This window comes from Ursus americanus, chromosome 15 (genome assembly GCF_024610735.1).
Source record: "Ursus americanus isolate L20-20 chromosome 15, mUrsAme1.1.p, whole genome shotgun sequence".
Lineage (NCBI taxonomy): Eukaryota > Metazoa > Chordata > Mammalia > Carnivora > Ursidae > Ursus > Ursus americanus.
Genome location: NC_142141.1, coordinates 40,899,191 through 41,186,786, shown reverse-complemented (window position 1 = coordinate 41,186,786; position 287,596 = coordinate 40,899,191). Strand labels below are relative to the sequence as shown.

Here is a 287,596-nt window from a genome sequence, read left to right as displayed (position 1 = left end):
CCTTTAGTCTTCGGCTAAGATCTTTGCCTATCTCACCCTATCTTGGACACAAGGTGTACAGAGCTGGTGTGGGGGACTTTGAAATGAAAACCATGCAGTTTGTCATGCAAATTGAATCTCTTCAACAAAATTCGATTTACTAGATGTCTTGGCGGTTCATTCCTGGCTGTGCTTTGACGAAGCCCTTAGTCAATGGCAACAATTCAGTTTGTCCCCAGCCACTCCTCACTCACTAGTCAGGCACTCCAGCTCACTGCCAGAACCCTTTAGAAAGTAAACACTTCCAATTGGATGGGTTGAATCAATAGTTCTCTTCCTTACATAACAATAGTGTTGATTGTGGAAGCCAAAGTCAGAAACCTATTGGTCTTGCACTCAGCTCACTTACATTTCAGATTGTCTGAAGTCAACATCAATTCTAGTCAGAAAGAATTAATGTATCATATCTCGAAGTCATAGAATTCAGTGAGAACAGTCTTCCAGATTTTTTAGAAAATTCATTTCACTGATGAATACTTTACCTTTTTGAATATGTTTTTATTGACCTTTATTGAACATTTTATTAAACACACTTGAGAGACGGCTACCATCAAAGACTGATGACTCATGGAAGGAACTGGAAGAAATCAGAAGACCCAATCTAGTGTAGTAACAGAACTTAATGACCGTGTGCCATCTTGCGCTCAATTTCTTTTACTCCAGGGGCGCCTGGGTGGCACAGCGGTTAAGCGTCTGCCTTCGGCTCAGGGCGTGATCCCGGCATTATGGGATCGAGCCCCGCATCAGGCTCCTCTGCTATGAGCCTGCTTCTTCCTCTCCCACTCCCCTTGCTTGTGTTCCCTCTCTCGCTGGCTGTCTCTATCTCTGTCAAATAAATAAATAAAATCTTTAAAAAAAAAAAAATTTCTTTTATTCCTCATTTGTTCATCTGTAAAATAGAATAAGTGCCTATCTCTTATGAAAAGTATGAGTTAACAGACTCAGGCTTGTTAATCAACATGAATGTTGTTTGAGGTGTTTGGGCAGAGGGTTGTTAAGGAAAGGCAGAATGAGGTAGTAGGAAAAGCTTGGGTTGTAGAGGATTATACAACAAACAGTTAAACCTCCAACTTGGCCATTACTCATTTGAGTCTTTGAGACAAATAGCTCAAGTTCTTTAACTTCATTTTTTTTCCATGCATAAAAATAGGGACCAAAACTGCTTTATTTGTTGTAGGATTCCATGAGAAACCATATGCAAGCCCATCAGGGATGCTTGCTCTCAACAAGTAAGCTCTCTGTGTATGTTACTTGGCCTTTCTTTTACCTATTAACGTTTTCAGTTAAACTATGAAATACTTTTTTCATTGTATTTTTAGGAATAGAGAAAACTTCCCAAACCCAATTTTCTATAACACTCCTTATAAGAGAAATAAATCTTAAAATGACCCATATAACTTTTTTTTGGATAGAAATATCCACTGCTGGGGCGCCTGGGTAGCGCAGTCGTTAAGCGTCTGCCTTCGCCTCAGGGCGTGATCCTGGCGTTCCGGATCAAGTCCCACATCGGGCTCCTCCGCTGTGAGCCTGCTTCTTCCTCTCCCACTCCCCTGCTGTGTTCCCTCTCTCGCTGGCTGTCTCTCTGTCACATAAATAAATAAAAATCTTAAAAAAAAGAAATATCCACTGCTTTCAGGGTTGTTTCAATATTTGAAATATATAGCTTCTGATATATGAAATACAATGACCAAACTCTGATACCACGTGAACATTCTTTAAAACCAATTTTCCGGGGGCGCCTGGGTGGCACAGCGGTTGGGCGTCTGCCTTCGGCTCGGGGCATGATCCTGGCATTGTGGGATCGAGCCCCACATCAGGCTCCTCCGCTATGAGCCTGCTTCTTCCTCTCCCAGTCCCCCTGCTTGTGTTCCCTCTCTCGCTGGCTGTCTCCATCTCTGTCGAATAAATAAATAAAATCTTTAAAAAAAATAAAAATAAAAATAAATAAAACCAATTTTCCGTACTCTGAGAATGTAATCCCGCCATCTTGTAAAAGTGATTGATACAGATATAAAAGTTAGCCCCGCACATAAATCAGACAGACCAAATTAGATGTAAGTATGTTAAGTCCCTTATTTTTCTATTTGTCATACATATAAAACTATGCATTTTTATTTTGCCTAGGATAATACTACAGAAATTCTTTTAATTAAAAAAATTTCCAAAAGAGTGCATTAGGTTGAGCTTAACACAGAGGTGTTTTCTTCTGATGACTCAGACATCAGTACAATAAGAATCACCTCTTGGATGCCAAGTTCGACTAAGACTTTAGTACACTTTATCCTCTTTAGTATCATTAGATACTAGATTAGTATCACTTAATCCTCTCAATATTTATAAGGTATAAATATATAAATATTTAGATTCATTGTACAGATGAGAAAATCGAGATGCAAAGAAGTTAAGAAACTTACTTAAGGTAGAACAATTAGTTAATGACAGTGTTAAAGTCTACTTAATTCCACATAACCTCTAAACATTAATTGCACAAGGCAAAAATAAAATTAAGCCAATCTAATATAAAATGCATCATCTTCTGTTTTTAGTATTTTCTGCATTATCCTGATTAATGCCATGATCATTACGTACTTGAGAGACTATACTGTCTTGCAAAGTCCTTTTTTTTTTTTTTTGAGAGAGAGAGAGTGGGGGGCGGGGGGCAGAGAGAATCCCAGGCAGACTCCATGCCCAGCACAGAGCCTGATGTGGGGCTCGATCCCACAACCCTGAGATTGTGACCTGAGCCAAAATCAAGAGTTGGACACTTAACTGACTAAGACACCCAGGCACCCTCATTTTTTGAGATGAAATCCTTTGTCCTGCAACACCTCCAACTCTCTCTTTCTCTCCCTCTCTCTCTCTCTCACACACACACACCCCTTTCTTTTTACCAATCTCTTCACTCCTTCACTCTATAGTGTCTTTCAGTACCTGAGAAAAAATATCCCCCATTTTCTTTCCCAGTTGATTTTTCTGCAAGCTCATTGATACCACCTTTATCTTTTGAGTAGTGGAGATTTGTTTAGAAGCCCTTTGAAAATGAACCAGATTTTAAGGACATAGTTTCATGGTAGGGGATAAAAGTTGCTCTTCAGGCTTCCTTGATGTGTTTTCATCTCCCTTTCTTTAACTGCTTTGCTCGCATTGCTCTAACTTAGTATTTATTTCTCCTTGAAGAATTTGTTGTCACAGAAATTAATTACTTTGCTGCTAATAAAATTAGGATTTCAGAAAAACGGAAGCTTTGTAACATTATCCCTCCTTCTGGGAAACATACTTGTGCTCTCTAATGTGGAACTTAGGAGTTTTATAAATCCAGTACTTTGTTTAAATAGTTTAATGAGATTCTTATTTTATTCTTTTTTGTAATTATTTGTAGAATGTACAGCTCTCAGTGATTTAATTCCTAAAAAACTAATTAGTGTGCTATGGAATGATTTGTCTTTTGTTAATTTCCATTAACATTACATTTTGGTTTTGGTGGTGTATGTTGCATTGGGTTCCCTGTGGGTATCACTGGATGAAATGCATATTTAACTGTGTCCAATATAATGATACTAATGAATGAATGAGTCAAAAGGAAAAAGGGTAGATATTTTGATGAGCCTTTCATTTACAAGGCTGACATTTGAGACCCTATAAAGGAGTTAAATTTTATTTTCTAAAATAATTATTTTTTAAAGCTGTATATAGTCTGTTGTTGAGAAATACTTCAGGGCAGGGTGGAGAGGGATCTACCCATAATGTAATGGTGGTGACGGCAGTGGTGATGAATACTAATGAAAGAACACATGCCAACATTTACTAATTGCTTCTGTGGGCCGGACATCACCCCATTATCTCATTTAATCCTCACAGTGACCTGTCAGACATGTCGGATCATTGTCTCCATTTCACAAATGAGAGAACTTAAACTTTGAGAGGCTCAGTAAATTCTCGGAAGTCACAGAGATAGCTAGAGGCAGAGTGAAAGTTTCCAGAGGCGAACTTTTAACCAATTTCACTAGTATTTTCAGTCTCTATGAATATAAAAAATAATCTCATGATATTTATATTTCGGTGTAGTTCTCTGCATTGTTTAGCTCTTAATTTTAGGCAGTGGTTCCCAAGGGGGGCGGAGGCGGTGGGTTTTGCCCTCCAGAGAACATTTGGCAGTATCTGGCGGCATTTGGGCTGTAATATCTGGGAGGTACTGCTGGCACCTCGTGAGAAGCCAGGGATGCTGTTAAACATCCTGCCTTTCACAGGGCAGCCCCCACAGCAAAGAACGGTCTGCCCCAGAAGTCAGTAGTGCTGAGGTTGTGAAACCCTGTTTCAAGGAGCTGCCCAGCGAAGGGTTTTCTGGTAATCATGTCTTTATATGGCTTGATTTCTGTTCTAACTGCTCTGTCTTAATGCGTCAATGACTCTGGATCTTGTAGTTATAGGAGAGACTGATAACACAAATGTAGAAGGCTTACATCATCCTTTAGAGTCATGGAGAGTAGAAGTAATGGATCCTTTGGGCTTGATACTGTTACTGCTATAGACACACATGAGAGACCATTCCAGACATATACTGTCCCAACAATGTTATGTATTCAGATGCTCATGACTATATTGCATGGTAGGTATGATTTTCTCAATATTGTGCATAAGGAACCTGAACAGAGATTAAATAAGTTTCCTACATTTGTATAGCTCATAAGTAGATGGACCATGATTCACATCTCAGACTAACTCCGTTCACCATACCCCAGATATATTAGCAAGAAAAATGCCAAGCTCCAAGTTCTGCCCTAATGCTTTACTGTACTAAGGTGGGGTTTTTCCTCAAATAAAGTCTAACACTTTTCAGCTTAGAGATTTTTGAGTAGCTCACTGGATACGAGACTTTGAGAAGAAATATTCTCATTTCACAAAAAAAATACACTCTGCTATCTCAAAAGCAGTATCTAAAAATAGACTATTTATTTAGAATGGAGTATGAGTGATCATGTCTTCTAATCAGATGCTTCCCTCCCTGGAAAAAGAAACCAAGGCAACAGAGAGTTTGCACAATTTGATTGTGTTCATACAGCAAGTTAGGGGAAGTCTGTGACCAGGGCCCAGTTCACCTACTTCTAGTCCCTTTTTCCTTTTTCCTGCAGTATGCCCACCTCCTTGACCTGCTTCCCCCTGCAGCGGGGCTGATGGTAGGAAAGCTGTCAGTTAGTCCTCCTCTTGAACTGGTGAAATGCTTTTACAAACTAAGGACACAAACTCATTGTCTTCATTATTTTCATAAGTTGTTTAGGACCACAAATATGTTGTGGGTAATTAGTCCTTTGAAGAAGAAAGACGAGAACGGTAAAATCCCACAATCCTCATTATTATGCAGTCAAATCACTCCGTAAAACTAATTAAGGATTTTGCAGTACTTTATGCTCCTTGGAATCAAATGTGAAGAAATATGATCTCATGACTTTCATAAGAAAATGGTGAGTCTGTTCAAACTACATAATCTCAAAGCCTAAAAAGTCCTCCTCCCTGGAAACTGCGCCCTTTCTCCCAGCAGAGCATGTTACCTGCAGAATAATTTCCCCTAAAGCAGGGCTCCCCAGACCTCAAAGTTCACAATCTTTCTATGTAGGTGGTGTGCTAACTCAGAGAAGAGTGGAGGTTTCTTCCAGCCCTTTCCATCCTCGGCCCCTTTCTTAAACTAAATTGAACAAGACACAAGGAAAGAGAAATATGAAGGGGGACACCCACCACCCATCAAATCACGTTTCCCAAACCTCCCTCATGCTCTGCGTCATTCCATGGTGACTGTAGAAGATGATCTACTGGGGTTTGGGAAGAAGATATCTGAACTTCTGTATAGTTTTTGTCACATGTATAGTTTCAATTTACATCTTTCGTTTGCTCAATACCAGGTACTGCATGTTCGTACAGAAGTACATAGATTGTGTGTGTGTGTGTGTGTGTGTGTGTGTGTGTGTGTGTGTGTGTGTGTGTTTGGGGGTTATATGCTTTACAATTTTTGGAAGTCACTGTTCTATATGTTGTGGAACAGGAGCATTTTCTGACTCTTCCCCAAGGTTCTAGAATGTATACCTCCTCTCCGCCCTGACAAAACATCAGAGTTCTTTCACCTCCTGCTAGACCTCATCTCAAAGGTCAAGGCTTCCTCTAGAATTTATATCTCTGTGGCCTCCAACCCCAACTTTATTTTTCTAAAAAAGCAAGTATAGATTCCATCCCAGCCACAAGATGTGATTGTACTTCTCAGACACTCCCTCCTATCAAGTGCACTGCCTCCATGATCAACCCACCGCCTGAGTTAAGGGACTCGAGCTGAGCCACCCTCCATCTGGATAAGGAAAGATTGAGAGCCCCAGAAAAGATAAGAAGCCTGTATTAGTTGCCTATTGCTGCTAATTATTATCACAACTCAGTGGCTTAAAACAGCACAAGTTTATTATATTACAGTTTCATAGGTCAGAAGTTTCACTGAACTGAAATCATGTGAGACTGGGTTTCTTTTGGAGACTCTAGGGGAAGATTTGTTTCCTCACTTCTTCCCAACTTCTAGAGGTCACCTGCAATCCTTGGCTCATAGCCCCTTCCTCCAGCTTGAAAGCCTTCAGTGTGGCACCTTCAAAACTCTCTTTCTGACTTTTGTCTCCCTGTAATATCTCCCCTGCCCTCCTGCCTCCCTCTTATAAGGATCCTTGTGATTATATCGGACCCACCCAGATAATCTCCCTGTCTCAGGATCCTTAACTTAATCACATCTGCAAAGTCTCTTTACCATGTAAGTAACATATTCACAGGTGCTTAGGATTGGAAAGTGAAATCTTTTGGGGCCATTATTCTGCCAACACACATACTCTCTCTGCCAGGACTCATGAGTTAAATCAGCTGAAGAAGGAAGCTGCATTCAGCCTGATTCCAAACTGGGAGGAATGGAAAAAAAAGTATAATCCCAGAGTCAGAGAAAACTAGATTCTCATCCCAGTTTTGCCAATAACAAAGCCGTATGACCTTAGGCATGTTATTTAATCTCCTCATAATTGTTTCTTTGCTTGTGTCATGGAGAAAATCATACCTCAAATAGGGCATAAAAATGCAAAAGTACCTAATGATAGACCTTTAATAGGTGTTCAGTTAAGGTTAGTTTACCCATTCTGGTGCTACAGCTCCAATCTCATGTCATACTAACTAGCAATTGTATGGAATTTCCAAATCATCTTCCTTAACCTACACAACACCCCATGACCTCCACCTCTTCTTCAAAACTGGAATCTAAGGAAGGTTCAGGGACTTACTTAGTGAAAAAGGAAGAAGTGGCAAAGCAGGGACTGCAAACCAACCATTTGACTCCAAGTCCTGTGTTTTTCTCTTCTATATAGCATTTGTCTTGTTCTCTACTTCTGGTCACCATACTGGTTAGAAATTAGATATTTGGCCAAAATAGATTGGTGTACGGGAAGCGAGGCATATTGCCCACTCTCTTTGTGAAGTTTGTAGAAAAGCAAAACAGACGAGAAACTGTAGGCTCAGGAAAATATTTTCTCTCTGGAGCTGTTAGGCATTTGTAACAAGTTGTTAAGGCAGCTTGGCTCTTATGAGGTTATGGCTGGTGCCAGTTTGGAAGATTTTATAGGTCTCTAGTTCCCCTGATATTATTGGCTAAACCAATAAGTGTGGTTAATTTTTGATGTAAAAAGAAATCATAACTCTGAAAATACTTGTGAGAATTAAAGAAACTCCAGAGTTTCACCTAAGGATTTCTTAGTGAAAGAATTAACTATGAGGAAGAAACTTAATCGCCTACCATCTTAGTAACTGAATAATTATTTCCCAGGACTTAATGTTACAGAAAATAAAGAGAAGTTTTTTTTATTTGCTTTTGTTGTTTTTGTTCCTACTTGGAATTATTAAGGTGCAATGTAGCTATGGCCTGATGCTTTTCACCCTTGGTGATGTAAGATGCTTTGCTATCCATTCTCCTGACTGGTGATTAACAGGCCCTTGACTTGGATCCTGGTATGACAATTAGGATTGACTGGTGTCATCTGTTTCATAATTAAATTCTATCTTCCATATCCTTTGAACACTGTATTGGAGTTTAACTGACTGATGCTATCTCTGCTGCCACCGTGGCTTGTCTCCACAACAAAGTCAAGATAACAATGATCCTACTCATCACAGAGTACCCCAGTTGAAAAGAATTTGCTTTTTCTTTCACACAGAAAGCAGAAGTCCCAATTTAGAAGCAGTAGTTAAGAAGCCTAGGGCCTCTGTATTCCTCCCAGTCCTCATTCAGGGTAACATTCAGAGTCTACATTGCAAATTAAAAGATCAACTCAACATACAGAGGGAGAAAGTCCTGTCTGACCATTTGATAACTTCTCCAAGAAGACTTAGAGAATGGGCTAAGGGATGGCGGATATTGTCTAAACAGATTGTTCACAGGCTTGTCTGTGTAGCCATCACAGACAGAGAGAAGCTCCAAAAAGCCTGGCTCATTTCCATGCACTTGCCAGAGAAACATTCTCTGTGAGTATGTATTAAACTCTTTACGTTAAACACCGTTACAATACACTTCCAATTTATTTTTTAAGAAAGGCTACAGAAGCATTAGGCTTCCTTGACAGGCATGTTTTCTCGTTTCAAGTAGGCAACACAGGGTGGTTAAGACCGTGAGGTAGTATACTTATGGAAACAAGAGGAGAAACTTAGAGGCAAAGCAAAAAGAAACAAATGCTCCATGAGAAATGGAAATTATTTTAAAAAAAAATTTAAAAAACCATCTGCAAGATAGTCCTGATTCTGTTCCCAAGCAGCACAACAAATCCATTCAGTTTAGTCAAAATCAAGGATATTTGAAATGCATACAGAAGTAGCTTAACAATATAGTTAGCATACCATTCAGGTAAAAATGTTACATGTTAATTAATAAAGAAACAACCGTAGGAGATTCCAGGAATTGTGAATGAAAAGATTGATGTGACTCTTTATACAAAATGCTTAAAGCCACCTAAGACAAACAAACTTCAAAATTTAACATCTAAGCATATAGAGAATATGCTGGAAGCATGATATGCTCTTTGTAATTTACTTCTAATCACATGATTATACTTTAATTACAGTTTTCATTTGTTGAAAGTATATTCTAATGAATATTTTCCTTTTCTTCTGGGTAATAGTCTCTATTGTCTTATTTCCATCTTTAGATGACTCAGCCTATAGTAATATAAGGGCCAAATGTTCAAAAATTTTTAATAGTTTACTCATGATGCAATTAAAATTAAAATGCATGCATAAAATTGATATTTTAAGCAAATCATTGTATATCTATGTGGTTTAGAAATAAAGAAAAAGAGAGTGGCCTGGAGCCTGCCAGACTGAGTCTTCACTGGGTTTGGGGAATTTTTTTCCTTTTCAATATCCTTAGCAGTTGGCTGTTCCTTTGGGCCAGAATTCCCATGAATCATATTTAAAGCAATCCCCAGTTCATTTTGAATATTGCATGTGTGCTTCCTTTGTAGCCGAACTACTAGGACAGAGAGACAAAGGGGCATTATCGTGTCCAGTTTTAGAACTCTGCCCTAAAAGGAAAGATATTCATGCAGGAAGGAGTTGTAGGAAGTCTGCCATAATTATATATTTTTTTAAATCGCTCTGATTTGTTTCTCTTGTTCCGCAGGAATTCCTTTGTATCCTCCCATTCTTGACCTCTATGTCAAATGACTTTTTCACACTTCACAACTTAGACATTACCATTTAGCTTCTACTTCTGGTCTCCCACTACTTTGTTTCCAACTCTTTAATTAGAAATGGTTAATTTGACTTCGTGTCTTAAGGCAAGGAGAAAATTAGTCTTAAACAGTATTAAGCTCCCATAAATATTTCACTTTATGCTAATTCCTGTGCTTCCAGCTGAGCTGTTTGAAGTTCTCAAAAAAGTGTTTCTGTTCCCCTCAATTAAATACATAACTGGAAAACAGTAAAATAATTATCAGTTTTATTACCTGGCACTTCCCCCCCACACACACACATTTTAACTCTGGATGTATACATTTTTCCTTCCACTATGAATATAACCCAAGCCCAGTGTCATGGGCACCAGGTCCCAGGGCTGAAGAAACTAAAACTAGGGCTTTGGAGAAATCTCGGAGCTCCCTCAAGTGGACACATGTTTAACGCACCCTTATCCTCTAGAAAACATTTTTGGCTGCACCTTCAATTCCAAGACAGAAACTTCTGACCGCCCCAATTTAGAAGCAGAAGAGGTTTCCTCTTTAAGCTTGAAATATTCCAAAAATAAACGAAACTTTGAACTCGTTTGGCAACTATATGGACATGGGAGGCCGATGAAGAAATGTCAAGTAAAGCTCTTTGACTGTTGATTTTGCCTGTGGGAGTGTAAGTTGGAATTAATAATTACAATATATTCTACTCACTGGGATAAAATGTCAGCTGTCGAGGAAATTATCAAAGTGACACTTATATAGCACTCACGCCACATGCACTCTGTGCCAGGCACTGTTCTAAGAGCTTTACATGTATTTGTTCATTTCATTCTCACAGCATCCCTCTGAAGTAGGTACTTTAATCATCTCCATGGTACAGATGTGGAAACAGAGGCACAAAGAGGCTAAATAACCTTTCAAAGTTCACAGAGCTAGAACACAGAAGAGACAAGTTGTAAACCCAGGCAATCTAAAATCCACTATGCCATACTCTTAACATGAAATAAACAGAAAAATATACACATACATATACATGCATATGTAGATATGTTATATACATACACATGCACACACATATAGACAAATACATATACACAAACATACAGAGAGACTGTATATTTTTTTTAAGATTTTTTTTATTTATTCATTTGAGAGAAAGGGAGAGGGCAAGTAAGACATGAGCAGGGGGGACGGCCAGAGGGAGAGGGAGAAGCAGACTCCCCGCTGAGCAAGGGGCCCAACATGGGGCTCCATCTTAGAACCCTGGGATCATGACCTGAGCCACTCAGGTGCCCCGAGAGACTGTATATTTTAAGGAGTATAGTTAAATCAAAAAGTAATCTTTTAAAGTATAAAAGCTAAGAGAGGAGAAACGTGTTGTAAAATTATCAAACTTCACTTATCTTATTTCCTTATTACTTATTGTTACTCATTACAGTTTCTGGTCATCTCACCATCTAGTGGCCTTGCTTTATTAAGATGTTGGAAGTTTGCTTCTGGCCATGGTACTTGCTGTTTCTTCTACAAGAAACTTCCACCAGTTTTTCCCATGAGTGGCTCACCATGATTCCAGTTTCTTCACAAAGAGGCCCTCCTTGACCTTATATGAAGGAGCCACCCCTCACTGTCTGTAACTCAGTATCCCTTTGCCCAGTCCATTTGGTCTCTATGGGTCTTATCCATGATCCAAAATGTATTACTTACCTGGGGCGCCTGGGGTGCTCAGTCATTAAGCGTCTGCCTTCAACTCAGGTCATGATCCCAGGGTCCTGGGATCAAGCCCCAAGTTGGGCTCCCTGCTCAGCAGGGAGCCTGCTGCTCCCTCCCCCGCTTCCCCTGCTTGTGTTCTCTCTCGCGCTGTCTCTCTCTGTCAAATAAATAAATAAAATCTTTAAAAAAATAATGCATTACTTACCTATCCATCCATTTGTTCATAGTCCGTCTCCTCCACCAGAATGTAAACCCCACAAGGCAGGACTCTGTGTCTGGGGCATAATAGAAATTCAAAAATAATTCTCAGCAAATGATTGGATTACTAAATTTTCAATTCTGATGACTTTTAAGTAAATGGAAAATTATGGTGATAGTCAATATTTCAAAATCTCTTTTTCGTAATGCTATTCTTTTTAGTGTGTTCTTAATAAATATTTTGACAGAATACTATATTTTAAAGTCTAGAAATGTATAAACCTCCAACCTAATAATAATTGTATTTAAGAGTATATTTTTGTTCTTTGTTAATATGTTACCTTGTCTGATGTTGTAACAAAAACTTATGACACATTAAGTTCCTAAATACACACAAAGATTATACTAAAATAATACCAGAAAGGGAAATACGTGAATTTGTATGTTTCTATACACTGGGATAAAATTCAAGGGCTATTTCTATATTTTTAATGGATTGTGTAATGACTTCAGAGTCTTATCACATATATTGAATGTATATGTGTCTGCTAATTAAGTCATATCTTTAAACTTAGCAAACTATTACAGGTTGAGAATGGGAAAGTATCGACAGAGTAATGACACCAAATAATAGGAACTAAGATGCTATTCTCCTAATGTTTCCCATTCGGAATCTTATCTGGAAGGAAAGGGAAAGTGGATGGGGAATCACATTCCAATCCCGCACTGTGTTCCCTGTCTGCTTGGGGATCTCACTGTAAATCACTGAACGTTGGCATTCCTTTATTTCTACTTTTTTGCTTCACTTCCTCTGTGACAACCCTCCCCCCAACACCACCCATGTATTTAGTCAGAGTTTGTAGATATAAACATATCTTCTTTTCTAGGCTCCAGGACTTCTGTCTTAGGCCTCCATTATTAGAATGATGATTAACTCATATTTCATACACACACACACACAATCTGTAATACATACATACAGACACACACATAATGCATACACACACACACATATATATAGACCTGCATACACACATACATTCTCTTTATGTATAACTACATATATACTGACAGTTATATATACTCTTTATAGTTTTGAAGTTACATGACAATCATATTCTGGTTCTATTGGAAAGTTAGAAAAATTCCACTTTTTCAGCCAATATATTATATCAGAGACAACAACAACAAAAGAATAATTTTGTGATTTGAGTGGCTTCTCTGTGCCCATATATTTATAAGGAAATATTGTCCTGTGGTTTCATTTCAAAGTCAACAGTTTTATTGCTATCTGCCATCACGGTACATTTAGAGTTTTCCTGTATTTGATTTCTACTATTCTCCCTTCTTCTTCTGTCTCTGGTTTGCTGTAATGACAGTAAGAACTAACTACTCATACAATTTCTCTGCAAGCAGCTACTAGACCGAATGGGGGAAAATAACACATTTTATGCATGACTGATTGCATAAACCCTTCATTTTAGAGAAACAAGCCTCAAATGAGTAATTTATTTATAGAAATGAAAACCAAATAAATAATTTCTTGTTTTCAAGGAACAAATGAAAGACAATCTCATATCCAAACATATTTTTCTTTTTTAAAATCCAAAAAGATACTGTAACATATGTAAGAAGTTATACTTTAGTGACATTCTAAAAAATTAAGAAAATTACATGTTAAATTTATTATAAAACCTGTTTTACAGTTTTGTACTCCTTTGATCAGAATAAGGGGTCTGTGGACATTTTGGGACACTAGTCCACCTTATTTGTATTAATTTATGCCTGTTGTTTGTACTAACAGGATTGATATTTGCAGTTTTATTTGCTTCTAATTGCTAAGAATTTTTTTTTTTTTGCCATTTGTGTTTTGAACAATAGAAAACATTTGCCAGGTTTTATGCATAAGAAGCACATGTCTAAAAATATGTAACAATTTATTATGAAGTATAAATTTTATTAATGGCTTAAGTATAAATAGCAAGTTTATATTTTGGCAAATGATTTTTCTTTTCCCTATTCAATTGGCTAAATGTAAGTAATTTCTTTAATCACGGGAAAATTAATGGGAAAATTTGAGACACCGCTAAATAATGATCGTGCTCACACCAATTATCCTCACTGTACTTTATAGTTTACTAATAACCACCTCAATCAAGGTGTCTTTCACTGAAACAAATCACTCATCTTTATTTCGGTTATAGTTTGTAATGACCCATTGAAGGATAATATACTCCCCTAATTAAGAAGTGATATGAACACAGTGTGAATGAGGCTGATGTGAAGCCGGGGGGGAAAGAGGAATTTCTATCTGATCTATTTAGTATTCAGGGGCACGCAACCCTTCCCGGGCTCAGCCATGTGGTGAACTCATTGCCACATGTTCTATCCAACCGCAAACCCCATTAGATCCCCTCCCAACTTCTCTGGCCAGCCTTGTTGCTTTTAATCTACAGGGACACCTTGCGGATAAAGAGGAAGGCTCTGCTTGGAAAGAATCCCCTCCCCTCTCTCCTGTCTCCTAGTGTCATTTTGTCCTCTATCTACACTTGAGTGTGCCAGCAATAAACCTGTTTTGATAAGCAGAATTTGCAAATCTGGCCTCTTGGGCTGAGATTTCACATCAGTATTTGTGCCCAACATCTGAATGGAGAAGAGGGTCCCAGTGCACTGTTCTCTCCCCTAACTGTCTTTCATCATAGTTAGTACCTTATTCAATGTGATTTCAGATGCATGGGGAGTACTGTGGAATCATGCTGATAAGATGATAAAGAGCAAAATTTATCTCATCTTTCGATGGAAATCCACTTAGATTTGTAAGTTTAAGAATACATTGCCATTTAGCCATCTAATATTCTTAAACACGCAGAAAAATAGCTGTTTGGCAAGGTAGCATGTTGAAGAATAAATGAACCCAGTTTGTTTATTTAAATCTTGTCTTGTTCCAGAGAGGATTTAAGGCAGCTGAACAAGGTAGGTAAGCATATCGAATAACGTTTAATAAATGGTTAGCAATCAGAAACATATTGGAAAGGAATGAATCAGGCACAGGGTTTTGGGTCTATGTTACCACAAGGCAAAAAGGACCCCTCCATAGTCTCCCAAGGATGTTATATGACCTAAGCAAATCTATGTCCCCAAAAAGGATGATGTCAGCAGATGGTGATAGCCCCATGATTTCCCACACTCAATCATCACCTCAAAATATATGGCATAAACCCTGGATCATGCTCTTCGCTCGCCATTCATTTATTGTCCCAAGAGATCATATGCCACACTGTTCCCGTCAGGGTCAAGGGCAGGCTGGAGGCAGACAGATTCCAGTCTCTTTCTTACATACGGATGTTTATTTCTGCCAGATAGTAATACGTTGAACCTCTTTTTATATTTAATCTCCAACCCTGAACTCAGCATTTTTGGTAAGTTGGCCCCTGGTCAACCTTACCCATATAATTAAAAATTGACTTTTCATTCTTGAGACAGAGGTACAAGAATGGATTCGACCTTTTTTTCCCAATATTTCTTTGGATGTGAAATAGGTTCCACACCTGCAATTCTTCTCCTCCATACAACGTTCTTCCTCTCATATTTTCTCTTCTGCAGAAGCAGCAACAAAGTTAAATGGGCTCTTAAGTCACAAGACCAAAAACCATTTCTGACCCTCAGATTGCTCACTGTGCAAACACAAGCAGCTTATGCAACTTCCGGGAAACCCCCGACTCTTCGTTTCCTCAGCAGCGAGAACGTCTGCCCTGTAGGATTGCTGCAGTAGTTAAAACTTCGGAAGATTTTCAATCTCCTTTCACAATGCCTGGTATGGAGAAGATGCTCACCATAGGTGCTACTTCTTCCTTTTCTCGAGGCTCTTCCCCTCCCTGAAAACTTGAAGGGGGAGAGAAGGATACACTCTGAACGTAGGGCCACCTAAATCTTTATTCAAATATTCCTCTGTTTGATTTTTTAAATAAGTAACACATTTTTTTTAATAGACACTTCATTAACATAGGCATAATTGATTAAGTCACTGGCCATTGGAGATTTTTTAAATTCTCTTAAACTTTAATTTTGGAGATGTTTCGGTCTGGGATATAACTGCCAGGTAGCGGTAGCCGGCTTTAAGGTAGTCAAGTTCCGTTGTGCACTTTAAGAATTAAAACAAAAAAACAAAACATGAAAAGGGAAGATTTTCGGGGCACCAGGTGGCTCAGTTGGTTGTGTCTGACTCTTGGTTTCGGCTCAGGTCATGATCTCAGGGTCCTGGGATGGAGCCCCGTGTCATGTTGGGCTGGGTGCTCAGCAGGGCGTCTGCTTGTGGATTCATTCTCTCCTGCCTCTGCCCCTCCCTCCGCAGGTGCGCACTCTCTCTCTCTCTCAAATAAATAAATAAATAAATCTTTTTTAAAAAGGGGAAATTATCTTGCTATCATAGAACACTGTGCTTTCAGGCTGAGAATTGAAATGAACTCATTGCGAAGTACCATTTTAGAAAAGGCCATACACGCTTGTGATGAGCACTGGGTCTTGTACGTAAGTGATGAATCCACTAAATTCTACTCCTGAAACCAATATTATACTGTGTGTTAACTAACTGGACTTTAATAAAAACTTGAAAAAGGAAATAAAAATAAGGAAAGAAAGAAAGGCCATAGAGAGAGTGGCCTTCGATCCCTGTCTGTCCCCACACCCTCCCACTCCAAAGCTGTTCTACTTACATCCAACCTCAGAGCAAACTTCGTGGCTCAGTCGTCCTTTCAAAAGTGGAAAGACGTCCTTCTAAATTCTGCCTCTATTCCTCTTTTGTTTTTACTCCTGCATATCAGAACAATTGCTGTAATTGTTTATTGGAAAGAAGAAAGAAGGAAGTGAAAGAATTACATAGGTCTTAAAGAGAATGAGAACAGTGACTTTTGAAGTAAAGAGAGACACAAAAGATTTAAATCTTTGAAAATGCCCCACAATCCTCTGAAGGTCCACGATGACATTTTCCATCTCCTTGTATTTCTCTCTCAGCTGAACAGAATTGACTCCAGCATTAATAGTCAAACCAAACAAACAAAAAGATTTCTTGTTTTATTCATTTATTTAATTACTATCCTAATACTTTCATCAATTATCTGTAATATTTTAGTTGCATTGAAGGTAAAATAAGCTATAGAACTGAGTTGGGAAACTAACCAGTCTTTCATAATACTGTTTCAATGTAAAAAAAAAAATCCTCTAATTGAGAGAAAAGTGACAAAAATTTGAAACAGAGCCTACTTAAAAGTTTGGAGCTACTTATATTGAGTCATGTTTCTATGGGGATAAATTAGAAATCACTGTTGGTATCTAAAGCATCTTTCCCTTCATTAGCACGACAGAATCCCTTAGAACACTGCTGTCCACTAGAAATATAGTAAGAGACACATGTGTAATTTTACATTTTCCAATAGCCATATTTTAAAAAGTAAAAGGAAACCAATAAGATTAATTTTAATAATATATTTTATTTAGTTGGATTACTTATTTAATCCAAAGTATTATCATTTAACATGAAATCAATATTTTTTTTAAGATTTTATTTATTTGACAGAGAGAGAGACAGCCAGCGAGAGAGGGAACACAAGCAGGGGGAGTGGGAGAGGAAGAAGCAGGCTCACAGCGGAGGAGCCTGATGTGGAGCTCGATCCCAGAATGCCGGGATCACGCCCTGAGCCGAAGGCAGACGCTTAATGACTGAGCCATCCAGGTGCCCCATGAAATCAATATTTTTAAAGTTACTTGTGATGTCTTTAACTCTTTTTTTCTACTAAGTGTTCAAAATCTGGTATGTATTTTATCCACATCTCAGTTCAGACTAGCGACATCTCAAGTGCTCAGTGGACACATGTAACTGTGACTCTTGTATTGGATAGCACAGCTCCAGAAATGTTTGCCTCTTCTCTGTGCTATGAATATATCAGTTTTTCCCTAATTTTGGTCTTAATTGCACTGCAGCATATTCAAAAGTTGTTGGTCTGAATTTTGAGTCATCAATTTATTTCTCTGTCTATACACTTAGGGAAAAAATTGGCACACTTCAACAGCCAAACACACAAACGCACTTTTGAACGACGGTTAGAAGAACCATGCTGGTTCCATCCTTTATAAAATAATGGGGTATGATATTTCTAGTTAGGTCATCTATTTCAACATACCATGGATGTGTGGTTCTAGAAATCGTAATCATTCCTCTGCAGGGCATCACAATGACAGATACATATTGAAATCTGCTAAATGTGAAAATTTGGGGGAAAAAGTAGTATCAGAATCATAGAATTTTGTAGCTTGAAAGATCCCTAAAGGATATCATCTCCAGCCCTCATATTTTACGGTTGAAGAAACTGAGGCCTAGAAAAGGAAAGAAACATGCCAACGGCCACAGAACTTAATAGAAACACAGAAGAAATAGACACTAGATTTCCTGACTCCAAGTTTTGAGTTATTTTATTTTTCGAATGCGAATTGATTTAGTTACTGCTCCCATACTTTAGGTGATTACCAAATCCATATTTCTAATCCCCCTACTATTTTGGAAGAGGATTATTTCTCCAATTATATTCAGAATTTTTAAATAAAATTTAGCTCATCCGAAATCATTGATATAAAGACGTGAAATGGTATAGAGGAGTATCCCCTGAAGTATATGGAAACAAATATTTATAAATGAATGGTTAATAAACTCACCTTTAAAAGCAAGGTGAGGGGCATGTGGGTGACACAGTCAGTTAAGCATCCAACTCCTGGTTTCTGCTGAGGTTGTGATCTCAGAGTCTGGAGATCGAGCCCCATGTTGGACTGACCTATGCTCAGTGCAGAGTCTGCTGGAGACTCTCTCTCCCCCTCCCTCTGCCCCTCCCCTCCTCTCTCTCTCTCAAATAAATAAATAAATCTTTAAAAAACTAAAAACTAAAAATAATAAAATAAAAGTAAGGTGAATTTAGGGTCTGCTCTGATTATAACAGAATGTGTGACTTGCAGATGCTGCTTCTCTTATCCACATGGACAGTTTAAAGGTGGTGCATGTGATGAAAAGTGAAAAATCTGACAAGGCAAATGCACAGTATTCATTTTAAAACTCACTTGCACAAAAGATATATATTAGAAGAGTCACAGAGGAATCCATAGCTCTTTGGCGTTGGGATGAAACATGCATTCCTGTTTCACTGGAAATCACTTTATCAAGGGTTGGTCTGCCCTCTCTCTCTAGTCCGGGGAAAAAAAGTACATGGTTTTAACACAGATAATTCTTCAAATGGTCTTTTAGATAAATGAATAGAATTTCACTGTCTTTCTCTTTTTATTCACATCAATTCGTTACTTGTGAATTTTCCTGCAAAAGGGGAAATGAATTGGAGCAGCGGGTCTCAAAGTACGGGCTGATGAACACCGGTCCACTGGGGTAAAAAAAAGGTCCGCGAGTGTAGCAGTCTGTGAAATGGTGCTTTTGGGATCTCTGTCCGAGGCTCCACCACACACTTTAGCATCATAAAGGCTAAGAGAAGCTCTGTGGTTAAAAAGAAAGAAAAAAACCTCTTCCCCTTTGTTTAATCTGGATTTACCCAAGTGATTTGATCAGAAATTTCTTCCTCTGCAGCATCTATAAAGATCCCATGGAACTAGATTCCTGTGGAACACACTTTTAGGAAATGCCAGCTTTGTGTATTCTTTCTTCAATATGGGGAAAAGGGGAAAAGCAAACACAGCATGCCAGACCAGAAACATTGATTCTTGGAGGGCAGGGAGGGAATATTTTCACCAACATCGCGCCTGAGGCATCTTGACCTTCACTTAGAGACAAAGTGTGGTAAGACACAGCCAGATCATTTAGGTCATTCCGAGAGCACAAAATACGATGCTGAGTGAATGACACCTTCACCTTACATCGCATGAAGTTCCAGCAAGAACTCCTCCCTCCCTCTTTCCCTTAAGAAAACCTCAATCTTCTCAGCCCAACTGCCAAGAAAAAAACACAGCAGTTTTTGTTTACTAATATGAGCTAGTTTCTTCCACAATTAGAAAGCATAATGCAACTGGGTGTTACACGCAACTAATGAATCATTGAACACTACATCAAAAACTAATGATGTACTAGATGTTCGCTAACTGAACATAATAAAATAAAATAAAATAAAATAAAATAAAATAAAATAATAAATTTAAATTTTTTTTTAAAGAAAGCATAATGCTAGGATTCATTCTGATTAGTCTCCATGCTCATCTGGCAACACACAGTGAAAAGTAGAGAGTGTGTGACTATAGTGTCACTCTAACTTGTGTTTAATAGAGTCAAACAGTATGAAATGGTTTTCTTTTTCTTCAATTGCTACATTCTTTCATGCTCTCTTGAGTCTTTCTTCCCCACACTATTTATCTTGGGCAACTTCTGTAACTTTCTGGTCACTTTGCTATTTTATAGCCCAGGCTAGTCAAGTGGGAGTGTTTCAGGCATCCAACAAGGGTCCTCCAGTTGCAGCTTCCTGGGGTGAGAGATCCACTCTGGCTCAACCTCTTCCAACCTTTGTGTTTAGATCTCCTTGTGGTCTCTTGCTATTTGGATCCCCTCATCCAGAAAGCATTCCTCTTGAATAGAATACAGGCAGAAAGGCCTATGGTCAGGCTTTCTTCTGAAGTGTGCCATTAACTCATGGAACAATCATGCTTTTAAGGGGTTTGTAATTAGTTGGGGGTAATGCCAGCTGCTCTAAGAGAAAAATTTGAAATTTTCAGTGGTTTAACCCAGAAGACATTTATTCCTTTTTAAAATAAAGCCCAAAGAGAATGTCCTTGGATTGATGATGATGTCTTCTGATACCCTGGCTCCTTCTGTCTTACAGCTCTGCCCTCCTCTAAAGCCCTGGAATTCTCAGCATTCAGCTTTGGAGGAAAGAGGGCACAGGATGTTTATACTGGCTAGGCCTGCAAGCAGTGTATTAACGCTTTCTTCACAATCCACTAAAAGATCACAGTCACATGCTCACGTCTAGCTGTAAGAAAGGCTGGACACTATAATCTAGCCATGTGCCTAGGACGAAAAAGGAAATGCTTTGGTGATATCACAGTCTCTGCTATAGGGTTGTTCTCCTCTTCTTTTACCACCTTCCATGGCAGGACGGGTGTCATTTAAGAGAATCCCTGGGATCCTCTTAGCCCCTATCATAGAGCACCAACCTATTTCCCCCTGGAGAATCAGACAGAATCCCCACCACACAGAGACACCTTTTTCCCCGGGTGGCCCAGTGGCATGTGGAGCCCAGAAAACAGGTGGCAGTCTCAACATTCAATTAAATGGACCTATTGTTATGTTCCTGAGTGGAGGCAATTTTTTTTCATCCTGAGATCTTTGAACAAGCAAAGCTCAAGTCTGTGAGACTGGGAAATAAAATGTTTGTAAGTGAGATTTAGACATAATAATGAGAGCTGCCATTCTACTCCAGGAATTCTCTTTATGGAGAAACCACCACATGTTATTCACTAGATCAGAGCACCCTGTAGGACATTAACCCAATCTCACAATGATGTCTCCCAATTGCATTTGTAACTGAGTTTTCAAATGGCCGATCCACCCTTCTAGAAGGCCAGTTGCTTCAGGATAATGAGGTATATGGTAACATCAGAGAATCCCGTGGGTATTCACCCACTGGTTGGCCTTTTTTTTTTTCCCTATAAAAGAAGTTTCTTATTCAGAGCAATATTGGGTGGCTTACTACGATGGCAGCAAATATGGCAAAGTAAGTCCATGGATGGTAGTCATGGCAGGATCATGGTGTGCAGGGAAAGCAAATCTATACCCAGGATAAATGTCTATTCCAGGAGGAAAGAGATCTAATAGAATTGAACTGCAACCAAGTTGCTTCCTGGTCCTCCTTACAGAATGGGAAGAATTTTTTTTGGATTTTGTTGACAATATATAACATATTTCAACATCATGCTCCATTTCATTCACTGCTGAAGCTATAAAGCTTTGAAGAAGTCCCAGGCAAGCAAAATCTCTCTACTCCTATCAGTTTTCAGGATGATTCAATTTTACCACCCCCACTGAGAAAATAACCACAGTGTGTGTTACCAGACCTATGGACTCATTGGGCCCACTGAAAGTGGGCTCAACCCCAAATTCCATTTTCCCATTGACTTCCATTAAACCCCCCTTGTGACCAGTGTACCACAGTGGTGTCTGAGCCCAGGGTTAACTTCAGCTCAGAGCCAGTGACCACATGCCCATCACAACTCAGTTACTGAGTATATGGTGGGAAGAGATAAACCCAAGAACTGAATCTCTACTTAGCTCCCTGATTCCTAGAATGGGAGCATTGTAATAGAAGGAGTCAAGTGGAAGTTAATGGATCCCCTCTCTCTAACAAAATAAACCAAAGGTAATACCATACCAGTGAAGTTTCAGAGAGAGGCCACCATCAAGTGTGGAGATTTTGGAATCTCTCTCTTTGTACGAAGTAACTCTAGTAAATGGCTACAAGACCCTTGCAGAATGGCTGGGGTCAATAGAAGGTCTAATCTCAAAGATTTCAAACCTCTTCCTCTTTCACAGTTACTAGGCGTAGGAATTGCCTCAAGTCTTAGAATTTGTTAGTGGCTTGATCTCTATATGTGGTAAGTCTATTGCCAAATCTGTTGAGTTTTTCAGCTCCACAGATCACGGAAAAATTAGTAAACTATCTATTTCAGTCCTAAGAGCTCCGTGATCCATTAGCTACCACCAAAGCTTTCTGCAGGTCACCCCTCTTTGATCACCACTCTGGCCAAGGTGTCTGTTATGATGCCATGCCCACCTTGTCTCTTGAAGTCATATATTGCACATTACCTCTGCCATCCTGGCAGCATATAACCACTGTGACAATTAAGAAGTCCATTTCAAGAGTAGCATCACCATATTCATCACCAGCCTACAGAGAACAACTCCTTGGCACTTAGCAAGAATGCTGGTATATTTCTCAATATGCTAAGGAAAGAAATATTCTCTGGGACACCTAGGGGTGGCTGGGAAGCTGTCTAGTTAAGGTGGATGAACAGTAACAAAATATGAATCCACTTCGACTTCCTACTCCCTAAATTTTTGGGTTCCTTCTACTGTGACTCTCTGGTCTCTCAACTTCTTTCAACACTGGCGACTCTGAAGCCAGTTTTGAGTCAACTGACCAAGCAAACAGAACCAAGAATATCCGGTAAATGCACACAGGCCCAGGCTACACTTGTGTTCCTCCTTACCTGCTATAATCCCCTTAGGATCCATTCAAGCTCATATTCCTCAAAATCGTGCACTTCTTTTCTGTGAGAGACTTCTTATGTTGGATCTGATTTTGTAATTGGCCCCACAGAGGCCACTGAGGTTCAGCACTGGATACAGGTCTAGAGGCAATGATGCTTGGTAAGGTGAGGACATGAAGAGAATTGTCATCCCCTTGCAGGGTAACTCTCCCAATTTGGGGTTGCTAGGGTGTCTTCAAGCAAGATTGTTTCAGTCTCAACTGACAGAGGAGGTGCTGCTTTTTTCCAGCCAGGGAGACACAGAGAGCAATTGAGGTTTGGGGATATTCAGGTCATCTGAATCTTCAGTGTCTCAGAAGATTTTCTTGAAAATAGCTCTTTCAGTTTCTTTGCAGCCCCCTCCTCCCGAGGATTCAGACCTGAGTCCCTAATGGGACAAATCCAAATGGCAGCATCATGCTGTGCTCAGAATCGTCCTTTTCATATGATGGCTGAGGCTTCATTACAGGTTCAAGCTTGTCTGCTTGACACTTCCTTCCCTGAAGACAATTTCTCTCCTGGGAGGCATCACGGTGTCTCATGCCCACAGACTCTGGGCAGGCTGACCCCAAGAATCTGCCAGGCACATCTAGACCAGTTAGAATCCCAGAGGTAACCACAGCTCATGCTCAAACCTGGACCTCTGCTACAAAACTTTAAAACAAACCAGTATCTTATCCACTCTCTGGTCAACATAATCAAAGGCATCTCGTGAAAATGTGCAAAGGAAATGTTTGTTTCAGACTGCACTTACAGGGTTGGCACCAAGCCTATAAATACCACTTTTTAAAGGAAAAGTTCACTATGTGAATTTGATACAGTTTTAAAGTTCATTTATTTTTATGACAGTTTCAGACTGATCTTGTGCAGACTTGTTTTTATGGTCAAATCAAACTCTAAGTGCTGGATTACCTGCCAGAGAAGATAAACGTGTTGTGGTGACTTAATTTTGATGACATATTTATATATTTTTAAATTTTAGTTATCATGGAGAGTTTGCTTATTTTTCCTAACTGAACTAAGCCAGATTTGTGTCTAATAAGGAAGAAGACTCTTCCTAACCCAGTTCAAACTCAGTTACCAAGATTACATGGGCAACAAGGATGTGGGTTCAACTCCCATCAGGTGCTGAACTCATAAATGGCTTGAAGGCCCACTTCACCAGGTGGAGAAGATACAAGGGGATCAGAGTGAGGATTTGGAGAGGAGATGACTGGCAGGCTGTTATTGCCGAGTCCCCACCCTCCTTTGTAAGAGAGGCTGCCACCTTCCAGTCCTAAACCTAATCAAGAGAGACTTGAGTATTAAAAGAGACATCCATGGGACCACCCAGATTGTTGTGAGAGGTGCCCCTGCAGCTGGGAGACACAAGGGGGGCTAGTACCTGACTCATGCTAGAGGAAGGGAAAGCAGGCCATCAGCTGAGGTCTGAGACAGGGGCTGCCTCACTATTTAGGTGACAGAGCTGGGGCATTCCAAGGAGTTTGTCAGGATATGGATGTGAGGGCTTCCTGGGGATACATGTGGGCCAAAGGGAAAAGAACTGGTAGGGGGGTTGTCATTGGGCTTCATACAACAGAGCTGCCTGGAGGAGCAAGGTGACCTCAGCAGGAAGAGTGTAAAAGTGTTCAGAGGCTGTGAATGGTCCTCTTAGGCCATCCTGAATAGACCATATATGCCTGGAGCAAGGGATCCATAGAAGAGGGGCCAGAAGTAAGGGACCTCTGGGGAGCCCATCAAAGTCCCCCAGGAAAGGAAAGTCCATTTTAATCATATACCTGAGCTACTCAGAAACATCAGCTTGAACAATTTGACAGGCCCAGAAAGCATAAAGTACTGCCCCATTCATTACCTTACACTTCCTCCCTACTAACAACTTCGACATTGACAGGAGGCAGACACTGAAGCTAATGAATTGGGGGCTCAGGGCTGGGAGACTGGGAGCAGAAGAGCCATGTCCCTTCCTCCACCACATACTATTTCCGGCAGGAAGCAAGCCCGAGCTGAGAAGGGAAGATTTACACTGAGTTTGGTTTGATCATCACATGTGTATGGCAGTCTCATCACTGAATTGAGACAATATCCCATCTATGAAGTAAGAAAGGCCAAATATGTCATGGGCCCCCAAGAATAAGTCAATATTACTTTCACTGCATAAAATGTAAACAAACAGCAGGCGGTAAGTTTAGCCATCACAGAGGTTGCCCTTATTCTTCCTCTCTTTCCCTCTCTCTCTCCCTCTTCTTCCCTCTAACTACCTTATGGGCGTTTATCCAGGATGAAATGTTAACAAGTACCATTATTATCTCTGTAATTCTTCAACCTGTGTGGTCCAGCGCACAAGGTTAAAAAGGATGATGGTGAACAGAGGACACTATGGGGTTTTATTTTTAAGTTGGATAGTTGTTTAAAACATCAGGGTACATGTACCCCTTCAAATGTACAGTCTTGTATGTTTTGCGTAAATACCTAGTAGTACAATTGCTGAATAATAGGGAAGTTCTATTTTAACTTTTTGAGGAACTTCCATACTATCTTCCCCAGTGGCTACACCAGTTGGCATTCCCACCATCCGCGCAAGAGGTTCCCCTTTCTCTGCATCCTTGCCAACACCTGTTGTTTGCTCTGCTGTTAATATTAGCCATTCTGACGGATGTGAGTTGATATGTAGTATTATAGTTTGATTTGTATTTCCCTGATGATGAGTGATGTTGAGCACCTTTTGATGTGTCTGTTGACCATCTGTATATCTTTTTTGGAGAAATATCCGCTCATGTCTTCTGCCCATTTTTTAACTGGATTATTTGTTTTTTGGGTATTCAGTTTTATAAGTTCTTTATATATTTTGGATACTAACCCTTTGTCAGATATGTCATTTGCAAATATCTTCTCCCATTCCATAGGTTACTTTTTAGTTTTGTTGACAATAGCCAATTTATGGAAAGAGCCCAAATGTCCATCAGTTGATGAATGGATAAAGAAAATGTGGCGTGTGTGTGTGTGTGTGTGTGTGTGTGTGTGTGTGTGTGTGTGATGGAATATTACTCAGCCATAAAAAAGAATGAAATCTTGCCATTTGCAATGACATGGATGGAGTGAGAGAGTCTTATGCCAAGCGAAATCACCCAGTCAGAGAAAGACAAACCACATGATTTCACTCATATGTGGAATTTAGGAAACAAAACGGGGTAAAAACAGAGAGGCAAACTAGGAAACTGACTCTTAAAGAGAACAAACTGAGCATTACTGGAGGGGAGGTTGGTGGGGTGATGGGTTAAATGGGTGATGAATATTAAGGAGGGCACTTGTGATGAGCACTGTGTGTTACATGTAAGAGATGAATCACTAAATTCTACACCTGAACTAATTTTACACTATATGTTAACTAACTGGAATTTAAATAAAAACTTGAGAAAGAAAAAGAATTTGGATAGCTGTTTAACCTGTCAGAATGACAGAAGGTTGAGAACTACTATAAACAATGATTTTATTATTAATAAATGGAATTATTTATTTATTTATAAAACAATGATTTATTATCATCTTGGATTTTTATTTATAAGAAATGTCATTTAGCCTCAGCAAAGATCTGGCTGTCTACATACCCAGCCACTCAAAGCATGTTTTCATCTTCCTTCCCATTTAATCTGCAAAATTACCCACAAGTTTTTCCGAGACTCAGAAGATGAGATTCAGCATATGCCATAATTTCTAGAGCAACCCTCTTGACTCTAAGACTATCTTAATATTTTCTTAAAGGACACCAAAATAGTGATGGGTAGGGGCCAAAGTAGAATGGCATATGTTTTGCCACTTAATATCTTTGACTTAATTTTTCTCACAAAGGAATGAAAAGTTGTTCTCTCCATCCCCTTCCCCCACCCCATTGCACCCTATTTCTCAGCCAAATCAGCCAAAATTTTAAATTAAAATGGTAAGGAGATACCGTAAGTGAGAAGCTACCCTGCCTATGTTTCACTTTAGAATAAGATGGTGTGGCCAGAAAGAGGGAGCTCTGCCTACCATCGGTACCAGGGCACTAGAAAGCAGAGTTTATAGACGTCCAAGTTGTCTGGTGTTGGTCCTGTGTGCCCCAGGCCGGCCATTCTCATGCCCTCCCAGGTCCCATATCAAGCAAAGCCACCATGTGAAGATAACACCTGAGTGTCAGGTTTACCAGATCAAAAATGATTTTGGTAATAAAACAATGTAGGTCTATTATTGAGTAGAATGCAAAATATGCTTAATGTTTAAAATAAAACTGAAGACTTGAAGAAATTTCACACATTGGGTCCTGCCTGCATAACTCCAAGGGATCTTTATTCAGTACATTTCTGCAGAAAAGTTTGAGGGGCAAGTTGCTACCATATGTGAAAGTTTATGATGGAAAAGAAAAGCATCTCAAAAGCTATCAGTCCCTCAGACCTTCACCAAAATGTAACCTCATAATAACTACCATGTATCTACTCCCTCTGTATACCCTGTCATTCCACCTCCACATTAATACCCTAGGACCTGAACGCAATCATCCTCAGTTTAAAAGTGAAAAGGCTAAAACTTTAAAAGGTTATCTAACAGGTCCAAAGCCATATGAGTAAGTAAAAATTTCAAACTACACCTGGCTGATTGCAAAGCCCATTCTCTTAGCTAGAACGCTCTGGCTACTTCTATCTGGTGGCATATTGGTTTGCTATTCCCACACCAACTGGAGAGGACTGCCTCAGACAGCCAGGGATGCGGTGGCAGGTGGCTTGGTGTCTCGCAGGGCAATTGCAATAACAGTCTTTCATCAAACAGATAAAGTGCCAAAGTCATTTCTCTTTAGTTATAAGCAGTGGGAAATGTCGTGCGTGCAGACAGCAATCTGTTGAGCTATGAAAAGTGGCGGTTCATTCTATTTTTTAGAAAGTTTCCACAAAAACAAATATTCCTCAGTTGGTGGGAGCATTTCAAGACATGGAAAATTTCAAAGCACTTACTTATAGAATTTATGACCTAAGTTTCGTGATGCCTCCTATCTTGTTCTTAGGAGTTTTTCAAATTTGTAGAGTGTGGCTTACTCTAACTGTATTAGAAGAATCGAAGATCCTATAAAACTGACCTGCAGCCTAAACAGATAAAACCAGGGACGACAGATACAACCAGAGAAAGAGTCGTGAAAGATTATTTATTTTGCTAAAATCTTTTTTTTTTTTAAAGATTTTATTTATTTATTTGACAGAGAGAGAGACAGCCAGCGAGAGAGGGAACACAAGCAGGGGGAGTGGGAGAGGAAGAAGCAGGCTCATAGCAGAAGAGCCTGATGTGGGGCTCGATCCCAGATCACCGGGATCACGCCCTGAGCCAAAGGCAGACGCTTAACCGCTGTGCCACCCAGGCGCCCCTATTTTGCTAAAATCTTATTTTAGAGATTTTTTCCATATGATTAGATGCAGTTTAGTTTTTTAAAAACTAAAAAGCTGTCTTACATAAACAAAGGTGCCTAGCCAACACAAGGAAATTGTTTTAAAGGTTTGAATTAAATATGCATGCTATATATTTCTTCTTTTAAGCCATTACACTATTCACTCTGGCCTGGGAGGCTTTCTTCCTAATGATATTAAAACGAGGAAAAAGATTCATTGGCATGAATATGATATTTAACTGTTCAAATTAAAAGCAGACCTCAAAGCAGTCTTTCAAAGAAAGTATTTGAAATAACTTTTCTATGAACTAAGCTGGTAATGACTTGGGGGAGAAAAACCACCTCTCTGTCCTTTTTCCACTCCTATCCAACTACTCTGGGCCAAGGTATTCCCTGCTAATCATACATATTTTATTTTCATCCAACTTACCAGGCACCTTAATTTAAAAAAGAATCCTATAGTAAAGTACTTACTCAACACGATGAAAGTTCCCTTGCTTGTGCAATTTCTATTTCATGACAGCCTTCACTTTATACAGTTCTTTTCATCTCCTTACTTTAAGGGTTTTCTTTAGACTATAATTATTCTTGAGACTCCGGGTTAACACAACCATTAAATCTTGGATAGGTGGATGATAAATTGGAGGCTAACAAGTTGTACTGATCTTATTCCGAGAATTCATCTTGTTTGAACTCAATCACCATAAAGCAACATGAAGAAATCTCTACATTCTGGAAAGTAACACACACACACACACACACACACACACACACACGTGCATACACATACACATAATTATACTGCCCCCCCAAATCTAAATATTATAAAACATTGTGGATTGTCTCTTGAAAATAATTAATTTCTATTGGCTCTTGACAGGTGATTTTGGGAAAAATTTCTAAATAAGACATGTCATAGTTTACAAATTGCACATTTGGTGGCTTTAATCATTTCAAAAAGATCTTCATCTTCCCCTCCATCTCTCCAATGGGAAATCATTGATTGGTGTTCCTTTAAAGTAAAGATAACACGGAATGCAAAGGGCTTTTCTTTTCTATAAATACAAATCCTTAAGTAAGATTATTTTCATCTTCATTTTCAAAAATGACACTTCAGAACTTTATCAAAAATTCCAGAGCAAGCAACATAGAGATTATACCCAATTCCCTCTTTTCCCATATAGCTGAAACTGCATTTTATAGATATTTCAGTCCATATCCATCAAAAATTCTGGGACAAAATCCCTGTATTGGGGACCTTTAATGCTGATCCTTTGCATCTTAATTAATGGTTGCCCATGACCTGATGCACCAAATATTGCACATCTGGCATTATTTGTAGTTGGCTGAGATTCAATTAATTGAAATTTTTTGCTGTTGCTAAAGAAAACGTGAAACAGTATTTATAACCCTGGATACCTGATGTTTATTTACAGTCATCTGAAATAAATTACAGATCCGTGACAGAGTTGCAACATCTTCTAAGGTCGGGATGTCAGAAGCACTTGACTCTCAAAGATTCCTTTAAAGTGTTTAAATATATATCTATACATATATATGATGTACCTTTATTTTTTCTTCCTAAGAAAAAAAAATGCTCATTTTACAAAAAAAATTCTACTGTGTTTTGGAAAAAAATAATCAGTCACATTAAAGCCCATTAATCAGTTGCTAATCAAATAATTCCAAATCCTTCAAATGGAACTATAGCTGAGTGTGACAGTACCTTATAGGACTAAATTATATTTTGGCTTAGTTTTAATATACAGGGAAACTCATTTCATAATTGGTAGGTGTGCAAACATGCTGGCACTTCAGGTTCTTATTTTATTAGGAAAAATTCATTAGAAAATTCTCTTTCCCCCGCCAGCTGAAATTGCAGAGCAAGTCAGTGGCATGCTTAAGTATCAAACACACCTTTTTCTAGATATAAGGTTTTCTTCTTTAAAAGAAAAATAATATATATAAGAAAAAGTTTTTGGTTTTGCTTTTTATGTGGGCTGCCTTTTACCATATTTTGACTTCATGCTTTTTACTGATATTAATTGTCCAAAGACTGTGGATTAGAATACGTGCTCTTCTGGGGTGCCTGGGTGGCACAGCGGTTAAGTGTCTGCCTTCGGCTCAGGGCGTGATCCCGGTGTTACGGGATCGAGCCCCACATCAGGCTCCTCCGCTATGAGCCTGCTTCTTCCTCTCCCACTCCCCCTGCTTGTGTTCCCTCTCTTGCTGGCTGTCTCTATCTCTGTTGAATAAATAAATAAAATCTTAAAAAAAAAAAAAAAGAATACATGCTCTTCTCGCACTGCCTAAGATCAGCTCTCTGTAAGCTATGAATGAACTTAGCAAAAGGGATACTAGCTCATAGTCAATGCCTGTTAACATAGCAACATGGTGAGTGTTTGAGATACTGTATCATATTTAATTTTTATAACAAACTGTCTCTGCGGGCCTGGAACTTCAAGTGAGAGACCCAAGGGAGACCTGATCCTCAGTCACTGTCGTTTTCCCACACCAGCACAGGTTGTGGCTTCTTACAGGACTGGAGAAATTTGGTGATCAGTTTCAGTAATATGCGAGTAAAGGATAAGAGTGTGGGTTATGCTATTTAAGAGAAAAATTTTCTTAATTATGGTAGTGATCGTTAATGGGATATGTGCTTTTTCTTTCTCCAAAAGATTTCAAAATTCTTTCGGGTACTGCTCCTTCTGATTTTTCATAAAGCTCCTGCGATAGGGCATATCCCAGAAAGACTGATTTCATCTTGTTTTTCTAGTAAATTATCAAATGCCTTCCAATATCAATCTTTACTAACACAAGCAGTCATGGTTTATATTAGTAGACAGGAAAAATTGGGATTCTAAAAAAATAAAGTCCAAAAGTTGATGGTATATTAAAATTGGAACCAAGAACTCAATATCATGAAATTTTTTCTTTGTCTACACTTTACACTTTTTCTATTAAAAAGTATTTTTCTGTAGCTTGAAATATTAAAAGGCCATATTAGTACCATCTGAACATTTTGATCATCTACCATGGAATAAACAAATAGATGCACCAAATTGAAAAGTGCTTGATTTGATGACTGTAGAACATCAGGCAACAATGCACAATTATTTTGAACAACAACTTCCAGTGGGAATTAGCTTTCCACTGGCCTTCATTGTGTTCCGGTGCCCCGTTGTTTATAATTACACATGCACACTGTAACAGCACAGTCGTTAAATTAGAAATTGAACTTCTTTGACAACTGCAGTAAAACTTGACAAAAGATGAATGTGATTTTTTTTTTTGTTTCCCTTCTTCTTTCACTTATTTAACCATGTATTAATTAACTTGTTCTGGCAAGTGTTTAGTAAACATTGAACAAGGGCATTTCTTTAGTGGTATAATTAAAATTCCCTTTTAAAATGTTTTGCATGATATTTTATGTGCAATTTGACTCAAGTAAACAGAGGTTCTAATTAAAGTTTTTAAATGAAGGCAATCAAAATTGATAAAACATCCAGCAACCCATTCAAGCACATTGTCTTCCTGTCTGTGCAAGTTTAATTTGATGGTCAGTTAACATTAGCCCGGATTAGTTAAGATGCCACTACCGGCACAGACCTCCTTCGACTTCAGTCAGTCTCAGGGAATAAATCTTTAAACGTTGCAGTGCCCCTTTAAGTTGTTATACAGTATTTATTCAATTAAATGTCTTCTAAGTTATTACACCAGGATATTATGAGAAGCATCTAATTTAGGTTATGAATCCTCTGCAAATAAAGTGTTACACGAAACACGCTGAATGAATGAAGCTATCCAAACATCAAGTCCAGGTTCGATTACTTTTTCCCATTATCACTTGATATAAAGGGTTACACCTCTGTAAACAATGCTACCCTTTTGGTGAGAATAGCATGTAGTTTTCAGCGCTAACAGGCCAATGTCCAAAGCACATAAAAACATCTAGATCATTATCCCTTTTTGCTTGCTCCCGCTCTCTTTCTTTCTCTCTCTCCCTTCCCCACCGTGTGTATGTGTGTGTGTGTGTGTGTGTGTGTGTGTGTGTGTGTGTGTGTAGTGGGAAAGGTGAAGAGAGATGGAAAAAGAATTCATTTTGCCTGGAATGCATTGATTGACCTGAAGTGAAAGATATTTTAAGGAAAGCTTCAAACTCCCCATCTGTAAATTATTCATACATTTTCCTTTCAGTGATGCTGTAAACAACTCCAAAAAGCAAAGCTATAAATACAAGAATTGTTGGTAATTAATAAGTGACTTACAGGCTCCCAAGATCACCGATGTCTCTAATGATCTTTTTTAATTAGCAAGGATTAAAACAGATTCCTCGGGGTCATTTCTTCAGACCCCTGGGTTCTGTACCTTAGCTGTCCGGAGCTGGGAGCAGATAATCCCCTCTGACTCTGCACCTTAGAACCGAGCCACTCTGCAGCTTCTGGAAAAGTAAAAGCGAAATGAAATGTAACCCTGACTCCGGGGGCGGCTGACTAATGCGGGCGGCGGGGGGGGGGGGGGGGGGGGGGGGGCGCGTTACTTAGCCAGTCGGCTGGACTCTCGCACTAAGCTACCTTTACAATCTGCCTTTTATTATTTTAGTCGTAAATGTGATAGTTGAGTCTCCATCTAACACTGCTTTGTTTTATTTCTGAATTTCTTTGGAACTTGAAAGAGAAACGGGGTGCTATTTATCAATTGCCTCCACTGAGACCCCCAAATTTACTCTTCCCAATTTGAAGATGAGAAAATTGAAGCACATCCTGTCAAGTCACTTGACTAACGAGTATTGACGCAGGGATCCAAACGGGTGCACGGGCTCGAGGGTGCTTCCGACCACAATGCCGTTCCATCCCCGGTATTAGCACACCCGTCCTAATTTCATACAGAAGCTCAGAGAGACGGAGAAGCTTGACTGAAATAAAATGGGAAGAGAAAGAAACACAACGGGACCCCAAACCCAGCCCTTCTAAAGACAACCAGAGCAACTTTTCACAGTCACGGTGCTCAGATTTATCCTACAGATCCATGCCTTCTCAAACATTCAGAACTTTCTTAAACATTCCGGGTCACCATCGTAAATACTCGTTGCCGGATTTGCAACACAGTAATACCCACAAGTGCTGCACAGAATTCCTATGCTCATCCTGACATTCAGGAGTCCTACTGTCATTAATTCAGGCACTTAGTCATTCTCACACTCAGGCGCCTGTGCACCCATCCATACGTGCACTTCTGTTACAAATGCTTATCTACCGTCATTATGCCCAGGCAGCGCTCTCGGCGGAAGAACACAGAGCATCTCTACTCCCCCAGGCCAGCCCCTGACTCCATCCTTTCTGTCTTTAGTTCTTCTGCTGGCTGTTTGTAGCCGCTCTCTCTGCCCCTTTCCGCCACCCCCTCCTACTAATATGGGTACTCCAGCCTCCAGCTCTCCTTACACCATCCTTTAATTTGCTGAGGATTTAGAAACCTGGTGATAAATTTGTTCAAATTTTGTCTGAAATGAGAGTAAATAAAACCTAGATGCTGTTTCCATGAGCAAAATACAAATGAGATAGTGAACGTTATAGTTAAGAAGGAGCCTCTAGATTAGCGGGGCTTTATCCAGCTTCCGCCAACCACTAGCTGTGCACCCTTGGGCAAAGGATCCAGTCCCTCAAAACCTGTGTTTCTCATCTCTAAAGCAGAGGATAAGGATGACAGTCTCCATCTCAGAGGACTGTCGTTTAAGACTTACAAGTTGATAAAGCATTTATCCCATTACCTGGCACAGAGCAAACCTCTGCTTGCTGTTCTTATTTAGCTTACACACTCTGTCACAACTATTTTTACCTCCAGAAACCTGTATTGCTGTGACAATATTAGTGAAGTCACAAAGACTCCATTCTAAGGTCACAGCTGTACTGAGCACTGATCATGGGCTGTGATTCCTCAGGGTATGGTCAGAGCAAAGACTGCAGAACGTGTGCTGAGGCTCCGATCTGGCTTTATTACACAGTCGTGGTGTGACCTTGAATGAGTTACTCCACCTCTCCAAGCTTTAGGTTCTCATCTGCAGAAATTATGAGAAGATTCTGCACCTCACAAGATGGGCATGAGAATTAGATTATGACATGTTTGTGGTGTACTTAGCACAGGGCTAGCACATAGCAAGGTCAGGGATGGAACACGGCAAATTCACTCGTGTTATTATTTATGAGTGAGACTTCATGTCATCGATAAAAGGCTTAGACATTGTATCAGGAAAAATAAATACAACATCTCCACTCGTCATTAACACTTTGCACCAGTAGGAGTCTTTAAAAATCATCTGCAATACTCCAAGTTTCACAGTGATATATTGATAAACCCAACCACATGACTCCTTTTACAATTTAACAAAGTTAAATCTGTTTTGAACTCCTCACACCCACTAAGGAACCCTTGCCTCCTGCCGGCCCGTAGCTCCCAGCCAATACACTCAGGCTGCCCTTTCATTGAGCTATTGAAAGAAGAACAAACTCACTGAAAATCCTCACACTAATGGGCAAGTAGGTTTTGACATCTTGCAGTCTTCTTGAAGCTTCATTGTCTTAAATGGCTCTGCACCCAAAAGAATTAATGGAGCTGCCAAAGAGCCTAACTTACAAGCAGGGTGTAATATGAAACCAAGTCTTTCATACATTTCTGCAACCTAGACATATAGTTTGCTACAGAAATTGTTTACAATTCTTGCTATGAATATCTAATTAAAGGTGTAAAGTGCATTCTCTTCTCCTTTGTTTCCCTGCGTAAATCTTTTGGGAAAACACAGCCTCCACAAGCCCAGACACCCTCAGGAGCCAGGCAATACGCATAAAGGAATGAAGCAAGCACTTGAATGGCATCATTAAGGATTGGCGGGGATGTACCCCCAGAGCTTTGGGAGGGAGCTCCCTCCACTCCAGAAATTTTTAAAAAGTCGGCAGAACTTCTGCTGTTTCAAGTTAATGCAGAAATGAGCAAGCCCAGGGGTGCCTGGGTGGCACAGCGGTTAAGCTTCTGCCTTCGGCTCAGGGCGTGATCCCGGCATTATGGAATCGAGCCCCACATCAGGCTCCTCCGCTATGAGCCTGCTTCTTCCTCTCCCACTCCCCCTGCTTGTGTTCCCTCTCTCGCTGGCTGTCTCTATCTCTGTCGAATAAATAAATAAAATCTTTAAAAAAAAAAAAAAAAAAAGAAATGAGCAAGCCCAGATCTTGAAAGATGGGTGGCTGATTTCAGTTTAATGGTAAAAGGCAAAACAAGAAATGCTAAGATGCAAACTCTGCCCCTAGGATGGCCAGGGTGTGTCCTCTGCTAAGACATTTTTTTTTTTTTTTTTTTACAGTTGAGGTCATTGTGGCCATCTTAATGTTAAGACCTCAGATGAATTCATTCATTTTATCCTCACGGCCATCCTATGGAGTAGATGCTATTAATATCATTCCATTTTATAGACAAACAAACTGAGACCCGCCTTGATCCCCAGCCAGTGCTGAGTAGGGTTGAGCTTCTAATCCAGACACGTGGTGTCCAGAGTCTGTTCTTGACCATACTCTGATACTTCCTCGCAGAATGAAACAGGTTGGAACTTTTTCCCCATGTGAAAAAAGACCTTTTTCCTCTGATTCAAGATTTGGGTTTTTGCTTTTTTTAGGTTTTTTGTTTTGTTTTGTTTTTTGTGGGGTTTTTTTTGTCTTTTTGTCCCAAAGGGGTATTTCAAATTAACAACTATTCCTTGAGCCTCAACTACACATAAAACACCATTTTATGTGCTGTAACACATTTGATTTTATCTTCATTAATGCAATGTGTGGAATATGATTTTAGAATGAGGGTAATACTGTTAAAATAGCTTCATCTGGAAATACATCAGTTTGCAAACAGATTGGCATATTATCCACAAATATAAACATTTACAAAAAAAAAAATCAGGCATCATTTGATGACTGTTGCCGTAATGATTCATTGGCACAAGAGAAATGCTACGTGATGAGAGATGCCAAAGCTGTTTGACACATTTCAATGGAGTTCATTACACACATGAAACAGAACCAATTTTACTCAACAGTGACTTTGACATTTACAGAAAAATGAAATGGAGGTTTAGAAATGAAGACTTCATGTGAAATCTCTACCAAAAATTTTAAATTGGTTCTGTCCTTATGCCACCACTTCTAGAAGATCAGCCATGTTCTATAGACTTTATTCACAGCAGGTGTCAGTTTATTCATAACAAAGTTTCTTGGGAGATCGGATAATTGATCTCGAATAAACTTAATTGGTTGTAAAACTCTTCTCTCAAAATAAAGAACATCTGTATTTTTAAATATTTACTTGTAAAAAGGCATGTATACCTTTGGCTTCGCTCTGTTTAGTTCATTCTGATTTCACAGTTCTGCTTCTTGAATTTGCTAGGTTTTAATGGAGTAAATACCATCTTCATTCCCATGGCACCCAAAAACTGTGGGACTAGAGCAATTTCAGGCTTAGAGTTGGAATACAATAGAGTCAAGAGAAATGTTCAATAGTTGTAAATAACCAGTTGTTTTCTACTTCATTAATGATATAATGTGAGAAAATGTCCCAAAACTTTATAAGGGATTTATAGTACATATTCTAAAGCATCGTTAATGGGGTATGCCAAAGGGTTAGGATGGCTTCTGTGTAGATGATATTTTCAGAAATGTTTTTTGTGAGCAGCATGACGCAAAATACCATGTTACAACGTTTATATGCAACACCATTTATTTGAAGAAACAATTTCCTACCACATTTTAAAACATTCTCTTACTATGATAAATGGTTAAACTATATTAATAATGTTGCCTTATTGAATGCTTACTGTGCTTTCAATGCCCAAGTTAAGGCTCTGCATATCAAAAAATGAATGCACTTGGTTTAATTTGTAAGCCTAGATAGCATTATACTATCATTGCACTGATTAGAATTAATCAAGAATACCAGAACAAATGTGTGCTGAGTCTGAATTCTAAAACTTTAAAGTAATTATATTGCTTTTAAATCTGCCTAATATTTACTTGTTTGTCTGTAAATAGTATAATAAAATCAGTATCTCAAAACCAGATAACACAGTTGAGTCATTCAGACTGTTATCAAACATAAGTCACTAGAGAAGCAATTCAATCAATAGAGAAGTTTCCTAATTAGCATATTAATTATTTGCAAATAAAAGGTGATTCCAAAGTACTCTAGGGAACTTGAAGACATTGTAGTTTGTCTTATCATTCTATATATCCCTATGAAATATTTTTACACTGTTAATTTTCAATAATCTAAGGGAAAAGGTTTTGCTAATCAAAGGAAAACTTTAGCCCAGCTTCTGCATTAATTATCACATATTCTAAACTGGTAGATCATGAATTAATGAGGCCTAGGCTCCTCCTGAATGGCATGCATTACATAAGAGCTGGACTTGACTATGTGTTCTTGTGAAGTTGGAAGTATATATGCATATTGGCTGCCAGGGAAATAAAGTTACAAAGTATGCAATTATCAATGCGATGTGGGCTTGCTCCACTATCCATAAACATCTTAATTACCTTCTACACATCACTACAAAGGGGCTTCTGTAAAGATTCAAACTATTTTTCTGGATCAACCACTTTTGCATAGCAAATTTCAGAGCATACAAATGATTGCCTATAAGAAACAGAAATTCCCTCCAAAAAGCCAGATGCCAGCAAAAAAAGAAAATAAAAAGTAGAGACGTGGTCTATTAAGTAATCTTTTAAATCCGTTGCTAAGCTGTCATTAGGCTGCAATTAGGCAGCTCAAGTTTTATTTTTATAGTTTTTGATATTTCTAACTGATTTGCTCTTAGTGCCATGAGGGGATGGGGGCAGAAGGTGCAATATCTACTTTGTTTAGCATTCTTTCCCCTCCCACTCTCTAATCTTCTGGTTCTTTCCTGATTGAATACCATGCCTGCTATTTTAAAATTCAGTGTCTATGCATGCCATATTTCTTTGTCCTTTTGGTTTACTTCTTGACATCCACAAAATGAGCCAGCATAACTGATTACTACTTGCCATGTGGTTCCCCTGTATTTTGACTGCTCAGAAGTCAGCAGCTTTCCCATATTTGTCAAAGTGGTGCTAGAATGGGCTCTTTCCCTCCTTGACCGGTGGCCATTGAGCATCCTAAGAATCCTATTTTTTGCACCTAAGGTTATGTACAGAATATTTTTTTTCATTTCATATTTTTTAGATTAAGTAAAATCTAAAATATATATACATCACTCATTTAAACTTCATCAAATTCTTATCCCATATAACAGTAGTATAATAACAGTATGTTAATTACAAGAAGACATGTTTGTCCAGTACCATTTTTACAAGGTCAAAATTACTATGTTGAAGCTAGTTCTGTTTTTTTTTTCATGTGAATAAAGTAAAGATGATTTTTAAAACCTTAACATAACAAAAGGGAAAGAGGAAAAAAAACACAGATTTTATGAATGAGTCCATCCTCCAGTGAACTTTCCTTTTTGCCCACATTCTTCATGCAGTCAGTGGGCATAAAGCTTCTGCCTCTTCTGTTTTTACACTGTTACTGTGAAATCCTGAATTGTAGTCTACACAGAGGAAAACGATTAGCAAATGACATAATTCTGATTTTTAAAGTGCTTCTAGTTTTTAATTTTAAAAGAATCTGACTCGCTCAAAAATGCTTCTAGAAAAATTAAAAAGTATTCAAGCATAAGAGGGAAAACTACACTATCTTTTGCAGACTTTTGTAGTGTGCTATAGATGGATTCTGCACATGCAATACATCACAGTAACAATAACAGTAGTAATAACTGCTGATTATAATAATAATAATAGCAGCTGATACTTATTAATACCTTACTAAGGTGCCAGGAGCTGTTATAAGTGCTTTGCATGTAATGGCTTAATCCTTATAACACCCTATGAGGTAGTTATTATCATTATCCCCATTTACAGAGGAAGAAACTAAGGCACAGTGAGATTAAGCATTTTCCCAAATTCACAGCAACTAACAGACAGAGCCTGGATTTAAATGCAGGCAGTCTGTCTCCAGCACTGATAATCTTCACCACTATGCAATCCTCCCTATTATGAAGTATTAAATGAGAATTGCTAAGTTATATACTCAACAGTTCAGAGTTCATTTGGAGTTTTTAAACTATGAATTTCACACCGAAGTCTATCCCTCTAAAAAGCTAACACTAAATGTGAATGGATCATAGTAATTTTAGTAATTTTGCATATTGAGTTTTTAACAAGGACACACCCTGCCAAGCTGATACAAATGAGCTGGGTTATAGCAAATCTAGATGTTCTAGCATACTTGGAAACGATGCTTAAATTTGCATCACTTTAAAAGCTCATTACCAACTAAGCAAAAAAAAAAAAGAAAGAAAAGAAATACTTGACATTTTGGTATCTGTGATATTAAAAAGAACTAATATTTAATATTCAAGTGGCAACAGCTTGTAGAGTTTCCACACAACGCCCACAGGGATCGATTTTTCTTTAAAATGGCCTTTAGGAGTCTGCCTTTTAAACAGCTGACACCTCCATTCTCTGAATCCCTCTTTCCTGCCAGCACCATGGGGCACACACTGAGTGCAGCAGCAGACGTGTAATTCTTCACTGCAGGATTTGTCTATGCAAATAATGGAGAATATGAGAAATTAAGAAAAATGTAATTTCCAATGAATCAACCTCAGTGTAATCTCTACTACTAAAAATGAATAGATGTCTTTAGAGGGCTTTTCTCCATATGCTCCCTCAATCCCCTTTATATACTATTCACAAGAAGAGAAGACTCGTCGTGGCCTAATTGATCATCAGTTATTCCAGACCTGTACCAAGGCCACCTAATGACAAGTTACAGTTGCCTGGCGTTTTTCCAGCATGACTAATTGTCACAGTACTAATTTACTCACCTGTGGAATTTTCAACTTCCCCAGCCTGCTGTCAGGGAGATGCATAGTAATGGAATAAAGGTTTAAAAATGCTGAACACTATAAAATATTTCACTGATATTGCAGTAGAAAGCTTTCACTAACCCATGTGTTCGGTGGCTATGATTACTCATTGCTGGGGTAAGAAAAAAAAATCAAAACACTGGTCATATGTACATTTACCTGGTAGAATAATAGGAGACAAGTGAACAAATTTTTCTGACATAGAGGAAAAAATAATTCTGATCAGATTACCTAAAACATGTTTCTTTTGTCTGCATTTATTTAATGCACATATCAAAGTTAATTACTAGTGTGTTCTATATCACAAAGCACTTCATTTTTGTGTTAGTATTATTTAAGAAAATATTTTTCCCATATTGAATGGTACGCCGAAAGAGTAATTTGTTGGATTTTTTTTTCAAGAAATGTGGAAAAGTTTAGGACGGAGATATAGGTATGTATGACTCTAATTACGTGAAATAGTAAGCCACATTGTAACATCTTTGCTAGACAATCTGGCCCAAGGATTTTTTTAATGCGAGGTTCTGTTCTTGAAAATTAGTATTTGTCCTGGAAAATTATTACACATAAGTATAAGAGCTGACTTTTCTGGAGATCCTGTCATCGACTGCGCTTACTGTGATACTGAGATATATTTGATGCACCTGTGAAAATTACATAGAAATCGTTTGACCAATTTTTATACATATGCTTGCTTACGATACAACTAAAATTTAGAGATGAAAGCCCAGGATTTCCTAAAGAAATTTAAATAAAATTGCTCATTTAACTCTTATATTCTGTTATATATAAATTCTGTAGGTTGCTCATTCACCATAGTGTTATTAGCTCGTATGAGGGGAAAAACCTTCCCGGCCAAGTTTGAGAAACCCTTTATTAAATGTAGGCTGGCATCACTGTTACAAAATTTCACTTCAGAAAAATCAGTACGCAAGCATGCATTCGGAAGAGAAGGAGACGTGTGGTCTTTTCCAGGTACTTGACCCAGACCCGTCTGTCCCAACACATCTCTCAAGCCAAGAGTCTGCAGAACAGGCTCTGCGTTGGCTTACGCTGACACATCACAGGTACTCAGTACATTCTAGTGAAACGTCAACATTATCCACTTTCAATCGAACTGAAATTGTGTGTGATATTCTTTGCCTCAGACTTGTTCATGAGGATAAATATGCAAATGAAATCCAAAACACAGACTCGTTCCTTCCAACCAGATCTCAGCCCACATACTCGAGAGGAAAAAAGAGTAGTGAAATAATCCACTCTGGCATGTTGACCTACAGCAACGCAATGACTTAAAATAGGACTTTTAAGTGATAGAAAAGGAGAAGGGAAAACAGCAGCTTCCGATTCGGCACATGCCTTCCATTTAGCATATCTGAAAGAACGCTTTCCTCATTTCAAAATTGATAGCCAACTTATTTTTGTTGTTCTGCTATTCAAATTTCTGTCCTCTTTTTCCAGAGCTTATTTGCACTAACACTGAATTTTAAGCATCTCTAAAAATGTTTGATATGTTATTATTCTTTCCAGATACCCTCTGAGAGCCAAGCAAAGAACACTAAGGAAGAGAGGAGGAACGATGCTGGAAACCGTGCAGTGAAAAAAGACATTTCAAGGAGCAGGGTACCCACTATCCAGAGACTGGACTGTGGCATCAGAATGAGAACTTACCGGTACTTCTTGCTACTCTTTTGGGTTGGTCAGCCCTACCCAACTTTCTCAACCCCGTTATCTAAGAGGACTAGTGGTTTCCCGGCAAAGAAAAGGGCCCTGGAACTCTCTGGAAACAGCAAAAATGAGCTGAACCGTTCAAAAAGGAGCTGGATGTGGAATCAGTTCTTTCTCCTGGAGGAATATACGGGATCTGATTATCAGTATGTGGGCAAGGTAGGATTCCATTGGGTGCTTTGACATTCTGGTTTTAAAGCCTGAAGAAATTACTTCTAATAAATAGACGGGGTGGATGTGAACTATTCCCCCAATACAGTAAGAATTGTTGCTTATCTGGTAAGACTTTTTTTTTTTCTTCACTTGAGTAGTTTCGGGAAGAAGACTGTAGCAAGAAGCTGAGAAATGTTAGCAATGCAAAAAGAAAGAAATGCTTCCGTTGAAAAAGAAACGCCTACAACCATCCACATAGGATTATCATAAATCCTTTAATTTTTACTTTAGCTTGAAAAATGTGGTCTGGCTATTCTATAAAGCAGGATGTATTAAAAATAGGAATAGAGCGATTAAGCTGTAAGGGAAGGAAGGTTCCTTTCTCTCATTCTGAAAGCAAACATTCTGAGCGTCAGTTCCCTGGCCAGGTTCAAATTAAATACTTCTGAACACGGCTCCCCTCCCGTGCCATCCGTTCTGTTACCAAATGGAGCCCTTTGTCCTCAAAACCCACCACTGCCTCAGATTTGGTTGCTGTTACTGTGCTGCTGCTATTGGGTTTGTCTTATCCCAAATAATTGGTAAGAGCCAGGCATTTCCAAAGCTTGTGATTTAATTGTGGCAAGGTTCACAAGAGAGAAAAATGGTTATGTAGAGGTGCTATTTCCAAATATCATCTGACCATTTTATTGACTCTAGAAAGTTGAATGAGGAGACATCACTTATTATAGCCCTTAGAGATTACTGGAGCTGAGTCAGGGAAACAGCTCAGTTATACTGTCATCGTGCGTTTCACTGAAATTTTATCATCAGCTACATTCTTGTTGCAGAATATCTGCATACTGCAACAAGGGGGAAAAAATTGAGACACAGATTTGTACTTTGTAGGTTCTGTGTTTCATAATATGATATTGATAAGAATAGTAATTGTCACATACCCTTTACTACGTAGAGAATGAACATAATAGAAATGATAAAATGTCTTTGTTTATGATTTTGAAACGACTGTATCAGGATATCACGCAAATAGCATAAATTTTGCAGATGCCAAGGGCTGTATGTTCACATTTCAATCTGTTATCAAATATCCCTAAATAAGAAGGTGCGGAATAGTCTCTTCAAGTATTTACTACTATAAAAGAAGGAAAGCCATCCATGGCTTGGGCTGAGGTAACCAGGCATTGTTCCAATGAATGAATTATTAATGTGGAATAAAGTAGGAGAGGAAGTATTCAGTGAAGGGGTGAACATCAACACAGATCCCCAAGGGTTTAGCCTTGTATTTGATGTGAAATTCACACGCTGTGTGACTGGTGAAGAAAGACAGTCCACTTACTTGTACTTCACTGCATTTCCTTGTGAAATGTGACTGGCAAGCTCTACATTAATAGAATAATGGTTGTAAATAATAATAATCATCTTACACTCTTTAAAGCACTTTCTATAATACAAATAACACCACTGTCATAGAAGATTAAATTGTTTTAAATGCTTTGTCTAAATAATTGATTCCCTTTTTTTTTTCCTTTCTGCTTTTTCTTCTAAAATTCTGATGCCATTTTATATCAAAACTACCACGTGTCCTTAAAGAAAGGCTAGGATATTTCAGGATGCTAGAAGCAGGAATGGATAAGACCGCATAGGAATCAGTTTTACCGTGATAATTGTGAAAGGTAATATTGCCATAGGGAAAAGTTTCGGGCTGCGGACTCAAGCAGATCTGAGGCCGCATCGCTGCCCTGCCATTGGTGTGGCCCAAGGCAGGTTGCTAACCTTCCCAGGCTTTCGTTTCTTCATCTAGAAAATGCAGGCAGCAATGCCTACCTCATAGAGTGGCAGCGTAGTTAAAGTGAGACAAGAACAGGAGCTGGCACATAGTAGGTGCATAAAGATGTTCTTATTATTGGTGAGAAAATCCACTGTACACACTCTATTAAAAATAATCTGTCTGTAATGCACTGAAGCAGTGTATTGATTTTTGTATCATTGCAGAAGTAAAATGAGGTAATTACGGGATCTCTCAGTGGGTAGAAAATGTAGAGGATGGTGGCAAAATCCCTTCCCAATCACAGCTTCAATTTAACCAGTTGGAGGTGAATATTTTATTGGCAGCTACACATATTTCCCTACCTCACCCCCACCTCCTTGAAGTTGTGACACATAAGAGATTATCTGTTAGGAGAAAAAAAAAAGGCAAGGGCAATCTTTGAAGTTGTCGTGGTCCCTGCATTGCTCTGACAGATGTGTTTAAGAGGTGTTCTTGCTCTCTTAATAGGGCATTTCCCCGAATCTATCTTTAGGGTTATGTTTTACCAACATGCAAAAGGACTTGAGTATAATGTGTTTTTACCACAATTAAAAATAGACCCAAAAAATGTTTAAGGAAAAAAAAAGTTTGTTCCTCATGTGGCAACAAGTTGGTCCACTTTTAGGTAGATCTGGAACAAAATATACACCTGATATGGTGATGTGGACCCACGAAGTTAAGAAACTTTTGGAAAAGAACGAGAAAAAACAAGATTAGACTATAGCAGAGGTTCCAAAACATTCTTGGTACACAGTGCCCTTATTATCTCAAGAATTGTTTTCATGGTGCTCTTAGGACACAAGAAACAGATCCAAACACCTTAATAGCCATTTATGTTCTAACAAATAAGTAGCTCTTTGAAAAAAATACACAGCAATTAACAGAAAAAATAATATTTTAATTTTATTCTTAAATAACCACAGTTTCTTACTTACAGAATGTGGGCATCTACGGGCACTGCACAACTTCTAAGAGTAGACGCTGCCCCTCATTCCCTTTCCACATCGATTTTGCACTGTACTCACTTAGTCACAAGTACTATGGGGAATCCAGCTTTACTGACATGTGACATCGTCAAAAGGAGTGTAGCACCACCTACTGTTGAAACTGTGAACTACACTGAACTAGTAATTCACAAGGAGTCTGACAGAGCCCAAGTGTTGTGTATTTCCCTCAAAATTTAAAAATACTTCCTGGCACCAGGGTGGGTTCCCCAGGATGCCTCACTATGCACTCTGGAAAGCACTGGACTGTAGCTAGGTCGGCACTTACAGGTGTACAAAGGCCAACAGAACCTTAAATCGTGCTATTAGCCTAATTAAATAACAATTACTTAGAGTCTGTCCTTGGGGCCTGAAAAGAAAAAGATTGATCTGTACTTGTAAGGGACAGAAGATTAGCGAGGAAAAAAGTCCTGCGTCTGAGCAGGTAGCACTTAAAGTGGAAGAAAAAGGTTTTCACATTATAAGCATCTGTTTGTATTTGTGTTCATTGGTTTCCATTATTTGTGTAAGTCTCTAGGGATGACAGTGATGACGGTGGAGTGAGAAAAATGCGAGAACGGGTGGGAGCAAAGGGCTGTCGGGTGTGGAAGGAGAAAAGAGGGAGGATCACATGAGCACTGAGAAGTAGCTCCTGAGGCTGGGCTCACAATGAAGTGAAAAGACAAGATCACCCTTAAAACTTGGAACACAAGCCAGGGCGACGAGACCTGTCTCCTCCAGCCTTCTGAATGCTCCCCAGCATTTCACTGTGTCCTGTGGCAGTAACATGAACACAGAAACGTGGACACCCCAGGGCGAGGGAGGGATGGAGGGATACACTTACTGTGAATAAGAGTGGGGAAGGACAATTCTATTGAAATATTGACAATCCAGATTCTGATTTATGAGCAAAGTCTCAACACCTCTACTCACCTAAAAATGACAGTGGTGACAGGTACAGGTAACAGGGAAGGAAGGAGTTGTCTTGTATTGGGTAAGAGTTTGTGGGCTTAAGACAGATATATATACAGATACAGATAAGGAATATGATTTTTCTCTAGAATACCTGACCTTCCGGGGCAACTTTTAGCTGATTTAGCATAAACGGCATCTGTGTCACCTGGGAACTTGTTAGCAATGCAGAATCTTGGGCCCCACCTGAGATCTACCGACTCACACTCTGCATTTCAACAAGATACCCCAGTGAATTGTATGCATATTAACACCTGAAGAACGTGGCTTTCAAAAATGCCTTGGCCCTGACCTCGCCTCCCCAGAGATTCTGACTTAGTTGGTTTTTAATTGTTTATGATTCTAATATGTGACGGAATTTGAGAACCACAGCCCTGGCAGCATATGACCGGTAGTGATTAGAACAAAACATGGCAAGTTCAGTGATAAAATGGGCGTCCAGGAAGTACTGTTGGAAACAGGAAGGAGAGGGGCCAGCAGGGCTTGGGGCTCAGCGGAGCTTCCTAGGGGAGGTGATAATGTTGGAGGCACTCTTAAAGGAGCAGCAGGTGTGAGCTCACACTGCAGAGGGAGAATTAGCAGGACTTCCCAATTAATTAGATGTAGAAGCCGAAGGAGGAAGGCAGAAGTTCAAAGAGTCAAGAGATTTCAAGATCGGACAGTCAGCAAGAGTGAAGACGTCACTAATGTTGGCACAGAAAACGGAAAGATACATGTTTGCTTGTCAAGAGGGGACAGGAAGAGTATTTGATTTTATTTGAAATCCACTTAGGTTATTTTGGCTTATGTAAACTTAATAGAAAAGTAAGGGGGAAGCATCATCATCTCACATTTGCAGAGAACCCCTGCCAGCTTTACATAACGTAGCAATTCCTTGATGATGATTCATATATAGTCTAAGATTAAGTTCAAGAGGAAGAAAAGAGGTAGATGTAGATTAGATTTTGAAGATGTGGGCACTCATTAATACAAAGATGAATATATTTAAAACCTCAGACCTTTTGCACAGTTTCAGGCAAAAGATTTGCACATGATCATTAAACAGCCCATAACAATGTTGAAATCCCTTGTCTCCTGCATTTTGTCCTTTACAATGTTCTCTGTGCTCTCCTTCCACACAATGTATACATAAGATGAGTCTCCGTTAGAAGGCTTTGAGATACTTCTATTTTTAGTAACATACCAAGAGATCGTTTTTATGAAATTTGACAAACTGTATTTTCATAGATATTTTCTGGAAGTTACCTTTTTGGAAGTTGATGATGGTTTTCTCTTGTGTTTTCCAAAAAAAAACAGATAATGCTGTGCTTTTTTAAACATCACGAAAGTCTGGATTCTATTTGAGGCTCTAACGTACAGGTCTTCCTAACATGCCTTTCTCTTGAGTCTTTAAAATTAACCCAATTCAGCAAAGCCACTCGTCTCAGTATAATTAGCCAGTAATGTTTTAACGGCCCATAAAAATGAAAGTTGTCAGCCACACACACCTTTAAAATTAGGAATGAACAATTATTTTTTCCTATAATCACATGATCTGAGTTCAGTACACATGAAACAATATTATATTCATCTTGAAAGACCATTTAAAAGATGCCATCATTAAATATTGCTTTCTTGCATTCCAATTTTTTTTTCTGAAAAGAGGACAAGTTTAAGAGTAGAAACCTCCTGGTGCTAATTTGAAGGATGATTCAGAGATTCATTTTGCCACTGTCACTTCAAACTGCAGCAACAGATTAAAACATCATCACAGCTAGCATGTCCTGAGCCCTACTCCGTTCCAGACACTCTGCTCAGTGCTTCAGGCGCCTTATCTCATTGGATCCTCACAGCAATACTAATGCTGAAATATGATTTATAGCCCCGTTTTACAGAGGAGTAAACCAAGGCTCAGAGCACTCAAGTATTTCAGCCCAAGTGCCCAGCCTGCTAAACTTGGCAGTCAGCTTCTGTCTGATCTCATAACTGCTCTGTTGTGTTCCTTCCCCGGCATGTCCACTACTTCACAGAGCCATTGCAAGGCACAAATGAAAAAACTTCCCAGAACATGCTTTGGCATTCAGAGATTGCATGTGTCTCGATGCCACAAGTATCAGCTGGGAATCTGCTGTGTGAAACCCAAGGGTAGATAGGGAAAAAAAAAAAAAGTAAGACTGGTGTTAAAGAGCTACACAAATATGTTTGCATTATTATTATGCACATTCCTTTTACTTTTTCTGGAATACATCAGTGATATTCAAAATAGTTACATATGCGCATTTTAAAATTAGATATGCAATTAGCAGTCTTTTTGGTCATTGTGATGAAAATGTGTCTTTTCCTCTTATTTCCCTTGATAACCTCTAAACTTCTATTCTGGTTCAATGACCTGCAATAATCTTTTCTCCCTGAGTCAGGACAAGTGCCTTGGGCACATCTTTCTTCTTCATCATTTAAATGTAATGCTCAGCCATTTAACATTTTTATATTTCAATTGGTTAGTGTATTTAAGAGACCGTGCATGGCTGGTTGAATGTACTTTTTAAAAATGTTTCAAAAAGTAACTTCCCAACTGCCAATATTGGCAGTAATCCTCATTGTGTTTCCACTGTCGCCAACTGATTTCCCTTTCTTAATGACAAAGGCTTCAATTTGCTATTTGATGCTAAGAAGATGTCCTGTGTGACAGCAGTTCCCTGAGTCTTAAACGTTCCCTCTCTGCACAGTTGCTCATGTGGAGAGCAGAAAGAACCGTTAGAATGTCTGACCTTGGTCATAAACCCAAAGGCAACTGTTCGATTGCCTGGTCACACAAGCAGAGTAAAATATAGAGAGGCAAAGAAGGACCCAATCCCAAATCCTCCAACTTCCAAGTCATTATGTCTGTGGGATTCTATATCCTCCTGCTTGTAATTCAATTTGTTGAACAAAATGGAGGGATCAAGGTGAATAAAAGAGAGTTAAGGATTCAGATCCTTTTTGTTCCCACTGAGCTATATTACCTCCATACTTCACAAACTGAACAGTTCTAGAGGTTGCTGGAAAGTTATACACACTCTATGTGCTCATTATAACAAATCCCCTCCAATCTATACTATAGACATTGCCAAGTATTTATTTACTGTTTACCTTAACTTGTTTGTACTATTATCAAACAATACAAATACTTGGTTTGCACCAGAATTTTTTGGTTTTTGTCGTATTGTGGGTCCACCATAGGAGATGGCAGTATAAATATGCAAAATGCCAACATCTCAGTTGACGTTTCTTTTCAAATCAAAATCCTTAATTATCGTTTTGACTAAACTTTATTCTAAAAATCAGATAAATAGCCCTGACTTATTGGTAATCAACGGTCAAAAGATACTTAAACCACTGATTTTTTTCCAACTCCACCGATTTGAATGACCTTAATTTAAATATGAGAAGCCAAGAATATATTGTGACCAGAATTATAAGTTTAACTTTTCGAAGGCCTTATCTCTCCCATCAAAATGAAAAGATGTCTTCCTTATGCTCTACCCTCTTTTATCAAAAATAAACAACAAGTTTTTTTGGTAGGGAATCTGCCTTTGATAGCCTTCATCAAATTTAGACATTATGTCTAGATGTTAATGTGTCATTGGAATCTAAAGAAAGCATCTTTTGTTGTGTAGATGTAGACTGCTAGTAGCAAATTCCACCTTCCTATAAGCTTTTATGTTGTCAATTATTAAAATGATCATGTAATATAATCCTCATGAGCATGCTAAATATATCAATATTCTTTGCAAACCTATCTTTCCATCTGGAATTAAAGAAGAGGTTGAAAGAAAGTACAGAACTCCCCTAAAGACAAAAAGATTTTTTTCTTATTCCTATTTTTTTTTTTTTTTAGTTTTTATTTATTTATTTGACAGAGATAGAGACAGCCAGCGAGAGAGGGAACACAAGCAGGGGGAGTGGGAGAGGAAGAAGCAGGCTCATAGCAGAGGAGCCTGATGTGGGGCTTGATCCCATAACGCCCGGATCACACCCTGAGCCGAAGGCAGACGCTTAACCGCTGTGCCACCCAGGCGCCCCTTTTATTCCTATTTTGATAAATAAGTAGAAGGAATAGATATTCTCAAAGGTCAATGTGAGGAATCAAATTTGAAATTACGTGATCTGGAATAAAAAAGAAAAGCAGCAAGCATGCCAAAATATTTCACCAGGAAAAGAGTTACAGTTTCTTCCAGTTTTCCATTCACAGAGAACACGTACACACAAGAAAAAAGGGACATCTTAAAAGATTAAAATGTATAGATGTGTGAAATATATGAATAAATATTTGAGGTGAATTGGTATGTTTCAGAAGACCCGAGGGCAGTAATAGGGACACAACAAAAAAGCCTGAAATATCACTCTGGATGTGGGATTTAATGGTGACTAGAGGACACTGAGATTGAAGTTAAGAAGGCAATTGAAGAAGTTATCTCAGCTCGGACGTTTTCGAATAGGTTTGGAGAGAAAATGCTTTACATTCATTCGACAATTATGCACTAGAGAGTGCTAAGTTAATAGCCAAGGAGGCTGCCTGTGTCTGCGCCCCAACTACACTGTGACCACCCGGGTAATATTGGGCAAGTTATTTAACCTCCCTGCCCCCCATTTCTTCAACTATTACCTGAGGGAGTAAGAAAGTTATTGAGGTGAGGATTTAATAAGTTAATACACAGAAAGGGCTTAGAACGGGGTCTGGCATATCATACTCACAAAGGGAAGACCACCTAAGCAGGGGAGGCTCCCTGCAATGAGGTGTGCCCTCAAAGAACGTGAACAGTGAAGAGAAGGAGGAGCCAAAGGTGCCCAGGGGATTATTCCCCTAATGTTCAGTCTCCTTCCATGAAGTCAAGTGTGAGGGACCAGAAGGCGGTGCCAAGTAGCTAAGGCAGCTGCAGATGTGACTCATAACGGCAATTCAGAGAACGACGCGTATATAAAAATACGAAGTCTTCCTTATTATCCCAACCAAACTAAAAATAAAATGTGCACTACACTTCACGTTGTTGGATGGTCCTGGTAACTTTTGTAGATCCTCCTATTAAGGCAATTTATTATCTCATTTTAAAACATCATCACATTACACCACAGTTTGGAGTTAGTATTATTTAAATGGCTGTGAAATGCTAAGAGTCTAATTAGGTCTCATTATTTTTTTACTTCAATACAAACTTGAATGCATCCAACAATGCAAAAAATGACTATTGCACTTAGGGTATGCTCATGTTTTAAGTTGGAATAATCACAATTAAGCTGTTAGGTTGGAATTAATATCATAATCTCCTTATATTATTGAACCAAAGTTTTACTGAGGGAAAAATCATTCTTGACTTAATTTCTTACCCTGAATGCTTCACCTTTTTAAGAGTGAAATAATTAATTCTTTGTTTAAAGTTCAACTTTGACCTTCCATATATCGAGTAGTGTTTTATATTGGGTCCCAGGGCTCCTTTTTCAATTAGTACTTTAGATACCGAATTTGAATCTTCACATACTTATATCTATGTAAACTCTGCAGGACTCTAGACGACATGTTTGATCCATCTTCGTCTCCTTAAAAGTACTTGGCACAGATCTGCACCTTGGAAACAGCCAAATATTACTTGAATTAAGCTCCAATGACTAAAGAGATAAAAACCTGCCCTGTCATCTAGAAGTGTTCCCCAGTTTATTGTTGTGCATAGTTTGATATGGATATCACTGCTAGTGTTTAGTGTCATTAGGTTGACAAGTGAAAATCTGAAGTCTTTAAAGTTCAAGGATATATTAGGTAGTAAACATATAAACCAAATTTATTATGTCTTTCCATAGAAGCTACCTCTGGAAATTTTACATCAAAATGACACAAATATTTTATGATACAATAGGAAAAAGCTCAAGCTACCTTAGTGCAAACCAGAGAAACTGAAGATAACACAGTTGTATGTGCATAAACAAGAAAGATAAAAAGAGAATATACAGCAAATAATGTCATATCATAAAGGTTCATCCTTTAAGACTTTTACAAATGAAAACCATACAACATTTAGGGTCTCAGTTTAAGGAAGTTTGAAGCAAAATGGGAAAAAGTGAGAGTTGGCCAATAGAAAGCACATTTTTCTTAAAATTCCTAGGAAGCTACGTTGTATAGACGATTCAAGTGTGTGGTAAAAAAGAAGTCATTTAAGACCTGAAAATGTTGATTGCAATGATTCACACACAAAAAATCAACTATGGAGAAAAATGTGATAATACAGGGAGAGAAAAATTCTATATAATGACTAATTCTTTCCTTTACCAACTATATATTCTCCCAATCAACATATTTTGAGTTCTCAGAGGGAAAATAATCATTTCTGGAAAATAATCTCATCTTAACTCTTTCTACCATTTATTTATATACAAGTACAATTCAGAAGAGAAACAGGAAAGAGAAGATGCCAAAAAATTCTGCTTTAACATACAGTTATGCAAAATTTTACATGCTTTATTGTTTTCTTTCCACAAATTCTAAAGCATAAGATTCTGGCTCATTTCCTTACTTAATCTGTAGCTAGAGCTACTTCCCCCAACCCCCACCCCCACCCCCACCCCCAATGAGGGCAAATACCACTTGGAAAGCAAACTTCCCCTTCAAAAATCAAGCAAAGCAGAATGGACTATAAAAATTACCTTCTTATTCTATTGTATCTTTTTTTCTCCACTTTTATTGAGAAATAATTGACATACATCACTATGTAAGTTTAAGATGTAAGGTGTGATGGCTTGATTTACATATATTGTGAAATGATTATTGCGACATTATGTTCGGCTAGCATCCATCTTCTCATATAGATACAATAAAAAGGAAAAAATTCTCTTTGTAATGAGACGATTTATATCTTGAGTGTTCTATCCATCTTCCCAACTATGGGTATTATGTAAAAATAATAAAAAGGGAGGGGGCTCTTTACCTTGTGCAAAAGCTCTGATCTTGGTGATCACCCATTCACCTGCCTCTTAAAGGAAAATGCTTTTTTTTTTTTTAAGATTTTATTTATTTATTTGACAGAGAGTGAGACAGCCAGCAAGAGAGGGAACACAAGCAGGGGGAATGGGAAAGGAAGAAGCAGGCTCCCAGCAGAGCAGGGAGCCTGACGAGGGGCTGGATTCCAGGACCCTGGGATCATGCCCTGAGCCGAAGGCAGAGGCTTAAGGACTGAACCACCCAGTCACCCCAAGGAAAATGCTTTTAAAAACAAATCAAGAAAATTAAGTGACTTGGTCAAACTTGAATGGCAGTATTTTATTCCATTTTATCTCCCTTTCAACAGTCCAGACATCACTTACTAGAGTTTTAAAATGATAATGCTTGGCTCAGAACTTTACTATAATGGCAAACCATCAGGTAATTTCTAAGGAAAGGGGGAGTGCAGGATGGGGAGAGACAGAATAGAAAATACAACACAAAAGAAATCACTCCCTGGTTGGCAAAGGGTATTCAGAAAATTTGTAATGAGATAAAGAGCAACGATAATGTTTTCTTACACTTCTATCAAGTGCTACGATTTATGAAGCGCACTTGCTTACAAATGACCGCACAAGCACACTTCCAGTTGAGCAGGACTAAATCCTTTTGGGTGTGGGAAAACAGTCCCAGAGGGGTTAAGAGACCAGTGTCACTACCACCAGAGTGGCAAAGCTGGGGCTGGAGTCTAGCTTTTTTGATGTGCTTGAGTCTAATATTCTTGCCTTACACCACATTATTAAGATATTAGAGTAGCAGAAGGTATTTTAGACATGGTGGGCAAGTGAAATAATAGCATAAATGCTTAGGAGTTGGAGCTCTATGAGAAGAGTCCTCAAATTCATGGCACTAACTCACTATGAGAATACTTTTCCCAGCCTAGCCATCCAGATCGTACACATTTCTCTTCACCGAAATTGTTTCATAGGTCCCTTGCAGGCAGGCAGGCAGGCAGGCAGGAAGGAAGGAAGGAAGGAAGGAAGGAAGGAAGGAAGGAAGGAAAGAGGGAAGGGAGGGAGGAAGAAAGGAAGGGAAGAAGAAAAGAAAAAGAAAAACTGTTCAAATCATAAATTTATAAACTCATCCCAAGCAAAAAAAACTAATAAATGAATGAGCTCATAATTTTCCCTCCTAGGATCACTCATCAGAACTTCATGAGTAGGTTACAGAATTCCCCATAGTCATCATTTATTGAGTACATACAGGATGATTGAGATTTAAGAATTTGAACAAGAAATAGTCCCTCTCTCAAGCTAACTATTTGTTTTATAAAGATATAACTTTAACTTTTTAGATCCTAAGAGTCAATATAAGAATATTTTATCCAATATATTTTTTACTTCTGAAGAAAAACACATTTTGGGAAAAGTCCATTTTAGCTAGTGAAACACTTTTTTAAAAATTTCTGCCATTTGAGTCATCATGTCTCAAATGTCTACATTTATCTGTTAATATTTTCTTCCAAAGAGTGTGTGTTAGAGTGAAAGTCGAAATAAGGGGAGGGGTACAGGGAGCATATGTGTAGGTATGTGTGGGCATGTGTCCTTAGATATGGCAATTACTAAAGAGATGACACCATAAGGCAAAAAGGTAGGATTGTTACCGGTGAGTTATAGTGCCTTACTAAATCAACTTTTGACTGGGTATCTGGCTCTCAGCTTGATTTACCACTGGCTTTTTGAAAATGAAAATGTTAGACTAAGCAGGAGCTGAGACTAATGTCGTAGTCTGCCAAAGACCTTGGACTTCCAGAGTCAAGCTAAAGGCAGTAAACAATGCCTTTTTGGGGAAATAACTTCATGCAGTGAATAAACCAAAAGGCAGTTGTTTAATTGATAAATCCCAAATGAACAATAACATCTATTACAGTTTGTATCATTTGTGCCAATAGAATTTACAAATAACTTAGCCTGGGTCTAATATAATAAATACAATGGATCCAGAAACGTTTCTAATCATCGTGGGGAGTCCTGTTTGGCACTATGCTCTGGTGTGAATTAGCATAGACATTGGGGTCAGGCAGATCTTAGTATCCTTCCTGGCCATGCCCGGAAATTTAGATAAGTTACCTAACCTCCCAGACCTCAGTTTCTCAGGGAAAAAAAAAATGGAGGAAATAAAGGTTAGCTCTTAGAGTCATGAGGATTAACTGACCTAACACACAGCACTTTCTTGCAGTACATGACACATAGTAAGTGCTCACCAAAGGTGAGTGTTCTCCACTGTTCCCTGGGATTCTTGAAGGACCACGTTCAGTTTCAGTCCACCTTGAATTCCAAAGATAAGGAACTACTGCCTTAGTTTCCCATGGCTGCTGAATTTGCTGAAACAAATTACCATGCACTTAGTGGCTTAAAACAGTACAAACTTATTATCTTACCATTCTGAAGGTCAGAAGTCTGAAATGGATTTCACTGGGCTAAAATCAAAGTGTCTGCAAGATGTCCTTCTGGGGGCTCTAGGAAAGGATCCGTTTCCTTGACTTTCTTGGCTTCTAGAGTCTGCCTGTGTTCCTTGGTTCACAGCCTACCATTTTCAAATCTCTGTCTCTGTCTCTGTCTCTCTCTGTCTCTCACTCATACACAAACACACACACACACACACACACACATACTCTGACCTCTGCTCCATCATCACATTTCCATCTGACTCCAACTTTCCCCTACCACTTTCCCTTATAAGGACCCTGGTGATTACATTAGGCTCGCCTGGTGAATCTAGGGTCATCTTTCTGTCTAAAAACCTTTATCTTCATCACATCCGTAAAGTCCTTTTTGCCAGGTAAGGTAACTTACTCGCTAGTTCCAGAAATTAGGACATAGACATCTTTGGGAGAGCTATTATTCTGCCTACCACAACTATTATAGCACTGAAATTTTGTTCATTTTATAGTTACTCTGGTACTTTTGACATTAAATTCAAGGCATTGAGTGTAAAAGATAAATGTCAAGGGAATTAATAAATTTCTCCTGAGTTTAGATTTAAAATTCTTTTGCTTTTATCACTTTGTCAGAAATTCTCCTCCACATAACACAAGGTCTGTTTTAATGGTTATTAAGTCTAACAAAAGATAAAAGATTGAATTGAGTGGGGTCATGTGGAATCTCTGCAAATGCAGAATCTGTATGGTATTATTTGAATGTATTTTAAAAGTTACAAGGTACGCAAATGAGAAAAAAGAATGGAAGGAGAGAAAGATGATAGACTACAGATAGATAGACAGACACATAGATAGACAGAATTCAATCAGTGGTTCTCAGTGGAGGCAATTTGTCCCCCAGTGGACATTTGACAACATCTGGAGACATTTTTGGTTGTCACAACTTGAAAAATCCTGTAGGTATTTAGTGGGGAGGGGCCAGGAATGCTGCTAAACATCCTATAATGCATAGGATAAGTCCCACTACAAAGAGTTACTCAGCCCAAAATGTCAATAGTGCCGAGGTTGAAAATCCTGAATTAGATAGATCTTTGTAATTCAGCACTTAAAATATTGTTTGGGGGGCGCCTGGGTGGCTCAGTCAGTTAAGCATCCGACTGTTGGTTTTGGCTCAGGTCATGATCTCAGGGTCATGAGATCGAGCCCTGAGTCAGGCTCCGCACTCAGTGAGGAGTCTGCGTCTCTCGCACTCTCCCTCTCTCTCTCTCTGCCCCTCCCCCCTAGAAAATAAATAATTGAATTAATTGAAATATTGTTTGGTACAGAGTAATCCTTAAGTGAATGTTCATAGACCCGAAGGGAATATTCAGAGATAATATGTGTGTTGTGGTTAACAGAATACACTGTGGAGCAGATCATCTGGATTCAAATGCTACTTCTGTTGGTTGAATCATGCTAAGAAATTACTTAACTCTTACCTTGACTCAGTTTCCTCATCAGTTAAGAGGAAATATGAAGAGTGTCATGATGAGTAACAATTTATATAATCTATGTAATGAGTTTAGCACATTTCCTGGCCCATAGAATAGGCTTAATAGATGTCTGCTATTATTTTTTCCCCAAATCCCAGCCAGACTGGTTGCCAAGTTGATGAATCATATAAGAGAATGCTTTAAAGATAAAGTGTTTCCACTGTTATAAAAATCAAATTATTTATATTGTATAGAAGAATATAATTTTTCAGGTCATTACAGAGGGCAACATAGTATACTTGAAAAAGAACATGGGATATGGAGTCAGTTTGATCCTAAGTTTTGTTAAAGAGAAAGAGATTTTCTAGGTTCTTTTCGAGGCCATTTAATGTACTAAGAGAAGGGCCTAACCAACTAGAACAAAATTCACGAATTCCATTTATAAATACAGTCACCAAAAATTATTGGTGCCAGACTCTGGGCTGCAGGTCATGCTCCCACTCCCATTGTCTTCTTGATTTTACAGTAGAAATTGGCTCTTCCTCCCACCGAAACCTACTTGGTGGGGTATTCCTAAAACCAAGGGAGAGATTTCACAGTCCTGGCTATTAAACACAGAAACAGAGTCCTGTGTGTATCTGAAGTCCTTTCTACAGCCTTGAGATTACACATCTGAAATCCTGGGGGAACAGTGGCAAGTTTGTGGGTTAAAGGTAAAAGCAGACTGGTTTTTGTCCATTTCCTTTTGAGGCAATAGTGTGATGAAGGGGAAGCCCCTTTTAGTTCCCAGGAGACTTCCCAGGCTTTGCCAGGGCAAGAAAGGGGTGGATGATCCCATAGATGGTACCTGTCAAAGACAAAGCAACCCTGTAGCCAGGACCACAGGAGCCAAGGGCAATGGAAGAGTCATAGTCAGACATCAGGGGGGGCGGTTTCTGATGACAATGAGGCAGGCAGGATGGAGCTACCCAGCTTTGACCTTGGAGAACGGAGATCATGTTTCCACCTGCCAAAAAGCACAGATGCCACTGAGGAAAGTAAAGGAGAGAGATGTTGTCTAGAAACCAGTGGGCCAGAGGGCAATATAAGGACTACTCTTGGCTCCAAAAGCCCCCAAATTTCCTTCTGACACAGGCAATGTGAATCTCTTTTCTTTATATACCCAAATGGGTACCTTGGACCGGATCAGGGACAAAGGGAGAAAGCAAAAGCCAGAAAGACTGAGATTTATCTAAAAGAGTTATCTAAAAGGACTCTATTATTGAATCAGGTAGACGTTATTGGATTGCACTAAATTATTGACTCGATGTGCAACCTAATATTGAGTTCCTAATACTCAATGGGATTAGAGCTTAAGGGATAAACTATAAAAAAAAAAAAAAGGAAGCTGCATCTTCCCTTGCACATCTGAGAGCAGTGTGCACAAATATGTGGCCGGCAACTCAAGGGGAGATGTGTTTCTATTTTAGCTGACTTTATTGCTTTTATTACCCCAGGCACATTCTCAAAGCCTCCTCTGATTTTCTCCCACACTGAGCCTGGAAACCATGCCATGTGCTCATGCTGGATGCTCAGTCACTTTGCTCCCATCAGTAATGTTACCTTCTCCAAGAAGTCTTCAGAAACTCTCAAAGGGCTGCGTGTTCCCTGATTTCCCCTTGTCCAATTTACAAGTGGCTTCTATGCCATTCTCCAGCTTTTTACTTACCTTATTATTCCTAATACTTAATAAGAGTACTCAAGTTTCTAATTTCTGCTTTTATTCTGAGTCAGTACTTCCAGCCTAAAATGCAAGTTTGCAGAAGGCAAGTGTGATTTTTTTTTATTCACCATCTCATGCAGCTCTGCAGGCCCATACATGTTTTTAAATGGTCTTGGTTCGTAAAGTTAAATTAGTTTTATTATGGAGCAATGTTTCTGTGAAATGGAGCATTTTCCATTCATTATCTCTTGGTTTCTGCAACAGAAGGGTTGCAGAAATATAGCACAATAACTCTTGAAGCTTCTTCACCCTTGACAGGTGACTCCTGTTCCAAGACTCAGTGGACTTATAATGGTTAGTGTATTTGCTGTGTTTATAACTTGTCTACTCTCTTCAACAAACCCAGTACAAGTTGCCTTTATTATTGTATTAAGACTTCATTGGTTTTTAAAGAAGCATTTTTAGATCTGAGGCAATAACTTGGATTCCTCCCTCAGATTGCTTAGATTAGATCATGTGCCTAGTGTTTGGTAGTGATTGTTAAATGATCTGGCAACTTCAGGAATGTAGAATCTTGGTACATAGAGTTATACTAAAATCAAACAAGACAGGAGATGGAGAACACTAAGATGTATTGACTGCTTTCTATGTGTCAGAAACCTTCACTGATTATTGATATTTTGTCCAATTTTATCTTTACAACATTCATTCATTCATTCTTTAAAATCATTCATTATTGAGGACCTATAATGGGCCAGTATGTCGGGTGCTGAGAATATAGAAATGAACCAGACATTTTGGGTGCCTTTCATCATGAAACTTCCAATGTAGCTATTTGCTGATTGAAACATGAAAACAAGTCATCAAAAAGATAGAATCCGTTGATGGCTAAGTTGGGAATAAATTGAGAATGTCTAGCAGAGGAATCTAACTTAGACTAGTAGCTTAGGGAAGACTTTCCTAAGGAGATAGAGATTACGCAGACCTGATATATGAGTGGGATCACCCGGGTGATCCAAGGGTGACTTTATGCCAAGGGTACCATATGCAGGGAGACCTAGATATGAAAGAGACTAACACATCCTTTAGAAACTACAATAAGCAGAGTATGCTGAAATGAGGAGTGTCAGGGAGAGAGCGGTGGCTGAGGAGGCTAGCAAAGGGGCAGAGACTATGGTGGACTTTGGAGGCTGTGTTAAGGAGTGAAGATGGGCACTTTTATCCTAAGAGTAAAGAGAAAACCCTGGAGGATTTAATTAGAAGAGAATGGCATCCTCAGGGTTAGTGTTGTTACTGTTTAAGTTAAAATAGACTGAGAGGAAGCAAGACAGACTGTGTGTTAGGAGGGCCTCATTGCAACAGATCAGGGAGAAATGGTGGTGACTTGGACCAGGGCGGTGGAAATGAAGATAAGTAGGTGAGTCGAGATAGATGTAAGAGGTAGAATTGACAGGAGTTTGGTGGCTTAATGAAGTGGATGATGGAGGCAGATGGGAGGGTCTATGATGATTCTGGTGGCCTTCACAGAGATGGGACATACAGAGGAGGAGCAGGTTTGAAGAGAAGGTGATGAAGTCAGTTGAGAAGTCCTGAGTGTAAGCTGTCCAAGAGACTCACCTGGAAATCAAATGCATCTTTGACTCTGGATCTCGAGAAAATGGTCTGCCCTGGGGTCATCTATAGATTTGGGCATCAAAGCAACACAGATAATATTTGAATACAGGAAAATAGAGAGATGAATTCATCGGAGGAGAACATGTGAAATGAGGAAAGACAAGGACCTAAGACATCGGCATAAGGGTGACCAACTTCTAAGGGACAAGTAGAGGATGAATAGCTGGCAAAGTTCATTATTCTGAGTTCTATCTTAGACATGACAGAATGAAACTAAGCTAATCTAATTAATTTAGCTAATTAGCAGGAAAGTCAGAATTCAGACCCAAATCTTTCCACTTTCTGAATACTCCAAGTTTATGATGCAAGAATGATTTATTGAAGCCTTTCTCTGAGTTAGGCCTCCTGTGAGGCATTTTATATATGTTATTTTATTAATTTTCAGAGCAACGTCCTCAAAAACTCAGTAATGTTATTATTTCTATCATAGAGATCAGAAAACTGAGACTTGGAGAGATTAACTAAGTTCCCTAAAGTTACACAGCTAGTACCTAGCATGCATTTCTACCCATCTCTCTCTTTTTTTTTAAGATCTTATGTTTTTTAAGTGATCTCTACACCCAATATGGGGCTCAAACTTACAACTCCGAGATCAAGAGTCGCATGCTCCACCAACTGAGCCAGCCAGGCACCCCTATGCCCATTTCTTTCCCTTACCCAAGTCTATGCTTTAACTATTGTGATTGTACTAATTAAGGCAGTGGTTCCCAAACTTCAAAACTCATCAGAATTACCTGGAGGGCTTCTTAAAACACAGATTGCTGGGGGCGCCTGGGTGGCTCGGTCTGTTAAGTGTCTGCCTTCAGCTCAGGTCATGATCCCAGCGCCCTGGGACTGAGCCTGCATTGGGCTCCCTGCTCAGCGGGGAGTCTGCTTCTCCATCTCCCTGTGCCCCTCCCCCTGCTCATTCTCTCTCTCTCTCTCTCTCAGGTAAATAAATAAAATCTTTAAAACACACATACAGATTGCTGGACAACACCCCTTGAGGTTTTGATTTTGGAGGTGGGTGGGGCCTGAGAATTTGCCCCATTTCTAACTAGTTCAACACACTGTCGCAATAACATGCTGCCATCAGCGTTTTCATTTGTAAAGCAATGATCGGATATAAATTAGTTAACTTATACTAAATCATTAGCATTAAAATACAGCATATTAAAACATGTAACATAAAATTTTATTGAAAGATATTTTTATTTACCTAGACCTATAATCTCTAAAACAGAATCTACTTCTAATTTCTGCCACGTACTTCAAGCAAGGTTGAATATCTTCCTGGTATAAACTCTACCCAACAAACTCTTAACAGCCTTCACAATACTAAGAATATTCACTAGCACTATGTACCATGCATTGTGTAGAGAGATGTATGTATATATACAGATATACTTATGTATATACTGAATTCAGTGAAGCCTCAGTTTGTCCTAACTTGATTGTAGACTTTTCTTAAATTAACAGTCAATCTCATTAGCAAAAAAGGTGTTGTCTCTTTCTCTCTGCTATCACTAATGTTTCTCCACCTCAGTCCCATTCAGACACCTTTTCACAACTGTTCTCTGACTGCCCTATGACATATCTGCTTGTCAACCTTTACTTTTTGCAAATGGCCACATACCATTTGCACTACATTCTATAAGCATACTCGCCATAATCTATTTTTTTTACCTCAGCAAAAAATCCCATAACCCCTTTCAGGCTGTTATGGGTCGTTCCCCAGGTGTGTCATGAAGGTAAGCTTTGGTTTAGACTCTCTTTTCTGTCTCAGGGATGCATATGCTTAGAAGACTCAGTTTGATTACTGACTCAGATAGTGACTCAGTGACACACAGGTAATGGGAGGCGTAGGGCAGCATTAGCTCGTTTCATAAACCACTAAAAATCGGCACAATTAGTGTTATACCTTTGAACTGGAGTCAAAACCCAGTTGAGAGCTGGGACATAGAGCCGGTAAAAACAGCCTGGCACTGTTCTGGTGTGACCCTCCGCGGGGCCGTGTCTACAACCCCGAATCCCCGTCTTTATTTGTCAACGTGCTGCACTTGAAAATAGCAATAAATCAACAGAAAACAAAGACCACAAGCTCCTTCTGGAACAAAATGCTACAGGTACAGTAGTAAAAAGTCCTGCCAGCCCCAGATGAGATGTGACTTTCTGAGGAAAGTGGATAATTTTTACTTGATGTTGAATCGTTAAAAGTGAGCCAGATGATTAAACTTAATGGAACAGCCACATTAAACTGAAATTAGTAAAAACATGCCTCGGGCAGCCTACAACCTTTTATTTGTTGTTGTTTAACTTCTGCCTTTTACAGTGGCCATGATGAATGACATCACAAAAGAAAAAATCCAATTAAAATCTAAGTGCTCAATAAACCCCTAATGTCTGGCTGCCACCGCCACTTTCTCTAGCGCTGATGTCTTCTGTTTCCTCTTTTCCCCAAGAAGAGAGAAAAGAACTGGCCCCAGGGGTGTTCAGCGGAAGGAGAAAGAAAACACAAAGGCTCCTGGAGGTTTCTACTCTCTGCACTCAGACACAGGCACTGCACTGCAAGGGGGATGAGGTTAAATTGTTTTATTATCAGACAGCGCCTGGGTAAAGAGATGCATTTTCCCACCAGTTTTCAAATATTGATAAATCAGAATTGGGATCTGGAGAGCAATTCTGTTCATACTCTTAGTTGGTGTCTCCACTGCCCTTTCATACCGTCTCGGGTGTTTGTTCTATAAGTCATCCAAATGGTCTCTCCTGACAGCGAAAAATAAGTTTCTGATTACTCTCACTTGAATAAATCTTGTGACCAGATGTGGTATTCACCTACGAAGTGTGCAACAATTACACATTGAGAGTGATGAGAGAACCAGCCAAGGGAAGTCTACAATCTAGTAGAAGGCAGAATATCATACATCACATGGCAAGACAGCAATTGCCACCCAGTACAAGAATACTAGCTTTTGATGACAGATTTTGCCTTAGAGATGCCATGTGTTCGTAAAATTGGGTTTTCAAAGTCCTTACCACAAAGTTCTCAAAGTCAAAATAAGAGCCAAAACATGCTTATTATGAATGAGGAGCTAACAGGAATGATATTCTTAAAATGTGCTTTTACTGCATGTTTACACAGGAGTTAATATAGTATTTGTACATAGTCTCTAATTAAATCTTCCTGAGCGCCTTGTCCCGTGGTTCTATTATCCTCATTTTATCGATAAGGATCTTGGCTCAGGGAGGTTAATTGACTCTGCTATGATCTTACACAGGGTGAGTGAGAGAGAATGAACACAGCTCCTATTTGGGACTCTGGTGCGGTGCCCCCCACACTCTGCCAGGTTTGCTAACCATGGCTGCCCGGAAGCCGGATCCAATGGGCAGTGATGTTGATTTCATTACTCATGAGTTAATGAAATAGCTTTTTAAGAGCTCTCTTCAGTCATTAGAATTTGACGATGGAGAGTTAAACTTTCCCCAGTGGCTCTTTCCATGTAATCACGGTTTCAACATTTCCTTAGCATATCACATTACACAAATCATGGAGTCCTCTTTTGTTTTACATTTCTTATTGCGTTTGTCTCACTTCTAAGCAATTCCCTCCCTGTTCCCATTTATCTTCCATTATTTCTGCCAAATTGCTTTCAAGGCTACTAATTGTATGAATAATATTCTCTTCCTCAAACTCTGCTATTAACTAGCATTAGCTCTGTGGTGTTGGACACAGTTTCCCGATCTCTAAAAACAGGGAGGTTGCACCAAGAATCTATAGGGCCTCTTCTTGTGCTCAAGTTCTCATCTTCTGACTTTCACAAAAGATGTATGATTTCGAAAATACCACATAAACCGGAGCCTTGGTTTTCTTGACTCTGTGATGATGGATTCAGTTAGCTCATGGTCCCTAAAGTGTGTTTCTTGGAAAACTGTCCTGGGGAATGCCAACATCCAAAAAGGATTCTTCACACAAGAATGCTCAGAAAAGCTAGATTAAATAAAATCAAGAACAGTTTTGAACTGTAGGCATTCACTGCCTTTAATATGTTAATGTACACTGGCTGATGCCCAAGAAAAAGACAGAAGGTGAAGTATTTACCAAACTTATGGGAGCAGACAACCCCTTTCCTCAGCATTTTGTATAAATGATGGTCCATGAGATACACTTTCAGAAAGGCTGGATTCGCTTATTTTAAAAGTCCCTTTTTGGCTTGAGAGTCTGTTTTCAGATGTGCTTGAAGGCTACTTCAAGCATTTCATGTAGTATTAATCAACAGGACACGGAGCTGGCTTACCCGTTGCTATTGTTGCCATTCTTGTTGTAACGTGGCCCATACTCTGTTTAGACAGAGCTGAAATAAGGTTTAAGGACTAGCTACCTTCCCAATAAACTATCTCCTCTGTATGTAGCTGATACTTATAACTAGGATTTTAAAATAGTTCTCCTCAATTTTCATTTCTGCAAATTTGTGAGTAGGATTAGCTTATCTGAAGACCTAGAAAAAATACTTTCTAAACTTTTTCTGAGGTGGGAAAAAGGGAACCAAGGACACAACAGGAACTCAATGCTCTAGAAATCATCTCTGAGATAGGCAACGTGGGCAAGTCATCAAAGTTAGAATCATTATCTTCCACCTCAATGGTATATTAGTGTTCTCTTAATTCAACCTTTAACCCAGACACATTTCACTGACAATCTTATCAGAGTCTCTGCTTGATTACCTTCAGGAGCAGGGAACCCACTACTTCATAATGCAGACTATTCCATTTTAGTCTGGCTCCACTTTTTAGAAGACCCTCACCTATATTAAATGAAATTCTGAGTAGTAAATATTCTTGTTCTAAATGACCTTGTAAATTGCCTAGTCAAGGGATTTTCAAGGCACTGTTCATGACAACACTTATGAGTTTCTCAAATGCTTTGAGTTGAATTTCATAAGTAATTAAATAAATATCACATCTTTCCAGTAAAGTGATTATAAACTCCATCATATAAGATTCAGGGAAACTGGGTGGTTCCCTAAATTCACCAAAGATAGGAACATATAGAGGTAGAATATACTCAGGTCTCTGTTTCAAAACCCAAACTCCTTTTCTCAATAGCATATTGCTTCTCTTTTATGTCCAGATACATAAAATTGAGGAGGAGAGTGTATTTGTAAAATCTGAATGCTGTCATGAAAACAGGAAAATAGTGAAAATAGTTTCATTCCAACAAGGCTAAAATGTCCTTGGGCATCTTGCTATTACTCTGGCCTTTAGAATTCCCTTCTCCAAAACAACGATTACTGCATTTTCTATAAGCTCTGTTCATTTTGGAAATTTCTGTGATTGTAAGGAAACATACTCATTAATGAATGGCATTACTATTGAGGATTTAAGTAAACAGTGAGAAAAAAACAAAAAAACAAAAATAAAAACCCTAAACCTGCATCCCTCAGAAAGGATTGAATGAAAGTTGACATAGCAAGCATCATAAAGACAAACAGTTTAGAATCACATGCTTGACTTTTACTTTCTTTAATTTTTTTTTTCTACACTAGTTACATTCAGACCAGGATAGAGGAGATGGATCACTTAAATATATCCTTTCAGGAGATGGAGCAGGAGATCTCTTCATTATCAATGAAAACACAGGGGATATACAAGCCACCAAGAGGCTGGACAGGGAAGAAAAACCTGTTTACATCCTTCGAGCTCAAGCTATAAATAGAAGGACAGGGAGGCCCGTGGAGCCCGAATCCGAATTCATCATCAAGATCCATGACATCAATGACAATGAACCAATATTTACCAAGGATGTTTACACAGCCACTGTTCCCGAAATGTCTGATGTTGGTGAGTGAGATGTGATTTCAACCACACAATGTTTCTCCTCTAATACATCAACTGAATAAAGGATCCTATGAGTGAAATTTACTGAGTTGAGTGAATTTAGATGCTAACTTCTAAAACTATCCTATTTCAAATACTCCCTTTATGACCTTTTTGTAAGTGAACCTGCGTTTCCTAATATTACTCTAGTCTCATTTTATCACTATCTTTAAGAAAACAGCAATTCCTCTAATGATGAAGGGATGGAAAATGGCAGACAAGAACAGGAAGAAGAAAGAGACATAACTTCATCTACTTCCTCCCCACCCCACCCCCCCAGGTGCTCACTCTGGTCCTCTGGCTGAGAGACAGCAGCCCTCTCCTCCTCTTTTAGCATATATTGGTACTGGGCCTGAGGTGAGGATCTCCCCAGTGTAAAACAAAAGCCTGAATCTACAATCCGGACTGAAGAGTAATGGCATTTGCTTTAATTAACTATGTATTTGGGAAAGAGACCCAAAGAAAACTTAAAAAAAAAAATCCATAAACAATGTGCAGATGATGATGTCTGGGGGATATATCCTTTCCTAAGTGATGGAAATTAAACAATTTTCATGACATTAATGTGGTGAATTAAGGTTTTGTGCATAATTCTACTACCGATTTTAAAGTTAATAACTATGGCTTTAATTTGCTTAAATTGGAAGAAGGTTAACAGAATTTAAATTTTAAAAAATCCTACTGACATCTCTTTCAGCCACATTAAAGTTACTTCATGGGAGACAGTGACAAATTTTAAGCTACTTGTATAAAGGGTTATTTTTATTTTCATTCAGTGTCAACTTCAGAAGGGCTAAATTACATCATAATAACTTTTCTATAATCCTGTGAGTCAGATATCAGAGGCATTTTAGGTCACAGTTCCAACACTTGGAAAAACCTAATCCATTGTAAACCCTCTAAATCTTTCCATCAAGAAGTTGCTCATCTCATTACTTAAAGCCACTCTGTTTTGTAGAAAAAACACAAACCATCAGCAAAGCAAAAGAGAGGGATTAGAATTCTTTTAAAAGGAAGATTTGTTAGGAAAAAAGTATTTTTCCTCTATGTGGTAAAAGGCAGGAAGAATTAATGAAGCACCTCTCATCGTCAGCACCACCCAGTAAAACAGTTTCCAGAAAACAAAACTTGATGTGCAAGGTGTCACTGCACAACTATAGGGGGTGCCATTCACTTTCGAAGCCATTATAGAATTAATATGTATTACAAATATTTGGCGGTACCTAGAAGTAACATGTCTTGAGGAAGGGATGGCTTTCCCATTTGCACACAGGCACAATTATGTTCATATTAACCATTATCATAAATTAACATGTCATTATGATGACACAAATAGGCATCTGAAAGAAATTACATCATGATTGTGAGACAGCAGCAGGGTGGTATAAAAGGGCTTTGGTATCAAACAGACCTGAGTTTGAAACTCTACTAATAAGCAGCAACTTGATGTCTCTGATCTTTCAGTTCCATACAAAAATAATAAAGGTCAACACCTAAGGATTATCATGAGGATGAAATGAGAAAACAAGTGTAGAGCCCCCAGTATAATATCTGGCAACTAACAGGTGCGCAAAACATCCAGATACTCACATTCTAAACGCATTCGAATTGTGTATTGGTGTCAAATAAGAATGTGGGTGTTTGTTGACTTCTGCTATTAGCTCTTGCTCTAAAATCATATAATGCTCTCATTCTCCCCACCTTCCTTCCCATAGTACAAGGATGGGCGCTCTATCTCATGCATCAACATGCTACATCCAGAGCATCTAACCCTAACACAGTACAATGTATTTGTTCAACAAACAAGATCGTTAGTTATTACAAAAGCAATGTAAAACTTCTAATATTCCCTGAATGTAACTTCCCTGTCCTTTCTATGGACCAGAGACCTCTAACAATTATGCTTACTGTTTATCTGATATGAATATCAAAAGTCAGCCATGAGATAATCTTCATCAGAGGGTCTTACACTTTTCGGAAGTCACAGATCCCTTTGAGAATCAGATAAAAATCTATGGATCTTCTCTTCAATGAAATAGACATGTAAGCATATACATTAAAATTTGTGTGGAATTCCATGGGGGTTAGGAATACTTTGACGGTTATTAGGTGATTGTGGTCCTTAAAACAAGAATGCTGATCTAAAATATCATAGCTTTCTTTGTGCATTTAATTATTATTTTTTTTAATTACAGGTTCCAGATGTGAATGCTTTGGTGTTTTAATTAATTCTTTAATCCAACACTACCTCTTTTAATGTTCAAGGTCTTTCAACCTCTTAGAATTATCAGGTAGATTTATTATTTAGGGTGCTTTAATTGCAAGTAACACAAAACCCAATTCAAACTAGTTTAAACAGATAAAAGTATGTATTGACTTAAGTCATACTTAAGTCAAAAGTAAAGTGGGCTTTAGACATGGTTTGATTTGGGTTCAATTATTTCTCTGAAATTTTCTGTCCTATTCAGCTTTGTCCTCAGGCTGGCATCTCTGAGGTCATAAAACAGCTGCTGCTATTGACAGGCCCTAGATCAGCACATTACAATCCAGGAGAAAGAGCACCTATGACACAGAATTCCCAACAAAATCACAAGTAGCTTCCTGATTGGAGAACCCCAAAACTAATCCCTATAGACAAAGTAATGCAAGATGCTGACTGAGTTAGGTCCAGATAACTTCCAAGGATGACCCTACCAAAAATCCAATCAAATCTCATCCTTTGGAGAGTGACTGGAATTGGCTCCACCCAAGGTCATGACCATCCCCATGCTTCTCTTTAACCTAACCCTTACAACATTTTAAAATGTTGATCACACTCCTTCAGAGTGAGAAATCCAAGGCTATTTAACCTACTACTGTCCTGAAGTTCTCCACTCCCTTGCCATGATAGTTCTGTACAAAAGTAAGATCATGCTTTCTCTTTCTGTGTGTGGGTCAAGGATCCATACGGATCTTCAATTTATTTTCAATTCATGTTTCTGTCATTACAGGCACATTTGTTGTCCAAGTCACTGCAACTGATGCTGATGATCCAACTTATGGGAACAGTGCTAAAGTTGTGTATAGTATCCTACAGGGGCAGCCCTATTTTTCAGTTGAATCAGAAACAGGTTAGAATTCCTTTTTGATCTTCTTTTTACAATCTGTAATTTTAATTGACATGTTCAGCTGAGCTGGCATATTTTTTAATAAAAACAATCAGTGTAATTGAATTTTCTTAGATTCACCTGCCAAATACCAGCAATATACTTGTAAACACGAGATCCATATCATTTCAATCAAGAAGTCTGACAACGGATGTTTTGTCCATTATGTTTATATAGGGTAGATTCAGAAAAACTTCTACAATGTTATTTTTTCTTCCAGTTTGGGGTGAAGTTAAAGACCAATACCTCCTGATAGCCATTAGGGCTATTTACAAATATGCCAATTCTTCTTTTTCTAGTTATTTGGTATCTCTTTCCCCTGCTCTGAAGCTAGATATAGCCAGGAGATTTGTTTGGGCCAGTAAATGTGGCAGTGATTCAAGTCACCTCCAAGCAGAACTTTTAGACCTGGTGCACGATCCACATTCCTCTCCTTCTGCCACAGAGATCACGGATGGAAACCACTGTTGACACTGGTCTCCAGCCTGGATGTCTGTGTCTGTTATCCTCAGCAGAGCTCCTTGCTGGCCTACTCAGAGCATGAACAAAACACTGACGTTAGCTGTGTTAAGCCAGTACGATTTTGCATTGTTTGTTATGACATCATCTAGCCCATCCTAACTGATACCATCCTAATAAAACAAGTGGATTCCTTAATGGAATCCTTTTTTTATCATCTCGTTTTTCTGCATTTTCTCCACAGAGTAGCATATTATCTTAGGCTGAATTGTTTCTTAGGAATTTTTGCCTGTGCTGTACAGTAAACTCTACCCATATTTTTGTTAACGTCATAGGAGTCGAGTTTCTTTTGTATATTTTTCAAGCATCCATTATTGTTAGTAGAAATCAAAACCTTTCGAGATTACTACATCCAGTTGGAAATCGATGTGTTAGGAGGTGCAATGAACTTGGACAGAATCCCAAGGAGAAAGAAAATGTTGAGTTGAAAAACAGTAAGGATGAAAAATTAGAAATATCCAACGTAAAGGACAAAAGGCTAAGGGGATGTCCTGTATTTAAATGGAGAAGTACTGTGATTGGCGAACAGGATGCAACTGCACTTTCACTGAAGTCAGGACTAGAGGAATAAAATTGACCTGTTGCCTGAGGTATTCATGTTAAAAATGAAAAAAAAAAAAGATATTTTCAGCTTCATTAGCTGTTAAGCACTGGAATGTGCTACCAGAGAAGGTTATAAAGACTTTAAAGCCTTCAAAGCCTTTAAAGCCTATAAAGATTTTTGAAAGAATGTTGTTAATTTAAGCATAAAGCCTACATAGAGATTAGGCAAACTTTTAGTTCTTTCAACTACTTATTTTATAACTACCTGACAAAAGAGATCAATTTAACCTAACATAAGAATGCTGGTCACTGCTGGGACCAGTTGCTCTCATGCTCACATCAGCTTTAGGAAAACTTCAGTTCTCTAGGATCCTACAGCATGCTAATTATGGGAGAACTGATGTTGTGTTTTCTTAAGACCATAGTTTTGTGGTTTAGAAAATCCTCCGGACGTTCATTATGGTAGGTATATTGGATGAGCAATTAGCTGATTCAGTAAAGTGAAACTCAAGAGTCAGTTCAAGGAAATGGTTTAACAATTTCCTCATAGTACACTTAAATGTCTTTTACCAAGCAGCTATAGTAGGATAACACTGTACCACATGCCAAGTTATATTTTGCTGTGTTATCTCATAACACATGATATTTATACTTCCTACAATCCATACTATTGCAGAATTGACTTGTACTTGACTCTCCTTGTATGATAGGTGTTTGTTTGTTTTTTAATGGCTCTATCTCCCCTACGTGGTTATAATTTCCTTCAGCATAAGGGCTGTCTACCATCATCTTTATGTCACCCATGACATCTGTATAGTATTTTGCATATTGTGGATAAGAATCCATGTTTGTAAAAATAAATGATTTGATGAAGTATTTTTAATACATTCCTTTCCACTTCTGAATTTCACATCCATAGGTATCATCAAGACAGCTTTGCTCAACATGGATCGAGAAAACAGGGAGCAGTACCAAGTGGTGATTCAAGCCAAGGATATGGGTGGCCAGATGGGGGGATTATCTGGGACCACCACAGTGAACATCACGCTGACTGATGTCAACGACAACCCTCCCCGGTTTCCCCAGAGTAGGAACATTTGATTGAATGAATTTCTTCAGTGCGCTTTTGTAAAACTCTAAGAATGATGTTTATTTTCCTTTGTTATTAATTAGCAATATTAGTGACCTCAGTAAGAACCATACTTTTATTAGCTGAGCAATTTCTGATATGGTTATTGTTATAAAGCTAACACCATTGTTTTATTTTTCCTTATTAAAAAGACTACCGCAGACATAAATTTGCTTGTGCAGAACATATATACACAAGCATGCTGCTATTTGTTAAAAAAAATTGACTTTATGTTTTGTGAATTCAATCAGTCATGTAATCTCTTTTAAATCCTCACAAAGCTTTATAAGGGGAGGATTTATCATTTTACTGTTTCTAAAAATACAACTGGGGAAATAACCATGTACTTAATCCATTTGTAATCATAGTTTTCTATATTATGGTTAATTGAGATACGAAAAGTCATCTCTAAAATCATTAACTCTCATGACTAGATAGGAAAAAAAGAAGGAAAAACAACATTCTTAAATGCCCACTTTGTATCAAGCAGTACACTAGAGCCCTGCATATAGAGCACCTCAAGTGGGTACTGGTTTTAGTGTAATATTTCTTCCGGGAACAAAATTCACTTCTGACCATGCTAAGTAAACTACCTGAATCCTGTCTTCCAAGAGAAGATAGCTACCCACCATTAAAAGGAAAGCCCACTTACCCAATCATGGCATTTCATTAAAGTTGGTCAGTTAATAGGGTCAGCTAATTGGGCCTTCTTTTATAATGGAGATACACATGGATCAACAGGAAATCATTAAATTTTCTTTAGTTTTTTTCAAGTATTTAATCACAGCTAAATGCAAAAAACAGAGTATCAAACTAATTTCTGATTTAATGGGTAGAAGAAAAGTTTTAAGGGCCCTAAATTCTCCCCCCCCCCCCCAGAGGCCTGAAATGACAATATCAGAATCATCAGTACGTTGCCCAAAAACCTCCTTTTCAATAGGGGAATGCCCCAGGGAAGGATAACAAAAGAATTCCCAGTACCTGGAATACCACAGAGACCTTACTTTGCTTTGCTCTCTCCTTGGATAGCCTGTGATCATTACTGAATAATGTATCAAAGCACAGGAGGGGAGAATAACTCCAGAGGAAAACCTTGGCTTGTGTTATCATTTTGCCAAGGATGAGCCCAACACTTACTGAATGGATGAATATTATTGCATGACTATATTCTAGTGGTGTTATAGTCTATGTATTTTCCAAAGTAATTTGCATGGATGGTTGGCAAAATGCAATGGGTGAGAGTAAAATAAGTTTTGTTCTTATTCCTTTTTTTTTTTTTTTTGTCCTAAGTACATGCTGGTTTGGTGGATCTAAATTGAAACTCACATGCAGTCTCCTTAAACTAATTTTGCAACATGAGGACATAAGAAAAGTGTACATCTATGAAATACAGGTTTTAAATCAGCAATACAAATACATGAATGGGAGAAACCTATGCACAGAAAAAATACTATCATGAAATTTAAAAGGAGTAGTCAAAGACACAGTTAGGAGCTTTCTCTCTCCACGTGTCTAGCTGTATCCCAGACCAGCTCCCTGTGCGAGTGAGAGAGTGTCTACTTGGATACATCCTCCAGATCGCTGTCATTTATTTTCACCTCCAGTTGTTATTAGCGATGACACAGAGAACCCTTTTAAGAACTACCTCACAATTGGCTTAAAGTCACAGGTCAGGTTAAATTCTTTCCCATTCCTTCTGCTAAGATTAATTAACAGGGGCTTCGAAACCTTGTGCACCTCCCCCCAGCAGTTTAGTCTTTCTTGCCATCATACTCGTGAACCCCGAGGCCTATTTACAGGACAAGAAAAGTGTTCTCCATTTGCAAAGAGACAGGTCATGACAGAAGAAATATTCTTAACGATCATGAAAGTAAGGATGTAAGGAGTATAGAACACCATTAATTATCCTGAGGAAAGTACAAATCTGCCTGCATCCGTAGTAATGTCTGAAAGAACTGTTAGAAAATAGGTTTTGTCTTTATTATGATAGAGTATCCTTCATCTGTGCTTGACTTATATCTGTCTGGTGATTAATAGGTACATACCAGTTTAAAACCCCTGAATCTTCACCACCGGGTACACCAATTGGCAGGATCAAAGCCAGCGATGCTGACATGGGAGAAAATGCTGAAATTGAGTACAGCATTACAGAGGGAGAGGGGCTGGACATGTTTGATGTCGTCACCGACCAGGAAACCCAGGAAGGGGTTATTACTGTCAAAAAGGTAATGCCGTTTGTTAACTACTATGCAAATGAGACATTCACTTTTCTCCAGTCCCTGAGTAACCTGGGTAATTACGGCTCACATGAACGTTGCTCTAGATTCTTATTTTACTAATTATTTTTTTAAAACACCACGTCTAATGGTTGGCTTTTTAGAGGTCCTCAATAATCTGATGCATTCATTAATTTCATACTTGTAATAAATTCTTATTAAGAACCTCCTGATGTAAATAAATGACACAAATAAATAATATACATTAAAACACACAAAATAAATATCGTCAATGAATAATAAACAAACAGTGCCAGACACTGTTCTAGATTCTGGAGGTGCAATTCAACAGAATGGTCTCTGCTTCTACAGAACTGCCAATCTAAGGCAGAAAAGAGACAAGAAAGCAAATAAGCAAACAAACAAGTGTATAGTTCTAAATTCTGATACATGCTTTGAAGGAAGAGAGTAATAAGCAGTGATAAAGATGGCCTGAATTAGAGAGAGAGAGGATATAAAAAGACCACAGAAATAAATTAACACAAATTTCCTATGAGCTCTTTAGCTACTCTTTGGAACACGATAATAAATTTTTTATATTTCTGAATTCCAATTTCTGCCCTATGTATTCACTGTTTACCCCCCAAAATTGTCTAGCACCACAGAGCCACACACAGAAGTGTGGGAAAATTTAAAACCAATAAACCGTGTGCTTCAAAGCTAAAAATACATTAATTTTGGTTACTTTTTTAATGATTGCACTTCCCTTCATGTATGGTATAATATTTTCTCTCTCCTTTAGCACACTGTTGTATCTGCTGGTAAATATAAGCATCGGTGGATGTAAATAACAAGAAAATTCTTTCCTCTAAAGCTTTGGATTACATGTCTTAATACCTGGAAACACAATAAAACATGTTTAAGCGACACTCAGACCAATGTTCTATACTATAATATAATTAGGAAGCCCATTACTGTGAATTAACCTTTTTAATTTTCTTAGTGCCTTATCAGATTCAAACTGAAATTTTGCCTAGCCGACTAAATCACATTCACTAATGTCTTGATTAATTGTGTTTCTAGTGAGCCTTGTCATATCATCATATAAAACTAAAAGTCAGCAATAAGCATTTGGGTTCACTGTGTCTCCAGAAGTAGAGATACTTTTCCTGAAGACCTCTGACAGCAATGATCATTACTTTCGTTGGCAAGTAATTAGCCCAATGCCCTTATCAGGATATCACTTGGAATATTTTATCAACTCATGCACATGCACACACACACACACACACACACACACACACAAACCCACAAAAAAACAAAACCATATTAAATCTATTTAATCTGAATAAATTTGGAAAAGGGAGTCAGGATGCAATCATGTGGTTCTCAATTCTGGCTGCACATCAGCATCACTGGGGGCGGTATTTAAAAATATAGATTCCCACCCTCACCACAGATATTTTGGTTTAATGATCCAGGGTGGGGTCTAGATACTGGCAAATTTTAAAACGGTCCTTCAGTGTTCAAGTACAGCCAGATGTGACAACATCTGACACAGAATAATCTACTACGTATTTGCCAACGCACCCCTGACATGACTCCCTCTAGTCAAATACAAGAATTTTTTTTTAAGCAGTTTTAGTTTTTTAAAACTCCTGCTTCCGGGTTCCCTTCCCTGTCACACCTTGCACCCCCTGCACCCACTTGCAAGGCAACAGCGAGCATGGTTTCAGCCCATACTTTTCACCAGGACGGTGTGGCATCTCAACTCCCATGCCTTTGCCCAATTTCATGGTGCGTGGTGAGGTCCCTAAGCAATATGGTTATATTCATTTACCCGAGATTTGCACTAAAAATGGCTCATGTCTTTCTGTGTGTCTTGGCTGCTTCCAATATGTCTCCCCCCTATCCTCCCCAAGCTCTTGGACTTTGAAAAGAAGAAAGTGTACACCCTCAAGGTGGAAGCCTCCAATCCTCATGTTGAACCCCGCTTTCTCTACCTGGGTCCGTTCAAAGATGCAGCCACAGTCAGAATTATGGTGGAAGATGTGGATGAGCCCCCCGTCTTCAGCAAACTGGCCTACATCCTACAGATAAGAGAAGATGCTCAGATAAACACGACAATAGGCTCAGTCACAGCGCAAGATCCAGACGCTGCCAGGAATCCTGTCAAGTAAGCACACTCCTACAACCCGTCTCTTTTGGAAGCTTTAGCCGATGGCTCTGCAAGGATCACCTGCAAGTTAGAAAATTAATCCTTTTTTCCAATGAGACACTTGTGTCTTCCTGAAAAACTACTCTAAACAGCATCTTTACTCTCCTTTGTCAACATGAACATGATTTCAGCAGCAGTGTAAATCTAAAAAACACAAAATTTGGGGGCAGGGGGGAACACAAAATGATTTATAGGAGTTGACTACCTACCTGAAAATGGTATAAGGAAATACAACAGAATGGCCTAGAATATTTCTTTAAGGCCTTAGATTTGTCAAATAGTAGCATGGAGAGAGCTCTGTGACTTTTAATAAACAAGACACCAGGCTGAGTCTGTTTCTCAAGTGTGCAGGAACCTATCATGTAACACTCAGAGGCAGAATTATGCTCCATTTGGATGCATGATTTTTTTTCTTTTTCAGACGTGGATAAAAGTAAGAACCATTTCATGATATATGTCTGCAAAATCCTGGGGAAATTAATAGAGCTGAATCCTAATTTATACTATGTAAGCAAGCTCTATTTTCCCTATACATTCCTTATACCTTAGCTGTAAGTCACGCTGCAAGAAAGCCTCATTGCTCTTTGAAATCACAGATGCTTTAGAATTCTAGAATTTTATCATGAGAGCACTGGAGTCAACAACTTGCAGTCTTAGTAGCTTAGTTGACTAGATGAGAAAATTGCTAAATCAGAGTATCATTCTATCAATTATCCCCCATTAAAAAAAAAAAGAAAAAGAAAAAAAGTAAGCAGACTGACAGGCTAGAGGAACTCTTGCCAGTGAACCCACAGATAAATTCTGATCCGGGCACCTGCCATATGCCAGGTACGTTCCAGGCTTTAGAGATACGACAGAGAACAATATCAAGTCCTGATCTCATGAAGCTTACATTCTAATTGGGACAGACAGAAATAGGCAAACAACAAATATGCAGGATTTCAGGTAAAATACACTGTAAGCGGTAAAATAAGACAGAGTATGGGAACAAAGGGTATCTGGGGTACCATTTTACATAGTGCGGTCAGGCTTGCCCTTGGTAGGAAATCATTTGAATAAAGATTTGATTGAAATGAAGGGATGAACCATGATGGTATCTGAGAGAAGAACATTCCAAGAAGAGGGAAAAATGAGGGTAAGGTCTGATACCAGAGCTTGCTTGGCATGAGGAAGGAGTACCAAGGAGGTTCATGAGCTAGAAGAGAGTGAGCACGGTGGGGAGTGGTTGGTAAGGTAGGAGGCAACAGGGAGGTATGGTAAGTGGTGAGTGTGGCAGGTCCTCTGGGGCATTTGTAGGCCTTGGTAAAGACTGGGTTCTATTTTGATTGAGGTAGGAAGCCACTGCAAAGCTTTGAATAGGAGTATTACCTAGTCTAAAACTGCTTTTTAAGAGGATCACACTGGCTGCCCCATGAAGAATAATACTGCAGATGAAAGAATCTGAGGTTCTAAGGCAATCATTTTCTAACTTTTCAGCCATGAGCTCTTTGTTCGAATGAAACCTGATGGCAAGTCCCACACCTAAAACACAAAAATGCCTGGTTTATTCTCAGAGAATAGTTTTAAATCATTGGGAAAACAGACACTGTTGTTTTATCATTCTGCTGGAATATCCATAGACTCCTTCAACTGGACTACGGTCAACCCAAAGTAGCCACATATAAGCTCCACGGATCAAGTGTTCTTCCATATACATTTAATATTACTAATAAGAAAAATGAATGGCAGCCTTTGCTTGTACAACACAAATAATCTTAAGTACTTCACAATGATTCTCTCACTTGGAGTTTGTCCTAAGTGTGTAAAGGAAAAAAATCTTAGCAAGTCAATGTGAAGACAAATCTGAAAGTGTTAATGCTGCTAGTTTATATAAATATGAGCTTTGTTACCTCTTTGATCAATCAACATGTTTTTAATTGAAAGAGATAATGTCTCCTGGGAATTTTGGCTGCATTTTTATGTCTATTTTACCTTTTATAATGAATACCATTTTAACCCACTGCATTATTTTACGTGTATTAAAGGAAGTAGTTAGTTTGTCAGACTGGGTTTGCTGTCAGCTAATTTTGAAGTTTTTTATGCCAGCCTTTTCTTGGTACATACGGATTTCATATATAGATATAGATTTAAGGATAAAAATACCAATAAGGATATATGGTATATAAATGTATATTCCAGTGAGTCTTTTTATAGGACAAAAGTGATTCTCATACTGGGAAAGTACATCCACACATAGTTTTTGGTTATCCAAGATGTAAATACTGAACTAGGTGCTAGACAATATGTTAGGTACACACTTAATACTAGAGAATTCTTCCCCCAAACATCAATCTATCTTTATACAGGTACAAATCTTTAATTACATAAAATAATTTTCTTCCAGTAACTTTATCACAAATGCCCTTTGACTTCATGGAAGAGTCTTATAAAATGTCACTCTGAATAAATATTATGAAAAATTTACATGCAAACATACTTCCTGTCCTGACCCACAAATCTCCCTGACTTGGGAGGATACATTAGAAGACAAATTATTGAATCACAGAATATAATAAATTTCTGGGGGGGAGGGAAGAGCTACCTAGCAAAATAATCTGCTATAATCATGTTAAGATTGATTACCTTGTTCCTTATCTGTTATGACTACAATTAATGTGACTGGGCAGTAAATATACTGGATAGGAATTGAAATTACTTTGGAAAGAAAAACAACAAACAGATAAGGCTTCATGTGCATACATCTTCCTAAACAGTGTAGACATTTGAAATTTCCTATTAATTTTAAATTTCCTAATTAAGGGAAAAACTCATGTATAATTTGGGTATTTCCCAAGTAGTTCCTCTTTAAAATCAAAAGCCACCTTCAACTAAAAATTCCTCACCTCATATTCTTTATTTCAAAGGCTTGACAGGAAAATACAATTACTTGTAAAACTTAAAACTATAGCAGGAAGAAAACAAAGAACAAGAAAAGATTACAGCTGTATATAATTGTAACAGCTTATAAAGGCAATAAGCAGCATATCTTAAGCTTGACATTTTTCATGAGGGAAAAAATATTTGTAGGCAATCATTTAATGTCTTACAAAGTCTATGAATATTGAGATTTCCTTTTTGGGTAATTAGTCATGTTTTATAAATATTTATCATTCTCAAATTTAAAATGAAGGCAGGTGATCAAGTTCAATGCTGTTGCCTAAAATTTTTTTTTTAAAGATTTTATTTATTTATTTGACAGAGATAGAGACAGCCAGCAAGAGAGGGAACACAAGCAGGGAGAGTGGGAGAGGAAGAAGCAGGCTCATAGCGGAGGAGCCTGATGTGGGGCTTGATCCCATAACGCCGGGATCACACCCTGAGCCGAAGGCAGACGCTTAACCGCTGTGCCACCCAGGCGCCCCTGTTGCCTAAATTCTTAATAAACATTGATTCATGACATAAATGGCAAAAATAATAGCTGTTTTATCTGTAGGAGATGAACCTTTAATAACAAAATATTAGGTTTATATAAACTAAAATTAAAATTCTAACCTGACTTGAGATATATACATATCCTTTTTGAACTTCTTGATTCTCTTTAATATCAGGTTTAAATAGACTCCAATAATCAAATATCCATTTTATTTAGACCCTTGATAGATGACAAAATATATTTTATTAAAATATATTTATTATAATTCACCAGTTACATTTGAAGCAAAATAATCGACTGAAATAGAATCTTGAACATGGTACACTATTACAAGTTAGTAACAAGAGCTTATTTTTCTTAGAGTATTCATAATAAGTCTACATGTGTATGACTAGTTGGTCATTTACTTAATTGTATTTCTACCAAGCCAACATTTTAAAATCTCCCATCATGACATAAATTTTGAGACTCTAGCTGAAATGGGCAATTTTTCCCCCTAATGACCTTAACATATCAACTGTCTCCCGAATTTTCTCTTTAATGTCCCCTACATAAAACAGTGCATACATATTTTCCCCACATATAGCTATTCCAAAAACTGGTAATAAATTGATAAAGAAGATAACATTTCTCAAAATCTACTAGTCTTTCATCAATTTCAGCATCGAAAACTCAGTCCTCCTTTGATTTCTAAGACACCTCTTGGTTTTCTTCGAATTCTCTGAACTCCTTAGATAGTTGTCTAGCTCCTACTCTGCTCTGGGCACCGTGGGTCTCCATTTTCCCATCATCTTTTCAGTGATTCTGTCCTTAATGTTTTTCTCCCTTCACTGGACCTCCTCTTCCTGGACAATTGAACCAGAAATCTAAGTTGTCAATCCAGATCTTTCCTTTCCCAGACTTCCCCTGAGCACCTCAGCTTCAATATACCAAACAGGAACTTAGGATCTTCCCCAAATCCTGTTCTTCCCATCTATCAGTTTGTGACCACACCTGCCAACCATTCTCCTCAATTCAACCAGTGATCTTTGTTAAACGTGACTTAGATTGGAACATTTCCCTGCTTAAAATCCACTGGTAGATTTGCATTGCTCTTAGAACAAATCCCAACTCCATGCCATGGCCACCCCAACCATCGACAGTCCAACCTCATTTTCTATCTCCCTTTTCCCACCTCACTAACTGCAGCCACACTAGCCAGTTTCTGCTTCTTTTCACGTAATCATTTTTAAAACAAAGTAGATAACAGAAAACTAGACAACAACCTACTTATGCACACGAATACCTGGGTACACATTAAAGTTCTAAGGTTCTATAAATTTGAGTTAAAATGTGACAATTACTATACAAACTTGATACAAATTACATATAAAAGAAACTTTATTGGTGATTCTCAAACTCATGCAACTTGTCTAATGGGTTTACCATTAGGATCTCAGTTGTAAAGAATTAATTTCCAAGAATATTTTGCTTAGTATTGAGTTATAGATACGCAAATATGTGCTACAAGTAGAAAAAAATCCATGTGACAGACTTTCTGGGAATAGTTTTAGGATGTGAGAATAACAAACACAAAGAAAACCTTTCTAGCACTGTATGGGGATGGATGGTAGCTACACTTGTGGTGAGCATAGCATACATGTAGACTTGTCAAATCCTTATGCTGGACACCTGAAACTAAGCTAACTGTGTGTCAACTGTATTTCATTTTAAAAAGAAAAGAAAACTATTCTAAATTCTACTCTGCCTTTTTAGGTATTCTGTTGATCGACACACAGATATGGACAGAATATTCAACATTGATTCTGGAAATGGTTCAATTTTTACATCGAAACTTCTTGACCGAGAAACATTGCTGTGGCACAACATTACAGTGATAGCAACAGAGATCAGTAAGTCTAACCTCACCCCTCAGCTGTCCCTGATTGACGGAGTGAGTGTCCCAGCAAGGGCTGGTGAAGCAAGGCTGAAATTCGTCACCATGTACTGATATCCTACTCGAATACATATTGAGGGAAAGAGCCCTATAATGATTTGCAGTAATGTTTCTTCTAGGCATGTGTTAATTCATTCACAAATGCAGAGGCACCTGCGGACGATCTGTAGTTCAGAAATAATAAAATGAGAATGCATCTCTCAAATGAGGTTGAGTTGGTACATAGTAGATTTGATTCCAAAAAGCTTTATCAATCAGAACATTACAGAAGCAGCTGAAAAACATGGGCTTGTGGCTGGAATTGGGAGGGAAGGGAAATCAAGTGTATTAAAAAATGCAGGCATTACTTAGAAATCTTTCAGATATCTATCCTCCAGCTTTCTAAAGAATTTCTATTTCAAAATCATTACAGAAGTAAGAGATATAAATTTTAGCTTTTCCACTGTACACCAAAGTGAGCAATCCAAACCACCAAGTAATCAATAAAATGTTTAGAGTGGATTTTATGGAAGTCCCCATGAAATTGAAGGCAAAGAAAAATAGTGCCAAATGAATGCTTCAAATAAAATGATTATACACAGTGAAAATTGTGTAATGTAAACACAATGTGTAGGCCTAAGTACATGAAAGAAAAAGTATTTTTAAAATAACATTTGAATGTTTAAAAATAGGCTTCCAAATTATAGCTCATTTTTTAGTGTTTTTTATTTTAAAAGTTCAAATATTTTTAGCTCAGTTGGGTATCTAGTGTGCAATATTCCATACCTAATGGTATATTACAGTAGTATTCTTTGTCAACATAACTCATGAGATTTGAAACGGCCGAAAAATACTGAGTAGAATAATAAATTACCAATTTGGGCAAAATGAAGCATTGTTTTGTGATAGCATTAAGAACTCCTAATTACAAATGTGTTAGGTAGGAATTTGCTCTCCAGAATTTATACAGAGGGACTAATGTGGATACTGATGACAGAGCATACTTAAAGCTTTAAAATTACAAAATTATTTTTCACACTGAAAAGGACCATTTTTATAACATCATGAAATTTTATGTTTTACTGAAGTAGTCATTTCATGTGTATTTTAAGCTTTGTGCCTAAAATTTTTTTTAAAGATTTAATGTTTCTGTGATATATTTGAAAGTACTAGTGATAAAGACCTTTTAAAACTTCATCTTCGGCAGCTCCAACTTTGGAAGAATAATGTGAGCAATATTTTAGATGCAAAGGAGCTTAAGAATCTTATTGTCTAAACTTCTTAACTATCTTTGATGCAACAGAAGCCCAGAGCTTACATAAAACCAGCCCACTCCCATCCCAGGGCCTTGGCACTTGCTGTTCCCTTTATCTGGAGAGCCGGAAATATTCACATGGCTTAAACCTCTTTATTCGTGTCTCTGTCCAAATGGCATCTCATCAGATGAGACTGAGCGGTCATCCCACTCAAAGTAGCGCCTCCACCTCTCTCCCATCCCTTTCTCTCTTTAATTTCTCCACAGCACTTAGCATCTGATGCCTTATCTATTCATGTGTTTACAGTTTATCTGCCCCCATTAGAATAAAGCTCCAGGATGCAGGATTTGTGTCATGTTCCCTATGTGTCCCAACACCCCAAAGAGTGGCTGGCATGTATTAGAAATGAGATGCTCACTAAATATTTATGATGTGAACAAACAGATGTGTGAGTGAAGTGAATGAGGAGTGCTGAGCTCGGAGATTCCTGCTCCTGATTCCTACACCAGGAATCTGTCTTCCACACAACCCAAAATACTCATTCACCTCCAGTCTTCCAACGTGGATGCTGCTCTCTCATTATCCTGGATGAACAGCCTGGGCTTTGGAGTCAGACAGACCCAAGTTGAAATCTAGGCTCTACTTCTTACTTATCATCTCTGTGAAGATGTTCAAATTACCTAACCTGTGTGTACCTTGGTTTCCTCATCTCTACAGTAGGGGCGATAACTGTATTTACCTCAGAAGTTTGTAAGGATTAAATAAGATAACATAGCAAAGTGCTGGGCACTACATCTAGCCTGTATTCAGCACAAAAACTAAAGAACTAAGACCAAAGCAACCATTGGTTTCCTTCATTTCCCCCTGCTCTTTCTTTTGTACACATTTTCCCCATCTCCCTGCTTCTTTGGCTTCCCTTAAAATCTGCCTCTATAAACGCCTTTCCTAGATAGCTTTTCTTTATTTTATGTGACTCTGCGGTTTGCTATCCAGTTTCACTCTATTGACACAAGTAGCTTTGTCCCATAGGTATCTCCAGCAGGTGTATCCAACTCCAGAAGTACCAATCTAATTCTTTTTGGTGACTAACTCGGTACATAACGCCCTGTGGTACTCAGAGCAGCCTTGGGGAAATCTGTGTATGAATGAGAAAGGAGTGAGTGACAGTTGTCTAAAGGGAATTGGCAATCAATATATAAATGCCTATTTCTTTCTTTTTTGGTGTATTGCAGATAATCCAAAGCAAAGCAGCCGAGTCCCTCTATATATTAAAGTTCTAGATGTCAATGACAATGCCCCAGAATTTGCTGAATTTTATGAAACCTTTGTCTGTGAAAAAGCAAAAGCAGATCAGGTGAGTTTCATAAGAAAGCAAATTAATTCAGTCAGATTAATTTAGATCTTCTAATACACAAAGCTGAGGGCGAGTTTTGAATTATCTATGAAGTAAATGCTAACAAAAGTAATACTATAAATAAGAACCAGAATGAATGTTTAACTTGCATAAGAGAACAAACAGTTTTTAAGAACTGGAAGTTCATCATTCTCAGAGACTGATGCTGATTCAAATCAGTCTTAAGTTTTCATTAAAATAGATTAGTCACGGCTTTATTGGAAAAATCTTAATTGGTGAGCATACTTTTAATTACTGTATATACTGGAAAGCAATAACCAGAACATATTTTACAATTGCCCATAATTCATAGTTTCACCTATTTATATTGCCCACCTGTACAAATAATACAAATTTGTGAATGTTTTCCTGTTTTACACATTTGCCCCTACCCGAAATAGGTCTTTTCAGCCAGTGATATAAAAATTATGTTACAGTTTGTCGAAATAGAAGTGCACTGTTAAAATACATGTTAAAGTGGGAAGCTGAAGTTGTGTTTTATGTACAAACTTTCTTTTTAGATTTTATGCAAGCCGATGGCTTATGTGTATGTCAAGACTGCCTTTCTAAACAGGCTGTGTCCAAAGACTGCCTGAATTTTTTTAGTTGAAATGTTGTCTTAGATCATTGTGGTATTATATCACTCTAGGGCAGTGTTTCCCAACCCATGCGATTTTGCCCCCGGCGTACATGTGGCAATGTTTGGGGACATTTTTGATTGTCACAAAGAGTAGGATGCTACTGGTGTGTAGTGGGAGGAGGCTAAGCTTGCTGCTAACCATCCTTCAGTGCCCAGGACAGCCCCACAACAAAGTCTTATTCCTGGTCATTCCTGGCTCTATTTCCAACCCATCAGTTCACTGCATAAAGTGGATTCACTGTAAATGTTCTAGAGCTATTGTTCTTAAACTAAAATTAGAAATCATGTAGTCAAGCAATTTACTGTAAAACTGTAAGGAACACTTTTGAGTTAGCCAAACTTCATAGCAGCTTTATGGCTTTGATTTTAGTTGATTCAGACCCTACGAGCCGTTGACAAAGATGACCCTTACAGCGGGCACCAATTCTCATTCTCTTTGGCCCCCGAAGCAGCCAGTGGCTCAAACTTTACCATTCAAGACAACAAAGGTAAATGGACCCAAGTTACCTTCTCTGTCGGTATACTGATATCTTTCTCTTTCTCTCTATTAGCGTCACAATTGTTCCAATCCATGATGTGGTAGGCATGTGACATTCACCACTTTGCTTTCTGGTTGCAGATAACACGGCAGGAATCTTAACTCGGAAAAATGGCTATAACAGACACGAGATGAGCACCTATTTCCTGCCTGTGGTGATTTCAGACAACGACTACCCAGTCCAAAGCAGCACTGGGACAGTGACTGTTCGGGTCTGTGCATGTGACCACCATGGGAACATGCAGTCCTGCCACGCAGAGGCCCTCGTGCACCCCACGGGACTGAGCACGGGGGCCCTGATCGCCATCCTTCTGTGCATCGTGACCCTACTAGGTAAACTGCTTCTCCCTGCATCCTATCTCCCCATGCTGAGGGGCACACACTGTTACAGTGACACCCTAGATTTACCCACCTCCCCCAGTAAGGCATACAGCCCGATCTAGGTGAGTAGAGTTACATGCTGAGAATCTGTGTTGCTCAACAATGAACTAGTTGTTGCTTGAAAATAGCTTTGGAAAATGAACAGATGTGAAACTTGCCCATGTCTTCACCTACCCAGGGAATCATTCCACCCAAAGAATCTCTTGTCTCTCAGACAGGGAATGAATCCCAGGGGGACTGGAGGGCACTCTCAATATGCCCTTTTCATTTCATTTGTTGTTTCCTGTTTAACCTGGCAAACATTGTTAAATTTTAAAGTGAGAAAGTCATCTGGCATGGCTGGTGTGCTGATGACCCTTTCTATGAAGGTAAAGCTTAAAGATCAATGGGAAAGTGGAAAGAGAAACATGATGACTTTTTCTCTCTCATACGGGGAAATAAAAAGCGATGAAATTTTCTTCCGCCCAGCCAACTTGCTTTGGTCTACGCATTTGAATCACTACCTTCTGAGCACTGCTCCCCAGCTGCCACATACACACTGTCTATTATTTCTCAGGCTCTCAATAATAAACAACTTCTGTGACTGAGGAAATAAATCTGGGACCTAAAAGAAATGAATGCAATCAAGGTGAAAATCGAGGTCCAGCAATGATTCAAATGAAATTTTTATCGCCAAACCATGAATTAAGCACACAGGTTGAGCTCAAAATGCTCAACAGACTGTTGACTGTTGTGAACTAAGAAATCAAATGTTAGTTAATTCAGACCTTCCAGAAGTCAAAGTAAGCTTGCTACCCAAGGGGAAGAAAAGTAAGAAGCATCAACCTGGATTGCACGGGGGGGGGGAAACTCTTTTTAAAAATGACAATATAGCGTTGAGAAGAATAAAGAATAAAAGACCTACATTTTTCCAAGAAGAGAATGCCTAGGGAACCCTGCTTAAGAGCTTCACATTCCATATCAATTTTGCTAATTATAACAGAAGTCTTGAAACTTAACTACAGAACTGTGATTCTCTTTGTCAACGAAGATTTGGGGAAAGTATTTTAAGATATGAGGATAAATAAAAGCTGACAGTATGCAAAGACAAATCAGTGTTTCTAATGGTGTGAGTCTGTAAAAATTGTTTTAGAAGAGAAGGATATGAATATTCTTTTTGATTGGGGGGGAAAAGGTTATTTTTAGAAGGGCTGAATTGGCAGGCCTGTAGTCAGGGAGAATTCCATGGACTTTTCTGTGGTCTATAGAAGGAGAGCTGACTGTCATCTCAAAGAGGTGATTCTTCCTTTCCTTCATCATCTACCCAGTTATTCTCTCCCCGCCACCACCCCCCCCCCCGCCCCAGCTTTTTTCCTCCTCACCAACTCCCTTTATCCTCTCTTCATCATTTCCTTCCTCCAAAAAATTCACCATTTCCTCGGTACTCCTAACTTGTCTCCATGCTCCCTGCATCTGGTCTAGTCTCTTTGGAATTCTGTACCTAGTAAAAAAAAGGACCTCAATGGGACTGACCCTTTACTAGGCTAACACCGTGGGCTACACACTGGCCAAGACGCTTCACAACTGTTCTTCTCCTTTAACCCTCAGAACCATCTGGTATATATTTATCTGCATCTCAAATAAGAAAACCAAGGCTCTAAGGTGTGCAGTCCTGTAGCCCCATCACCCAGCTCACAGGCAGTAGAACAAAGTTCCAAACCCAGGTCTTCTCCCCCTGAGCCTTGGTGCTTCCACACTGCACTCTACTTTCTTTGGGAGCTCATAGAAGGCAGGGCAATTTTCAGGCTGAAAGAGAGCCCGAACTGAAAATGAGACAATCGAAGAAGGTGGAAGCAAACCTGAGATTTTGTAAGAGACAGAAAAGCCACATCGATATGGGAGGAAATCTGCAGTCAATAAAGTGGATCCTGTGGCATCTCTTGTTTTATTTACAAAAATAAAACCACAGTGAAAACAACTACTATATCTCGTGTCTCTATGGTGCTTTAGAGTCTACAGAACTTCTCATTTACTAACTCATTCCTGATGACAACACTGGGCACTGTGTTATTGCCTCTCTTTCACAGAAAGAAACAGACTTAAAAGGGTCAAATCCTTTAAGCGAGCCTAGGCAGGCTGATTTCAAATGCCTTGCTACCTTCTAGCTTTACGATGGGATTTGAGCACAAATTGTCCAAGCATTCCCCCACCCCAAATCTCACGGCTGTCCTCTGGCCTCAGGGGGTAGAGAAAAGAAAAGAGGTCAGTTACTGGGAAGAAAGCTATTACTTTCTCAGAATTTTTTGTTTTGTTTTGTTCAACGTGCTTTGAACTCACATCTTCAGTCGATAAAAGTTAGCTTTGAGAAAGATCTCCCTTCTAGAATTGCTGTTCAGATGTACATTGGGCTAAAAAGAAAAGATGCAGGCAGTTGTAGCTGTAGGAGAAGTAGGCGGTGAATTTTTCAATTACCCGATGTGCCCTCTCTTCTAGGTATTGCACTTTCAGGTGTGCAAAGGACCAAAACGATAGATACAGATCACTTAAACTGGGGCGGAATTAGGTAGTGATAAATGCCTGCTATCTAGCCTTAAACGATGGCACGAACTGTTGTACATAAGGTTTTAATGCTTTGGGAGACATTCATCTTGATTCTATTCACTATCCCCAGAGGCCATCCTTAGGTACAATCCTCTGTTTTGCAAATCCTTGTCATTGGTCACATTGGAATCCGGCATAAACGGTAGATTATGAGCATCCCTCTGCCCAAAGCCCTGAAATTTTCTACCCACCCGCACCGCAGGGTTAAGTGAGGACATACAGAAGCCTCCAGGCCCCATATGACAAGGCCTTTCCCTACTCCCTTCCTGTCTGGGGCTGCCTCAGGGCCAGCCGTAGGGTTTCCTGGCTGTTTGTCAAACACTCCAGGCACTCTCCTTCTAGCTGTGCTCCACCAGACAGCTCCTTGGCTAACTCCCCACACCTTTGCTCAAATGTCACTTCCTCAATGAAGCAATCTCCGCCTAAAAAGCATACACAGCCTCTCAATCACACAAGGGAGTGCTCTTCATCCTCCTTCCTCTGTTCTTTCTGTTTACACTGTACATATCACCTTCTAATAATTTCCTTATTTATGATACACATTGTTTGTTTTCCATCTCCATCCACCACCACCACCACTCCTGCCCATCTCCTGATTAATATTTTCAATGGATAGTACCTAGAACGGTACCTGGCACAGACAGAGTGGGCACTACATAAGTATTTAGTGAATGAAGAAATACATAAACTCATGGCTGGGACAAATGAGGCATGAGGATGCTCTTTGGCAGCAAGAGAGAATGTGTACCATTATACAACCATGCACTTGATAATCCCAACGTGCTTTCAGAGTGTTGGCTTTTTAGTCTGACCTGGATTACAACTGTTTGTATATGTGACATCTCTAAACCTCAATTTCCTCTATGAAAAATGGTTACTATATTATATAGTACATATAATACATATAATAACGGTACCTACTTTGTAGGACTGCTGTGGTAATTAAATGAGATTCAGTATGTAAAGCACTTAGCACAGTGCTTGGCATATAGAATTTCTCAATAGATAACCAATTATTATTAATACTATTAACACCTGAAATTTTAATATATAGATATCTGGGTATGCATATATCCATCATTATATAGGTAGATATACACAGCCACCAAAAGCAATTATTCTGTAATTCTTACTACAATATTTCAATTCTTTATGGCTCATAAAATCTGGACCATGTTATGGATGAGAAAATAAAAACACGTTACTAGTACTTTCTGAGGAAACACCCCTGGACTAACCCAGTTTAACAATGCATTTTCCGACCTCTCTAAGGCTGTCGCTGTGTTTTTATTTTCCCACCCATATGTCCATTCATAGATGTGTCTCTCTACAGGTAGCCAGCTGTGTTCGACCCAGCCAGCTGTGGAGAAACAGGAGGAGCTATTTAAACACAATTCTTGCTTTGCCTCTAATTTGAGTTAGGAGGAAAAATTCAAAGAACCAACATTCCAGGCAACAAAGTTAGAGAAGATGAACCTTTGAAAGATTTTTTTTTCCAAGTTCCCTCTTAAATGTGTTTATTTTGTTTAGCTCAAACAGAAATAACCTGGTGCACGTCTTATAACCTGCCCCCTTTCAAATGGGCTGAACTTGAAGTCCAGAACGGCTTTCTGAATTGTATCTGGGTCTCTCCAGATATTATCTGTAATCATATTTCTTCTATGTAGAAAGGTATGCAGACATTCACATCTCTACTTTGGGTTTTAAACTAATTTTGCACTTCTCCCAGGAAAAAAAAAAAGGAGGCATAGTGCAAAAGTTATTTTAGCTGCGGAGTTATGCAAACCTTCAACACATCCCGAAGGTGCCAGCCTTGTGCTTATAAGCAGTTTCAGAGCATTTTATGTGTTCAGCATAATTTGCACTCTTATTGCCGCGCTCTCGCTGTTTGAGCTTTTTTTATTATTATTTTATTTTTTCCTTACCCTGAAAACTAGTTTGCCATTTCAAAGCAAAAGGGAACTACTGACAAAATATGAAGGTGTTTTATCCTCTACTTAAATCGTAACTCTCTTTCAAATATTTACTCTGTTTTTTGGGGAGGGTCCTAGTTTGATCACGCGTGGAGGCAAGCACAACCTCAAAGAAATAAAAGTTGAGTCTGCAGTTTCCTAGAGAAGTTTTAAAACTTCACATTGGAGCACAGTGTTTCTTGCTGACATTAATTGGGCGGCGAATTAACTTTCTCTTCCCCTTCTGCTTTGTTTCTGCTTGCAGTGACAGTGGTGTTGTTTGCAGCTTTGAGACGGCAGCGGAAAAAAGAACCTTTGATCATATCCAAAGAGGACATCAGAGACAACATTGTCAGTTACAACGACGAAGGTGGTGGAGAGGAGGACACCCAGGCCTTTGATATCGGCACCCTGAGGAATCCTGAAGCCATAGAGGACAGCAAATTACGCAGGGACATCGTGCCCGAGGCCCTTTTTCTCCCCCGACGGACTCCAGCAGCTCGTGACAACACGGACGTTCGGGATTTCATTAACCAAAGGTTAAAGGAGAATGACACGGACCCCACCGCCCCGCCCTATGACTCCTTGGCCACCTACGCCTACGAGGGCACCGGTTCAGTGGCCGATTCGCTGAGCTCGCTGGAGTCAGTGACCACGGATGGAGACCAGGACTACGACTACCTTAGTGACTGGGGCCCTCGGTTCAAAAAGCTCGCAGACATGTATGGAGGCGTGGACAGTGACAAAGACTCCTAATGCGTTGCCTTTTTCATTTTCCAGTACCACACCGAAATAGGTGAAGTGGCTCTTTCTCTCTACTTTATCCACCGCTCCGTGAAGGGTTCTCTGTTCTACCCGTTCCAAACGTCAATGGCTGCAGTCCGTGTGGATCCAATGTTAGAGACTTTTTTCTAGTACACTTTTATGAGCTTCCAAAAGGCAAATGTTTATTTTTTAGCGCATCCAGTTAACCATGTCAGTCAGCCCAACAGGCCCCCTGCTGGAGGAGAGCACCAGGAGTGGTATTTTCCCTTGTTCTCTTAGGGCAAGTTCGAAACATGCTCAGTTTCCCCTGGCCTCCCTGCTACACTCCATTGATTCAGGTCAGCGGGCTGCTCTGGCTGTACATTTCACATGCTAATGGGATGAGGGACTGTGCTTTAATGATAAAAAATATAGTTTTAGTAAGAGAAATGAGGGAGAAACAACTGTGAAGTTGGTCCTGGTATATCAGCTCACAAGGAGATAATGAACTATATATATGGGTGTGTATTATGGGTGTGTCCTAAAGAATTCAAAATGGCATTTGCCAGCCCTGTTTTTTCTTCGAGAACTTTATCTGGCACCAATGACTATTCAAAACATCAAATCCACCAACACTTTATGATTCTTGTTCCTCTTTTGGACTAGAAGCAAACTAAATGGTAACATTCAAAAACAACAAACAAAATGTAATACCTCATTCCTTGACACTAACTCATAATTTGTTATATATTAAGCCTGCAAAAGTTTGCCCTTGTACCATATAAAGAGAAAGGGAAAACAGCTAATGATGTTAAACAAAGGAAATATTTAGCATATTTTAAAGTTCGGGCCACCAAATGTACCACAGATCACTTAAAATTATTTCAACCATCAGTAGGCTAATTACAAATAAGTCTAATTGTTTAAAATTCTTGAAGGAACTTTTCTGAGACAAATTTTAACTCCTTGTCTGTAGTTGTTGTCAGTATTATTCCAATATACTTGAAAGTAGCAGCGTGAAGTACAATAATTCATATTCTTCAGATACTTCGTACACAATTAAGTTGCATTAGTAAAGATAGATTAAATAAAACTCAAATCCCGCCCTCAGAGTTTAATGGGGAAAGAGAGCCAGCCACACTTGAACTTGAAACCCTGTCCTTCACATCTGGAAACATTTATATATTTATATGACATGATAGATATAGATATATTATTGAGATCATAGTGAAAAACTACATAGTACATGTTTGGAAGACGCTTACGAAGGGAAAAATTTGATTCCCTTTAATAAGAGTGTTTAAGATTGTATCAAAATGATAGTTGACTTTCAAAAGCATTAATATTTTTTCATTGTTTTTAACTTTGTTGCTACGGCAACCTTGCCATCCTTGTCTTTGAACTAATGATAAAGTAATGGTTTCAAACTACAACAGAAAAGTAATGTACAATCCATCCAATCTATTATTTCTCTAATTATGCAATTAGCATCATAGTTATTATCCAGAGGACCCAACTGAACTGAACTAATCCTTTTGGCAGGTTCAAATCATTTATTTCATATGGCTGTTCTAATGATTTGTATCATTAGAATCTTATGTTGTGCAGTCATCAGAAATTTCCAAAGTACTGTAACGAAAACATCGTTGTTTTGAAAACTTAAAAAAAAAAAAAGCAAACCCAGGCTCTGTGTGTGTATATATATATATATATATAAATATATATTATGTACTTAAGAATATGCTGACTTCAATTATTAGTCTTAGGGATTTATTTTCAATTAATGTTAATTTTCTACAGATAATGTTATTTCCATTTGGGGATACTGTCATATAGTACATACTTTCTATTTGGAAACATACAGTTGTTAAGTTTAAATAGGTGTATTACCCAGGAAGTAAAGACGGCACCTTTAAAATAAGAGAAATGTAGTCTTTTGGGTTACCCAGTTAGAGTGAAAAAGTTTTACAACCATATTCTTCCTTGTGTTTCCTGAATGGTTTCCTATTTTGTAATGGACTTCCCTGTGTACTAACAAGTATTTCATGTTTTCAGGGTTTTCTTTTGTTAGTTCTTCATACATACACACACACACACACACACACACACACACAGGAATGCAAACAAAATACCACAGGAGGGTTTCAGTATAATGAATATCATAGTCACAGTTAAGTGTTGAAAAAAGATAGCTTAGTAAAGTTAATTAGTAAGAACTAGTTATTTATAGCAATAGAACACCACCTTAATCACATGACTTACTGTAAAATTAAAGAGCTCTCTGTCCTTACATTTCATGTCATGTAATAAATTCTATCAAGAAAGATAGCCTATAAAAAGAAAGATATCATCAAAAGTCTTCCTTTTGAACTTTTGGGTTAATTGGAATGTCTGAGGGTCGACACTAGCAACTTCCAATGTTTAAGGGTGAGGTTTATTCTCTCCTCATAAGTGAAAGTAAGTAGTTCTGTACTGGAATATTTGAGATATAATTGGCAGGGTATATTATCCCACCTTGAAGATGGTATGGTGGGCCAAGAACAAGTTAATATGACTAAATATTGAAATAACTGCTTAATCTCTTACCACAAAACCTGATGATGAATCTCTAAGAAATTGGATAATTTAAGACTAGAGCTGAATATTTAGTACCAGGGTCCTGTAAGTATTTTACTATAATTAATACTGTCTGATGTCATGGAAATAATGAGAGCCATACTTCCATGATTCCGTATGGGTCTCCCTTCCTTCCCACCAAGATATTGCATCAAGGACCCCGGTCAATATGAATGATTACTAGAGAAAAAAACCAGTCTTCAGCTCAGTTTTCACAAAGTCTCTGTCCTGATATTAGATGTTAGTGACAAGAAGGATGGAAGGAAAGTGGGAAGAGGTAAAATTTAATACTTGCTTTAGTCATTATGAAACTAAAATTCCTTAATTATAAGCAGATCACTTTTGTGGATTTCTTCAAGGACTTTGAAGCCCTTCTAAAAATTTTTTCCCCTCCATTCAAAGGGGAGAGTTTCTTCAAACCACTAAGATATTCCCTAAAATAAGCTGGGATTTTTTTAAATGTTAAACTATCATGCATAAGTTTACAACCCCTTCACTTCACAGCCACTTTCTGCTGAAAGGCATAAACATTTGTCCCCAAATAAAAAATGAAATCAAATGGGAGAAAAGAAAAGATGATTCCATGGAACCATAAGACAGGGGCTCTGGGCACAATAAATAAATGTTTTTTACAGAGCTTTCTTAGCTTTACAGCTTAGTTGTATAAAGGGAGTTTCAGATACAAATTGACTTCATTTTCAAATGAAACAAAACCTGGCAATTCAATTTTAACTCATTAAAAAAAAAAATTCTGGCTTAGTGTTCATTTTGAGCTCCAAAAAAGTTGTACAAAAATTTCTTAAAAGTTGAATCTCTATCTTAGAAACATCCAAATTTTACGAATCCAAATTAACTTTAGAAAGTTTCTATTACTTCCATTTCTAAGTGTATAAATGTTAGATGTCCTGATTTGCTGAGCAATACCTTCCATCAAATGCTTTGCCTTGAAATGGGTATTTCATTGGAGATAATAATGTATAAACTATGAATTAAGAATTCCTCAATTCTACATACTTGAGGACCACAGAAGAATGCAGCTGAAAGGGAAAAACAGAGTTGATTCTTGGGCACAAACTAAGTATTTAAATCAGGCACACCTAAATTCATTTTCCCCAGGAACCAAACCACCAAATCAATTTTCTTACCCCAGTCACCCATTTTAAAGCAATATAATTACTTTGGAAGAACTCTCTAGAAAGTCATGATCTCCCCCCTACGCACTATTTTGAAAGGTATCCTCTAAAAAGGGTCATTTTTGTGTAATTTTATTTTTTATGATTTTCTCTAGATGAAATCTTTTTTGAATTGTCACAGAGGATTAAACAGTCAAACATTTATATGTTAACACTAAAATTCAGCCCCCTCTATCAGATTATAAGAGTGGAGAGATCAAGACTTAGTGTATGGATCTTCAGGAAAATGAACTATTTTCCAAAGTCTGACAAGCAGCTTTCTTTTCCAGAGAATACAGAATTACAGCATGGTCTCCTTAAAAGTTCAGTGACTATTACGTTTGCAGCATTTTTAATCTCCCTTTGGCATCTTTATGGAATAGTTTTCTAAAGGGGCAATTCTCTACTAAAAAACATCAGACCCTGATCATATTCAGTGGGCAGAGGAATACCTTCTTAGAAAGGAAATACAGTGACTCACATACTTGTTAAAAGTTAATAAAGAGATAGCTCATTTTTAAAGCCAGAAGTTTATGGCCTCTGCATCGTCAATTTAATTTAAGCATTGCTGAGACAATCTTTAATCTACTCCCCATTTTGTAATACCTTATTTATGATGCATTTTCATTTTTTAATTTGGGGGGAACGTTAGCCCGACAGAGCCAGCAGATGAAAGTGCCAAAAGGAGGCCAAATGGAAACAAAGCCTATTACCCACTGTATTTCAGACAGGACTGAGGCACTTAGCCTGAGAGCCACTGGGTTATTAGATTAATTTCAAAAGAGCTTTTACAAGTTGCTTAATTCCATTTTTTTTTTTTTAAACCCATGAACCACAAACTCAAATTTCTCTTCAAATGGGGTTAATTTGACAAATGAGGCATGGACCCAGCGTTGTGGAAAAAGCATTCCGCTATAATGAGATCTTGGTCTTTCTTGCGAGACTATGTTATTTATGTAAATATGTCTAGAGGCACCTTCTATAAGCTTTTAGTTTTCTATGATCTATTAGTTTAGTGTTTATTAAGGAATCAAATGTATAGAATTGCTAAGGCATTCAGGCAGAATGCTGCGTAGCAAAGCAGCCAATCTGCTCAGAAGAAACGTAGGAACGCTTCAAAACCATCGTATTGTTTTGTTTATGATTCTTTTCATTGCTTTGAAAGTAAACTGCGTAAGAATAGGCCTTATAATAAATGCTACGTGCGTCTTCAGTAGTACCAAGCTAAGGCAATTTGGCATTCTCCTACTGTGATTTGTGATTTTAAACCCAGAAAATAAAAGCTTTTTGGTATTGATTGTTTTTAATTAAAAATACTCCCAAGTATAAATTGAAGCTGATTCCACCTTTGAAGATTTCCTGGCTGTACTGCTCAGTCATAAGGTTTTTCTCAGCATCGCCTGTATCCCTGGCGATGAAAACACCTGACAGAAACCACCACTGCTCAGCTCTCATCAACATTTCTAGTTGGGGAGATTTTCATAACTTCACAGTTTACATGAGAAAGTTTCCTGTATTCGAAGGAGAGATTAGACGATTACCTTACAGCTCAGTGTGGCCAGGCCTTTTGTGGTAGTCAAATGGCAAAGGCGTGCTCCTTGAAATGGCTTCTTTTACTTTCCTTTGTTTTCTTAGATGTATACATTTGAAAAGAATGCAATTTAAAAAGTGATTTCTCACAAAGAGTAAATATGCCTTTTGCAAATCAATTTTTGTAACAAGTTATTTATATGATATTACTTAATAAACTGTTTTTTTCTAACTCGGTTTTTTCAATTCTCTCAAACTATTGTTTTTAATCAGAGATTTCAAAAAAAATGTACATGCTGATAACACCCTTTATCTTTCCAAATCTGCTGTTTGAACCTCTCAAATAGCTAACTAAAGCCAGCTTGTTATACAATAATTAGCTTGTAAACAATAGTTTCTCCCAGCCAGCGATATACATCATTGGTGCTGCCCTGCAGACTTCTTACTGCTGGGGCATCAAGAATTTTACTGTTATTTATGGAATTGCTGTATTAAGAAGAAAGCTGTTTTTCCTCATGGTAATTGCTTTAGATAAAAAAAGACAGTTCTGTATTTTTGCCCATCCCAAATCTCCATCCTTTATTTTGCTCCCATAGAAAAAAATGCCTATGGATCTCTGATTTAAAAAAGAAAAAGAAAAAGCAAGAGCCAGACCAGAGGGAAATAAGGATAAAATCCTTCCAGCATTCTGATACTATGAGTAAATAAAATGCTTTTAGCATATTCAGAGCTATAATATTTCATATGCTTGTTCTCTTTTAAGCTGCCTCCTATTTCCACAGAGGCTGTTTCATAATTTTTTAACTGAGAGAATTCATAGCTTTGCAGAGGAGATTTTTCATTTATTCATTCATTTGTTCAGTAGCGGGCAATCCAATGTGTGCCATGAAATATTTGACAGTAAGTCAAATAGATATATTTTCCCTTCTCTCCAGAAGCTCATGGTCCAGGAGGAAGGGCTGCCATAAACTCCTAGCTATAGCATCCAACAGAGGGTGGTGGGAAGATGCCTTCAGAGAGACAGAGAGGCAAGTGTTCATAGGAAGGAGAAACTGTTTCTGCCCAGGTGGAGGAGGGCGTGGGAGGTTTAGAAATTCATAGGATTGAGATAAAGGGAGATGAGAAATCAAAAAGAATAGCAGGGGAAAAAAAGAAGAGAGAGAGATGTTTAAGCAATGCCCCTCATCTCAGCTGAGATTCCCTGAAGTAGACTACGCTTGGAAAAGTCACACGGCATAAGAACACTGAGGCTCGGTAATACCATAGCAGCTGATTTTTGTCATTGTTTCTTGTGGGGTTTTTGCCATTGGGTTTAAAGTTAACTTGGTGGGAACCAGAAACCCATGGGAAGGAATGATGGTATTGGAAATAGACGTTTTTGAAGGATATGTCCGTTGCCAGGTAGTATTCACCATGTGCTAGAGCTAACCCTTGTCCTGTGTCCCCAGCTCTTTGTGACCCCTAGGCAAGCAGAGTCAGCAGGATCTAGGAAACTTCCCTGAACTAATGGTAGCGTAGGCAGGAAGGGCAATGTGCTGTCTCAAGGACCCAGTTCAGGAAGAAGTTTCCTTCAAACGTTTAGACAGGCTAAGCCATTTCCCATCACCAAGACACACTACTTCCCATAACAGTTATTAGTATATATTAGAGTAATTCACTCTAGCTGCTGCAACAGAGAAAACCCAAAATCTCCATAAAGTTTGTCTCACTCTTACGGTGTTCAGAGTGGTTGTGAGCCTTTCTCCTTGTAGCTACGCCTTTTGGAGCACACTGCTTCCAAGGTTTAACACGGCAGGGGAGAAGAGTTTGCTGGGTGATCATACGAGATGTTTCTAAGGGGGCAGGGCCTACTCATTGCTTATACCGCTTCCGCTCACATCTCATTGGCCAGAACTCAGTCGTATGGCTCCACACTAACTGGACAGGGGCCGGGAGATGTAGACAGACACAAACATGTGTATCTGGTGATACTCTCTGGTGAGTGTCACTTACATGGAAGATACACTTAATATGTTATCTACCACTTACAGGTTCATCTCTGTCAATCTTACAATATCATACCCAAATCCCTCCAATTTCAGTCATCTTAATAAGCCACATCTCATAACAATCATGAGGTTGTTACGGAAAGAGCAAGTCGGAAATCATCCACAAATTCAACCTTCAACTGGAAAACCCCTTTAAAAAAGCGGTTTGCTACCATCCCTCATCTCAAGGCCCATGGTAGATATTTCTAATCAACTGACTCATAGATCTCCCAGATATAGCCTTACAACCCCTAACATGAATGCCACAGCAGAACGATAGAATTTGGCCCACCTGCTATTCCAAACCTAAGAGATTAAGTTCGCCAGTGAAAGACTAGTTTTCTTTCATTCTCAGTTTTGTTGACTACCCACCATTGATACTTGGGAAGAGCATGCCGATCCTGAGGTTGTCCAAAATTTGGAATAATTTAGGAAGCTAAAAGGCTCAGTCTGCCATTATAATTAGCCCACATCTTTATTTCATAAATCCGAAACAACAAGCGTGTGTCTCTTTGTTGGAACAGTTCAGATACTAATTTCAGCTTGGGGGATGCATCTACCCTCAGTAACACTCCTGAGCTTCTTTTTTTTTTTTAATTTTTTTTTTAAAGATTTTATTTATTTATTTGACAGAGATAGAGACAGCCAGCGAGAGAGGGAACACAAGCAGGGGGAGTGGGAGAGGAAGAAGCAGGCTCATAGCGGAGGAGCCTGATGTGGGGCTCGATCCCAGAACTCCGGGATCACGCCCTGAGCCGAAGGCAGATGCTTAACCACTGTGCCACCCAGGCGCCCCCACTCCTGAGCTTCTGCATTCATTCTGCAAAAATCATTTGAGAACCTCTGATGGTCCAGGCATGAACAGAGGTGATAGGGATACAGGAGCAAAAAGACAGATATACTCCCTGCTCTATACATACCCTTCTCTCAAGGACTGCCGCGAATTAATCTCCCATTATTAATCTTAGTTTGCCTGACTAAACATTTTGTACTGAATGACACCCTGATTCTTTAGATCGCTTTTCTAGGTCTCATATTTCTGAATTCAATACTTTTCTAAATATGCTATGAATAGATATGGCTCTTTAAAAGAAGTAGATTGTCTCCTACTTCTGTCTATAATATACTTATTCCTTTTTTTAAATGTCTCTCGACATATTAGATCATCTTTATTGCTTCCTGAGCCATTTAGTCTCAAAAACTAAACTTTTAATGGCAAATATGTCTTGTTTGCACATTGGTAAGAAAATGTCTCCTTATAGTCAGTAAAGGATAGGTTTTATTAAAGCTTTTAACTTTGCTTAGCTGCCTGATAATAATGCCTTACTTTTATATAGCACTTTAGAAATAACTGTTACATATATGACTTAATATAACTCTCACAAAAGCCCTGCACAATAGGCTAGATCATTCCCATTACACAAACAAACAAAGTGGGGTCATTTGTCCTGAGGTCCCATCACAGGAATTAGAATTAAAATCACTTTTTTAACCCAGGCGCTGCAAGCCCACCACTGAACCCTACATTTTCCTCTTTGTATACATAGTCCGATCTCATCCATTTGAGAGAAATATTTATTGGGAGGGAAAAAGGATTCTTTTTTCCTTTATACAAATTTAGATGAGGTTGGATTCTGCTGATGGCTGTAGCCTCAAAGGCCTTCCTATCTATAAGATCAGTCCAAATGCTCTGTGAAGGAAAAAAAAAAGCCTGAAAAGCAAAACTTGTGCCTATTTACCCCAATTTATCCAACTGATTTCAATTGTAAAATTAGAACAGTATTCCCAAAGAAAAGTATTCCCAAGAAATAGAAAATTCCACTCAAGACAGCAAGAGATGTAGGTGCTTATGTGATAATAATCTTGACAACATCTGACATTTCGGACATCAAATTGTGCTAAGCCCTCTGTAGGGTAGCAATACCCTATAACAGGACAGGGAGAAGGCAAGGAATGAGGACTTCCTGTTGCTCCTTAAGCAATTCATGTTCCATAACTGAAGCAGGACCTGAGGAGGAAGGAGGGGAACTTCTGGCCACTGGCACTCATTAAATCCTGGTACCCTCCTCAGCAACGTGGTGTTTGTGATATCCCCAGAAAATCCAGCTGCCCAGTAAAGTGGTGTTTATGTGGCAGAGCAGAAGCTACAAATCTTTGCTTGTAAACTACAAGTTATGTATGTTCCATATTTTTCTATAACGGAGCTTAATTTCTGTTTTGAACCTTGATTCCTGCGAGCAACAGAAAGTCAACCTTAGTCATTTGAGGTTTCTTTCCACAAGCCCTCCTGCCTGATATTACAGCTAATTCTAAGAGGCTGAGGTGACATAAAGAGTTGGGGTAGCAGGAATAGGAGGCAGTCAGAGCTTAAAGCCAAGTTGCTCAGGGAGCTGGGGAGAGTGGATGGAATCCAGAAAAAAACAGGGGAATTCTCTTAGCCCTCCCAGTTGGTCCTCCCACCCATCACAAAATGGGGAAGCTGAAGTTTATGGATCAGAAATGTTTCTTTGTTATTGTCATTATTTCTCATTCTCAGAAGGTCAGTATCAAAAGCTTAAGAAAGACACCTGATTCTCTCCTGACTTATGGCTGCAGCAGAGATTCAGAAAGAGCTGAACGTTACCTCAGAATGTCACTATTTCAAATTTAATGCGTGTTTATAACACTGTTTTCTTTGGCTTTACTGTCTCAAGCATTACAAAAAGTAGTCACTGATACTATTAAACTACATTAAATAATATGTTAAGACTGAGCCAGTCTTCAGTGATTTCTGAATATCTACATGATGAGAACTTTCCTACCTACTTTATATGTAAAATGTTTTTTCTTTATCATAAATCAAGAAGATCATGACAAAGTGTTTTTTGATTTGTGAAACAATTACATGAAAAATCTCGCAAAGTTACAAAAATTAAACCACTGTTGAATATATATTTAACAAATAATTTATATTGAAAACTATAAACGTGTTAAATCCAGACTGTTTGGTTCCCTTTGGATCCAAAGAAATATATCTACCTTAAAAGAATTTGACAAAATGACATCAAAATTCAAATGATAGCTCTCGGGTGAGAAAGGTTGAGCGGCTGATTGATTCTTGCATTAAGACTTGAGCTGGGCCTCCAAAGGAGTACGGGAACCTACAGCAAAGTCATGGGCTGCTTCTCTAAAATGCAAATTCCCCTTCCCACTCCAGGAACAATGAGGGCTATTTTATGTACTCCCCTGGCCGCAGGCCATCCCAAACTTTGGAGGCTCCATCTTCATTATAGGAAACATATTATAATGTACCCACATTTTATGGGGTAAAAGGAATCCAATTTCAGTTTACTAGTTTACAAAATATTGTTATATACACCATTAGACTTTTATTGTTTGGGGGGGTTGTTTTTTTGTTTGAAATTTTCTTCTGTATTTTGAAGTCTCCCTTTTTAAAATTTGCGTTTTTGGGGGCTATAGCTCATCTGAGATCAAATAGGTCCTCTGTGTATTGTGCCTAATGTATTCAAAGACATCCTAAAGTGGAGATGGGATTTGGGAATCAGCATTTACAGCAAGTTCCCCAGCGATTTTTATACACACCCAAATTCGAGACAGACGTGAAGCTACCGCAGTAACAAAGGCAAAGGCAAACTCAAGGAACTGGAGGTAGATCAGTTTGACTAGCACAGAAGGCTCTGGAAGGGATGAAGAGAGATGTAAGTTCTAATATTCTTGCACATCCCTTTCAATTTTCCTTTACCTACTGGATGTCAAGCGTGTACTTGTCTAGCAAATGATAAAGGAATTAACACAGGTGCCCTCCCCAGAAAAGTTTGCAAGTTTCCAGTTAAAATACCAGAAGTGGTTCATATATACCTATTTAAAACCTCAGGTGACCCTCTCTACTCCCCCCACCTTTTTTTCCAGAACTTTTCTGGCTACTTTCCCTGCATATGTCAGTCAATAAGTAAATAACTGAAATCCCTCTAGAGTTGATTCACCAGTCTTCCCAAGCATTTGCTTCTATTTCTCTCTTCTTAAAGTCAGCTGTTATTCTATGAGCCTCAGCTGGGGAGCACCTCCTCTCCCAGGGCCCAATCAGAGTTCCACTTCAATTAGCTTAATTGGAAGAAGATACAACCAAATTTCCAATTAAAGTTCTAAAGGAGCTATTAGAACAGCTATTTTTGTCTTTTCAGAGAAAGCTCTCCTAATAGTCATTTTTTAAAAGGTAAAAATCCTTAAAGGAGAAAAGGTGAGCATAATCAGATCAATTACCACCGCTAATCATTTCTGGAAGTAAAGTTGGGTCTTTTCACTTAGGCAATTTGGAAATAAGCCACCTGTTCATTCTTTTATTAATTTTAATTATTATTAAATTAATTTATGTATGTTGTCCAAAATGCCAAACAGTTCTAGAAAGGTTACAGCATAAACTTACCACTCGATCCCATTCCCTTACCCAGAGGTAATCCCCTTCAACTTTCTCAGATAGTTCTTCTAGTATTTACTCCCTCATTTCTAAATAATGCTCACATTAAGTTAAATCATAAGAAATGGTCATTTTTGTGGGTAAAAAGTGGTAATAACAACCTCAGAGGGTTCAAACTAATGCTACTATTTCTTGGGTTTACAGTTTTGAACATTGTCTACTGACTCCCTGCTATGGAGAATAAAAATTTAGATTTACAACAGCCTGTGTGTGTAGACGTACACATGCTCACACACTTATGCTCACTTCTTCCCCGTCCTTCCAATATAGTTACAGTACAATTAGCAATTAAGAGTGTACATTTACCCCACGTAAATATTGCTCACAGATGAGCCTATACTGTACTATAACTTAACTTTCTTTCTCATTCAATTTTTTCCTGAAATTCATAATTCCCTCTTTTTTTAAAAACTTGCTTGATGTTCTACATACTTGTCATAATTCAGTCACAAATTTCCTGACATGATTCTAAAATTCCTCTCAACCCTGTAATCTCCAGTACTTTTCTGTTGCTTGCAATATCACTCCAGAAATTCTCCATCTCTCCGATGTCATGAATAATTTCTTAAAACACTTTCTTCTGCTGTCTGCTGCTTATCTCTATTTTTCTGAATTTCATTTCAATGTTTGCTTTGATCTTTTCTTCCACATTAAAAGTCTTCCTCAAATGTCTAGTGATTGTTAGCTGTCTGTTCATACTTAATGGGGAGGTCCTGAAAAGCTAATTAGAAGCTCTGTGTGTCGGCTGGTAGGCCTTACCACAGGGTCATTGAAGGACACTGATGGTTTCACCAGAGCACCCAGATGTCAGCGTTTGTAAATCTTTTGTCTTGGATCAGTTTCCACGGAAAGGATACTCGATCTCCTCCCTGGAGGTCCAATCCTGGCTGCCACTATTCAGAGAGATTTACATGGGGAAGGAATTGGGAGGATCAAAATGTTTATAATCTAGATTTTCACTTAATCCATCTTGAGGGACAGTTCTTCCCCCAGCTCTCAACTGGTTGTCGCTGTTCCTGAGTGCATAATCTCTTTGATTCATCTTTTCTAGAGAGTAAATTTCCTGCTGCCTTCTTCTGGGATGGGGAAAAAATAGTGAAGAAAAGTCACCTGGATATGCAGGGTAGGAAGAGGATCTGGGGTCCACCTGCTCCCGATCCAGATTTACAGTCAGTCTGTTTTCAGCCACACCCACACCCTGGCAATCAGAGGTCCCCAGCACCTCTGATTCCTGACCTTCCTGAGGTCATTATGAATCAGCTTGCTTCTTATCGGATTTCCACCCTGTGCTAGAAATTAGGCTTCAATTTCTCTCCATTCTGCCAGGTAAGTTGCCACTCATTTATCTTCCTTTCATCTTTTTGAAGGTTTTTTTTTAGTGTTTTTCCTATATTCATTCAATCAGTGAATATGAATAAATATTTATAGTGATAAATATTTGGGACCACAACTTTGAACATGAACAATTTGGGGTTTATAGTATAGCAGAAAAGGGATAAATAAGCAGTTGTAATAAAATGCAATGATACAAGTATGGAGGGGTAGGGATACTATAAGCCATGGCTTCTGAGAGGAATGAAAGATGATGCTAAACAGGGAAAAAGAGTCAGTTATGAGATGAAACAAAGAACAACCACACAAAATGGACAGCGCATGAGAGGACTCAAAATGGACAGAGGCCATGGTACATTTAGGTAACTTTTAAATGTTGGTATGGTTGGAGCTCCATGCGAAGGAGAAGCACACTGAGACAAGAAAGGCAAGGAGAGCGGAGGCCAGGTCATGAAGAGCAGAACAAGACATTGTGAAGAGTTTGGACTTTATTCTGTAATGGAAGCCATGATAAGACTTAGAAAAGGGGAGCGATAAGCTTTTCTTTTGAAAGCTACCTCCAGCTCTAGTGTGGAGAAAGCCTTGAAAGGCAGCTGGAGCTACGAGCAAGCAGACACAATAGAAGATTAGTGTGGTCCTTCCGACAGGAGGTGGAAACAGCTGGTGTTGGCACTGGGGTAATAGTGATTTTATGTTTACATCCATGGACTCTTGAGAGATTTAGAATGATTTTGCTGCCTGACTGGATTGCGGGCCATCCCTGCATGTTTCCAGACTGTGCATGTATGTGGCTTGTGATACCATCAGTGACAAGGTCCCATAAAAGAAAAGGATTTGAAGGAAGACAATCTGTTCAATATAAGCATGCTAAGTTTCAGGTATTCATGTGACATTCGAGAGAAGTCAAGCAGCAGTTGAATATATAAATCTGAAGTTTAAGAAAAGCAATTTGAGATACGGATGTCGCTTTGAGAGCCAGCTGTATATAGGTAAAAATTTCAAGGTAGAAGTGGATGAGATTGTGCAGGAAAAGTCTGCTGACTGTGAAGGAAAGACAGACAAGACAAAATCTATCAGAACACCAGCAATTAAGGGATAAACAAAAATAAAAGAACCTGCTATGTAGGCTGAAAATTTTTTCTCAAGTAGTAGGAGAAAATTAGGGGAGTTGGTATATCCAATTTAGGGAAGGATTATAATAAAATGTTATATATATATATATATATATATATAAAATGTTACCCAGGGATTAATAGGAGAAAATTAGGGGAGTTGGTATATCCAATTTAGGGAAGGATTATAATAAAATGTTATATATATATATATATATATATATATATATATATATATATATATATATATATAAATAAAATGTTACCCAGGGATTAACTAGATAAGAACTGACAAGTTTCCAATGGACATAGAGAAAAAGAAGGAGTAGATGATCTTGGATACAGCAGTTGCAGTGGAGATGGGACATTAGCCAGGTTGTTGGGTAAGGCTGTGAAGTCCCAAACTTTACCAACTCACTCCAGAAATTAAGAAGTAATGAGAGAGTATAATGGTAAGGATGTGAGGTACCGGTAAGATGACAGATTTGGGGGCAGGAGCTTCTAGAGTTTCTGCAGAGAATAGGGGAAAGAGATGACTAAAAAGAGAAAGCTTTCCAGGTAGCATTAAGGACCAAGTTGTTCAAGATCATGATTTTGTAGTTGCTCCAGTCTCTAGCCTGATGCGATTAAAATTTGAACCATCTCCTTTTTTCCAAAAGCCTAAAAGATGTGATATAAAGCCATTCACCTTTCCATCAAACTTGTAAGCTACATAGAAAATTTAGGGAAATAGTAATACTGTATTTTACAGAACAATTCAGTGACATATTCAACAGTGTTAAAATTTCAGTCTCTTGACAATCTACTTCAGACTTTGGAAGACCATGTTTTTTCAGAGAAAAAACCTTTAAATGATTCTCTTAAACAATCTTTTTGATTATTCTTGCTCCCTTAGTTTCAAAGGCTATTCAATAGGTCCTTAGAGAATGAGCAGCTTCCTATAAATGGCAAAATCCCCCTTCTAATCTTGGGATCCCAATGTTGCACCACACTGACAGCTTTTGTTTTAAATCTGTATGATTATCTCGGAAGACAGATGACCTCTATAATCAAGTAAGGCTTATCTCATTTCACTTGGAAATTTTTTAAAGCATTGGTGCTCAGATTATTCTCAATCAAATTTGGTTTAGGTTTACTTCCATCATAAAAGAGACTTTTTAAGATTCTCCTTTGTTGGTGGTGAGTAATATATAATGTATCTTTGGGGGGGCAAGGTTATTAAAGGTATGCCTGGTCATGTTATTACGGTACATAAAGAATAATTTTCAACATCATTTACAATACGTAATCAGTCCTCTTTGTTTCTGCCTCATTGGTAAAGCCCTCTAGGAAATGATATGCACGGTCAATACGATACGTTATATGTCTTTGTTACCACATCAGTGTACCTGCTGCGTTATGTACACAGTAGGCTCCCAATGAATATTTACTGAATACCTGAGTGAGTGAATTTTTATATCTTTCAAGAAGAGTTACTCTTTAATATCTATTCTTCAGGAATATCAAGCCGTGTCTAAAAGTAATCAAGTATGACAACTGTAATATTTTCCTAAGCTTTTGTACCTTAAATTTTACATGCTTTCACATTCACTTTCAGATAGCAAGTGCATAAAGCATCTTTTTCATGTTTGCAATGATCCCACATCGTCAAGATTCTCAGAGTTGGGCTATCACACACATTGACCTTGAAATCCCTGGATACAATGTTGGACGGTGACTCAGGAAAAGACATTAGATTTTTTAAAATGTTGAATATTGCAGCTGGTCCTCTTAATAAAGAGAAAAGAGGTTGAATACCTGGGGGACAAGTGTTATACATACACTGAAAGGCAACGCTCATCTCTTCTGAATACATGATAATGGCGAGGAGAATGGTGCTGAGCAAGCAGAATGTTCAGGATATTAGTGTGGACCATGGGAAAATGCTGCACAATCAGTGCTGATGGAAAAAAGTCTCATCTAGCAGCTTTGAAAATACTTTTTTTGAAATTTCAAAAATAGGTTATTTTTTTAAAAGATTTGGGATGAAAATTGTTTCTGAATTTGAGGCCCTTTGTGAAAAGAAAACATTGTTTTCTGAATTTTGCTACTTGTGTCTGTTGGTCTATTGGAGCGTGACAAGGAGCAACAACTGAGGCACTACGCCAGAAAATTCAGGTCAGGAAAAAAGATGTTTTAAATCACTGGTTTAGATAAAAATAATGGTTTTCCAAAGGAGCATTAATGAAATGGATAACTTTTTACATGCAAAAGTACTTTGTTCTAAGTTTACTCTCAACATTCCAAACATCCAAGACATTTAATGTGGGTTTTGCTTTCAGCAAACTCTCCTACTAACTTCTCTTTGTTTCTGCATCCATTTATTCAATTGTTTCTAAAAGCATTTGTCATGCACCTGCTCCATGCAAAGTTCTTTAGAAAGCCAGGTCAGAAATACAAAGAGAGGATTCTTGTTTATCCTGAAAGAGTTGTTAAATATTTTCATGCTGGGAATGGCTCAGCATTGTTCATTAAAAATGGTTGTATATACTCTCACCAGTTAGAAGAAAAAATTACTTGATACCTCTAGCTATTTTACCTATAATGGATGCTTTTCTAACTAGTCTGTTAGGTGGCTTGAGTTAATAAACTCCCAAGGAGAAATTAATAGGCTATCTTTCCATTTGTAGAATTGGATACATTGAATCATGCTTCTAAGTATTTCAAAGTCTTTTACTTTGCATTATTTTGCTTAGAGGGAGGAAACAAAAAGGTTGACAAAAAGTATTCTTCCCATTTGTAGTAAAATTTTTAAGAGGCTAATAGTCCAAACCACTAGTGTCCCTCATTCCTCTCACAGAATTAGAGGAAAAATTATGACAAAAAAATAAATATTTAAGCATTTCTTATTGGTGTAAAGTAGCATTTGATGTAACTAAATATCATTTGGGAGTACAATCATTTGATATGTATTTTTTATTGCTAACTTTTTCTATATTTTCTTTGGAGGAAAGCTTTGTATTTTTTTTTTAGATACTTTTCAAATTTGGGAGGAAAACAGTACACCGTGTGTTAATAGAGCAGTGTTTTTATTATAACTTTCATAGTATTCATTTGATTAAACAAAATTATGTTACCAACAAATCTGCATCAAATATTTTTCTCAAGTATCAAAATAACTTGTAATTAAGGAGCATACTTAATTATCAGAGTTCATCATCCTTTGAGAATGCATGTTATATCTGTAAAACCTATGATAATAAAACATGAACAAAAATACATGATATAAAACCCTGCATTTTTAAAATTGGTTTGAAATTTTTTTGAATTGTCTATTGTGAATTAGATACTCACTAGAAATAGAAAAAAAATGAATGACTTTAAAATGCTAATAAGCCGGCTGGATAAACAAACAGGCAAACCAATGAAGACAGGGCAGTGTTCTTGTGGACACCTGTTGAGATGCGTGCCCAGCCTTGATTGGCTGAGGACTGACAATCCTACCCCAGCACGGCTGGGGTCTGCTGGCCACAGTTGGTTAGACATTTGCTTTTGGTAGCTCCAGCTTTGTTTCTGTTACTTACAAAGTTACACAGTTTTGTTTTTATTATTTTGCATAGAGTGAGGAAAGTAAAAGTGTTGCTTTTGTTTCTGTTAACCAAACAAAATGTTACTAAGAAAACTGATAAAAATGGTGGTTTGTGGTGCAAACTGTAGGTAATGGTCAGATCACAGAGCACTCTGCTCAAACAGCAATATACTGAGAGCAGAGGGAAGTCCGTCCTCTCTTGCCACCTGCAACATGGCTGAAGAGTAGAAGCTGGCTAGGGCAGATCACGTCCAAAGCACCACAGGTGGGACAAAGACCGCAAACTACCAACTACCAAAGCAATAAGAGCTCCACAAGGGGGCCTGCCTACTCCCCAGTGTTCCCTCGGCATGAAGGAAACCAGCCAAGACCTTCACATCACACCCCTTTTCATTCCGCTCTTTAGCCACTTACACAGGTGGAAGGCTACCCCTTCAGGCTAAAGAACCAGCCTCGAGTGAAAACACAAGGGATGGCCGCAGCAGCCGACCATCCTGTCTTATGCTAAGTACACTGCTCCATGGTGCTCGTGAGGACCTTCTTCAAGGGAAGGTGACTCGTTTTGCCTACCACAGCAGGCCATGCCTTGGTGGGCCTGAATTACCAGTCCTCTCCATTCCCTTATAACCCACACAAACCCGTTCAAGGCCATTTCAGCGGCACCTAATACATCAGAACCATCATCCCTTTGTGGTAACCTTTCCCGACTCTCTCTAGACTCAAACTAGCATTATGCGAAAAGCCTTGTTCTTCCCTATCATTAGACATTCATCAGGTAAAGCCTGTAAACCCCAATGTCTACAAAATCAAATTTCAGTGAGAAGAGGTAGAGGAGTGATTAGGCCATCTTTCCCAACACCTCTGTGTTGTGTCCACAAATATCCCCATCTCTGCTCCAAAGCTGGTCATCCCCTAAGACGACAACAGAGGTCGAGTTATGCTCTCAGACCGGGACTAGACCCTGTCAGATACACATCTGCGTGACCCTGGTCTGAATCTAGGGTCTCTCTGCCTGTTGTGAAAGTGGTTGTCAGAATCTGTGTGTGAGGAAGGGCAGAAAGCCCCTGTGAAGGCATCGAACTATCTAATGAAGAAGACTCTGTGAAAGGAGTGTCCATATCTAACTCATAAAACACTTTCTGGAAGGGATGATGTTTGAATTGAGTTTTAAGGATGAATAGCAATTTTCCAGAAAGAATTGGCAGTAGTCTTCCAAGCATGGAGGGTGCAAAAATATGCCTCACTGTAGCGAAGGTGAGTAATTTAGTATGACTACAGCCAATGATAAGTGTGGGAGAAATTCAAGCTGGTAATACTGTGCCAAGGAGTTTGAATTTTCATCTGGAAGCTATAAGAGGTCCTTAATGGAGTTGAAGTAGAAAAGTTATGTAGTCAAATTAGGGATTCGAAAAACCTCAAAATAAGAGCAAGGTAGAGAATTGAGTACAGCCCGGAGTTAGGAGGTTACTATACTAATTTAGTCAAGAAGTAATGAAGGCTAAGAGAATAGATCATAAAAGTTCTCACCACAAGAAAAAAAGAAGTGTAACTATGTGTGGGGATGGATGTTAATCAGACTTATTGTGGTGATCATTTGCCAATATATATAAATACCAAATCACTATGTTGCATGCCTGAAACTAATATAATGTAATATGTCAATTACATCTCAATAAAAAAATAAAATTTAAAAATAAAATTTAAAAAAATTTAAAATTTAAAAAGTTCACTCTCAGTGAGAATGAAAACTGGAGGAAATATTTTGGATGTACACGTGACAGAACCTGTTGCCTAAGAGTGAGGAACAGGAAGAAGTGGGGGCTCAGACGACTACCAGCTTTTTCTGGTCTGGCGACCATGAGGACAATGGTCAGGAAGGGAGGAAGAGAGTTATATCCTGGTTTAGTCACTCTTTGCAAAAGCACTGCAGTATTCCTTTACCTCTTCCCATACAGAATTTATCATCATATTTTTCTCTGAAACATATTAAGCTAGTGAATGATGTTTATATATTAGTTTTCCATTGCTGTGTAAAAATTATTACAGGCTAGGTGACTTGAAACACCACTTATTACCTCAGGGTTTTGTAAAGTCAGAGTCTGGCATGGCGAGGGCACCCGGGTGGCTCAGTCGGTTAGGTGTCTGCCTTCGGCTCAGGTCCTGTTCCCAGGGTCCTGGGATCAGGCAGCGTCATCTGTCATCCCAGCTCCCTGCTCAGCAGGGTGTCTGCTTGTTCCTCTGCCTCTGCCCCTCCCCCAACTTGTGCATGCTCTCTCTCTCTTTCACGCTCTCTCACATAAATAAATAAAATCTTTATTTATTTTATATATATATATAAAATATATAAAAATATATAAAATATATATATAAAAGAAGTCTGGCATGGCATGGTTCTCGGCTCAGGGTCTCACAAGGCTGAAATCAGGTGTCAGTTGGGCTGGGCTCTTATATGGAAGCTCTGGGGAAGAATGTGCTTCCAAGTTCATTCAGGTTACTGGCAGAATCCAGTTCCTGTGTGGGGACTTGACATTTATTTTTATTCTCCTCAACTAATGTTGAGCCACTGATGGGAGCTGACTCCATGCACACCATAGAAATGCAGCAGGGTATGAGGGTTAAAAGTACAGGCTCTATAACCTAGGAGTAAAATTGAAACAGTACAAGTACCCTCATAAGTTTACTGAGGATTACCTGAGTTGGTATATGAAAACCATTTCAAGCAGTGCCTATCACATAGTAAGCACTCAATAAATATTGGCCATTGTTATTGTTGGTATTGTTATTTGTGGTACTATCATTCCCATTATATGCCTCCAGGACGATTCCTGGCAAGTTAATGGATTTTTTTTCCTTTCCTGCCAATCCCATCTGGTGTGCAGTGCCTCCGTGTGGGATGTGGAATTGATGGTTTCAAGTAAGGGATAACTGGTGATCGCTTCAAGGCTATGGCTCCTGCTATCAGAACACTCCACAGAGTGTGCATAGACTGTCAAGTGTGCATTCACTTCTGGCATCCTCCTGGAATTGGGGCCAAATGGCCCTATATTTAGAAGCAATTCTTCATACTTTGGGGTTTTGTCTGTCTCCTGGTTTCATTAAAGTTGGGACTCTTTTGTTAGAATTTGTGTTGCTTTCAGTTGATATTAGAGAGTGGAGCTTAATACAATTATCTTCATGCTGCCATCTCCAAGCCGCTCTTAATATTTTTAAATCCAGAAATATTTTTAAATAAGTGAGAGAATGGTGTACCCCTCTCTTTCTCCACTGAAGCTTAAATATGGAGACATTATAAGAAGGATTTAAGAGTTAATTCAGTGTTCATAAAAGGACAGTTTATACCTTAAAATCAGTTCCTAGGGGAGATTATTAAATCTTATTCCAATTTTGTACTTGTGACTAAATTTTTTTTATTTAGAAAATGGTTTTGCATTAGAAACAGGAATGTATTTATAATATAAAATCTTGGTAAATACATTTCATGTGATTTAATTCTGTGAAATTTCGACTGACTATAAATAGATATATTTTTTATATTTCTAAATAAGTATCTATGTATGTGTCTGTGTATATATATGTGCACATGTATATGTATGTATGAATGTGGATATTCAAAAGATATATTCCAAATTATATGAATCTTGTTTCAATCCATTTTGCCGAGCACAGAGATTGAATTTTATGGATTTTACTTTCCTTTGGGGTCTGTATCCTACTCATTATGTTAATTAAACCAGTTAATGGTTATTTGTTATTGTCATGATGATGATGATGATGATGATGATCTCATATTTATAGTGTGCTAGGCACTATGTTTGTAAATTATTTCATTTTCTTTTCAAACAACCACATGAGGAAGGAGCAATTGTTATGCCTACCTCACAGATAGGGAAACTGAGGCTTAGGGGGTGAAGTCGCATGCCCAGCATCATCCAACCAGTAAGTAACAGATTTACCAAGCCACACTGGCTCACAATCCACTTTCCTAAATAATTAATGCACTAACCTACCTCCCCCTTTCTCCAGTGCTGCCTGATTAGTAATATGAACATCACAATACTCATTTTATGAGGGAGAAAAAGTAAATTTCAATTCAGTAATTTCCTCAAGGTCATCTAATTCAAAAGGAAGAGAGAAAAAAGGTGATCTTTTCACGACAGCCCTTAAAAATTAGAAATTTGAGGTTATGTGTCCCAGAATACAGAGAAACTTTTAATTGATATTTTTAAATTCATGTATAATATTTTATTTTTTATTCTTTTTAAAGATTTTATTTATTTGACACAGAGACAGAGAAAGCACAAGCAGGGGGAGGAGCAGAGGGAGAAACGGACTCCCCACTGGGCAGGGAGCCCTACACGGGGTTCCATCCCAGGACACTGAGATCATGACCTTAGCCAAAGGCAGATGCTTAACCAACTAAGCCACCCAGGCGCTCCAAATTCATGTAAAAATTTTTAGACCCATTTTCCCTGTACTAAGGCAGTGGGGGAGGAAAAAACACCCTCAAGAATGTTCTTTTCCATTGGTGACCAAATCTTCCAAAGCATGAATGCGTCTTCAAAACAAACGACCACTTGGCTATTAAATGCAGGAAGAAAGAAATTGCTCTGAACAATGGTGCATATAAACTGAATTTCTGAGGTATAATAAATATGATTCTCCTTGAAGATGATTTTTTAAAAATTCAGGTTGCTGAAGTCAAAAGAGACAAATATAGCTCTTTGCTTCTATGTGCCGAGGTTAATCATAAAACGCATCTTTGTTTTAAGATCCCATGAATGTCAGAATAGGAAACCATGCAGTGTCAGTTCATAAATGGACCATTCTGTTTGAAACTTTGACAAATGACTCCCTGGCTTTGCTTCTCTTTGCTGAGGAGGGAAGTAGTGGCCTTCTGGGGCAGCTTCTTAAAGATATTTCTATGAGATTTATGTGGCACAAAGCGCTCTCAAAGACAAATCAATATATCCAAGTTGAGCATTCTAATATAATCACACTGATCAAAAAAAGCGCTTCCTCGCCACAGATCTGTCATTTCTTCCTTTCATTGTGCGAAGATGCCTAAAGGTTTTATGTCCCTGAAACAAAGCTCTGAATGACCGTCTTCAGTCACATAGGATATCAACAGAATTCCATAAAATCAGCCATCACTCTAGATGCATAATTTCCCTTGGGAAAACCATTTAAGCTCAAACTTGGTGAGAGAAATATCAAAGAACAAAATTAATGGAGAAACATAGTCTTGGATTACAGCCTTATAATTACTTGTGAACCTAAATACACACACAACATTGACCTTGGGAATATTGGCAAATTGTCAATTCCATAGGGTTGTACAAACAATGATCTCATTGCTCCACACTCTTTCTGAGGGAAGACTTACAGATGCCTTGGTTCTTACCAGGTCTTGTCTTAAACCAGTTCTGGGTGAAACACAACCTAGCAACCCTCCCCCTACTGGGAACCAGCTGTTGAGCATCACTGCCCTGCTTTTTCTTTAATGAAACTAAACAGTGCCCTGATTAAAATTTTCTTAGTTCTTAGTACTGAAATGAATGGAGTGAGGGAAAAATAGAAAGAATCTGTCTCAAAATTGTGTATGAGACTGTATTTAAGAAAGAAGACAAGAAAAGGGCAGTTGATAGAGTTTTAGAGGGTCAACAAGTACCATCTCTCTCTGTTTCTGGCTGAATTGTAACCCCCTTATGCCTAAAATTCTTATGTTGAAGCCCTAACCCCCAGTACCTCAGTATGTGACTTTATTTGGAGATAGGGCCTTTAAAGGGGTATTTAAATTAAAATTAGGTCATTAGAGTGGGCCCTAATCCAATATGACTGTTTTCATATAAGAAGAGGAAATTTAGACACAGCAACTACAGAGGGAAGACCAGGAGAAGACAGAGAGAAAACAGCCATCTACAAGCTAAGGAGAAAGGCCTCAACCTGCCAACAACTTGATCTTGAACTTCCAGCCTCCAGAAATGTGAGAAAGTAAATTTCTGTTGTTGAAGACACCCAGTCTGTGATACTTTGTTAGAATAGCCCTAGCAAGCTAAGACATTCTGCTCCAGAGCTCTGAACCAACGTATCAACAAGAGACGGGAAACAGAGATGGGATGAAAGTTATATTACTGATAAAACTGATTTAAGAATGTGGCTTTGGATCGGTAGTCAAGAGAGCCTGCATTGAAACCAAACATATCAGATGCAGGAGCTGACAAAGCACCGTCTGGATGGGCAGACAGACCTGAAAGAAAGAGGACACAGAACCAGTTAGGCAGAAGGAGGATGCCCTGTGACGGAGTAAGGTATTGGAGAGAGGTTGGGGGTGTTCCTTTTTCCTCTGGATGGGGCAGTGCAACTCCCTCCTCTCTATGGAAATGTGAGAAGTGAAAAATAAGTGTCTCCATACTCCCACTTCAAGCTGATCTCAAGCTTTATTTCGTCTGTACTTCAAAAAGAAGCGAAGTCATCTCTGGTCATCTTCATTTGGAAATACCATATGCAACTAAAAGGCCACAAAATGAAATCTCACTTTGCCCCCCTTCAATATGCTCATCTTCCTATAGTTTTCTTGAGGAACGACATCATTGTACAACCACAGGCCCAAGGCAGTCACCTGGGTTTATCTCACTATCTCTTTCTTTCTGTCTACCTGTAGTCTTGTGGATTCCTCTTCTTAAACAGCGCTTAAATCTGTTTCCCCCGCTCCAACCTCATAGTCAATGTTTTGGTACATCTCATCACCTTCCCTCTGGATTGATGCCCAATCTCCTTTTTTTTTTTTTAAGATTCATGTATTTATTAGAGAGAGCACGAATCAGGGCAGGGGCAGAGGGAGAGGTGGAGAAAAAGAGAAGCAGACTCCCCACCAAGGGTGGAGCCCAAAGGCGGGCTCGATCTCACCACCCTAAGATCATGACCTGAGCCGAAATCAGGAGTCAGACGCTTAACCAGCTGAGACACCCAGATGCCCCCCAGTGTAATCTCCTTAACTGGCCTCTCCACCATGTGCCATTCTCCTACATTGTCACCAGAGTGAACCTTCTAAAACCCCAATCTCACCACAACAGGTCATAAATTCAAATCTTTCAAGCTCCTTATGCAGTCACTAGGAAATCTGCCTGATCTGGTTTCCTCTACATCTCTATCAAGCCAGAGCCAGAGGCAGTCAGAATCCAGAGCCCATCATGAATCGGGGACACCAGGCTTTGATGATGAAGAAAGGGAAGACAAGTTTTGCACATAGTCACAAGAGAGTCCCACTGTTAGTGAGAACAAAACCCCAGGCCTGCCTCTGCCCCTCTCACCCATTCCTCCCAGGGGAAGAAGAAGGACCTACTGTTGAATAAAAGAAATGGGCCAGTATGTCTCTCTCTTCCCCCTGGGACCTGGGGTAAGTCTTTATCCAGAGGCTCCGTCCCTGAGGGAGAAAACGTGCATCCCAAGCACTGACAGGTAAGTCAGTCAGTTTTAATTCTCACGGGCAACATAAGCAAGTCCATTTGACCCTCACACTGAGCTTCATTCCCATACAGTTTTCTCAGCACTGGAGATAATATTTTGATCTCCATCTACTGAGTCTAGACTTGCAAATCTGAACATTCTTAGGGAAAAAATGGATGTCATTCTAACCCACTCAAACCCCAACACTTCTGAAGACTTGTGATTCTGCCCCTGGGTTATGGCTCTGTGATGTTAAGAGCTAATGAATCGACACAGTAAAAAAGGTCAGAGTTAACTACTTTTGCTCATAAAAGAGGTAAATTGTAGCAGAGGGGACCTTTGCTTTTCAAGCAATTAAGGATCTGCTGGGGGCGGGGCAGCAGGCAGTCTTGTGGCTCCCTCCTTGGGGAGCTTGGTGCTCAGCAAAACGTTTCGTGGTTTTGAGTCTCCATTTTCAGAAACAATACCACTGTCTTGCTATCACGGTGACATCAGAGCTCTGTGTCACTACTAGTCCTCCTCCTTTAGCCCTTTACAACTCATTCATTAGCAAGTCATGAAGAGCCCACCATCTTGAGTCTCTCAGGCCCACCATCTCCTCCCATTCCTTAGATACCACCCTACTTCATTTTCATCAGAATACTACAAGAGCCTCCAAACGCTCTCCATGAATTGTGTCTCTCTCTGCTGCAGTTCATCCAATTCACTCCTGGCAGATTAATATTTCCAGCAGGCATATTTGGTTCTATCTTTCCCCTATTCAAAACCAGTCAATGGCTCCCCTTTGGTTTCTAAATTAAATAGGACTCCTCCTGCTGGAATTCAAGGGAAGTCCTACACAATAAGGCTCCAGCTTCCCTTTTCAGCTGTCTTTCCATGTTTTGTATGTAGTCACGCTGCATTAATTAGTGTCACCATAACACAACCCTACAGTTTTCTGCCTCCTTCCTTTTGCTGCTGTGTTCCTACTTCAAAGGATGTCTTTTTTCCCCTCTCTGAGATGGACCTTTGAGGATAAGTAGGAATCAATAGGCAAACCACAACTATTTAATGAAATCTTTTCTTATCTCCCCAGCCTGACAAAAGATTGAGCCTTTCTCTTTTTGATACCATAGCATCATAGCACTTTGTGCTGATCTAACTGCATTTTGTTTACTCTACCCTGTGGACTTTTCCCTCCAACAGCCCCCACATTTTTCCTTGGACAATTACTCCTGTTCAATTCTCAGCCATGTGACTTGGGTGGAATTTACTCCTCTTTTGTTGTCAAGTGGAACATAAACGATCCACTAGTCCCACCCTGCCCCCCATCCCCGAGTCTTCCTATTTTGTTTAGAAAAAAAGATATGATCCCGTTAAGGGCCACAAGGCATAAGAGCTATTTGCTGGGGCTTTGAGAACAGAAGTCTCCCTTATCTTCCAAAGGAACTCCAAGAAGACATATTCTCTCTTTTCTCAGATGGTGTGCTGAGGGTGTGAGGTCTAGAATTGTAGAAGTCATTTTGCTAACATGAGGGGAGCCAGCCTGAAGATAAATCTGGCACAAAGAGGAGGGACAACTAAAAGAATCATGAAGAAAATGTGATATTTTGAAACTCTGGGAAGACAGTGCTTGGAGCCAGGCCTAATTTTATACTTTTCAGTTAAGTCAATAAATTTCTAAATTTGTTTAAGCCTATCTGAGTTTGGTTTTCTGACTCCAGCAATAAATTCTTCTCCCTCATACTAGACATATGGTATCTTCTTCTCGGGCCAGGTTTAAAGTTGCAGCAGTGGATCTCATATCATAGTACCTCACATAGCAGCTTTTTAACAGACATCTTTTAATGAGATCGATTTGTGCAATGGGAAAAAAATGTTCCCATGAATTTCCTGAGACAGAATTTTGAAAGAGAAAATAGCACAAATATTCACTAAAGGTTTGCTGAACGAGATTGGATACGCTGATACTCATCAAGACTACGTTGTATCAAGCCCAGAAAAAGCTATTGAGAATAGCTTTCAAAATCATTTTTAAAACTTCTGGTTGTTTAGGAAAGTAATCATCCTACCTGACCCTGTTTGTTCAACTACAAATTTTTTAAATGAAAGATAATCCTCAGACCTAGTGTACAACAGTAACCAATTCTTAAAATCTGACTACTATAGCTGGAAGTTTGTACCCTTTCACCAATATCTCCCTATTTTCCCCACCCTCCAGCCCCTGGCTTTTTCAGCCCCCCGTTTTTCTACTCTCTGTTTCTGAGTTTGACTTTTTTTTCTTTTGATTCCACCTATAAGTGATACCGTGCAGTATTTGCCTTTCTCTGGCTTATTTCACTCAGTGCAATGCCCTCAAGGTCCATGTTATTGCAAATGGCAGAATTTCCTCCTTTCTCCTGGCTGAATTGTTTACATATACCACATCTTCTTCTTCCATTCATCCACTGACGGACACTTAGGTTGCTCATTACCTTACAACTTTTAAGGCAAGAAATCTAAAATGGAATAGCAGTACTGTGCTCCTGTTGGAGGCTCTAGGGGAGATTCCGTTCCCCTGCCTTTTCGCCTCTAGAGGCCACTGGTGTGCACCTGGTCTGGTGGTTCCTTCCTTGCATCCCTCTGACCTCTGCTTCCATCATCACACTTCTTCTCCTACCCCGCCCTCCCTCCTGTAGGGACCATCATGATCATAACTGGCCCACCGAGATAATCCAGAGCAATCCTCCCATTTCAAGATCCTTAATGTCATCACATCTGCAAATCTCTTGCCTTGTAAAGCAATATATTCACAGATTTGGGGGATTAGCGTTTAAATATCTTTGGGGGTCTATTATACTGCCCACCACACTCTTTTTTCAGCATAACGACTTTGTATCCCAAAACACACTAAATAAATAAGTGCTAAGAAGTGATATTTTGAAATTATACTTTCAGGCAAAGACACATTCACTAATTTACTTAGGCCAATAGTTTCTGGTTAGAGAATATTATCCGGAACAACTCTGAATTGCACACACATTTGGGTCCTTTACTTTGTGTGCCTACACAGAGCAAGAAAAATGGAAAGGTGGCATGTGCTCATCTTCAGTCTGTCTTATATACTTCCATGCCTTTCAAAGTGCTCTCATGTTTAGCCTTTATTTCTCCCTAAAGATATTCACCTGTACTTAAATTTATTTTTAAATGTGGTTTGAGATCCAGATAACCATGAGCTCTAAAATGGTTGAAAAATTGGTGAAGAAAATAGCGTAGGAAGAAAAAGTGCAATAAACCTCCATTACATTACATTTTGTGTGCAAATTCTATGTATTTTACAATTGTTGTTCATTAACTTTTGAATCTTATTTTCATTATCCAATTGACATATTTCTCTCTCTGATGAAATTGTTTGAGAACCATGGGTGAGGACAGAATTCATTACAACTAATGGAAATATTTTCCATGTAGCAGGTTTTCATGTAATGGCAGGGGGGTTTCAGGAAAGAATCCAAATTGATAGAAGAGGGTTAGGTGTATTTGCCCTTAGTCGACTAGGCAGCCCATTCAGGTGGTTCACCCAGAACAAAAGAACCATCTTGTTCAGAAAGGAGCTTTGACACCTCCACTGAACTAGACAGCTGCTGGTGGTTTTTAAATGACAGGTTTCGAACTCCTACACATCAAGACTTCAAAAATCCTAGGGTTGAATTTCAACCAAAGCACCCTGTTGTAGGTATAAAATATGTGTATGGAGCTTGATTTTGATTAAATCTTTCTGTATTGTCAGCTGTGAATAAGCCCTCTCCTAGGTGGTCAAATGAATGGCCAGAAAGCAAAGGCCAGTTTTCAGGTATTGCATTCTAGCGAAAGCAATCTACCCCAGTGCTTCCAGGATGCTGTTATTGGGAAAGCAAAATTGCACTGTTAGAGGTCAGAAGTTCCCATTCACCTCTCTGTAGCCACATGGATAGAATTTTTCTTTGGTGGGACCATAATATAGCTGTGAACAGCATGATTATACCCTTGGTGTCACAAGTTGAAATCAATTTTAAAAAAACAAATCTTGGCTCATTCTCTGATTTTCAAGAGTTTCTGCAAATACTTTCAGGAAATTTGTCAGGCTGAAAATTTTAATTGGTCCCACTAATTGTTGTTACCAGCCATAAATCAACTTGAATTGATTTGGGATCCAAATACATATAACCCTTACTTGCCTCTTCAGATCCTATGAAAATGAACTTGGTAGCATGCTGAAGATGCTACTTTGCATATTGCCTGAAGAAGCAATTAGCGGACGCCATCCATGTCACTAATTCACCTGACCCAGAATGTTTCTCTACTTTTATGGCTCCATCAGCCCAAAAATAATAATGAAGGCTATTCACCAGAGTTATTGGTACAGAAGTTACCCAAACTGAAAAAAAAAAAAAAAAAGGAGTGGTTTTGATGTGATTGTACAGGGGTCATGTGCTGAACAGTACAAGGAATTGCTGGTCTGTTTCCTAGACCCCCATGAAGTCTCAGGCGTTTGTTCTAGGAACTGCATATTTCGGCGTGGGTCAAATGACCACTGATCTCAGTCCTGACCCCGTAGCCCATGTCTGTCAGCCCTCTGTCTGTGTGGGGCCATGGAGGAAGGAGGGAGATCAGAGAGTGTCACAGACTTATTTCTAAGGCCTCTAATTGGGCTCCCAGGATCGGATCTGAAGGCCAAGTGAGAAAAAGATGATTTGTGGGTTAGAGCACAAGCTAAACCCAGTATGAGTGTTTGTGCGTGTGTGGGCAGGTGCATGTACACATATGCGTATATCTATGCCTTAAAAACCGCTCCTAGTACATGTCACACAAGACCATTCAAATTCCACATTTGTTACCTCACAGCTCCAACTGCTAGGACACAACTTTTGATACAATCTCTCTCACAATAACTGTTTTGAAGAGTCTCCCTATCTAAGCTTCACACATATTTGTCCTCTTCTCTTTCTTGACCCACAGTATCCATTTCCTCATGGCCTGTGGTTGCCATATTTACCCATAGAGTCTAGGAATTCTTACAGGGCTCTGCAAAGCCATTTTCTAGTGCATGATATTCCATATTCTTAGAAAACTTAAGGGTACTTTTATCTTTATTTTTTATTTATTTTTTTATTTGAGTAGAGTTGACACACAATGCTACATTAGTTTCAGGTGTGCAGCATAGTGATTCAACTTCGCTGTACGTTATGATAACCTCACCATAAGTGTAGCTACCATCTGTCACCATACAATGCTATTACAATACCATTGACTATATTCCTTATGCTGCTTTTATCTTTTGTATATATATTCTATTAGCATATACCATTACAGCATATAGCAGAAACACACACAGGTTCATGATTATTTTTTATCTAGTTTAATTTATATCAAAGTAACATGAGTATGTTGCAAGAATAAAAATGAAAAAAGTAAAGCACAATTAATGATGAAAAGAAAGTCTTGGGGCGCCTGGGTAGCACAGTGGTTAAGCGTCTGCCTTCGGCTCAGGGCGTGATCCCGGCGTTATGGGATCGAGCCCCACATCAGGCTCCTCCGAAATGAGCCTGCTTCTCTCCCACTCCCCCTGCTTGTGTTCCCTCTCTCGCTGGCTGTCTCTATCTCTGTCCAATAAATAAATAAAATCTTTAAAAAAAAAAAAAAAAGAGTCTCCTGCCTGGGGCGCCTGGGTAGCGCAGTCATTAAGCGTCTGCCTTCGGCTCAGGCAGGGTGTGATCCCAGCATTCTGGGATCGAGCCCCACATCAGGCTCCTCCGCTGGGAGCCTGCTTCTTCCTCTCCCACTCCCCCTGCTTGTGTTCCCTCTCTCGCCGGCTGTCTCTATGTCAAATAAATAAATAAAATCTTTAAAAAAAAAAGTCTCCTGCCTAACCCCAGTCCCTCTCCCAGGAAACAACCTCCAAATTGATTCTTTTTTTTTTTTTATTCTTACACTTGTTACCTTCAAAATACTAAACAACATGAATATAAGATTTCTGAATGAATCAAATTTTTATGTAGCCTATGGTCTTCCAGAAATGAAAGATGAGGTTTTAATTAACTTTTACACCATTCTCTCTTCTCTCCCACTTCTTTCTTATAGTATTTTATGTATCATCATTTTTATTTACTTGTTTATCTTTAATTACTTTAAATAATATTCTTATGCCTCAGTTTCTTATGTAGCAATTGCAATTTTCTCAAGCCATGTTCTTGGGCATAAAAAGGACTAACTTCATTCTATAACTAAAAGATCCCACTGCATCATTCTATAACTAAAAGATCCCATTGCACCAGCTGGCAGAAACCTTAATCATTACCAATTCCAAGCAAACTTGGTCATTTTACATGTAAGCTCTTATGTTGTCAGATCTCATTCCTACCTACCCTACGTTCATGGGAGTGCAGGTTGTTTCCGAGGTGTTTATGTGGTGTCAGAGGTCTGGGAGTAGGTCCTCCCAGAGGACTAAGTAAGAGGCCTAAGACCAAGGAGGACTTACTCCAAGGAGGAGGTGCATGTACACAAGGAGTAAGTCCTCCTTGGCATCTCCTGATCTTTGGACATCAGCATCTCTTTTGACATCCATTGAGCTGATCCAGGCACCAGCCTGACCTATGATTACTAGTTCACACGGATTGTATATCTGTGTTCTGATAAGAGATCCTTTATTTATTTTTTTTTTAAGATTTTATTTATTTATGTGACAGAGAGACAGCCAGCGAGAGAGGGAACACAGCAGGGGAGTGGGAGAGGAAGAAGCAGGCTCCCAGCGGAGGAGCCTGATGTGGGATTCGATCCCGGATCGCCGGGACCACGCCCTGAGCTGAAGGCAGACGCCCAACGACTGCGCTACCCAGGCGCCCCTGCGCTACCCAGGCGCCCAAGAGATCCTTTAGATCCATTAGCCATCCTAACATTTTTCTGACCCTCTTTTGGGCCATGAGCAGTTTTCTGACTCTATGACGTATGGGGACAGAGCAAACTCAGCGAGGTAGTGTAACGCTCTGCCTTGGCCTGCCCCCACTATGATTCCCATTGTATGCCGAAGGCATCTTTAAGTTAGGCACTGAGGGTACTTCTGTGGGATTTGCTGTTGGGCTTGCTGCCTTCCAGGAGTTAAATGGAGAAAGGAATGCTTTGCTCCTTTTTACTCTTACATTTTCAAGCCCCAGGACTGGGGTGAAGAGTGCTGGGCAGAGCACAGGTGACTTCCTGAGTACTTGATTTCCTCCTAACTCCCTAAACCTCTGGCCTTCTCCCTCACTTCAGGCACACATTTCTTTATGTCCTGATTCCGTCAGGGACTTTTTTTTTTTTTTTTTTTTTTTTTTTTTTGATACTTAAAACCTAGCTTCTGCAATTTAATGACATATTCTTTCTCAAGATGCCTGGCTCTTACAAATTGAAAATCTTTGGGTTTCAAAAAAATGAATTTCAAAAGCATACTTAGAATCTCAAAAGCCAAGAACTTGGTTGATGCATGTGGCTATGTCAGCCTTCCTCCAGGTAATAAGCCCAGAATGCCTCAGCCAAATATACCATATTTAATAGGGAAAATATCTTGAGATTAAAAACCAAAGGAGTAAAGAAAAAAGGTGAGGGTATATGGGGAATTACCAAATATTATCATGGACCAGGTTCCAAAGACAGAAGTCAGCATCTCAATTCCACCATATATAAGATGAAGCTATTAGCATCCGTCTCCTTCATTCCACCCTTTCTCCTTCACTTGACTTTCTTTTATGTTATTAATCAGTTGTTGTTCAGTTTCAAATGACAGAATACCTGACTTATAATGACTCAAATATCTGACTTATAAATCACTCAATTATCAATAAGTTCACAGAAGATAAGCCAGAACTGATAGCGTAGTAATGAGATCATAGAAAATCCAGACTCTGTTTTCCCATCATGCCATTCTAAGCATGTTGGCTTGCTGTCCTATGGCTGCACATGATTGCAGAGCCAGGAATCACATTTGGGATCCAGGCAGGAGGAAGTGGAAAAGAGAAGGGGCTGGGACCATCTGCATCTGTTTCCTTTATCAACAAAGCAAATGCTTCCCCAGAACAGTCCCCTCCATAAACTTCTGTTTATGTCTCACTCATCAGAACTGTGTCATGTGGCTACCACTAGTTGTGTGGGTGACTGGGTAAGTATGTACATTTACAACCTCTATCTAAAGTCTATAAAGTGAAGGAGGTTGGAAATAGATGTTGAGTAATCCAATTTACAGCATCTGCCAAAGTCCTCCCTTTGGCTTGTCAATATCCACATACACTAGCAGAACACACTCATCCCTTCACCAAGGGAGACACACACAGAGTCTCATTCAGATGCTGCATCAAGCTTGAAGTTCTCCTTGTAGATGGTTCTCCTTGGGGTCAGAGAGTCTATGCTAAAAGACAATACATCTGATATACAATGGAGAAGAAGAAACAGAGTAACTGAAAAACAAAAACAAAACCAGCAAACCAAAAAACAGGACAATATAGGACAAATACCACCCATCTGGAAAATGGCAGAATGGGAGGTATGCCAAAGTTATCTTTAGCTCTGCTTTCTGTATGCAGCTCCGATGGTCCTTCTCCTACCCCTGGTTCTGCTCTCCAGGAAACTCACTGTTGTCCATTGTCTTTCATATCCTACTTGAGACTCATCGAGACTCCACTCCTCTAGAATGATACAGGACTTTGCAGTCCACTTCCTATCGGTGCAAAATCGAAGGTCTGAGAATTGCTGTCAGATAGAGGTTCTCAAATGGGAGTGGCTTTGCCCCCCAGAGGACATTTGGCAATGTCTGAAGACATATTTGGTTGTCACAACAGGGTAGAGGTACAACTAGAATCTAGTGGGTAGAGGCCAGGGATGCTGCTAATGTCCAGGACAACCCTCCATAGCAAAGAATTATCCGGTCCAAACTGTCAACAGTGCCAAGGTTGGGAGACTCTGGTCTAAGCCATTCACAACAGCCTCCTTCCAATTTATAGTGATTTTATAGGCATAGGTGTGGGACCCAATTCATGAGACAATGGGACCCTAGGAGAAAATCTTCTTCAACATTTATGGGAAAGGTACTATCACTAATAATAAGCAACACATGGTAAAAAAAAAATAGAATAAATTAAAAGCAATTTTGTTCATGTAATACCTCCCACCAGCCATAACCATGAGGAAAGAGATCACTAACATGCTGAGGAGAGTGAAGCAGAAAGATGAAAATCCCAAGTCCCTGATGACATTGTGGAGGTACTCCATTTAAGAACCCTCCCATCTCCAGATTTTTCTTTATATGAGAAAATAAATATATTCCTTGCTCAAGTCCATTTTAGTAGGGTTTTCTATTACTCACAGTTGAATGCATCCTAGCCAATACAGGTTACTTGGTCTTTCTTTTCCACATGACTGATTTTTGTCCCGAACTAATGATTCATCCTATTTTGTCCTATGACTGATAATGTAAATTCATATTTGAGAGCGGAAACCAGAGTAGCTGGTGTGGCTTTCCTCTGGTGTCGTATAAGTAGATCTCAAAGGCTCTCTCCTTTTCTGAAGGAATTCTGACTGGGAAGTCTGTTCAAATGGATGAGATATGTCAACTGCCAGTTTTGCTTTACAATGAGTGAAAGGTCAGCCTCTGCCAGGCTGCAGGTCAGCCAGGGGCCAAAAGAAGAAGGGTCTACTCTAGGCACTAATACAGCTAGGACCTTGACTTTTTCTCAGAATTTATTATTGTTTTAGAAAACAGCCCTTTGTTATTGCTGATTGGTTGGGGGGTTGGTTGGTTGGTTGGTTGGTTAGTTTGGCTTACAGGTAAGTCCTAGCCTACATACAGAACTGTGGGACCCACCTGTGCAGTTGTTCCATAATATTATCTTTGACTTGTAGCCTTTACTCCTGTTTTAACCCACAATTTGATGCAGAACCTGGAGTCTCTCCAAGGTTCTTGGCTCGCAGTTGCACTGCTACCTTCCATAGCATGTTCTGGGCCTCCTCCCTTCCACATAGTTCCATTCTCTATCTCCGAGAAATTCACTGAACTTTCTTTCTTTTTTTTTTTTTTTAAAGATTTTATTTATTTATTCGACAGAGATAGAGACAGCCAGCGAGAGAGGGAACACAAGCAGGGGGAGTGGGAGAGGAAGAAGCAGGCTCATAGCAGAAGAGCCTGATGTGGGGCTCGATCCCAGAACGCCGGGATCACGCCCTGAGCCGAAGGCAGACGCTTAACCGCTGTGCCACCCAGGCGCCCCTCACTGAACTTTCTTAACCATTGGTGACCCATCTCTCTTTCCCCTTATCCTGGTCTTCTCACTACGGGTTAACTACTTCTATCCTTTTCTCCCCCAATGGTATTTGGGAAATGTCAAAGGGCAAATATGTGTTCAATCTTCCATCTTCAAACTGAAGCACATATGTTACAGAGTATATCCTATAACACCCGGCATATCATTTCTGAAGGAATGCATCACACACTAACTAGTAACATCAAACTGAGAATGGGGTCAAAGTCAAAATCTGAGATTGGGATTTAATTTACCAATGCTCCAGAAGTTTGAATATATTGCTTTTTTTCTCGACTGGGGAGAACTGATGGCCTCTGTCTTCATATCATGGCTAAGGGCAGGATTTGGAAACATTTTGCCCCTAAAGCTTGTATGAATTCAACAAAGAAAACACTGGCTATGTACAATGATGACCATGATCTTTCTAATTTGTCTCAAGTAGATAGCCTACCAGTCATAGTATTTTATGAATTTTTAATCCAGCTTATAGTTTGCTGTCTGCCTCTAACATAATACATGAATCTGCAGAGAAGGAATAAAGCTGAAGTAGTCTACAAAGCTTATAAATCCAGCCCTTGTCACTGGAACAGAGTTTGACAAATGGGTCTCATGGAAACTCTCTTTCATTAGCAATGTTACTACAGCAACATGAACATTAGGCTTGATTTCAGGAGAAACTAATCTCTAAATTTGAATTCCCATGATACTCAGGTGGATAGAGGAGATGCTAAGAGATTTTCTGAATAATTATTTTTAAGTTTCTGGGACTGTAATCCAAGAGTTATTCCAACTTCAGAAGTCCATTTCACAAATTTAACTGGGAAGGAATCTGAGGAGTGGACACTGACCATGGAGCACAGAGGTCAGAGAATGCCACAGACCACGTGGCAGCTCTGTACGACACTCAGCAGGAAGCAAAGGAGAAGGTCTGGAATTGTAGGTGGATCGTTTCACCTCCTGCTCTAATGAAACACCTCCCAACAACATAGGATGTGGAAGGCTCCAATGGCAGCCTGCCTCATCCCTTATACTAAACAGTGAGCCACAGAGGATTCCTTCTACCCTAGAGGGTCAGGTCCCCGCAATAAAAGGCTTCAGGATACCTGCTGCTCTAACGGCAACAGCAACAGCTGTTAAGAGTCATAGCCCCTTTGCCTACAAGCACCGTTCCTCGTTCCTCGGGGCTCTGAGCTGAGTGGCTGCCTTCCCCTGCAGAAATCTAGCATTTCTGGGGCTCCTGGGTGGCACAGTTAACCAACCAACTCTTGATTTTATCTCCTGTGCTGATCTCAGGGTCATGAGTTGGAGCCCCACTTGGGGCTCCACACTCAGCCCGGAGTCTGCTTGAGATTCTCCCTTCCTCCCCCTCTGCCCCCCGCCCCCCGCTCTTGTTCGCTCTAAACAAATAAATAAATCTAAAAAAAAAAAAAAAAGAAGAAGAAGAGGAAGAAAAAGAAGAACTCCAGCATTTCTCGTCACTTCTGTTTTACAACCCGCATGAAACATGCCCAACAGGAAAACCATTTCATATTCACTTTCTTTCTTCTACAAACACCCACGTGTAACAAAGCTCCTGTGAGAACAGTATAGATGCAATACTAAGTAAAGATTTTTTTAAATCAGCCCTTTAAAACGTCTCCAGCGTGGACATATTTTAAAGCTCTCCAGGTGAGAGAGCAACTACTCATTTGCAAGGTTGTGCTGGGCACTTATTCCCTACAGTAACCTGATGGCACCTATTTATCTCATTACTCTTTAATGGATAATAAGACATATCTACAAGAGAAAAGACCACATAAGAGGAAATTCTGCATGGGACTGTCATAAAGCAACCTAGGCGGAAAATAACAGACTATTAGTGAAATGCTAAACTGGAAAATAAGTACCTGAACACCACATTCACAATGTACATAGATAGAGAACAACACTGAACTGTTTAAGCTCTCATCAATCTAAAAAAAAAAAAAACACCGAAAATATCCAAAACAAGGCTGGATACTCATTAGAGTTTAAAAGTGTTTGCTTTCTGTTAGTTGAAGTATTTTCCAGTCAGGCTTAGATTTCTTGTTTTTTTTGTTTGTTTGTTTTTTGTTTTTTTTGCAGATTCTCATCATAAGCCAGTTTTCACGGCAATCAATAATTATTCTTAAAGCGCGCGTGCATATGTGTGTGTGCATGCCCCTTGCAAAGTGAAGAGCTTGTTGTAGTTCATGGCCCTGCTTACGCATGATCATGACGGCAAGAGCACATTCCTGGAAGGTCTCTGCTAACTATTGCCTTTTCACACCCATGATTCAAACTGTTCAGTCAGCTAAAATGGATAACAAGTGACCTGGTGCAAATTACAGGAATTTGCAGGACAAGCTCCAGAAAGCACTCAGCCAAATGCCTGTGCAGTTCTATTAGACAACCCACGAATTCGTTTGGGAATGGTCCAGAGGCCACTTTGACAATGAGCATTTCTGATTCAGGGCATCTTTAAGCCCATCTCGAAATGAGCGCAGAGCATTACTTGAGAAGTGAGTCACTTCCAGGGCTGAGGAGTGGCTGCGTTTTTAATTTATCTACTGAACTTCAGTCATGATGAGTAATAATCCTATAAAAAATATCAGTTCTTCACAGGAATGTCAATACCTGAAGCCGAGTGAGTGATTTGTGGGCTTCCTCAGAGGACTCAGACACACCAGATTTTAAATGCCAAACAAAAAATACCTGTAGACATTTTACAGTCATGATAATACAAGAGAACAGTGAGATTCTTGTACCTGCTTTTTCCGTTTGTTGTTTTCATTTTCTCTGGTAAGCACACGAAAATATAACTCATAAATATGTTCTTGATTTATAAGAGCAAGGAAAGTGGAATGTTTCTTGATTGCCTTTCTTCTCCCATAATTGAATTTGTGCTCGTGGTGATGCTCACAGGAAAGGGAGGGAGGGATCTGAAGTCCTCTGAACACTTAACTCTGTCTGATCGTATGTCCAGGGCTTCCCATAACTCATCTCACTTAACTCATAAGCTACCCTAGGAGATATCTGGCATTATTGCTTCACTTTTACAGACAAAGAGGCTGAAATTCAGAGAAGCTATTTAGCTTTCCAAGGTCACAACATTAGCAAGTTTTATATAATTTGTCTGACTTCAAAGACGATGCTCCTCCCTTGACCTTATTTCTTTGAACCAACTTGAAGTATTAACTAAAAATGGTGAAATGGTGATTTTTCTTCTTGATCTTCCTTTAAAGATGAAACCAACATTGGTTGTACTCTTATAGATGACATTATATTACATGAAGTCATGAAAAAAAACATCAAAGAAACTCATTGTCTGCTTTTCGGTTTTTTTGTGTAGGTGCAGTTTGCTTCTTTGTTTTATAGATTGAATTCAAGATTAATTCTCAGTCTACTTCTGAGATAACCGGAAGTAATTTACAAGCTGGAGTGTAATGTAAAATAGGACATTTGTTTCAGAAATAGATCTGAGTTGATCAGAAGGAACTAATCCATTCAATCAGTAATTCACCAAGTATATACTACCAAGCACTTACTAGGACTAAGAATAAGCCATTATTACAATTAAGTATTGAGTAATGCTCTAGTAATAAGAGGAAAGGGGAATACGTTACATTACAAAGTTTGCATTTCCTGAACAGTTAAAACTATAAATTTCACACTAAAAATAAAATATTCCCAGAACAAAAATATGTAGCAAAAGTCTACTCAATGGAGAAAATTAAAACTATCATCTTGCTGAAAAAAGACACACTGTGCAAATGGACAACACTGAATCAATCCTCCACACACTTCTGCTTTATAGAAATTAAAGTCTTGGTCATCAAAAAATGTGGATAAATAACTAGCACCAAGAAGTATTTCTGAACTCTCAGATAGTAATGTAAAGTTTCTAGTCTCAACATTACATGGGGGAAAATATCTTCACCCTAGAAAATATATTTTTCAAAACTGAATTCAGTGGAAGATGATACCAATCATTTATTGTTTTGAATGCTAATGTAAGCATTCAAAAACAAATATGCAGTAGTGGGTCTAAAATATTTAATATAAAATAGATGTATTAGGTATTGATTGTTTAGTTTCTGTTTTGTGGGGCTTGAGTGACAGCTTCTCAAGAAGCAGAAAGAGAAAAAAATGCCTCAGACATACACAAATAGAACCATTCATTTCTTTGCAATAGACCTGATTCTTCCAGCCACCTTCCTGACTCCACCCACTATTTTCCTGATTGAGAAGGAACTGAATGTAGGGAATAGTTCTTCACAAAATGAAGGGAGATACCAAGCACAGAGGTAATACAGTGATAACATGAGCTCTCTGTTTCATGATTTTTCTTCTTAAAATAAGACTGTTTCTTGGACTTCTCCCAACTTGACACCCTGGTAGCATGTGGCATTTTTGACAACCCCACTATTTTTTAGAGACTCCCGTCACTGCTTTTAGGATACAAGTGCTTTAGTGATTGTCTCCTTCCCTTTGGGACCACTCCTTCTCACTCTTACCCTGGCTTCTCTCAACCATGTATGAGGACCATTATGGCTCAGTACCTCCATCTAAAACAAAGCATTTAACCCTCTGCTCTGCTCAAACTATACTCTTCTTGAGGGAACCCCATTCATTTCTCTTATTTCCATTGTCACCTCAATTATTGTATGAACACCCTCTTTCATAGATTTGCAGCTGAGACTGTGCCATCTGAGCTTTCTGCTTGCTCAGCAGATATTTAATGGGCTCTCACCAGCATCTCAAACACAACATGGCAGAAACAGCACATTTTCTTGCCCTGTGCCTCATCCTGCATATCACGCCTCGGGCAATGGCCCCCCCATTCTTCTGGTATGCAGAAAATTATTTGCATATATTATTAGCTTTACCTCAACCTTTTCTAAAAAGGTAATGTTTTAACCCTATTTTGGAATAAACCTCTTTGGGAATCTAGTAAAGGCTGTGTGCCCTTGTGGTGGTCTTGAGAATGAACCTCGCAGATCTCCCACTCCAGAAGTGCCACTGACCCACCACCCCAGCTTCTGTGCTTGGAAACACAAGCTGCTGCATTTGTGCCCCAGCGATGCTTCTGACAGGCTGTTCCCAGAAAATTACTAAACACAGCCGGAATACTAAGGCATGGCCATTCCTGGGAGAGTAGGGACTCCTTCGACTAGTAATTTGGCTGGAGGATTTGCCCATGGCTTTGCTGAACCTTCTATGCTAGGTGGCATCACGTTCTAAAAGGCTTCCACCAGGGGCGCCTGGGTAGCGCAGTCATTAAGCGTCTGCCTTCGGCTCAGGGCGTGATCCCAGCGTTCTGGGATTGAGCCCCACATCAGGCTCCTCTGCTATGAGCCTGCTTCTTCCTCTCCCACTCCCCCTGCTTGTGTCCCCTCTCTCGCTGGCTGTCTCTATGTCAAATAAATAAATAAAATCTTTAAAAAAAATAAAAAATAAAAGGCTTCCACCAAAGCTTCCTTCCTTCTTTCCTTCTGTGAGGGCTCTCCCAGCCCCTGCCAGTTCCCTCCCCATTTTCTCCCACAGGCGTTTCCCCTACTTCGTAATTGTTTAATAGCTTGTTGTCATCCGCTTGTTGGGGGATGTGTGCTAACAGAATCCTTTCACCAGTTAAATTCACACTTGCTCTCCCACAAAACTTGACACACAGTTTTAGAGCTTCATGCACCCACTTAGGTCATCCATGGGACTTGTAAGAGCCCCTCAGCCACCATTAAACACTGCCCTGAAACCTGCCTTTTTCTTTCCACTCCCACTGCCTTCCCTTTATATCTGTAGTTCAGGCTTTTCTTCATCTTTCATCTGATACATAACATGGTCTTATAATGTATATTTCTCCTCCCAAATGTCCTTTTCAAATTCATTATTCATAATCCGTTTAACTTTTTCTAAAAGAAATACAATCTATTTGCATCACTTGCCTGTTCACAAACCACCATTACACGATAGCCCATTGGTCAAAGTCATCTCTGCTTCACCTAGCCTTTCTCCTCTCCATACTCATCACCCATCTTCAAGCACAAAGCGTTTTTGTCATCTCTTAGGTTGCTCCCATATCTTAAAATGGCCTTTCCCCTAGTCCTGCCAGTTAAAATTATCCTTCCTCTTTTAGGCCCAGTTTGAAAGCCACTTCCTCCCTGAAGTCCACTTTCTACATTTATCTCAGTGTTCATCATAAACGGTTTTGTGAGGCACTGCCTTCCCTACTACATCGTAGATTCCACAGAGACTGTTTATTAATGCTTTCCTTCCCCACATAGCAGTGCCTCTCCTGTAGCAAGTGCTCAGTAAGTATTCATTGACTTGACCCACATCCAAATGCCTACAGAACAAACTCAGTGCTCATCACACTGGCACTTAACACCCTTCATAATCATGCTGCACATTGCACTTACTCAACCCATGGCAAGGTTTTCCTCAAGAAAGCTCACACAAAGATGTTTCTGTGCCAGCAAATTGACCACCATCCAGTGTCTGACAGCCTCAGAAACCAAAAGCAGATTTTTTCCATTAGCCAAACACATAAGTATAATGCAGGAAACCAGAATGCCAGTTTATTATTTTACAGTAGGAAATTCTTGTGGTAGAGACTAAAATATTTAAGACATCTATGATCAGTCATTGTCTCTCTGTAGACAAATCTACAAGGAATGCTAAGTGATAATCAGAAGAATGCTTGGTGAGTATAAAAAGAGAAGAAAAAAAGTAAGGAAGAATCAGATTAATTGAATATTTGTTAAGATCATTCAATCACTTATTTGTTCATCTAACTGAGTAGTTACTCATGTCTTCTGAAGCCAACATCTGCCCTTGTGGTTCCCTTGCCAATAACACCAGAAGACTAGAAATCATTTGGATAAAACTCCCTTCCTCTTGACAGACTTTGATGGGGATGACCAATTTTCATTTATTCCTTTTAGAACACCCATTCATTCTGAATACCACTTATTGGTCACTTTACCCTGTGCTGCTAGATTTTCATTTAACCCTCCATTGAGTGAACATGACCTATCATCAGCCAAATTATAAACTCTTTAAAAACAAGGATTTTGCCTTATAGAGTAATAGTTCAGATAGTTATTATGCACTTACAAAGAGACGGTAGAGGATGGGTCCCCACATAAGATTATAGTCCCACCTGGCCAGCTAGAATTTATAGAGCCTGCCAAAACAGCTCTTCTCCTATGGGAGGAGATTCCCTCAAAAGGCACTTTCTTCTATCTGCTACTGTCTTTCCCAGGAGTCCCTCCCTGGGACTCTCTGCCATGTATGATATTGCAACATCTAGAAGACTCGTCCTAGCCAAGTACCCAACCCCCAGTCCTGATATTCCTTCTAGACACTATAGGTTTTTCTGACATAGTCTAGGATTAAACCCTATTGGCCCTATCCCTTGCCCCCTGTCTTCCACCTCTGCCTTACCTCCATTCTTTAACCTTTCTTGCTGTCTTGGTAGTCTCTATGGTCCTTCGCAACCAACTGTCTCCTGCATCCTAACCCCAAGCTCCTCACCCTCCACCCCATGTGTGCCTCTACCCAAAATGAAACTCCATGCTCTTGCTGAATGTGCTGCCCTTAGAGCACCTATCCCCCCCTCCCTCCCCAACCCCACCTGAAGGGAGAATCACCACTGGAGGCCCCAGAAACATAGTGATAATTGCCCTTCCCAAATAGCAGGAGCTTACTGGGTAATCCAATCAGGACAAGTGTCCAGCTCCATTCTCTTGTAGGAGTTGCATTTGTGAGAAGACTTTGGAGTTCTGCCCCCCCACACGATCAGCACCTTGGCCAGCAACAAAGGAGTCACTGGCTAAGTAATGTGACCACATGGATTTTCCAAGGCCAAGGCCATGGGTGGGGTTCAGACCAGAGATGACCAAGTCATGAGACCTGAGCTCAAGGGTACGAACAGAGTCATGGCAAACCACCAGGTGTTCCCCAGGAACAGGTGTTCTGTCATGCAGGGCAAGGAGAGGCTGTAGGTAGCCCTGATTCTCACATGTCCATCCACTGGTAGGAGCTGAAGACTGCACACTAGGTCTGAAAGGCCCAACTGCCTCCTGCTTCTGTTGACTCTGGCAGCAGCATTCAAGATTATGGGCAAGGAAAGGACAAATGAACTCAAAGAACACGGAGGCAGAAGGGAAAGTGGAGGCTTTCTAGATGCCACCATGGAGGAAGAGAAACAGAGTAGGAGGTTGTTCACTTCAGCCTTACCTACCTCAAGAAACACTCTCAGTCAAGCCTACTCTCCAAACTGCTCTACTCTGAGAATCCAGGTGTGGCTGAATCAATAGGAAATCAACAGGAAATGGTCCTTATTTCTCATGCAGCATAAGGTCAGTCTCTCTGAGTATAACTGTTGCACTTCCTGGCCTTTTTCTCTGGGAAACTGAGACTGAGAGAAGATGAGACTTCTGAGAAACAGCAGAAGGAAACAATGCCTTTTGAGGGGTTCTCTGCCCACTGGAGAAGAGCTGCTTTGGCAGCCTCTGTAAATTCCAGCTGGCCAGGTGGGGACTTATCCTCTGCCTCTCCAAAGCCTGTCCCCTACTTCAGGATTCAGATCAAATTCCAGTTTGTCTATGTTGCCCCCTCCAGTCACTCATCTCACTTGTGAACTCTGCCCACAAGTTAGATAAGCACTGAGGGATCAGACGCACACTAAGCATGAGACTTCAGAATCAGGGAAATTGGCAAATGATGGGGTGGCCGGTGATGCCCCTCGGGTGGGACACAGATATTCTCAACCACACCTCTGCCAATGGGATTTATCATTTTGAGATGGTCTATTTCTTAATTTAAAAAAATAAGGTAATTAAAACTTGCCTGGAGTCATATAGTAGTAAGAGGCAAAGCCAGGACTTGAACTTGTTTTGTCAGACATACGAAGTGTTACCTGTGGAAAGGCCTAAGTTTTGTTTCATTTTGTTTTAAATACATTTTAATGAAAACCTTTCAGAAATGGAGCATACATTTCCACAGATTCAAAAATAGGGAAAACTAAACATAGCCACTCATTTCTACTCCCTAGTCACTGAACAAAAACAGTGGCTGTCATGGCATGATCCCAATTTAACTCAACACATCTTCAGATGAACTCCCCTAGCCCTTGCCGATGGGTGAACATGAGGAGGAGGAAGAGGAACCTTGGTCTTCCTACACTGCTCTCTTTACACTTACTTGGTTCCCCTGCTACATGTTCACAACCACACATATTTGGACTTGTATATTTATACAACTGGATTCCACCCAGCACACCCTCAACATAGCCTGTACCACCCCAGGCAGTTCCGTAGTGCTGCCGGCTTCATGCCTGTTTCATTGCGCAGGCCCCTTTTCGTACAAATACATCTTCCCAAGAGTGGCATTGTGCCCTGAGCTTCCTGGTTTGTGGCCTGGCAGTTCTTCCCTGATGGAAAGCCTAATGGCCAGTGTTCTCTTCTAAGTAATGTTGTGCCAACCACGTTGAGCTTCTGTGATCCGGATTTTGTGAGAAGCCTGGTGCTTGCTTTCTGTAACGTCCTTTGGAAAGCAGTTGCTATTAAATCAATGTTTTTCTTTTATTTTTTTTCATTATTCTCTTATTGTTTGGTCTTTGCTGCGAACTTGTTTTCCTTCATAGGGTAAAATCTGCCTCATGATAAAATATTTTATTTTGAGCTTACAAATATATATTTTATGGTCAATTTTAACATTTATTATTTTATGCCTGGAAAGTAGCATTTTGGCCAGATCTTGATTCAGGATTGTTATCATGAATACACAATATTTTATTCTTATATAAAATATGGTTCCATGTCTAGAATTGTTTTTTTTTTATTGTTATTACTCTGAACTTAACATTTCACTGGCTCTGACCACATTTCTAGCTATTACTGAGACATTCGCTTTCTATTCCTGTCTTAGTTACACTGCTTCTCATCTGAAGAGCAGGATAAGCCAGCCTCGTGTGTTTGTTAAGAAGCCCTCATCCAGAAGAGCCAATAAATCTGAGAGAAGAAGTAAGGAAGTAAATACATGGTTTCATCTGGGGCAGAGTTTCTGAAGTGAGTCTTTTTAATACTTACTTCTGAGTCAGATGTCTCTTTTGAAGTTGATATTTTCAAGTGGAAGATGTAAGGCAGAGAAGTGGGATATTACATTCCTTCGGTAACCCCACGGCATCCCAAAGAACAAAGACAACATTTGTTTATTGACAATAGACCGGACTTCCTGAAGGCCGTCATCTACCTGAGGCCCTTCCTTGATAAGCTCTCTCTTCTAGTGTCTGGAAAAGAGTCTGGTCTGAAAAGACTCTCATTTCTAGTTATGCTGGTGGTATCTTTGCTGGGTAAAAATGTGTGAACAAAAAGAACAGAAATATAATATATAATCATTACAACCTCACTGTCAAAACCACAGTCCTGTGAGCAGAGTGGTTACTGACTGACTTACTTGTGAAGCCTGATACCTCGAGACTCACTATGTGGTATTCCAATTCATTTGGGTAATGCTGGGCCTGGAAAATGTTTCCTCACATTTCTTTTTTGTCTTGGTCACCCATGATACCTTTCTTCACAGGTCCTGTCCGAGAATGCTTGTCATGTGAAGTAGAGGAAAGGGTTCCCTTTAGGGCCCTCTCTGAAATATGGCAACTGCACTCTAAAATACCATGACCAAAGTTGAATAATCCCCACGGCCGAGGATTTATGGCCAAAATTCTTCCAAATTACATTTGATAACAAACAAACCCTTCTGATTCAGAGGACCTCTAGTTAATTAATTATAGGGCCCAACTAAAATCATTTTTGGCAGATGTTGTCCAAAATTTAATTGGTTCATATTCAATTATCTCATAAAACAGGTACATTTATTTAGAAGCTAAAATGAGTACATCTTTCAATTAATACATCCTGGCAGGCTCACCAGAACACTGCTTTGATCAAAACTGTGTTTATCTGTGGGCACATTATCCTGGTTTTATGTGGTCATTGAGGGGAACTAGTAACAATTGCTCTAACCGTTTATAGGCCCAAAGCTTCTTCACATGCTCTATAGTGTAAAATTTTCAAGACTTAAGTAATCATTTTCTTCAAGTACCAGAAAATCCCCAGAACGGGTTCCTAAAAACAACGCTGGTTTCCTGCATTTGGACTCCGTGCAGTGGTCCAGTGGCTATCAACCCAAGTAGACAGCATATTTTGCCTACTCGCATTTCGTAAAGTAGTATAAAATGACCATCTGTTTATTTTTTATTTCCAAAGAACATACTTCCATCCTCAATTGCCATACTGTTTCTCTTCAAAGACAGTGTCCAAAAATACAACACCAAATTGTCAACTGTCCAATTCTTATCAAAACTTCAGGTTTAGAAAAGCAATGTCCATGGACAATTATTTAGAATATGTGACCCAAAGGCACATAAAGCTGATCCTTTGATCCAACTTGACAGCAGAAGGCAGAGAACAGGATCAAGTGGTCTTGGCTTCTGCAGGACTGCCTTCCTATCCGTACCGTAGGTGCCAAGCCCTCGGCTTTGATGGAGAGACCGTAGGGGGAAGGCTTCTAAGACCAGATGCCATACTCGCTGTAGAAATATTGCTTGAAGACACTGCACTCTCAGTCACTCAGTGCCCCTTTAACGAACTTACTACGAAATGCATTCTGGAATCCATGCTAACATAATCTATAGCCACCCGAAGAGATATAAACCTTGTTAAAATCACAGGTGTCCTCACTGACTCTGGGCTGCAATAATGGGTAGGTTCCTCCAGTCCAGATATCAATATGATGGCACCTGGAGGAGCTCCTTAACTCAGGACTTTATGAATCTATTAAAACGACCAGTGGGAACTATATACTTTATACTATATAGTAAACTTGAACTTCCCTTATTTACAATGAGTGGGAATTCTGGACAACAGAGTTGTGGTATCAGTTACCAGACCTTAATAAAAGGCTCGGCTGCTTGGGACTTTGAGAATCACTTTGTTTTCCTCCTCCTCCTCTTGCCGTGTTCCCATCCTGCTGACGAATGTGCTCTCTATCGTTCTGGCCCCACTCAGGCCTGAGCTGGAATTCTCTTTTTGCTTCTGAGCACTTTCTTGTGAGAGTCTGTGCTGTTGCTCATGTTTCTGTCACATGAGCCTTTGGCACTTGCTGGCTGAGGAGGGCACCGCTGCAAGCGCCCTCTGCCAAGTCCATTTACGAGCCCAAGGAGAGCAAACTGCCTCTTTCTTTCCTCGGCGTCTCCAATCCACACCCTCCACGAAGGCTGGTTCTGCTGCCCAGCGCTGACACAATGAGGGCTTACTTTTGCATATTTTGCCTCGCAAAAGTAATTTTCTACTGAGTCGCACATTGAGCAGAAAGCTGGGCACCAAGACAGACTCCAGCTAACTCTCCAGAAAACAGCGTCTGTGGCTGCCACAGCTCAGGAGGGCTCCGGCTGAACAACTTTACTTACAGTACAGTGGAAGGAGCAAGGCTTTTGGTGCCTTTGGACTTGAATTTGAATCCCGACCTTGCCTCTTACTAGCTGTGTGGTCTGGGGCAATCTAGCTAACTTCTCTGAGCCTTGGTTTGTTCATTTATAAGTAGTACTCACCTTGACAACGTTGTAGTAAAGGTGGCAAATTATGGCTTCTCTTGAAGAATGGAAAGGGGAGGGGAGATAAAAGGAGGAGGAAAGGGGAGGGCACGAAGGAGATGTATTTTTTTCACTAAGAATGAAAACCACATCTCCCTCTTTTCCCTTTGAATCTCAGAAAACTTAAGAGATAAATTGGATATTCAGTTTGAATAGTAGATAAGAATCTTCTGACTTACAATTTTGAATGCTTATTTCTCCTGGATCTTTTGCTCCCAATTTTACCTATTCCTGGGTCCTCCTTTTTAAGTCATGTTAATGGTTTGTTACTTTGTGTGGATTCTTTTTATTGATGTGGGGTTTGAGCTTTGCTTGAGGTTTGCAGAACATCTCAAATCTTTAATGGAATGAGATGTGATACACACACACACACACACACACACACACACACACACACCCCTATACATTACTGTGTTTAGAGATACTGCTATGAACATTTTTGTGGAACTATAAAGTAATATATAAAACAATCTCACACCCTGTCTTATTTAATCCTCCTGATGACCTTGTAAAATAGACATGAGTAACTCCATTTCTGAGACAAGGCAACTCGGGCTCTGTGAGTGGCTTTCCTCAGATTACTTAACTTCTCACAAGGGTCAGAATTTGACATGCAAACTAAGTCTTTGAGATCCCAGCCCAGTGTTTTTTTCTTCTGCCTCTGAGCTGCGTCTGCAGAGGATGAGCCATTTCAGGTTTGCTGTTGGGCCTCAATAAATAAGATCCACGACAACAGTGCACGTTTATTGTGCACCTGCTAATGCCAGGCATTTTATATGCATCATCTCACTTCCTGCTCCCCACAAGCCAATGCTCATAGGGTTATACTCCCTTATAAACTATGAACAACACAAAGGCAAGCTCCCCAAGGTCAAGGCCAGTAAGGGGAGGCCTTGGGATTTGAACCCAGGCTAGTGCAACTCAGGAGCTCTCACTCTTACCTACTACCCTCTATGTGCATCAGAACTGTCACCGAATGACACTTCCTGAGGGCAATGTTCAAAGGACTCTGGACTTGTGTGATGTCACCGTGTGGCTGTGATAGAAAGCAGACAGCAGCAGCAGGCTGTCCCTGCTTCTTGACCTCTCCCTAGAAGGGAGCCGGCTGTAAGTGGGCAGCTGGACAGCCTACACCACTAACCTGCCGCGGCTCATTAAAGTCTCAGGCTCTGTGATCTCATTCGGTTCTGAGAGAAAGGGTCACGATCACTGCCTTTGTGTCGACCAATTCATGCTTTCCTTTAGGGTCCACCCGGGCCCTGTGATTTTCTTACCATTCTCTTTGCTGCCTGCTTTAAGACTAACATATATGGTAATAACAAAACATATGTTCTAGGGACCGGCCCTTCGAAGCATCCTGGGACTGTTTTTGGAAGTATAATTATTACCTTGAAGCCTGTTCTTTTTATCTTTTGAATGTATTCAGCTTTAGAGGCTCTTACCTTAAGATATGCTTTTAGGTTACAATAAACAAGGTTAAATATTTCTGGAAATATTCAAAGAGGGAGTGTTTTTTTCATCTTAATATATGCTTTTAATGTTAGTAGGATTATTTTCTCTGCTGCTTGTTGCTCCTCTCAGCTGAAGCTCCAAGTTTGTCTTTGTTGCTCTGTCCCCTGCTTCTAGCAACACCTGAGGTCTGATCTCCACCCTCTACCGAACCCCTGATCTTAGGCAGCTCCCCAACTTCTTGAAGACCTGATTTTGTTTAGGTTCTTTTCAATCATAAAATGAGGATAATAACCACCCTTTCCACCTCTTGGGTTGTTAAGAGCTGATGAGATTTTGTAAGGTAAGGTGCTTTGAAAACCATGTGTTATTGACACCAAAATGTAAGATCACCATGCCAGCGTTCATTACAAAGGCATTTGGGCCTGTGGCAGTTATCTGGAAGGACAGTAGGAAATTCTGTAACACTGTCCGTTTGCCTATCTGTCATGAATCACGGGCATTGATTTTGGAACTGAGGTTCTGATGACCAGCACTTTTATCCAGATCATCACAAACAAGTCTGTAGAGATGTAACATGGTGAGGGCAGCTTCCTTTTTTAGTGACATTTTTCATTCTTCTCAAAACAGGGGTCAGTGAACTATAGCCAGTGGGCCAGATCCACCCCATTATCACAGGCTAAGAATAGGTTTTACAATTTTAAATAATTGGGGGAAAAAAATCAAAAGAATAACATTTGTACCATGTGAAAATTATACGGAATTCAAATTTCAGTGTCTATAGTTTTTAATTTTACGAATAAAAATTTTTGTGAAAATTTATTTTTTCTTATTCTAGAAGTATCTATGTCTTTTTCTTGATTTTTGCCTGTTGGTCTGCAAAGCCTAAAATTCATACTATTCAGCCCTTTACGCAGAAAGTTTGCTGACCACTGTCTTAAAGCACTCATTCTGCTCTTGAGTCCAAGGGACTCAAAGGACCCCGTCAATTTGAACGCTGCCATGCCACCCAGAGACTTCATTTGTGCTAAAACTCTACAGGAGAGATGTTCTGTATACAGAGAAGACTGAGGCTCGGCAACTGAGAGAACAAATGGGTCGATTTAGGACTCAATCAGGATGGGAATGGCCAACAAAAAGGAAATGTGACAGAGAGGAGAAGAGAGAAGTAAAAAGCTAGCAGTGGGAGAAACCAGTTCGTCAGTCCCCTTGGAGATGTAACCCAGATAAAAGGAGGTGGTGTGGGGTCTCACTGCCCTGTGTGGGCAGTCTGGGCACTGGACCCAACACCATTCACTCTATTGCAACAGAGGGCCCCGATGTTCCCTCCAGGGAGACAGGAAGAGTCCAGGGGGGGACTGAAGGCAGTGATGGGGTCAGAAATGACCCCGAGCTCTCCTGGCTCACGGAACCCTGGGGACCGTGGTGGTGCTATGAGCGTCCCCACCAGCAGTCTGGAAGTATTGGCAAGTACTGCTGTCTCTGTATGGATTTCGCACCCATGGGAAGACCGACATGGCTGAGGAAATTGAGGCTAGTCCCGTGTCAGAGAGGAGAGATCAAACCAAGAGGCACAATCTCCCTGGCACCCGGCAAGACCCACTGCATGAAGCTGAGTTTGCAAAAACTGAAAAGGTGGCCCAGGAGTGACAGTCACTGAGCCAGGTCGGACAAAAACAGACTTCCCGTGGTTCCAGGGGATGTTCACCCCAAGGCCGCCCAGTCATCGCCAGGGCTTTACCTCGCCCCAGTTTACATTTGCTGGGCATGGGGCGCAACATCGCAACATCAGTAAAGCTACTGAATGCAGCTTTGCAAAGGGTGATGGACCCAGGCGACCCAAAGCGGAGGGCAGTGCACAAGGCACCAAAGCTCCGGCAGCTAACGACCTGCGCCAACGCACCGAACAGCCCTTTGATTAGGGAGGAACAAACTCCCGGGGGGAGCGCGAGGGCCACTGAGCCACCTGTGGAACCAAGGACAGAATGTCACTGAAGACTTCCTGACAAGTGCCCTTTCCTGGGAATAGTCTATCGTAAGAAAATGAAAGCTTATTTTGCCACCAACTCCTTTAAGCAGAAATGAAGTCTTAGCGAGTAAAATAACCCTGATTAGCACAGCACTGCGGAGAAGCCTCGAGGGTCTGATTTCACGGCCCCTCTGGACTTTCTCTTCAGGCAGTTAAGCGTTCACAAGAAAATCCCTTCTCTTTATGTGGCTTCTTCAGCCGCATCACTTTGTGAAACAATTTTTAAAAGACGAAACACAATAACCCCCCACACTTGAACTGCTCTTATCTGTGATGCTTCTTGCAAGTTCCAGCTAATCTTTAATGTGCTTAATTTCTCCCCGCCCCCAAGCCTCAAACATTAAATTAAAAATAATAATAATAATAAAGACAGAGAGGGGGAAAAACAGACGTCCCTTGTGTTACCCAGCAAGAGTGTGTGATTTGTAAGATTCTAAAAATCCTTCCAGCCCTGCTTATTTTGACAAAACTACTTAACACTTCAAGCAATGAACTACAGGGCATAAAAGTATAATCTGCAGAGAAAACCTTAATCCTCTGCAGTAACCTATTTGAATCTCCTCAAACACATTTCAGTGTGTAGGCCTGGAGAATTAAGTCAATTGTTTGATCTGAGAAGAAAGGCAATTAGGGCTCTCTCTTGATCTTTCTGGTTGAATTCTAGTCAGGGGCAGCCACTGTTCTCAACAGCTCCATCTGAGACCCCTATTATTATAATAATAGAGGTGAGCATTAGCATTGCCACAGTTAAGGGTCTTGCTGCATTTTCATTATGAGTTGTTTTATCCGGGAGTTTTCCATTGTGATAGGCTAATATTCAGCATACAAATGATTAGCTAGCTGTGTTTTCTGTTTTTGAAACTTCATTCAAAGCTTCTTCCTTAACCAGACAAATATTTCAGTCGGAATGAGGGAAAACCTCGAGAAGCAGCTATCTGGGTGATGGGACAGCTGTGTTCATTCACCAATGGGTTACCGGCAGAGATCTGACAGGGGTCTCTTCAAAGGGATGTCTCTGGGGCCTGTGATGGTGGAAGATGGAGAGGCAGAATCTAGTTGGGGTGGTATTGAGGGAAAACTGGGGGTTCTGCCCTCATTGGCTTACAGCAGCTCCCAAATTCCCAAACGGGAGCCGCAGTCTAGTTGGAGGTGCCAACTGCAGCTGCATTCACATAGTACAATTATATGAGATTGGGTAAGATCATTAGTCCATAGCAAGGGATATTGGAGAGGGAGTTGCGGCTGGAAATTATAAGGTCAGGTGACTGCAGCCTGTCCCAAGCCACCCGTTTGGTGGCGTCACTGATGACCACACCTCTCCTCGGGCTTCCGTGGCTCTCTCTCATCGTCTAGAACAAACGTCCTGGAGCTATTCTTTGTCTTGTCCATGTATGTGAGCTCCCCGCCTCGGAGAGGGGTGAAAGCAACAGCTCCAGGAAGACAAGAGGGGACAAGCTAGCTCCTCGGCTTCCTGCAGGGTCCCCCTGGGCTCGTGCTGTCCTGTTCTAGCCCCGGGCTCCTGACCAAGTCCAAGCGTAGGAGGTCCAGAGAGGGTGCCAAAGCTGTCTCCAATGGGTCATTCTCCCTGCCTCGGCCTCAGAATTCCTGCAGGAGGGTGCTTGGAGCAAGCCGGAGTTTTGCTTTCAGGTAGCTGAGGCTTGTGGAAGAATGGCAAGGAGGAGTCTGGTTATTTTTATTCCGTCAATGGTGACAGAGAGCCCACGGCTCAAAGGTAATTAGCAATGGTCCCGCCTGCCAGGAGCTTGTGGTCCAGGGGGCAAGATGGGTGAGTCAAGAGATTATAACAACATGGCATGACAAAGGTGATTCAGGAAGGTGCCCAAGGATATATACTTAAATTTAAGGTCCAAGGAAAGGCTTGCAGGAGATAGTTCCTGAGCTGATGCCCAAAAAGTAAGTGAGATAATCAGCAAGGAGGTGGCCTATTTCAGGCAGTGCAAAATCCTGGAGGGGAACGTAAAACGTGTTTAAACATCTGCAACCAGTTCAGTCAGGATGAAGTCGGGGGGTGGGGCAGCAGAAACGCCAAGGTCTGGTCGTGAGGGAATTTAACAGCCTGGTAAGGAATCTGGTCTTTATTTTATAGGTAATGGGGAACCCATGAAATATTTTAAACAGGAGAGTAACATGAAGAGATTAACCCTTTAGAAAGAAAATGAGAATATATTTGATTTCCACTGCTATATAACAAAGACCACAAAGTTAGCTGCCTCCCCCCTTGTTTAGCCAAACTGACACATAAAATTAACCATCGCAACTACCTGTTACCCTCAAAGAATCTGAGAACCGGAACTGCTGAAATCATTATTCCTGGGGGAGGGCTAAAATTACCACATTTGCCACAAATTCTGAACCTAAATCTAAAATCAAGCCTTTAGATCTAATACGGAGGATAAAGGGAAAAAGAAGACGATACCACGAGAAAGTAGTGCATCACATCCAGAATGTAGGACATTCTACAGAACAACTGGTTGGGCTTCTTCAAGTAGTTACGAAAAGAGGAGTGGAGGAATGTTCTAGATTAAAAGTGGCTTAAGAAACATAAAAACCAAAGGCAATGTATGGATCCTGCTTGAATAATTACTTGGACAAACCAGCTGTACATTTGAATACAGACTGGTTACTAGGAATTTTTAAGGAGTTTTTGGTGATTTTGTTAGGTGTCACAGTGGTTGAAAAATAGAACAATTATGTTTGACCTGAAAAAAGACTTTTTGTCACGGGGAGGAGAGTCAACAGTCACGGGGGCCAACTTCATGTCCCAAGATTAAACTGAGGTTCGACCTCCTGTGACTCCCACCCTTCCTCCAGAAGGAATGAGTCACCCCTCTCTCAGATCCTCTATCTGACACATATGGGTATACATGTTCCCTTTTCGAAATAGTGAACTCCTTGAGGACAGGGACTCTGCTTTAATCTTCCATGCCTAGGATATAATAGATGCTACAAACATTAATAAATCCTAGAGTGAATGTTCTCCAAATCCCTAAGTCAAAGGTAAGAATTTACTCTACTTCATGGTTGTTACATTTTAACATCATAAAATACAAGAGTAGGGCATTTCGGAACCATAAAGAAACCTATCAAAATTAAATAAGGACTATGTCAGCACTGGTTCAGTGTAACATCCAGCAATAGGTTGGTGAACATGTCCTTTTTTATGTGGTTGGGCTCACAAATACTGAATTTGGGCTGTTCAGTGCCTGCCTCAGAAATAGCTGTGTCCGTTGAGGTGATGCTAGCAGCTATAACAGATAAGCCCCCAAACCTCAGCGGCTTAACACATTGCTGTTTCTCACTTACATAATGTCCAAGCAGGAGCCCCCTCTCAAGGGAGGGCAAGTGGCGGGGTGGGAGTAAAGGCTCTGTTCCATGCAGCCATTCCCATTCTCATGATGGTGGCAAGAATTTGGGGCTAGTAGCTATGGGGGAACTTGTCTGCAATGCTTTAGTAAATACCTTTTCACTCCCAGCTCAGAACATCTCATGAAACCTGAGTAAATCACAAAGGGCCTTCTTCACGTTGTGGAAGGGAACTGTAGAGAAATGCACAAAAACTTTATAAAAACTTAAGATGATAAAAATAATTCTGAAACAGCTTATTGGTTTAAGAAAATCTCATCTAGAGATGAAATAGCTCGAATGAGTGTTGAATTCCTTCTCTGGTACACATTTATCTCATGTGTGAAGCCTACAGTTTCACAGTGCTACATCACTGGAAGGGTGTCCTGTCTCCAACATGGGAAAACCAGTGTTCTCCTTCGTAGATGTACAAATGCCACTGAGCCCATGTCTAATCTGTACTTCAGCTCAAATATCCTGGGCTACAAAACAACAGCCAACTAAGCTCAACATCTTTCTTCCTAATTCTGCTTTTCCATAAATAGTTTGTAACTTGATTGCACAAAGTTTAGCCTGGTGTTCTCTCATTTCATTTCTCCCACCTCAGTGGTTCTCAGCCTGGCGTGATTTCGCTTCCACGGGTATCTGGCAATGTCCAGAGACATTTTCAGTTGTCACAACCAGGGGAACGGATGCTAGTGGTGTCTAATGGGTAGAGACTAGGAATGTAACTAAACACCTTACAATGCACAGGACAGTTCCTCCTGCTCCCAGTGAAGAATTACCTAATTCAAAATGTCAATAGTGCCAACAGTGCTGAGATAGAGATATCTTGCCCTACTCCATGTCCTGTAGGTTGTACTGCCTCTGTATCTTTCAAATCTCTTCTGTCCCAGTGCCCCATTCCCAATGCCGTGTTACAGTCCCTCATCACATCTCCCATGGAATACGAAAGGATCCCAACCCATTTTCTTGCTACCCAATCCTGTTGCTCCTTTGGAAGGACATGTCCTCCCCCATCTTGCAAGCTCTCTCTCTCATCTTTAAGGTTCAGTTAACTCCCCAAATATTAACTCTTATGTGAACCTTTCTGTGTGACCTTCTCTCCCTCCTTCCCCTCCAGTCTCAGTTGGACACCCTGTCTGTAGACACACCATCACTTGTTTCCCAAAGTAGACCCAAGTGACTTGTGAGAAGGAACCTTTATATTCAACCTCCATGAGTAATAACACAGCACATTTGAAGTAACATAAGAATGTACACTCTCACTGGCACTTCTCATGATCAGAACTAGAAGGTAAGAAGGCTGGGCTGGGTTGGGTAGGAGGCAGGGGGGACACTGTGGTCATTGTGGCCTGCTACATTGAGTTGGTCTGTGAGACTAGTTACAGAATTTGGCTGCTGGCCTCATTATTGCTCTATAGAGCCCCTGGAGCTAACCTGCCCTGATGGTGGGTTTGATGTGTTTCACTGTGAGGTACTCTAGTGTCTTATGGACTTAGTTTCTTCAGGTATCAAGAGTTACTAATATGGAGAAAGAAAATGAAAACGGCCAGACTACTACAAAGAGAAAAAGTTAAGGTCCAATAAAAAGTCCCAAGCAATATCGGCTTTGGCATTATTTTGATGTGTATGGAAGACTAGTGGAAGTGCTTGTTTAAAAAAAGTTCAGGGGCACCTGGGTGGCTCAGTCGGTTGGGCATCCGACTCTTGATTTCAGCTCAGGTCGTGATCTCAGGGTCCTGAGATCAAGCCCCACGTTGTGCTCTGCGCTCAGCATGGAGTCTGCTTGTCCCTCTCCCTCTACTCCTTCCTCCACTCATGCTCTGTGCACTCTCTCAAAGAAAGAAAGAAAAACATAAAATCTTAAAAAAAAAAAAAAGTTCAAATATTTTCTGTTGTAACATTTTCAAGGCCACTGATGAATCCAGTGTCCTTCCTTTTCAGTCTTGCTATCTGTAGGGAGGAGCACCAGGACAACCTCTTCTTACATGTACTATCTTACATTTTATGATTAACAAATTAAGGAACCCTAGAGAGGTCTTCTCTCACTCCTCTCTCTAATATATGTGTGTACACAGGTGTGCATTATTTATGACAGCAAAAAATTGCTTACAACCTATTACATCTTTCATTAGTCAATAAATTATAGTGCATCCCTAACTGGTATTTAAGATATGCATTAATATTCACCCATCAATGTAAACAAAAATATGAATTCAACACTGAGAGATATGCATGATGTATTAATAAAAAAGGATATGGAAACCATATTATGGTATCTAATTGTTAAGGCACACTGGAGTGCATGTGTGTACATGTGTCTGTACACAGGTCTGACAATATACGACAACTCTGGGTGATGGAATCATGGCTGATTTATTTTTCTGCCTATGCTTTCTACTTTCTCCACAATATTTCCAAAGTAGCATTTGTTTCTTTTTCCTACTAATAAAAGTAATACAGTCTACAAATTTTCAATCTTGCATTTGTAGCATTTAATAGTCATATAAATAAGAAACCTTCCAAATACCTGAAAGGCTCATTTTGTCTCCTGCTTCATATCTTAAACTCAAATGATACCCTTTCAGGGGGATCTCTCAAACCACCTGACTGAAAACTGCACCCATCCCACCTTCCGGCTTTATTTTTGGCCATCATCTATACCACCATGTGTCATATGTTTTACATCCTTGTCTATTGAGTGCCTTCCTCTACTAGCATATTAGCTACCTGAGGGCAGGAGGTTTTATTTTGTTCACTGCTGTAGCCCCAGAGCCTAGGACAATGCGCCATACACAGAAGGTACTCACTATATATTTGCTAAAATAATGAATGAAGACACATTTGTTTTTTAAAAAGATTTTGCCTTTATTAATAAGAAACAAATGATATTCAGTTTAAAATAACATTTTTTTAAAATGTCATGTTTTTTTAATGTAATGTTAGCCCTTTATTGCAGGGACCACTTCAAGCTGATGAAAGCTATGAAGACTCCTCATCTTGCTCCCCGCCCACCCCCAACCTTCCCCTCCCGTCCCCAAACACATAAAATCACATACAATTTCAGGAGGTTCTGAGACTTCCTTTAACTCTGTCTATAAACTTCTTAAAGCGTCCACTGACCCCAGGGTTAGAGTATCTGATTTAAAGTGTCATCTGGCTTAGAATCATGATTTTTCCCCCTATTCTAATGATTCAAAGACTATATGTGACTCAAATATGTCTTTCCCCACTCCCACCAGCCAGTTAAACATTAAAAGGATTCCTTCTTCAAAGGAGTCACTGCTTAGCGAGGAGGGGTAAGTTCAGTGTTTGCAGTTGAGAAGACGATAAACATCCAGATGAAAGCTGAAAAATCTAGTTAATAATCCAGAGATTTCCAAAAGTACAGATGTTAACAGAGTGTAGCCCAAATATCTGGTGAGGTGAATTTTTCACTTGTCAGCCGAAGTCTTGCGTCACAATCTCAAACAGAGATAGAAAAACAGGATCTATTCCACATAGAAGATGCTTTTTGAATTTTATTGTTTAAAGAACAAAATAAAAGGGAATATGCACATCCACCAAAGTGAAGTTTTCCATTAAATAGAAGAGAAATCAAATACTTCGTAATAAAGACCACCCAGCTAAAAACGGCATATTAGAGCAGTAAAACAACAAAACCGATTTGACTTTGTATTTTATTTCAACGGGCACACTTCATTCATTGTCTGTAGGAAAACTAGGCTAGATCTCGATGGACAACAGTCACAGTTATTAAGCAAGAAAATACGCTACCACTTCCATGCCCTCCTTTATTTCTTTATGTCTTCAGTGTCATCTGGCTCTTTCTCTTGATGCTCTCTTTCCCACCTCATTTCTTTTAACTCTTGTCTGTACTTCCGTTCAATGAACCGCTTCTGATGGGCCATCTGGGGAAAGTTATCTGACACGAGGAGATACATTTTATACTCAATAAAGGGTAGCCTCTGGTGCAAAGAATGATGCAAACTAAACACACACACACATTCACGAGAAACAGAGCTGTATGTTCTAATGCAAGAGGCAAATAACTGCTCGGTGTCTTCCCTTAGTCTTTTGTCATTCAGAAACTCACTGGTGGTCTGCACCAGAACCCTGACGCGAGATTGTGATATCTGATGTGAACTTGAGTATAAAAGGCACCAAAACATACAGGATTGTTAAAACACAGATGTGTGGTTTCAGAATAGTTCCAGGTAGGTAGATGTTTTAACACGGTTCTCCTAGTAAGAAGTGATTGTCAGGGAGAGATTACAGAACGTAGTCAGATGGACTTGTGTATTTTTGCAAAGCTCAAACCAAAAGCTCCAAACAAATAATGGTATTATCACACCATTAGTTACCAAGAATTAAAATTTCTGAAAAGAGGAAAAAGATTTGATGGACAGAAGGCATTAAGTCATTATTCCTGATCATTCTATTTTTATAGTTTACCATGAGATACCCAATGCTATGTCAGCAATAGCAACGCAGGTAGAGCATTGTTATTTGGTTAAAGGAAACATGTCACTCAATGGTATAGTTTAAGCTACATTTAGGTTGATAGTTGACCCTGTGCAAGAATGTTAGACACAGTGGAAAGCTTGGTTATGATCTAAACTTACGATTCCATTGTCATTTGTTCCATATAACAAGTACAGAGACGGAGTAAGAAATCAAGGATGGAACAATAACAAAAGCCATTTTATACACTTAGTCAACAAGCACATACCTCAACAACAAACATCACAGAGGGACGCATGCATGAATGAGAGCCACCCAAGTTACCTGGTAACACATAGGGAAAAAGACACTCTTCTCCCTAATCAGGTAAGGGGTTGTTATATACAAGAGTTCCTATTTCATATTTAAAAATATAAAGATTCAGAAATGTGAGAGAGCATGGCATGTTTGGGAAAGAGCACATTTGTTTTTTGTTAAGATTGAAGCATAATAAAAGTGGATATAAATATATAGTGAATTCCTAAATCATTGCCCCCCATTTTATATAGTGTCCCATCCTCCCCACAGGTGAGAGAAGGGACAAGAACAGGGTGGTAGGAAAAGCGTCTGAGAGGCAGGCGGTGAATCAGTAAAGACCTTGTATATCTGAGTCACTGACTGATTTTAAACATAAGAGATACATAATGACGACTGTATTTTAGAAATGAAACAGGAACAAAATCCTATCTCCAAATGATATCAAGCTGACCTGATATATTGTATAACACACAGGTTTCAAGTATTTTAAATACTTTTTAAAAAATAAATCAAGTCCAGAAAAGTTAGCTGTAAAGCAAGTTTCTACAAAATGAACCCTACTTCCTCAGTAAATTCTACTCTAAAACCTAGTTTGCATTAAAAAAAAAAATCCCACCACTCAGCTCTAACCACCGATAAACTTTAGAATATATCCTTATAGTGTCCTATAAAGTTACACCACACACACACACACACACACACACACACACAGTGTAAATGTATATATATTATATGAACATACAAATACTTAATCATTCCCCCACCCACCCTTTGGGAGAGAATAGCATAGGTACATTTTTATGGGTACTTCTTAAAACATTCTAGTATTAAGTGTTTCCCTTTATCTTTAGTCTTCAAAAATACTGCTGTAATGATTGCAAAATATTACAGCATTTGGATAAAGCAAGACTTGGTCAACTACTGCCCACCACCTGTTTTTGTAAATCGGGAACACAGACACATCCACTCATCTGCATAAATGCCCCCCTACAATGGCAGAGTTGAGTAACTGTGACAGAGACCGTATGGCCTGCAAAGCTTAACATATTTACCATCCGGTCCTTACAGAAAATGTTTGCGAACGCCTGGGCTATATAGTAGCATTTATTTGAGCATTTCCCTACTGTTAATCATGCAGTTTGATTTACTTATGTATTTTTTGGCTATTATAAATCAAGTCGTCACTATTATCACGGCATGTGAACTTGAGCTCATAACTCCAGTTGTTTCCTTAGGTTTGATTCTTAGACATGAAGTCTCTGGATCAAAGAGGATGGACTTCTTTAAGGACCAAATACAGACAAACTGCTTTCTAGCAGTTTAAACGATTTACACCTGCCAGTATGTGTGTGGAGGTCAGTCTCCAAACAGGCCATCTCTCCAGGACTGTTTTATCGTTAACAAGCAAACAAAAGCGCTTTGGATCCAAAGAGAACCTTCAGCAATTTTACAGGTAGAAAATGGAATCTCACTTTTATTTCAGTATGTGATTGTGCATTTGTAAATAATGAAAGAAAAAATTCCCCAAGAGTTAACTTAAAACTTTCAGTGAAGATTCCATAGACACTGGAACCTGGAAATACTAGCTACCACCCCCAACTTGTCCTCCTTCCCTTCACCCCAGGAAGCTATTGTATGCTGATTTCCACTTGGCTCCTACCCTTTGGCCTTCCTTGGAATCTCCTGCAGCTGAGAATCCTGGGCCTCTCGATGTTTAGCTTCCCATGCTTTGCTCTATCCCACATTTAGCTGGTACTTGGAGCATAATGGAATTGCACTGTGATGTTTTGCTCACAGACTCTGCTGTGCAGCATGGTAGACCTCAGAAGAAAAATTCTTTGCATTTAAGCCTTCCAACTTACAAAAAACCATGCAGTTCCCTACATGGCCAGTTATGTAATTGCAGTGTTTTCCAACCAGCCATCCCACTCTTGGGAATCTCTCCCACAGAACCAAAAGGACCAATATATAGACATTTACTGTCAACAGTGATTAAAAAAAACAAAAACAGAAAGAGTGTCCACCAAAACTAAAAAAGCTGAATAGAATATGGCAAATCCACAGCATGAAATACTATGCAGCCATTAAGAAAGAATGAATTGAGGGCCGCCCGTGATATATTGTCAAGCAACATAGAAAGATGCAGAAAAGTACATAAATATGCCATGCTCATAAAGCAATGGCCAAAAACTAGAAAGAAAAAACCTTCACTTGTATAAGATTTTAGAAGCATAAAGAATTATATAGAAAAAGGTACACTGGGTTATTCACATGGGCTACCTATGCTGAGTGGGACTCCACACGAGAAAGGAAAATGAAAATTAAAAAGCATTCGGGAATACTTTTCAAAAAAATCATTAGTCCATTTTATACATATCTTACATTCTACTACACTTTACGTGGAGAGTAATTATGAAGAAAAAAAGACCATGTTTTATCAGTACTTACCATTTTTATATTTCCCCATTTTCTTTCCATAAAACACACATTATGAACATATAATTACAGAAAAAGGGACAGACTTACATTTTTCCAGTGCATCCATTGCTGCTCCCATTTCCGCTTGCTGAATACTATTAAATAAAATAAAGGTAAGGTGTGGTTTAAAGATTCTTTTTCACAAACACAAGCTATGGCGACACATTATTCAGGTTGATTTTCATGTCTGGTGCATAAAATTTTATCTGATTACTTCTGTCATATACTGAATCACTCAAGTTAGGAATATACACAAGGCCATGCAGAAACTTCATTTATCTGCACAAAGAGTATTTATGTTATTTGTTCCACATTTTTAATGCTGTAATTAAATGCCTTCCATTTATATTAGGTCTGAAGTATTTCTTACTTAAGTAAGAACATCCTTAGCATAAAGTTAAAAGAAGAAAAGAGTAAAAAAAAAAATACATGTATAGACAGACTTCCAATAACTTCTCAGTTTAAGATATAAATTAGAGGATTCAAAGAAAGAGGATAATATACATAATTCTTTTTACCTGAAAGAAGATGTTAGTTAGCATTTCCAACAAAGCTCAAGTGAACAGCAGTAAGAAATCACATGTTTAATGGCTGTGTCACACACGACGTGTTCTATAAAATGCTTGCAGCGACGCTGGGTACCCTGTTGGGTAACTGACACTGGACGGCCCTTACCTGTGCACCAGGTAATGTGGTTTTCTCAAGGTAGCCAAAGCCCCTTATGCAAAGGCATTCCCACTGTCCAAGGCCAATCTCAAGTCTGGGGCTGGACTTGGTGGGGACATTAATCCTTGGGATTCATTTTGCTATTACCCTTGAACATTTTTTTTTTTTTTAAAGATTTTTTATTTATTTATTTGACAGAGATAGAGACAGCCAGCGAGAGAGGGAACACAAGCAGGGGGAGTGGGAGAGGAAGAAGCAGGCTCATAACTGAGGAGCCTGATGTGGGACTCGATCCCAGAACGCCGGGATCACGCCCTGAGCCGAAGGCAGGCGCTTAACCGCTTTGCCACCCAGGCGCCCCTACCCTTGAACATTTTATACTCTGAGTTTAAAAAGACAGACTGCAGAGTTTGGAATACAAGTAGGGACTTATCAGACACATAGGATGTTCATTTGAAGAAATTACAAGGATCTCTTCTCCTACCTTGGTCCTTTCCCACAGCCTATTCTTTCTCCCTTGAAGTACACTGCCACAGTGTAGGTTCTAGCATGGGAGGGTCCTACCGTCTGCAGAGTCCTGAAAGGAAAAAAAGGAACATTAATTATGGTAAAGTGTTATATCATTCTTATTGCTAACATTTAACTCTAAGAAAAACCATGTATTTATCACTTAGAAAAAGGTAAACATCTACAAGTAGAAAATTTTAAAAATTCTACACTGGATTTTTATATATCTTTTCCCAAAGCATTATAAATAGTATCTGAAGGCTAGCAGTGAAGTGTAAAATGTTTTAAATGGTTTCAAAGTGTGTATATTCCAAGTATCCTAAAACTAACAAACTTTCAGCAGTGAAAAGTTAACCACTTCAGTCTGTTCATTGTTCTTCAGTGGTAATCACAACCAAAAATGATAAGTATTTGGGCAATACATCTCAAGCCACAACTGAATGGTTTTGTCCTTTATGAACTCTTTTCAATGCCTGCTATCTTATCCAAAAGATCAGAAAATGTATTTAATTTCTGAAATATCTGAGATCATTTCGAAGGTGTGCTATAATGCCAAGTACACAAGTGCCAAAAAACAAAACTCCAGGTACTCTGGATTTTAATGACATGGTGCAGATTTCCAGTGCAGTAAAACTGATAACTTTATGGAAAAGGGAAATTAAAAGTAGCCAACAAAGATAATGGAATGAACACAGTAATCTTGAAAAAAAAAACATGACATGCAAAACAACCCCATCATCTTGATAAAAAAGAATCAGCTCATCGTGTACTTGATTTGGGGGGATTTATGAGAAGGGAGCAGAGTCATTTCCTTTGTGTTTTAAACACCCCATGGGATGAAAGCACACGATGGCTTCTTTAAGGTAGCACTTATGACAGTAATCATGCCTGTGCTAGGAGAAGTTTATCGTCCTCATTTTATTTATTGGACCTTAATTATCACTTAGATGAGGAAGTACTTTGAGCCTTTCATGTAATACAGTTTGGATATTCATTATGCTTATTAGGTACATATTAAAGTCCTATTTCTAAACATTTGGGGATTTTGCCAAATAAGTAAAGGAAACATTGTTTTGCAGTGACAGCTTCTTGGGACAATTTATAGTAGCTTTTGCTGTGGGGTGACTCAAACTTCTCTTGGCCTCAGTTCTCTTAGCGAAAAAGCCTATAACGTGTTGTGACTATCAAATAAACACATAAAAAAGGATTTAAAATTCCCAGCTGCCACTCTGGTGTTTTTCCTTTTGAAGTTTGAGAAAGTCCACAGAGAGGGGCTTTTATTCCATATGGAACACTCGCACAAATGTGTGTGCTTGCCACCGCACATGCGCAGGGACAAGGGCTACACCAGCATTCAAACCAGATTTTTAAACATCCTTAAAAACACATACCCAGATAATACCTTGGGAGGCAATCCACCTATTTTGATAATCCTTTCCTTTTGTAATTCCTCTTTGAAAACACCTTCTGAATCAACAAAGCAGAGTCTCAAGATAATTACTCTACCTCGGAGTCACATTTCCTGTTTTCATCAAAACCAGTAGTATGTGTGTAGTGACCTGCACTCTTTTTGCGTGACTTTTGGCTACCACTCAAAGGATAACGATTTGTCACTAAAATATTCAAAAGTACACCGCAGCCTCTGATACACATTCTGAGAAGAAAAACTGCAAATCTGTGAGTAACACAGGGGCCTGAGAGAGCGCGTAGCTGTCAGGCAACAGGGACAGAGGCCAGTCGGCTTCAGAGTGGAGTGGAGACACCCAAATACTGTGACAAACAGGCACCATCTCCTAATCTAGATGCACAGCCCAGCGGAGGTTATAAGAAATAAGACAAACATAAAAAGCACAGATAATCAGAGGTGACCCACTTACTTAGATGGAAAAGACGGAGACACCCAAAGAGGTTCTGTGCTGGGCCCAGAGTCAGTGTCCAGGAGGCCCCATCCAGGCCCCTCTTCATGATTTCCCCCCCCTTGGTTTGTTCTTGCTCCAGACCCGGCAGCATCGACTCTAAACTCACCAGTCCGATGCCTGTGGGAGCATGCACTTACTTGTACAGAGGAATGTCTGGCTCCTTTCCTTCGGTCCTGAGTGTCAAGCAACACTGCTGAAGCTGGGATTTGGGGTCATTCCAATCCTGATTCAAAATAAACTCCTGTAGCAAGTCCCCAAGAAGCATTTAGTAATGGGTACTGGAATCACCGAGCATGAAGTATATAACCAATTTAAATTTTATATGAGCTTACTTTTAATCGTGGAAAGAAGCAAACATTCATGAAAGTATGAACATATTCCAAATCCTTATCAATGTACAGCGCTGCAATAAATGCTGAAAAAGAGAACATTTAAAATATAAAACCAAAATGCACTGCCATTTCCCAGGAAGAATAAGAGACCAGACTTTTAAGAAACATTGTAATGAGGTTTTCAACTCCCAGACCCTCTATATTTTTTAGAATTATCTTATCCTCTTTCTTCAAACAAGAATTTTCCTTCATCACTAATATTAGAAGCAATAGTACAGATGTGTGATTAGAATGCAAAAATCAAAGAGTACAAACTACGTTTGGCTAAAGGCTAAATAAATAGTTAAATGGTATACAAAATGCTACTGTACATCAGGGAGAGAATGCTATTGGGGAATACAACCACGTTAACAACAAATCAAAAGAAAACCTGAAGATCACATATGACAGTGGAATGAGCACGTTCTTGCAGCCTGCCATTCTCCACACCCATCTTGAGAAAACTAGCCATTTACAAGGGTCTCTGTTACATTTCATGTATAGAAATAGGATAATCTGTAGAGTCAATCTGCCCAAACAGAGAAAAACTTAACACTGGGCTTAATGACAACATAACAATATATCAAAATTTGCATTAAGAAATGGTGACCCCAAAGATGACTTCATTAAAAGGTACTTTAACCAAGGAAACAAATGGTGAGTTTTCAAAAGAAGGTAATAAAAGTAGCTTTTATTGAGCTTAAAAAATAAAACAAAAACCCAAAAAAACCTGCTGAAGAAACTGCTCACTTTTTCATAATTTTAATCTTTAAGTTACTTTTCTTTAATTGAAAAAGAGGTTAAGTTCCTCAGTCAGACTGCCTTTGTACTTTGTAAATGAGCTAGTTTTGCATGGTAGACTTTAATATTTGTATATAATTCCAACATTCAAAAATATCATAATACTTTTTTTTAAAGTTCCAAGGCCCAGTGAACAGCCCACTTATTTTAAAGTAGTATCAGAAACAATAAAATTATGTGTATAATCCTTTAGTTAGCCATAATAGGATTATTTATAATGCTTCCAGACCATATCAAAAATTGCCAAAGATGACAACATTTGTCCGTAGAGCTTTAATCTCATTTAAAACAACAGATAATAGTTTTAGTATTTAGTGAATAAATTAGCCTTCTTTCTTCTATGCCCCCGTATAAAGGCTGCTGGGTGGCAAGAAAAGCTATGAGTCACTCTTACCAATCTTCACATTCTGCTACTGTTTCCCACAAAGGATGTGATGGCTGAGCATTAGGATGGAGGGGTGTAGAAGCAGGGATGGGGGGGCAGGTGATACCACTGAACACAGATTGAACATAAAATTCATTATTCACATGTTTTAATTCCAAAATATTCTCCTTCTAATAAACTTCGGAGAAAAGCATAAATAAAAATTAAAATAGAAAAGGTTTCTTTACGTACAACATAATAATGAGAAGTAAGATAAGTGTGGGTACATTTGATTTACATTCTGAATCTGCAGGTTAAGAGAAAAGCTCTCTACTCCTAAGACTCACATTCCAAAAGGTCTGCCAAGGTCTTGGTCCTAAGGGCCACAGGTCTCTTGGTCTTGTCATTGGTGATAGCATATTCCTGCATGCCCAGCTCCTCCGCTACCTTGGCTTGAGTTCTGTTATTCACCAAAGAGCTTCGCAACAACTGGCCAAAAGGAATTGAGGCATGTTTAGAAACCATTTCACAGGGCACCTGGGTGGCTCAGTAGGTTAACTGCCTGCCTTCGGCTTAGGTCATGATCCCAGGATCTTGGGATCAAGCCCTCCGGGGAGCCTGCTTCTCCCTCTCCTCCCCTCTTGTGCTCTCTGTGGCTATCTCTGTCTGTCTCTCAAATAAATAAAATCTTAAAAAAAGGAAGGAAGGGAAGAACCATTTCACTGTGGTCTCTCTCCCAACCAGACTGAGACCACGTTACTAACTGGGACACAGGTAAGCAATAATTTAAGTCCTCAACCACTATGCCCAGGCTGCTGTGACAAACTCCATATGCTTCTAGTTTCTCCTTAATGACTTACTCTGCTCCTGGACTTTACCTGTCATTTAAATAGTTTAGCTGTTTGGTAATATTGAGCCATGTTGGGGGGAGGGTACTATACAATGATTAAAGATCACAGCTTTCACTAAATGTAATGCTACTAAGTGCAAAGAGCATTAAAATTTTTAAGAATCAACTTTATTGCAGTGTAATTTACAGACAATAAAATGCACCCAAGTATACTTAGATAAGTTTTGACAACTTTCTACATTTCTGTCATCCCCAAATAAGTTCCACGTGCCCCTTTGCAATCAATCAATCCGATGCACCACCCACCAGACAAACTTGACCTGCTTTCGGTCAGTATATTAGTTTTAAAGAAGTATTTTTAACAAGTCTAAAATAAATTTTAAGTTTCACGGCAGTGATGCTAATTTTGATATTATATGATTTGGGGAAGTAATGTTTTAGTAAGCATTATTTAAAATATTTTATTTATTTATTTATTTATATTTTTACTTCTATTATTTCAAAGACATATACTATATATCCCGAGTTATAGTTTATCAATTGGGACTCTTCATCTCTAACCAAATTGAAATGTAATTTTCATATTTCAACTTCAAGAATTCAAAACAAAAATTTCTAGTAGAAATTTCAGTCGGCAAAGAGTCCTCCAAGCACCATCCTAAGTAGTAACATTACACAGTGTGTGAAAATTATACAACACACCCATGACAGAGGTGCTGTACAGCAAGCGTGGTTCAGGCATTTAGCCCTCAGGAACCACTCTCACTAGAGGACATGAGGACGAAGGCCAGGGGAAGCAGACAGATACCAAGATGGACCAACCCTAAGATTTAGGGGAATAACATACCTAAAACTAGAACTTTCCTTACAATAGCTGTAACAAATTCTTGGGCTACTACAACAATCCCTTCCCGCTAAGGAACAGCCCTGACACCAGGGCCAAAGAGCAGGAAGCAGCTGTTGGCTGTGCTAGTGTTAGACCCCCTGCCGTTTCACACTGTACTTTGTTTATCAGATGCAAGTTTTATGCTCTGTGGCTCCAGTGTCAACTGAGCTTATGAAAATCAAGATTTATTCTCAATGCCTGAGATTGCATCCTTGACAATAGATAAATAAGAAACAATATGTTCTTAATTTGTCTGACAGTGATACATGAAGCAGAAATACAACTTGATCTTCATAAGCCATGCTTGCTGTTAAGACTATTATTCTTTGCTTGTCTCTGCTCCCTTCCTCCTCCTATTTTCCCCAACTCTTTCTTCTCAATATAGTAAATGTTTCATTAAAATGATTATCCACAGAGCAGCTCAAAATTAAAAAGGCCTACCATATAATGTTTACAGAAGACCCAACCAATAGGAGCCCATCAGCCTCATATCTTGTAATTACAGAATAACTGAGCTGGAAGGGAGACACCTTTATTCATCTGGATTCCCAATGGGGGGACGGGGGGAGGGGGAGGCAGTTCTCAAAGTAGAGGCTGGGGGGTGGAATAGGAGGGCTATTTTGAGAATATGGTTACACTGAGCAAGTTGGGTTCTCTCTCAGTATATGCTTTGGTGAGAAGACAGAACTCTAATTCAGGCTGCCTATATGGGGATTTCATGCCTCAAATTCAACAAGCTGGAGGTACATACAACACATGAGCACACACAACACACCATACATCACAGGTTACCAGGCCCTCGCGGCTGTCTTCCAGCATCAGGGCTTCTTCATTAGTATTACACAGTAATGGTGTCTGACAGAGGAGGAGGAAAGCAGTGAGGATGGAAACAAATTCTTCCAGTTTTATTTAAGATACACCCTGACAGGTCTTGAAGCCGCAGGGTGGCCAGGAGAAAGTGATATTGAAGTTCTTGCCAAAACTCAGAGCGTGAGCTGAAACTCAGTGGGGAAGAAGGAACCTATGAATCATCCATATTTGTAGAGTTCATTTAAATTGAAACATGAATTAAAAAGAATTGAGACCTTGCTCTTTACCTAAAAAGAGAGTCCAAATGGCAGTTCTTTAAATGACAGCTTTCACCCGCGGCCTTTGCTGAATTCTACTGCAGAAGGCATCACACTGTTTGCCAACAAATAGGATCAAGAGGGGGTCACAAGGCAGAAAACCACTTGGAGTTATGGCAGTTCACTGTAGCAGCTGTGGAGCCCAATTTTGTGCCAAGCACTGTGCTGACAGCAGATAGACCCCAAGATGATCGACGCCCCATGGCTGCTCATCTCCAAGGGAAGCCACACAAAGCGGCCACTGCAACACACTGTGGTAGCTGCTGTGACGGCACGGAGGACACGGTGCACGCAGGCGCCCCTTTCTACCCCAGCCTTCCCCAGAGGCCTCCTGGATGCCCTGACCCCTGAGGAAAAACATTTCCGAGGCTTACTGACCTGGCGGGTACATCAGAATCATAAGGTGCTTCTGAGATACCGGTGCTCAGGCCTCTTCCAAGAACCAAGGCATTAGTATTCCTGGGGATACAACTTGGACATATGCATTTAAAACAATTCATGTGGTGGCTTCTGATGAACACAGAACTGGAAAAAAAAATGAGTCTGCCAGAAGGGTGGGTGCTAAAGTCTAAATGTTTGTGTCCCCCTCCCCTAAATTCCTATGTTGAAATCCTAACCCCTAAAGATGATGGCATTGGGAGGTGGGGCCTTTGGGGTGATTAGGTCATGAGGGTAGAGCCCTCATGAATAGGATCAATGCCCTTATAAAAGACGCCTCAGAGAGATCTCTAGCTCCTTCCACCGTGTGGGAGTACAATGAAAACTCAGTGACCTGGAAGAGGGCTCCCACCAGAACCCAACTAGACTGGCACTCTGATCCTGCGACTTCTGGCCTCCAGCACTGTCAGCAGTATATTTCTACCATTCCTAAGCCACCTAGTCTGTGGTATTTTGTTCTAGCAGCCTGAACAGACTAAGATGGTGGGAAACGGTTTTCCAGGAAGAGGGAACAGCTTTGGCAAAACAAGGGGCCATGACACAGCAAGGTGATCACTAGGTGGGACTGGAGGACAGGTCAGAGCAGGGTCTGGGGGTGCTGATGCAGGTAAGGCTGGCTGGCCTCTGGGCAGAGTCTTGTAGGTCATGTAAATAAGTCTGTACTTGTACTTTCCTGTAGGGGAGAAGGAATCCCAGAAAGTGTCAAATGGGAGCAGTGGCAATGTAGTTTTTTGATTTTAGAAAGATCATTTTGATGAACGGATTTAATTGGGGCAAGATCTGTGCGGTTGGAAAGCCTGCGGACATTGATGCTATTGATTATTATTTTACAAAGAGGAAATATCTGCTTTTTATTTTTAAGTAGAATTCTAGAAAATGAATATTAAGTACCCAATTGAGCTTGAGATGGTTTTGCAACAATGCTTTGTGTTAGATGTGGTAGTGAAAGGCAAGAAATTTGGCACCAAGCTTCCTGGGTTCACTCTGTGGCCCTTCCATTTCCTGGCTAAGTGACCCTGGGTAAGTTACTAAATCTCTCTGAGGTTCAGTTTCCTCATCTATAAAATGGAGCAAGTGGTACCTACTTCACGGGGTTGTCATGTACTACACTGCAATGCCTGGCACATCACCATCACACATGAAATGTTAGCTGCTGTTGTTACCCACAGTGGCACCGTCATTATTAGGCAAGATGAGCTCACTCTCTGGTTACAAGAACAGGGTTATAGAAAGTTCTAGGAATTCCTCTGGATTTTTCTTCAATACAGATGTTCTAAATACTAGTCTATATACTGTCTTCAAAGCCTTCCACCTTACCAAGGCTGCCCTTCACAACTTTTTCTTTTAACCCTCCCCATCCCCCCAAAGACAAAATTATACTTGAAATCACCAGAAAAAATGCAGAAAGCTGTAGTCAGGGCTCTCTGTGAAGCTGAGAAAAAGACGGCCGAGTCCCTGATGCAACGACAGGACCAATATAAGTGTCACACATCTCTAATTCTGACTTTAAGAACCCAGGGTGTTTTCTATTATCTTGGCACAGCAGTCTCTCATGACTAAACTTAAATTTTAATAGGAAACAGGTTTATTGGTTTAAAACAAACAAAGAAACATATTGGCATTCTTCCTTCAACTTCTCTATTCACTCTTGATTCTAAAGAAGAAGCCACAGCTGCGGGACATGAGCAACCAAAGAGGGCCACCTAGTGTAAAGTAAGTAGACTGTGATTTATTATTTTAAGGGCTTTAATACAAGAGCATGGGGTGAAAGCAGAATATCGTATTAGAAGTGACAGTGATGTGCCACACAGGTCTGTTATACCAAGAGTGGTAGCCAGATGGTCTCCATTTCCTATGATAACTAAAGAAAAGGTACACAAATGCTGCTGGGCGGGATGCAGGTCTGGATACAAAGAGCCAAATTATATCAGTGACAGAGAAATTCTCAAACAGGAGGCTATGGAATCTATCCTCTCAGAGAGATGTTGTAGATGAGATATGCGTTTGTCTAAATGATTTATGTTTAGTGCTATCTGGAGGCAGCAGGGAGGGATTAGATCACTGGTTCTCAAACTTTTTATCTGTAATCCCTGCTTGCTCATTATTCCAAATCATTCCTCTATAAACAAACAAAAATCTCTGCAAGTTCATCTCAATGATGCACACACAGGTGGGCACGGCGCATTATGCATAGTAGGGGCGTGGGATTAGCAACTATTTTTAGCTCGGTAAAGGCTAAAAAGGAGGAATGATATATAGGGAAGAATGATATGCAGGTGTTTAAAGTGACAAGACAGGCATCCTGGTCTGATCTAGTGGATCCTCTCACTACTGACCTAATCCCTACTGGGTAGGTTCTACCCTAAAAATCAAATACTTCGGTCTATGAAATCAACCTCAGTCATCCTAGAACAATTATCTATGCCTGATATTCCTTCCCAAGCAGGCCTTTCTGAATATCCAACTCATACAACACACTATGTTTTTCCCCATCAGCATTCGAAATTTCAAATCCATGATTTCATTTGTTCAACTGTCCTATTCTCTGTAAAACAAGTGCACAAAGGAGTGGCTCAAAGCTAACTAATGCCTCCCAGTGTGAATTCATGTAGTTGTGTGTTCTTCAATCACAATAATGAATAATTTGCCATTCCCCTCCTACAAATGCAACTGTAGTAAGTAATCCTCCACAAATTTTCAATTAATTTTAATCTTTAGACATTCATAAATAAGTTTTCAGCCTCCTTCTTTATACATAAAACAACATGCCACTTCCCTCCAATGCCACTTCTACTCCCTTTCTATACAACTTAGCTGCCTGCAAAACTCTTTCTTTTATTTATTTATCAAATATGTATTCCAAGCCTCCATATGGCTGGGCACAGAATGATAAATAAAAGCACGCTCTCACAGAACTTCTAGGTTAGTGGGACAGGCAAACTGAAATAAGTGAGTGCCAGGGAAAAAAAAGGACGTGGAATTTTGACTGGGGGGAGGCCATCTGGAAAGGCTCTCCTTGCATCCAGAAGTCAAGCCAGAACTGACGTCTGATGGAAGAGTAGGAGAGACCAGGCAAATGAGAGTAAGGGCTGGAAGCAGAATGTTCTCCAGGAACAAGAACAGCACGTGCAAAGCCTGATGGCTCGAGGGGGCTTGGAGGAGGAACAGGAAACAGAGGTGCGCAGTGGAAAGAAGAGTATATGGTGTGAGGCGGGCAGGTGGGCAGGCCAGACCAGGCAGGGCCTTGCTTGTTCTTTAATCACTACCCAAAGAATAAACAAACAGCACTGGACAGGATAGGATGATCATTCATTCAGCATATTTCCTGGGCCAACTGGAGGGTTTCTGCCTGAGACAATGTCCATGGTGGGAGAGTGCAAAACTGCAAAGGTCAGCTTTGCAAACAGTAGCATACATCTCAGGGAAACAAGAAAACGCTGCATTGCCTAGTGCTTGGTACAAACACAACCTTAAGATCATTATCTTGTAAATTTAATAAATGCCACCCCTTCTAACGGGGTTTCTTTGTCAAGCATATTCCTGTAACGTTTTGCCAGCGACATAGAAGCTACTACGGCAGTCCAGGTGACCCAAGCTGGTTGAGAGGATTGAGGTGATGAAGATGAAGTGTTTACTCAAGAAGTAACAATGTCAGGACTTGTGAATCATCTAGAATCTAGGGCAATGGAGGGAGGAATCAAAGATGACTCCTGGGTTTCGGACTTGCAACACGGGATGGCTGCCGCTGCCGCTCAATTACTCAGGGAACACTGGAAAAAAACCCGGGGCAGAAGACTATAGGTTCGGTCTTAGACATGTGGAGACGCTGAGGGGGCAGCTACCTACTGGAGCTCAGGAAGAAATGGGACTGAAGAAATCCGTTTGGAAGTCGTTGTCTCTAGAGTGAAACTGACAGTGTGTACATGGAAAAGACTGCCTCGGAGGGGCTCTCGTGACAAGAGACAAGGGCCTAGGAGGGAGCCTTTCAGACGCTGGAACATCCATCAGCTGTACAGAATATGATGAGCCTGCAAAGGAAGCTGAGAAAGAGTGGCTGAAGAGGTGAGAGGAAAACCAGGAGTGCAGCATGACAGAAGATGACAGAGGTGACAGAAGCTGACAGAAGGCAATGAAGGACAATGTTTCAAGAAGGAGGAAGGGAGCAACCATGCCAGCGCTGACGAGAGTTAATATCTCTTAAAATACGTACTTAACAGATGACAGATCATCTTTGTTTTACCAGCAGATCTGTCAGCCCTATTGATTTCTACCTAAGCTTTCTGTGAATACAGTTAATAAAACCGTCATATCATAATTTTGTCATTTACCATCTTTCTAATAAGCTATTCAAAAATTCTCTGATTTTAAGACGGCAAGGCTGATAAACACATTTTGGATAAAACTATAGTTATAGCACTGAAGCAGTTTTGGAAAGAACACGAAACTAGAGTCTTTAGCATAGTCCTGGTTCTCCCTTTATCAAGACCAAGATGGGAAGCAGTAAACTTGTTGATCTATAACATCCCACCTCCACAAAATCCTAGAGTTCACAATTAGTTTCGCAGGAATACAGGGGTTAATGTGTGTATTTAGTCACACATTTTCAACAGTGGCCTCTATATGGCCAAAACGTGAATTACTATTTTAAGCCACTTGGCTTGGTTTGGCCATTTCTCAGACCAACCGGATACTCTGACAGCGATAAAGTCTATTTCATAATGGAAGATACTAAACAAGCATTTACTAATTCCCTAAAGCACAGCAAGATACTAGTCACTAGTTTATTTTTGGTAAATACTCCTATGTTCTTAAGAATTTAATATTAATTCAAGAGGAAATACTTCCCTGTCCATCCAAAAGTAGTTAAATGGTCATCAAACTGTTAATTTTAAATTAAATTTAAAAGAACAGTATTACTGATTTCCCATAGAACAGTAAGGGGCATGGTAAGAACACAATACTCATTGAGTGAGTGAATAAAAGAATCATATTTTGTTAGGCTTAGAAATCTTACATCTAAACATACATCTAAACATAAAAAATTACATCTAAACATAGTCAAATCACCATATTCTCCTTAATTCCAGTATTTGTGTCTCACATAAACTATTTCCAGGGTTCACAGTTGCAGAGATAAGATCCAATTCTACTCAAAGCAAAACATGCATAAAAATCATAGAGATGCAAAGTGTGAAAGACTTATTATTTGCTTCAAGTATAATAAAAAAGGAAGGCTACACGAACAAAGTATCTTAGAGCACACTACTATTTTTCTTGGCCCAGGAAAGTATTTGCTTTCTCAATGCCCAACTCTAGAGGGTCTTCTCCAAGGTTATTCTTGCGCCTTGAGAGATCATCACAACTGGCTAGATATGCTTTGTTCACCATTCTGGCTGTATTATTGATCAGTTTCCGAGTACAAACAGTATGCAACAAATAGAAAAGCTCAATACAATTTTATAAAAATGAAACAAAAGTGAGAGAAATGGGGACTGTTTCACTTTGTTCATAAGTCAAACCTTGTCTTTCTGAGTCCCTTTCAACTCTGCCCTGGATCCAGCCAAACTGATTCCCTACTGTCTCTCTATCTTCTGGTTTTTCATATTATGCCTTTGTTTCAGTAGGCCCAATGTGTGGCAAGTCTTTGCATAGAAATTTCTTCCCATTAACTCCTAGTGGCCAAATCCTACTCATCTTTAAAGGCTCAAACATCATCATATCCATGAAGCCTTCATGGAAATCCACAGCTAAAAGAAATCTTATCTTTTCCTAAACAGCACAAGTGCATCAGTTTACCTATGCCTCTTCATACTATTTCACGTGGTTCTTCTCTTCTGTAGTTACAATGACCTACTTATACTTCTCACAGTGCACGTGTATTGTACGCATGCACACATAACACACACACACATACATACTGTATACACACACACACACACACACACACACAGAGAATTTGTAGCTATTTACTTACACTTTTCATTTTTGCTAATAGTTTTTAAATTCCTTATGGATAGGTGTCAACTAATATTTGCTCTTCCCATGAAGCCTAGCTCAATTCAATGTCTTGCACAGAGTAGGTAATCATTATATGAAGGAGTATTAAACAAGTTCTTCTCATATACTGCTTTGTATACAATTTGCATAATGAAATGAACAAAACCATATGATATGCTAAAGTCAAGAACTAAGTAATCAATTACATAAATATATATCTGACTCCTCTAATCTTCACTCTATTATACAGTAATCTGACTGAAGGGAATGATTTAACACAAACTCACAGTTAAGTGTCCTTCATGATGATCTGGGAAATGAATAAATAAGTACTCGGTGGCTACCAGTTGCATTATGGAGTCACCTAGGAATTCCATCCTCTGATTGTGGCCTCTGGAAAAAACAACATCAATGCAAAGAGATCAATAAGCATTTGTATATTAAAAAAAAAGAAACAGAATTTTTAAAAAGGCACAGTTTTAAAAGGCAATGTGTTCACCTTGCTTTAAAGCACAAAACTAGATACAAGTCCCTAAGGCCCCTCAATTGAGAAGAGACTTGAGTCAACATAGATTGAGTTTCAAAGAAGAGTACAGGGACTACTATCTAAGGATGAAGAAACTGGTAAATGAAGACTGGTAAATAGTGCTTGGTCAGAAGTTAAGCAGTATCGGTTGAAAAATAATATATAGAAAACAATCTTGCATAGATAAAACAAAGCAAAACAGTCCAAGAATTTTCTTTGTTAAATCTTTACTTCTTTACTGATATATACACTCTTATCATTCAGATCTGGAATCCAGTTAAAGGACACTAAAAAAAAAAAAAAATCTATGACAAGAATCCTAAATCTCTACACTTTAAAGAGAGCTGTGAATATTTGATTTGGGGGAGAGAAGCCAAGAACTAAATAAAAAACAACAGGCAAAGAAATAACATTTTGGTTATTTTCCTAATTATTATATTAGCTCATCTCCAAATCATTCATCTAGAGCTAGGACAGAGGGCCAATTTCAGCCCACGGTCTGTTTTTGCAAGTTTAATTGGGACAGAGCCATGCCCATTCATTTACATTTTCTCTGTGGCTGCTTTTATCTTACTAGAGCAGAGTCGAATCACTGCAACAGAGACCACATGGCCTGTAAAGCCTAAAATACTTAATATCTGTCCCTTTACAGATAAAATTTTTACTTCCTTCACGCTTCTCTTACACTTTATGAAGAAATAAGATGCATGACAATGAAACCAAAAATACTGGATTGGAACCTATCCCCTGATCCATACCAGCGTCTGGCTACTCCCCCATCTCATGATGTGACTTTCCTAGAAATATGCTTGAAATCCCAATTCCTTTGAAAGGCAAGCAGTAAAGGTTTGGGAATGCCTGTCTAAATGGTCACACTGGGATTACACAGTTAAATCTCACTTACAGGGTCAGATGGTTAAATCCCACAGTTCTCAATGTGAATGCTCTTGCCAGAAGTCGAACATGAGTAAAAATGACTCCAATTGCTTCTTCAAACTCAGTAAGTTTCTGCAGAACTGGAGAAGTCTCAATAAGTTGTCGATCAGTATTCGGCTCTTGTAACTGCAGGAAAAGAAAAATATATAAAAATCATGTGCAGTTTTTGGTTACAAGAGTAATTATCAATTCTAGGATAGTGTTTTGTAAAATTCCTTCTCCCATGGGCAGAAATTTCTGAAATGCCAATAAAACACGGAAGCTTCTTTCTCATCCCTTAGAATGGCAAACAAACCTAATATTTAAAGAAGGCTCAAATAATATTTTCCAATCTTCTATCAAATTTCAAGGCCAAGTACTGTACACAGATAGTTCAAAATCCCACGTATTATACTAACTCTCCAAGGAAGAGGCAAAGTGAAGAACTGCTGGTGTAGAATGTGTGCATCTAGTAATGCAGTGGTTCTAAACTTTCGCGTTCATCAGAACCCTGGTAGGGCCTACTACATCAAAATGGCCGGGCCCTACCCCCAGCATTTCTGATTCAGTATGTCTGGAGTGAGGACTGAGAATCTGCTTGTCAGGCAAGTTCCCAGGAGAGGCAGATGCTGCTGGTATGGAGACTGCCCTCTGAGAACCACTGAATTAGAGGAATATGACCTCTGTGTGTCTTCTAGGGACCAGCCTATTTTGGCAAATGAACATGATTATAGTTGGATTCAGCTTACACTGGAGATTTCTGTACCACTAAGCAGGTGCTCCATATAACAATAAGCCTTGAACAACTCAATGCAAAAGTGAGAGCATACAGCAAATATGAAAAGAATAAAGTGAACATTTTCAACAACTTTGGACAATTTAATACTAATGTTTCTAAAGTTCTTTGAATTAATGCCATTTATTACTGTAAAGCCTCTCATTAAGAGTTTAGCCACTAGTGATTCTTATATATGTATAATGTACATACACATACATGCACATATAAAATATGTATATGAGAATATATATATATGTATACATATGTATACATATATATGTCTCCAAGTAAAATAGAAATAAAAGGAAAGAATACAAAGAATTTTTAAACCAACTGGGGAAAAGGGTGTCACCACATATAGATCTTTTAAATAGCAAAATCTTGAGTAAAAAGTCATCACATGGTACTAAAATTTTAATTTACAGTATGTTTTAAGCAATCTGAGTTGAAACTGAAAACCTTCCATTTCCAAGATCTTTTTTTTTTTTTAAAGATTTTATTTATTTATTTGACAGAGAGAGACAGCCAGCGAGAGAGGGAACACAAGCAGGGGGAGTGGGAGAGGAAGAAGCAGGCTCCCAGCAGAGGAGCCTGATGTGGGGCTCGATCCCAGAACACCAGGATCACGCCCTGAGCTGAAGGCAGATGCTTAACGACTGAGCCACCCAGGCACCCCTTCAATGTCCAAGATCTAAATTAGGTTACAACTTAGCAACGTTAATTTAGTATTTGTTCTTTTGACTAAGCACACACTTGCTTCCACATTATTTTCTCTATAATAGCAGCCAGGGAGATACACTCGAATTGACATATTAAGCTTTGAATATCACATTTTTGGGGGAGAGAGGGCACCACACTACAACCACATAAGTAGTTCTTCCTGCCTTGTGAGGGAAGATGACCCCCAGTGCTTCCCCCACTCCACCCCAGAGCATAAATGCAACACATGGGTTCATTTTACTATTTATTCCGAAGTTTTCCAGTTCTGCCTGACACCCCAGCTTAAAGTCATAATGTCACTGAAGGGAATCAAAGGTTGATAAAAGCAGGAGGGAACAACAGGCAAACTAAAGTAACATGACTACCTGGAGCTATAAAGCTCACTGCAGACAGGAAGGTCACACTTACTTGGAGTGGGTGGAGAGGATAATTGAGCCAGACTTCGCGCAGGTCCTGGAAAATAGAGTGATGCCTTTAATGCTCCAGGGAGCCATTTAACACACTCTGGAGCACTAAATAAAATGCCATTATTTGAAATAGTGAACTATTTCAGATGCTGACTCCACTTATTGCAAATTCAATAGTGCTAGCAAACTAATTTTTTTTAGAGTGTATTCACCACTCAAACTGCCTGTAGTGACTCTAATTAGCTTATTAAGCTGGGGAGGAAAAGAGCCACCTCCACCCCCAGAAGTCAAAGATACCTTTTAAAACTCAGTTACACATTTGCTTAACCTAATACATGGGATTAAGTTGCTGTTTTAATCATATTTTTTAGTTTACCATTCCCCAGAAATGTGCATCAGCTCTGCCTTTTGTAATTAAAACTCATCTCAGATGTCTTTTATTTTAGGCACTCATTCATTAGCATTTGAGCTGCTTTAAGATGGGGTGGAAAACATCCAAATCTAGTTCCTAAACTCTCAGATCTATAAAACCACACTTTTACTGCAGGTCACTACAAATGTTTCCTTGAAATATGGAAATGAGCGAATTTTATGGAGAAACCCAGTACCTTATTTTATCCACTGAGCTAAATCCAGAGGCAGTTATAATTAGAACTTCCTCAGGATTAAAGTGTTTTTTCTTCAGTTTTAGACTCTAGGGAGCCTCTGACTGAATCTACTTTCTGGCCTCGATGTTAGGTTTTTCAAACAAGTAAAAAAGATTTTTTAAAAGAGGGAAAAAATATTTTTAAAAAACTTGGGGGGGAAGAAGTATAGGAATATTTATCATCACTGTGAAACACATGATGACAAAATGAAATAAAATACCCAATATTTTTGGACAACTTGCATCGCACTTTTAGAGGGTTTTGGGGTTTTTTGGCCAATATTAAAAAAAAAAAAAGCTTAAATATCAAACTGTTCTTTTAAGGCACTTTCGAGAGCTTCTCTTAACCAATTCAGTAACCTTTCCCTTGAATTCTCCGTAGCGTGAATTACGCTGGGTGTCACTCCCTTCTCGCAACTTTCTCATGTTCTCTTGTGCTTTTTTCCTCCTCAAAGCAGTGAACCCAGTGCTGGCACACAGAAGATGCTACTACTAATGTTGATCATATCAACAGGTACAATAAACATCTCTTCCAACCAACTCCGATCTCCAAAATCCAAAATTCTCAGCAACTTGATTCCTCTTTCTCCCTTCAACGTTTTTCACTCAGTAACACTATGATTTCTCCTTAGATGTCGTCTTATGTGTGTAACGGCTTAACCCCTCACAACTTGATTATTTCAACGCCTCCATTTCCTTTCATCTACTCCACTCAGAGTTCAGGTTCTGCCACACCTTGGTGCCAGAGGAAATATCCTGTAAAAAATCCAGATTGGAATCCCAGCTCTAGCATTTATTAGCTCAAGGCAAAACCTCTACCTTCAGTGTGTTCTGGAAAATGTTCATTGACTATTGGGACATTTATTAATGCAACTTTTTTTTTCCTTATTTTATTTCTTTCATCATGATAAGTGTACTCTTTAATCCCTATCACCTATTTGACCCATCCCTCCACCCACCTCCCCTCTGGTAACTCAGTTTGTCCTCTATAGTTAAGAGTCTATTTCTTAGTTTGTCTTTCTTTTTATTTTCCTTTGCTCATTTGTTTTGTTTCTTAAATTCCACACATGAGTGAGAGATTATATGGTATTTATTTTTCTCAGACTGACCTATTTTGCTTAGCCTTATCTCTCTGGTTCCATCTATGTTGTTGTAAACGGCAAGATTTCATTTTTTTAATGGCTAAATAATATTCCTCTGTGTGTGTGTGTGTGTGTGTGTGTGTGTGTGTGTGTGTGTGTGTGTGTATTCTTCATCCATTCATCTGTTGATGGACACGTGGGCTGCTTCCATGGTTTGGCTATTGTAAAGAATGCTGCAATAAACCTAGGGATGTGTCTTTTAGGATGTGTCCTTTAGAATTAGTGTTTTTGTATTTTGGGGGTAAATACCCAGTAGTGTGATTACTGGATCATAGGGTAGATCTATTTTTGACTTTCTGAGGACCCTCTATATTGTTTTTCACAGTAGCTGTGCCAGTTTGCATTCCTACCAACAGTGCACGAGGGTTCTTCTTTTCTCCTCATCCTTATTTTTATTGAATACATACTATGCATCAGCTTACTAAGACAAATGAGATACCATTCCTGTCCTCAAAGGAGCATAGTGGAGAAAAATGAAGGTAAGTACAATTTAATGAACTGGGAGAGGTTCTATAATAGCAATATATACTAAATGCAAGGAAAATTCTGCTTGGGGCATGTTAGATAAAGCTTTAAAAAAAGGTAACTCTTCAGATGTACCCTGAAGAACATGAGGAATTTGGCAAATCAGCAGGGGGAGGGAATCAAAACCAGAACACCATAAATGCACAAATAGTATGTCTCAAAGAACATAGGCACAAAAAGTTAACTCCTAATAGGCAGAACACAGAGGATTTCAGGGCAGTGAAATCTCTATATGATATTATAACAGATACACGGCATCATACATTTGTCCAAACCCACAGAATGTACAGGGTAAACTATGGACTTTGAGTGATGATTTAGGTTCATCAATTGTAATAAATGTACCATTCTGATGGGTGATGTTGATAAAATGGGAGAGGCTATGAACGTGTGGGGGCAGGGGGTATATGGGAAATTTTTACTCTGAATCTGGCTGTTAACCTAAAACTGCTCTAAAAAAATCAAGTCTTAAAAAAAATTTAATTAAAAAAGGGAATTCCTAGAATGGCACAAATGGAGAGTGAGAAGATGGGAGACAAAAAATAGATGGGAGTCAGATTATGAAAACTATTAAATGCTCTGTTGTATAACACAGACTTTGGCAGACAGTAAAGAAATCAAAGACCATAATCAAATCCATGCATTAAAAACAAGACAACACTAAATGTAGTTATGAATGAGAGACTGCAGTCTTGGGGAATCACAACCAGTTCAGTATTTCATATGAGAGATGAGGAGGGCAAACACTAAAGCAACAGGATGGCCAAAAGTGACCAATTCAAGAGATACTAAGGACAGAAGTGATAGGAGTTTGCAACTGAATGGAGATGGGAAGAAAAAAGCTTCAGGACAAAAGACGTTCCTAAGGTTTGGGTTTAGATGATAAAAGCAAGGGAGGTGAAATATATTTTGGTGTTAGGTGATGAGTTGAAATGCTAAAAATGTTGAAATGAGGTGTCTGGGGAACACTCGTGTGAAGCTGCCCAGGAGCCATTTGAAAAGACACTTATTCCAATATCTGGAGCTCCAGAGAAAGGCCAGGGTTGGAGATACTGGGACAGATATGTAAAGACCAAAAGGGGGTGGGGAGGGAGTGGGAAAATATGAAAGATTACACAGTAATATCTCCCTATCTTTCTAAGAGGCCTATTGGGATGATCAAATTGCAACAATGGATCTGAAGGTACTGGGAAACCATGAAGGGTTACACAAAGATGAAAACCTGGAACCAGGAAAAACAGTCTGGGCTGAAAGAGTGAATAGAACAGCAGACCAGGCTGAGAAGCCAAAAACAGCCCTGCTGTGAACCAGGCTGGGGGGATGACACAGATAAAGCCTGCTGCAAAGTTAGCAGGAAACAGTTTCCCTCAAGGTCTTACAGCAGCTGTAAAATGTCAGAACAGATCATCTCTTTGAGGGACTACTGCTCTCCTGGCCAATGTCGCCCTCTGACCCGCTTTGCTATGTCTTATCCTCTAAAGATTACTGGGGACACTTTTGCTAACCTGCCCTTGGTTCCTGACAGCACCCAATCCCAAATTAATCCCTGCCTTCTTCTAATCCAGCCTCAGAAAAAGAAAGCAATCAAGAACTGATCCCTGCTTCCCTGGCCCCTCCTTAGAACAAGCCAGCACCAGCCCTGGCCTCAGAAAAGACTCAAGCCTCCCTCACTATATGGGTTCAACCAATCTGACTTTGTGGGCCTACAGGTTTGCGTCTGGCTGCCTGTGGCTGATCAGACTTTCACACTGCCATTACTCAAAAAAAAGTTCAACGGTTCACCAGTGTCTCTGACGTGCCACACCTAATAGATGCAAACCAATATGGAGATGTCAAATGTGTGAGAATGTCCTAGTGTGTGCACTTGAAAACGCTGAAATGGAAAGACCATATATTACTAAGCACTGTTCAGTTTCATAAAAGACACACTAAAACGAATTCTGAATCTCAGCCGTCCCATTTGTAAGATCATGTTCAGACTCTGCTTTTTCATTTAGTCACTTATTCATTTCATTCCTTTAACAAATATTTATTAAACACTGCACTTGCCAGCATTGCACTCGCTACTGGAAATATAAGATAAGCTTGCTAAGTAGACAAGTGGGAGAAAAGCAGTTTAAAGAGAGAAAAGAATATAAACAAAAACTGGTGCAATTAAGAACACACAGTGTATAACTGCATATGATTTAGGAAAAGAAGAACACAGAATGGATGGGGGGGATGCAGGTAAGATGGGAGAAGGGGGAGGGGGGTTGGGAAGGTAGGGGGACCAGTTTAAGGCAAGACTGGAGGGAGGAAAAAAGTAAAGAGGTTGCTGAAATTGCCAACAAAAGATAAAGGCCAGAACAAAAATATTTTAAGATTTGAGAAGAAGACTTAAAATACATGCCATCTGCTACAGATATAAATCAAGATGCACACTCATTTATATGTGTAGGACAAAATGGGGGACATGGAACATCTGTAGATAACTTTCCCATCAGGAGAGAATTCGCACACATAAAATCATCACAGATCTCTATAAAAACAAATATAAAAAATCAAATCCTCAGATATGAACATCATCCAGGTCACATTTTTCAAAACTACTGATTCTTTTTTTTAAACTATCCTAAGTAATACAGTAATAACATCTGACAGCCACTTAAGCTGAAGGTTTCAGAAAGGCTTAAAACACTGGCTTCCTATGTTTTTTATCGCTCCACGAGGGCTATGTCATTCAATTATAATGACATTTCAATTTGGAATACAGAGTTGCCTCTCCCTTTAAATGTTAAATTGACTTGTTTGGGTACAAAAAGCATCTAGTATGCTCTATTACATGCAGGATTAAAAAGGTAGCTCTAGCAATATTAATAGCTTAATACTTTAGTAACAACAGAAACTATTTTAGAATATATCATTTGTTCTTAAACTATAATTTGCTTAAGAAAAAAAAAAAGTACTTCCATACTCTTTATTCATAGCCCTATCAGAAACTCCCTATGAACGGACTTTCTAAAATAAATATACATTTATCTAGTCTACATAATTTACATAAAGACAAATCATAAACAGAAAAGCCAAAAGGCGATAGCTTCAAGTAAGCCTGCATGGGGTAGGTACCCAACGATTATAAAACAGAAAATCGTTAATTAACTTCAAGATACTTCAAAATAAAGCAAAGTATTCTTACGGAATTTGTAAGTGGCCACAAGGAGAGACAGGGTTTCAGGTAGAAGACAAGCCCCTTGTGTAAGTGTCCACAACACTTTCCCATTTGCAACAGAGCCAAGTAAGCTATTCTGATGTACTTGAAGTCTACCATCTACGGCAGATTCAGGGACTTTGTTTCTCCTACATTCTCTTTAAACACAATCACTAATTGGTGTAAAATCTTCTGTAATAATACATAACTGAGAAAAATCAAATGAATCAAAATAAATACCGGATCATTAAAGAGTAAGCGTCCAAATAACTGTTTGGCTTCCTCCAGGCTTCCCTCCAAGTAAACAGCTCCTAGATAAAAGGATGGGAATGCCAAAAGGAAGGCTGAATTAATATTCAGAGAAAATTACATACCTCTATAAAAAGCAAAAAGACAAGCCAAAACCCACTCACAGAAAAAAATCGACAAGACCAGAAGCAATTGTTTTAAAGCTAGCATTTTCCCTCTTTTAGCCAGGATTTGTATTATAAGTTAGACTGAAATATGCAATTCAATTTACTAAAATCTAAAACCCATATATTAAATAAAAAGAGGCCTAATATGAGCTATCATGAGAGGTATGGTATGAACTTACTAAGGGAACTATGCACAAACCCTGGCTTTATGAGCATGTTAGGTTTTATTTTGCTTTCTATTTATAGTTTATGTTTCAGACCATAAAAAAATCTGATAAAACCTGAGTTCAGATCAATGAAGGCTTCTGCAAATAAAAATCAGGACAACCTTTTCCTTTAATTTGAAATAACTATTTAACATTTAAATTGGGTATCAAATCAAATAACATTTTAATTGGGTATCAAATAACTCCAGAGTAAGGTAGTCATATATTTTTGAAATCATATTTTTATGTGTCTTCAGAAAGGCATTTTTTTTTTTAAAGATTTTTTTTTATTTATTTATTCGACAGAGATAGAGACAGCCAGCGAGAGAGGAAACACAAGCAGGGGGAGTGGGAGAGGAAGAAGCAGGCTCATAGCAGAGGAGCCCGATGTGGGGCTCGATCCCATAACGCCAGGATCACGCCCTGAGCCGAAGGCAGACGCTTAACCGCTGTGCTACCCAGGCGCCCCCAGAAAGGCATTTTTTATAATCTAAAATATTAAGACACTTAGACACCAGGGTTTTCGATGAATAAATACATTTATTACTTATCAGAAATTATAGTTATACTAATAATAATGCTAATACTGATGATGATAGTAGTAGTAGTCATGGTTTGGGGGCCACTCATGCCCTAGGCGCAGTGCAAAGCATTCTCACATTCTTATCTTTACCTTCACAGGCACCTCAGTAAGAGATTATTACAGAAGATTTATAGGATTTGCGTTCATAGTAGGTGATTTGGGGAAGGATTTGAAGAAATGGAACTCTGAATTAGATGCTGCCAGGACTGGATACTAAGATCCTTATAACAATTCTGTGAATAAGTGACACTATTTCCATGTCTTTGATGGGGAAACTGAGGCTCAAAGAGATTCAATAACTTGGTGAAGACAGCTGATAAATAAAGCAAGAAGGAACTGAATCACGTCTGCCCGGCTCGGGAGCCAACCATAACACTAACTGTCAAAATTATTATGTGTACAGAGCACAGTAATTCCATGTGACAAATTCTCTGAAAATAGACATATTTGTGCAAAATAGACATAGCTGTGAAAAGACTGTGGATAATAATTATTAAACATTCTCTTGTTACCATCATCAGCACAAAACTATAATGGGATGCTTTTATATTCATTTTCAAAGGAAGAAGAAAAATTGATAAGGAAGTACAAAGGCCTTTGAAAAATAAAATGTACTCAATCATTTACTCAAAAAAAAAAAACATCAAGGAATTGTCAATCTGCTGTAACATTTCATTGTAAAGCATACTTGCAATCACCAGCTAATTAACTCTTCATAACTTTCCTGTACCAACAGCTGACTATATTCCGGTAACAGTAAAAAGAAAGCAAGGAAGTAAAGTGCCTGCCTCAGTCTTGCTTCAAGTGAATAAGTTATAGTCATACAGACTCAAGCCCTGGGATTTAAAAGATGCAGTGTTTTCAAAATGCTTAAATGAGAAAATCTTGTAAACAGTTTAAAATGTGACCAAAAACAGTATTAGGGCCTCACCAGCAACCTACTTACTGTTTATTTATGCATGTGATCCCGAATTGGATCTGGAAAGTAATCCACCTACATACTAACTCACTTCAGTTCAATTCAGCATATACTAACTATGCACGTACATGACATCAGACACCAATTCAGGCATGAGGAATGCAAGAAAAGAACCATAACTGCTCGCTCTGGAAGAGCTACACCAACCACAATACAACGAAGTTAGTGTTATGCTAGGGACCTCACATGCTTTGGAAACAAGTAATTTTGTCCCTAGTCTACACACCGATTTTTATACGCTCTCCAAACATTTGAAATATGCAAGAAACTAGATTATAAAAAGAGAAATTACCTATTAATGCTTCAAAACAATTAGCCATTGCATGCCGAAGGTCTGATTCTCTACAAAGGTCAGGTCCGTGAGCATAAAGCATAAATCGATCCAGTTCAAGTTTCTACAAAATTCAAAATGACAACAGGTAAGAAAGAATTTGGCAAAATCTTAACTGTAACAATTCAACATCTGGTGGGGGTAAGGAGTAATTGTTATGAATTAATTGGCCTTGTGTCCGTATCTTAAGAGAGTTTAGCTTGCCATTCATTAGGAGTCCTTACATAAGGTTCGGATCTGACTAACCTCAACCTTTCCCCAAGTAGGCTTCTATCAACTCTAATGTTTCAACTCTGATGGTTCAGAAATGATCAGATCTGAGTCCAATTCCAAGTTCAGACCAAGCACTAGACCAAGCTGGAAAAAGACTATGCTGTAAGACCATGGGCCTTTGGGTTCATCCAACATGTCTAGAGAGACACAAATACAACCCAAAGCTAACCTCTATGATTCCCGAGTTATGTGGTATTGGTGTTTGTACTATACAGAACATATTTCTATGCAGTAGAATAAATGGGGACCCTTAGCTGACTTCAAAATGCCTTATATCTCTAAATTTTTTTTTTAATTTGGTAAAGATTTTTGTGGCCCTTTATCTTTGTACTTGTGTCCCCTTTATGAGATCTCTATACTTATCTTTCTGAAGGCTCAGTGAGATCTTCTGAGCAATGGAGTTGGAGTTTATCTTATAGACTCTGGGAGTATTATTTGTAATGAATTATGCTTCCTTTTTTTATTTGGCCTCAGAAAAGTTTAGAACCAAATTTGTGGCCAAGATCTGGAAATTGTGTAGGACTTATGAATATATTTGTGTATAGTAACTTTACCTCTGGCTTCATTTTCCTGTCTTAACCATATTTTCTCTTTACTCTGAGTTCAGTACCTACTTATTTCTTATCCTGTTGTATTATACAAATCAAGTCCTTTGAGAACTAGAGTATGAATGATTTTTTTAAATAAAACTCCTGAGACTGAATAAATGGAAATCATAATTCTTTCCATAAAAGGAGAAAAATACAAACATTGCATAAGCATGCAATAAATCTATTTCCATTACCCTATAATTCAATTCTTACTAAGCTGTAACATGCTATGGAATATGGAACAAGTCACAAGTCAATGATCAACCTAGGACAATATGAGTCTCATCAGTCCTCAGATAAGACACTCAGATTTTGTGTGTCTCAGTATGCATGTTAAAAATATCCATATCCATTTATACTGGAAAAAGACAGAGATAATAAAAACAAGACATATATGCTATCAGTATTCTGTATTGCTAGGAATTCATAAGTACAAAATATATTCAAATGAGTTTTGACAACCATAAATGCAACAGCAGAAAACACCTCTTTTAAAAAATTGATCCCTAAGTGCAAGAGCTTATGCTAGAATATGTAAATTTCATCTGTTTCACAACTTCAGTGGGAAAATCCAATTGTTTGCTAATCTCTGGAGCCCTGTTTGAGAATAGACTGCAAGCCATATTTTATATTACAAACAACTATTCTGGAATGCTATGAATTTTCCAACTCTTCATAATCCTTGCTCTACAACTTTACTTTTTCATGTAGGCATTAGTGGAACTTTTAAAAAGGAGAGTGGTGTTCAACTGGTCCTTGTGTTGACGTGTTCATTTGTCTGGAGAGCTGACCTGGAGCTTTCATTTGACTCCCAAAGATTCTCAGCAATCCTCTGTCAAGTGCCCCCCTCCCAAGTGGTTAAGAGCCACCAGTCTAGACCAAGGGCAAGGCCACCATTGCCTTCTACGAGAGCAGATGGTGTTGAATGTTATGGGAATGTCAGTACTTGGGGTGGAGGAAGATCATACAGAAAGCTGAAGGGAGAAACTGGACAAAATAACTCATGGCTTTGTACATCACCTAATGTGTCACATAGCAGTTTCTGTTTTCTTGTTATGGCAATTTTCCACACCTTGTAAATATCTTCCCTACAACTGTTTGAAAAATAATTATACAATTCCATTACATTTTAAACTGAAAAAAAAAATTGGGAGTAGGTTGACAACTACTTATTCACATGCATTTCTAATGAACACTTAATGTGCCCTATCAAGAAACATTTTGACAATTAAATCGACTAAACACTACAGCAGTTTTAGGTAGAGTTGTGGAATTTCATTCATGGTAAAGCTGCTAAAACCAAGCATACCTGTTGCCTATAGCTTTCGAATGTCATTGTTTACATTCTCAAATGCCATCACTATGATGATGATGATGTTACCTATAATAAAATAATGTACTCTTCCTAACATAAAAACCAGAGTCTAAAATTAACCATTTTGAATATACTTAATACCTCAGCAAGATCAAATTGAGAACAAGATTTAATCTAGTCTTTTCTATCAAATTCCAACATTTATATCAAAATGAAGAAAAAAACATAAAAATGCTTAAAGGAAAATCAAGGAAAACTCATAAAAGCTTTTCCAGTGAATCACTGGTGCTGGGGGATTTAAGAGCCACAGTTTCCTCTACTATTCAATAAACCCAGAGGTCTATAAAATGTAATAATTTATAATGACAACAGTGGCAGCAGCAATAAAAACAACCAACTCCTACTAATTTATTTACTTGTTTATGTGATTACTACAAACAGGGATTGTGCCAAGCACTTTATAAACTGAATTATTAAAACTCAAACAATAATCTCATTTGATTCTCAAAACCACCCTGTGTGGCAGGTGCTGATGCCACCTCCATTTTGCAGATGGGAAAGCAGAGACTTGGAGGAGAGACAACAATTTGTCTATGGCCCCCCCGTCTGTAAGAGGGGCGTGGACTGGAATCCTGGTGGCCAATCCAAGTGCCTGTGTTCTGTTTGCTATAACTTACTATAGTAAGACACTGCACAGAGATAGGAATATCAAATGAGATTGTGTAAATAAGTAAAATGTCTGCCATGAAGCTAAACTGAGAAAAGGTTCTCTTAGTCAAAAAACAAAGTCAATGTGGCTAGCTGGACAGCCTAAACCCTAAATCTTAATTACTGGGATTTGTGATATTTGGGGATTCTCAAAGATCGATAAAGTATCCCTCATGGGTATGAATGGGCAGGCACATTCTATTCAAAGCTATAATGCTACTTATTAATGTAAATTAAAGACAAATGTAATACAGAAATATTACACAAAGGGAAAATACAAAATGTTTCATTTCTTTTGCTCTGTTCTTGTTCTTTTCCCCAAATGTTTAACTCTGTTCACGCACATCTGTCAAACTTTTCCTCTTCCGTTATCAAGTTACTTCACCATGGAGTTCATTAGCTGCTGGTGAACCCACAAAGGTAAGAGAACTAATAAGGTTGAATCTTTAAAACCCAAACAAAAAAAGATCCTTCCAGGTCTATAAAATATTAAACTCTTAATACACCCTAAAGAGTTACTTATTCAAATGCAAAATTATGATGGACTGAAGAAGAAAATGTCAGACTTTACTACAAATGCGTCAGATGTTTGACATACCTTTGCTAACATGGCAAGGTGTTGATTCTGAACAATGGCAGTTCGATAAGTTGCTAATCCTCCTTCTTCCAGACTAGGAAACAAATAGTACAAATGAACACTGGAAAAAAAAAAAAAAGACATATAAATAAATATGCACCACAACATTCTGTCTGTAGCTCCAAGTCATAAAAATAGGCCTGGCACACAGTATCTGCACAATAGATACCACCTGAACTGAACTACAATAAAGGGTTTGATTAAAAGTCTTTGCAAGTTAACTAGTAAGCACAGTATATCTGAATGTGCTAAAACCCAAACAGCACCATTCACTCGTATTTTCATATTTACTTCAGTTAAAAGACTGCTCTGACAAATCTGTCGACAAAGACCTAAAGGGTTGGTCACGTACTGCTGAGAGCAAACCTATGTGACACTCAGAAATCGGGCCTGGAAACAAATACCCTTGCTCAGGCTGCATTATGAGTGGCCTCTGAAGAGAAGCCTGGGCAGGGCAGGCGTGGTGGCGTATCCTTGACAGGTGTGACAGGGACAGACACAGAACTAAGAGTGGCACACATGGTTGCTTGTGCCCTGAGGAAAGCCGAACAGGTTGATGAGGAAAGTGCAGGGATTTGGAGGAAGGCCACATGGAAGGCCAGTGTGGACCATGACAGCAACAGCCTCTGCTAAATCTCACACCAGTTTTTAAGATCCACTGTTGATCAGGGCAGCTAAGCTTATTTAGTCCTATTGTGTCCAGTGAGGACAGGCTTGGAGAGCCACCCCTCTGCCTCATTATGTCCTTCTTGGGAAAAGAAATGACCCAGAGAGAATACAAATAGCTCAAGACAGCTCTCAGAGAAGCATGCATTGTCTCCCTTTAAAAGAGAAATGATGTGGGGCGCCTGGGTGGCGCAGTCGTTAAGCGTCTGCCTTCAGCTCAGGGCGTGATCCTGGCGTTCTGGGATCGAGCCCCACATCAGGCTCCTCCGCTGGGAGCCTGCTTCTTCCTCTCCCACTCCCCCTGCTTGTGTTCCCTCTCTCACTGGCTGTCTCTCTCTGTCAAATAAATAAATAAAATCTTTAAAAAAAAAAAAAAAGAGAAATGATGTGGGTATGAACACACAAAATGCACTTTCCTACCTCTACCACCAAATTAAGGCCATGAAAACACTTCTGGGGAGAAAACACCTATAAATGCATGCATACACACATGCGCACACACACACACACATACCAAAATCTCGTCATTAAAATTACTTGTAAGTTTTACTTCCCTTGAGATTGGAAAGAGTGAGAAATGGATCAAAGACAAATCCTAGAAAATGAAATGACATTTAAAAATATCATCCCTTTCTCTACAAATTGAATATAAGCTCTGAAGCATCTAGACCAAGACAAGCTGATCTCTTGTGGCTGTGGCAACTTGAACATAAACTTGACAGGACAAAGACACTAGCCTTTCATCTTGTAATCTTGTGCATTACAGCGTCAGTGAGTACAAGTTATCAGGGCAAGAGCCACAGACATGTGGCTTTAAAGCTCTACAGAAGGGACAAAATACATGGTGTTTCAATGCCTTATTTAGTTAATTACAAAGAAGGTAATAGAGTAAGTATGTTACTTATAAAATGTAATTATTGGGGGACAGCAGAAAAAAACCTCCTTACCTGGTCAGAAATTCAACAACAGCATCACCTAGGAACTCCAACCTTTCATTGTGATTAATCCTATAGGAGAATTAAAAAGATCACTTAAAATAGGAAGCAATTACATTCCATCTCTTCTCAAAGAAAAGACACATGAGAATTAGCGACTTTTGTAATCAAAACATCCCACCTTATTCCTCACAATCAAAAGCACTGACCGCCATCTTAGCTGGAGTATGAGGTACCTACTGGGTGAGGGAGGGGGCATTCTATCCTACTATGTGGTTCAGACCTTCAGACCTAGGGACTTCCTTCCCCTGAGAATCAGATTTAAAGTAAGGAGGTATCACCCTAACAACTGAATCTTTCCACACTGCTATCAGGTAGATGAGAGAAAGGAGAATATATTCTAACGAGTTAGAACTGAACACTGAAAAATCCATTTGGTACAATGTTCCAAGAACAGCTTCCCGTTGCCCAAACTCTAAACTTAACTTAGCTTGTAACGTCTTTCAAAAGACATTAACCTACTTTTTCAAGTCCCAGTATCCACTGCTATCCTCTCCCACCTGTGTTTTGGGTTCCTCTCCCCAAACTGCGTGGTACTCTCTGAAAAGGGCATCTGCCTGAAGCTTTCCACCATCTTCCCTGCGCACAGAGCCACACAAACCTACTCATCCTTCAAGGTCTAGAAACGTTCCTTCTCTAGGAATACCTGCCTGATTCCTCTCATCAAAATTAATACCTCCCCCTCAGCGTCTATCACACTTTATTTATACCTTCATTATATGACGAAGGCACATATCAGAAGCTAAATTCTTCATGTCCAAGCAGAAGGCTGAAAGGACCAGGAAGGCGGTCCATAGACAACCTCCCTCTGCCTCTTAGAAAGTCCAGCACAGCCAGCTTCCTTCAGTGCTCAAGCAGATCACTATCTCTGATTGGGCAGAGATGTGACATGATCTGGTTTAGGTTTTTAAAAGGCCACCCTGGCTGCTGTGCAAAGAATGTGTGCAGGGAAGACAAGCACTGAGGAGGGTACTGTGGCTGTCTGGTGAGACATGACGGAGGCTCAGGCTGGGGAGGCGATGGTGGAAGAGGGGAAAAAGAAAGAATGAAGGTCAATGCCTGAATGTTGGCCTCCATAGTTGGGTGAAAGGTGGTGCCATTTACTGTGAGGGGAAGACCAAAAGTGGAACAGGTTTGGGGAGAAGCAGGAGTTGCATTTTAGGCATGTTTACTTTGAAACGTCCATAAAACAACCGAATGGACAAATCTAGTATATATATTAACCTGCTGTTCATGGCAAGAACAAAGCTGGTAAAAAATCTTTAGGAGTGGTCAATGTTTAGACAGGATTCCAGGTGATGGAACTAGATGTTACTACCTACGGAGAGAATGCAGGTAGAGAAAAGGGGTCCCAGGACTGAGCCCAGGGAGGGTCACACTTGAGGTCAAGCAGAAGGGAAACCAGCAAAGGAGAGAGGACTGATGGGGGTGGGGGTGCAGAAAAGGAGGCAAGTGTCAAGAAAGAGACAGGCTCAAGTAAGACACAGAGAGAGCACTGATGCAGCAGTGCTGAGGACGGTGTCAGGGCTACCGGGGGCCACTCTGTGAGGCGCAAAAGACACACCTGATTCTGGTTAGAGCAGGCTGCAAAGTGACGTGCATCCGAAGCTGCATACGGGAAGAACCCGAGTGCCTATTTCAGGGCCAACGGTGGACAGACAAACCACTGGGGGACGGGGGATTATAATAGGAGAAAACCAGAAAGGATGGTGACAAAAGTGACAGCGAAAGGAGAGCATACTGAGCCCCTGGGACCTAAGCAAAGAAGGCAAGGGACAGGCCTGAGCCTGAGCAGGATCTCGCCTGACTCCAGGGACTTCTTTAAATATCTCTGACACTGACTCTCATCTTCTCCAAAAATTAGATAGCTGACGAGTCCAAACCTGCCTGGTTTTCAAGGCCATTCTTTATCTAGTTCCACGGTAGTCACCCATTTCATTTACTTTCTTTTTTTTTTTTAAGGTTTTATTTGACAGAGAGACAGAGAGAGCATAAGCAGGAGGAGTGGTAGGTAGAGGGAGAGGGAGAAACAGGCTCCCCACTGAGCAGAGAGCCCAGTGCAAGACTCGATCCCAGGACCCCGGGATTATGACCTGAGTCGACATTAGACGCTTAACTGACTAAGCCACCCAGGTACCCCTCATCTACTTTCAATAGCAATTTACAACTCTCAGCTGACCAACCTCTGCACTGTACCAGACACACCACTGTTGTCCCTTCTATGTTACCTCCCCCAAATCCTGCTCATTCTTCACGTCAGATGGGGACCTGCCCTCACTGCTGAAGCCCCCAGCGATGCTGGCACACCCCCACACCTGCATCCCTATCCCCACATGATTGAATTTTATCACTCAATTTATCTTTTATTGTTCTCTGCTTCCTGTGTGCCAGGTTAGTTTCCATATTTAAAATCACCATATGGTTTCAGTATATGTGGAAAATTAAAAAAAAAATTAATTTACAAATTAAATGATTCTTGGCTACCAAATTATCTACTTGGTAATTCAAGTTCAATTTTATATTATCTCACATATCTCATAAGTTAATTCTTCCACCGTAACATTGCTCCACAGTTTAGAATTTTAAAGGAAAATAAACGTCAAAGGAGAAAACTAGAAAGACCTGAGCAACAAAGATGTGATTCTGAACCCTCATTTCAATATACGGCTATATTTATGTGAAAAAGGCATTCTGGAAAGCAGTAAATAGCCAATAACAGGAAATGAAGAAAAAAAAGAGTGAAAATTTTATGGCTGTGGTGAAGAATTCATAATCTAATAGCTTACAGAGAGAGAGAGAGAGGTAGGAAGGAAGAAAGGAAGGAGGGAAGGAAGGAAGGAAGGAATTAGGTCCTCATACATATTCTTCTTAGTCTTACCTAATTTATATTAGATTTTAAAAGACTTTTTTTGTTGCTATTCCATTAGCCAAGAGTGACTAAACAGTATATATTTTTTAAAGATTTATTTGTTTTTAGAGAGAGAGAGAGCACAGTGTGGGGGGGGGGACCAAGAGCGAATCTCAAGCAGACTCCCCACTGAGCGCAGAGCCCAACACAGGCCTAGATCCCAGGACCCTGAGATCATGAACGGAGCCAAAATCAAGAGCCAGATGTTGAACCAACTGAGTCACCCAGACAATCCCTACTAAAAATATTTTTAAAATATATTGTTTAGAAGCTACTCGATACTGCATTTTGCTTTTTGTCAAATACAGCAGAACTCCAAAAGTGTCTGTCATCATTCTTGGAGAATACATCAAGGAACAGAGGCCCTAGTTAACATGGTAACATGTTAATCCCTCAGACTTCTTGCCAACTTAATTTCGTGAAACCTAATAAGCTGTAGTCCTGAGAGACAGTGGGAACAAAGAAAAGAAATGGTGAGGATGGGGCGCCTGGGTGGCACAGCGGTTAAGCGTCTGCCTTCAGCTCAGGGCGTGATCCCGGCATTATGGGATCGAGCCCCACGTCAGGCTCTTCTGCTATGAGCCTGCTTCTTCCTCTCCCACTCCCCCTGCTTGTGTTCCCTCTCTCGCTGGCTGTCTCTATCTCTGTCAAATAAATAAATAAAATCTTTAAAAAAAAAAAAAAAAAGAAAAGAAATGGTGAGATTTTTTGCTTTTTTTTTTTAAGATTTTATTTATTTATTGGAGAGAGAGAGTACAAGCGGGGGGAGGGGTGGAGGGAGGGGAAGAAGCTGACTCCCCATCCAGCGGGGACATGGGGCTTGATCCCAGGACCCTGAGATCATGACCTGAGCCTAAGGCAGACGCTTAACTGACTGAGCCACCCAGGCGCCCAAAATGGTGAGTTTTTAAAAAGAAAGGAATTAGAATTACCCTATTCTTTTCCAAAAGTCAGTAAAATGAAAATAGTATTTTCTGTGGTAGAGACTTTATTTTCTTCCCAACAGTTCAAAGTACTATACAGGAAAATCTACTTAACATGGAAAGCTAGAAACCACACCTGGTGTGGGGACAAACCATATTTGGATTGTCTTATGCTTTATTAAAAAAGAAGACATCCCATCAAAGAATAATAGCTACTTTGAGTCATATACTATTTGAATGAACTCATACTGGTGTAAGTTTTTGGTTTTTTTTTTTTAAAGATTTTATTTATTTATTTGACAGAGAGAGAGAGCCAGCAAAAGAGGGAACACAAGCAGGGAGAGTGGGAAAGGAAGAAGCAGGCTTCCAGTGGAGGAGCCTGGCACGGGGCTCGATCCCAGAATGCCGGGATCACGCCCTCAGCGGAAGGCAGACGCTTAACGACTGAGCCACCCAGGCGCCCCCATACTGGTTTAAGTTTTAATTTGTTTGATAAACTTTCAGGGAGACAAGAACTATGTCTAGGATTTTAATAACCACAAAGTTAGACTATTATTCAGTGTGTTAAAACACAAGGTCACAGTTCCAAACGGGTTTATTCAATAGTGAGTCTGCCATCCACTAAATAATTTGCCCATATCCGGTGTATGTTTTTCCGTATCTACACTGTGACTAAACACTGGCAATGAGCCACAAGCAAAAATAGGTATTAAATACCACTTCAGTTTATTATTATACTGGGCAATTCCTAATCCAATGGTTTATCTGGAAAAAATGGACAGAGTGAGCTGCTAGTCACTATTGAGTGCAGCAGCAAAGCTTTTGTTCCTTCTATTGTTTCTACATTCTTTAATCACCCTCTTTATAAATACTAGCAAACTCCAAGAGGAAATGTTTACTGAGCAATAAACACTCCATTTGTTTTTGAGAACTGAATCAACAAAGACATTATGAAATCTAGATTAACTGTAACATTTATATAGCACATTTGGTCTGAGGAATTCAAAGCACTTTATAAAACATAACAGTCTCCCTGTAACAGTAATTACTGTAAGGTATCCTTTACTCCCTGGAAAACCATCTTGGGATGGGCCAAGTCCAAGGGTAACTGCCACGTAAAGGGTATGGACATTTTCTCACCTTTATATTCCAGGCCTCAACCAGTAACAGGTGGAGTAGAGCTAGAAGGGGTGCTGAAGATCAGCTAAACCTTCCACCCAGTTCAGGAATTCCTTCTATTCATTTCATCTACCTGGACACTTAGTGGGAGGGGAGGTCACAGAGCTACGAGATCTGAGACCCACTGGACCTAGGGATCCCAGGTTAAGCATCTCTGGAATTTAACCTGAATTTTTAAGCCAGCACATCTACTCTGTGGAATTCACATATACTCAAGCATGTTTTATTGTCTTGAATGCAAGACACTTTTGTATAACTGACTGAAACTTTGTATCTACCATTTCTTTAAACACAGAGACATTAATAAATAGTCGATATGTGTCTCACTCTTTGTTCCAATAGATTCTTAAACATGATGTCTACCAATGACTCTACCAATCAATGAACAGAATGAAACAAGGCAGCTCATTTTTCCATTACCAGTCTTCTAGCCCCTCTTACCCAAAGATCTTATTGATAATACATGGATTACTTGAATGCCACCAAAAGCCTAATCCTTCAGAGACCCTTTGTGTGGTAACAATTCATTGCAATTTATATGTTAAATTATACAACTGAGATTTACGTGTTTAAGCAATGTTTAAACATAATTTAAAAAATTATGGGTGATATATTTGCATGCAATGATGCCATCATAGAAGTTAATTATTTTATAGTTTTGATAGGCAGACAGATTTTTGTTTAAGACTTCATGCCTTTTTGTAAATCCTAGCTGGTGCCAAATCAGATTAAGTAAGATAACTAATTTGCCATTTAAACCTCTGCTGATAACTCTGACCATGACCCTTCTTTTTTTTTTTTTTTTTAAAGATTTTATTTATTTATTTGACAGAGATAGAGACAGCCAGCGAGAGAGGGAACACAAGCAGGGGGAGTGGGAGAGGAAGAAGCAGGCTCATAGCGGAGGAGCCTGATGTGGGGCTCGATCCCATAATGCCGGGATCACGCCCTGAGCTGAAGGCAGACGCTTAACCACTGTGCCACTCAAGCGCCCCTGACCATGACCCTTCTTGACATCCAAGTTTCCCTATTTCTAGGGAAATGTAAACAATAACCTGAGATGAAAATAATATCATGAATGGCATTGTTTAATACTTATTTACTGAGCTTCTGCTCTGTTAAAGGTACTATTTGAAAAAAAGAAAGAAAGAAAGAGAGAGAGAGAGAAAGAAAGAAAGAAAGAGAGAAAGAGAGAAAGAGAGAAAGAGAGAAAGAAAATGACCACAGACCTTCAAAATGCTTAGAGTAAAGAAAATCAGGCCATAAAACACGGTTCCAGGGAATTCCCGGGGGAGATGTACGATGACTGCTGGCATTTGAGGAAGGGAAAGAGTGAGCCTGAAAGCACAGTAAGTACCTCAGTCGTACTGGTATGTAAGCAGCCATAGGGAAAAGCAAGACGTGCCTGGAAAAGTGGCCAGGGGCCAGGTCTCGGTTGCTGGGTTCAGATGGGGAGATTCAGGTCTATCCAGTCAGTGAAGAGACATCACTGAAAGCTTTCAAGAAGGTTACAGCTAAAAACTAAAATTGAGGCTCCAGAAATAGCAAGATGACTGAATGTAGAGGCAGTACGAGGGCAGAACTGGCAAAATGTGGTCACTAACTGCAGTGCAGGATGGGCAGGGGTGGGAGGAGTGGTTTCCAGGAGGACCAGGAAAAGAATTCAATCAAGAGCCCCTCCCCTCAGCCCTTTTTCTTGCCTGCCTTGCTCCTCCATGTTCCCACTTCCATTGGCAGCTTACTCCCTCTTTGCTTTCTCAAGTCTGAAATTCTGAGCAGGCTTGCTTGAGAGGAGATACAACCACTGACACTTGCAATTTGATAGTGTTTGCCTCAAAGATCTACAGACACTTCCAAGGAGCAGGGATAACTGCATCCCATTTTATAATAGCAAACTAAGAGACAAGGGAGAGGGCAAACCACTTCAAGTGAATTCAATTACTGAAGTGTACAATATAAAACCGACCTACAATCCCTAAACAACCACCAGAGCTATCCTCAGCCCCACAGCAGACTATGTACATTTTGTTTTTGACCTCCACTGAAGCACTTAGCGGAGGACCCCTTACATTAAGTTATTTACGTTAACAGCACTCTTATCCCACCTAAGGGATAAGTCACACCTCCTGGTGAGTGGGGGCTTCATTTTATTTGCCTTAAATTTCTCTAAAATACCTATAAATTGCCTCAAACTCAAAAGGTACTAGATAAATGTTCTGTCGAATTACATTTGTATGAAGATTCTTAAGTACAGCTCCCACAGCTGTGCACAGGTGGGACTGATGGACAGCAGCAGCGAGCAACAGCAGAGTTAGCCACCAAAGAAGCGAGGAAGCTCTTCCTGAACAGAAATGTGGGGTCAACTCTGCCATCAGCAGTAAGATCAGGTACACGGCAAGAGGCTTTCTTAACACAAGCAGCAAAGGACAAGAGATATTTGTTTATTCTCTATCATTTTCAATATGGTGAATTCAAAAAGAACAGTTTCTCAGGGGCGCCTGGGTGGCACAGCGGTTGAGCGTCTGCCTTCGGCTCAGGGCGTGATCCCGGCGTTCTGGGATCGAGCCCCACATCAGGCTCCTCCGCTATGAGCCTGCTTCTTCCTCTCCCACTCCCCCTGCCTGTGTTCCCTCTCTCGCTGGCTGTCTATCTCTGTCGAATAAATAAATAAAATCTTTAAAAAAAAAAAAAAAAAACAGTTTCTCAGATATAATTCCTTCTGCCACAGTAAGAAAGCCATTTCCTTGTGGCAGAGTAAAAGAAAACCTAAGTCATGACATCTGTACAGCGCTATCAAAAGACAATTTATACACCAACAACGATGGTTAGGATAGACGAAACAAAGATAATTTAAGCTCATGCTTTCATCAAGGAAAAGTACACGTGTAGGGCATGCGTAGCCTTGCTAACGGGGCTGCAGGGAACTCAGGGTTCCACTTATTAAAATACAGAACTGGTCATCTGGAGACTCTACAATATAGCAGGGTAAAATGAAACCATGGCCACACTGTCCCTGAGGGTGTGATTAAGGGCTCTTTTAATTAGACAGTTCTTTTCTGATCTTAGACTCTCACAGAATACCATAGTAAGGCGTATGATCATCTTCAAACGGGAATTTTAAAGTTTCATCCTGCCTTTCTTTTTACCTCTTGATTGAAGAGGAAGATAGTATGGTCTATGATAATTTCAAAAGAGCAACTCAAGGCAATCCAATTTAAAAAGAAAAGTGAGAGATGAAAAAAAGGTAGAAAAGGAAGCTATACTAGCTACGGCTGGTCGTTCTCTTGGCTGTGGAGGCCAGTTATGAGCTGCAGCAACTGTCAACTCTGTCACTTCTAAACCCACTCCACCCACTTTAACCCGTCTAAGCCTGGAAACCAAGAGGGACAAGTCTGGCTATTCAACTTTTCCACTGCCCGTTTAAAAAAGAAATATGCCCCCAAGCAATCTCCTCTGCTGGCTTTCAGAATATAACCTGCCGTGTTTCACACACACAGATAAGCCTCCTGAGAGCAACATCACACCTTCATCAGCCTTGCTTCCACTCAGTTTGCCATGGGTATTAATGAGATTAGAACCAGTCTACTTCCTTCCCAGATTCTTCAGGGGCTCAAGGCCACACAAAACAATGTTAATATATGAGGGTATCTCCAACCCATTATGTAAGACCAATATTATCCTAATAATAAAACCACACAAAACATTACAGAAAAGGAAAACTATAGACCAGTAACTTATAAATATAGACACAAAAATCCCCAACACAATACTAGCAGACTAAGTTCGGAGCATATAAAAAGGATTATGCACCATAACCAAGTGAGATGTATCCCAGGAAAGCAAGGTTGGTTCAACATCCAAAAATCGATGAACATAATACACCATATAAATAGAATAAATGATAAAAAAAAAAGGATGATCATCTCAATAGACATACAACAAACAAAATTCTACTCATTTTCACAAAAATTCAGCAAACTAGGAACAGACGGGAACTTCCTCAACCAGATAAAAGACATCTATGAAAAACCCACAGCTAACATCATTCTAACTGCGAAAGAATGCTTTCCCCTAAAAATTTTAGGAAGAAGACAAAGATCCACTCTCACCACTTCTATTCAGTATTATACTGGAAGCTCTAGCCAGGGCAACTAAGTTAAGAGAATGAAATAAAAGACATCCAGACCAGAAAGAAAAAAGTAAAGCTATCTCTGTTTGTAGGTGATCCTAAGCAATCCACTAAAAAACTATTAGAGCTAACAAATAAGCTCATCATGGTTACAGAATAAAAGATCAATATACAAAAATCAATTCTATTTCTCTACACAGTCAATGAACAACCCAAAAATGAAATTTAGAAATCAATCCCATTTATAATAGCATCAAAAAACCCCTTAGGAATGAATTAAGCAAAAGACATACAAAATGTATACTTAAAACTATAAAATACTATTGGAATAAATTAAAGGCAACTTAAATAAATGTGAAGATATTGAAAGTTCAGAAACTTAATATTAAGATGGCAATTGTTCCCAAATTGATCTACAGATTCAACACAATCACTATTAAAATCCCAGCTGGCTTCTTTGCAAAAATTGATAAACTAATCCAAACTTTCACATGGAAATGTAATGGATCCAAAATAGCCACGATAACCTTGGGGAAAAAAAAAAAGAAAAAGCTGGAGATCTTGTATTTCTTATTTTTAAAGCTTACTACAAAGCTACAGTAATCAAGACAGCATGGTACTGACATAAGGACAGACATACAGAACAGTGGAATAGAACTAAGAGTCCAAAAATAATCCTCACATATACCATCAATTAATTTTCAACAAGGGTGCCAAAACAATTTCATGGAAAAAAATTAGCCTTTTCAACAAATGATGCCGGCACAACTGGATATCCACAGTGGGCAAAAGAATGCAGTTGGACCCCTATACCACGCCATAAACAAAAATTAACTCAAAATAGACCAAAGATCTCAATGTAAGAGAAAAAACTATGGAACTCTTAGAAGAAAAAAGACGTAAATCTCTGTGATTTTATATTAGGCAATGGCTTCTTAGACATGACACCAAAAGCACAGGCAACACAAGTAATAGATAAACTGGACTTCATCAAAATTCTTCTGCTTTGAAAGATATCTTCAAAAGAATGAAGAAACAATCCATAGAATGAGAAAAAATTTTTGCAAATTTGTATTTGATAAGAGACTTGTACCTGGAATATATAAAAATGATTATAAATCAATAATTTAAAAAAGCCGGTCACAAAGGATCACATATTGTATGATACCATTATACGAAATATTCAGAATAGGCAAATCCATAAAGATTGAAAACAGGCTGAAAGTAGAATGTGGCTGCCTAGGGCTGGGCAGACTGAGGGGAAACGGAGAGTATGAGTTTCTTTTGGGATGCTGAAAACATTCTAAAATTAAGTAGTGATCATGATTGCACCACTCTGTGAACATTCTAAAAATCATTGAATTGTATACTTTAAGTGGGTGACTTGTATGGTAAATGAATGATACCTCAATAAAGCTGTTATTAACAAAAGCTACTTTACCTTGAGGGAGTTGGGTCATCTTGGCCAAGGCGTGACATAATATTTATTAAAGTGTTAATTCCTATTTAAAAAATAAATAAACAAGGAAATACTGTTAGAAGCATTCTAGGACCATGATATGATATGTAGAAAGACAATTACCTATTTTACCCCAATTTGATGTCAAAAGGCTTGATATCTGCACGTCTACAAGTCTGATCAACTTAGTTACTTAAAACACTTGATAGGAGCAAAAAATTTTCCTAAAAAATTCATCCATCCTTATAATAACGCTCAAAGTGAATGCTGTTATGTATGGGTCAGAAAGCACTACAAAATGAGAGTATGCAACAGTTACCAGGAAACTCTTCCTGGTGGGGATTTAATTTACAGTAGGGACATAGGCCAAAACACAAGAGTAAAATCCAAACATACCTTTTTTCCTCATATGCATGTGATGAACTTTTCTATCTCCATATTTGGGCTGCCGAATTCCACAGTTAGACAAAGAATTCCTGGCATGATCAGGATTCATTCCAAAATTTAAGTGATGACTCGGATGAGTCATGGCCAGCTGAAATTTCAACAAAATAAATTTAGTCTTAAAAACTCAGCATAGAAGTGCCATCTTTATATCATCTCAAACGAAATAGGAAAGAGATCTATCTGTTCAGTCAAATTTTAAGCCCTGATCTTTCCATCTTATCTTCTCGAGGGTCAAATTTCCAGAGCTCTGGTGCAACCCTTTTCTAAAAGGAAACGTAAAAAGCCACATCTTTCAAAGGAGAATTAGAATAATCATCACCTGGAAAGAAGAGCCATAAAGAAGGTAAGGCTTAAAGAAGGGACTCAGGTTTGACAGGCAAATTTTAGCTTTAGTCTGTTTCTTTAGGGATAGTGTCAAACAAACAAACAAATAAATAAATAGTGAGAAAAAGTGTCTGAAAGTGGCAACCAGAGTAGAGTAATGGAGAGGGCTGTGTTACTAAACATCCTCATCATCTCCCAGAGTGGAGAATCTCAATGTTCCATTTGTAACCTGTAAGATGAATTACTCCTATTTTGCTATTATGTGAGTGTACAGGAGAGTAATTCTTACCTGTAACAGACAACGATCTTGGAAAGTATATCCTATCAACTTGTCTAGATGCATTAGGCATTGGTGGTAGCGGATATGATGGGTCAAAACAGGCAACATCATTGCATGCTAGGAAAAAAATTTCAGTATGTTTACCTTTATAAAAACTTAAAATAATGCTTCATTTATTTTACAACAAACAAGAACCATTTTTCCCATCCCAGATTTCAACTGCCAAAGTCTTGAAACAGTTTACTGGCTGTGTGACATCCTTGCAAATACCCTCTTGAGGGGTGGTGGACTATAGTTGCTAAGAGTATAGGCTCTGGAATCACAATGCTTGGGTTTGGCTCCTGCTGTCACTCAGTCATCGTGGGACCTGGCGGGGGAGTTATTTGACCTCTCTCTTGTTTCCTCACCTACAGAATGGGGATAATCAGGAGAGCTACTTCCAAGGGGGGCTTAAAAGGATTAAATGAGCAAATACAAAAAACTGCTTAGTACCAGGCCTCTTAGCCCTCACTCAAGTAGGAACAGCCCTGCTTCATCAGCACTCAGCAGGGTAACCTCAATGAAGCTAGCAGAATTTCTGTGCCTCCTTGTCTATCTTTAATGCTAACAGAATAGACCAGAACTCACAAATTCTGAAACTCTGTCAGGATCAAGACATTTTTGAGAATCTAAGGAAAATTATTCTTTCTCCAGACAAACACCTATGTGCACAAACATGCAAAAAAAAATGTATGTAATTTTAATGGGTTCACAGACCCCTAAAAGCCTATCACAATCCTCCAGGTAAGAACTTCCCAGCCAGATGATCTCAAAAGGCCATTCTAGGTTTAATACTTAATAATCTAATATTCCAAGGACACCTTTTATAAAATCACCAATACAGTTAAGTCACCTGAGGACATGGAACTTTTACTTTTGTTTCAATCACTTTTCATTTGGCTAAAGATTCCTTATTGGGAGATAATTTCATAAAAGGCATAGCTTTTCTTTTATTTAATTACACTTCCTTAGAACTCAAGAGAAAGAAGGAGTCATTCTTATTCATCAGAACCTAGAGGCTGGGCACAGCCCACAGAATGACTGACATATGCTTTATATCATTTTAGTCTTTTAAGTATTTTCAGATGGCATTGTTTAAAAATACATGAAAATGGATTCGCTTGAAACTGCAGATATCACTTTCCCATATTAACTTATAAGGAAAGATCTCCCAAGTAGGCATTCCAATCAACAGGAAGTCCTTCTTTCCAGTTCAATTCAATAAATACACATTCGGCACCTCCACGTGAAAGGCTTACTACAGTTGTGGAAGAGAAAAACAATAAGGACATGCTCTTTGCCCTCAAGGGCTTCCCAGAGATATGCCATTATGATCTGAATTACTGGCATTTTTTGTAAGTGCTTCATTAAAAAACACAGTAATGTGGGAATAAAATGTGTGGCCAAAGTATAATATCATTTTCCAGGCATTTAAATTGCAGAAAGCTCAAGGGAGTTGATGCTAAAAACTCAAGGTAGAAGGGTCATGAAGACTACACAGTGTACCTATCTTTCTGAAGTATGAACTTAAACTGGTGAATTGCATATTTTTTTTTAATACCTCCAGGGAGGGATGGATCATCGCCTATCAAGAAAATGACACCCTCTTCAGGTTATTATGCTAAGTGAAATAAGTCAATCAGAGGAAGACAAATACCGTATGATCTCACTTATACGTGGAATCTAAAAAAACAAACAAAAAAGAGAAATAAACAAACAAAATAAAAAAAACCAAACAAACAATACAGAGAACAAACTGGTGGTTGCCAGAGGGAAGGGGAGTGTAGAGAACAGACAAAATGGGTGAAAGAGACTGAAAGGTACAAAGCTTCAGTTATAAAATACATAAGTCACAGCGATGAAAAGGAAGGCATTGGGAATATAGTCAATAATGCTGTAACAGCATATGGTGACAGGTGGTGACTACACTTACCACGGTGAGCACTACGTAATACATAGAAGTGTTGAATCACCATGTTGTGCAGCTAAAATTAATATAACACTGTATGTCAACTATGCTTAATAAATTTTTTGAAGATTTTTATTTATTTATATGTTTTTATTTTATTTATTCATTTGAGAGAGAGAGAGCAGGAGTGGTGGGGATAGGCAGGAGAAGCAGATTCCCCGCCATGCAGGGAGCTCAACGTGGGGCTCCATCCCAGGATCCTAGGATCATGACCTGAGCCAAGGGCAGACAACTAACCTACTCAGCCACCCAGGCACGTCCTTAATACGTTTGTTTGTTTTTTTTTTAAAAAAAGGTAAGAACACTCTCTTTAGGGTACTCTGATGATTAGAAAATTATTTAGAACATTTAGCCCAAATCTGTCTCTTTTGAAGGTTTATCCCTTTGAACCTAGCTGTACCCCAAGAGACAAACAAAATACATGTAACAGTAACATTTCCACATCTTCTCTTTGTTAACCTAAGTCTTATTTCCTTTAACCTTCACTCACGTGAAACAGCTTTGAATCCTTCACTACGTCCTCTAAACTTGCTCCAAAAAGAACCACTTTCTCTTTCCAGTAAGGCTCTTTCTTGTGAATACCACTAAAAGGTATATATGACCCATGTCTATCTTATAACCCAGACAACAAAGTCTCAATGTTATGTACAAGACTGTTAAAATCTCTAGCTCACTTTTTTAAAATTATCAATCTTTGCAATGTTGAAATACATACAATCACTGAGCATCTCCCCCCAACCCGCCAATTCACTTCTGGCGAACGGTTTCATTAAAAAAAAAAAAGCCCCTTTAAAGATTGTATGGAAATGGCCATATGTGGAGTTTTTAAAGCTATTTAAATTCTCTCATAAAAACTGAGCAACTAGAACAGCAAAATAGACCTATAAAAAATATGAACAATAAAAAGTAGACAACAAGGTACCCCCATGAACATTTAAATAAGACAGGGTGAGGACAAAGACCAATGAGGTCTCGGCATCTGTGAGAAAGAAAAGACAGGGAGAGTAGCAGGGTTTCTGACAGCCCTGGGAATGCAAGAACCCCCAAATTAACATATACTCATCGAAAATGTGACCCAAACTGCAGTGGGCTCTGCAGATTCCAACCTACTGGGTGAGTACAAGAGGACCGTGTAATGGTGTCAGAGTGCCGAGGCCCTATAAATGCTCAATGAAAAACTGAAGTTCCTCACAGGGTAAAGCCCCATGTTGTGAAGAAAGTGCTGGGGGTAAAAGTCACATTTAAGCAGAAGAGGAACAATACATAAAGGGCAAAAGAAAGAGAGAATCCAGATAAAACAGGGGAGTGAAGCAGTGGGGGCAGGTCTCAGGTATTATAAGGCCATGTTTTTTTTTTTTTTATCACTTTGCAAAAGCAGTAGAAGGAGGAGCTAATTTGGCTTACACCTCCTTCCTAAAAGTACAGGAAAATATTTCATTTACTTATTTAACATTATTTAACTTGAAGAGCAACAGAAAAGAATCAAGGCAAATACCACCCAAGGATTTTATCAGAAAATAGAGAAAAGGAATAGAATAAGATTCTTCAGATAATTAAGAAAAAGAAAAAGCCAGAAAAACATGCCAACAAAACAGATGAAAGCTGTGACCTAACATTTCAAAACAAGCTAAACAAAATCAAGAACGCAACAGGAGCTGTAAAAGAAAACTACAAATAAATATTATAGTAATTCAGAAATGAAATGACTGGGGCGCCTGGGTGGCACAGCGGTTAAGCGTCTGCCTTCGGCTCAGGGCGTGATCCCGGCGTTATGGGATCGAGCCCCACATCAGGCTCCTCCGCTATGAGCCTGCTTCTTCCTCTCCCACTTCCCCTGCTTGTGTACCCTCTCTCGCTGGCTGTCTCTCTCTCTGTCAAATAAATAAAATCTTTAAAAAAAAAAAAAAAAGAAATGAAATGACTGGACAAAAGGAAGATTCGAAAAGAAGTGACAAAACTCAGGGAACAAACATAAAAGGAAATAATCATTTTAAGAACAGAGACTAAACAGAATGAAGACAACAGCAAATTAACCACAGACAGTTCTTTGGGAAATAAAAGATAGGAAAAGGAAAAATTTTAGAGAAATAAAAAATCAAAAGGAAATGAAGGATTCAAGAGAGAGTGACAGATGCAGGAGACAAGCAAAGATACAAGATGCATATAATAGGAATCCTTAAAGAAAACCAGAACAACAGGACAGAATAACAAAATGTGTAGTAATTCAAGGAAACATTTCTGAGATAAAAGACAGCTTGAAAGTATATATTGAATGGGTACACAGCATATCTGAAAAAATTAACCAAAAACAGCTGACAGCAATGCTTTGTGCCAGAAAACAATGAGAACGTCTTTAAGATTTTAAAGAAAGAAAACATAAACCACAAATTTTATATCCAGCTTAAGTGGCCTTTGTATTTAAAGACAAATGGTTAGGAACATGCAGGACCTCAAGGATCATTGTTTTAATAAGCCCTTCTTAAGGTATCTGCCAGAAATGAGCTCAATCAAAAAAAAAGGGGGGGGACAGGATAAACACTGCCACATAAACTAGCAGTTACCTTCAAATATATTTTTACCTGTAGATAATCATAAGTGAGTCAAAATTATAGGAAATGCCTAATACTATACTGTTTAGTACAACTATCAGAAAATGAGGGGAGAATGTGAAGTCCATGAAGAGTAGAGATGAGGTTGTCATGTATCTCGTTGATACTAACTTGCAGAAAAGGATAATCACTTCAAATTAGATGCTGGATGAGAGGAGCACAAGAAATAAAGCAGTCATTTTCAGTAATGGACAATGAGACAATGGGACACAAACATACACAGGAGGAAAGGGAGAAGTTTCATTAGACTACAAAGGTGTTAATATATTATAGATAACCATTAAAACAGAACTATAAACCTCCCTAAATACAAAGAGATATAGAAAGAAAATAAAAAAGCAAAGAAAATGGACCTCATAGTGACCACATAACAAAAAACAGTTTGATAGAGGGGAGCCCAAACAAACAAGATCGTGTGTGTCTGTGTGTGTGTGTCTGCTTATATTAAAAGGGAAAATCAAATCATTTCTAAAAGATGGCTACCCTTACGGGTTCAGCGTGGCAAGAATGGGGTAGAAGCAAGAGATACAAGTTAGATTTTCAAAAGCAGACTTTGGAATTTGGAATTATGGTAAATATTTTACAGATTTATAAAACAATATTTAATTTTTAAAAGAAACAAAATCAAAAGTCAAATGAAATAAATAAATCTTCTGTGTAAGCAGTTTGTAGTCTAAGCACAAATGACCTAAAAACATAGTAATCTGAGTGTGCAGGCCTCATGTGATATATCCGTAGAGAATCACAGACAACAAGAAATGCCCCCAAACAAACAACTACTTCCCATAATCATTTTGTTGATGGCGGCATTAATATTGTTATTCTGGGACTACTGTTTGTGTATTACAGAATAAATCAAATGAGTAATTCCCCTCAGTACTGAGGGGAAGATTCTTTTTTAAAGTATTCTAACTAATAAATGTGGAAAGAAAAGAATTAAAAGATCACTTTGGCAGCTCTTCATAAATACTGGGTCTGGGTCATAATTCATTAGTGACTAATAATGTCACACACAAAAAAGAGACCATGGATGGAGCTAGAGGGTATTATGCTAAGTGAATAAACCAGACAGAGAGACAAAAAACTCTATGATTTACTTATTTGTGAAATCTAAAAAATAAAACAAATGAACAAACAACAACAGAAGTGAAACAGACTCATAAATACAGAAAACAAACTGGAGGTTGCCAGAGAGGAAGGAGTTGGGGGAATGGACGAATTGGGTGAAGGGAATTAAGAGGTATAAACTTCCAGTTATAAAATAAATAAGTCACAGAGATAAAAAGTACAGCACAGGGAATACTGTCAATAATACCGTAATACACTTACTGTGGTATTTGGTAATGTATACAATTGCTAAATCACTATGTGTTGTACAGCTGAAACTAATTTTATATCAACCATACTTCGATTTAAAAAAAGGTATATGATTGAGGAGAAATACATTCCAATTTGAAAACTTATTTCTTCAATTGAAAATGGTCTGATTAAGTCAGATTTCTATGAACAGAATTTACTCTCTAAAAGAACTATTAAATGTTTGGCTTATCACTTATTATAAAAAGATACAGAGAGAGAGATACCACACTACCACCCATGAAAAAGTTGTACAAAAAAATAAAGTTAAATCTGATCACTGCCATCCAACAGCACTTTCTACAATGATGGAAATATTCTGCATCTCCGCTGTTATAATAGGCACTAGCCAGATGTGTCTATTAAGTGCTTGAAACGTGGTTAGGACAACTAAGAACTGAATTTTTAATTTCATTTAATTCTAATTAATTTAAGTAGCCACGTATGGCCAGTGGTATTCTATTAGACAGCAGTTTATAATAATTTATAGGAAATATAAGGGAGAGAAGCACATGTTAAATGATACTATAAAGCTGCAATCAGCAAAACCCAGATTAGACCTTAGGAACACTACAGAACACAAGATCCAGTTTCTTCAACAACAAAAATTTGCAAGGAAAACAAAGGGGAAAATGGAATGAGAACCTAAAGAGTAAAGAGACTTAAAACACATCAACGCATCACAATGTCCGGATCTTGTCTGAATGGCCATGAAGCACACTGAAACAGATCTAGCAGATGATTAGGAAAACATGAACAGTGACTGTACGTGATGATACAGAGATGCTGCTGCTAATGGCTGAAGCTGTGTGAGGATGACATAGTGCTCACTACGCTTTTCTCACTCATCTTGTAGATGCTTGAAATCTGCATAATAACGACATTATTTTGACAGCTTTCTATCAGGCCAGTTAGCCTTCAAGCAAAATCTCGTTCTCGTCCTTTACAAGAAGCACTACAACTCCAGCTTAAAAAAAAAAAAAAAATCAAGTATCTCACATGATCCAAAAATTTGTTAACAGGAACTGTGAAGCCATATGTCTCTCAGAGGTATAAATCTCCATTTCCACCCCAAGATATAACTTAGAAAACGATTCCTTGAATGTGTTGTCAAAAACCTCTTAATTCCTAGAGATATTTCTTTTCACTCTTCGGCCACCCCTCAATAGATCATGAAGCGAGAATATCAGTGTGACACTGCATGGCAGCCTTCCATTCCATTCCAGAGTCACTGTGGAAGCCAGCACAGCTACTAATGAGTCCAAATACAGCCCTGTGTCTACTCAGTACAAATACCAACCACCACAACTCAGCTTGTCTTCCCAGCACCAACAGCAATTCTCCACACACCTGGGCCTCCTTAGTTTTCTCAAGGAGTTAGTACCCCTGAGTGCAGCATAAGCCTTATGCGGGTTACATGACCATAATGGTAGCAGACTCCTTACTCCTTTTTTGATGTCTCTGTCACCTTTATCCATTCTCATGGTTCAGTTTATTGATTCCCATGAGCCACCTCCTTACTATAGCAGAGCATATAGGTACCTACTTCCGTAAGATACCAATTCAACCTCAGTGGGTAGAACCCCATTCTTAAATTACGGATCCATAGCAACATATTGCCTTTCTGCCTTTTCTGAGGCATACTGTTGAATTTTTCAGCCTCAGTTTCAGGTTTTAATTCCTGCTTCCCCCCCCCAACCCCAGATTACCTAGAAGTCACTCTAATGAACAGCAACACAGAAAAAAACCTTCCAATAGTTTGTCTCTAAACATGGCTACAAGTTCTGGATTTAGCTCACAGGTTCCAGCCCAGCCCTAGATTTCCATTCCTCCTAACACTGGCTGGGGCATCAGGTAGAATTATCTGACCTCATAAAAACCCTAGTAACTTCTCTGGTTGGAAAATTATACTTCTGGAACGAGGGGCTGGTACTTAGGTTCTCCACCTTAGATTTATCACAACAGTTTTATCTCCAGTAGCAGCCAGATAACATCACAAGGCTTTTGCCAGCAGCCTACTAGCAATTATTACTAATGAACGGGTAGGTTCTATATCAATGAATTACCAAACAGAGAATCCCACCCCCATCCCTACCCCTGAGGATTTTACAGAAGTGCTTTTTTTCCTTCAAAATTAAGCATGAGTCTACCTGTTCACAGGCTTCAGGATTATTCAAAGTATTCATTTAGCTGCTATTTCTCAGATTCTTATTCCTCATTACCAAACATACTAAATGCCTTTATTTTGAATGTTTTAAACTGCATTATTACATGCCACCAGCCATCTTATTTGAGGAACACACACAAAAAGAAACAGTTATTCTAGAAGAAGAAATTAAATAAGGCCAACATTACTAATAAAAAATAGGAGGACTGCAGACTAGAAACATGGCTTCTAAATAGATGGTAGTTGTCTTTGGAAGAGGGGGAGTCCTACAGAGGAAGGGGCTATTATTAGATCAAGGAGTATTCACCTTGGCAGGAGTTTTAATCAGGATCCAATTTCTCTGACCAGTTAGTCAAAGGAAATGAGTGCTTTGCCTGCCAATCTCCAAACAGAATGTAAAATATAATACATAAAGAGATGATAACCTCGTCCTCCAGCTGCTGCTAATCTAGCTGAGAAGCCAGAGTAAGATACTTGTGACACTGCTGAAGACACAGAACTGCAGTGGAACAGATTATTCAGCACCGGTATGCAGGCATTTCGCCAAAAGAAAGGGGGAAAAGGGCTCAATGCTTTAAACAAAATTGTGTTCAGTGGAACAAAACTGCCTTAGGTCCTGCTACCTAGGGTGGAAATCAAGTACATCCGGATACTTCCTCCATACCCACCACACACCAATCAGTTATTTTTTATCTTTTTACAAATTAGGGCTCTACAGGGTTTTGAAGAAAGAAAAGAAAAGAAAAGAAAAGAAAAGAAAAGAAAAGAAAAGAAAAGGGAGTTCAAAGCTAACCAAAAACACAAGTTTAAAACCCACTGAACTGAAAAATCTCTAAGGTCCCTTCCAGTTAATAATGCTCTACAATTTTATGATGTCTCTATCAACTCTGACTTATCACTGAGAGCACCAGATTTTGAGCAGATTGTTAAACATTCTGCTCAGCGTTCTCATGATGTCCACCTTAGGAGACATTATGTCGGTTTTGGAGAAACAGAAAAACTGGATAATATAGCTTCAAGGCCTTAAGAAAGAATCAGCAGAAGACACTCCTGAATACTTACAGTAAAAAAAAAAAAAAAAAAAAAAAAAAAAAAATTGATCAGTTAGCAAAATAACTGAAGACTTGGTAGACACAGCTAGCTGCCACTGTAGAGAATTATTCTCTATCTAGTAAGATGGCATCACCAGCAGTCCATCCTAACAATGTAAATGAATCACCCAGCAATACCTTTAATTATAAGATTAAATCCCACTGTCCAATATAATAAATGCCAACACTGACTTAAAGAAAAAACACGCCATTGTGATGAAATAAATACTCAAAACAGTTTAAACTTATTACCATACATGCTACCCTCAAAATAGAGTGAGTGGAAGCCTTTAGGTATTCTTTCCAATGGCTGAACACGGCAAACTATACCATCTGACCCCTGCCTCGGTACTCACTGCCTTTACTGTAATTCCCATGGAGTGTAACAAGTATCAATCATAACAAAAGAATCAAGTGAAGACTCAAAGAATACGCTGGGCTTGAGGGGTCTCTAATTTGGTACAAATTCCACTCATAGGAAAAACAAAAATAGTTATTAGTGAGTGTTATATATAGCTGAAATGTTCCTCTATTAGTTCACCCAAGGAAAAACTATTATCAATTGGCTCAAATATGAAATTTATACTGACTTTGTTCATTAATGCCTTCAGTTCTCGGCAACGTAAGTTTGAATCATCAGTCTGGAAAGTCTGGACACACTATCTTCAGGAGTCTGCCTGTAGAGCTGCTGGAGTATCTCTTTTGACAAGCACCCACACATACGCTGCACACAGGCAGGTGCATTTGAAGAATACACTTGCCTTCACTCAACATGCAGAGACAGAATTTAGTATTACTAAGTAACTGCCCCCCACTCCCCCCCCACCGTGCATGCGCATGCGTGCACGCGCGCACACACACACACACAAACTAAACAAGACGACATGAAAACTGACACAAAAACAAAACCAAAACAATAGAAAACAATTTATGGTTGGTGTTCCATTTAGCTACAAGATAGTATGTTCTATACAAACTTAACAGAATCAGGAAAACTTCAGTGGCAGATGCCTTTTACAGAAAGAGATATATAGGTATAAATGTGTTCTCAGAGGCGTCATCACCTGACAGACATCAGAACGGATGCCAGTTTTCCAAAATCCTTGACTACTTAGCTCCACTGTTACTTCTCGCCTCATTGTATTCTTCTGTCGTATTTTTTGGAGTGCTTCCTAGAAAAGAACTCATTATGATGAGTAACCTGACAGTTGTACAGCAATATTAAGCCAAACATCAAGCATTAGAAAATAAGCTGGATTCATTCAACATAACCCTTACATTCAGGTATTCAAACTCTTCATGCCAAATTACAATGTTTTATTTGAAATGAAGGCCAGGATGCTCAAAGCCTTGGGTATAAGCCAGCCTTTCCTGGTAACTAGATAACAAAAAATCTAAACCAAATCAACCATTTTGGTGAGTTCAAACAAAAAAATGCCCTTTTGCTGATAAAAGAAATAAAATGTGATGTTTGGGACTTAAAATCAGCATGTAAAAATTATATTTATATCGAGCCTTATGTTAAGCATTTACATCTAAGAAAGACAATCGGTAAATTAATCTGCAACCCACATAATTCTAAAAGCTGCCTTCTAATTTGCAAAACCCTTACAAAACCTCCTGCAGCAAGGGTACATTTTATTTTAAAAAAGACAATGACTTAAAACTTCTGTAAGACATAATCAGGAGCTGACTCTTCCCTTCAACCTCCCTTTAAATAATTATAAAAAAATTTTTATATTTGCACACTTATTCAATAAAAATCTCACAGGAATTCATAACAACAGGAACAATGACACTGCCTGCACCACTGATTAAATGGCTATTACAGGTCAAATACCATTGGAGGAAAGTTAAATGGAGTATTTCAGAAGTCCACACAACCACCTTTTTCCCCAGATGCAACGACAGAGAGAAATTTCAGTCAGTCTCCCTTAGCCTTGGTTTCCCCTTTATAATGAAGCTGTCTCGCTCAAGTCACAGGAAGTGACAAGACGAAATTCAAAGACTTGTCCTAGCTTCAAAGCCTTGCTCTCTTATACTGCCAAAGCAAAATAAAACCTCAATGAGACAAAATTTATGTTGATACTGAATCCATTTATTCTTAAAATTATGAATTAAGAACGAAAACATAAATGATCCTGGAATACAGGGATAACACTACCCATTAGTAAAAAATATGAAATTTGGGATATAAAACCTTATGAAATAAGTTTACCCTACTAAAGTAACAGACATATGGAAGACATATGGAAGGCAATCTTTTATGACCTTAAGAGCAAAAAATTTGAGTAAGACTCAAATTATATTACGTACAGTATTAATTGATGATAAAAGGTTGGCCCAGCAATTGTAAAATCTGAAAAATTTCTGTAAGATATATTTATACCCAAAGGTAGGAATCCATTAAGAAACAGGCCTTTTTTTGAGGGGGAGCGGGGAATGCTCCCTTAGATACTAAAAGATGAAAAAAAATCAATCTGTATACTAATGTGAGGAAAGAAAAGTATGATTTTTTAAGAAGTGTTTTTCCATCTTATTCTAGAAGCATGGTGTAATGCATAATCTTGAAATAAACCTGAAGCACATCATCATTAATCCAGGAAGAACAATATTTGATACCAACCTCCCTTTGTGCCAGCTTCTGTTTGTCAGTTTGTTTAACTTTGGGACTGTTCGCTAGGAGGTGGCGAAGTTTCACATAACTCTTCCACAGTTTCTGGTACCTAAGGAAAAGGACAGACAGACATCTCAGACAAAAAGTAGGAGAACCTGAAGTGCAATAAAACCAGCTGTTTTAATAGGCCTGCTGAATCATAAATTATATTCTTTTAGATATCCTCAATGGCAACAAACCTTCATTCTAAAGGAGGATCTGATTTGGGGGCAGTGGGGCAGGATGACCAAGAGTCATCTGGAACCTAGTGATTAAGTTGATAATTACACGTCTGTGTTGAAAATGAGATGTCACTATATATGTCCAAATCTCTCTAGAAAGAATTCCAAAGACACAAAAAAACCAACAGAAACATGTATCATTTCTCATCATTACCTATTTTATTTCAATATGTACTTTCTGATGTTGATGAAAGAAAGACCCCTTACTTAACAAGGACACGGTCGGTCTCTGAACTGCCTACATTGAAAGTAAAAGTTGGAAAGTATTAGAAAAGAGAACGCCGTTTGTGCCAATACCCAAGCTATACAGCTGTATCCATTTCTCCACTGGAGGGGGGAAAAGACAAATGGTGTGCACCAATCTGTATTCACCATGACAAAAATAAGCATATCTGTTGCAGCCAAATATGTGATAAGCTGGATCAGTCTAAAGGATCCTGTTAAAGCGTCCTGGGAATGAAGAGAAATGCAGTCCTGTAGCAGCACACAGTCCTGCCATCTGAGAGTCCACAAGAGCCTATCACATTCTACTAACATTTGCGACAAGAAGGGACTTTCAACGAATTTTCTGTCATATTGAAACTGCTCCTTTCTTGGCCTTAGCTGGGTCTCTCCTTTTTGGTAACAATTTTTTAGAGAATGGAGGAAAGAAAGAAGTACTTACACAGTGCCTGGTTCACTGCTTCATACTTTTATCCAAAGGGGGAAAAAAAAGAACAAAACCCTTTAGCCTCTTCTAATGTATCAGCCAGAATTGTATTTATGAACTGAAAATCTCCCATGCCCTTTTCTCCCATTATGAATCCTTAAAAAAAAGAATTAAATCAGGAAACTGTTTGCTTGTTTACCGAGGTAGGAAATCCAAACACTTCTGAAGAATATAATGGTACTATTTCCATTCCCACACATCCTCATCTTCTCCCAGAAAAACACTAACAAGCCAGTTGGAAAAACTCAAATGTGGAAAGTAACATCAATTCTAAGAGTCAGAAGTCATGCCTTCTCCTTACAACACAACCCTTGATTGTGCATGGGATCTTGAGCTCTTATTAAGATGCCTCCCAAAATAGAATTCTGCATAAATCCGGCAGTGCTAGGAATCAACATGGTGCTACTTTCCTCTAGAGTGCACTGAAAAAATAAATAATAATAATAATACATATTATAATGATGAATAAAGGAAAAGTTCCTTAAAAGTTAAAAATACATGGGACTCATGTTGACCAAAATTGCCAAGCATAATCTATTGAAAATAATTTCCTGCAGTCAAATCAATTGAGAAAGTAATTCTTCAGGAGCTACCAAAACTTGTTTCATTTGGTAACCTACATTTGGAAACATGGTTCATTTCAGATCTTATTTTTTTAATAAGAAAACATCCACTAAAGGGTATTCCTCTGCTAATTCAGCTGTTAGTAGAAGGTGAAATTGGCTAAGACAAACACCGAGAAATATCTTACTGTGGGTCTCCTGCATAACTCAACTGTGCAGGGCGTATCCCAAAGTGGACGATAATCGGAAAAGTAATCACATCGGGGTTGAACTGTTCACGATCCAGTTGATCAATGCGGACAGAGCTAGGTTTCTAGAGAGAAAAATCAAAGCCATTTATTCCCAAAAGAAGTCTTTCAGTATTGACTTTAACCTAAGTAATGAAGAAATTAATTGGATTTTTTCTGGGAAAGCCTCATTCCCCAAGGGAAAACATCATTTAAAACCCATTACTCATAGCAGCTATACTATATAAAAACTATAATGTCATCCCTGTAAATGAGTCTATGCCATTTGGCATAATGAACAATGATTTTGTCCTTTTTTGCAGTTCACACAGAAACCTTTAAAAATTAAACTTTTAAAAGGACACCTAGTCAGATATAACTTTTCCTTAACCTCTCCAAAGGCACAGGGGAAATATTCTACATCATGGGGAAGAAGTGTGCTGGCTTATTCTGTTTCATTTCACATTTCAAATGAATGGCTTATTTCTATTCAGGATGCCAGATGCCTCTCTAAATATTTTTCCATTAGTTCTTTGTGTACCTTGTTTTTCTTTCTTTTTTTTTTTTTTCAAATTACACTATAGTTCACATGTAACATTATATTGGTTTCAGGTGCTGGACATAATAATTCAATATTATGTATGTAATGATCACCACAAATAGCATCTGTCACCATATAAAGCTACAAAATTTTTTTCTTATAAGAACCTTCAAGATCTATTCTCTCAGCAACTTTCAAATATGCAACACAATACTTACAGTCACTATGCTGTACATTATATCCCCATGACTTATTTATTTTATAACTAGAAGTTTATACCTCTTGATCCCCTTCACTCATTTTGCCCACTCTTCTTTCCCTCTCCCTTCTGGCAACCACCAATCTGTTCTCTGTATCTGAGTTTGGTTTTGCTTTGTTTGTTCACTTGTTTTGTTTTTTAGATTTCACATGTAAGTGAAACCATACAGTGTTTGTCTTTTTCCTATTTCACTTAGGGTAATACCTTCAAGGTCTAACCATGTTGTTGCAAATGGCAAGACATTCTTTTTTATGGCTGAGCAGTATTCCATTGTGTGTGTGTGTGTGTGTGTGTGTGTGTGTGTGTGTGTGTGTGTATCCATTCATCTGTTGATGAACACTTAGATTTTTTTCCATATCTTGGCTATTGTAAATAATACTGCAGTGGACATGGGGGTGCCTATCTTTTCAAATTAGTGTTTTTGTTTTCGTCAAAATACCCAGAAGTGGAACTGATGGATCATATTTTTTAATTTTTTGAGGAACTCCTATACTGTTCTCCGTAGTGGCTGCACCAATTTACATTCCTGCCAATAGTGCACAAGAGTTCCCTTTTCTCCATATCCTCACCAACACTTGTTATTTCTTGTTGTTTCGATAATAGCCATTTTGAAAGGTATAAGGTGATAATTCATGGTTGATTTGCACTTTCCTGGTGATTAGTGATGCTGAGTATCTTCTCATGCACCTGTTGGCCATTTATATCTTCTTTGGAAAAATGTCTATTCAGATCCTCTGTCCTTTTTTAATTGGATTTTTTGTTGTTGTTATTATTGTGCTATGTGAGTTCTTTATACATTTTGGATATTATCCCTTTATTAAATATCTGATTTGCAAATATCTTCTCCCATTCAGTAGGTAGCCTTTTCATTTTGTTGATTTTCTTCATTGTATGGAATTTTGTTAGTTTGATGTAGTTCCACATGTTTACTTTTTTGCCTTTGTTGCCTTTGCCTTTGGAATCAGATACAAAAAATCATTGCCCAGACCGATGCCAACGAGCTTCCACCTATGTTTTCTCCTGTAAGTTTTATGGCTTCAGATCTTACATTCAAGTCTTCAATCCATTTTAACTTTTGTGTATGACATAAGGTAGTGGTCCAATTTCATCCTTTCACATGTGGCTGTCTAGCTTCTCCAATACCATTTATTAAAGAGATTGTGCTTTCCCCATTGTATATTCTTGCCTCCTTTGTCATAAATTAATTTACCATATATGCATGAGTTTATTTCCAGGCTCCCTATTCTGTTCCACTGACCAATGTGTCTGGTTTTTTTGGCCAATTCCATACCGTTTGATTACTATAGCTCTATTGTATAGTTTGAAATCAGGGAGCATGATGCCTCCAGCTTTGTTCTTCTTTCTCAAGACTGCTTTGGCTAGTCAGGATCTTTTGTGATTCCATACAAATTTTATGATTGTTTATCTTATTTCTGTGAAAAATGCCATCAGAATTTTAATAGGGTTTACACTGAATCTATAGATTGCTTTGAGTAATATGGACATTTTAATAATATTAATTCTTCCAATCCATGAGCATAGAACACCTCTCCATTTATTTGTGTCTTCTTCAATTTCTTTCATCAATGTCTTATGGTTTTCAGCGTACAGGACTTTCATCTCCTTGGTTAAATTTATTCCTAGGTACCTTATTCTTTTGATGTAATTATAAATGGGACTGTTTCTTAATTTCTCTGATAGTTCCCTGTTAGTATATTATAAAAATGCAACAAATTTTTGTGTACTGATATTTTACCCTGCAACTATACTGAATTCATTTATTAGTTCTAACAGTTTTTTGGTGGAATCTTGAAAAGTTTTCTATATGTAAAGTCATATCATCTATAAATAGTGACAGTTTAAGTTCTTCCTTTACCATTTGGATGCCTTTTATTTCTTTTTCCTGCCTAATTGCTTTGGCTAGGACTTCCACTACCATGTTGAATAAAATTGGCATCCTTATCTTGCTCCTGATCCAATGTATTCCTTTAATTCTACACCTTTAAAATAGAAGGTATGGTGACACAAAAATCAAATGGTTAAGCTTCTCATTATGTCCATGTAGGCAATTTTAAAATTTTAACAGAAAGCCTCATTTTTTTAAGATCTAATACAGGAAGAAGTGAATAGAGGGTTCCTTCTTCAGTTAACAAAATACCCTTCTTTCATCCTAAAAGTTTGTTTGTACAAAGATAGTAAGCTCATAGAGTTTCAGCAACCTCCTTGCTTATTCTCAACTCTCACAACAGTCCCTCATTAGAAACTAAACTCTTACCAGGAGATTGTGGCATCTTTGGCTCAGCTGCTTTAGAGCCAAATGCTACAGAATTGATTCACATGGAGGCCAGTAAGCTTCATTTTGTCACAAAGCAATGCCCACAACCAGAGTTTGGTTGGTGGCCTGGTTTGTCCAGGACAGAGGGGTTTCAATAGTAAAACCAGGAAACCTTCCAGCAACTAAAACAAGCTGGTTACCCCACCTCCCGAGCTGTAGCCCCAAGTCAGCCATCGGACAAATCCAAGCAGGTGACAGAGTGAATAGATCTGTGTAAATTCATACATGTTAGTTAAAAAACAACTTACACTTAAGTTTTAAAAGAATATTTGAATGTCACTTAACGGTCAAAAGGTCACTAGGTATCTGATAAAGCTGATCTCTGCTCTCAAAATTAATAAACTAGAGAAGATTTTGGTCACAGGTAACCTAATATAAAATTATTTTAAATGCCCATCATCAGTAGTAACATGTTATTTAGGTCTAGGAATTGTTGCCAAGATTTTGTATATCAAAGCAGCAGGATATGGTTTTAAAAGAGGAATTGTACAACTGAAAATGCTAGTGAATTATTCATGTTTTCATGATTTTAAACACCATGTTATGGCACCAACCAAGGAAACAGTGATTTAAAATATCTACAGCATCTTTAAATTTATAGCGGGGAGAGATGAAATAAGTTCTAGACTTTGGCCACACCCTGCAATATCCATCATACCAGCTTTGTGGAAGAATAAAAAATATTCTTGCTAATGACCAAAGTATTCCCTGGTAGAGGCAAAGTGCCTCAGGAGGGAGATTAATTCTTTTAAGTTCTGTAGCAATAAAGTACTTAATGTGACCATAATGGCTTGAAAAATTTAATAAATTCCCCCAATATTCTTACCACTGGGTAATTCTTCAAAGCAAGTACTGCAGAGGATGAAATGTGGTGCTATGTCTACTCTGCTCTATTTGCTAAAGATAGAATGAAAGGATGTTTTCATGATACTGAGTTTTCAGGATATTTTCCTCCTTTAAACATATTTTTATTAACTTTAACATGTTCCCAAGTCTGGCACCCAAACTTACCTTTCTCAATTTATTTCTGATTACTTTCCAACATAAACGTTTCATCCTGACTAATCTGGTTTCATTATCTTTAAAACTGGCCATATATCCTCCCAAGTACGTATATTTAATCATGCCAATAAGTTATACAATTTCTCAGTCCCTTAAAGACCTCCCTGTAGCATTTATGAAGTATCCCTGGCAGCCTGGCCCAGTGATCTCGCCTGAAACTACAGGCTTTCCTGATTGGCTTTTGTACTGAATTGTTTATGAATTCAGCAATTCATCACAGACTCCTTTCACATGGATATGCCATGAGTCTGCGCCTGGACAAACAGCATACATAATCTATAGACTTTACTACCACCCGACTCGCATAGTAGTCCCCCAACAAATGAGGTAAATGATAATCGTGGTAATGGAGTACATGTCCTTCTATGTCTGCCAATGGCTCAAAACCATGAATGGCTGAATCAGAAAAGCACCTGGGGATTTTTTTTTTTTTTTTAACAACAGATCCTTGGGCCCCATTACCTGGGAGTATATGTAGGGTGGGGATGTTCAGGGCATTCTTACATTTTCCAAAGCTCTCCAACTGATTCTAGGATTTCAGGAAATGTTAACCACACTATGGAAAGAAGCCCCAAGGTGAAAGAATTCCCAAAGTGTGCACTGCAGACAACGGGACTCTTCAAGCAGACCCACCAAAATGAAAAGGTGTGTCTCCCACCACCCTCACTCCCACCCATCTTCTGACCCCGCTATAAAATTGGCAGAAGAAATATAAATTTATGCAACTGCTTAAAGAAGAAAAATCAAATTCAGAGTTACACTGTCATAATGCTATGACTTATATTATTTTTTTAAAGTTACTTTAACCATTAGTTATGTGGCTTAACAATATAATAGCAAAAATTGTATGATTTTCTTAAGTTTTAAACAAGTTTTATGTTTAAACATATTTTTATTAAACACTTTCATTTTCTAGATTTGTTTGAAATAATCAGTATTAGCTGGAATGTTTGATTTGCAAATAGTAACATTTTGTTTGTGCAGATGTTACTGTCATGCTACAAAAAGTTGATCCAGAGTTTTTATTTTTATGAATCAAGGCTATTAAACAATTTGGCAGCCTTTTAAAAACAACAGCTTTGTTTAAACAGATTATTCTGTTTCTTTACATAAAAATATTTAATTCTCCATTTTTGGAAAACTTTATCCTGATAAGATGCCAAAATATAACTATTTTATGAAACAGTAACATACTTCAGAGAAAAATTGTAATTCAAATAAATATATAAAACAGTATTTTCTTTATAAGAGAAACCTACTTGGCTTTTAATTCTCTGTTCTTAATTTTTTATATTTTTACTTCAAAAATTAATATTAGAAGGTAATTTTAATATAAAACACTTAAGAAACAAAGAAATGGGAAATACTTATAATAAGTATGGCAAAGGATCAATAAAAAAGGATAAATACCACAAAAGAAAATTAGACAAGGGATATTAATAGGCCATTATCAAAAGAAAACACAAAAGGCCAATAAGCACTTAAAATACTAATTTTTGCTAGAAACCAAAATAAATACAAAACTGAACTATGTAATTTTTTTTTCCCTATCAGACAGTTTTTTTGTTAAACTAGTATATGAAGAAATGGGCATGCTCATATACTCTTGGTCAAAGTGCAAATTTTACAACCCTTCTAGCAGGCAATTTACATGTATCGAAAGCCTTAAAAATGTGCATAACTTCAGCCTATTAACGTCACTTACGGGACTTCTTCCTAAAAAATTAAATGGACTCATATTCAAAAATACATATATGTTTATGTATATATGTGTTTATACACACATATACAAATTCAATACAGCAATATTGGTGACAGCAAAAATCTGAAAGCAACCTAGGTGTTCAATAATAGGGGGTTAATTAAATAACTTAGGAGCCTTTTAATTACACTTGTAAAGACATTTAAGATTATGGAAAAATAAATTTGTGATTCTTGTTTCTGGAAGAGGATGAGAAGAAAAAGGTCTAAATATGAATATTTAATTGTATGACGCCAATTTTGTTTTAAGACAATATGAAAGTCTCTAAAGAGACTAGAAAAGGGAATAGTAACATCTTTGGAAAATGGAATTATGGATAACTTTTGTTGTCTTCTTTGGGCTGTTTCTCTATTTTCTTAGCTTTTTATAATGAAGATATATTACTTTTATACTCAGAAAAATATAAGATCTGAACATATCTAAAAGCTTCGAAATTCTCCACAATGGGCAGAATTTACTAATGAGATGAACTTACCACTAAATATGACTACATTGTAGTATTTTTTTTAATTTACTAAATATTTAAAAGGAAAAATTACTCAAAGGACAAGAATGAATACTTAAAACTAAATGTTCTGTTACTGGTTTGGTGAACAAATTGGAAAGAAGATGGTTCAGTCTCAGAATGTATAAGCACCAGAACATACCGTTCCAGGGTTGGTGACAATCATGCCTTTGCATTCTTCTGCATACTTCTGCCATTCAAGTTCTTCCCATTGCAGCATATTGGCGATCTCCTCTTCGGGAACCAGGGCTTTGCTACACCGTAATAAGTAAAGGAGAATCTGGTGCATGGACAGCACTTCCTTTCCTCCATCTTGGGTGGGAGTGGAAAGAGAGGGAAAAATAAAGCTACTCAACAGTCAATCTTCAGCCGAATAAGGAAAAAAACAAGATGGTGAGGGGGAAAAAAAGAGCATTTATAAAGAAGTAATTTAGAATTTACATTGTTTAACCAGGTGCCAAATAATACAAAAGCCATTTGTTTCATTGATGAACAGTGCTCATAAACCATCTCATTTACTAAAATGGCAACAACGACATTATAAATGATAAAAGGCTCCATTTGTGAGGTATGAATATAAAAAAAGTGCCTACCTAAATAAATTTAAAACCACCTAGCATAAAGAGCCACGGTTTATAATATACAGAACTATGTTATGTCTTAAATATTTTATCATTCTTTCTAAGGTAACAGATGAAAGCTCTTTAGAAGTGATGTTACTGTCTTAAGGAAATTCTAAGCTTTTATGAGATATTTATGGATGTTTCCAATAAGCTATTGTTGCATTATGGTCTAATTTTTTGGTGCTAATGTGCTGCACCTGCTGTGATGAATAGCATTAAAAAGCCTGCACTAATATCATGAAGATCATTACGGAGTTAGTACATGGAAAAAATACCAAGTATTCTGAGGCTTACAGAAGCATATATTATTACCAAGTACAGAGGATAAAAACAACAAAGGACATAATTAAAGTACCTTGGAAAGAGCCAATTAATCTGGTACTTGATGAACCAAAGACATTCATATAATGTGGGCATGGATTTTGGGTTCACACGCTTCTGCCTTCTCTTTGGGCTTAACTTCTTGATCAATATGTGCAATCACCTTATACCCCTTTTCTTTGCCTAATCCCAACCCAAGAAAGGACAAGAGCTCTGAAGGTTTGGAGGACAATGACTACCCTCCTCAGCTCATGAGATATGCTAGGAATACCAGCATAGGGCCAAACGCTTCATGGAGAAACTAGGGACCAAGATGGTGGGAATGGGTGGGCACAAATGAGTGTCCTATTTATGCTAGAGGAATCTATGGCACGCAAGGAAATTTGGGGTACTAAAAAAAGGAAGAGGATGAAAGATCTTTTTTTTTTTTTTTTAAGATTTTATTTATTTATTTATCAGAGAGAGTGAGTGAGCACGCACAAGCAGGGGAAGTGGCAGGAAGAGGGAGAAGCAGACTCCCCGCTGAGCAAGGAGCCCCTTGTGGGACTTGATCCCAGGACCCCGGGATCATGACCTTAGCCGAAGGCAGACGCTCAACTGACTAAGCCACCCAGGCACCGCTGAAGATCTTTAATGTGGGTAGCTGTGATAAGAACCTGGACAGGACTGGGGCACCTGGGTGGCGCAGTCGTTAAGCGTCTGCCTTCAGCTCAGGGCGTGATCCCAGCGTTCTGGGATCAAGCCCCACATCAGGCTCTTCCACTGGGAGCCTGCTTCTTCCTCTCCCACTCCCCCTGCTTGTGTTCCCTCTCTCGCTGGCTGTCTCTGTCAAATAAATAATAAATTTTAAAAATCTTAAAAAAAAAAAAAAAAAGAACCTGGACAGGACTATACATCTGAGAAAGAAGAAAGATCAAAAATTTTTTTTGATCTGTGTGTGTTTTTTTTAATCTCAGACATTGTTATGGAACTAGACAGCATTGCTGCTATAGAGCTACCATATATGTAGGCATGCATTCATTCATTAAATACCTGCTTATATTCAACAAATATTTACTGAGCACCTATTATGCAGGTACTCTTCCAGACCCTAGAAATACAGTGGTGATCTAAACAACCAAAACCCCTTCTATTCCAGAGAAGGGAAAGACACAGTAAAAAATAACCACAAAATAGATCAGGTCAAGATAAATACACTTCTATGAAGAATCAAAATGGGCAAAGGACTGCAGCTGTATCTAAAATGGTGGTCAGGGAAGGAACCTATGAAGAGGTGTCCTGTGAGCAAAGACTAGAAAAAAGGAGAGGAGCCCATTATGCAGTAATCTCGGAGAAGAGTGTCTCAGATAGAAAAAACAGCAGAAGTCCTATGGTAAAGTGGGACTGATGTGTCCCAGCAACTGCAAAGAGGCAACATGGATGGAGTGAGGTAAGGAAGAAAGTGTCAAAGAGGTGGCAGGGAGGTTGGATCTTGCAAAGCTTCTACAGAGCACAGGAAAAGCTCTGGATTTTATTCTCTGATAAGCAGGTTTATTACCATTTTGTGCCACGCACTATGAGTGGTCCTGTGTCACAGTCATGGAAAAAAACAAAAGCACAAGCTCTAGGCCCTTAAGAAGCATGTAGGCTAATAATGATTAATCACAATAGTTTCTAGAGGAATCTTTGTAGATAACATTCTGAAAACAGAGTTCTTTTAATCAAAGACACTGAGTCTCCCCCCCCCACAAAAAAATGTCCAAGAAGTGACTAGAACACAATCAACCCACATGAGGACATGTTCTACCTACTGATTCAGATTATTGCTCATAGCAGTGAAATTTTTTATGCCTCATTACAAAACATCTGCTTTAAACCCAAGAGTCACCTTTAATTAACAAACTTCCATTGTAAAGGGCATATTTCTCAAGAGTCTGTCTCAAAAGACATTTCAATCTCCCTGCATATAACATGCTTTCCTCAATCAATGATGCTCCCCTCTTCGCTAAGGAGCCCAGCAAAGCCATAATGCCTATCACAATGCCTGTCTGTTTGAGCCCACAGTAGTCTCTACTTCCAGGCAGTCTGAGGCAAACAGATGCAAAAGACAACACTAAAGCCAGAATACGTTGATTTACACTGCCTGTGTATACATAGAGAACAGCAGAGAGAAAAAGGAACCCTAGACAGGCTTGAGAAGAACTACCACACTGACTAGATTCACTAGGAACCAAGAAAAGAGTAAAATAGTATTTGGCTCAAAATCTCTATATTTGGTAGTATCACTAAAGAGCTCTGCGGGCCTACCAGGATCCATCAGAAGCCCAGCATGCCGTAAGAAGGAAGAGAGTGTTGTTTTGTTATAAGGATTAGAAAAAAAAGGCTCAAATTTTATTTGGGGAAGGTGGTGTATGGTAGAAGGAGCAAATATATGCAATGCCAGGTATACAGAATAGCACTAAAACCTCCCCACCAGCAGTTACAGAGGGCTGACTTCATGGCACTGCAAATAGAAGTGAAATAGACTAAGTGCTATGAATTTAAAGTGAAAAGACTAAAAAACTAAAAAAGCTATTGGAAGAGAGAAATACTTGAGCCTACAAACCAACGACAGGGCCAAGTTTAGAATACCTGCAAGATAAAGAAAAAGGGACACGGGTGCTGGGGTGGCTCATCAGTTAAGCATCTGATTTCAGCTCAGGTCATTATCTCGGGGTGCTGGGATTGTACCCTACCTCGGGTTCTGCGCTCAGCTTGTCCCTCTCCCTCTGCCTCTCGCCCCAACTCGTGCATGCGCGCACTCTCTCTCTCAACTAAAAAAAAAAATCTTTAAAAAAAAAAAGAAAAAGAAAAAAGGCCACCAAATGCTTGTAAGAATGCTTTTACCTAGTTTGGGTGCAAAGCTGCTAATGAGAAAGGAGAGCTTTACAGCAGCATAGAAACCAGAAACATTTAAAAACATACATATATTAGGTGCAAAGTCAGTAGTGTTGAGTGAGAAATTGTAAATGCATGTTGAAACCGGCTAAGTATTTTAAATGCCAACTACAACCTAAAGAGACAGGTATTTACCACTGTGACAAAGCAGAAACCCAGGACAGAGAACCTGAAATGAAAGGTTTACTGAGAAGGGGGATCGAGGCATTGCTCCAGGTTGGGTACTGGGGTGCAATCCTTATGGAAATCTTAAAAAAGGAAGACAAGACTCGAGTCCTGTCAGAGCCTGCGGGGCAAGGGCTGCATCCCTCACACCCAGCCCAGTAAAAAAGACACTCCATAAATATCTGTGAGAATGACTTTCTGAAGCAGATAAATAACATGGCCGCTTGCTCGCAGACTGCCATGAATATACTAATGTTAATGAATTGGCTCTTTTGGTTTGTCTGCTTTGCTACATGTTTATGTTGGGGATTTATGGAACTATGTCACTGAGGGCTAAGAAGTAATTTTTATCTCATTGGCTGAGATAAATAGGACATGATATAAATGAGAAATTAGAGCGGGTAAGCTAAGGTTAGCAGGAATTCTGCCAGCACTGGGACTGGAACTGTGACAACGGCTCATTATTTGGGAAGAACTGGAGTTTGTGTTTCAGGGAATGAATCTGGACAGTCATTAATGAACTGACAGACTTTATAAACTGCTTCTTAGAGACCCAATTCTCTCAGTTTATATTGCTTGATTATTTATATGGTAGGGGGGCAATTTGTTAGGGAATTTGTAGTAAGAATATGGCTGGTTAAACAAGTATTTCTCAACAGTGTAATAGTTATTTTAAGAACTATAAAAATACCTTCCTCTTTGCCTACACTGAGAATAACCACATAACTGCATTATCACGTCTCATGTATACTCCTGCTAACATGTCTTTACATAATCTTAACTTTTGAAAATTTGTATTAACGGATATTTCCTAAACTTCCCCCCAGAAAGTTACCTTTCCAAATAGAAAAAGATGCTGTATCAACTGATGTTTTTTTAAACTACACTTGGCTCCCTGGGAATTCTGAGATAGTCTCCCAGCCTCTGGCTCTCTCTCAGCCATACCTGCAAACTACTTCACCAGAATGGGGCAATTTCCAGAAATCAATCTGCACAATAACCGATTTATAAAACTGATTCAGGAATTCTGAAGCTTTAGTAACAGTGATGATACAAGCAGTGAACAGCCTTTCCCGTAACAGCAGCCTTCCTATCTTGAATTATGCCCTGCCCTAGCCCCAGCCCCAGCCCCAGCAAGAATAAAACCTTAAACTAACTCTACAAGAGCTCTTATCAATGGTTTGGCTACCAAAGGTAGAGGCGGGGATTGGAAAGAAACAAAAATTAGAGAAAATCCTTAAAATCTCAATAAACTAGCTGCCTGTGATTTGACTGCTGGTCAACTGGCCTGAATCGAACAATCCTTGGTTTAAACTATAAGCTTCATTTTGGATAAATTTATATGGAGCAAATGAGACAGCTATCTTCAAAACTGGGTAAACTGGGAAACTAAAGAAAAATGATAATGACTGATAAAACTTCAATTAGACATAATAAATTGATATAGATGAAAAGCAAACGAGCATGAGAGGATCGTGAAATACCTGAACTGTAATGAAAGCTGTTCATTCTCATACGAGTTCAAGTAAGATGCAAATAATGTGAGGTTACGCTGTGCCTCTCAGATGGACACAACTGTAGAAGTCATGATATCCAGTATTGGCAGATACACAAAAAAAGGGTACCACGAAAAATGTTGGTTAGAGATACATATCATGTCCTTTCTAGAGAGCAATGGGCAACAATTTCCAAACACTGTCTTAACAAATAATTTTACTTCTAGAATTCTCCCTTATAGGAGATGCATAAGACCACTGTCAAGGTATTTATACGTAATGGGGAAAAAAATAGAGACCTCCAAAATAATTGTGACTAGAGGAATTGTCAAAAAAATTAATGTTCACTTATACTATGGAATGCTATGAAGGTGTTAAAGAATGAGGCAATGTATTTTTATAGAGGACATCTGAAATAGTTGAGTAAAAAGTCAAGTTGTATAACTTTATTTAGTGTTATCCCCACTTAAAAAAAGCATAAATTTCCCTATATAGGGTAAAATGAATACAAACTAAACCATATATAGTATCTACTCATTTTCACAAGTCTAGAAGGGGGTATTTACTTTTTTACTTTACACACTTTCGTATCATTTGTGTACACACACATACACACACAGTGGAGCCAATAAAGGGTAAAAGTAACACTTCAATTCAGTGAGGAATGAATGATCTTTCCAATAAATGGTGCAGGGTCAGCTCAATATTCATACTGAAAATAAGGAATCTTAAAAAAAATAAAATAAAAATAAGGAATCTTGACTCATATCTCATACCAACTGGAAAAACAAATTTTGAAACAGATCAGAGATCTAAATTTCTAGAAAACATAGGAAGAGTATCTTGATGACCTTAGGATAGGCAAAGACTCCATAAACAAGGTAAGTATAAAAAAATATGTAAATTGGACTATATTAAAATTAAGAATTTCTGTCCATCAAAAATCACCATTAAGATGCTGAAAAAGCGATCCACAGAGAAGGTACTGGCAACCTATACATCTGACAAAAGTCTCATATATGGTGTATATATAAAAAAAACCTAACAAATAAATGAGAAAAAGACATCACCCAATAGAAAAATAAGCTAGATTCAAACAGGTACTTTAAAAAACAATATCCAAACAGTTATTTAATACATGAAATGATACTCCATTTTATAAGTATTAGGGAAGTGAAAATTAAAACTGAAATATGATACCTCTGAACACTCATCAAAATGGCTAACTTGAAAAAGAACAAAAAACGCCAAGTGTTGGTGACGATGTGGAATAACCTGAACTGTCCTATACACTGCTGGTGGGGAGGGAAAATGAGACAATCATTTTGGAAAACGGTTGGAAACTATCTACACAGCTCAATATAAACAAAACTAGAATTTCCATTCCTAGGTAAATATCCACAATGGGAAAGCGTAAGTATATGCTCCTCAAAAGGCATGTACAAGTGTAATGGTGACCGTATGTATGCTATTTGAAAGAGCCAAAAACAGATAATACCCAAATGTCCATTAATCACAGATAGGTTAAATGCATCTTTGTTATACCATATAATACTATGTAGTAATGACAATGAACCAACTATAGTTAACTGACACAGGGGTCTCAAAAACACATAATACAAAAGAAGACAAAAACAAAAAGAACACACACAATTCTAGTTTTTATAATTAAAGAACAGGTAAAACTAACTTGGCATTTTCAAGTCAGAATAGAGGCTACCCTTGAGAAACTGGGAGGTGACTGCAAAGGGGGTCTTGAATGCTGGTAATCTTGATCCGAGTGCTGAGTACACAGTCATATTCCCTTTGTGAAAATTCACTGAGTCTTATATTTATGATATGTGCACTTTTCAGCGTTTGTGTTATACTTCAAAGGTTTACTTTTTAAAAATAAGAGATAATACCAAAGAATGTTTGAAAGTACATTCACTCTCATTAGTAACAAAATACATGAATAACTAGGCACTATTGTGATCAATTAAATAAAGTCAGTAAACAAGTATTTATTGAGTCCCTGCTATGTGCCAAGTAGTACGTTAGCACTGATACAAGACAGACACTGTTTACTCCTTAGCCTCATGGAGTTACAGGAAGGAAGGAAGGAAGGAGGAAGAAGTGAAGAAAGGGAAGAGGAAGGGTCCAAAATGTGAAGACTAAGAATGCATTTTTCATGGCAGCATAAATTGATGCTATTCTTTTGATAAGAAATTTGGCACTACATACCATGTTTCTTAAAATTATCCATCTGTTCAATGAATTAGTAAAAACTAGGATGCAAACCATATATTAGTATGATGACAACTAGGCAGAAACAGCCTATGCACTGAAAAAAAAATGAAAATATGTATCAAAATGTTTTTCAATTCATCATTTTCTAAGAGATTTTAATGAAGTTGTATTGTAAAAAAACAAATCAATCATAATTTGCCATCCAATACCAAAAGCATTTTATACATTAGATATTTTTCTGTATCTTTCAGGGCGTTTTAATATATGTATTTTCAAAGGGAAGTCTAATGAAAAGGTAAATCCTGTTTAAAAGGAAATCAATAGGTCTTTTTCTTTATGACAACCTAAATGCTATCCCTACATAGTTATAAGAAACACTTTGCAAGAGTTCAAATCCCACAAAGTAAATCTCTGACATAAGATTTTTCTTTAAGATGATTTTAAAACTGTCCACTTTCTTTTATGATTTTTCTGGTCATAAAATGCCTAGAGGCAGACAGATTGGGAAAGGAAAGGCTTTCAACAAGCTCACTCTAGCACCATCTTCTAGTAAGTTTGCTGCTAAAGCTCCATTATAAAATCAAAGATGCATTCACATGAGTAGACTTCTCAATAAAATAAAACCAGCTATACAAAGGAGAAAAGCTTTTGAATGCATTTTCCAAACGAAATAAGCATTAACAATAACACCAAAAATATGAGTAACTCTAACCTAAAATAAAAATAAGCCATTGTGACTGAATGTTTGAACTGAGGTAAGGGTATCAAGGACAAAATCTTGAGGTAAATCTAAACTAGAATGAGTAAATGAAAAACAAAAGGCACACAAGACAAATCAGAGAGCCAGGAGGAAAGCAAGGAGAGCTCAGCACACAAAAGACAGGGTCAAGAGCCCAGGTTCCACATCAGGGAAAAGACCGAAACTGGAGTGTGTCCACTGGATGTGGCCTTTGGGAGTCTAGCTTTGGCATCAGCAGCTGCAGCAGGGTGGGGGTTAGAGGGAGTGGGGTGCCTAAGCAAAGCCAGCCTGTGAATGAACCAAGGTCTGACAGGCTCAAACCAGGGTTCTGAGGCATGGGGGAGGCAAGGTCTCCAGAGGCATGAGGAGAGCTTGACACAGAGCTGATTTCCTGAAATTGCTGACATGTGAGCAATATATTACATTTTACATTTTGAAAAGCTCCCCAGCTGACCACAGATTAATCGCAACAGCTAATTGTTTTTTCCCCAGTATCACTGAGTGGCCCAGAAACAGGACAAGAAGCAGCAAATGGCCAAATTGACATTTCAATGGAAGGTGGTGGTTGGCACAAGGGGCTGAGGTCACTAGAGCTGAGAGACAGAAGTCGGAGCACAAGACTTAAGTGAGAAAGCAAAGAAAGGTAGCTGTACACAGGGAAAAAGGGGAAAATTCAAGGAGAAGCAAAGGGACTAGGGCATGAGAGGTTGGAGGAATACAAAGATGTCACCAGAAAGTACGATGCCAGAGATTCTAGGGATGAATTCATTTAGGTGAAGATTCTGCAAACTAAAAGGCGTCCAAAGATTTCATAAAACCCAGCCATTTTTAAAAACACAAAATATAACGCCATATCTCACAGCTAGACTCTTAAAAAATTTTAAAACTTAAATTACTGCTTTAAAAAAACAAAAAATAATATATTTACTTATATATTTTAATTAGTGAGAAAATAACTTATTTTTTCACTATAAAATGGATGTGTCAAAAAATAGGAAAAAAACACCAATAATACCACTACCTTAATATACCTATTATTGCAGTAATTTTTAGCATAGTTATAATTACACTGCATATAAAATTTTATGCTAATTATTTTCTAATTAACTATATGCATTTTTTAGAATGACATTTTTCCATGTTACTTTTAATACTTGCATGATATTTTATCAAGTAGATTTTCAAATTTATAAATCATTTGTCCCATTGCTCATCTAATTTGGGGCTACCATAAATTACACAGGGGTACAAATCAGAGTGTATAATTTTACATTTCATCCCTGACCTGAGAAGTAGATAATTAACAGTGTCTGAGGTGGGAAGTTGTCCCTACAGATTAAAAAGAGAATGGCAGGCTTATTTTCAGATGTACTATCTTACTGGGTCACTGACAAGCCAAAAGATTTACCTGGAAGAAATCTCACAAAACGTGGCATGAAATGAAATCTTGGGCAGCAGGGAGGACTGTCTTCAAACAAAGGGCCTAAAGCAAACAAGTGAAAAGGAAAGAAAAAATAAATAAAAATCTTAGAAAACAAACACTGTGGCTTAATTCCTAAGATTTATGATAACCACAAAGAAACACCACCGGAGAAGTAGGGACATAAAAAACACCACCCCTCTTCTCCCCAACAGTTAAATCAATCATGTGATAACTGCCACAAACATCCCATGAAGACTGCAGTGAGGGGACTACCCAAAGTCAGAGGAAAATAAAGGCCCTACGGATATATCCTGTATACAACACATGCCGTAAAACTTTTTTTAGAAGTCCACAAATATAAAGATTTTTGTTATGGTTGAACTATCGCATGATATAGTATGCTTGTGTTTTAATTCTTTTCTATTTTAATCAATATCACTGGGGGGAAAAGAAACAAATACTATTAAAAACTTGGTCTGAAAAGCCATTCATCAATACGCTGTTTTAAAAATAAATAAGTCAATGTCTGCTGGAATACAAACACTTCCAAAGGAATGAACAATTACCTAAGAACCAAGTTTGAACTGATGTAGCTCAGAGTGTATACGTGTGTTTTGAAGGCTAACTGAAGTTCTGCTTTAATAAACTGTCATCTTGGAAGAAGTTTATTACAGTAAAGTTCAATAGATTTAAAATATTAACTACTGAGATTTTCCCTAGTGTACATAAACCAAGGTAGTTACTCATACTAACTGATACCATCTTCTATCAGTTAGGTAATGGATAATGGTAATCTTAGGTAAAGAACACTGTCAAATTGTATTAAAATTTTAAATAAGACCCATAAGGACTTATTCACGTCAAATGATAGCAAGTATTCCTATGAATAACATACTTTCCCCTGGGTATTTAAAAAATAAAGGGAATTTCAACTGTCTCCCCACTGTTAGAAGCTTTTACATATACTACAATGTTCTTCTACAAGCATTACACTTCTCTTTAAATCTTGTTATTCACCTTTAAGATTCCAGTCATACAATTCCAAAATATCTCTGAACAGGAATAATGAAAAGAGTTCAAGTCCTTTCACACAAAAATTCTGAAAAATAAACCAAAATCAAATTATTATAGTACTGCAAATGTATATGCACTGAAGGTTCCACTTATTCTAGCCAAGTGTCTTAAAAAGTGTGTTTTAAAACTACATTAAAACCATGTAATTTCCTAAGAATTCCACTCTCCTCCAACAGTTGATTGGCTTGAGACATAAATGAAGTAGGCAATAATGTCATTAGGATTCCTACAAAACTGTAAACTCAGCCCTTTCAAACATACAAACAAAATGATGTGAAATTCAAAAATTAAAATCTCATTATATTTTTCTAGCCTATTAAATCTCAGAATTAGAATTTCCTGGGGACTTTTTGTTAATTCAAACTACACACACACACACACACACACACACACACACACACACACACACTGGTGGGCTCTAATAGGTTTGTCCCACCACCCAACCCCTGCTCACCCTCACCCTTGGAACACCCCTAGAATCACCATTATAGTTACCATAAAAAGAGGTCTTTTGTGCCAAAAAAGTTCAAATTCTTAATGAAGGCAAATAGAGGACTAAGAAAAACTACAAAACTTTGTACCAAAATTTCTCCTGTAAACAAGCTTAACAGATGATATATTTACAAGTGAGACTTGTCTCATAATTCTTCCTCCTACTTGTCTTGCTCAGGGTTCATAAATCACCCTGTGTGAGATCACGCCAGAAGTCATCAACTTTTACAATAGCAAATGAAGGCTTATGACCTTAAAAATCAAAAGGAAGCAAAAAAGCCCTTCTAAGCTGGAGAACGAAGGGGCGGCCCTTTCTCTTTAATTCTTTTTGAAAGACAGGTAGAATTACCAGGACTTGCTCAGAATGAAACAGGTGCCAACTAAGCATGTGTGTCATGCTCATCAATCCCCCTCAGTGCTCCACTGCCCATGACAGAGCTTCACTGTTAAACAAGGTTTGCAAGAAGAGCCAGGGGCTCAGGAAATCGACCCCGACTCAACAAATGTTAAGTGCACAAGCTTGTTTGCTGTCTAGTTGTTATTTCTCAGTGTGATTTGTTGACACCACTAAATTCAAGATCAGGCAATGAATCATTCTGAGATTCACATTAATCTTGTTTTGGAATTTTAAACCTCTTGCATGTATTTAGATAAATCTGCTGCTGAGCATCCGCAATGAAAAACAATTAGGAAAAATATGTAAATATATGGCAAGAAAAATGAACCAAGCATTGATCTTGTCATTGGAGATAATGAATAAGATTATTCCAACAGCTATCAGATTCGGTTTCACTGTTCTAATTTCCCCTCTGACAATGACCAGTAACCAGAATCTGTCCCCTATCCAAAACAAACTGGAAACAGATGTAATGTTACTATCAGCAGATGCAACACAAGAAGTAACTTCAAAAATAGGCCAACAGAAGTTGAAAAATGACCCAAATTTTAACCTTGCTCCTAGAGCTACAGCTCACTGACCCTTTCAACAGCGAACACCACTCTGTGGGGGCATTCCTATGGCAAATAGCCAGAGCTGGCCAAGTTCAATGGTTTAAAGATTTAAGTGTGAAATAAGCAAAAAGAGCAAACTACACCAGGCTGTTAAATAATCTTTTCTCTTACCTCAGGCATCATCTCCTCAATGAAATGAATTGTGTAGTCTATGTTGAACCTGATTACTTTACACAGTGGAATCTGCAATAAGAATGAGAGGTTCAGTTCTACAGTACCCTCCTGCAGGCTCCCAGTGCACGTGTATTTGCTCTCTGACCCATAAGGCCATGCATGAACCAAATGAAAAGGTTTCACTTGAATCCAAGCTGCTAACAGTACTGTACACGAACCTTTGACACAACTGCAGGACTTTAATGGCAAGAACCCAGCTAGCCCGGCCTCTAGAGGAAACCTGCATAATGTTGGTGCTTAATTAACTGTATTAGCAGCAGCAACACAAACATAAGAACCCACTAAAACCAAACATATCACCTCTAAAGTACTGATAAAACCACAATTAAATATTTTTCTCAGGTTTTTTAAATCTTTCAGAATCTTTAGCTTTCAAGTCAATCAGGGATAGCAGGATGACATAACAACAGTTATAGATTCATAAGTCACCGAAGTGCACAGAACTCAGGCTGTCCCTCTGGCTCTGGAGCAAAAGCAACCATGGTAATAACAGTAATAATAGCTCACACTTACTGAGCAGGCGCTGTTGTGCTGCTTCACCTATTGTCACGAATGAAACCACACCCATAAGATACGCGCAACTATTACCCCCATTGTACAGTGGAGGAAACTAAGACAGAGGCACCAGGTACCTTGCCTAAGGTAGCTGGTAATAAGAAAATCTTGCTCTAGACCACAGCTCTGAGCCGCTAGAGTATACACCTCTCATTATGTGTTCTGATACTCAGGGTCTGTGTGAAAATGGAGGAAACCCAGATGAAATAAATCCACATCTTGTTCGGTCATCGGACACTAGCCTAGTGCCTACACATAACAGGTTTTCCATAAGTGTATTTTTCAATGAAGGAAGGAATGAGAGGGAAGGTGTGAGGTTACTGAAGTGGCTTAGCAGACGAGCTGGAGCAAAGAATAGACTCAGAAGCCTAGAGATGTGTTAAGTAGGCTTTTCTGACCATTCAATCTGTCTATAAGATGATTTTATAGAGATATAATCGTTTTTACAAACCACAGCAATCAGAAAGAAACAAACTTTAATTCTACTAGCAAAAAGAATGGTAAGAAAACAGTCTTATAATGCCATCTACTGGAAATCTTTTTTTCAGAAATGAAGCTTAGTTCTCTGGTGCTTTTTCATTTTTTTTTTAAGGATAGTGACTAATTTGAGTGAAATTTTTAATTAACTTTAATAAGAAATCCATTTTCAACCTTGTGGTAATGAGTTCTAAATGAACTGAAGTGATATACTAAGACCACAATTATTTTTAAGTTCTTTATTCCTATAATTATTTAAAAATATTTGAGAATTCCAAATTTGTTTATTATTCATACTTTTAAATACCTATCCTTTGCCAACAACCTGTGTTAGGTCCGTAATTACTCTCAAATAAGCCACAGCCCCTACCTTTTTTTAAAAGGTAAGTATCTAAAGAGGAAGACAGGCATGTAAACAAGTATAAATAAAATATAATGTATATAATGTAGTTACGTGCAATTAAAAACAAATAAGCAAACAAAAAAGTATAAAGTACAAAAGAACCAAAGAGGAGGTAACATTTGAGTTGAGTCTTCAAAATGGGGAGAAATTTTCCAGGTCATCCAGAAGAATTAAGTTGGGAAAGAACAGTCTTTCTAGCAAGACAGAGAATAGGGAGGGAGCTGAGAGAAGACCAAGTCTTTTAGCTGTTCAGGAGTGAAATATACACGGAGAGAGAGAAGCAAGGAGATTCTAGACAAGAAAAGTATGAACTATGTGATGCAGACCGTATAAACCACAATAAGGAACAAGGGCTTGTCCTTATGGCAATGCAAAGTCACCCAAGTACTTTAAGTGAGAGACTATCATAGCTTATATTTTGAATTGGCTGCTCTGTAAACAGTGTGGGAATGGTTTATAGTAGAGCAAGGCAAGAGACCAAAAGACCAGACTGGAGTCTGATGAAATAGCCCAGGAGCCAAATGAAGAGAAGACTGGAAGTAAGAGAGAAAATTTTAACATGGGAGATGTTACTGAAATATACACTGACCATGCTGATGTGGAAGTGAAAGACAAGAAAGAAGAGAGAAAAATTTCTAGATTTCTGGTCTAATGACAAGATAAATCACAATGGCATTAATACAAAGAAATTCATAGGGTGTCCCCCAAGTACCTCAAATTCAATATGCAAGGAAGAGGATAAAATCAGTTTTGCATAGGTTGAAGGTGAAGTACTTGAGGGGATGTCAAGGTGGGTATGTCCAAAAGGCAATATGAAATGTGAGTATGGAGCACAGAGCCATGTCATAGCTATAAACATCAATTTGGTGGGGAGCAGAAGACACACAGAAGGAAAATCGGTCGGTGAGACTGTATTACTCAGAAGAGAGCACCCAGAAGAAAAAAGGACCAGCGCCGTTGGGAAATCAAGAGGCAGACAAAGAAAGAACAAAAGTTATTCCTTCTACCATGCACAAAAGCAACTCTGCTAGATGATTTATGCAAGGGCAGTTCTTTCCCCATATCATTTCAACTAAAATCCCCTTCTGGGATTCTTTCTTTGAGCTCTTCTCTTACATATACCTTATTTTCTTTTGGGCTCTCATCCATACCACCAAAGCCCTTCTGAGATAGAAAAATCTGGAAAAGCAAGATCTTTTCTATTCACTTTTATTTCTCAAATAAGACTCAAAGAGAACTTGTCATTTTTCTACATATGGCAAGCTCCATTTACTGAAAGGTCAATGGTCAATCAAATAATATAAATGCCTACCATTTCTTAAAACTTGTTTGAATACTGACATTAACTCTTATTTCGTCCTACCATTAAGAAACAAAGAACCCTCCCTAAACTTCTACATTCTAACTCTACTACTTCCAGGTGCTGAATGGCTAAATCCAGGGCAGTGAGGCCACTGGAAATAGAAAGCCATCTAAAAGCAGGGGTTTTCTTGTGCTTTTGAGGACAGGATAAGATATTATGCATCTAATACATGTATCTTTATAACTTTAGTTATGTTGTCAAAGTCCTTACATCAGGTATCCTAAGTAATAGCAAATGTGCTGTATAAAAGGATAAAATGCTCCCAAATGCTCTATACTTAGCCAACAAGGCTTTCAATCCACTTCAATTCAAGAAGATCTTAAGAAAACTTGTCAGAACTAGATTGGCTGAGATTCTAACATTACCATCATTTGCATGCCCTTCTTGATGATATGCTCTCTCTAGCAAGAAAATGAATCAGATCAGTAAAGCGATTTAATAATTCTTTTTCTGGGAGGCTATTTCAAATTCAAGAGGCCTTTGATGGATCTAATCCCTATGAACTGTACAACATTCAGCTTAAAACTCGATTTATTTTATCAACATCTCTAACATAAATGATGAGGCTTATCTTCTCATTACAGAGTGAAGTTCTCAAATTTGGAGAACTTGAGTATTTATATAAAATATATGCTGAAGCCAGGAATTTTCAGTCCTATCTTTTATTTTATAACAGTAACAACTGCAATTAATTGAGTATTAGCAGCCTCTCAGTGCCAAACCTTGTGCTGACAGGCTTTAAATAAAGTTCAAAGAATCACTCCTCCAAGGTCACATAAATACTAAGAATTGTTTAAAAAAAAAAAAAAAAAAAAGAATTAGAAGACACAAACCCAGGTCTGTCCAACATCTTATCCAAAATAAGAAATGGCAACATGTATGCCAAAAACCATGACAAACACTTTTCATGTGTCATCTCATTTATTTTTCACAAAAACCAGTAAGATTGCTACAACACCTCTATCTTACAGATGAGAAAATCAAGGATTATAGAGATTGAAATGTCAAATCATACAGCTGGTAAGTGGAATTCACTACTGCTTAAACCCTGGTCTCTCTGAAGCCACATGCTTTCCTTCTTTGATTAAGGTGATCCTAAAAGTTAAATGAGATCTATATTACTTCTAAGGAAATACGAGATAATTTTAAATATTTTTATGGTAACTAAACTATTTATATTTGCAAGCCCACTGAGGAAAAAGAGAAAGAAATGCATTATGTGGGAAGAGCTGGACTACAGGACCTCCAATGGTCTTTCCCACTCTGAGACTCTGAGGTTTGGTGTAACAAAGGATTTGAGTGCCTGAGACATTAAAAAAAAAAAAAGAAAGAAAGAAAGAAAAAAAAGTGAAGAAACCACCAAAATTCAAAACCTCTTAGTGCCTTTTCATAAAGACTGTTAAAGAACGGTCCAATATAAAATTCTGTAGCTATGGATGTTACTAGACTTACTGTGGTGATCATTTCACACTATGTACAAATGTTGAATCTAAATTATTACACTGTATACCTGGAATTAATATGATGGTATATGTCAATTATATTTCAAAAAAAAAGCATGGTCCAATATTATGCCCTTTTCTATATTATGGTCCACGCTGGAGGTAGAGGCAATGTGTATTATCAAACAATTTTATTTTTATATTTAGAATGTCATCCCCTTCCAAAAAAAATTCTCTAGGATAAAATATATTATGGGATAAGGAAAATTCCATTAAGACAACAATTTGTTTTAAATTAGTACCACTACTATAGAATCATGTCTACTTATAAAGAGAAAAAGAATGACAGAAAGGAACAAGGTCAGGCAAAAATTTTATTCTTTACTCTCCACTGGAACAGAATTTCAGTTTTGAGTAAAGAGCACTTAAATAACTTTTTAAACTGCGGATGTAATTTCTTATAAACAACTCAAAAAGGATTAAAGAACACTATTTTGAGGTAGATATACCACAGCTATAATTTCTTAAGTTCTCTAACAGCATTCAGACTGGGTGAAGTATAGTCTGAGCTGCCAGCAAATTCTACTCTGTGTCCAACTACAGTACAGAATAAGTAAGACAATTCCCAAGACTGTTCGCTTTGAGACAGCAAGATTTTGACTCACAGATACACAACTTCTATTTGAACCAATTACCAACAAAGCAACTTTAATACCTACATAAAAATATCACAGATGTCTATGTCAGACAAAATCTCTTAAAGAAGATGTTGTCCTGGGATTCGAAAGCAGAAAAATGTAGGAAATTAATGCCAGCTGCAGATGTCCCGAACACAGCTCTTTTTCTACTGCTCAGACACTAGATAATACCTGCTCCTTAAAACTTTCCAACCTTCTTTTGAAGGACACCCAACCCAAAATAGCTTTGACACATTATTCCACAGTTTATCCTTCTTTTTCAATCTTTCACACTCTCAAAATGTTATTCTAACACATGTTTACTTACACCATTTAATGTGGACCAAACCTGTGACTCATTAGCACAGATGTCACACCCCCACCTGACACACGCCACAGACTTCCTGCAGCTCAGGCAGAGGGACACAAAGTAAATGTTACTTACAAGTCAGAAGAAAAGAAATTTATTTTGACTTTTAGAAACAAAGAATGAAGGGAAGGAAGAGAGTATAGAAAAGGAGAAAGCCAGCCAATTAGCACATACTTACATTGGTCAGGGGGGCATGTGCAAACATAGAAAATCCTTCAAAGATATATTCATGATCATCATATTCAATCACAGTTGGCCTATCAGTCTAAAAGCAAGAAGAAACACAAAGCATGAATTTAAGAACATGATTTGCATGTACAGAAATCCATCAGAACACAAAGGTACCAAGAAGAGAAATGTATGGACTCTATAGGCTCCATGAACATTTTTCTAAACTACCAGGGAGAACTTTATACAAAAGTTTAATTTTAGGTGGAATTCTCTGGCTTCAGTAATATTTACATATTAAGACCATCAAGAATGTTTATTATGGATGTCATAAAGGGAAAAAAGGCTATATGGCTTCATTTTCTAGGAACTTGTTTTATTTCATCCCACAATACTATCAGATCTATTCTTACTGAACTGTATTCCTAAACTAACGAAAGTCCTAACAAGAACAAGATAACAGCACAGTCAACTCAAAGCTCAAAGTGGAAAAAGACTCAGCATCACGACAGTCAAGACTAGCAACAGCTTGGAAGGCCCTGAAAGGCCTCAGGGTGCCAGAGGCTCAACCCCTCACTGTTCCATTCCCAGGACCTCCAAGGAGAAGCCACCCCACCACGTACGGCAACAAATCAATTCCCACATAATGTCAAAAATTTTAATTATCTGAAAATTTAATCTGTAGTTAAAACATATAAATGTTAATCTAAGCATATGGATTCTCTTCCTTATGCTATTCTCACAGACCACAATTTTTAATACTAGATGCTAAATATGGAACTAATTATCAAGATTGGTAACCTAAAAGACACTTTTTTAAAAAAGATTTTATTTATTTCAGAAAGTGAGCGAGAGAGAGAGAGCATGAGCAGGGAGAGGGGCAGAGGGAGAGGGAGAAGCAGACTCCCCGCTAAGCAGGGAGCCTGACCTGGGGTTCTATCCTGGAACTCCAGAATATGACCTGAGCCGAAGGCAGATGCTGAACCGATTGGGCCACCAAGGAGCCCCAAAAAAACACGGTTTTTAACACAGGTATTAAACATTATTCTTTTAAAGGTTTTATATATATATATATATATATACACACGAAGAACTGCAGGAAGGCGCTAAAGAATACCCACATGTACCTTAGTTGTTTTGCTAATATTACTGTTACTATTTCTATTTGAATAACTCTAAATAAAGCTGGTGTAAATTAAATATAATGAAAAGAACTTCTGACAAAATAATAAGGTACAGCCACTTCGGGAAACAGTTTGGTAGTTCCTCAAAATATTAAACACAGAGTTACCGCACGATCCAGCAACTCCAGACCTAGGTTTATACTCAAGAGAAATAATAACATACACCCACACAGAAACTTCTACACAAACATGCACAGCCGCATTATTCATAAGAGCTTAAAAGTGGAGACTACCGAAATGTTCATCAACTTAATAAATGGATAGATATGGTATATCCACACAAGAGAATATTATTTGTCCATAAGAAGGAATAAAGTCTGGGACGCCTGGGTGGCTCAGTTGGTTAAGCATCCACTTTTGGTTCAGGTCATGATCCCAGGGTGCTGGGAGCAAGTCCTGCATTGGGCTCCCTGCTCAAGGGGAAGGCTGCCCCTCCCTCTGCCTGCTGCTCTCCCTGCTTTGTGTTCTCTCTCTCTGACAAATAAATAAATAAAATCTTTTAAAAAAAGGAATAAAGTTATATGTTACTACATGGATGAATCTTAAAAACATCATGCTGAGTGAAAGAAGCTAAAAAGATCACACCTTCTATGATCCCATTCATATGAAATATCTAGAATAGGCTAATGATGGAGACAGAAAGTATCTTAGTTGTTGAAGGCTGACGGATATGAAAGCACTGACTGCTAATGAGTACAGTGTTTCTTTTGAGCATGGATGATGACAATGTTCTAAAATCAGATTGTGGTGATCGTTTCACAATTCTATGAAAAGAATTATATCATGAAATAAACACTTTAAATGGGTGAATTTTATGGTATATGAATGATAACTTGATAAAGTTGTTTAAATATGTAATTACTAACAATCTAATTTTGAAATTGAAATCTCTCGATGATAGGAGTAATAGAATTAATAACTTTGCACTGTGACAAACAAGGGAGCGTAGTGGAATAGCAGACAGTCATGTGCATTACAGTCACATCGTCTAGGTTTAAATCCCCACTCTGTCACTTACTACCTGAACAATCTTAAGCAAGTTACTTAATCTCATTTGTAAAACATAGATTACTGCCCCATCTGTATAGTGGGGATTATAATTCTCCTTCATCGGTTTGTTGTGAAAAATAAATTAATACCTGTTAAACATTCAGAGTGGTGCCAGGTACCACAGTCAACAAATATTACATATTATTATTACTGTCATAAATACAACAGACCTTCTTGATTGGGTCACTAGAGAATATATTAGTTATTCACTGATTTTTAAGAGATAAGAAAGTGTTCTACACATTTTTCCAACTCCACAGTTCCAATGAATAGCTCCAAAAGTAATGGCTATCATGAACATAGCTACTACGAGGTACTGACAACGTAACTGAAAAAAGGTACAGAAAGTGGTATAGTGAAAGGAAGCAAAATAAGTCATTATGATAAAGGCTAATTTTATCAACATAAAAATAAAAATTTTTTTAAAGAAAATTTAAAAACAGAATCAGTATTGAGCCTATTCACATTTTAACCTATTTGTACACATCCAACCTATTTCCATTTTAAAATAAATGAAATCTGATTTTATTAGGAACTTACCAAAAAATTTGTAGGAGGGGAGACTGTAATTCGATAGTGGAAAAGTCTGCCAGCGTTGTTGGTCATGGGACGACAGGGCTTGATAGCCTGAGGGAGGAAAACAAAAGCGAGTTTAAAAGTAAAGTAGCAGAATATTTTTATTTAAAAACAGACTGTATTTCTAGATTCACATCTGACAAAAGAGGTTTTATGTGTGCTCCTTCACAGGTTGGTAGGAAGAACAGTACCATTAACTAGATGAATAAAACAGGACCAGCTGGTTACCAGGCCTCACCCTATTTCCTTATATGCATGCAATACAAAGGGTTCAGACAACATGAAGATCTTTCTAGGTCTTAATTTCTATGACTATCTTCCTTTTATTTGTAACATAACACAATATTTCTTGACCTTTGGCTAAACTCCCAATATACTAAAAAAAAAAAAAAAAAAAAAAAAAGGAAAAATCTCAAAAGTAGTAGCAGGTTTTGATCGGGGGGAAAAAACAGTGAAAGGATCAAATATGCTCAGTAAAAAAAGAAGGAACCAGAAATGAAGGACACATGAGAGGTGGCAGAATAGAATATACATGGAGTTCAAATTGGGAAAAGGAAAACAGCAACTGATGCTTTTTTTGTTCTCCTTCCTTGGATCACCACCAGATTGATGGGGGCTTTGCTGGGGCTGACTCATAGTTCAACTGATCCCTCTGTCCAGTCCTGCTTACACATTCCTCCTCTCACAGGTGAAGTTCCCTAAGAAACATCAGACACTCAAACTTCATCTTAGCATCTGCTTCCGGAGAATGCAGTGTGTAGCTCCAGGAATGATCCAAAAAACCAGGAGATAAGATAGGATTTTGGAGCTGAAATCACTTATCACCCACTGACAATGAGGACCCCATCATGGTGGTAGGTGGAGTCCCTGGCACCAGATGGCAGACCAATTGAAAAACTTTCAAAGATGGTGAATCGGGAGGGTGTACCAGTGGAAGCAGGTGCAGTGTACCAGGTATTTAAGACTATGAGAGAATGTGTGCTATCAGGATGACGGGATAGATGGCTGTTGCTAAGCACCACTGATGTTCTAACATGTCCCTCAAACTTTAGTGTGCCTTGAAATCACTGGAGGGCTTGCTAAATCTCAGACTGCTTGCTCCCCACCCCCAGGGTTTCTGATTCAGCAGATGAAGCAGTCTGAGAACTTGCATTTCTAACGAGTTCCCAGATGAAGCTGATACCTGGAGAACCACTGCTCCACAGAAATGTAACAGGAGAGGCAGAGGAAAGGCAAATGGAAGCCAGACGAAATGCTAGAGACACACAGAGAAGCTGTCCCCTGCATTGCCAAGACCAAACCCAGGGTCAGAGATGTGTGGACCTTAGAGACAATTAACGGCCAACCAGCGTAGATCTGTTATGCCAAGGGACGAGACTTGGAAATCTGAGATGAAGACATACAGGTTTTAACTCCCCAGACGCCTCGAAACCTTCCATCTCCTCAGAGGTGGCCCAACCCTGTCTATTAAGAGCAATCACTCACCTGTGTCTGAAGGCAACGGAAGACGCTGCAAGGCAACACTGCCTCCCCACAATCAGTCTCCCCTCCTGGTCAACAGACCTATAATTAGGGTCACTTCACAGCATAACCCAGCTGGGGAGGTGCTGCGAGAAGAAATTATATCCCAAAGGAACTGTAAGAACTAGCCAGCACGTGCCAGCAGCAGGAATCTGCACAAGACTGGATGCTCAGAGTGCTTGACCAAAAGGCCCAGAACACAGAAGTGGTTAGAGACGAGTTCATTGACTTGAGAGCATTCAGGATTCAGGGACACCACATGCCAGGGACTCCCTGCTAGGATGTCTCCTAAAAGCATGAAAAAGCAACAGCCCACGATGAGTGTAGTTAAAATACCAAAATTGCCATGACAGAAAAGAAGTAATTCAGAGTCAGGAAGTGGGCACATTAGAATGGATATAATATCTGTGACTGAAAAATATACCAGATTATCATATTCCATGGGAAGGCCCAGAGGACATGCCAAAGGCCATCTACTAGGGGCCAAAAGGAATATGTTGGGGAAGGGACACCAGCCTCACTAGGAAGATCAGTGGTGGCCTCCTCTGCAGGCCAGGGCTGACTGTAAGAGAGGCGGTCACAGAGCAGAGCTTGCTGACAGCAGTGGGGGTGACAGGACTCTGAAACAAGGGAGGCAAGATGGTGGGACTAATTATTAGAAGCCAGGTCTCACAGTATCATCATAACCAGCAAGATCAAAGTGGCAACTAAAGGCATCTAGCCCACAAAAAGTCATGGAAGTAGTTCATAGGACACAGTATCCTTAGGTAAAATAACTGAGTAGCTGACAAGAGTAATACTTAGTTTTTACCAACAGAAGAAATCAAGAATGGTTAACCAAGCAGCTGGAGGTAGGTTGCTCCAATAAACAGTCATGATCCCTTTCCCAGTTCCAGACCTACAGTAGGAAGGGCCCTACACCACTGCAAGCAAAAATGGTCATGACAACCCTGTCCTCCCCCAAAGAGGCCTATGGCCATTTACCCAAAAAACTGTGCATTGGGGAAAGGGGAACGGAGAGTGTTCAAGCAGTATTGGACACAGCATCTGAATCAGCACTGATACTCGGAGGAGACTGCATACATCACCTCGGTACACATTAGAGTTGGTGATACAAAGTCAAGGTAAAAAAAAAAAAAAGGAATCCCAGTCAAGGTATGGTTTACAGTAGGTCCCGAGTCCACAGATCTGCCCAGTGGGCATTTCCCCTGGTCTCCGAATTGACAAAATTGCTAGATGGCACCACCCCACATTGGATCCTTATTCTGTGGGATAAGAGCCATCACAATGGAAAAGGTCAAGCAGAAGCCACTGAAATTACCACCACCCCCGACACAGGCATCAAAACCAGGATCGCTCTGGGGATGATGGTGTAGATCAGTGCCATCCTTAAGGATCCAAAAGACCCAGGAGTGACAGTCTTTATCATATCTTTAATTCACCAATCTGGCTTCCGGAAAAAAAAAAAAAAAAACAGATCCTGCAGGATAACTACAGACTACCACAAGCTGAACCAAGCACTAGCTTTGACTCCCCCAGCTGTGCCAGATGCTACAGTTTAGAGCAGATTAATATGACCTCGGGTTCAGAGTGAACAGCAACTGATTCGCTGAATGTATTCTTTTCAATCCCAAACAGAATGAGGATAAAGAAATGGTTCACATTCTATGTTCATTCACATAGAAAAGACAACATTTACAGTTTTGCTGCCAGGCTGTATTAACTCTCCCACTCACTGTCCCAACAGTCCAAGGAGCTCTCGACCTTCTGGACATACTGCAGGACATTATCACGCTCCACTGAATCTGTGACATGATGTTTATCAAACTAAAAGCCTTGGCAAAGCATGCATGCTCCAGAGGGTGAGAGAGACACCTACAAAGATTCAGGGGCCTACCACAGCCACACCATTTTTAAGAGCCAGCGATCTGAGTGCCAAGACATGAGTCCACAATAAAACACAAATCACTGATTCTTCCACCTCCTACAATGAAGAAGAAAGCACAACACCAGGCGGGCCTCTTCGGGAGGCAGTATAATCCCCACCTAGGAACACTGTTTCAGCCCGTTCCTAGAGTGACGCAGAAGGCTGCAAGCTGTGAGTGTGGTTCCAGTGAGAAAGGCTGCAGCGGTTCCAAGCTGTAGTGCGAGCAGCCCTGCGGTAGGGGCCACGTTATTCAGCAAATCCTACACTGTTGGTAGGAAAAGATGCTGAGGGGAGTCTGTGGCCACACTGGGAGAATCACCATGCTATCTGGTGTTCTGGAGCAAAGCCATGCCATCTATAATGAAGAATTATATGCCTCTGAAAAACCACCAGTGTGCTACCTGGGAGACATGGAAGGCACAGCCAAGGGACAGAAACAGGCATGTGGCTGAACTGCCCATCACAAGCCGGGTTCTGTCAGTCTCATCCAGGCAAAAGTCTGGAAGGGACCAGCAACGATCCACCATAAGATGGAGGTCTGTACATCCAGAATCAGGCACACATAGGAGCAGCAGGCCCGAACAAGCTGCAGGAGCAGGTGGCCCACCATTGTCGCACCAGCACCTTCCCTCAGCTGACGACCAAGGATGGAAGGATGAAAGCAGAGGGAAAAGCCCAAGCTTGGTTTGCAAATGAGTCAGTCAGGGATGGGGGAGCAAGCCAAAGACGGACTGTGCTGCAGCCTCCTTCAGGGAGGAATCTGAAAGACAGTGATGAGGGAAAGTCTTTCCAGTGAGCAGAGTCTCAGGCAATGTACCTGGTCATCCGCTTTGTGTGGAAAGAGAAGTAGCCTGAGGTTAGAATATAGATGGACTCATGGCAGAAGCAAGTGGCCATGCCAGCTGGTCAGAGGCCTAGAAAGAAAAAGATTGGAAGATCAGGGATAAGAATGTCTTGGGGTAGGGGAGCCTGGCTGGCTCAGTTGGTGGAGCATGTGACTCTCAATCTCGGGGTTGTGAGTTTGACCCCCACAGTGGGTGTAGAGATTACTTAACAATTTTTTAAAAATTAAAAAAAAAAAAAGGTCTTGGGGTAGACGTGTGGGTGAACAAGTGGGAGTGAAAGGGATAATCTCTGTATCACATGTGGGTGTACGATGGAGAGCACACACCATGGAGGAGATACTAACCATCTCATTGACAAAATGAGTCAGCCAGATGGGGTCAGACAGCCTCAATCATCAGCTACCCAGAGCTGACAGTCTGGGCACATGAATGAAGTGGCCACAGCAGCACAGACGGAGGCTTCACATGAGCCCAAAAGCATGGACCTGACTTACCAAGGCTTAGCTAACTGCCAATACTGAACATCCAACAGGTCATCTAAAATGAGCAATGATGGACCCCCAAAATGGCACCATTCCTTGAGGAGACCAACCTGCCACTTAGTATGTAGTTGGCTACATAGGACCCATCCATCTTGAAAAGGGCCAGAAGTTTGCTCTCACAGGAATTAACATGTACTCCCACCAGTCCTCGGCCAGCACAGCCATCCACCCAGATCTTCCTTCAAGGAAGGGCCTACTGCCCAGTCATGGAGAGAGCAGACAGCCTATAGCCACCAACTCCTTCAGGGTCAGCCTCTGCTAGAGAGCCCCCTTCCCCAAGATCATGCCCTTCCCAGGGCAGCCCACTCTGGGGACAGAGGGCAAAGAGGGTGTGAAGGTTACGCCAGCCTGAAGCAAGACAATTCTAATAATTCCGGCTTTATGAGACCCATCACATGGGGTCCCTCTGCTCAATCCTGCCTCTACTCTCTTCTTGCCTAATCCCTATGAAACATCTCGTACCGCAAACTCTACTGCAGCACCTGCTTTCAGAGAGCCCCACCCGAGGCACAGGTGTGGACACTCACAAGGTACAGATCCTCTCGCACAGTTCCTTGCTACACTTGCCCACACTCAAAGACAACTGAGGTAAAAGCAAGGAAGTGGTTAAAAATATCCATCACTGGGGCGCCTGGGTGGCACAACGGTTAAGCGTCTGCCTTCGGCTCAGGGCGTGATCCCGGCGTTCTGGGATCGAGCCCCACATCAGGCTCCTCCACTATGAGCCTGCTTCTTCCTCTCCCACTCCCCCTGCTTGTGTTCCCTCTCTCGCTGGCTGTCTCTATCTCTATCAAATAAATAAATAAAATCTTTAAAAAAAAAAAAAATATCCATCACTGCCTCAGAGTCTCTCTTCTCATTATTGTTATGGTCTCAAACAAATCTTACAGAGAAATTGAGGATTTACACATACTATGTTTAAACAATATGCTGGATCTATTAAGTGATAATCTGGGATTAATAACATAAAAGATGGCAGGGGGAAAATGAAGGAAAATAATTGAAAGGGAGCAGTTACGTATAACTCTATGATATAAAGTATTCAGCTCATTCAGTCAAACATATTTGGAGCGTCCCTGATGAACCAGGGGTTGGGGTACACAGGCAGAACAGTCCATGGGCCACTCACAGTTCAGGGGGGACCACAAACTAACCAAGACAACAGCATACCCTTATATACCTGTATACCCCTAAGGAAAGAAAACATATACCTTACAGCAGCTTAGTAAGATCATTTTTCCAAGGTCATTCATAACCATTTATAATAAAAGCATGAAAAAAAATTACCATGTGTACAGTTTTAAGATATTTAAAATAGGAATAACAACAAAATTCCCTTAAATACACCCTGCCTGTTTTAAACAATGAATCTTTCAAAACTTTTTGAAGTTTCCTTTATAACATTCCCCACTCCACCTCCCAAAACCTAAGTACTCTTCTTCTCCAATTATCAGTAACGGAGACTATTAGGGAAGATAAAAAGACTATTTCGATGGTATTATTTCATTTACGGGAAAAGAACAGCAACGGCATCTGTCTACTTCTGGCTTCTCAGCACTTACAAATATAATAACCCAAATGAGTTACCTCTTCTCCGGGATAAATGCTGTGCCTGATTCCTGTGCGTCTCGCTTTGGCGCTGCATTTGCAGAGTGGCCCATCATTCATCTGTCAGAAACAGAATGTAATTCTTTTTTATTGGAGGGAAAATCCACACCATGCACAATGAGGCCTCGGAAACTGTGTGGGTTTTAATGTCATGAGTATGGGAACTCTGAAGAGGCTGTCACGGTTAGAAGATTAAACGGATATTCCAAAACCAATAAAGCTGCAGACTGTCTATACTGTCTGATAAAGGGAAACCTTATGACAACACTGGATTCCCGAGTTATTTGTGCAGCCAAGCAGAAAATATCAATGTCAGTGCACTGCTTGCCCCCGTCTTCCCTTACCACATTTCAGTGTTTCTCCCGTTTCTTATTTCAGGAAAAATGACTCTTTCACAAAAGAAAAGCATATTTTATATCCTGAAGGAACACAGAGAATTCTTTGAAGGTGACCTGCAGATTAAATGTTTCCAAAAGAGAAACCTAAAGGTACCTAAAGCAGAGGGGGAAAAAAATGCTACTAGAAACTGAGAAACTCAATGCTAATCAGATGAGTCAATGTCTGTTTTTTCACCTGAATTCGTTTTACTGCCATGAACTCCACCCACGTGATAAAATTAGTGAATAATTCCTGAATGCCTCATGGATAGAAAGATGACTGCTAAGCATTAGGGGGGAAGGAGGGTGACAAATAACTCAGGGTCCATGTATTCAAAAAATATTTACTCTAGACAAAAGAAATAACATACATACGATTTACTTGGTAATTTAAAGAAGAAGGGAAAGAGTCCATGTGGCGATACCACACCACTAGCTTTAAAGAAACAAAATGTGAAGGGCAGAACAGGACAGGAAAAGATGGCAATTCTACATGAGGCACCACATGAGAAAAAAAGGGAAGGAAGAAAGCCTACGTTATGCCCCAGGGACATGAGAACCATCTAAACAGAATGGATCATTTATGAAAGCAAGAAGACCAAAGCAGTACAACTGAGGTCAAAATCATAAAGGCCCTTAAGAGCCAGTTTCATGAGTTTATTCAATACAAATGGTAATACTGAATCAAAACAGAGACCAGAGCATCAATTCGGAGAATGGAGAAGTGGAGGTCCATTTCTCGCTTTCTTTGTATTTATTAAAAATATATGTGTAGGTATACGACACATATTATAACACATAACACACATGTTTCCTTAAAGTTCTAGGGATTTGTAACTCACATCCAATGAAAATGTCTCCATAAAACTTCAGAAAGAAATATTAAGGTGAAAAATGAACTTTCTTTATCCTTTTGGGAAATCTAAAGCTTCAGGTGGCACAGCAGAGAAAGAACATCGCTACCTAAAAAAATTCCATTAAGATATTATCCAAAGTAAAAACAAAACAAAACAAAACAAAAGAAAGATATTATCCAAAGTAACACCTAGCAAAACGAGTTGTGATGGGCTTCACTCAAAAGTCACAACACACTCCTAATGCTGGTCAGTGGAGAAATCGCTTCGTGCTCACTGATTTCCAAAGAAGCACACAGACATCCTAGATTCCTGCCTTTTACCAGGGTCTCAGCCACAGTGCAGATTGGCCCTTTACAAGGATCAACTATACAAAGGACACAAACCAAACACAGTAAACAGAAGGGTGGGACTACATAGAAGGCCTTTGTAAATCTACAATAAAAATAAGAACGTAAAGGGGTGCCTGAGTGGCTTAGTCGGTTAAGTGTCTGCCTTCAGCTCAGGTCATGATCCCAGGGTCCTGGGATCGAGCCCCACATCAGATTCCCTGCTCAGCAGGGAGCCTGCTTCTCCCCCTCTCTCCGCCCCTCTCCCAGCTCCTTCTCTCTCTCTCAAATTAAGAAAGGAAGGAAGAATGGAAGGAAGGAAGAAAGGAAGGAAGGAAGGACGGACAAATGTATAGAAACCAAGGGATAGGCTTCTTGATAGAACAACAGAGTGTTAAGAAGACCACATATGGGGAAAAGGGTACAACAACTAATGGACACAGTATTTCTTTCAGGGGAAACAAAAATGCTCTAAAATTAAATTGTGATGATCGTTGTTAAATCTTGTAACTACACTAAAAAATAATTGAATTGTACACTTTGAAGTGTGTAAATTGCATAGTATGTGAATTACTTAGTGAATTACTAAAGCTATTTAAAGAGATCATATGCATGGTTATTAACAAAGTAAGTTTCAAAATGCTTCACAATTTTTAAACATTTCCACCCAACTCCAAGAGAGCAAAAAGCACTACAAAATACATTTCTGTCAGGCATTCCACCTACATTAATTCTAAAGAAAAAAACCATTCAGATTGCTGTCATCTACCAAGAATCAGAAGAGCATTCAAATTAATACAGAATGGTATGCATTTATTTATAAAGTATAAATTTTACATTATCTTTTGATAGGTATATGTTTTATTATACTTAATAACTTCATGTGCATTAAAGATACTATTTTTATATGTATTGTGTACTTGTAAAATACAAACCTTTTATAAAGATATTATTTGGTATTAAGTGTTACTTCATAATAAAACAGTAAGTAAAAATAAAAATGATTATGTCCAGCTATGACATCATTAGCTCAGGAACAAGGAACAGAACTTACAAGGAACAGAACTTACAAGGAACTGTGACTATTACCAACTAAGAAATACGAAGTCTTACAGGACTTAAGACATTGTTTACTACACCACTGCAAGATACCTTCCAGATAAATTGCTTTTAAAAAGACCTACAAGTGCTCTCTCCCTCAGCCTACCATTTGTCTCCTTCCGTTTACTGCAAGTTTAATGAGGCAGCACCATTATCCTGCTCCCTAACACAGAATTTACAAACATCGTCAAACATGATTCAAGAGACAGTTGCTCTGGTGCTTATGCTCTGGTGCTGAACTCTGAAGGCTGAAGAGAAATAAGCTCCAAGAAATGACACACAAGCCTGAGAGTAAAATCCAGTTTTCGTACCGGCCAACATGCATCTTCTGAGCCTGGAGTCATAAATGTGATGTGTGGGTCTGCAACCTTCACAGCAAGAACACAACATAAAAACATGCGTACCTGGCCGGGGTCATTGTACCAAAGTTCATCATGCAGTCGGTCAGGATGGGCCTTTTTGCGTTTGATTTCTGCAATGACGTCAAAAACTTCAGAGTCTGAGCTGCTCGAACAGGTACTGTCCTCATCAGACTCACATTCGGATTCACTGGAACTCTCTAATAGAGGTCAGGGGAAAAACAGAGAGAAGATGAAGAAATTCACAACTGTTTATTCTTTCAGCAAATATGTGGGTGCCTACTCCACACCAAGCACTCTGCTAAGCAATACCATGAAAATAATACAGCCCATGGCGCTAAGTCACAATCTAGTTACGGAGGCAATGAAAACAGAGCGTTCTGGAGAAAGACCTAATGAACAATGCCAGGGACAATGCAAACCACAGAAGTAGTGTGGCGTCTCACATTTAAAAAGATGCAATAATTCAAAAAAGGACAAGTCCACCCTGACCCAGAGGGTCCCTGAGATTTCCTGGAAGGGGTGCGTGTGATCCATGCACATGGATGGGGCAGAGCTAGGCTGATGAGGGGCTAAGAGGAAAGAAAGGCAAAGGCGGCACTCAGACCAAAGCATGGAGGGAAGAACACAGACAGACTGGCTAGAGCAAAGATCCCACAGGAAAATACCGGGAGGTAAGGGGTTCAAGTGTCGTGAATGCCAGACTGAAGGCTCTGATTACCAGACTGAAGATTTTAGATTTTTTTCTCTCCATAGTAGCAAAAGATGACTTTGGTCCTTGGCAGTGACTAGATAAAAACAGACTGCGAATTTTGCTAAGTGATGTTAAGCCAGTCACAAAAAGACAAATATTGTGTGATTCTACTTCTAGGAGGTACTAGAGAGTTCAAATTCATAGAAAGAGAAAGCAGAAGGGTGGTTGCCAGAGGCTAGCAGGAAGAGGGATTGGGGAGTTGTTAAATGGATACAGAGTTTCAGTTGAGCAAAGTGAAGAGTTCTGGAGAGTACACAACAATGTAAATAGTCTCAATACTACTGAATTGTATACTTAAAAATGGTTAAATGGTACATTTTGTGTTACATGTACTTTACCACGGTTTTAAAAAACAGACCTAGAATTTAGGTTAATCCTACAAGAGATTAACGTAGTATAGCACAGTAATAAAAGCCAGCCCTTACATAGTTGGATTTTTGAGTGTGCTGCATAAGATAGATGCTATTGTCTTCCTTCTTTTACAAATGAGAAAAGTAAGGCACGAAGAGATTAAATCACTTATCCAAGGTCACATACCAAGTGGTAGAGCAGGGATTTGAACCCAGGCCAGCTGGTTCCATCAGTGCTTTTGCCCACCATGGACACTGCCTCTCAGCTGGGAGACATAATGAAGCTGGGCAGATGAGAGCCAGAGAACATGGAAAAGGCACAGTGAATGTCTCATCTGTGAATGGCTTTCTGTTAGGGGCTAAGGCCGCAAAGTGGTAAAAAGCAGTTTCTATCCTCAAAGATCTTAGCATCTACTTAGAACCTCAGAATACACAAGCAAAAATAGACCACCATATGAGAAAGTTATGGAAAGTAACCGTGTGAGTTGACAGAAACCCTCAATCAGAGCTGGCCTAGTGAGGACATCTCCTCATCAAAGCAGGAGCTCCCTGGCAGTGGAGAGGGCCACAGGGATTGCCTGCCCATGGGAGGCACAAGGCACAGCGAACAGGCTCCTGCTTTTGGTAGGGAGGCTGGACTATGGTCCCTTCTGATTCTAAGACTGGACAATTCTACAAGGGGCACAACTGTTAACAAGCCCTGCAAATGTGATCTCTTATGTATTCTGCTGAATGTAACTAGGAAAAAATAAGATCGAAAAAGAGAAAGTTCCATTATTATGTATTTTGCTGACCATAATTAAGGAAAATAAAATGAAAGAGAGGAAATTTCAATGTGGGGCTCTCAAGAAGACATCCCCAAATTCAAGGTTTAAGCAATAGCAAGAGCACAGGGTCTTGGTCTAGTAACTTCTGACTCACCCAAATCTTCATCTAGCTTCGTCTTGGGAGGCTCCCACGGCGGTCTAGCGGCTTTGGCCTTTTCTTGCCTACTCCCCAGCTCTTCCTCAAATTTGTCATATAAGTCACGGAGCCTACTTGTTCCAACCACAGTAGAATCTCCCTTTGAAAAAGAAAGGATCAATATTAGGAACTACATTAATAACAGCCATACCAAAGAGACTGATGACCTCACAAATAGTCAAGGATTTGTAATAGCAAGATGTCATCTCCTTCAATTTAACAAACATTTAAAAACAAAATTCCCAATGCTGGCAATGTGTTCTGAATCACATATAACATTTGCGGCTAACACAATCCTCAGGAAAATGCACTTTGCTAACACTGAGAAACATAAGACCTCTTCCTCTATGACCCCCCCCCCCAGGATTTCATGATAGCTAACACTCTCCTAGGGAACATACACTTCCCCACTAAAAATCATGGACAGTCTATCTTCCACATTAACCCAATGATCAAGAATAAATATCCTGTTGGGGTGCCTGGGTGGCTCAATCGTTGAGCACCTGCCTTTGGCTTGGGTCATGATCCCAGGGTCCTGGGATCAAGCCCCACATCAGGCTTTCTGCTCAGGGGGAAGCCTACTTCTCCCCCTCCCACTCCCCCTGCTTGTGTTCCCTCTCTCGCTGTGTCTCTGTCAAATAAATAAATAAAATCTTAAATAAACAAATATCGTGTGAATGAAGAAATCACAGGAATAGAAGTCACAGCATAGGGAATATAGTCAATGACACTGTGATACCATTGCATGGTGACAGGTGGTAGCAGCTACACTTGTGAGCATAGCATAATGGAGACATGTTGAATCACTATGTTGTACACTAAAACTAATGTAACATTGTCAACTATATTCAAACAAAAAAATTTTTTTTAAAAAGGAACATCTTGGTAGCATTTAAAACATCAAAGACAGGGGCACACAGGTGGCTCAGTTAAGTGTCTGCCTCTTGGTTTCAGCTCAGGTCATGATCTCAAGGTCATGAGATGGAGCTGAGCATGGAGTCTACTTAAGATTCTCTCTCCCAGGGGCGCCTGGGTGGCACAGCAGTTAAGCATCTGCCTTCCGCTCAGGGCGTGATCCAGGCGATCTGGGATCGAGCCCCACATCAGGCTCTTCTGCTATGAGCCTGCTTCGTCCTCTCCCACTCCCCCTGCTTGTGTTCCCTCTCTCGCTGGCTGTCTCTATCTCCGTCGAATAAAGAAATAAAATCTTTAAAAAAAAAAAAAAAGATTCTCTCTCCCCCACTGCCCCTCCCCCCACTTAGGCAATCTTTCTTTCTATAATTAATAGAATCTTTAAAAAAAAAAAAAAGGAAGAAGGAATCATTTTATATATCCCCCATAACACACACACCCCATAAACACAGGAACACATATACACACACATATGCCTACACTCCACAAACATAGGGTTCAACAATGCATTCCTAGAGGAAATTCTCCACTTTTCCCACTCTCTCTTCCCAGGTTGAAATCACTTTAAATGTCCATACTCTTGACCTTAGTAATTTTCAAAATGTAAGGATGAGACGCATCAGACATAAAAAGCAAATTAAAGCAAATCATAAAATCCGCAGTTATCCCAAGAGAGGTGATTGCTTTTTCAAAGCCTCACCTCATTACTGATATTGGCAAATCTAGGATAGCTGACATTCTTGCCATCGCTCTACACCATACGACAAAACACAAAGGCAAATACTGGGCTTCTAGTTTATTAGCTTTCCTTCTACACCAGTTTTAATACACCCGTAAAAATATAAGGAAAAAAGCTGCCTTTTTAAACTCTTTGAACCTCAGGGTCTTCAACTTTGTTATTTTAAAGATAATGATACCCATGGCAGTCATTCTCCCCTTCTTCCTTGCTAAAAGAACCATGATTCCCTTCAGATTTGGAGTTCAGAATTCCTGGTCTCAGGAAAAGTAGGCTCAGCCAGAGTCCCTCTGATCTTCAAAGATGTCTCCATCCTAACCCCCCAGAACTGAATATGTTACCTTATGTGGCAGAAAAAACTTTGCAGATATGATTAAGGAATTTGAGAAGAGATTATCCTGGATAATTTGGGTAGGCTCAATCTAATACGAGCCCTTAATAGCAGAAAACCTTTCCCAACAGTAGTGAGAGGTACAACAAAAGAAGAGTCATGAGATACTCAAAGCACAAGAGACACTCAACCCGAACTGCTAGTTTTGAAGAAGGAAGGGATCTAAGAGCCAAGGGATGCACATGGCCTCAAGATGCTGGAAGCAACCTTCACCAGCCAGCAGGTAAATAAGGACCTCCATCCCATAGCCACAAGGAACCAAACTCTGCCAACAACCTGAATGAGCAAGAAAGCAGATTCTCTCCAGAAAGAAACACAGACTTGCTGACACCTTGATTCAGCTGGTAAGACCTAAGTTTGACTTCTGACCTACAAAGCTGTGAGATAATAAATGTGTGTTGTGGTAAGCCATGAAGTTTGTGGAAATTTGTTACGGCAGCAATGGAAAATGAAGCCCTGGGAAAGACATATGATGTAGTTCTGGGGAAGGAATGGAAGAGAAGATCCATGGGAACTCTGGGCAAGTCCCTGGAGGAAGTACCCAACACTTCCCCTGCATCCTATGTCTGGACAGAAGTGTGTAAAGATGATGCCTGGGGTCACCCTGCAACCATGGTGGATGTTCCAGAAGGCAGCAGATGCCAACCTAGAGCCCTGCCACCACTGAACCACTAAATGAACACCAGCCACCATCTCCGTCCAGACAACTTGTTGAGAGAAATAAACCCGGCTTCTTTAAGTCACAATTAGTCAAGCATTATTATTCACAGTCACATTCTTAACCGACAGATACCTTCTTTCCAGGAATGTTCTGAGGATTAAGTAAGGTAATATGAGAAGCACAAATGAAGTTGCAGCACCATAAAGGTGCTCAGCATGTGAGCTTTCCCTTTCTTGTATCAAATGAACCACAACTTAAAACCCTGCTCTAATTTATCAAGTAAAATATCACAGCACCATGAGATTTCTCAAATTCTTTTTTCCAAAGACAAGAGAGTCTTTTAAGTTCTCTGTAGATAACAGCCCAGGCCAAGTAGCAGCTAGTTTCACAAAATTCCAAGTAGAATGCTCTTTTATCTAACCCTATCCACTAAATCTGACATCTCCAACCTCTTACTTCCCAAACCAGAAGATGATCATTCCTTCACTCATCCATTTAATCAATGAGCATTACCATGTGTCTACCATGTGGCAAAATGGGCCTAAATTAATGAGATGGAGTCATAACACCTATAAGGAGAAAGACACGAAACAGAGCGCGACCAAAAATAAAATGGAGATAGAACAAAAAAAGGAAAAAGAAGAGAGCATATGGACGAGGAGGTCGTGGAGTCTGACACAGCAGTGAGTGGGCTACCAAGGCCAGGAGCCTCACCTTGAGCAGCACGCGCACTGAATCTCTCAAGAGCCCATGAAGGCTAACGATCCCTGCCACTCCACAAAACCAGCAAATTTGCATGGGAAGCTTCCTGTGGTTATCTTTGGTCAAGAACAGACTTGTATGAGACAAACTCAAATTCTTCCTTATTTCCCATTTGGGCAGGGGGGAATATACACACAAACGCACAACCACAAACTACATAAAGTAGTTATGTGTGAGAGCTTATAAAACCAGCAGTAACAAGACTAGCAGTGTTATAAAAATGCAGAATGAAGAGATACTTTAATTAATCTGAACTCTTGCCTTTGGTTGTATAAAACAGCTTTGGTCTACAGCAGCGGTTCTCAACTGAGGAGGGGGGGCATTTGGCAACATCTGAAGACAGCTTTGGATCACAAGTGGGGAGGGGTTCTACTGGCATCTTGTGCATACAGCCCAGAGATGCTGCTCAACATCTTACAATGCAAAGGGCAGGCCCCACCAAAGAATTATCCAACTCCAAATGCCAAAGGTGCCAAAGCTGAGAGACCCTGGTCTGCAGCTTCTCAGACGTACCACCTGATCCATGGGGTCACTGGAGTAGTAGTTTTCTGAGTGGGTGCAGCGAATCCACACAGGCTTAAGAAGTTCTTCTTCTTCTTCCTCATTTTTGTCTGGCAGTGTCTCTTCCGGCTCTTTGTCCTTTATTGAGGTATAATTCTTCTCTTTGCCAGTGCTCTGGCTGTCACTCCATCTGTCTTTTTCTTCCTCCCAACGAGCTCTCTTTTTCTCCCTACTTGGGGAGCGACTTTAAAAGGAGGCAAAGGAGGCTAATTATTTAAAATGCTCTTATGTTATAAAACGATTCTACTTCACCTGCTTAGTTCACTTTTCACCTAAAATAAAAATGCCCTACCAAACCACCATGTTTACTTTTGTTAAACCAGTGATTCCCAAATACTAGTCTGATGGCATCAGAATCACCTGAAGTCAGTTGTTTAAAAATACAAATTCCCAGGCCCTACCCCAGATCTACTTACTGATTCACAGTCTCCGGGGGTGGGGCCCAGGAATCTGTATTTTTAATAACCTCCCCAGGTAATTCTGGTGCACATCCAGCAGGTTCAGGGACCACGGGCAAACCATAACTCCTACAAGAGAAAGATAGTTCGGAAATATTTGAAAATCTCCACAGAGAGACAATCTCAGCAACGAGAATACTAGTTCTGAATCTTCCACAGCTTGCTTTGCCAAGAAAAAAGAAATGCTTCACAAAACATTGTTTCAGCTTGGCCAATAAATTTAGCCTGAAGACCATAACCCAAGAGCGAACCAGTTATATCCTCCCTAACCACCTTTCTGGAAGGCCACACTTGGGTTACTACTTAGCGAACCACCACTTTGTCTAATTCTGATCCCTGCACAGACTAATATTAACTCAATTAAAAAGGATAAAAACAACTCAATCTCCTTGAGTTTCTGGGGCCTGAAATATGCAAAGGCCCATCCTATGGATGTGTTTAGAGGGAAAAACCTACAGGACAGATTTTAACTTAAGATCCAAAAATTTAAATACCGTACAGACCCTGAGAATGCAGCCGCGGAGAGTAACTGCTTTATTAGTGTTATGCGGGCAACCTCTGCAGCCACAGCTAACAAAGTTACTATAATCCAAGAAAGCTTACAGCCCAGATCAAAGTCATAAATTAACTACTCACATCAACTCTACCAACTCTACTAACTTCTAATTTTACAACAGGAAGTGTGTGAGTGTGTAGGGGGGAATGGGTGGGTGATTAGAAAGATTACATATATTGATTACTTATTGATATAACTTCTAAATGTTACAATGTATATCATTAATTTTGTTAACAGAAGTTACTGTAAAGTAAAATGTATATATGTCCACTATAGAAAGCAAAACAAAGCATTAACAAAAATAAAACTAAACTCATCCATAAAACCACTCCAAGATAACCACTACATTTTCACAAATGTGTTAAAACACATAGGACTACATATACATAAAAATATACACGATTTAACAAAAAAAAAGGAACTCTATGGCCTTCCTTTCTCACTCAAAAGAAAGTCAGAATTACCCTTCTATTTCATCTACACCTGAACCACTTTTATAATAGGAGCATACTATTCTTTTAGATATGTAGCCATAATTTAACAAATCTGATCAGAGTCATTTAGGTTTTTACCTTTTTTTTTGCCATCACAAACAACACTACTGTGAATACACTTGTGTTCTTTGCACACTTGTCATATTATCCACACCAAGAATGTATACTTTTTCTTAAGGCTTCTCTCTAGATAGATAGTACCAGTTTAGACTACAATCAAAACCATATGTGAGTTCCCATTTGCACACATCCTGTCAACATGATTTTTTAATCTCTGCCATTCTGATGAAAGAAGTATCTTATTTAACTTGCAATTTTTCTTATCACTACTGAAATAACATTTCGTGTTCACTTTCTTTATGAACATCCCAGTTATATGCTATGCCAGTATTGTTAAAATTAGGAGTATAGTCTTTTTTATTCATTGAAAAAGTTTTTTTTTATTAAGATAACTGCCCTTCTGTCAAGTGGAACGCAACCTCTTTCAGTTTTTTGTTTTCCTTTTAATTCTGTCTATTGCTACATACAACTTACATGGCCAAATCTAGAGATTTTTTTGTTTACCCTGCCTGCCTGAGTGTAATGCTTAGAATCCCTTCCCATCCCAAAGTTAAATAAATATTTTCTAATTTCTTCAGTTACTTCTTAACATTAGATTTTTTTTATTCTACCTCTAAGATATAAGAAATCCAGTTTCAGTTTTCTCCTCCATATGGCTTGTCAATTGTTCCATCAGTTTCTCCTCTGATTTGAAACAATTTTATGATAGATGTAAATTTTTTTTTTAATATTTATTTATTCGACAGAGATAGAGACAGCCAGCGAGAGAGGGAACACAAGCAGGGGGAGTGGGAGAGGAAGAAGCAGGCTCATAGCAGAGGAGCCTGATGTGGGGCTCGATCCCATAACGCCGGGATCACGCCCTGAGCTGAAGGCAGACGCTTAACCGCTGTGCCACCCAGGCGCCCCGATAGATGTAAATTTTTATATTACTTGAATGTTGCTCAATATTTGGGATTTTTTTTTCAAAAGATTTTATTTATTTATTCGACAGAGATAGAGACAGCCAGCGAGAGAGGGAACACAAGCAGGGGGAGTGGGAGAGGAAGAAGCAGGCTCATAGCGGAAGAGCCTGATGTGGGGCTCGATCCCATAACGCCAGGATCACGCCCTGAGCTGAAGGCAGACGCTAACCGCTGTGCCACCCAGGCGCCCCCTTTTTTTTTTTTAATATTTGGGATATTTTACACCCACGTCAAATTGTTTTAATTATTCTGTGTATTGAACATTTTCATTCTACTAAAGTAAGCATCCCTGCATAATTATTTTTCTTCATTATTCTCACTCCTATTCCAAAGAAGAACTGGAGTCATTATAAAGTTTTAAAACTAGTAGTTCAACTGAAGTTACATTAAAATTATGGATTATTTAAGAAAACTGGTATTTTCACAACATTGTGCTCCACTTCCACTGTGGGAATATGGCATTCCTCCATTCATTTATGTCACCTTGTCTTCAGCTACATTTCTAGTTTTCTTCACACTGATCTATATATTTTTTAAGCTTATTAAGATATTTAATTTTAGTTAAATTTTCTATAGTGAACCTAAATTTTTTTCCCCATTACATGTTCTTAGGTGTTTCCGATACTTAGGAAGTATATTAATTTTGGTATGTTTCTTTTATAATTGTCAACTTCAGTGAATTAATGCTCATTGTTTCTTGGCTGATCCTCTTGAATTTTCCTCCTAATACCACTAGCTAATAATGGCAATTCTTAGCTTTCACTAGTATGGGTTGGTTTGTTTGTATGTTTATTTAGGTGCTTACTGCAAGCCTAACACTCTGCCAACCACTTTACTGACACTCAACATTTAATCCTTAGAAGAATCTTATGAGGCAGATATGAACATCTCCTACAGAGGAAACAGAATTAGAAACTGCATCACTTGCCCAATATCACAAAGCTATTAAGTGGTGGTTAAATGTTAATACAGTTGTTTGACATGGATATTTTGATATATACTAAAATCCCACCAAATGCTTATTACTATTGCCAAGAAACAGGGGCAAAACTATCCTCACTCCACTCCCCTTGAGGCAGGTGTCTTGAATGATGGATGGTCAGGGTTGTCTGTGTGAATATCAATTAATTTCTGTTTTTTTAACACTTTGAGAGGGTCATTTCCAAATAGGAGCAAAATATCTTCTTTAGGTAAGTGTCTCAGGCACTCCAAATTTCAAAATCCAAACTTCAACTTGTTTCTTAACAATAGGCTATACTACAAACTGTAAGTTTTCCTCCTTTACAGTATTTACATCTCTGATTTTAATCTTCTCATCCACTGCATTAGTTGGAACTCAAAGAATCCAAGTCTCTGCCTTCCCCACAAGCTACTGGCCATTGGAGAAGAAACCACTAGACCAAAGAGATTTCCAGCACTCTACATTAAAAATCACCAACCTCAAATGGGGTCCTCAATGGTTTCTACCACATTATCTACTACTCTAACACAATATCTGGCTTTTTTTCATGTCCTTAGCTCCGGCTCCACAGGCCCTTACTCTCTGAACAAACTCCTCGTTAATCTCATCCAATCCATGGCATTTAGTATTTCTAGCTGGGATCTCTTTTCTGAACTTTACACCTGTGCACCCAATTAACCACCACACAATTCCACTTGGCTGTCTCAAAGAGTCTCAAATTCCACATGCCCAAACTGTACTCATCTTGCATCTTTCTTAGTGCCCCCCAACCCCAATGGGGAGCCCCAGATCTCAGGTGATAGCTGCTGACTCTTCTTCCCTCACCATCAGTTATCCCACTGACTCTATCTCATAAATACCTCTCAGTTACCTCTACCGTTCCCCATTACCGTTGTCACTGCGCTGGTCTAGCCACAATCATTTGAAGGCATTATTACAAAAGCTGTCTAAACTCATTTCCCAACGTCCAGGCTTGACCCGCTCAGAGCACTTGTCTATACTGCAACCTTCACACATGCTCTTTTCTCTCCCTCTAACATCCCCTTCCCTAATGCATTCCTATACACACTTCAAGAATCAATTGTAAAAAAGGTAAAATGTCAATTTTTCCATGACTACCCGAGACTCAGCTCTCACTGTTATGTTATGAGCAACGTGTAATTGCTCTATCAAAAGCACTTCTCATGGCACTTAACTTTCTCATTCCTGTAAAGTAGGGACTCCTGTGAATGACTGTATCACTCACACCAATACAATGCCTGGGACACAGGAGAGTGCACTTCTTTGTTCACTTCTTGTTAGGTGACAGTGATAGGCAACGGAGCCGCATCTTTTTCCTCACTTGTATGGGAAGGCCTGAAAGGTTTCAACACTAAATTTGGCTCTTCTGAGATGATGTTAATCACGTTCATCATGAGATGATACTCTCCAACATGTTAAAGAAGTCTGCTTATATACCTAGTTTACCAAACCTTCGATTTATAAAAGGATGCTGGTTCTATTTTAAATATCTAATAAACAGGAACTGACACAGCTCTACAGATTTTGACACAAAGAATTAGTCATAGATTTCCTAATACTAACCTATTTAACGATGCAGTCTTGGAGTAAACTGTTATTTTAACACACTACTGAAAACAACTGGCTAAGATACTAATCAGTATTTTCATATCCATATTCATAAGAGAGACTGTTTTGTAGTTTTCTTTCCATTAGGTTTTTCCCATCTCGGTTTTCTGGGCATCACAGAACGAGCTGAGCTCTCCTTCCATCTTCATCAATGTTCTAGAACAGTTTAAAACTCTTTTGGAGGTGGTACAAATCCAACTTTCCATTTTTTCCAGTTACTGGCCTATTAAAATTCTCCACTTCTTGTGTGGTTTGTAATTTTTGCTTTCATAGAAATCAACCCATCACATCTAAGTTTTTAAATTTTGTAAATATAGTATCTGTACTTATAATAACATATTCAAAATTTTAAATCCCCTACATTATTATGATACATTCTTTCTTATACCTAATGGAATGTGTTTTTCTTTTCCTGATTTGCCACTTTTTAAATCATATGACCTTTCAAAGAAGTCTTGCATTTACTTCCAAATATTGTTACAGTGCTATAGTTCTGTTTGCTATTTCATTAATTTCTTTTATCTTTAAATTTCTTTTTCTGCTTTTCTTATACTCTACCAATATGTAGAGCCAAGTAATCAGACAATAATTATATAAGCATATTTATATATATTATATATAATCCTACATGTAAAATACATACATACATAGTTATGATTTATTTGGCACTAACTTTGGACCCAATTCTAAGTGTTTTTTACATGTATTATCTCAATGACTCCTCGCCACTCAATAAAGCCACTCAAAAAATAACTGTTCTTGTTTTAGACAAAGACATTGAAGCTTAAAAAGGTTAGATAACTCTGTCCACTCTCAAAATTGGCAGAATAACTGACCCCAAATCTGTCACTTCCAGAGTGCTATTCTTGATTACCGTTACATAAGGCCATAAATTTTACCTCTTGATATAGAACTGTTTACACCCTGTAAGTTTTGGTTTATAACAATCTCAATGTCATTCTTCTCAATAAAGTATGCTGCAGTTTTACTCTTTTTTTTCTGAAACAAGTAAATTTAAAAGCATCATTATGAATTCCCAAGGTTCTTTTTTTAAGCCTTGAATTATTAATGTGTTTTTTAGCAATAGTTTTATAGCAACTGAGGTCAGAAAAAATGGCCTGTATAATTTCTAATTTTTTGGAAATCTATCAAGATTTTCCTTGAAAGTAAAGGTTTTTAAGTTACTGGCTGTTTTAGCTTTTCACAGGGTATTTTGCATAGACTCTTGGGCTAGTTTGAAGACTTGGTGATATTATGCATAAGCACAAAACCTGAATTCAAGGAGATCTAGGACTTCTTTCACTGTCAACTCCTTGCTTACCTTCCAGATCTCTTATACTCTTTTTTGTAGGACCTTTCCAGAGATGGTGATCTTCGGCTGTCCCGGTGTCTGTGTCTCTCCCGTTCCCGCTCTCTTAAAGGAATTAAGACACAGAGCTGTTTTCAACAGAAAGACTCAAAAACACCATCTCTTTTCACTGAATTCATCTGCTAAATAAATGGACCTCACCTATGAATTTTTCAGGCACTATTCTCTATGGGACATTTTTATTCATCATTTATTAAAGGATAAAGGAGATTTTGACTTTACAGAGGTTAATTAACTTGGACATTTTTTTGCTGTTTTCTTTAAAGAAAGAAGTCATACTTGATGCTAAGCAACAAAGGAATTTATGATAATCTTCTCTCCAGATGTTCCCACCAGCCAATCCTTGGTTGTTTAACCTACAGGGAAAACTTTAAAGGATTCTACTACCTAGTGATTTCAAGAAAACTCCCAATTTCATCCATCAAATAAATGTAAATTAAAGCTTTTATTGTGAAAATTAAGATAAGGTTTTACAATTAAAGAGTTCTAAACTCTTACAGGTTAGAGGCCTCAGTTGTAGTTCTAGATATCACTGACTACCATGAGACTATCAGTCACTTTACCTTGAAATGCTGTTTTCATCTGGAAACAACTCTAAATGGAGACATTGGGTTTATGCAAAGTGAAATAGAATGAGGGATTTTAAAACCTTTCAATGTAAAATGGGAATTTAATAATGGTAACAATAACTTCTGAGTCTATTTAATAAGTACAATGAAGATCTGGAACAAAACTTGGAACTCGAATGTGTTTAAATCAGAACTAAATCTAAAGGAAATAACCACCCAATCTTAGAACAGAAAAAAAAAAAAAGTTATATTAGTCTGAGTCCAGCAACAAGACTATAAAAATGTCTGAACTCAAAAACATCCCCCAACCTATAGCCAAATAGAAGAAATGTAAATACACTGAAAATCAAAACTTACAAAAATGATCAAGAAATGTGACTGTTTAGATATGAAAACAGAAACTGTTTTTTCACTTAAAGATCACCCCTCCTCAAGAAAGATTTCCTTTTAACATATGTATGAGCCTCAGGTATACACCAGCTGTCCAAAGTAAAGTAGCCAGAGCTTCAGGTTCTACATTCTTTACCTGATACACTTCTAAAATTACAGCTTAATGGGGCCCCTGGCTGGCTCAGTCGGTAGAACAGGCAACTCCTGCTCTCAGCGTTGTTTGAGCCCCACACTGGGTGTAAAGATTTCTTTTAAAAAAATTAATAAATAAAATTACAGCTTACTTTTAAGCGGTAAAATCCCACGTAGTGAGTGGTAGCACATCACAGATAAAATGCAACGTGTAATGGTATGGCGGATGAAAAGAATCGCCTACATTTCCAAATAAAAATTCAATTGAAAGGACATTCCTAATTTTTTGTTTGTATTTTAACATCTAGGCAATAGAATTTTGCATTTGAGAACGACACTTCTGATGATGATTGCTACCTCAGAGTGGGTATGAATTGAAAAGGCCAATCTGGACATAAAACACATTACTAACACTATATAATGAACCCATTTAAAGCAAGAAAAACAACGTTTGGGTTACTTTTCCAAAGACTCTTCCTTGTCTGCAAGCATTAAGATATTCCTTAGGTACATAATACTAGCTCTCCGATGACTACACATTGTACTCACCAGGACAGCTATGGGATTATTGTGCTTTAGCACCATTCAGTTACGGGAAGCCACCGCACTGTCTCCACCACACTGCAGGAGAGCATGCTCAGTGCACTGCAGCTGTGGCTGTTTCTTTTCCCATTTCCCAGGCTAACCTTGATATTTCATCACAACAAATAACACATACCCACTTCTTCACAAACTTCTTCTAAAATAGTTCATCCTAAAACAATCTGGTAGTATACAACCATATTTTAGAGGAGAAAAGGAATGAAGATGGGATTTGAAAAAGGATAGACTGACCTACCCTAAGAAGCAAGGAGAGAAGTAGCCAGAGGACAGACTATAGAATTTGCATAAACTTAACACAATCTAATGCACAAATTTGTGAAGTTCTGGTTTTCTCCAATATACTTCTAGAAGTTATGCTAGGACGTGCCCCATTTTTATTTCACAGAAACATTTCATATAAGACAGATGACTGACCCTACCTAAGACCTCACAGGGAGCCGACTATAATGTGACACCTAGGCAGCTCCAGGGCAAACACCCCAAGTGCATTACAAAACAATTCCAACAGAAATAAAGGCCATGTAGAAAGATGAGTTAACTGCCTAAGCAGGTCTTTGCTATGTAAAGGAGTTGTAGTTTAGGATAACACAGATTAATGGCACTTGATTTCACTTACCCATGGAGATCCTCAGTTGACAGGACATGAGGTTCTTTAAACAAACATATAGCTCCAAGTTTAAGCCTGATGCAAGAATTTAGGATTTTTACAGCAGAGTCCTAAAAACTCCTCTGACTGCAGCACCCCAAAATGGAAAAAAAAAAGTGCCTATCTAGAATGTTCAAGTTCGCAGCAAAGTGTTTCCCCAGAAACAGGATTATTAACAATAATTTCAAAGCCTAAAGAAAACTATTAACACTATCCAGTTTAGATTTTCACCGTAAAATTATAAAATAAACTACCATAGGCCTCTGCCAATTAGTTCATCAGAGAATAATTAAGGACAAAATTGACTAGAAACAGTAATTCACACTGAAAAGATTTTTTAGAGCCTATCAACTCTCAGCTCAGAAATCTGGTCATCTCTGCAGAAAACAAGTTCCCTTCTACCTTCCACTGGGCATCAAGAAGAGGAAGCAACACATTTTTCTTCCAAACCTTCCAAGCACTAGTCACTCTCTTCAGGACTGAGAATGACCACCACCATTAACTGGCAAAATGTTCAGTCATGAATGGGAAAAACCAACAGCCATGAGAAAAATGTGGAAACCAAGAAGTGGACTGATTCCACAGAAGCCAAGACCAGCTCTCTACAAACCCACACAGTGAAGTGACCTGGTTTGGGGAGCTCAAAACCTTTTAGCCCAGAAGTTCCACAAAGGTAAACATACCACAGGGGACAGAAAGAGAAGCACCACTACTAGCTTGACAAACAGAAAGCTTCAACGATATAAAGAGTTCACTACAGGTACAAATTATTTGGTACAACTGTTATCTACATAATTTTTCCATCTAAACCACTGATTCTTAGACTTTTGGCACAAAGTCTTGAGATTCTGCTGTAAGCTACCAATTTACTCACAGAAAAACATGCAAACACATAAAATTCTGCATATAACTTCAGAGCATTTCTATAAACCCATCTATGAGTCCCAGTTTAGAAATGCCTGCTGGAAACCTTACTTTCTTGTATGTATCTGCTACAAATAGTTGGTCTCATGAAAAAAAAAAACGAATGTAATCTGGAATGACAAATACAACTTTCTTCAGTATGAATACATTTCAATGCAACAAAATCAAGTTAAAAACTATTTTGAAAACTTTGATGATGCGTAACCAATGTTATTGCATTTTACAAGAAACAGAACAAGAAGTCAACTATGTACAATTAACTTCCACTTATCCTAAAAACCAGAAAGCAAATTCTGCTGAACTAGTTCAATTCCTAATTGATAGCATACACAGATCAATTCCAAAAGAACTCAGGTGCTTTAACTTGATATAGTGATCACACTGAAAAGTAAATATGATAATGCAAAAAACACACGAAAAAGCAGTATATGAACTTTCATTAGATCACCATTAAAATGTCAGCTGTATTATGCAGAGTGCTCAGCTTACACTCACTGCAATGAATCCACACTGGTAACTTTGAAATGGTTTTCAAAAGTGGCTTTTCTGATATTAACTACTTGTCAGTTGTCTCTTCCTCTTTAAAACAGCACCAAACATGCTTTCTTCCCTTTATAAATCAAAATGCACTGCTGGGTTTGGTTTTCTGAGAAACCCAAATGGCGCGTGTCTGGACCTCTGCAGTTCACTAAAAACACACGTGTGCTTTACCTGCTCCGCTCATAGCTTCGGTGACGGGAGGGTGTTCTCCCTCGGTCGTAATCTGATCTATAGCGGCTATCTTGTCTTCTCCTGTCAGGACTTCGGCCTCGTTCCCGCCGATCCAGGGACCGATGCCTCTCGCCTCTCCCATGACTGTGATCCCGGTGCCTGTGGTCCTCATAGTGCTTGAGCCTTTCTGGGGACCTTCTCTCACTGGGAGCCTTTGGGAGTGGGTATGGAGGGAGGTGTCTAAAATGAGGACTACTGCTGTTATTAGCACTGGGCGGGAAAGAACTGGGGTTGTTCTGGAAGCTATTAAAATTGGGAGGTGGGAAATTATGGTGTGAGTATCCTGGAGGGTACTGATAATTGACCTGCTGTGGCATGACCGGAGGGGGTGGGGGGTGGGGCATGGAAGGAGGGGGCATCATGAAGGGGAAAGTGCCTTGTCCAGGAGGTGCTCCAGGGACTGGGGGGTTATTAGGACAGGGCATCGGAGGTGGCATAGGAGGAAAACAGGGAGGCACTGGGAAGGGGGGCCTCATCTGGTGGTTTGGGAAGGGTGGGCGTATAGGGCAGGGGGGAAGAGGGCCTTGGGCTGATGGAGGCATAGGAGGAGGGAAGGGGACAAAGTCTGGTCGTGGAGGCAGAAAATTAGGGGCTGGAGAGTTCGAGAATGTGGTGGAAGGGGCACTTGGAGGTTCGTATTGATATTGCACAGGAGGCTGCTGAGGGTGAAGTAGTCTCAGATTTTGGGGCCTGAAGGCTGGGGCTGAGGGTCTGGCTCCATGTCCTCCTCGCCCTCGGGGACACCCTCGTCCTGGGTGGAACGACATTCTATGACTTTGCCAGAGGAAAGAAAAAGAAAAAAGAACCAAAACTCACCATAAACAGGGTTTTGCAAATGCCTGACCATCTTCAAGAGCAACTGACAGACCCCTTCAGACATTGGATTATTCCACCCATCTGATGCTAAGTTCTCTGTAACACCTGAAACTCTTCATGGCCAATAAAATCCTCTTCCCCTGTTTCAGTCCCTGGCTTCTCTCACTCCCTAAAGCTGCTCCTCCTCCAGAATGATGAACTCAACATCCCACTGTTTAATCATTTGCTGTTATGTCCATGCTCCGGCTCCCCCAAAATCTGAACCTCGCCATGTGATCCCACCCACACACCCCACATTCTCTACAACTGCACCAGCATCTTCCTGTCTTTACCTTCCTCCGCACTCAGCAGAGACTCCACAAATACAACATAACAGGTCCTAAAAGGAATTAATAACCCCTTCCAAGGCAATACCACTGGCTCCTCTTTTAGCATTTCCTATCTCATTTATTGGTCCTCAAATCATATACCAGGGAATTATCTGGTAACTTTCCCTCCCTTATCCCCTTTAGCCAAAAATTAATTTTAAATTCCCATCATTTCTGCTTCATATAAATATTTCCTGAGTTCATCCACTTCTCACCACCATTTCTTCCCTGGCTACAATAATTACACCCTTCCTGGCCTTTCTACAATCACTATTACGACCCACAAGGCCTTTGTCAGGTTCCCTCTCTCACACTCTGCTCCTTCTTGGCAGGTCCTACGTTAATCACAATTCACCAACAGATTACATCATTCCAACTTTCACGTTTGGCTGTGCCTAAGAACCGTAAGCTCCATCAGGACTTATAGTTACTTACTGTATAGTTACTTATAGACCAGGGCTCTAATCTGCGTTCCTACCATGTACGTGCCCCACGTGAACACATTTCCTCCTCTCCACACATATCAAAATCCTTCCCACTCTCGGGGGCCAGTGCCAGTGTTTGCTCTTCTCTCTACTCTCCCAAAACTCCCGCCATTACTGTCACACCACTCACCACGTATTGCCTTGCATCATGACGTACTGTATGGATATGTCACATCTTCCACAGAGAATATAAGCGCTAGAGGACAGAAAGAATAAAATAGGCATAAAAATGTTTCCCAAACTGCTAATGTCTGCAATTATCTTAACAGTGACTTCGCATTCTCCAATGCATTGAGCATACTGACAAAATTAAAAGTATGTTCCCCCGAATTAAAGTTTACAACTAACTTTTAAGATGTCCTTATCACAATAAGACTAGCTATCAAATTCAAATGTAACTATAATTTGTAAACACAACAGTTATCCTTGACTTCATCCTCAGCTTTCCACTGAAGAATGCTGTGAACATGAATGACTTTCCAAATACTTAAGCTTCAGCAAATATTTTAAAAACTCAAATAAATACTAAATGCAAGAAACTTTAATATAGAAGCATCTTCCTAAAGTCTATCTAAAAGTTTTACCAATAGGCTTAAGGTAGATTTTTAAAAGGTTTCAAGAAAATAATGTCAGATTGTCTAGCTGTATCAATCACTGTGCTTAGTAACTAGTAGGCATCAAATTAGATCTGATTTATGATTATTATTCAGTCTAAGGCCTTCATGATAAACCTAGGACCTACACAGTTGATCTTGCCACCACAGGCTACTCATGGCTCACAGCCAACAGAATCTAATTCAAACTCCATGCTGGGCATTTAAGGCCCTCTACAGCCTGGACCCAACTTTCTGCAGGCTTATCCTCCATCACCTTCCCTACGAAGTGCCTATCACCCCAGATTTTCCCAGTTGCCTAACATACCAAGTACTATCACCCAGCTTGCTCTTTGCTCCCGCTCTTCTAAAATCCCCTGCTCTATGATTCTGCCCACTGAATTTCATCTACCTATGTCAAATGCCACCTCTTCTGTGAAGCCTTTCCTAGTTCCCTTTAGAAAGTAATCCCATTCCCCCTAGACTTACTTACTTCTTTTACAGCACTTACCAGAGACTGTCTCATATTATAGTCATGTGTGCACATTTCTAACTCCTCCACTAGATTATTAGCTCCTTGAGGACATGGGTTGATTCATAGTCATTTCAGTATCCTTCACAGCCCCCGGCAGAACATCCTGCACATAGTAGGTGGTCAATAAATGTTTACTATCTCACCAACGGCATACGTTTCTATGTTGCTACTGTACATTTCCCTTTCACATATATTCATGACATATTTGCATTATCAAAACCAAACAAAGAGTAGGCCTTTTTACAGATTCATGCGATATTCAATGAGCCTACACATGTCGCAGGCCCTGGAGACTCACAGTTGAGTAAGACACACAGCCTGCAAAACTCAAGCTCTGAATTCACTTTAAAAAAATATATTTTTTTAAAAAAATAAATAAATAAAGCAATAAACAAGAGAAAAGAAGTATGCACAGGTTCTAGGGGAACACAAAGGAAAGTGCTGAATCTAGAAGTGGGAAACGGAATCACTAACACTTGTACAGTGTGTAACAGTTGAACTTTCGGGATTAGATCCTCATGGATATTTCTATAGAGAATATCTGAAAACACTGATTATGAAACTGACATATTTATTGAAGGCATAGACTGTGTTATGGATGCAAACTTTATTTCAAAATCAAAAGTTAAGGAATTCACTGCAACTGGAAAAGTACTTTTTTTCTGGGTAAGTCTACTCCTAGGTTGCTGTTTGGAAGCAGGAAAACTGAGGGAGCTGTTTCGCATAGTTAACACGTCCAGGAACATCAGTCTATGTTGAAAGAGTTGCAAAGTGTGCCTACATTACTAAGAACACCCTTTTCCCCACTTGCATCCCCAAGCCAGTCACCTTCGTCCAGCTGATTTGTAACTGCGTGTTTCCCTGTTTGCATCTCCCGCCAGACTGTGAGCCCCACGAGGCAAGCGCTGGGCTCACGGTCTCCCTCGGCTCCGAGACCCGGGCGGCCCCAGGCCCGGACCACCGAATGCGCTCCACAAATGAATGAAAGGCCGCATTTTTCACTTCTATTTGTTTGCGGGATTCGGGCCTACGGTCGCTTTTTTGCCCTTAGCTGCAGATCTGAAGAAGGGCTGCCCGACCTTAACTCGAAAGCGCCTCTCGCCCCAGCCCCGGACTCCAGCCGCGTGTAAACCAGACACTCGGAAAGGCCCCCTCTTCCGACACCCCCAAGTTGCCCCTTTTACCTACAAAAAGCTCTCGGGCCGCGAGGTTGCCGTCAAAGCAAAGCCAGGTTTACTCTACAGCCGCCAAGACCATAGCGCCACCCGCGCCTCCGGAACAGGAAACTGAGGAAATTAAAAAGCAAACCTGAGAAAGCTGGACGGCGACAGGGAAAGCTCTTGGGCTCGCCACAGCGCCTTGTGCTCGGTGATTGGCGCGTCAACGAGAGCGATGGACACCTAAGCCAATCGCTTTCGTAGAGCTCCCCGGCGCCCGCCCCTTGCCCTCTACGTCTTCCAATGAGGAACCGCAACCGGGTGAGCGCGCGTTTCCACCCGGGAGGGGCTGTGGAGCTGCCCCTCCGGCATTCCAGGGTCCTCCCTCGCGACTGCGGCTAGCTGGTTGCTGCCGCGCGGGAAAACCATGGGCGACTCTGTGGGAGAGCGCGCTCGCCTCCGTCGCTACCCCAAGCTCCCAGTGTGGGTCGTAGAGGATCACCAGGAGGTGAGTCGGCGGCTGCTAGTTTCTGAGGCAATATAGAGCGAGGGCCAAGGAGGCGGCGGAGCCTCGGTATCGAAGGCCATAGGGAAGCAGAATTTGTTACCCGCGCGAGTTGCATTGCTGTGGCGAAAAACACCGAAACGACTAACGGGAGAATAGGCGCTGACGTTTATGACTCGCTTCCTATACGTCGGGCAGCTGGTTTAACCTTCACGGTTTGCCCAGAATCCCATACCGACAAGTGGTGGCGTCGGGATTCGAACTTGAGCATTCTCACTGCGGAGCCCCGTGTCCTTAACCTGCCTGTGAACGCGGGCTTCCAGCTCTCCTCGGCGTCTCCATCACTGCAGGGCTGTGTGTAGGTGGGAAACTTCTTGTAAATAATGTGGCTGCCATCTGTGATATAGGGACTATCATCGTAGGCTCTTAGGGCTGTTGGTATTACTGTGTGCTTGGTGTGTACATAAATCTTTTTACACCGTGCCCTGCTTCTATAAACACGAAAGATATTTACTGTTTTTAGGGCAGTGCTACTTTGGAGTAGCTAAAACGGTGCCTTAATCTGTTCTCTGGAAGGGAGGCCCATGGGTTCGAGACGACTTTTTTTTTTTTTTAACTAATAGGCCTTGGGAGATCTCTGGGGTATGAAAGGGGGAAAAGATGATTCCGGATTTATGGAGAAAGGAAGTTGAGTTTCCCAGGACGTAGAGATAGTGTTTATGGGCCTGAGAAAAAGCACAAGGGCGGGATAAGCGGTGCTTTCAAATTCAGTATTAAACCTGGATCTACAGAGACTGTAATAGGACAGAAGCCTTAGAGACCACCTAGCCTAGTTCCACCATCCTAAGGTGTGGAAAAGGCCAGGAGACCCAAGGTAGCTGCAACACATCCTTACGCCAGAATGTTTATTAACTACCAGTTTTTTCCTGAGGGCCAATCCTTGTCTGTTTACCCACGTTATCTTTTGAGTTTGTGATGGGGCAAGATGGCAGCAAGAGATGCCCATTAAAGCCTTTGGAGGTGCAAGCTGGAACTTCTGAGGAAAAAATAAAGCTGAGAACGCTATCTAAACCCATGTTCAGTGAACAAATTTTATATTTTCCTACTTTTTAGCAACACCGCTTGCTTCAAATTATGTGTAGTTATGTTAAGCATTGTTTTTCAGGCTGCAGCTGAGCGTATGCTCATGATTTCAGTGCTAATTCTGAATGTGTGCATGTGTTTTTCCAGGTCCTGCCTTATATATATCGAGCCATTGGCTCAAAGCATCTTCCTGCCAGTAACATACGTTTTGTGCATTTTGATTCACATCCAGACCTCCTTATCCCTGTGAATATGCCAGCTGACACTGTGTTTGACAAGGAAACACTTTTCGGGTAATACGTGGTTTTTGTTAATGATTTTTTTTTTTTTTTTTTTTAAGTAAACTCTGCCCCCAATGTGGGGCTCAAACTCAAGACCCTGAGATCAGGAGTCACATGCTTCACCAACTGAGCCAGCCGGGCATCCCTCTTAATGATCTTTTATGTTTTTGAAATACGATTTGCAGTACATGATAAACAATTCGGGGAAATAGTCTTTGCTGAGCTCATGAGTTTTGTTTTTGTTTTGTTTGCCTTCTTTATTTTATTTAGAGCAAGTGTTAACAGACTTTTTTTTAAAGAGCCAGATAGTAAATATTTTAAGTTTGCTCTCCATATGGTCTCTGTTGCAACTACTTATCTCTGCCCTTATAGTAGGAAAGCAACCATAGACACTGTGTAACAAATGGCTATGGCTATGTTCCAATAAAACTTTATTTACAAAAATAAGTGGCCTAGCCAATGTTTGCCAACCTCTGCTTTAAAATATAGAATTTTAGAAGTAGAAGAGACTTTAGAAGTTACCTAAGCCGGTTCTCCCTTCCTCTCCTCTTTAAAAGTCTGGGTACTAAGGTGCAAGAAAATGTGTTTTAAACATGTTGTTCAATGATTGTATAGGCAACACATCTTTAATTTGTGTATTCTTCCTTCCAGTATTGAATCCTGCCAACCTCTCAATATGTACTACTTTCCCCTAGAAGGGTCATATGTAATATATTTCTAAATAATGACTTACTAGCCTCTCCTCTGTAATAAAGTTCTCTGAAATTCTGCCACTGTCTCATTATGTATGCATTTGTTAGAATATAGCCTAGTCATACAATGCAAAAAGTTACATAGCAGTAATTTTTCTTTATAATAAAAAATTAAAAGAAAGATGCTTGCGTGAATTAACTTTAGCCTACTACATTTCTTTCAGTTGACTTTTTCCAGAACCCCATTTTAGAGCACTAATTTCTAAAGAAATGTGGTAGCTCTACCATTGTTGTTACTCTTTTATATTTAGAAGTTTTTATATTTTAGAAATTGAAAAGAATTATGAAACAGATATGCAGTTAGTCATAGAATAATAATTCTTAAGATTTTAGTCTGAGAATTCCTGTACACCCTTAAAAATTGCTGAGCTTCTTTTCTAAGTGTGGGTTATATCAGTTTACATTACTGTATTTGAAATAAACTGAGAAATGTTTAAAATATTAATTACTTCAAAATAGTAGACTTCAATATGTTAGATATGATGTTTTTATGAAAAATATATTTTCTAAAGCAAAAAATTTAGTGAGAAGAGTAACAATGTTTAAGTTTTTGCACATCTCTTTAGTATTTGTCTTTATAGGAGATAGCTAGATTCTCATATCTGCTTCTACATTCGGTCTGTTGCTATATGTTGTTTTGGTGGAAGTCAATGAAGAAAATTTAGGAAAAGTATTTTCATAGCCTTTTCAGATAATTATGAATATTCAATACCATACCAAAACTTGACAAGTAGTGGTTTTTTAAAGCTAGTTCGAATGTAGAATCCAACAATTCAGATTCAAGTCTGAATAACCATTGTATGTTGATCAGTCTTTCAAGAAAAATGGTGTTCAGCTTTCAATTGAATCACAAGTGTTTCTCCTTGAGACAACCATTGTACTTCAAAGTATGTAGCAGAAGTACTTTTTGTGCATTTCTCATTTTGCCACCCAGAATATTTAAAATGTATACTCAAGATCAAGATTTAATAAAACTATGAAGGACCTTTTTACATGAAACTGGCTTTGGGAGGGGGCAGTGGTGCTTGGTAGTGAAGAATACAGTGACTCCTAGTAGAGTTGGTGCCATCACCTTAGAATACCAACTGACCATTGCTTTGCACCATCAGAGCAAATGCCAATACAATGAAAAAGGGAAATGATGCCTGAATGCCATCAAGAAAATTGTTAAACTCTTGTTCTGGGTGAAATTGCATTTGGGAAAAGCCACTTAGTAGTTTCCATGCTTTCTATTTCTTTTTCAGAGAATTAAGTATTGAGAATTGGATTATGCCTGCAGTTTATGCTGGCCATTTTTCTCATGTTCTGTGGCTTCATCCCACATGGGCTCAGCAAATCAGAGAGGGCAAACATCACTTTTTAGTAGGCAGAGACACTTCTACCACAACAATCAGGTAATTTCCTCATATTTATGATTATAAAAGGGAATAAATGCTTCTTTTATTCTATTTGAGTCCCCATAATAACTCATAAATTGTCTACATACAGATAGATGGGCTCAGATTAAGCCTCAGCTCTTCTGAAGAGTTCTCAAAACACCAGGAACAAGTTTTCAAGTCTCTTGACCTTCTTCGCAACCATTTATATTTTGTTGCTGGTCACATTAGTTTTGAGTAATATGATCATCTTCTGGAATTCTGGCTCCATTGATGACTAAGTCCATTAAATCATTGAAGTACCTTATAGATTTATATATTTAATGATACATTTTACTGTTTCCTTGCAATATAATTATTATCTGCTGAATTTAACAATTAGCAGTGGAAAAGCAAAATTACCTCATTTTGGATTTTTTGTAAATCCAATGACTAAAAGGTAGATTTGGGGTCTTAATTTTAGTAATATGATTAGCTTTAGATAATTAATCTAGATTAAGTTACAGCATTCTTTGACCTGAGTTACATGTACAGCTGTTTTTGTTATGTAAGCTCTCTAACCAATGTTTTATGGATATTGTAATACTGTAATTATCTTTAGAAATATCATTGTTTTCTTGTCTTGCTACATTCTTTTTTAATGGGATGAATGTTTTAAGCAGTGAAACCATAACTTTCTCAAAGGTGAAGGAGAGTGGAAAAAAATAGTAATACATTGAAAATGAAATACAGTCTTTCTCATTGAAAGTGATACTTGTTATTTCTGATTTATCCTTAATGATATAGTTAACTTTTGTTGCATGTTCTTATCAATTGCACAAGTAACTCTGTTTTGTATCCATGAAAATTATATTTATTGAGGATATAATACTAAATAACAATAATAAATATGACTTCACATAGAATAAATATTATATGTAATACTGGTATATGTGAGAGAACAGTAGTGCTTTTATTGAGTACTTCAGTGAGTAGGCCTAATTTGACCTGTAACAGGTTTTTGCAAAATCAAATAATTTTGAGTAATCTGAAACAGACTCAATGTATAATAACAGTATTAGGAAGAATTTGATTATCTGGTGATTTTACTTAATCCTGCAAGTAAAAGCTTACAGAGGAGGCACATGCAGGTATGCAGTCTGAGATGCATGTGTTTCTACAGATATGAACAAAGTAGAGTCCTTTATTAAAGAAGAATATGAATTTAGGTTGGGGGATACAGACTTTGTCATTCTTAGGATGGCACAATTTATAATAAGCCTAGATATTAGCTGTATTATATCATTAGGCTTATTTTAGAAAATTAATACCTTTTTAAATTTAAGACTGTATAGCTGGAGGAAGGTGAGTAGGAAATAAACATTAACCATTATTTTAGTCGGATAGAGTCTGGCTGTGGAAGAAGCATTTAGTTTTGCTATTCCAAGTACTTGCTAAGGCATAATATAGTTGAAAAGCTAAGAACATACTGATATGTCTAAAATCAGAAATCTGTAACTTGTAAAATACATTCTGCATGTGTATAAGAGTTTTTTAAGTTGTTTTCCATATTAAAATATTATGGTTATACAGAGTTTGACAAAGTTTTGAAATACATCAAAGGGAGCTTTTGTTAAAAGAAATTATTTCCAGATGTAATTTTTCTCTTAAGTGATTATTTGGATAAGTTGCAGCTGGTATGAAAGTGATCCAGAACACTAGCTGAAAGAGGATCATTTATTTCTTTGTTTTATTAGACTTTACCGCACACAGTCCAGGGCCTATGTGGCAGTTTACAGGTTTGGAAACCCCAGTTCCTTTTATCTTTTTCCTTCATCTCTAGAGCGTTGCCTTTTCCTCATAGTCCATGGTGGGCTTGCCACTTGCATGTTCATGTGCCAGTCAGCAGGTAGAGAGGAGCAAGGTTATGTATGCTTCTCTTGCATTCACAGCCTTAGGCCCGAACTTAGTCAAACAGCCACACCTCGCTGCAAGATGGGCTATGAAATACAGTCTTTACTTCAGGCCATTGTGTGCCCAGCTAAAAATTGGGGGAATACTATTTCTGCAGAAGAACAGGAATTAACGAAAGTAGAGAGAGCTTTTAGTTTTTGTTAAATATGTTCTCTGTTACATTTCTGCAGTGCTTTGGAAATGCTATATGAAATGTCAGCTAATTTGTCCATTTGTCTTTAAAACAGTTTTTTCCTCTAATCCAGGGTTACAAGTACGGATCATTACTTTCTAAGTGATGGTCTTTATGTAACTGAAGACCAGCTAGAGAACCAAAAACCTTTACAGTTGGATGTAATTATGGTAAAACCTTATAAACTCTGTAACAGTCAAGAAGAAAATGATGCAGTGTCTTCTGCTAAGAAGCCAAAGCTAGCACTGGAAGATGCAGAAAACACTGCCTCTACTAACTGTGACTCTTATTCAGAAGGACTGGAAAAGGACGCAGTGGCACAGAGGAAGGGCCAAACTTGCCTAGAGCAATCATGTTCATGTTCTTCTGAAAGCCAAGAGTGTCAGACTACAGTCAGCACTAGGGAAATCCTGGAAATTTTGAAGAAAGGGGATGCATTTGTTTTAGATATTGACTTGGATTTTTTTTCAGTCAAGAATCCCTTCAAAGAAATGTTCACTCAGGTAAATGTGGTATTTTTAAAATGTGGATCTTGAGAATTATATGACATTTCTCTAGATCAGGGATCAGGAAACTTTCTGCAAACAGCCAGATATTAATTACTTTATTGCTGGTCCCATATGATTTCTATCACACATTCTTCCTTGTTGTTGTTAAACCTTTTTAAATCATATGCGCCTATTTTTTAAATTGAATTACATATGTACCTTTCTTAATCCAAGGGCTATGCATACAAAAACAAGTTGTAGGTTGTGGGATGCCGATCCCTGCTCTAGATAGTATTTATTATTTTGTATTTATTAATTGGAGTAGTATGTACGAGGGTAGTTGAAAAAACTAAAATCCCATGGTACAAGAAAGCGTATGCATTAAAGAATGTCACTCTCTCACCCCATTCCCATTCCCTCAGTTTCTTACCTCAGCAACAAACTTGGCCAGTTTCTTGGCGTATCTTTCCAGAGGTAGTCTACGTATATAAAGCACTGTGTGACAGATTTTTCACTGGACAATGAGTTGCCTGATTACACATGTACTATTTGTAGCTAATGATTCAGGCCTATGATCCTTAGGGTACCTCATCAGATCTTAAATGCAGAAAGCCAGACAATATGAGTATGCACAGATCTGAGATGGAACATTTAGGAAACCAATAAATCCATGCTATAAGTGAGCATTCCTGGTGCCTTTTATGGCACAGTAACTGCTTACTTTAACATTTGGGAGGTTGTTCAAGTCTGTTCTTTTTGGGATTCAAATTAACTATTTTTTGTACCTGGATTCAGTGTTTGATTATAATGATGATGCACTTTACGATCCTAATTCGCATATGTATTGGAAGCCATTGAGATTTATCAAAGACCTCTAAATAGGTATTGATTAAAAGATAGGTAAAATGTGAGGATTTAGTGTAATCTGAAACAAGAATGAGGGACCTAGAGTACTCTCTCAACTTGGAAATAAAGGAGAAAAACTGCTGTTTCTTCCTGTTCTTGTACATGGAACCAATGGTTATAACCATAAGTTCTTAGAATCATGAGATGACCTTAGAACTATTTAGAAAACTTGAAGAATAGGCATATCTGAAAGCTGAAGAAACTGACTTTAGGAATTTATTTTACAAATATACTTATCAAATATTTTTAATGAAAATTTCTACAAAGTTATACAAGGAACTTAATGGCAGTTACTCCTTTTCCAGTACTTTCAGGAACCTGGAAAGTGGAGATTTTTGTACCTTTTTTTTAAAGAGCATGTGCAGAAGTCCAGAGTGATTTAAGTTCTGTTTGTTACTTCTGCTTATTAGCTGTATAATCTTGGGGAAGTTACCTAACCTTTCTGACCCACAGTTTCTTCAAGTGTAAAATCAAAATAATCATGTGCAACTCATAGGATTATTATGATGAGGGTAGTGGTACAACATTGTGCTTAATGAACTTCAGCTCTTGCATATAATCTCTTCCCTACCTATAATGGGGCCATTTAGGGTGCTAAATGAGGGGGAGACGTTCTCCTGTAAAGTCTTTGCTTTGAAGGCATCATTCTTCCATTGTATCTGCCCTCAGTATTGCCTTTGAACTTCTAAGTTCTCTTCTGTGGCTAGGGAAAGGGCTGCAAAGTGAACATGGAGAATTTTTGTTGTTATTAAAAACATGTATATTTTATCCATAGCTAAAATCTGTTTAGATCCTAAGATGTATACATTTAGAATGTAGAATATTATTAGAAATCTTCTTTCATATCAAGTCTTTTTCCATAGCTAATTTTCATACATTCTTATCAGGATAGAGTTACCCTGAAGCAGTAACAATGTTTACAGTAACATCTGAGTTATACATTTTCCCTGATTTTTACAGACTAATCTTTAAAGGATTATCTAAGATATTCTCCTTATATCATAGCCATTTTTTACTTAAAGCATATCATTGAAAAAAAATTGGTGTTTTTTTTTTTTCTAGTCTATGAATTTTTGTTTTGTTTTCCAGGAAGAATACAAAATCTTACAAGAGTTGTACCAGTTTAAAAAACCTGGTACCAACCTGACAGAGGTATCCTTCATTTGTTTCTTTTGGGTTTTGTCTATTTATCGCATATCTAATAATATCTTATAGCTCATTAGAGTGCTCTCAAACATCTAATCAAAATCTTTGTGTGTTTATTGGGGAAGCCCATGGTTAGTACTTACAAGTCATGGTTTTAACTAATTGAACTGGTATTTTCATTGCAATGGAATTTCACTTATTTTTCAAAGAATAATTATAATCTTGGCTTTGTCAATATGTTTAAAGGAAGATTTGGTAGATTGTGTTGATACTCGAATTCATCAGTTAGAAGATTTAGAAGCTGCTTTTGCTGATTTGTGTGATGGTGATGATGAAGAAACTGTACAGAAATTGGCTTCAAACCCTGGGTAAGACCTTGAAACATTTTTTTCCCCAACTCTGTTTTAGTCCTAGATAATTTGTTAAATTTGCTAGATAAATTACTTTTTAAAGATCAGTAATAAGTGCCAACACAAATTTACTAACAATGGTTAGCCTTTACTGAGTGTTTTCTATGTGCCCAGTTCTAAGATTGTTCCTTGCATTTATCTCATTTATTCCCTACAACAGTCCGATGGCTTCATCGTTATTATGTTCATTTTATACACGAGGAAACTAAGGCACAGAGGTTTAAGTTGCTCAAAATCACATAGTAAGTGGTTATGTGTTTAATCATTGTGCAGTGGCTGCTCCTGTGATCTATAAGATGTGGTGCTAGGTCTTAGATAAGATAGCCCCCATTCTGAGTAGTAGAAGAAAAAAATTAACCTATCAATAAAAAAGTAAATGACTAAACAAGTAAATTATAATGTGAAAACTTGCCTCCTTTTAAGGATAGCCCAACTATGAGTAGAAGCTCAAGGTGCCCTTGGCATGAGCGAGCAGGATTTGAAAGCTGGATTCTTCATCAGGTCCTCTACTGGGCCGATTATCTCAGCATTAACATTACCTTGAAAACATGGAGAGAAAAGTTCTTTTGGCATGATCATCTGTCATTTTACAGGGTGGGGTGAAGAGTGCCTTTAGTATTAAAGCAAGTTTGAAAGAATGTTGACATAAATAGTGTAGTTACTTTTCCCTAAACTAATTCTATTTTTTTTCTAGTGCAGTGTAGTTGACATACTATATTACATTAGTCTCAGGTATACAACATAATGAATTGATAATTCTATATGTTACACAGTGCTCACCACAATAAGTGTAGTTACCATACAATGTTTTTATGATATCATTGACTACATTCCCTATGCTTTAATTGTTATCCCTATAACTTATTTATTTTATGACTGGAAGTTTGGACCTCTTAACCCCCTTCACCTATTTCACCCATCTCCCCACCCCCTGGCAGCCATCAGTTCTTTAGTATTTATGAGTCTGTTTCTGTTTTTTTGGTTCATCTGTTCTGCTTTTTAGATTCCATATACAAGCGATATCATGTGGTAGTTTTCTGGCTTATTTCGTTTGGCATGATAATCTCTAGGTCCATCCATGTTGTCATGAATGCCAAGATTGCATTCTTTTTTATGGCTGGGTAATATTCCAGTGTGTGTATGTGTGTGTGTGTGTGTGTGTGTGTGTGTGTGTGTGTGTGTGTGTGTGTGTGTTATATATATATACCACATCTTTATCCATTCATCTGTCAGTGGACACTCGCATTGCTTCCATATCTTGACTATTGTAAATAATGCTGTAGTAAAGATAGGAGTGCATATATCTTTTCAAATTAGTGTTTTTGTTTTCTTTGGACAAATACCCAGCAGAGAAATTACTAGATTGTATGGTATTTCTATTTTTAATTTTTTGTGGAACTTCCATACTGTTTTCCCAGTGGCTGCACCAGTTTACATTTTTACCAACAGTACATAAAAGCTCCCTTTTCTCCACATCCTCATCAGCACTTGTTATTTCTTGTTCTTTGTTTCTAGCCATTCTGACTGGTGTAAGGTCATTTCTTACTGTGGTTTTGGTTTTGTATTTCCCTGATGATTAGTGATGTTAAGTCTCTGAAATAATTCTTTAAGTCATATAAACTCAAAAGGCCAGAAAACTAATTTAAGAACCATCAGACACAAACATTTTTGTCCCCATGAGCGTAGGAAACCAGAAGTAGCTTATTTGCAAATTGATCTTCCACAAACTGAGATTATTCTCCACAGTGTAAATGTAAGAAATCAGTCATAAGATAGCAACATAAATTAGAGCGTTAGAATCATAGTACTTTGAGCCACTAGGACTTGTTATATCATAGTTATTTAAAATAATTCTTCAGATATCTAGAAGAATACGGAAGAACCTGGAATAGAGATTGCCTCTGGGGAGAGGAATTCTATGGCTAAAAGATGAAGTTATAAGAGAGAAAAATCTTTTGCTATGTGTGTATATTACCTATTCAAAATATTCAATGTAATTTTTGTTTAAAATATTGAGAAACATCCCTGAAATACAAATATTATGAAACTTTATTATCACTAAGGAAAACCATGGTGTTATATTTATCACATCAGTAAATATTGACCAGGCACTTTAACATCAGTTCACTCTTTTCCTCTTCAGCGTAGAGTGCTAATTTGAAAAATGATTCCCTCCTTTTTGAGATTATGATGGAACAGGGAGATGTAGAAATAACTCACAGGATATGATTCTTTCTAGAAATATTGAAAAGTACGTATTATTTTGTGATGTCTCAAGTTTAAAACTTAAAACAGCATGAAAACCTTGGAGTCCTGAATCTAGCCCCTAGATGGGGGCACCTTTCACTGAAACCCACTGTGCCTGGTGAGCATGCCTAGTTAACTCTTCATCACCTGCAGGGAGTTTTCTCACAGACTTGAAGAGACAATGAGGCTACAACAGAAGCGAGTCCAGACTGTGGCTGGAATTGGGGGGGGGGGGGGAATAGCACAAAGGAAAAATGGGTGAGACAAGCAAGAAAAGTCTCCCCAAACTTAACCATGCCCCTGAAGGGCCAGATCCTCACCATGAAGGAGTCTTCACTATTAAGAAGTAGAGGAGGTAGGTGATTAGGGTCCAGAAGCCCAGAAAGTGTTTTTAATAAAAAGGAAGAAGTAACAGGATGAGTGGATAGTTAGGCCTCCGTGCCTCCCTTTTTCTTTCTTTTTTCCCTCCCGCCAGATGAGTAGATATTGGTGGGGGAGGCAAAATACTAGAACCATTAATTAATCATGGCTTCCAAAGAGTTTCACTTAAATTAAATCACTTAAAGGCACTATTGTTAGTATACCAAATGGTATAGAACTTTTCCGGTTGTAAATATGTATGTCAATAAGTATGTTCTTAAATTTTTTTAACTTTTGGGAAACTATCTTTTTTCATCACTGTATGCTAAAAGCACTTACTTTTCTTGCTGCTGAAGATAATTTTTAAAGTCATAGTAGAGCTTCCATTTTTAAAAAAGAGGAAAATCTCAGTTTCTTGCATGCAAAGTTTCAACCTTTAACACAATCTGCAATCTTGTAGGTAAGAAAAACAGGGAACATTTATTTCTTAATATTTTAAGATGATATTTGAATATCTTCATCTTTCATTTCTCAAACATCATGTGAAACATACTGTTAAAAGTAAATTTTAAGTGTAATAGATCATGTGCTTCTATAATTTTAGTTGAGGTGGTGTGATGTTTAATTGAAGGGTGACTTTTTTCCAGAATGGAATCACTAATTCCACTTGTACAGAGTTTGAAAAAACGGATGGAAGTACCAGACTATGAAATGGTAAATACTTTATACTAAAGTATAAAATTGACCCGTTAGAAAGGCTTTTTTTCTGGGTAAAAAAAGTACTTTTTATTAAAGTGGTTTTCTTTTATTTGTGTTGCAGGAAAGTGTAAATGAACTGTTTTGTTTAAATGAGAAGAAATGAGGGGCGCCTGGGTAGCACAGCGGTTAAGCGTGTATCTCTGTCGAATAAATAAATAAAATCTTTAAAAAAAATGAGAAGAAATGAAAAATACATAACTTTTTAGAAGTCAGAATACTGGAAAAGTTTTTCAGAAAAAATAAGCTTTTCCCAGTTTTATGTATGAGGCAGAAGTGCTGCATTTTTGTTTTTTTGTTTATGGTCAGATCTCTCCTTGCCAGAAAAAAGAAAGTATACAACTTTTAAAGTTGTCCCTTATTTATTAATTCATTTTCATACTCCCTCCCTCCTTTCTTTCCTCCCTCTGAAAACTTTCCTGATTATAAAAGCCAAGAGAAAGACAAAAGAAGATGCTCTGGCCGGTGCATCTCAGCTCTATCAACTGTATCACTGACTTTGCCAACAGTGATCTGAAAACTATAGCAACAGTGAATACCTTCAATGATAGTTGCTTTTATTTTTATAGCATTTCACAGTCTTCGAAGCATAAATTTTCCCATTTGAAATTCAACTGTCTTTTCTCAGATTTTGTGCCAAAACTGAGACCTGCAAATCTTCTACTCCTGGTGCTTCTTTGACTTCAACAAATTGTGTTTTTACTCTAGTGTTTTCTTTAGTTGTGGAATACAATCAAACCACCTTATTTGAGCTGAAGTTTATGTACTGATTTTTTTTTTTTTTTTAAGATTTTTATTTATTCGACAGAGAGACAGCCAGCGAGAGAGGGAACACAAGCAGGGGGAGTGGAGAGGAAGAAGCAGGCTCATAGCAGAGGAGCCTGACGTGGGGCTCGATCCCATAACGCCGGGATCACGCCCTGAGCTGAAGGCAGACGCTTAACCGCTGTGCCACCCAGGCGCCCCTATGTACTGATTTAATGCCAACTTTATAAGAATAAAAAAATACTAGCAAAAGAATATTTTAGTTAAATTAGAGCTAGTCCAAAACCCACTTTTTTTTTCAATGGCAATTTTTAAGAATGATAGAGTTAGAAGACACTTAGGGTTTAAAAATGCTTTGAGCTTACATGACATTGTTGAATGTGTCTTCATGCAGGTCTGCTGTAAATGTACATTGCATCAGGATTTTCCAGTGGTAGGGGGATTTTTGGACATTGTTGAAAGAAGGAAGTATCCGGATAGAATAGGCTTGATTGCAGATTATGGAATCAAATATTATGTGCCTATAGCTGCAGGATTAGACCACTAAGTGTTTTGATCCTTTCAGAAAAGAACACACACGGTCTTTTTCCTGCAATGTTTGTTCCTAGTTAAATTTTTGATGTGTATCCAGAGCTTCAGTAATGTAACAGATTAATGGGGTTTTTTTCCCCATGCTTTGCACTTACGTACACTAGGCAAAACAGTGACATACTGAGTTCCATTTTTCAAAACTTCAAAGCACAGGATGTAAGATGTTAGCTCATGAGCCCCTTCTAACTTTCAGGCATAGTTTAGTGCTAAGACTGAAACACCAGTCATTTACATTTTTTTTTAAAGATTTTATTTATTTATTTATTTGACAGAGTGAGAGAGGGAACACAAGCAGGGGAGTGGGAGATGGAGAAGCAGGCTTCCTGCCGAGCAAGGAGTCACATGAGGGGCTCGATCCCCGCACCCTGGGACCATGACCTAAGCTGAAGGCAGACACCCATCGACTGAGCCACCCCGGCGCCCCTACATTTAAAACACATCTATAGATGTCAGTAGTATATGATTGTACACATAAAGGATACATAAGAAACTGGTAATAGGAGAAAGACTTTCCCTTATATCCTCTTGAAGTTTTAACACAGTACTAGATTAGATGCATGTATCTTAAAAAAAAAATATGTTGAAAGAAAAGGTAAGATGAGAATATGTACAGTTTTATATCAGCTTTTAGAATCTAAGTGAAATGGATAATTTGCTAGAAAATATGATTTATCAGAATAGACTCAAGTAAAGACAGAAACGGAATTCATAATTACAAAATAAAAAAGTAGTTAAAAGAATTAGTCCTATAAAAGACATCAGGCCCAGACAGGTGTGTAGGCCCGTTCTTCCAAAACTTTAGAGAATAGAGAACTTCTATGGCACAGAAACTATTAAGGAAAAAACAACCCCAGTCCACAACAATATTAAAAGATTGTCAGCAAGGACATTAATGGTTAAAGAATCTTCTAAAAACGATAAAGCCTTACAGTGTAATTTTTAGTTTTCTTATTTTCAGGTTCACCAGGCTGGTCTGACCTGTGATTACTCAGAACTTCCTCACCATATCAGCACAGAACAAGAAATTGAGTATCTTATTCAGTCTGTATATTATTTACTGAAAAATTTACCAAAACCTACTCTTGTGACAATTGCAAGGTAAGTGTGGTAGCCTGAATAATGGCTCACCAAACATATTTATATTCTAATCGCCAGAACCTGTATATATGTGATCTTATAGGAAAAGAGACCTTGCAGATGTAATTAACTCAAGGATCTTGAAGTGAGGAGATTACCCTGGATTATTCAGTGGGCCAGTGTGCTCACAGTGGTCCTTAAAAAAGGAAGAGAAGAGAGTCAGAATCAGAGAAATTAAAAGATGCTAGGCTGCCAGCTTTGAAGATGGAGGATACGGCCACAAGCTAAGGAATGCAGGCAGCCTCTAGAAGCTGGAAAGACAGGGAACAGATTCTTCCCTAGAACCTAGAGAAGAATGCAGCCCTGCCAGCATCTTTATTTTAGGACTACTGATTTCCAACAGAACTGTAATAACTTCGTGTTGCTTTAAGCCACTAGGTTGGTGGTTATTTGCTACAGCAGCCATAGGAAATTAATACAGTCTCCATAGATGAATCTAACGATTACTATTAACACAGTAATTCTAACCAATTTTTTTTTACCTACTCTGCTCAAAATCCAGATGTTGTATTTTCTCTTTCCTCTTAGTGATGGTTGGCAAACAACATACAGTTATTATCTTGTCTTTGAAGTTGGTGATATTATTCAGATGAACACAAGAATTCCTATTTGTGTGTCTCCAAATGAATATTTAGCTGCTGCCATGTTTCGGATTTGAAAATAATGTGCTGAAAGTTACAACAATTTAGTAAAACTTTTCTGTGTTAATCTTTGGGCTGGTTTTATAAGGCACTGTGAGGTTAATTCTTTAAAATATTTTTATATTTTATGACAAATACTTTGTAATGTCCTTTTACCATCCTGAAATGAAATTCATAGATAATCTAACCTACATACATACATAGTTTAAGCATATAGAAATATTATACATAATATATAGATAATATAATTGTCTTAGTTCATTCAGGCTACAGTAATAGAATACCATAGACCACGTGGCTTATAAACAACAGAAATTCATTTCTCACAGTCCTGGAGGCTGGGTCGTCCAAGACGCAGTTACTCATAGATTCAGTGTGGTGAAGACCTGCTTCCTGGTTCACAGACAGCTGTCTTCTCCCTATAACCTCACATGGTGGAAGGGGTGAAGGAGCTCCCTGGGGTCTCTTTTATAATGGCGTTAATCTCATTCATGAGGAATTCACCCTCATTACTTAGTCACCTCCAAATATGATCACATTGGGGATTAGATTCAACATAGAATTTTGGAGGGACATAAACATTTAGTTTATAGCAATAACCCACCTGTACACATAATTTAAATATATTTTATATATGTATACACACAAAAAAAATTGTCGTAACATGAAAGGAATGAAAGTAACTGATAAAGTAATATGTATTAAAATGCCGCACAAGGGGTGCCTGGGTGGCTCAGTCAGTTAAGTGTCTTAAGTTTCTGCCTTCGGCTGGGGTGGTGATCTCAGGGTCCTTGGATCAAGCCCCATGTTGGGCTCCCTGCTCAGCGGGGAATATGCTTCTCCCTCTGCCCCTCCTTCTTGCTTGTGCACATGCGTGTGCGTGCTCTCTCTCAAATAATAAATAAAATCTTTAAAAAAAAAATTTTTTTAAAGCCACACAAAACTAGCATCTTTACAGAATCACTAAATGTAACGTTACAAGTGCAGACAAATCTTCATGATGCTTTGGCCAAATACCATGAACAGCACTGCCATAGTGACATGGTTTTTCTAGTCCTAACAACCTCTTGGTAAAGTTCTGAACTTAAAGTCCAGTCTTCTCTCAACATACAGAGTAGTTGCATTCCTGGGAAATTTGTTCGTATTTAATCCATTTTCAAAAATACTTTGTTCATATGTAGAAGAGTATTCTAGGCTCAAAAAATTAAAAACAGGGTTTTTTTTTGCTTATGTGAGTGTTCTCTGGACTTCAGAAAGTATATAGGACACAGGACAAGTATTTATATTTACATTCATATTGTAGGACTGTCCTGCATATTGCAAGCATTCTAGCAGCCCTGCCCTCTTGCCTTGGCCCCTTAACTATCATTGTGACAATCAAAAATGTACCTACAGATTTCCAGAACTCCCTCTTGGGGGTAGCTCCCCTCAAGAACTACTCTAACAGTGTTTTAAAGAAGCCAGAAATCTTTTTGAAAGCATCAAAGTGCTCCTTATTTATTAAGGCTTATAAACTAAACTTTTATATATGATACTTTCTCAAAGTAGGTCTTTATCCATATGTCTATATTAGACAGTATTTAATAATTTTAAATTGCTTTGTCTCATTTATTGTGTGTTATTTATATCAAGTCTCAAAAATAACCTGATCACCATAGAATGGAATGAGTTTATCAGAAGTCTTATAGATTATGTCTTTAGGTCTAAAATACTTGTGACAAGGACTAAGCTAGATAACCAGATCCATTTCCTTCTATAAAGATTTCCAATCCCCCATCTAAATGGCTTTTCTCATCCCAGTCCAGAACCAGGAGACACTGATGAAATCATTTCAGATCTTAATCTGGCTGTAATTGTCAATGACATTGTAACTGCTTGGTAACTGAAGTTGTAGTTGGTGATTCTGGAAAGACTCCCCAAAATACAAGTTCCTGTGCCATCCTACTTTGCTCTTTTCTCATTAATACCACCTGGGAAACTAGTCCCAATACCAGCACATCTCCACATTTCATCTTGAATAATCCTATATACTTGTATAGTTAACAAATCGTTTTTAAGGGCGCCTGGGTAGCGCAGTCGTTAAAGCGTCTGCCTTCGGCTCAGGGCGTGATCCCGGCGTACCGGGATCGAGTCCCACATCGGGCTCCTCCGCTATGAGCCTGCTTCTTCCTCTCCCACTCCCCCTGCTGTGTTCCCTCTCTCTCTGGCTGTCTCTCTGTCACATAAATAAATAAAATCTTTAAAAAAAAAAAAAAACACAAATCATTTTTAGAAGCAGAAACCTTTTATCAGTTGGAAAGCCTCTACTCTTATAATTTCTATCCCTACCCCATAATAAAAGAATGAGAAAGATGCCCAATCACTAAGATGATAACCCCTAGTATTTCCAGTATCTCCCTTCCAGGGAAACAGCAGTCTAGTGATTAAGCACTGAGGCTTTGAAGACATGTTATGTCATTTTGAATCCCATCACCAGCACTTACTAGCTAGGTGACCTATGCAGGTTTACTATCCCCTTAAAGGGATAGTAAATGTATGTATTTCATAGAGTTGCTGAGAAGATTAAAGAACATAATGTAATGCGCTGGACGTGTTTATGTAGAGTAAACATTTAGTAGCTTTCAACTGTTATTATTCCACAATTCAACATACCTTCATTCTATTTTATACCGAAATCAACACATGCAGACTTTTCCTCACTGCATGGTATGATCTCATCTTATTTACATGTATTTTTCTTTTTCTTTCTCTTCTTGGTTCCAGGTCAAGTCTGGATGATTACTGTCCTTCTGAGCAAGTTGACACCATTCAAGAAAAAGTCCTCAATGTGCTACACTCCCTCTATGGAGCTGTAGACATTCACCTGGTGTACTTAGCAGAATGTTCTCCATCTTGAAACAACAAAACACTAGGCTCCTATTACATCTTGATGTAATAACAGGGTTTTCATTAACTTATTTGTAAATGAGTCTTTCAGAGAAGACTTTGTTTTTATATTAACCTTAAGTTAAAATCTTTCAGATATTTTGAATCTCAAAACAAGTATCATCAGTTGTCCAATGAGGACAACTTTTTTGACATCAAGTCTACCCCCCACAATTGATTGTTGCTTATTTCTCTTCCTTTCCATCATTGTCTCTTCATTTTGTAAAGGTTGGTTTTTTTCCTCTTTTCTGCCTGTGTCAATTGGAATGTACAAAATTCATTCATTTATTCACTCAACCAACTGACATTTATTGAGCACTTACATGTGCCAAACATAATTAAGTGCTGGGTGTATGGTAATGAACAGAATAGACAAGGCACCCTGCCCTCTTAGGGGACAGCTGAGAAACGAATTATGGATTATGAGAAGTATTATGGAGGAAAGGACAACCACAAACATGTCTTAGGCATGCTCTTAGTACTCAGGGTACCTACCCTAGCTGTATAAGGAAGTAACATGCTCAAAAGCTACCACCAAAAAAATAAACAAACTTGCCAGTCCATGAAAATCAGAAAATCTACCTTTCCAAGACAGTCAGGGTTGTGGCCCAGCTGGTGCTACATACTCTGAATTGTTGGAGTGGAGGAGGTCTATTTGAGTAAAGTCAACTAACAAAATTTTTCTTTACTAATCAGAAAAGCCCATCAGGGGTTTTGGTGCCTCCAGATGATCAGTATGGGCATTGATTATCATTATCGTTCCTCCGTGACACTTTATTGGCAGTCTGGGTTGATAATTTCTTCAAATAAACCAGCTTTTAATGTAAATAGAAAAAAAGAAATCCTTAATTCTGACATACCATAAGTACCCAAAGACTTAACTGCCTCCCACCAGCCGCTCCATGAGTAAGAGAGCCTACCTGAGTCCCTCTTAATCATGGAACTTTTCATTTGCTTAATTTACCAAAGTCTTCCCTCTTCAGTATTCCTCATGTTCAGCATCATTTTTACCTACCTGATTTTCTTTTTAAGGTAGGATGGCATTTGGCGGGGGGGAACACCCACCCATTCCTCAATCCTAACACAGCACTTGTCTTCATTTTTGCATGTAACTTTCAGGCCTTGACCACATGTGTACATGTTGAGTTGCATGTAGCTACAGTTGTAGTGTGTTACCTAACTTGATGGCTAATACCCAAGTCCCATTACCATTGCCACTCAGTAGATGGCACCAAATCCCATTTTTCCAATGATGCTGTTTCCCACATAAATTTTTCTTGTCACCAAATTGATTTCCCAAGGCTGATAGTGTAAATGCCTGTTTCTGCTGTGAAAAGCAAAGTGATTCAGTTTTCCATTTTGATAGAACATTATGTTCCAAAAAGTTTTCTTTGTAAAATCAGAATTGCAAGATAGTGCTATTTATTTTTAAATTTAAAAAAAAATTTATTAGAGTTCTATAAATGGATGTTACTTTTATGAGTAAATTATTTTGTGTTCTAAAAGAAATAAAAAGGTGTGTTTTGAGATTTTAAAGATTTTAAACCAAACTAGCACTAAGTGTATATGATCTCAGTGTCTTCATAGTACTGATCTTATGATCTGCTTGAGTAGTCATTTATTACAATTCCCACGAACTTGATGTGACTCATTGTTTTAACTCAGGTAGAATAAAAGGGCATCAGTTTCTTTTTTTGGAATATTCATTATTTTGTTCTCCTGCTCTGCGTTTCTCTTTGAATGAAATTCAGTCCCTATTTGTTCACTAGCACCAACTTGATAAATTATATCACTGTGCATTTCAAATAGGAAGATACTTAGTTATCAAGACGTCCTTCATTTGTGTGCTAAGTACCAATGAGGAATACCACCATACAGAGTTTTGGATTATATACAAATATCACTGAAGCATGGGATTTTGAGCAATTTTTTAAAAACTGTGACTTAAATGTAAGCATTGACCAGAGCTTTGGTATTAACGAGTATATATTCCCCAGTATCAAAAGAAGAAAAGCTATTTTTCCTTCAGAAATACTTTTTATAGACCTCTATCTTTGAGTGTTCTGGGTCCTCAAGGAGCTCTTAGTCAAAGTTCTTCACTCTTTATAGGATGTTCTCTCTGAATCTTTATTTTGTTCTAGCAGTAGTGGCCCTGGATTGCTGGCAATGTATGCATCACACTGCTAATAGTTTATAGTCAGTGGTGTGTTTCTTAGTACAGGATTATCTCATTCACCATACGTCTTAAGAGAAAGCAGTTGCCTGAAACTGAAGGAGTTTTTGTTGGACATCTTTCAGAACTGCTCGAGATACCTGAGGATCCTCGGTGCCCAGTCATCCTGAGTCACAGCACTCTCTTAGTGCTTGTTCTGAACTAACTGGTCCTGCACTGTCTCTGTTTTGCAGTTCCAGCTGCACTCCTGGGATTCCCAAACATCGGTGCCATCCTGCCCCTTTATTCTTATTTGGGTTCAACAAATAAAGTTACGGTGACTGAGGAGGTTTCCATGAACCTGGATTCTTAGGAGGGAGTTCTCTGAACGGTAAATATTCCGGTCACTCACTGGAAGGGTATATCTTACCATTGCGAACTAGTAAGTTGACATTCAATGCATTAGTATCCTAGGGGTTTGGTTCCGATGATTCAGAAGCAGGAGCTCATTACCAAATCTGAAACAAGGCTGAGGTTGCATGTTCTCATTTCCTTTGAAGACCTTGTTGAACAGTCAGCCGACCTCCAGCTACAGCTTTCCCACCATGTCTGTAACTTCAAAACGCTCATCAATGGCACCTAGACCTCGAAGCCTAGCCGTCGGCCATCAGCACTGTTTAGGGGCCTTAGCACCCCAGTTGATGCAAAGCATGCCAAGATGAAAATAAGGAGGAAGTGTTACTTCTGAACATAATAGAGCATAGTGGTAAAAGTGTGAGCTTCAGAGAGCTACTGCCTGGCTCCAGTGTCCCCTTCATGTTTCTGCCAAATGACCTCTCAAAGCCTCAGCTTCCCTTTTACGTAAGAGAGCTTAACTCATGGGG

The 287,596-nt window shown here is 39.0% G+C and overlaps 3 protein-coding genes across 16 annotated transcripts in view; 2 read left to right on the top strand and 1 right to left on the bottom strand.

The window, feature by feature from the left end:
* CDH6 (cadherin 6) overlaps positions 1–96,171 on the top strand; it is a 124,951-nt gene extending 28,780 nt beyond the window's left edge. For both annotated transcript variants that reach the window (XM_045787170.2, XM_045787172.2), the window contains exons 2-12: positions 41,861–42,217; positions 65,709–66,003; positions 69,030–69,149; positions 71,167–71,334; positions 73,414–73,601; positions 75,515–75,768; positions 80,978–81,114; positions 83,626–83,747; positions 84,797–84,914; positions 85,046–85,297; positions 90,143–96,171. In XM_045787170.2, coding sequence (XP_045643126.1) covers positions 41,990–42,217; positions 65,709–66,003; positions 69,030–69,149; positions 71,167–71,334; positions 73,414–73,601; positions 75,515–75,768; positions 80,978–81,114; positions 83,626–83,747; positions 84,797–84,914; positions 85,046–85,297; positions 90,143–90,633 — 2,373 coding nt within the window. In that variant the 5' untranslated portion in view covers positions 41,861–41,989 and the 3' untranslated portion in view covers positions 90,634–96,171. The remainder of the gene's footprint in view (positions 1–41,860; positions 42,218–65,708; positions 66,004–69,029; positions 69,150–71,166; positions 71,335–73,413; positions 73,602–75,514; positions 75,769–80,977; positions 81,115–83,625; positions 83,748–84,796; positions 84,915–85,045; positions 85,298–90,142) is intronic.
* Positions 96,172–149,157: 52,986 nt separating this feature from the next.
* Positions 149,158–266,247, bottom strand: DROSHA (drosha ribonuclease III). 7 transcript variants are annotated; one of them, XM_045787175.2, is made up of 35 exons: positions 266,094–266,247; positions 264,886–265,012; positions 263,912–263,977; positions 262,053–262,886; positions 258,030–258,122; positions 252,002–252,112; positions 251,538–251,769; positions 247,521–247,662; positions 245,541–245,695; positions 242,455–242,535; positions 235,997–236,083; positions 233,233–233,319; positions 227,705–227,776; positions 226,034–226,115; positions 225,002–225,076; positions 215,247–215,416; positions 208,602–208,726; positions 206,870–206,969; positions 205,308–205,415; positions 195,022–195,129; positions 194,358–194,496; positions 193,944–194,004; positions 183,316–183,375; positions 181,664–181,763; positions 178,141–178,243; positions 175,905–175,975; positions 170,166–170,210; positions 168,249–168,406; positions 167,106–167,211; positions 157,868–158,009; positions 156,317–156,399; positions 156,122–156,225; positions 154,043–154,135; positions 152,941–152,987; positions 149,158–149,578 (listed from the first exon to the last, which is right to left on the bottom strand). In XM_045787175.2, exons 3-35 carry the CDS (start codon positions 263,929–263,931, stop codon positions 149,448–149,450), a joined length of 4,125 nt encoding a protein of 1,374 aa, XP_045643131.1. In that variant the 5' UTR covers positions 263,932–263,977; positions 264,886–265,012; positions 266,094–266,247; the 3' UTR covers positions 149,158–149,447. The 7 variants fall into 7 exon arrangements, with proteins under 7 accessions (XP_045643131.1, XP_087724087.1, XP_087724088.1 ...); XM_087867961.1 differs by having other exon boundaries at positions 208,626–208,726; XM_087867962.1 differs by having other exon boundaries at positions 262,053–262,880.
* A 151-nt stretch (positions 266,248–266,398) lies between these two features.
* Positions 266,399–287,058, top strand: C15H5orf22 (chromosome 15 C5orf22 homolog). Of its 7 annotated transcripts, none has more exons than XM_087867956.1 (9): positions 266,399–266,574; positions 267,802–267,947; positions 269,932–270,081; positions 272,262–272,691; positions 274,672–274,734; positions 274,975–275,096; positions 278,393–278,459; positions 280,816–280,955; positions 286,967–287,058. In XM_087867956.1, the coding sequence occupies exons 1-9, from the start codon at positions 266,494–266,496 to the stop codon at positions 287,040–287,042; spliced, it is 1,275 nt and encodes a 424-aa protein (XP_087724082.1). In that variant the 5' UTR covers positions 266,399–266,493; the 3' UTR covers positions 287,043–287,058. The 7 variants fall into 7 exon arrangements, with proteins under 7 accessions (XP_087724082.1, XP_045643143.1, XP_087724083.1 ...); XM_045787187.2 differs by lacking the exon at positions 286,967–287,058 and adding an exon at positions 284,399–286,249; XM_087867959.1 differs by lacking the exon at positions 286,967–287,058 and adding an exon at positions 284,399–286,249 and having other exon boundaries at positions 266,443–266,574; positions 267,887–267,947.
* Positions 287,059–287,596: the final 538 nt, after the last annotated feature.

Coding starts and splice junctions, on each gene's coding strand:
- C15H5orf22 (XM_045787187.2), top strand. CDS start 266,494: ATGGGCGACTCTGTGGGAGAGCGCGCTCGCCTCCGTCGCTACCCCAAG. Junction 266,575..267,801: donor TCGTAGAGGATCACCAGGAG/GTGAGTCGGCGG, acceptor GTGTTTTTCCAG/GTCCTGCCTTATATATATCG. Junction 275,097..278,392: donor AAATTGGCTTCAAACCCTGG/GTAAGACCTTGA, acceptor ACTTTTTTCCAG/AATGGAATCACTAATTCCAC.
- DROSHA (XM_045787175.2), bottom strand. CDS start 263,931: ATGATGCAAGGCAATACGTG. Junction 242,536..245,540: donor GGTACAATGACCCCGGCCAG/GTACGCATGTTT, acceptor TGTTTCTGACAG/ATGAATGATGGGCCACTCTG. Junction 152,988..154,042: donor GGCTGTGGGAAAGGACCAAG/GTAGGAGAAGAG, acceptor TTTATTTAATAG/TATTCAGCAAGCGGAAATGG.